The sequence below is a fragment of the Salmo salar genome, chromosome 01, assembly GCF_965601325.2.
Source record: "Salmo salar chromosome 01, fSalSal1, whole genome shotgun sequence".
Classification (NCBI taxonomy): Eukaryota; Metazoa; Chordata; class Actinopteri; order Salmoniformes; family Salmonidae; genus Salmo; species Salmo salar.
Window position 1 is genome coordinate 168114012 of NC_138291.1, and position 232838 is coordinate 168346849.

The 232838-nt window shown below is 46.9% G+C and overlaps 13 protein-coding genes, 1 long non-coding RNA gene and 4 other non-coding genes across 43 annotated transcripts; 12 read left to right on the forward strand and 6 right to left on the reverse strand.

The window, feature by feature from the left end:
* Positions 1 to 32577: 32577 nt before the first annotated feature.
* On the reverse strand, positions 32578 to 38944 carry ptges (prostaglandin E synthase). The gene is made up of 3 exons (XM_014141285.3): positions 38606 to 38944; positions 38379 to 38461; positions 32578 to 34611 (listed from the first exon to the last, which is right to left on the reverse strand). Exons 1-3 carry the CDS (start codon positions 38711 to 38713, stop codon positions 34362 to 34364), a joined length of 441 nt encoding a protein of 146 aa, XP_013996760.1. The 5' UTR covers positions 38714 to 38944; the 3' UTR covers positions 32578 to 34361.
* A 7672-nt stretch (positions 38945 to 46616) lies between these two features.
* Positions 46617 to 116476, reverse strand: usp20 (ubiquitin specific peptidase 20). 9 transcript variants are annotated; one of them, XM_082956130.1, is made up of 26 exons: positions 116387 to 116476; positions 115669 to 115777; positions 115158 to 115211; positions 114991 to 115053; positions 114485 to 114655; positions 114007 to 114115; positions 111703 to 111772; positions 110484 to 110597; positions 110050 to 110149; positions 108550 to 109060; positions 107501 to 107653; positions 107221 to 107333; positions 106841 to 107013; positions 104730 to 104824; positions 103954 to 103987; positions 103805 to 103850; positions 103448 to 103628; positions 103182 to 103308; positions 102901 to 103070; positions 102230 to 102311; positions 97871 to 97979; positions 97669 to 97771; positions 97249 to 97317; positions 96905 to 97083; positions 88663 to 92840; positions 46617 to 47560 (listed from the first exon to the last, which is right to left on the reverse strand). In XM_082956130.1, the coding sequence occupies exons 2-24, from the start codon at positions 115747 to 115749 to the stop codon at positions 96920 to 96922; spliced, it is 2892 nt and encodes a 963-aa protein (XP_082812256.1). In that variant the 5' UTR covers positions 115750 to 115777; positions 116387 to 116476; the 3' UTR covers positions 46617 to 47560; positions 88663 to 92840; positions 96905 to 96919. The 9 variants fall into 9 exon arrangements, with proteins under 9 accessions (XP_082812256.1, XP_082812255.1, XP_082812252.1 ...); XM_082956129.1 differs by having other exon boundaries at positions 116311 to 116459; XM_082956126.1 differs by having other exon boundaries at positions 88663 to 88755; positions 89824 to 92840; positions 115669 to 116459.
* Positions 116477 to 118447: 1971 nt separating this feature from the next.
* Positions 118448 to 122806, forward strand: c01h9orf78 (chromosome 01 C9orf78 homolog). Its single transcript, NM_001146500.2, is given in 9 exon segments — positions 118448 to 118617; positions 118771 to 118830; positions 119286 to 119337; positions 119460 to 119530; positions 119627 to 119707; positions 121133 to 121330; positions 121570 to 121706; positions 121955 to 122065; positions 122280 to 122806. Coding segments are annotated over 9 exon segments (888 nt in total). The 5' UTR covers positions 118448 to 118537; the 3' UTR covers positions 122378 to 122806.
* Positions 122742 to 132457, reverse strand: med22 (mediator complex subunit 22). Of its 2 annotated transcripts, XM_014141591.3 has the most exons (5): positions 132360 to 132457; positions 130330 to 130477; positions 129900 to 129980; positions 129390 to 129598; positions 122742 to 123769 (listed from the first exon to the last, which is right to left on the reverse strand). In XM_014141591.3, the coding sequence occupies exons 2-5, from the start codon at positions 130450 to 130452 to the stop codon at positions 123568 to 123570; spliced, it is 615 nt and encodes a 204-aa protein (XP_013997066.1). In that variant the 5' UTR covers positions 130453 to 130477; positions 132360 to 132457; the 3' UTR covers positions 122742 to 123567. The 2 variants fall into 2 exon arrangements, with proteins under 2 accessions (XP_013997066.1, XP_013997075.1); XM_014141600.3 differs by lacking the exon at positions 122742 to 123769 and having other exon boundaries at positions 129094 to 129598.
* A 53-nt stretch (positions 132458 to 132510) lies between these two features.
* Positions 132511 to 135796, forward strand: rpl7a (ribosomal protein L7a). Its single transcript, NM_001140756.1, has 8 exons — positions 132511 to 132521; positions 133309 to 133429; positions 133633 to 133782; positions 134016 to 134156; positions 134364 to 134443; positions 134701 to 134831; positions 135065 to 135134; positions 135492 to 135796. The coding sequence occupies exons 1-8, from the start codon at positions 132519 to 132521 to the stop codon at positions 135594 to 135596; spliced, it is 801 nt and encodes a 266-aa protein (NP_001134228.1). The 5' UTR covers positions 132511 to 132518; the 3' UTR covers positions 135597 to 135796.
* On the forward strand, positions 133481 to 133549 carry LOC123726806 (small nucleolar RNA SNORD24). Its single transcript, XR_006758957.1, has one exon. It is a non-coding gene; the product is annotated as a small nucleolar RNA SNORD24 (small nucleolar RNA).
* Positions 134216 to 134287, forward strand: LOC123726795 (small nucleolar RNA SNORD36). Its single transcript, XR_006758942.1, has one exon. It is a non-coding gene; the product is annotated as a small nucleolar RNA SNORD36 (small nucleolar RNA).
* LOC123726793 (small nucleolar RNA SNORD36) lies at positions 134531 to 134607 on the forward strand. The gene has a single exon (XR_006758938.1). It is a non-coding gene; the product is annotated as a small nucleolar RNA SNORD36 (small nucleolar RNA).
* Positions 134921 to 134990, forward strand: LOC123726796 (small nucleolar RNA SNORD36). Its single transcript, XR_006758943.1, has one exon. It is a non-coding gene; the product is annotated as a small nucleolar RNA SNORD36 (small nucleolar RNA).
* Positions 135797 to 136609: 813 nt separating the features above from the next.
* On the reverse strand, positions 136610 to 138885 carry surf1 (SURF1 cytochrome c oxidase assembly factor). Its single transcript, NM_001141597.1, is given in 9 exon segments — positions 136610 to 136898; positions 137046 to 137127; positions 137347 to 137509; positions 137603 to 137675; positions 137784 to 137975; positions 138102 to 138184; positions 138274 to 138401; positions 138528 to 138594; positions 138757 to 138885. Coding segments are annotated over 9 exon segments (915 nt in total). The 5' UTR covers positions 138820 to 138885; the 3' UTR covers positions 136610 to 136834.
* Positions 138886 to 138929: 44 nt separating this feature from the next.
* On the forward strand, positions 138930 to 141211 carry surf6 (surfeit 6). The gene is made up of 4 exons (XM_014141522.3): positions 138930 to 139297; positions 139486 to 139716; positions 139889 to 139971; positions 140122 to 141211. The coding sequence occupies exons 1-4, from the start codon at positions 139207 to 139209 to the stop codon at positions 140821 to 140823; spliced, it is 1107 nt and encodes a 368-aa protein (XP_013996997.1). The 5' UTR covers positions 138930 to 139206; the 3' UTR covers positions 140824 to 141211.
* A 284-nt stretch (positions 141212 to 141495) lies between these two features.
* On the forward strand, positions 141496 to 151452 carry kyat1 (kynurenine aminotransferase 1). Of its 8 annotated transcripts, none has more exons than XM_014141502.3 (13): positions 141496 to 141653; positions 141860 to 141953; positions 142620 to 142678; positions 142761 to 142908; positions 146541 to 146690; positions 146797 to 146883; positions 148028 to 148153; positions 148345 to 148465; positions 148603 to 148679; positions 148807 to 148896; positions 149169 to 149355; positions 149591 to 149667; positions 149777 to 151452. In XM_014141502.3, exons 2-13 carry the CDS (start codon positions 141882 to 141884, stop codon positions 149921 to 149923), a joined length of 1341 nt encoding a protein of 446 aa, XP_013996977.3. In that variant the 5' UTR covers positions 141496 to 141653; positions 141860 to 141881; the 3' UTR covers positions 149924 to 151452. The 8 variants fall into 8 exon arrangements, with proteins under 8 accessions (XP_013996977.3, XP_045548975.2, XP_013996980.3 ...); XM_045693019.2 differs by having other exon boundaries at positions 142761 to 142794; XM_014141496.3 differs by having other exon boundaries at positions 141499 to 141653; positions 141864 to 141953.
* A 3077-nt stretch (positions 151453 to 154529) lies between these two features.
* Positions 154530 to 158943, forward strand: spout1 (SPOUT domain containing methyltransferase 1). The gene is made up of 12 exons (NM_001165286.2): positions 154530 to 154584; positions 154758 to 154797; positions 155304 to 155426; positions 155543 to 155702; positions 155809 to 155898; positions 155995 to 156044; positions 156178 to 156308; positions 156458 to 156530; positions 156669 to 156767; positions 156871 to 156973; positions 157425 to 157572; positions 158444 to 158943. The coding sequence occupies exons 1-12, from the start codon at positions 154537 to 154539 to the stop codon at positions 158519 to 158521; spliced, it is 1143 nt and encodes a 380-aa protein (NP_001158758.1). The 5' UTR covers positions 154530 to 154536; the 3' UTR covers positions 158522 to 158943.
* st6galnac6 (ST6 (alpha-N-acetyl-neuraminyl-2,3-beta-galactosyl-1,3)-N-acetylgalactosaminide alpha-2,6-sialyltransferase 6) lies at positions 158888 to 166353 on the reverse strand. 4 transcript variants are annotated; one of them, NM_001140238.1, is given in 7 exon segments: positions 158888 to 160486; positions 160850 to 160957; positions 161176 to 161594; positions 162637 to 162843; positions 163268 to 163347; positions 166271 to 166277; positions 166279 to 166304. In NM_001140238.1, coding segments are annotated over 7 exon segments (1023 nt in total). In that variant the 5' UTR covers positions 166294 to 166304; the 3' UTR covers positions 158888 to 160299.
* Positions 166354 to 166450: 97 nt separating this feature from the next.
* st6galnac4 (ST6 (alpha-N-acetyl-neuraminyl-2,3-beta-galactosyl-1,3)-N-acetylgalactosaminide alpha-2,6-sialyltransferase 4) lies at positions 166451 to 169668 on the reverse strand. 2 transcript variants are annotated; one of them, XM_014141398.3, is made up of 6 exons: positions 169639 to 169653; positions 169241 to 169326; positions 168992 to 169067; positions 168330 to 168739; positions 168051 to 168158; positions 166451 to 167805 (listed from the first exon to the last, which is right to left on the reverse strand). In XM_014141398.3, the coding sequence occupies exons 4-6, from the start codon at positions 168728 to 168730 to the stop codon at positions 167598 to 167600; spliced, it is 717 nt and encodes a 238-aa protein (XP_013996873.1). In that variant the 5' UTR covers positions 168731 to 168739; positions 168992 to 169067; positions 169241 to 169326; positions 169639 to 169653; the 3' UTR covers positions 166451 to 167597.
* Positions 169669 to 171132: 1464 nt separating this feature from the next.
* On the forward strand, positions 171133 to 187425 carry miga2 (mitoguardin 2). 2 transcript variants are annotated; one of them, XM_014141483.3, is made up of 15 exons: positions 171133 to 171455; positions 171967 to 172302; positions 172549 to 172759; positions 173042 to 173160; positions 175870 to 175990; positions 177535 to 177701; positions 178007 to 178124; positions 178294 to 178394; positions 178548 to 178657; positions 178943 to 179015; positions 180724 to 180810; positions 181040 to 181138; positions 181480 to 181614; positions 181813 to 181983; positions 182442 to 187425. In XM_014141483.3, exons 2-15 carry the CDS (start codon positions 172207 to 172209, stop codon positions 182652 to 182654), a joined length of 1821 nt encoding a protein of 606 aa, XP_013996958.1. In that variant the 5' UTR covers positions 171133 to 171455; positions 171967 to 172206; the 3' UTR covers positions 182655 to 187425. The 2 variants fall into 2 exon arrangements, with proteins under 2 accessions (XP_013996958.1, XP_013996965.1); XM_014141490.3 differs by having other exon boundaries at positions 177535 to 177671.
* Positions 187426 to 189017: 1592 nt separating this feature from the next.
* Positions 189018 to 206519, forward strand: dolpp1 (dolichyldiphosphatase 1). 2 transcript variants are annotated; one of them, XM_014141462.3, is made up of 8 exons: positions 189018 to 189130; positions 196854 to 196954; positions 198738 to 198822; positions 202644 to 202743; positions 202856 to 202954; positions 203162 to 203290; positions 203492 to 203581; positions 203701 to 206519. In XM_014141462.3, exons 1-8 carry the CDS (start codon positions 189055 to 189057, stop codon positions 203735 to 203737), a joined length of 717 nt encoding a protein of 238 aa, XP_013996937.1. In that variant the 5' UTR covers positions 189018 to 189054; the 3' UTR covers positions 203738 to 206519. The 2 variants fall into 2 exon arrangements, with proteins under 2 accessions (XP_013996937.1, XP_082812290.1); XM_082956164.1 differs by lacking the exon at positions 203701 to 206519 and having other exon boundaries at positions 203436 to 203574.
* A 93-nt stretch (positions 206520 to 206612) lies between these two features.
* Positions 206613 to 221034, forward strand: LOC106569816 (uncharacterized). 4 transcript variants are annotated; one of them, XR_014378868.1, is made up of 2 exons: positions 206613 to 213757; positions 220650 to 221034. It is a non-coding gene; the product is annotated as an uncharacterized LOC106569816 (long non-coding RNA). The 4 variants fall into 4 exon arrangements; XR_014378871.1 differs by lacking the exon at positions 206613 to 213757 and adding an exon at positions 219279 to 219686; XR_001320561.3 differs by lacking the exon at positions 206613 to 213757 and adding an exon at positions 219279 to 219622.
* The last annotated feature ends 11804 nt before the right edge of the window (positions 221035 to 232838 follow it).

The window sequence follows — 232838 nt, forward strand, 5'->3', positions numbered from 1 at the left end:
CGCATGGAGTGATGATGGACGGTAAGAAGGTAGATGTTGTCAGGTCATGGCCATTCCCAACAACCATAAAGGGGTTACAACATTTTTTGGGGTTTGCCAACTTCTACTTCAGTTTCATCAAGAACTGTAGCTCTTATCGCCTCTCCTCTCACCTCTTTCCTTGGGGTGGAGTCCTGCACCCGACGAAGCCTTCTGCCTACTGAAGGGATGTTTCACCTCTGCCCCATTGCTCAAACACCCAGATCCTACGCTGCCCTTCGTGGTGGATGTGGACGCTTCAGAAGTAGGTGTGGGGGCTGTCCTGTCCCAATGACAAGGTAATCCACAAATTGTATCCATGGCCACACAACTGGCCGCACACAGCTGTCATCGCTGGACTTCCAGATATCACCCGCACTATTCAATCCATCTCTGGAAAGTACTACTGGCGCAGGACATCACTCGCTATGTCAACTCCTGTTCCGTATGTGCCCAAACCAAATCTCCCCGGCACGCTCCAGCAGGGAAACTCCTTCCCTTTCCTGTGCCTCAGCGTCCCTGGTCTCATCTGTCCATTGATTTTGTCACTGATCTCCCCTCCTCTGATGGTTTCACCACCATTTTGGTGGTTGTGGACATATTCTCTAAACCCTTCCATTTTTTTATCCCTCTCTCTGGTCTCCCTACCGCTCTCCAGGTCGCGGAGGCACTGTTCCAGCAGGTCTTCCGGTGCTATGGCCTTCCGGAGGGCATCTTCTCCAACCATGGCCCCCAATTCACGTCACGGGTATGGAAAACCTTCAGGGAGAAGCTGAGGGTCACGGTCAGCCTCATGTCCGGGTACCGGGCTCAGTCTAACGGGCAGCTGGAGAGGATAAACCAGGAGCTGGGGAGGTTCCTGAGGAGTCACTGCCAGGACCGACAGGGGGAGTGGACCAATTCCTTTCCTGGGCTGAGTACGCCTAGAATTCATTGCTTCACTCCTCCACCATGCTGACTCCCTTCCAGTGTGTTCTGGGTTATCAGCCAGCCCTGGCTCCATGGACCTTGAGCCAGACCAAAGCTCCTGCGGTGGACGAGTCGTTCAGGCACACAGAAGAGGTTTGGAATGATGCCCACATGAGACACCAGCACGCAGTCCACCACCAGAAGGAGCAGGAGGATCGCCACTGCAGTGAGGCTCCTGTTTTCCATCATGGGGATCGCATGTGGCTCTCCACCAGGAACCTCCCACTCTGCCTGTCCAGTAAGAAGCTGAGCCCCCGGTTTGTGGGGCCGTTTAAGGTCTTCCGGAGGGTTAATGATATGACATATACTGTGCCTTCAGAAACTATTCAGACCCCTTGACTTTTTCACATTTTGCTACATTACAGCCTTACTCTAAAATGTATAAAATTGTTTTTTCCCTCATCAATCTACACACAATACCCATAATGACAAAGCAAAATAAGGTTTAAAAAAAATGATTGCTAGTAGTAAAAAACATGTTTTTAAATATTACATTTACATAAGTATTCAGACCCTTTACTCAGTACTTTGTTGAAGTACCTTTGGTAGTGATTACAGCATTGAGTCTTCTTGGGTATGACACTACAAGCTTGGCACACCTGTATTTGTGGAGTGTCTCCCATTCTTCTCTGCAGATCCTCTCAAGCTCTGTCAGGTTGGATGGGGAATGTTGCTGCACAGCTATTTTCAGGTCTCTCCAGAGATGTTCAATCGGGTTCAAGTCTGGGCTCTGGCTGGGCCACTCAAGAACATTCAGAGACTTGTCCCGAAGCCACTCCTGCATTGTCTTAGCTGTGTGTTTACGGTCGTTGTCCTGTTGGAAGGTGAACCATCGCCCCAGTCTGAGGACCTGAGCGTTCTGGAGCAGGTTTTCAACAAGGATCTCTCTCTACTTTGCTTCATTCATCTTTACCTCGATCCTGACTAGTCTCGTCGGCTTGAGGGGGAATATACACGGCTGTGACTATAACCGAAGATAATTCTCTTGGGAGGTAACACGGTCGGCATTGGATTGTGAGGTATTCAAGGTGGGGTGAACAAAAGGACTTGAGTTCCTGTATGTTATCACAATCACACCATGAGTAGTTAATCATGAAACATACACCCCTGCCCTTCTTCCCGGAGAGATATTTATTCCTGTCTGCGCGATGAACTGAGAACCCAACTGGCTGTACGGACTCAGACAGAATATCCAGAGAGCCATGTTTCCGTGAAACAGAGTATGTTACAATCCCTGATGTCTCTCTGGAAGGAAATCCTTGCCCTGAGCTCGTCAACTTTATTGTCCAGAGACTGAACATTAGCGAGTAATATACTTGGAAGCGGTAGGTGGTGTGCTCGCCTCCTGAGTAAGACTAGAAGTCAACTCTCCGAGTACCTCTTCTCCGCCGGCGATGTTTTGGATCAGCTTCAGTAATCAGTTCATTTGCCCTGGCGGGTACAAACAAAGGATACAATTGGGAAAGACGTATTCCTGGTCGAAATGCTGGTAATGGTGGTGAGTTACTGTCATTCTGATATCCAAAAGTTCTTCCTGGCTGTATGTAATAACACAAAAAAATCTGGCCTAATAATGTAAGAAATAACACAGAAAAAAAATAAAACTAAAAACTGCAAAATTACCTAGGGGCTAGAAGCACCCTAGGCAATGGTGATCTTTATGCCATCAATGGGGACTGTTGCCTCATACACCCAGGAGATCTTTAGGACTGGGGACAATTGCCTCACACACACAGGAGATCTTTATGCCATCAATGGGGACTGTTGCCTCACACACCCAGGAGCTCTTTATGTCATCAATGGGGACTGTTGCCTCACACAACCAGGAGATCTTTATACAATCAATGGGGACTGTTGCCTAACACAACAAGGAGATCTTAATGCCATCAATGGGGACTATTGTCTCACACACCCAGGAGATCTTTATGCCATCAATGGGGACTGTTGCCTCACACACCCAGGAGATCTTTATGCCATCAATGGGGACTGTTGCCTCACACCCAGGAGATCGTTATGCCATCAATGGGGACTGTTGCCTCACACCCAGGAGATCTTTATGCCATCAATGACATAGGGGACTGTTGCCTCACACAACCAGGAGATATTTATGCCATATTTGGCAGGCTTGCTGGGCATGTACTGTGTGAACCTGCTTCTGCCCCGGAATGGCACAAGCTGCTCATCCACTGTGACGCAGTCGCTGGGGATGTACCTTCCTCTACAGTTTGCTAGGAAAAAGGTCCCACACATACCGGAATTATTTGAAGGCAAACACTATTATAACACTATTGTGGATAATCCTATCTTCACACAGGCCTCTCTCTCCTTACTCACAAATTGCTGTTTTGTGTCACACCCTGTTCTGTTTCACCTGTCTTTGTGCTTGTCTCCACCCCCCTCCAGGTGTCGCTCATCTTCCCTATTATCCCCTGTGTACTTATACCTGTGTTCTCTGTTTGTCTGTTGCCAGTTCGTTTGTTTCCCTGCTCCTGCCTTTTTCTTGCTCCTGTTTTCTATTCCTTCCCGGTTTTGACCGTTCTGCCTGAGGTTTTTGTACCTTACCCCACCATTCTGGATTATTGACCCCTGCCTGCCCTGACCCTGAGACTGCCTGCCGTTCTGGTCCCTTTACACCCTCTCTGGATTATTGACCCCTGTCTGCCCTGACCCTGAGACTGCCTGCCGTTCTGGTCCCTTTACACCCTCTCTGGATTATTGACCCCTGCCTGCCCTGACCCTGAGACTGCCTGCCGTTCTGGTCCCTTTACACCCTCTCTGGATTATTTACCCCTGCCTGCCCTGACCCTGAGACTGCCTGCCGTTCTGGTCCCTTTACACCCTCTCTGGATTATTGACCCCTGCCTGCCTTGACCTGTCGTTTGCCTCCTCCTGTTGTTAGGAATATACTTTTGTTTCTTCAACTCTGTCTGCATCTGAGTCATATCTACAAATCTTTTTGTCATGGCTGGGCGCTAAAGCACTGCCAAAAGTCTGAGCGCCTGAAATTGACATGCACAAGCAATTATTGCTTGCAAATATTAAGCTACATGTTTGCGAATGCGATTACAACTACATATGTGCTTTATTTATGTTCAAAACTCATCCATTATGCGCTTGCAAATTGTGTTTACAACAAATCTATTCTATATGCTCAAATCTTTACATCAGTGATTGACCTTCATACAATTCCACCTAATTTCTATGGAGTTGTGTGTGTGTGTGTGTGTGTGTGTGTGTGTGTGTGTGTGTGTGTGTGTGTGTGTGTGTGTGTGTGTGTGTGTGTGTGTGTGTGTGTGTGTGTGTGTGTACATTGTTAGAAATGACCGCCTTGTTGACCTGATACCCTGCGAGGTCATGCAGGTAGTCTTACCAACAGCACACATGCATAAACATTCTTGTGTAAGGGGAAGCTGGTTTGATGTTGATGATGATGTGTTTTCCTGTGTACCAAATACACCAGATATTGTTGTTGTGGGGGAGGTGCTGATTGGACAGCTAAAGTGGAGGGGGAAAGTATTTGATCCCCTGCTGATTTTGTACGTTTGCCCACTTACAAAGAAAGGATCAGTCTATAATTTTAATGGTAGGTTTATTTGAACAGTGAGAGACAGAATAACAACAACAACAAAAAAGAAAAACGCATGTCAAAAATGTTACAAAATGATTTGCATTTTAATGAGGGAAATAAGTATTTGACCCCTCTGCAAAACATGACTTAGTACTTGGTGGCAAAACCCTTGTTGGCAATCACAGAGGTCAGACATTTCTTGTAGTTGGCCACCAGGTTTGCACACATCTCAGGAGGGATTTTGTCCCACTCCTCTTTGCAGATCTTCTCCAAGTCATTAAAGTTTCGAGGCTGACGATTGGCAACTCGAACCTTCAGCTCCCTCCACAGATTTTCTATGGGATTAAGGTCTGGAGACTGGCTAGGCCACTCCAGGACCTTAATGTGCTTCTTCTTGAGCCACTCCTTTGTTCCCTTGGCCGTGTGTTTTGGGTCATTGTCATGCTGGAATACCCATCCACGACCCATTTTCAATGCCCTGGCTGAGGGAAGGATGTTCTCACCCAAGATTAGACGGTACATGGCCCCGTCCATCATCCCTTTGATGCGGTGAAGTTGTCCTGTCCCCTTAGCAGAAAAACACCCCCAAAGCATAATGTTTCCACCTCCATGTTTGACGGTGGAGATGATGTTCTTGGGGTCATAGGCAGCATTCCTCCTCCTACAAACACGGCGAGTTGAGTTGATGTCAGAGAGCTCCATTTTGGTCTCATCTGACCACAACACTATCACCAGTTGTCCTCTGAATCATTCAGATGTTCATTGACAAACTTCAGACGGGCATGTATATGTATTCTTGAGCAGGAGGACCTTGCGGGCACTGCAGGATTTCAGTTCTTCACGGCGTAGTGTGCTACCAATTGTTTTCTTGGTGACTATGGTCCCAGCTGCCTTGAGATCATTGACAAGATCCTCCCGTGTAGTTCTGGGCTGATTCCTCACCGTTCTCATGATCATTGCAACCCCACAAGGTGAGATCTTGCATGGAGCCCCAGGCCGAGGGAGATTGACAGTTCTTTTGTGTTTCTTCCATTTGCGAATAATCGCACCAAATGTTGTCACCTTCTCACCAAACTGCTTGGCGATGGTCTTGTAGCCCATTCCAGCCTTGTGTAGGTCTACAATCTTGTCCCTGACATCCTTGGAGAGCTCTTTGGTCTTGGCCATGGTGGAGAGTTTGGAATCTGATTGATTGATTGCTTCTGTGGACAGGTGTCTTTTTTACAGGTAACAAGCTGCGGTTAGGAGCACTCCCTTTAAGAGTGTGCTCCTAATCTCAGCTCGTTACCTGTATAAAAGACACCTGGGAGCCAGAAATCTTTCTGATTGAGAGGGGGTCAAATACTTATTTCCCTCATTAAAATGCAAATCAATTTATAACATTTCTGACATGCGTTTTTCTGGATTTTTTTGTTGTTGTTCTGTCTCTCACTGTTCAAATAAACCTACCATTAAAATTATAGGCTGATCCTTTCTTTATCAGTGGGCAAACGTACAAAATCGTCAGGGGATCAAATACTTTTTTCCCCCACTGTACATGGAGCAGGCCTTTTCTGACAAGCTGCTTCAGTACCAGCCCCTCGTGGTGCTGGGACAGCCTGGGTGGAGGTACAAGCTGGTGGTGCTGATATTTGGCAGTCTTGGCCACGTACACAGGCTTGCAGTGCGTGGCCTCCAGATTGCGGGCTGACAAAACTACAGCAAACCAATTGGCAAGGTACTGCTCTGTTTCAGCTGTCGTGGGCAGAGATTGTGTGTGTGTGTGTGTGTGTGTGTGTGTGTGTGTGTGTGTGTGTGTGTGTGTGTGTGTGTGTGTGTGTGTGTGTGTGTGTGTGTGTGTGTGTGTGTGTGTGTGTGTGTGTGTGTGTGTGTGTGTGTGTGTGTATGTGTGTGAGAGAGAGAGGTATCTTTCCCAAAAATTGCACTGTCACTCTAACAGTGTAACCAAGGACATAGATTGTTTAACCAGTCAGCATTATGGTAAGAATGTGCCAGGAAATTATGCCTGTACTGTTAGCTTTGGCTGAGACAGACTGATGCTAGGCTAGCTGTTGTGTTTAGTTCTGTTACAGAACCCTTATTCTGTACTATTTTCAGAGGCATATACCCGTATATAGTACAGTAAATATACACATTTACATAATCTGCCGCTAAACTAGGCTGTTGTTGATCGACCTGATGTTCAGCTATTGGAACATGAAGTGACTGGAGCAGATTTGTTGAACAGACAACGTCATCAGGTTTGGTGATGACTGTTCTCTGGGATTATATTGTAAATGCTTTTGTTTTTATGAGATGGAAGGATAGGAGCAGAAGTAGGGAAGACGGAGTAAACTTTTAAGGATAACAGAGTTCTAAACTATTTTTATATTTTTTATGTATTATTTATGACATGCACAGGCCCCATGCTGGGATTTAACAGGGATCCCCACCATGGAGGGAAGTATATGGTTCTGGAGGGGAGAGTGTTAACTACTAGACCAGACTCCAGGCCCTGTAAACACATTTTGTATGATTAATCTGTCTAGAAAAGGGTTGGATAAATATGGGTGTGTTGTTGTGTGTGTGATAGCTCTGTTCAATCTCTCCAAGAGACACATCACATTGCTAGTACTGGGCTCTAGAGTGGTAGACTGTTCACCAGGAGACACATCACATTGCTAGTACTGGGCTCTAGAGTGGTAGACTGTTCACCAGGAGACACATCACATTGCTAGTACTGGGCTCTAGAGTGGTAGACTGTTCACCAGGAGACACATCACATTGCTAGTACTGGGCTCTAGAGTGGTAGACTGTTCACCAGGAGACACATCACATTGCTAGTACTGGGCTCTAGAGTGGTAGACTGTTCACCAGGAGACACATCACATTGCTAGTACTGGGCTCTAGAGTGGTAGACTGTTCACCAGGACCAGGTAAGACACCAAAGAATTACACCACGTGTCAAACTCATTCCACGCAGGTCGGAGTGTCTGTGGTTTTTCACTCCTACTTCATTGATGAATTAATGTCACACATTTTTAAGGATCTCCCCTCATCTGGTTGTCTAGGTCTTAATTGAAAGGAGAAAATATAAATTCAGCAGACACTTGTTTCAGTATGATATATTGGATAAAGTAATAAAGACAGACACCAATGTCTAGTTCAATAGCCTTGTTCATGCATTGTACAAATCCCTACACGCGGAGTCCGGGGAACAGTCCGGCTAGTCGATTACCTATCAACTAGACTCCGTAACATCATCCTTTTCAATAGAAAGTGCAAACATAACAGCATAACATTAAATTCTTAACAATCAAGTCATAACAATTAAGAACGCATGACATTTTCTTTTTACTTCAGTTGTCATCTTCCTTTCTTTTTAAATTTTCTTTTTCTTTTTTCTTTATTTTATTTTATTTTATTTATTTTTATTTTTTAAATGTTTATTTTTATAAACAGGAGGACAAGTTAACACAGTCTCTTGCTTACAGAGTAAGCCTGTCCGGTGGCTTGCACAGCCGACCCACCCGTGAGTAAGTATTGGCTCTGACAGGGGTAGGATTAGGGCCACGAGCTGGAGAGCTTGGTGGGGTAGAAGCCTCACCTTCAGTTGGCTCATGTCTCAATTCTGCACCTCTTACCCTTAGGCCTGGACTGTGATCCATCTCATCTAGGTGAGTGTATGGCATGTTTTGGTTTGTACGCTCTGCTATGCGCAGATCCACCCGATTGCGACGATAGAGGGAGCCACCAACAGGCGGTGATCTGTGACGTTTAAGTAGTCTGCCTGATTGATCTGTTGAACATCTTGTTGTTCCTGCTGTAGCGAACAGATGGCCTGCCGCTGATAGGCAGTGCCTCTGCCTGTACATTGTGCCGTTGCCCTGCTCAGTGTGTCGCTGATGTACATCTCTGGTCCTGGCTTGTAAATGACCTTCAGGCTGTAGTTTTGCAGAGTCAGGAGCATGCTTTGAAGCCTCTTGGGCGCGTTGAGGAGAGGTTTACTGAATATGGCAATGAGTGGTTTGTGGTCAGTTTCAGCGGTGACCAGCTCTCGACCATACAAGTAGTGATGGAATCGCTGGCAAGAGAAGACGATGCTGAGGCACTCTTTCTCAATTTGTGCATAGTTCTGTTCGGTGGGGGTGAGCGCTCTCGAGGCAAACGCAACGGGTTGGCCTTCCTGCATAAGGCAGCATCCAAGTCCCCTTTGACTGGAGTCACTCTGGATTGTGACAGGCTTCGTGACGTCGTAGTAGCGCAACACTGGCATGGATGAAGCCAGAGATTTCATCTCCTGCACCGCTGCCTCGTGCTTGGGTAGCCAGTGCCATGGTGTGTCTTTGTCCAGCAACCGGCGCAGAGGCTCACAGACTGCTGATAGGTGTGGCATGAACTTTGCAAGATAGTTTGCAAAACCGATGAGACGCTGTACTCCTTTTGCATCAGATGGGTTTGGCATGTCGAGGATCGCTCGGACCTTGTCTGGGTCCGGCTTCAGGCCTTTTGCCGAAAGAATGTGGCCATGGAAGTGGACGTCTTTCACCTTGAACTGTAGCTTCTTCAGGCCAAGACGAAGCTTAACTGTTCGACAGCGCTCCATCAGTGCCAGGAGCTTCACATCGTGGTCGCGTTCTGCTTCATCGTCTGTGTCACCACAGCCTACGATCAGGACATCATCAGCGATGGGTTCAATGCCCTTGAGCCCAGCCAGTAACTCGTGCTGCTTGCGTTGGTATACCTCAGGTGCCACTGAGACACCAAACGGGAGCTTGAGCCAGCGTTTCCGACCCCAGGGGGTCCAGAAGGTAGTCATGAAGCTGCTTTCTTCGTCCAGCTTGCATTGAAGGAATGCATCTCGGGCATCCACCAAGGTGAAAATCCTGGCCTTGGGAAGCTTGTAGAGGACATCCTCTAGTGTCGGCATGATGTAGTGGGATCGTTTCAATGCTTGGTTCAGATGCTTTGGGTCGATGCAGACCCTCAGCTTCTCTGTTTTTTTCACTATGACCATATTGCTGATCCAGTCAGTTGGTTCGGTCACTGATGTCATGTGGCCATCGGCCTCATACTTGTCCAGCTGGGCCTTCACAGCCACTTTCATTGCAATGGGCACATTGCGAGGAGCACACTGGACTGGAGTGATGCTCTCATCCACTTCAAAGTGTACCTCACCAGGCACTGATTCAACGGGCATGTTGAATACATCGTCATATCTGCTGAGTAGTTGTTCTTTGGACAGGGGTCCATGCTGGACATGATCCACAATGTGCAGGTCATTTGGTACAGTGAACTACATCAGTCCCAGGCGTTCGCATGTAGAGCCTGAGAGGAGAGGATGTTGACTGGTTTTCACAATCTCAAACTCCAGCTTGTGTTTGCGTCCCCGAATAACACATTCGGTCTCAAAGGTGCCCATAGAGCTCATTAGCTCTCCTGAGTACAGCTTTAGTCTAGTATCGCTGGGCAATAGATGCGTGTCAGGTGCCAGATTGATTTTGTCTTTGTAGCTCATTACATTGCATGTAGCACCGGAATCCAGTTGACATTGTTGTTGCTTGTTATGTAATCGTAGTGTCACAAACCATTTCTTCCCTCTTGAGTGTACAGCCCCAATGGATTCATGCATGTAAATGTCACTTTCACTGTTCAGCTCTGAACATTGAGTGACATCATCAACACAGTGAATCTTGCCCTCACTCACCCTTCTTTTGCTTTTGAGACACACTTTTGCAAAGTGATTATTAGTTCCACAAGCTCTGCATGGTTTTCCATAGGCAGGGCAGTGCTCTTTGCCACGTGTGTGCGTATTCCCACAGTATTTACATGCTACTGGGCTCTCTGTGTTCACCGTTCGTGGTGAATTACTCTGCCTTGATTGGTTTTGCCTGAATGTCTGCCTAGCAACAGCGTGAACAGTGTCAACGTCGGAGCGTGGGGTTTCGATTTCCATTGCTCTCATTCTCATGTCAGTGACTTCAGCAGTGCGGCACATTTCGATGGCAGTTACTAATGTTAAGCCTCTCTCTCTCAGTAGACGCCGGCGTGTATCCTCATTTGCAATTCCCAGTACTATTTTGTCACGAATCAATTCATCTTTCAATCCCCCGTATTCACAAGTGGCGGATTTTTCTCTCAAACGGGTTACAAAGTTGTGTACTGACTCACCCTCTTCCTGTTTGCAGCTTCCGAAAACGAACCGCTCGTAAATTACGTTTCTGGCGGGTTTGAAGTAATTCTCCAATGCATCCAATATAGCCTTTGCATCACACTGTTGTCGCGCTGTGAGGGTGAGATTGTGCCGGTAGATATGCCTGCATTCGCTGCCCATTAAACTCCTCAGAGTTGCCGCTTGTACCTCGTTGGGTTTCTCATGTAGACCGGTCGCCAGCGCATAGTCCTCGAATTCATCCCTGAAATTGTCCCAATTAGTATTCCAGTCCCCTGTGAGAACCATGGGATTAGGTGGCGGAATGTTCGCTGCCATAGCGATGGAATAGGAGACTTCTTTGCCTTCAGTCATCGAGGTAGGTAGTGATGCTAGCTAACCAGCTAACAACTAGTTGATCAGTGTTGTGAGTAGGAATCGGCGTGTGTTCGCATATGGAACGTAACCGCGCCTATACTGTACTTAGCTACAAAAATAACAAACGTATGGTTTTCGAGCCACTTCTGATACCATGTTTCAGTATGATATATTGGATAAAGTAATAAAGACAGACACCAATGTCTAGTTCAATAGCCTTGTTCATGCATTGTACAAATCCCTACACGCGGAGTCCGGGGAACAGTCCGGCTAGTCGATTACCTATCAACTACACTCCGTAACAACACTAGGCCCTCCATGGAATGAGTTTGACTCCACTGCCCTACACCCTCCCTAATTTTCACTCCCTTAGATTTGAGACACTTGTTGGAGGAACGAAAAATGGAGGTCCCAATGGTTTCCACTAACAATTGTCTTTATCATGAAAGTTCATGAAAACAAAAATGTAATTCATTTAAGGTCAGCGTAAGGCATAAGGTTAGCAGTGTGGTTAAGGTTAGGGTTAAGTATAGAGTTAGGTTTAAAATCGATATTTAAGAAGATATATTGTAGACATAGGTGGGGTTTATGACTTTGTGGTTGTGGTAACTTGTGACGACCAGGGTCGAGTGGCAAGGTGAAAGGGTAATTAGGGATTCAGACATAAGGCTTGTTTGAGTTGTAAGGCTGAAACAACCGACTGCAGATGGAAGTCAGTCGGGGGAGGTGCATCTGCGACAGCCGAAAGTTGGACACTGAGGGTTTTTTGCAACAGCAAGGCTCAGTGCAACAGGGCAGTGTTGTCATTGTTTATAAATGATTAAGATTTTCCCTTTGTAATGTTGAAATAAACATTTATCCAACCCCCATATCACACATTCACAAACTGTAAATATATGTATTGTACTATCAATTTGGGAGTTAATTCAAAATGTATAAATTCGAAATGTATTTATTAAAAATTAAATTTAAATTATTAAATTAAATTATTTAAATTAATTAAAAACTGCAAGACTGAAGAGGAGAAAAAACAAGCAACAAACAAAGAAGATAGGCTTTTGAAAAATAACTATTTTTCATAAAATTGTAGTTATCTTAGCTAGCTGAATTGTTTACCAGTTGCTAAGCAGTTGCTAGGGACTCTTTTGGAAGAAGCTAGCTAGCTAACGAAGAACAACAAAGAATATCTAGTTAACAGAAGAAAAGAAAAGAGAAAATCAGGACAGAAGAAAAAGGATATCAAAGTGAAACAGTTCTCTAAAGACACAAGAGACAATAATACAAGAAACAACACTTCTGTAGCTTGTCAACTATGTGTCTGTCTATCCCTGTTCTCTCCCCTCTGCACAGGCCATACAAACGCTTCACACCGCGTGGCCGCTGCCACTCTAACCTGGTGGTCCCAGCGCGCACGACCCACGTGGAGTTCCAGGTCTCCGGCAGCCTCTGGAACTGCCGGTCTGCAGCCAAACAAGGCTGAGTTCATTGGAGAGTTCATCAATTAGCTTGACGCCTTGATAAGTTCCTTTCCTGAAGATGGCTCACCTCTCACAGTTCTGGGTGACTTTAACCTCCCCATGTCTACCTTTGACTCATTCCTCTCTGCCTCCTTCTTTCCACTCCTCTCCTCTTTTGACCTCACCCTCTCACCTTCCCCCCCTACTCACAAGGCAGGCAATACGCTTGACCTCATCTTTACTAGATGCTGTTCTTCCACTAATCTCATTGCAACTCCCCTCCAAATCTCCGACCACTACCTTGTATCCTTTTCCCTCTTGCTCTCATCCAACACTTCTCACTCTGCCCCTACTCGGATGGTATTGCGCCGTCCCAACCTTCGCTCTCTCTCTCCCGCTACTCTCTCCTCTTCCATCCTATCATCTCTTCCCTCTGCTCAAACCTTCTCCAACCTATCTCCTGATTCTGCCTCCTCAACCCTCCTCTCCTCCCTTTCTGCATCCTTTGATTTTCTCTGTCCCCTATCCTCCAGGCCGGCTCGGTCCTCCCCTCCTGCTCCGTGGCTCGACGACTCACTACGAGCTCACAGAACAGGGCTCCGGGCAGCCGAGCGGAAATGGAGGAAAACTCGCCTCCCTGCGGACCTGGCATCTTTTCACTCCCTCCTCTCTACATTCTCCTCTTCTGTCTCTGCTGCTAAAGCCACTTTCTACCACTCTAAATTCCAAGCATCTGCCTCTAACCCTAGGAAGCTCTTTGCTACCTTCTCCTCCCTCCTGAATCCCCCCCCCCCCCCTCCTCCCTCTCTGCGGATGACTTTGTCAACCATTTTGAAAAGAAGGTTGACGATATCCGATCCTCGTTTGCTAAGTCAAACGACACCGCTGGTCCTGCTCACACTGCCCTACCCTGTGCTTTGACCTCTTTCTCCCCTCTCTCTCCAGATGAAATCTCGCGTCTTGTGACGGCCGGCCGCCCAACAACCTGCCCACTTGACCCTATCCCCTCCTCTCTTCTCCAGACCATTTCCGGAGACCTTCTCCCCTACCTCACCTCGCTCATCAACTCATCCTTGACCGCTGGCTACGTCCCTTCCGTCTTCAAGAGAGCGAGAGTTGCACCCCTTCTGAAAAAACCTACACTCGATCCCTCCGATGTCAACAACTACAGACCAGTATCACTTCTTTCTTTTCTCTCCAAAACTCTTGAACGTGCCGTCCTTGGCCAGCTCTCCTGCTATCTCTCTCAGAATGACCTTCTTGATCCTAATCAGTCAGGTTTCAAGACTGGGCATTCAACTGAGACTGCTCTTCTCTGTGTCACGGAGGCTCTCTGCACTGCTAAAGCTAACGCTCTCTCATTTTACATTTTAGTCATTTAGCAGACGCTCTTATCCAGAGCGACTTACAGTAGTGAATGCATACATTTCATACATTTTTTTTTCCTGTGCTGGCCCCCCGTGGGAATCGAACCCACAACCCTGGTGTTGCAAACACCATGCTCTACCAACTGAGCTACAGGGAAGGCTCTCCTCTGCTCTCATCCTTCTAGACCTATCTGCTGCCTTTGATACTGTGAACCATCAGATCCTCCTCTCCACCCTCTCCGAGTTGGGCATCTCCGGCGCGGCCCACGCTTGGATTGCGTCCTACCTGACAGGTCGCTCCTACCAGGTGGCGTGGCGAGAATCTGTCTCCGCACCATGCGCTCTCACCACTGGTGTCCCCCAGGGCTCTGTTCTAGGCCCTCTCCTATTCTCGCTATACACCAAGTCACTTGGCTCTGTCATATCCTCACATGGTCTCTCCTATCATTGCTATGCAGACAACACACAATTAATCTTCTCCTTTCCCCCTTCTGATAACCAGGCGGCGAATCGCATCTCTGCATGTCTGTCAGACATATCAGTGTGGATGACGGATCACCACCTCAAGCTGAACCTCGGCAAGACGGAGCTGCTCTTCCTCCCGGGGAAGGACTGCCCGTTCCATGATCTAGCCATCACGGTTGACAACTCCCTTGTGTCCTCCTCCCAGAGTGCTAAGAACCTTGGCGTGATCCTGGACAACACCCTGTCGTTCTCCACTAACATCAAGGCGGTGACCCGATCCTGTAGGTTCATGCTCTACAACATTCGCAGAGTACGACCCTGCCTCACACAGGAAGCGGCGCAGGTCCTAATCCAGGCACTTGTCATCTCCCGTCTGGATTACTGCAACTCGCTGTTGGCTGGGCTCCCTGCCTGTGCCATTAAACCCCTACAACTCATCCAGAACGCCGCAGCCCGTCTGGTGTTCAACCTTCCCAAGTTCTCTCACGTCACCCCGCTCCTCCGCTCTCTCCACTGGCTTCCAGTTGAAGCTCGCATCCGCTACAAGACCATGGTGATTGCCTACGGAGCTGTGAAGGGAACGGCACCTCCATACCTTCAGGCTCTGATCAGGCCCTACACCCAAACAAGGGCACTGCGTTCATCCACCTCTGGCCTGCTGGCCCCCCTACCTCTGAGGAAGCCCAGTCAAAACTGTTCGCTGCTCTGGCACCCCAATGGTGGAACAAGCTCCCTCACGACGCCAGGACAGCGGAGTCAATCACCACCTTCCGGAGACACCTGAAACCCCACCTCTTTAAGGAATAGGATAAAGTAATCCTTCTACCCCCCCTTAAAAGATTTAGATGCACTATTGTAAAGTGGTTGTTCCACTGGATATCATAAGGTGAATGCACCAATTTGTAAGTCGCTCTGGATAAGAGCGTCTGCTAAATGACTTAAATGTAATGTAATGTAAATGTAAATTAAGTACAATCAAATATTTGTTTGTTGTTGACTGCAAGGTTAAATCAGTTCAGTCAAATGTGAATATGAAACTTTTAAAATAGTTTAGGGGATGGCTTTGTCTGTGAAGGATTACCCCCGGAGCCAGATGCTGGCTTGGCAAGTAGCCCTTTGGTGGGCAGCTGGCATGGAAACCCCCCGTCTGAGAAAAGAGGTTGCCTTCAGCTTGTGGCAGTGGGGAGGTGGTGGGTCGACGGTAACACTGTTGCTTCAAGACAGCGAGAGAGAAAAAAAGTGTAAGCGATCATTTAAATACATCACAAGATGTACGCCCATTGGTGAGAGGAGAGCAAGGTGATTATTGTACAGGTATGCCCATAGGTTATTTAGCAAGCTTGTTGAGGTTGCATTATTCTGCTGTGCTCATTGACTAAAGGGTAAAGGTGATTGACATTTCGCACGTGGCTAATTGATAGTAAAGGAGGAGGAGTGACATAATGCTGTGCTGTTGACGAGAACATTTGTAAACATCACAGATATAAATTCCTGCTGTGCCCATGATAAAGGATGTGATGTGAATTATGTTGTAGCCTACTACTGAATCAAAGTAGAATGTGAGGATAATCATTCAGACCAGCCTTAATGAACTTACTTTAACTACATTAGTATACTACGTCTGTAATAGTTGATGAATATCTGGGATAGTTCACACACAATATCCCAATTTCCAAGTTTTTTTTCTACATAACTTTTCAACTACCATTTATTTGAAAACTTTGGGCTGGATTCAGTCAGTATCGCAGAAGATCCACGTTAAAAGGTAATGGTAATTTCCGATTGAGCCGACATATGAAGCGTTTACCATGAATGCAGTTGAGACCGTCAATTGCGCTATAAGGTGGATCTTCATCACTACAGATTGAATAGAGCCCTTTATCTTGATAACATACATCTCTCTGTAATATGTTCACCATGGGGAGAGAAGGCCTGCTATCCATCTTCTTCCTGCTGCTTCCACTGGCCTTGGTCTGGGAAGACCCCCCAACCCTCAACTCAATCAGTGATCTCAGTAATATTGAGTTTGGCCACCTCTTCCCACATCACGGCCTACCTCTGCTCTACTTCATCGCCCACAAACTAGTTGTAGATAACAACGATGCCCTCATCATACCAGACAGGGGAGACTGGGGCTTCCATTTCTACAATAACTTTGAAAGGGTGTTTCCACCGCTGCAAAATCAAAACCTACAGGGTTACTACGCAGTAGGGAATCTCAATACACCGACACAATACGGACTCGCCCCTTACGTCCGCCAAAGCTATCGCTACACCCCAGGGAATGTGGAGAGGAACAGGGACAGAGTAGCTGTCAGAACCAGCCTCAACAGCCCACTGTTAGAGCCACACTATATAACACAGCACTATCCTCGTGCCGGTCCCCAGAGCAATCAATATGACCCAGCTAACACCTGGCGCATAAGCCTGAGCATCAGTCTCCTGCAGATGGATAGCACATACAGTGAGCAGAATAATTAATTGGACAGTGACCATTTCCTTGTTATTTTGGTTCTGTACTCTAGCACTTTGAGTTTGAAAGGATACATTGACAATGAGGGTGAAGTACAGACTGTCAGCTTTAATTTGAGGGTATTTTTATACATATCGGATGAACTGTTTAGAAATGACAGTACCTTTTGTACATGGTACCCCCATTTTAAGGTACTACAAGTATTTGTTTAACTGACTTCACAGATGTGTGTTGTTAGGCAGGTGTATTCATTTGTGTCGTTAGTGAATGCAGGAGAGCTGTTGATGAGTAGTAGTGATTCTAGACTTCGCTATTGCCTTTGGAGGTTGTTGTTGGGGTGTGACAACATGAGGAAGACAGCAGTGTCGATGTAAATGAAGCTGGCCTCCATAAGACTCAGAAATGAAAATCAATCAATCAGGAACAATGCAAGAACCCTGGGCATGCCCAAGTCAACAGTTTGGTTCATCATTAACAAGAAAAAAACAACCGGTGAATTATGTCAAAAGACCCGGTAGACTGAGGAAGACCACTGTAGTGGATGACTGGAGAATTCTCTCTTTGGTGAAGAAAACCCCCCTGACAACAGCCCAACAGATCAAAAACACTCTCCTGGATGCAGGTGTATATGTGTCAAAGTCTACCATACGTAGAAGACTACACCAGCAGGACTACAGAGAGATGCAAGCCACTGATAAGCCTGAAGAACAGAAAGGCGAGATTACAGTTTGCTAAAAAGCACTCAAAAAAAGTATTGTCCACAAAAAAGTATTGTGGACAGATGAGGCAAAAATTAACATGTACCAGAGTGATGGAAAGAGGAAAGTGTGGAGAAAAAAGACATGCCCATGATCCAAAGCATACAACCTCATCCGTGAAACATGGTGGGGGGGGGTGTTATGGCTTGGGCCTGTATGGCTGCCAGTGGAACAGGCTCACTTGTCTTCATCGACTGCAGACAGTAGTAGAACAATGAATTCTGAAGTCTACAGAAATATTTTATCTGCTCAAATAAAACCAAATGCCTCCAAACTCATTGGACAGCACTTCATCATGTAACAAGACAAAGACCCTAAACATACTGCTAGAGCAACGAAGGGGTTTTTGATGGCCAAAAAGTGGAAAATCCTTGACTGGCCGAGTCAATCACCGGATCTGAATCCAATTGAACATGCATTTTACATGCTGAAAAGGAGACTGAAGGCAATAAGTCCCCGAAACAAGCAGGAACTGAAGATGGCTGCAGTACAGGCCTGGCAGAGCATCACCAGGGAAGATACCCAGCATCTGGTGATGTTGATGCATCGCAGACTTCAAGTAGTCATTACATGCAAAGGATATGCAACCAAATATTAACAATGATTACTTTATTCTACATTATGCTAAACTGTCCAATGTTTTTTGATGCCCGAAAATGGTGGGGACTATGTACAAAAGCTTCTATAATTTCTAAACGGTTCATCCGATATGTATGAAAATACCCTCAAATTAAAGCTGACAGTCTGCACTTCACCCTCATTGTCATTGTATCCTTTCAAACTCAAAGTGCTAGAGTACAGAACCAAAATAACAAAAAATGGTCACTGTCCAATGAATTATGGTGCTCACTGTACGTCATCATGAGCGGCCCTAAGTTTGACGACACAGACAGGAAGCATTCTGTTGTCGTGATGTGACTATCATTAATCTGATGACCTATTTATTTTATCAACTAACTATGTTTAATTGATACTCGATTAAATGACTCATGTAACAATTAACTCATTAGGAATTTGGGACACCACGGGAAAAGTTCTTTAACAAGTTACTATCTCCCAACTTAAACTCTAAAGATATTTAAATATCTCTTACATCAATAACAGTCAATTGTCAATTATTACCTCATTATTCTCATTCTGAACGTCGCATACCTCGTAAATCTGCACAAACCCGGGTCTCACTGATCATTCCATAACACACAAATTGATTCAAATTTGTATTTATTTATTTTATTTCACCTTTATTTAAGCAGGTAAGCTAGTTGAGAACAAGTTCTCATTTACAACTGCGACCTGGCCAAGATAAAGCAAAGCAGTGTGACACAAACAACAACACAGAGTTACACATGGAATAAACAAACGTACAGTCAATAACACAATAGAAAAAAAAGAAGTCTATATACAGTGTGTGCAAATGGCGTGAGGAGGTAAGGCAATAAATAGGCCATAGTAGTGAAGTAATTACAGTTTAGCAAATTAACACTGGAGTGATAGATGAGCAGATGATGATGTGCAAGTAGAAATACTGGTGTGCAAAAGAGCAGAAAAGTAAATAAAAAACAATATCAAATCAAATCAAATTTATTTATATAGCCCTTCGTACATCAGCTGATATCTCAAAGTGCTGTACAGAAACCCAGCCTAAAACCCCAAACAGCAAGCAAAGCATGTGAAAGAAGCACGGTGGCTAGGAAAAACTCCCTAGGAAAAACTCCCTAGAAAGGCCAAAAACCTAGGAAGAAACCTAGAGAGGAACCAGGCTATGAGGGGTGGCCAGTCCTCTTCTGGCAGTGCAGGGTGGATATTATAACAGAACATGGTCAAGATGTTAAAATGTTCATAAATGACCAGCATGGTCAAATAATAATAATCATAGTAGTTGTCGAGGGTGCAACAAGCACGTCCGGTGAACAGGTCAGGGTTCCATATGGGGATGGGGATGAGGTAGGTAGATTGGGTGGGCTATTTACAGATGGGCTATGTACAGCTGCAGCGGTCGTTTAGCTGCTCAGATAACTGATGTTTAAAGTTAGGGAAGGAAATATAAGTCTCCAGCTTCAGCGATTTTTGCAATTCGTTCCAGTCATTGGCACCAGAGAACTGGAAGGAAAGGCAGCCAAAGGAGGTGTTGGCTTGGGGATGACCAGTGAGATATACCTGCTGGAGCGCGTGCTATAGGTGGGTGTTGTTATCGTGACCAGTGAGCTGAGATAAGGTGGAACTTTACCTAGCATAGACTTATAGATGACCTGGAGCCAGTGGGTCTGGCAATGAATATGTAGCCAGGGCCAGCCAACTAGAGCATACAGAATTAAGCTAAATGATAACATAAGATACATACACACACACAGTATAGGTTATTGATTAGAAACTTAATATGATGACAACAGGTCCCTAGCGGACTAACACAATATGACACTTGTTACACAAGATGGAGAGTTAAAGCGAGAGGGAGAGAAAGCGAGAAGGAAAGGGACACTTGGATTCATTTGGAAGCTATGCTTACAGTAGCCCTAATACCTTGCCCGAACTGCCGCTCTTTTGGGTAAGACGTAATGTATGTATTTACGTGTTGAAGGTCTTCATTGGGTATCTCTGCTGGGTATCTTTGTTGGGCCCAGGCCTTCGTGGGCAGGGTTCCGCTTGGTGAGAAGGGTGGCCTGTTCTCCAGATGGCCTTCTCCTTCGTTTTCGGGTGTAAGTCTCTGATTGTCCACAAGAGGTCACAATGTCCCAAGATGGCAGCATGTCATGTCGTTTGTCTGTGACTAGTAGATTTTAACCTACTAATAACCTATTAATTTATGGTTGAGTAAATCCACAATTTCCTTGTTGTGTAGTGCAAACTATTTTGTTTGGCTGGTGTAAAGATTGCGGGTCTCCCTCAATATTTTTTATTCTCACTATTTGCACTTCTTTACTTGAAGTTTACCAAAGTAACCCTATATCTGGCTGGCCTGAGTTCTTTCTTCAGCTTTCCCTCCACGGAGTGTCTCATCCAAGCTGCTCATCTTCACTCTTCGCCTGGCTGTCAGAGGCACCTCAACAATCCCCAAACCGTTTTCTCAATCGACCCCCACACCCAATCTACTCACACGCGCACACACTCACATACAGACTCATACATATGCACTGTCCCTCTCTCCCCTTACCTTTCCTTGGCCTCTATGTCTTATACCTCTCAGAGAAAATGACAATTTTTGTTGTATTGCTTTGTGCACTGACTTTACTGAACTCTGGAGAAAACAAACATTGTCGCTGGGTGAGTACATCTGACAATGTGCTCTCCCGTCCATTAGACATTTTGTCTGCGGGAACTCGCTCTTTTTTACTCCGTCCACTTGTCCAAGTGCCGATGCATTTGTGGCATGGTGTGAACAGTACGAACTTGTGTCACTACCAAAGTCTAATGGTTTTAAAAGACTGTTTTGTATTGTCTGGAAACTCACTTGTAGAATTCGCTTGCAGTAGGTCTCTTAAAAAAGAGAAACCGGGAAAGGTTATTAAACAGAGGTGCCTAGTTCTTCTTCTTTTGTTGATATCAGGTAACGTGCAGCCTAACCCTGGCCCTGATATGCAATGTCTCCAAACCCCCTCTGATGTTAAATCTAGATCTGGTTTAGGTCTTTTTCATTTAAATGTACGCAGCCTGTTGTCAAAAATGGATGGAGTTAGGATTTGGGCTAAATCAACTGATGCCGATGTAATTGTGTTTTCTGAAACCTGGCTCAGCAAGTCTGTTCTTGATAAGGATATTTGTATAAATGGTTACAATGTGTATCGCACTGACTGAGTTACAGAGATAGCCCCCTTTTTTTTAATTTTCACCTAAATGGCATACCCAAATCTAACTGCCTGTAGCACAGGCCCTGAAGCAAGGATATGCATATTCTTGGTACCACTTGAAAGGAAACACTTTGAAAAAAAAAAAATCTACCACCATCTTTGAAATGCAAGAGAAAGGTCCCAGTTCCAGCCATCATGCTGGTTGTAGTTCCGATGGTGTCCACAAGATGGCAGCAGTGTATGTGCAAAGTTTCAGACGGATAACTTGAAGTATGAGCGATCAGGACCTCAGACTGGGGTTCACATCCCAACCAGACAACACAGGAGTGGCTTCGGGACAAGTTGCTTAGTGGCCCAGCCAGAGCCCATACTTTAACCTGATCAAACATCTCTGGAGAGACCGGAAAATAGTTGTGCAGCAACGCTCCCCATCCAACCTGAAAGAGCTTGAGAGGAAAGCTTCTAGCGTCATAACCAAGAAGACTTGAGGCTGTAATCGCTGCCAAAGGTGCTTCAACAAAGGTTCTGAATACTTATGTAAATGTGATATTTTCATTTTTTTCAAAAATTCTTATAAAAACAGTTTTTGCTTCCTCATTATGGGGTATTGTGTGTAGATTGATGAGGAAAAAAACAATTTAATACATTTTAGAATAAGGCTGTAACGTAACAAACTCTGGAAAAAAATCAAGGGGTCTGAATACTTTCCGAATGCACTGTAAGTAAACAACGTGCAAGTTAATAAATAAGTAATCAGATGCATGACGGTGGCCCAATGTTTAGAGAGAATATTTAGGATATATAACAAAGGATATACAGTGTGTGTATATATATATATATATATACATACATACATACATACATACATACACATACCAATTATCTACCAAAGGACCGTCAATGGATTACATTTCAGTGAGATTTAAAATGGTAATTTACATTACATTTTAGTCATTTAGCAGACGCTCTTATCCAGAGCGACTTACAGTAGTGAATGCATACATTTCATTAAAAAAAATGTCCGTACTGGTCCCCCGTGGGAATCGACGTTGTAAACACCATGCTCTACCAACTGAGCCACACGGGACCATTTGGGGGCCAGATCTGGTTAAATATACAAGACTGTCCTTGCAAGCACTGTTCTAATGTACACACATACTTTGACTGCCTTTTCATAACAAATCAACAATTTGTTGTTTACTGTAAGCCATTTTTATTTACATAATTTACTTTCAAGAACATTTTAAAGCATCTTTCATTAAAATGCAACAGCAACATAAGGAATGGAATGTTCAAGTTAAAATGTGACATCGGTTTTAAAAGTCTGCATTATCAAAATGAGCAAATATTTGTGCTGGCGTTCCTACTGTGAAGAAGGACCAGACGACTTACAACCCAAAAAAGTTTGAACGAAGTGCGGACTAACATCTTGATAAAATAAATAAAGTCACACTCTACAGTCTATGAAGAACGACATACAAAATGTGCCCTGAAAAATAAAAAAAAACTCTTCCATTCACTTAAGAACAATAAACATGAATATTATTTGGTAGGATCTTCAGTGGTAGAGCACTGTCTAAGCAAAAGTCGGGATAGATCTTCAGTAAATAAAAAATATATATATATTTGTAATTTTTTATTGAATGTTTAAAACATACAATATACTTGCAGTGAAGCCGCTCAACAACTACATCACATTAGTAATCTAGCAGACTCCCATCCAGAGTGACACACAGAAGCAGCCAGGGTCAATGCCCTGCTCAAGGGCACGTCGACAGATCTCCCACAAGGTCAAAAACAGGGACCCGAACCAGCAATCCATGAGCCACCGGCCCAAGCACCCAACCACCAACCCTCCAAGATCCCAAGAGCTGCCCCTCAACCAATCCGAGACCCCCCCCAAGAATTGTAAAAAAAATATACAAATTCCATTACCCCCCCCCCCCAAGGCACCAACAACCAAAACAAATGTACAAAACGGGAAGACAAAGGAAAACAAAAAACAACAATGCAAAAAAAACAAAGACATCAAGGACAACTAAAATCATAATAGCAAGGCCAACTGAATATGTTTGAGTGCATGCATGCCACTATTTACCTGTGTGTGTGTCTGTATATGTGCACGTGTGCATTTGAATAAGAGTGTGTGTGTATGCATGTGTACAAACACCTGCACGTCATCAGCCTCAGGCAAACCTGCATTAGCCGTAAAAACACTGCCCCTCAGTGTCATTCAAACTTACTTTTTGCTATGTTTTATTTTCAAATCAAATCAAATTTATTTATATCGCCCTTCTTACATCAGCTGATATCTCAAAGTGCTGTACAGAAACCCAGCCTAAAACCCCAAACAGCAAGCAATGCATGTGTAGAAGCATGGTGGCTAGGAAAAACTCCCTAGAAAGGCCATTTTGACTTTATTTGTTATACTTTTATCTTTGACCGTCATTCTATCCCCCGCCCAGCAACTCCACTTGTCTCCAATTCCACATCCCAACCCTCAGCTTCCCTCAGCCCCTCCCACCTATCTCTGCTGGTCACCCTCTTCGGATTTCTCTGCACCATATATCTTTCAACTATGCTGTAATGGTTTTTATTTTTACCCCCCCATTTTTACCACCTGCCTGATCCAGTCTGACAAGATCGACATCGCTTTACTGAGCTCCTTCAACTTCTCCTTGATCGTTTTACTGTGCTCCATCTTTTCTTCCATCAGGCCGGCTAGCTTACACGGCTGCCTTCTCCTCTCTCAGATATACTGATCAAATTCCTTATTGACCAGTATCTGGTCCCTACGCCTGCATCCCGATGTAAATTGCCATTTCGTCCATGGTGAGTATAGTGTTCTTTACGGCAGACCATTTTGTCCTGGAGGGCCTTCAGTGGGGTTTGGAGCTCCTCCCTCATCTGGGCAGCAGTCTTCTCCACGGAGCAGCAACTGTGGTCCGCGAGTTGCAACACACACACCACACTCGTCCTCCAGGCAGAGGAACCCGAGCCTCTGGGAGTGAAGGCTACACACACCACATTCGTCCTCCAGGCAGAGGAACCCGAGCCTCTGGGAGTGAAGGCTACACACACCACATTCGTCCTCCAGGCAGAGGAACCCGAGCCTCTGGGAGTGAAGGCTACACACACCACATTCGTCCTCCAGGCAGAGGAACCCGAGCCTCTGGGAGTGAAGGCTACACACACCACATTCGTCCTCCAGGCAGAGGAACCCGAGCCTCTGGGAGTGAAGGCTACACACACCACATTCGTCCTCCAGGCAGAGGAACCCGAGCCTCTGGGAGTGAAGGCTACACACACCACATTCGTCCTCCAGGCAGAGGAACCCGAGCCTCTGGGAGTGAAGGCTACACACACCATGTGGGCACTTGGAATCCAGGTTGTTTACCCTGTGAGGGTCCCTTCTTGGTAGCCTTTTCTCTGGTCTTCTCTGTGGGGTCCTGGGTGTCCCTACTGTTCCACTCCTTCAGCAGAGTCTCATAGATGCTCCTCAGAGCCAGGTTGGTAGGAGGATGGTCTCTGGAGGACCTGCGTCTGCAAATTGCACAGTCCTTGGTCCCTCTCTGCTCCCTCCAGGTCTCCCCCAGGCAGGGCCTGCAGAAGCTATGGGTGCAGGAGATGGGCACCGGCTCCTTGAAGGTCTCACAGCTGATGGGGTATGTTAGGTCCTCTCCCAGAAAGAGAAGGGCTGCCATACTGGACAACTGGAGTCAAAGGAAAGGGAGACATTTACATTTTCTTAGAAACAAATCTCTTTCACAGAAAGGAAAATGCAGGCCAAAGAGTGTAAAAATTAGTTGCCAGCACACTGCCTAAATACTTTATTGAATCTGTATTGCTGAAGCGTTACTGATTGCGTGCTAGAAATGTAAAGTTCATTTTCAGATTGAGCCGACATATGCCGTGTTTACCGTAATATATGCAGCGTTTACCGTGGATGCAGTCTTCGCTAACATGGAAATTATAAAATGTAGCTATCTAGGCATTTTGCAAGTGTGATTGTGATTTTACGTTTGTATTTAGTTTTGAAACTGATAGAAAACTGGATTTACAAAGTCAAGAAACATCTATCCCAAACTCGATCATTGACACAGGCTACGCAGCTCACCACGTGAATCTTGAAAGGTGGTCCACTGAAATAAGATAGAAGGTATTTGAGGTAGCTACTGACAAGGAAACAGTGTTATTACATAGCACGTTAGTCTGGGAATTGTGCAAATGCCAAAGTCAAAGGGGATGACACTAAAGTGTATAACTAAAGAACAAACCTGCTTAGTATAGCACTCGCCTTGTCTTTGATGCAGCCGTCTCAATACAAGCCTAGAACTGCACAATCTTCAGTTTGCTTCAGCTGCACCTCTTCAGACCGACAACAAGTGCAGTTCAGGGCATGGACCAGTGGGTGGAGGCATACAACATGGATTTTAATTGACAACAGCTTGGAGTGATTAAAAAAATGACAAAAAATAAATCAACCACAATTTCGTTAACAATACCATAAAATTAAGATTTTCTTTTGTAAAGAATAACACTCTATAAGTTTAATAAATTAATTTCTCTAGGTTAGGCTATTTACGCTCACATTTATGAGAGTGTGGGAGATGGTCTATGTGTGTGTGTGTGTGTGTGTGTGTGTGTGTGTGTGTGTGTGTGTGTGTGTGTGTGTGTGTGTGTGTGTGTGTGTGTGTGTGTGTGTGTGTGTGTGTCTGCGAGACTGCGTCTTGGGTTGGGCTGTTAGTGGGATGGTGGTCTTGTGGTCTGTGGTTGCATGAGATCTCACTACATACCAGCTCCCTGAGCTCATCACTGTGAGAAGACAACAGGCATAAAGAGAGGAGGTTATACCTTCTCTCTCTCTCTTTCTCTTTCTCCACGCGCCCTAAGGAAGCAAACACGCCCGACCAGGCCACCCTACAGCCCACGCAGACACTCATGGAGAGGGACAAGACAGGACTTGCCCCCTGCTACCTACCACGAGTCATTAACAAATCTATTTACATTGAACCCAAATCCTGATTTATGTTGAAAACCATTCCATTCAATGGACAGGATTACCTGTTAATCCATACACCTCCATCATCATCATCTGTAGGGTTTATGTTGTGGTGATGATTTAGACATTCTGTTATGCAAAAATGCATGACTGGCATGATGATTTTATGGGCATTCCCCTTTGAATACACAAAAGTTACATTATATCATCATAAAACCTTTGACACAGATGATAAATTCATCCATACAAAACATGTATATTTCTTTAGAGTACCTTACAGTGGAGGTGTTGGCAATTATCTAGTACAGTGAGAGTATATAAGTGTGTTGACATGAATGAGACAGAAAGAGGGCAAAGTGCAAGAATGCATGTAAACATGAGTGTCCATAAATTACAGCCCAGGCACATATCCACGTGTGAATGTGAGGGTGTGTTCGAATGAGTGTGAGAGAATGAGTCTACAGCCCATTCATGTGTGTTGGTTAGCAGCAAGCATGCATTAAAGCTCTCTCTGTGCCCCTCTCAAGCCCCGAGGCCCCTTCCTGTGGACAGTGTCCAGCCCCAGAGCCTTACATAACTACAGAGGAATGCTGCAACTTAGCCCTGCCTGGAACTCTGGTCCATCAGACACTGAGAGAGGAGCCAGCAAATAATAATAGAAATAATAATCTATTACATTTGTAAGGCGCTTTCCAATTTAAAAGAATAATCTCAAAGTGCATACAGTAAAATATAAACTAGAACAAATTGTTTTATTATTTATATATACACTCAGTGGCCAGTTTATTAGATAAACCCATTTAGTACCTGGTCGGACCCCCCTTTGCCTCTAGAACTGTTTGTGGCCCGCCTGTTAGCTTGCACGATTCTTGTCATTCTCCTTTGACCTCTCTCATCAACAAGCTGTTTTCGCCCACAGGACTGCCGCTGACTGGATTTTTGTATTTGTCACATATAATATAGAAGTAGAACATTATAAATATATACATACATAACTATCACGTTTCAGGTAAGACCCAAATGCAGACTGTGTTGAAGTAACAATCTTTATTACAGCAACAGGGGCAGACAAACGACAAGCCAAGACAGGCAGGGGTTGATAATCCAGAGTAGTGGGGCAAAGGTACAGGACGGCAGGCAGGCCCACGGTCAGGTCAGGCAGAGGTTGGTAATCCAGAGTAGTGGGGCAAAGGTACAGGACGGCAGGCAGGCCCACGGTCAGGTCAGGCAGAGGTTGGTAATCCAGAGTAGTGGGGAAAAGGTACAGGACGTCAGGCAGGCTCAGGGTCAGGTCAGGCAGAGGTTGGTAATCCAGAGTAGTGGGGAAAAGGTACAGGACGGCAGGCAGGCCCACGGTCAGGTCAGGCAGAGGTTGGTAATCCAGAGTAGTGGGGAAAAGGTACAGGACGTCAGGCAGGCCCACGGTCAGGTCAGGCAGAGGTTGGTAATCCAGAGTAGTGGGGAAAAGGTACAGGACGTCAGGCAGGCTCAGGGTCAGGGCAGGCAGAGGTTGGTAATCCAGAGTAGTGGGGAAAAGGTACAGGACGTCAGGCAGGCCCACGGTCAGGGCAGGCAGAGGTTGGTAATCCAGAGTAGTGGGGAAAAGGTACAGGACGTCAGGCAGGCTCAGGGTCAGGTCAGGCAGAGGTTGGTAATCCAGAGTAGTGGGGAAAAGGTACAGGACGTCAGGCAGGCTCAGGGTCAGGGCAGGCAGAGGTTGGTAATCCAGAGTAGTGGGGAAAAGGTACAGGACGGCAGGCAGGCCCACGGTCAGGTCAGGCAGAGGTTGGTAATCCAGAGTAGTGGGGAAAAGGTACAGGACGTCAGGCAGGCTCAGGGTCAGGTCAGGCAGAGGTTGGTAATCCAGAGTAGTGGGGAAAAGGTACAGGACGTCAGGCAGGCCCACGGTCAGGTCAGGCAGAGGTTGGTAATCCAGAGTAGTGGGGAAAAGGTACAGGACGTCAGGCAGGCCCACGGTCAGGGCAGGCAGAGGTTGGTAATCCAGAGTAGTGGGGAAAAGGTACAGGACGTCAGGCAGGCTCAGGGTCAGGGCAGGCAGAGGTTGGTAATCCAGAGTAGTGGGGAAAAGGTACAGGACGTCAGGCAGGCTCAGGGTCAGGGCAGGCAGAGGTTGGTAATCCAGAGTAGTGGGGAAAAGGTACAGGACGTCAGGCAGGCTCAGGGTCAGGTCAGGCAGAGGTTGGTAATCCAGAGTAGTGGGGAAAAGGTACAGGACGTCAGGCAGGCTCAGGGTCAGGGTGGACAGAAAATGTAAAAAACAGGAAAAACAGGAACAATCAATAGACAGGAACAGAGGCAAAAACGCTGGTAGGCTTGACAAAACAAAACGAACTGGAATCAGACAAACAGAGAATACAGGTATAAATACCTGGGAAATGGGGAAAGTGACACCTGGAGGGGGGTGAAGACAAGCACAAGGACAGGTGAAACATCAGTGTGTGACAGTACAAAGGGCAGGAGAGAAAGGGCAGTAAGACATGGTTTTAACTCTAGACACAGAAAAGGTAGGAAAAATACAGAGGGTGCGGGGCAACAGAGAATGAACAGCAGAGGGGCTAATGATCTTGGAGCGGGGGGAGTTGGTCTTGGCTTCCGGGGGTGTAGCCGTGCACTATTGCAGGGTGCCAGCACCCCAGGCTTGACCTTCTTGGATACCGGTCGGTGCTGCAGATGCAAAGTGGCCCGGGCCTTACGGAGAGGTCTGGTGCAATTTCCAAGCCCCCAGGAAGACATCCCGGGGCAGGCAGAGCTGACTTCAGGCAATGAGTGGATGGGCTCGGCAGGATGGGCTCCAGCCCATGATGGCACCGGTAGCCCAGTCAATGGAGGGATTGTGTCGCTGGAGCCAAGAGAATGCCAATACCACGGGAACCTGTGGAGATTCAACTAGCAGGAATTGGATCGTCTGGCTGTGGTTCCCTGACACTCGTAGGTTGATGGGGGTGGAATGGTGGGTGACCCAGGCCTAGAGAGCGCCCAAAACATGCATGAGAGCATCAGCTGTTCCGGACGACTGCATGATCACCCTCTCCGTAGCCGATGTGAGTAAGACCAACATGTTTCAAGCAGACCACCATAGTCCCTGTGCCCAAGAACACTAAGGTAACCTGCCTAAATGACTACCGACCTGTAGCACTCACGTCAGTAGCCATGAAGTGTTTTGAAAGGCTGGTCATGGCTCATATCAACACCATTATCCCGGAAACCCTAGACCCACTCCAATTTGCATACCGCCCCAACAGATCCATGGATGATGCAATCTCTATTGTTCTCAATACTGCCCTTTCCCACCTGGACAAAAGGAACACCAATGTGAGAACGCTATTCATTGACTACAGCTCAGCGTTCAACACCATAGTGCCCTCAAAGCTCATCACTAAGCTAAGGACCCTGGGACTAAACAACTCCCTCTGCAACTGGATCCTGGACTTCCTGACGGGCCAACCCCAGGTGGTAAGGGTAGGTAACAACACATCCGCCACGCTGATCCTCAACAGGGGGCCCCTCAGGGGTGCGTGCTCAGTCCCCTCCTGTACTCCCGGTGCACTCATGACTGCATGGCCAGGCAAGACTCCAACACCATCATCAAGTTTGCTGATGACACAACTGTGGTAGGCCTGATCACCGACAACGATGAGACAGCCTATAGGGAGGAGGTCAGAGACCTGGCCGTGTGGTGCCAGGACTACAATCTCTCCCTCAACGTGATCAAGACAAAGGAGATGATTGTGGACTACAGGAAAAGGTGGACCGAGCACGCCCCCATTCTCATCGACGGGGCTGTAGTGGAACAGGTTGAGAGCTTCAAGTTCCTTGGTGTCCACATCACCAACAAGCTATCATGGTCCAAACACACTAAGACAGTTGTGAAGAGGGCACGACAAAACCCTATTCCCCCTAAGGAGACAGAAATGATTCGGCATGGGTGCTCAGATCCTCAAAAGGTTCTACAGCTGCACCATCGAGAGCATCCTGACTGGTTGCATCACTACCTGGTATGGCAACTGTGTACGGCCCAGTACATCACCGGGGCCAAGCTTCCTGCCATCGAGGACCTCTATACCAATTGTCTAAGACTCCAGCCACCCTAGTCGTAGATTATTCTCTCTGATACCGCACGGCAAGCGGTAACGGAGCGCCAAGTCTACTGTAGGTCCAAAAGGCTTCTTAACCTGTCTGGGAACGTGGGACACTCCTAGGACATTATGTTATACAATAATGCATTTTTTGTTCGATAAAGTTCATATTTATATATCAAAACAGCATTTTACATCGGCGCGTGACATTCAGAAAATATTTTCCCTCAAATGCTTCCGGTGAATCAGCGCTACAATTTACAAAATTACTATTCGAAAACATTGTTAAAATGTAATATTGTCATTCAAAGAATTATAGATGCCTTCCCTGTAGCTCAGTTGGTAGAGCATGGTGTTTGCAACACCAGGGTTGTGGGTTCGATTCCCACGGGGGGCCAGCACAGAAAAAAAAAAAAAAAAAAAAGTATGAAATTGTAAGAAATGTATGCGTTCACTACTGTAAGTCGCTCTGGATAAGAGCGTCTGCTAAATGACTAAAATGTAAATGTAAAAATAGATTAACATCTCGTGAATGCAACCGCATTGCCAGATTTAAAAATAACTTTACTGGGAAATCACACTTTGCAATAAACAACGTGGTATGCTCAGAAAAATAGGCTAGGCGATACATGTTAGCGCCATCTTGGAACCATCTAAAATCAAATATACTATTGTAAATATTCCCTTACCTTTGATTATCTTCATCAGAAGGCACTTCCAGGAATCCCAGGTCCACAACAAATGAAGTTTTGTTCAAAAAAGTTAGTAATTTAAGACCCAATAGTTCCATCTTGTTAGCGCGTTCCGAAGGCTACTCATAATGTACTGAAGCGCGCGGGACTTGTCGTCACGAATGTGCAAAAAAATATATTTACGTTCGTTCAAACATGTCAAACGTTGTATAACATACATTTTTAGGGCCTTTTTCAACCAGAGCTTCAATAATATTCAAGGCGGACGATTGCATTGTCTTACTAACCGTTTCGGGAACAAAAGGGTTCCCTTGGGCACCCGCGTCATAGTACTAATGGCCCTCCCCCTGTGACCAACTTCCCAAGCCTCTCTTTGGGTCAGTTTCTACCATAGAAGACTCAAACCACTTTGTAAAGACTGTTGACATCTAGTGGAAGCCTTAGGAAGTGCTAAATGATTACAAATATGCACCAATTTGGATAAGAGCGTCTGCTAAATGACTTAAATGTAAATGTTAAATGTAATAAGTCCCTGTGTGTTTCAATGGCAAAGGCTTTGAAGTGATTCCACACATCAGATTTCCACTTCCTGTTAGGATTTGTCTCAGGGTTTTGACTGCCATATGATTTCTGTTATACTCACAGACACCATTCAAACAGTTTTAGAAACTTTAGAGTGTTTTCTATCCAAATCTACTAATTATATGCATATTCTTGTTACTGGGCAGGAGTAGTAACCAGATTAAATCGGGTACGTTTTTTATCCGGCCGTGCAAATACTGCCCCCTATCCCTAACAGGTTAACAGCTTCTACCCCCAAGCCATAAGACTCCTGAACAGCTAATCAAAGGGCTACCCAGACCCCTCTTTTACACTGCTGCTACTCTCTGTTTATTATCTATGTATAGTCACTTTAACTCTACCTACATGTACATATTACTTCAATTACCTCGACTAACTGGTGCCTCCGCACATTGACTCTGTACCGGTACCCCCTGTATATAGCCTCGCTATTGTTATTTTACTGCTGCTGTTTAATTATTTGTTACTTTTCATTTCAATTTTTTTTACTTATCTATTTTTTACTTAACACTTATTTTTCTTAACACTTCTTAAAGCATTGTTGGTTAAGGGCTTGTAAAGTAAGCATTTCACTGTAAGGCCCACACCTGTTGTTTTCGGCACATGTGACAAAATTTGATTTTATTTGAAATTTATGAATTAAAAATCTGAGAACGGTAAGCAATCATTTCTGATGAAAAAAACACAAATGTAAAAAATGTGTGGATATAGTGTTTTGGAACTAAACTCTTCATATCTAAGCATCAAACTCGACTTTAGCTTGATTCCTTAGACAAACATTGAATGTAATTTCCCCAATGAACACCCAATAAAAGAACAAGGCAAGACAAAGTGAATTCATTAAAGAACTCGCTTTACTGTCTCATGGCACTCCATACACATCCATTTGTACATTCAACAAGATTCCCATTCTTTTCAATGCACTTAGAATAACAGAGTAAAAAATAAAGTAATACAGTAACTTGGAACTGTAACTAGGAAAAATGCAGTAACTTGGAACTGTGAAGCAGTAACTTGGAACTGTGAAGCAGTAACTTGGAACTGTGAAGCAGTCAACACGAAACATGACATAATACAGAACATTAATAGACAAGAACAGCTCATCAGTCAGTTGTGTCAGTGCGGTACATGTGGAGTGACCTTCTCTATAAGCATGCTGAAAGTCTTGTTAATTTGTTTACAGAGAAATAGCACTGTATTAGGTCAAACAAAGACTTTGGAACTGTGTTGCAGTAACTTGGAATTGTGTTGCAGTAACTTGGAAATGTGCAATAACTGTCCAGTAATGACGCCCAGTTGACACACATAGGTTTCACAATGCCAACTTCTGCTCTAGCAAGCCTCTAGTGGCTGCAGTGTAGAAGACAACACAGTAGAGGACCATTCATCAACAAACCACCCATTGGTTATACATGGACAATACTGAAGAAACCCATAGCCTGTCTTGCCAATTTTGATCTAGAACCAGGCTAAAGAAACAGAGGTGGACGATAAAATAGATGTTATGATTATGGATCATTCAGCAGTCATAGCTCCTATCTAGGTTCAGGACGAGACCAGGAAAAACTATGGGCTGTAGTCAAATTCTGTGATCAGGAAAAACTCTTGGCCTCATCGGTAGCCAGGGAGACAGCTGTGGTAGACCTGATGTCTCTGTAGTCATCATCCCCCATCATGTGATGCCATGGTGGCCAATGCTAGATAAACGAACACAGTGAACCCCCACACTGGAAACTTTCCTTAGAATGGCACATGCCTGCTCTTCAGTTCAACCTCTAAGACTGGATCAAGCTGGTTTCAGCTAAAAGGTCATTATATCCAAGACATGTCCTACTAAAATAGCTCCCAGTGGAATAAAATAGGTGCAGTGAAATGTCTTGTTTTACAGGGTCAGCCATTGTAGTACAGCACCCCTGGAGCCAATCAGGGTTAAGTATAATTAAGCAATAAGGCACAAGGGGGTGTGGTATTGGGCCAATATACCATGGCTAAGGGCTGTTCTTATGCACGACGCAATGTGGAGTACCTGGATACAGCCCTTAGCCGTGGTATACTGGCAATATACCACAAACACCTGAGGTGCCTTATTTCTATTAGAAACTGGTTACCAACGTAATTAGAGCAGTAAAAATAACACAGCTGTCAGCCAATCAGCATTCAGAGCTCAAACCACCCAGTTTATAACAGGAAATAGAGAATGAAAAAGACATAAACAAGCAACAACTTGTGTATACAAAAACAACATGACAACACAATTAACTGGTTAAAAGGTTCAATGTTTACTAATTAAAACCTTTAACTTCAGAGAGTAGAGTCCACTAGACTATCAAGAGGTGAGGCAATTGACTTCAACATTGCATAGCAAACATACAGTACTGCAGGAGGATGTGCTTGCTAGAGCACAACACTGACTTCATTTCAGAGTACACACTTTATAGAATAGATTATTGCTGTTTTACAGCCGAGAGCCACAAACTGCTATGGTAGCATTGATGGCGATATAGTCTTGAGGATTTCCCTTGTATGAAAAGCATTACTTGCAGTATCCTCTACCGCTGATCTCACAGGCTGGGATCGGTCACAGATTGAAGCGGTCACAGATAGATCCAGAACACCACAACTACCACGAGGAGGCCACCGCCGCGAGGACCTGCACGGCCATGGAGACGCAGGGCACTTGGGCGACGACATAGGCCAGGGAGCGTGTGGGCGCCCGCAGGACACACAGGTAGGCCACTGTATGGAGCACGCGGAACAGGAAGAAGACCAGGAAGTGAGCGCGGGCCACGGCAAGCGACGGGCCAATCAGGGAGTACACAGCCCCCAGGAACAGGAAAGGGAAGATATTCTCCATGTCGTTACGGTGAGCCCTGAAACACACGAGAGAGAATATTACATTTCATGTTTTAGATGTATATTTATTTTACATTAATTGATTAGAAATAGTCATATTTATTATCAAGGATGTATGGATTTTACATGAATAACTAAGCTGTTCGCACTGACTCAACAAGTTGACAAGAATAACTTGAATACACACAACAGCTCTCCACGCTCACACATCTGTTTTGAATCAGAAGGTCATTCCTGGAGCTTACGGTATGGTCGTCTGACTCAGCCGTCTGGCACTGACCCAAGCAGTGCAAAAACCCACTTCCGCTGTGATTACTCCACACACATGCAACTTTCTCCATTAGCCAACATAAGGGAGGGGTTTAGCCTACTGAGTAACAGAAGGAAATGCCTCCATGATCAAGGGGAGTACAAACACACAGGTTTGTTGAGCGTGGAAACCCTCCATTACAAGTCTGTGCGTAGATGCTTATTCAGGTTTATTTCTTTAAGTGAATCACTTCCTCTCTTCTGACTATCACTTAAGAGAAAATTCCTCTCAGGGATTCCAGTCTCTGTCTCTAAATAGACCTATAGAATGTCGCAATGTATGCATGGGCTTTTCAGCAGCTGTCTGAGTCAGTCGTAAAACCCAAACCATGGATTATCAATCATCCTTAAAAAGGCCAAAACAGTTGTAGTGACTCAATAGTATGACTTTTCTTCAGACACCATTTAGACATTCCAATGAAATCAGATGTGCTGAGAAAAAGGAAGAGGATGGCTGTATGTAATCTCTGAGAATTGCAGCATGTTATTAATCTTGCTTTGTTAAGGCTAGCTTTTCCAAACAGAAATTTGCATCCTGTAGCACAAACTCCAAAAAGTTCTGGGACACTAAAGTCCATGGAGAATAAGAGCACCTCCTCCCAGCTGCCCACTGCACTGAGGATAGGAAACACTGTCACCACCGATAAATCCACTATAAAAGCATTTTTCTACGGCTGGCCATGCTTTCCACCTGGCTACCCCTACCCCGGTCAACTGCCCGGCACCCCCCATAGCAACTCGCCCAAGCCTCCCCCATTTCTCCTTCACCCAAATCCAGATAGCTGATGTTCTGAAAGAGCTGCAAAATCTGGACCCCAACAAATCAGCCGGGCTAGACAATCTGGACCCTCTCTTTCTAAAATTATCTGCCGAAATTGTTGCAACCCCTATTACTAGCCTGTTCAACCTCTCTTTCGTATCGTCTGAGATCCCCAAAGATTGGAAAGCTGCCGCGATCATCCCCCTCTTCAAAGGGGGAGGCACTCTAGACCCAAACTGCTACAGACCTATATCTATCCTACCCTGCCTTTCTAAGGTCTTCGAAAGCCAAGTTAACAAACAGATTACCAACCATTTAGAATCCCACCAAAACTTCTCCGCTATGCAATCTGGTTTCAGAGCTGGTCATGGGTGCACCTCAGCCACGCTCAAGGTCCTAAACGATAACCGCTATCGATAAGAGACAATACTGTGCTGCCGTATTCATCGACCTGGCCAAGGCTTTCGACTCTGTCAATCACCACATTCTCAAATGACTGCCTCGCCTGGTTCACCAACTACTTCTCTGATACAGTTCAGTGTGTCAAATCGGAGGGCCTGTTGTCCTGACCTCTGGCAGTCTCTATGGGGGTGCCACAGGGTTCAATTCTCGGGCCGGCTCTCTTCTCTGTATACATCAATGATGTCGCACTTGCTCCTGGTGATTCTCTGAACCACCTCTTCGCATCAAGTACCACTCCAACCAATCAACATCAAGACATGGAAAACTCCCATGGTGTAATCTAAATAGAATAGACCCTTGAGTGTTTGATTATTTTGGCAGAGTTGTTAGGAGTTTCAGATTGATAGGAGTACAGACTGAGACCAGAGAGGAAAAGGCGAAGCAAGAGGGTTTACTCCGCCCAAATCTGTCCACGTTAGATCAATATTTATACTAAGCTATATGGAATTGTTTTAAGAAGGTCATACCAAGGATCATTTAGCTATTTAATTTTGAATTTTAAGACCCCATAAAACAAAAATATTAAAACATTATTTGATGAAATAAAAATAACAATTGGGCCTTACTGTTACTAGCCCATACAAACGCATGGAACAACAGATACTCCCCAAAAAATATCAAAAGGAAGTTTGTTCTGAAGTGTCTGTCCTATATCTGAGAGATAAAATAAATCTTTCCTGATCTTTATTTTATGTATTTAACTCCATATTCTTGCCATTAAACAGTCTCCATATATAATGCCATTAATTTGGGTGACCTTCAGACGAGTCTTGTGAGGGCTGTGGACGTCCTAGATCAAAACAACCAACATGAGACTCTCTGTTTGTGAGAGTCTCGCCTTTGCGCAGAGTCACATTAGTGTGTATGTAGCCCAAACGGTTTGGACGCTACGGACAGAAGTTGGCAGATCGGCTGTACCGACTTCAGACGAGTCTCCTGAGACTTGTGGAGGTCGTTGAGCAAAACGGAGAACATCATTGAGAGTCTCATCTTTCCATAGAGGGGTCATAATAGTTTGTAAGCAAAACCGTTCGGACACTACAGATGATTTTGTGAGAAGACCGATTTTCAGAATGTCTCATGGTCTGACAAGCAGCGCTCTACCTCTGTCACCTTTAACCACAGATGTGGAAATTACATCTCTAGCTTAAACTGACAGATTGTTATGGGGATTTATTGATTATGCTAATTATATTTCCGCGGGGGCATGGAGATCGACAGGGGGATTTAATGCTGTTCTTGGAGAATCTTAATTGGACCTAATTGATGCCAGTCACAGAGCATTCCATTGTATTGTGAATCAGTGCATGAATGCCTGCTCAGCTCATCACATTTTACATCATCAATGAGTCGGAAAGTTCTCAGTGTTCACTAGAAAAATAGTTTTTTTCTGCTGTCGTGGATCATTTCCTGTCTAGTTAAAACAACACAGACACTGAACCATATCCCCGGCCCCAGGATGGATAACAAACGTCAGTGAAATAAAAATGAAAGTGCCACAAATGATCTCTAAAGAGTTCAACCAGCTCCAGGTAAAATTCTCCATTTACATGTTTGGTTGTCACATGGAATGTGGGGTTGGTTGTCACTATCAACATTGCCACTGCCAGTATACAATAAATCCCACGCTCTTTGTGCTTGTGCTAATAAGAGCTCCCTTCGATGCCTCTCTCACACACAAACAGCACACACACACATATTTAGTCAAAATGTCATGTTATTCTCAAGGCATTAAAATGCTGAATTTTGTTAGGAATATAGTTTGATTAAAGAAAAGCTATTGCTAAGACTGTTTTCTATATTGCTTAATTTCCTGTTACAAGAGAAATACCTTACTTGCAAACATTGTGACAACCAACCCCATACTGTGTGTGACAACCAACCCCATACTGTGTGTGACAACCAACCCCATACTGTGTGTGACAACCAACCCCATACTGTGTGTGACAACCAACCCCATACTGTGTGTGACAACCAACCCCATACTGTGTGTGACATCCAACCCAGGATGGGGCTGGTTGTCACAAGTGGACAGAGTGTGTTTGATTGCTTATAACTCCATGTTGGAATAAGACATGAGGATAAAATGAGTCCCCACAAGTATTGAAAGTTACTGGTGCTGAGAAATACACAAAAAAAGTGTGACAACCAACCCGGTCTCCACTACTGTTGAACATTATATTGCTACCACCGATGTCAATAGGCTAGGGCTAGGCTACAATCAAATCTGAGAACAGTAATCGCTCTTCTCACCTTCGGCACCGTTCTACGTCCGGATCTTCTCTGTAGTACTGGACGCCGCCGTGTCTCTGCGCATCCTCTGGGTTAGCGAAAGCCTTCCCAGGAGAGAGAGATCATTCACAAAAACCCTGAACAACGTTTATACAGCGCCGTACTTTACTTTTGTAACTAAGATGTATTCAAACCATAGATCAAATACCGAACTAGCCTAATAAACTGTTAACTGCGAAGTAGCTTACCTTTTTACGAAGCCTGACTTGTCCAGTGATGATTGCTATGATGTACATTTTGATGACCAGGAGAACACTATAGAAAACAAAACAGGAAAAAGCCTCGTTCTCCAACATGATTGTTTGGTATGAGGTGAAGTACTGCTGTGGTATCGTCTTCTGCGGTTGGAGAGTTGCTCGTGCTCACACGGAGTCTAACTGGAAAGTATGGAGCCCCAGGACTCAACACTTTCACTGACGAACATTTTGGAGGGGCTGGTCTGGTGCCTCTCTCTCTCTCGTTCTCTGTCTCTCCCTCTAGCCACGTTTATACACCCTGTGGGTTTTGTGATCTGATCAATGTGGTCCAATCACTATATGATCAAGGTTTGTAACACCTACACATTCTATTCAAATGTGTATCGTACCTGCCCACCGTCTCCACACTGCAATATGTTTGACTGATATTATAAAACAATGATATGAATTCATTTATTTTAATACAATTACTGATGCCATAAGTCAATGCTACTACCTGTCAGTGATTATTTAGGCCTGCATTATAATTTTTTTTAATGGTTTGACCATCCAGATCTGTTTACACATGATTGATATCCAGATATTAATGGGTCCCTAACTACCTCCGGAGGTGGTCAAGCGGATCATGCGTCTTTTAATTGTCGACAGCTGTCTAAAAATGTGGGCATCAAGATCAGGACAAAGGACGCATGTCAGTACCAGCTATACATATTTTTACTCAAGTACTTTACACCACTGCTCTTAACCATGCGTTACATCAGGAACAAAACACACACGCTTTGGTTTGCGAAGTCAGCAGGATGTTTGAACAGGGCTTTTCGCATGGAATTTTCAGAATGCTTGCGTTCGGGATGTTTTAAATGCTGCAGGTTGTGTGGAGCGTGTCCAAAAGGAGGTGTGCGCGCCGAGCTTCAAAGAGAGTCTGAGGAATGAGAGCTGCGCTCCTCTCTCCTGTAGAAAAACTTCTCCATCGATTTATTTTAGCTCTATTATTACAGTCAATTAAGTCGTTACTCAGATATCAGAGTTTAAAACATGACTACATCACTGCTGCTGATTTTCATTATTTCCTTCCAGTGGCTACCCGTCATTCAGTGTTTTGAGCCCTACCTTTGTAGTTGCCTTTTTTTGCATGTTATTTTGACATTAATATGTGTCACATATCAGTTTGCAAACAATAGAAATATCATTGAGTTATTAAAGCCTCATACAAACTTAGTCTCTTTTTGCTTTCTTTAGTAAAGCAGCTCCAAAATGCTGGTGTTTCTGCCTGGCTCAGTGCTTTCTGTGGTGGTGGGGCAGTCAGCGGAAAAGAGGGACGTAGGGGTTGGTAATGTTCTCTCGTTACACCTTGATTGGCTCAGTCTTCTGTCACTAATGGGGACACTACGTCACCGCCAAATCTAAGGGTAGAGCTCGAAAATTCAAGCAAAGTAATACTAAGTGTATGTTGTGTAGCAAGCTGTTAGTATCCCATGTGCCTCACCCTAATAATTTGGTCCCTTTCCCCCTCATAACTTAGCCTACTGTTCTGATTCGGTGGTGCACATGTAGCCTTTAGCCTGTTTTAGAGAAATGCAATCATCAAATATTTTAAGAGCTTTCATTGTCTGCTTATGTGCCCCTTTTATTTATCCTATGGTTCTGACTTGGTGTACAGGGAGAATACTGTAAGAACGGCCTATGTTCTGAATTCTGTCGCTGTACATTTCAAAAGTGCTGAACAAATAGTTATATTAACTATATCTGTCCTAGCTCGCTCGTTAATGTCTTACTCTAAATGATCTGCTCGTCGTCCCCTTATGCCATAGTTTGTACATCTCAATTGTCACTAGAAACCACATTTGTTTAAGCAAGTCAGCCATATCAGCTATGTTTTTTTGAAAGGCAGTAAATGATGCTGAATGAACTGTTTCGCTGCCAGACAAGGCTCCGCTGATAGCCAGGTGTAGCAGTGGTAAGGTGTTGGGACTCTGCTGTTGGGAAAGCTTTATGTAGGCCCTGATAGTTTGTGGGCCCCGTTTGTCACCGTTATAGTGCAATTAATCTATTGTTAAGTGTTGTGTTGTGGCTTTGCTGGCATGCATCTAAAAATATATATTTTTAGTTTGCCCCAAGATTTACATGCTAAAATTGCCACTGTTTCCTTCTAATGAGGGACGGATTTATAATTGAATAGTACTGGATAGCTAGGCCTACTGTCGCCGGGATAGGCACCTGGGATAAGGACTAAGGGATGTTTTTTCGGCAGCCCTTTAAAAAGGAAGCAGCGAAACGTGGGGGCTGCCTGATCTATAATGAATTCAATAAATGTGAAAGACTAATCAAGAACAAACTAGTCTTTGATAGGCTAAATGAGTTAAATGAGCCCAGTAAAATCAGGATGATGAGGACCAGAGAAGGTGACAGAGAGTTTAAAAGGGCAATCTGCAATTGTTACATCCAGTTTTGGACTTATTGATATACATATTGATTCTTTGAAGAATATACCTTATAAATGCCTCATGAGCTTAGTTCAACTGTCCTACCCCATCAGAGCCCAAAATATAAGCTTGTTTTACTCCCATGTTTGTAAACAATGAAAATGTTAACAAAGACTGTATAGCTTCAAAACATAGTTAAATAATTTTGATATCATGGATGGTCAGTCTTTGCATCCATAGCTCTGTCTATGTGTCTGAAAGTGGTTACATTTTTCCAGGCCCATCCCTCAACTGTTTACCAAAACGCAGGTGGGTTGACCACTTTGTTATTGTTTCAATTAAGGACTCTAGCTATGTTTTGAGGCTATATACAGTGTTTGTTTACACTGACATTGTTTACAAACACTGGAGTAAAATAATCTAGGGTAGGACAGTTGAAGTAAGCTCATGATGGGGTGCTGGTATGGTACAGCAGTACTGGGCTGGTGTGGCTGTGCCTTCCCAGTCCACCACTGGGCTTATCTCTGCTGGACATAACCTTTGTTAGTAGCAAATGAGGGCGGAAAAACAGCAGGAGCGGGACTTGAACCAGCAACTTCATGGTGCTATGGAGCGCTGTGCCAGAAAATCTGTTCAGGATGAGCTAAAGTGGCCCCCGAAAACCCTGGGTTGACAATGAGAGAGAGGTCTCTATATCCTTCTCAGAGACCCTGACAGAAATATACAAAATACACATCATAACACTAACACAGCCGTGTGTACAATCATCACAATGCAGACATCCAAATTATGTCAGTGTTAATAGACTGGTGTTTACCAGAAATGTCAAACTTGTCAACACCATAGCTCTCTAATTGACGTTTGGCAGAATAACTTGTTGCATTTAATGGTGACTGTTTCTCCTGCCATAAAGGGCCCTAAGGTCCTTCACTATTAAAATAGAAAGACTCAAAACACCATCATTGTGTAGTGAAACCATGAGAAGTAGTGTACCTAAGCTGAAATCTGGTGTTTGAATCTAAACCCAATGGAAGTGTTCTGATACACTGAATGGATTTCAAAACAGAATGGAAGTACTCTGAAACACCCAAAGTGGTTCTTCATTCTGAATCATTCTGTTTTTAAGAGAGGTTTATGAAAACACATTTCAATGTTTCAGTGCATGTAAAAGACAGCATCAAAATACAAAAACAATGTATAATGGCCTGTCTCTCTAATTCAATAAAATGCTTTATAGCATAAATATTGATTGATGCTGATTTTCAGTAGATATTTTTATTAACATTTGAAAGAAAACACTGGATGGTTTTTTTCCCCTAGGGTAGACTTTGGCACTTATTACAGGCTACAGTTGCCAGGCCCATTGTGACATCATAAATAATGTACAACTGTTAAATCCAAATGTTTGGGGCTATGTAAGATAGCAGATGTAACAAGAGGTAACGTGTAAAGTGGGCCTTCATCACTGGTATTCATGTGAGAAGGACAGAGGGTGGATGTGAACAAGGGTCTCCTGCTTGTCAAAAGACTGCCTTAGTGCACTCTGCCAGTCTTCAGGACTAAATGGTTATGCTGAGCACATGGGGCCCGATTCAAAGTTGAGATAAGTAGACTTAACATGGACTCAAAACATGGACTTAAGTTCATCTTAGATCAACTTCCCACTTGGTACACACTGTTTTAATCAATGTTGTTTTCACGTCATTTCAATGAAATGACATTAAACCAGTGTTTAATAGACATCTGTGCCCAGTGGGTTATCTTAAGTCTGAATAGGCCCTCTAGATAATACTTCATTTTTTCTGTGCTTTGCTTATTAAAAACAGGAGGAGACAGAGAAGGAGTGAAAGTTGGAAAGGTGGAAGTGGGAAATAAACCATGAACTGCTGGGGCAGTAAGATGGGAGTCGTTTCTTTGGAATTTGACCCACTCAACCACACAGCCAGGAACCATGTGAGGAACTTGGGCCCCAATATCAGAAGCAAAATCTGTACTTTGAACAATGTGCTGCCGTACTGTTCAGAATTCACCTGGTCTGCAGCCTGGAGGTGGAGAGAAGGCATTCGTGGTAGGTACGCCTTCTAGCAAACTCTATGGTCAAGTATAAAAACAGGCAAGTTTGCAGGCACCTCCCCTGTATTCGGGTCCTTCACAAATTCGGACAGGTGAGAGCACACCAAACGCACAGACAAAACTATCCAAAATAATCAAAGAAACTATGGATCCGTGCTATCTGGTATCCTTGGGATGGCCCTACCCCATTGAAGTTTAAATTGAAAATAGTTAAGGTTAGGGTATAGGGTAGGGACGTAGAAAAGGATCTCGGATAGCACTGACCATGAAATTATGTGTCAAGGAAAACGTGAGTAGAAAATGTTATGCTGGAGGGTAAAAGCGTTGGGCCAGTAACTGAACGGTTGCTGGATCGAATCCCCGAACTGACAAGGTACAAATCTGTCGTTGTGCCCCTGAGCGAGGCAATTAACCCACTGTTCACCGGGCGTCGACGACGTGGATGTTGATTATGGCAGCCCCGCACCTCTCTGATTCAGAGGGGTTGGGTTAAATGCGGATGACACATTTCAGTTGAATGCATTCAGTTGTACAACTGACTAGGTATTCCCCCTTTCCCTTTGACACTGAAGGAAACAGAAAAGGAATTCACTCAATAAGAACAATGCTAATAGAATAAATCAAACAGCCATTTTGATTAATTGATTAGTTTTCAAATAAAATAACATTTTATGCGTCGAATACAAGTGCAGACTACTTTGAAATGCTTACTTACATTCCCAACAATGCAGAGTCAAAGTAAAAAAACGTCAAATGTTTTTTAATAAAGGAAATGGTAACAAATATAAAATAACAATAACGAGGCTACGGTGCCTTCAGAACACTTGACTTGTTTTTTTCTTCCAAATTGGGTTGTTATATCCTGAATTTAAAATTGTTACAATTTAGATATGTCACTGGCCTACAAATTATAACCCATAATGTCAAAATGGAATGTTTGTTTTTAAAATTTAGCAAATTAAATTAATAAAAAATTAAACCAGAAATGTCTTTAGTCTAAGTATTCACCCCATTGTTATGGCAAGCCTAAATAAGTTCAGGAGTAAAAATGTGCTTAACAAGTCACATAAGTTGTTAAGGATTCACTCTGTGTCCAATAAGAGTTTAACATGATTTTTGAATGAATACATAATCTCTGTACCCCATACATGCAATTATCTGTAAACTCCCTCAGTCCAGCAGTTAATTTCAAACACAGGTGGTGCTGAATTTTTTGCAGCGCTACAGACTGGTTGCCACCCTACAGATGGCTATATCAGTCCGCTAATACAGGACTTGTAAAGGCTCAGTGCACTACTTTTGTGGTATTTTTTAAAGATTTCTATTATGGTATTTTTCAGGGGGTGATGCAGCACCCTCAGTACCCCTACTTCCCACAGCTATGACTGTATATACAAGGAGTACCAGTACCGAGTCTATGTGCAGGGGTACGAGGCGGTAGTGATTTAGACAGGTTACCTTGGCGTCCTTGGGCATAGGGACTATGGTGGTCTGCTTGGAACATGTTGGTATTACAGACTCGGTCAGGGAGAGGTTGAAAATGTCAGTGAAGACACTTTCCAGCTGGTCAGCGCATGCTCTGAATGTGCGTCCTGGTAATCCGTCTGGCCCTGCGGCCTTGTTAATATTGACCTGTTTAAAGGTCTTACATCGGCTATGGAGAGTGTGATCACACAATTGTCCGGAACAGCTGATGCTGTCATGCATGGTTCAGTGTTGCTTGCCTTTAAGCGAGCATAGAAGGCATTTAGCTCGTCTGGTAGGTTTGCGTCACTGGGCAGCTCTAGGCTGGGTTTTCCTTAATATTATAGCATTTGATGATAATTTAATTATGCACTCATGTACTATCATTATTGCTTGCTATATGTCTGTCTCCCTGCAACAAAAACATGCATACATACTACGTTACCCACCGGCTGGCCAATCCTAACCAAATCCAATCAAGACAAGAATCAGACTAATGCCACCTGAACTGTCAATATCATCTAACTCAACAATACTGTGATTCAATCCATCTGAGCAACCTTTCATGGCATCATCTGAATATAAAGACACAGTTTAAATGTATTAGCATAATGGATGACTGGTAGATCATATTGAGCCCTGGGCTGAAGTTTGTAGAAGTTCTACTGCTAACATTAGCAGTCATTGCCTGCATTTATTTTTCATGAATGTGAAATATAAATGCAATATTTGTTGATTTTTGAAGAATATTAATGATAATTAACTTAGTTCTTTGAACTCAGTATACACGTGAAAAACTTGTTCATGTTTTGTCATTAAGCTTCTAAATCCTGTCTTTTAAAAGTAATCTTGGACGAAATGATTCATTTGTGCTTTCACACAACTATATTTTCTTGTCCTTTGTTTGAGAATACTGTACATTTGACCTTTTGGAATGACCAATGAGGAGTTTATAAACATCATACAAGAACATGGAATATACAATAACGGGGGGGCTTTCATTTACAGTATTTGGAAACTCCAAAAGTAGGGAACTAATTCTGCACAAGACAGGATTCAAAACACCATCAGTGTTAAGTAGCTTTAGAGAGAGGAAACAACACACATTCTGCACTACATTGGACTCAAAACACCATAAGTGTTTTCAATCTTTTCCAGGTTAGTGCTCCCAGTCTCTGGCAAGGTGCTGCACAACTCCTGACTCTGTGGTGTTGCAACACACCATGTCGTGTTTCAGAACACCTCGGGATGAATTTTTTTAGTACATCTTAACTCTGTCTCAATACCCTCACAACCATGTTTCAATACTCTAGCAACATTAAGGTTTCCTCTGCTTTAGGCAGCTCAGTTGCCACTAGTTTTGTTACAAAGCACTTAATTTTAAGTATTATATGAACTGTTCTAAGATCAGTATTCACAATTTTAATATTTTCCACAACCTGACTGAAAACACTGATTTGGTGTCAGTTCCTGTGGTTCTTGCTGGCCAAGTCAAACCACTGGTATGGTTAAGTGACTTACAGTTCAGTTAGGGAGTGCATGCATTTTTTGTAAGTGTTTTTGATCCCTGCAGGAATTGAACCCATAACCTTGGCCTTGCTATCACCAAGCTCTTACCAACTGAGCCACACAGGACCATACAGACAGTGGTCAAGAAACAACTACTGGATTATGTTCATGGTGTTACTGTTGGCTTCATCATTCTTTTATGAGAACAAAATGTTCCTATCCATGAAAGGAGAGTTGGTTTTCTTTTTTCTCTGGCTCTGAATCTCTAGCCTTGTTATTAGTAGTTTAACCAGGCTACAGGACAGAGTTATGTGCGTAGCTGCACAGCGTCTGTACACATCTTTGCCAAAATAGGGGCTGGTGTTGTATAATATACAACAGCTTTTCCCCTCACCCACATTAAGAGACCAACGTCAAGGCATTCCTAAGCAGTGTGTTCAGACTGACACACTGGAAGAGCCTTAAAAGAAAATCTTAGACAAGACTGTATAAACAAGCTATGGTAGTAAGTAAGCTGTAATAAGACACTGACAGCATTTCAATGTTAGATTTATTGTAGACTGATTAGGGCCCAGAGTGTTTCACTTGAACTGACCTGGAAAAACTCCAGGTGCTAGTTATAGGCAGGGTTGGGAAGGTAACTTTGTAAATGTAATCCACCAGTTACCTGTCCAAATGTTCTGCTGGTAACGTAACTGCATTACAGTTCTTTAATCAGATTAGATGTAACTGATTACATGTTTCTCAACAACCCTGGTTATAGGCTATATTTTCCTGGTCAGGTCCATAGTCAGAAAAAACTCCTGGCTGTATTGACACGGTGAGTGTGAGTCTTGACAATAAGGCCACATCATTGTGGGATGTTTTGAGAGTTCTGAGAGGCTTTCTAATTCCCCCTATAGAAAAAATAATAATAATACAGATGAGAAATCATTAATACTGTAGAATGAATACAATGTTGATTAATAATGGACATTTGAAATCACTCACATACAGTACGGAGAAAAATGTATGAAATGTATGCATTCACTACTGTAAGTCGCTCTGGATAAGAGCGTCTGCTAAATGACTAAAATGTAAATGTACACAGAGGATTAGCCAACGTATTTATGTATTGTCCATTTTCTTTGCAGATTACACGTCTTTTGCTTTTAACCCAACCCCCCACATACATGCCTGAGGGGTTGGAAGCCAGGGTCAGTCACGGTGCAGTAACTATGGAGCAGATTTGGGGGTTAAGTGCCAACCGTCCGGTTTCTGGCCCGCCTCTCTAGGCTACCTGCTGCCCAAGTGTCAGTCATCCGTCTCTTGCCAGTCCATGGTGAAGGAGCTGCCGGTGGTGCTGTTGTCATCGCTGTTGTGACTGTTGTCAGCGCCTTGGGTAGGGCAGTCTGTTCCATGGCCCTGCGGCTGGTTCTCCTTACCGACACGCTCCACATGTCAATCAACTGGGAACACATGGCACAGCCCATGGTGGCTTTATGGAGAGAGACAAACACACACGGTGGACTTGACACACAGTGGAGGTTAGATGCTGATATATACACACACACGTTATGTCAAGTGATGTCACTCATTCACAGACACACACAGGTAACCATTAGATACGTGATGTCACTCTCACTTAATCAGACAGACATGACAGAGTCACTGACACGCACACTTCTTGCACACTGGCATAGTCTGACTCAGGCCTCGAGAGAGCGAGCGTGGACTCAGGCCTCCAGTGAGAGGGGAGCGAGCGTGGACTCAGGCCTCCAGTGAGAGGGCGAGCGAGCGTGGACTCAGGCCTCCAGTGAGAGGGCGAGCGAGCGTGGACTCAGGCCTCCAGTGAGAGGGCGAGCGAGCGTGGACTCAGGCCTCCAGTGAGAGGGCGAGCGAGCGTGGACTCAGGCCTCCAGTGAGAGGGCGAGCGAGCGTGGACTCAGGCCTCCAGTGAGAGGGCGAGCGAGCGTGGACTCAGGCCTCCAGTGAGAGAGCGGCGAGCGAGCGTGGACTCAGGCCTCCAGTGAGTGAGCGAGAGAGCGAGCGAGCGTGGACTCAGGCCTCCGGAGTGAGCGAGGGCGAGCGAGCGTGGACTCAGGCCTCCAGTGAGTGAGCGAGAGAGCGAGCGAGCGTGGACTCAGGCCTCCAGTGAGTGAGCGAGAGAGCGAGCGAGCGTGGACTCAGGCCTCCAGTGAGTGAGCGAGAGAGCGAGCGAGCGTGGACTCAGGCCTCCAGTGAGTGAGCGAGAGAGCGAGCGAGCGTGGACTCAGGCCTCCAGTGAGTGAGCGAGAGAGCGAGCGAGCGTGGACTCAGGCCTCCAGTGAGTGAGCGAGAGAGCGAGCGAGCGTGGACTCAGGCCTCCAGTGAGTGAGCGAGAGAGCGAGCGAGCGTGGACTCAGGCCTCCAGTGAGTGAGCGAGAGAGCGAGCGAGCGTGGACTCAGGCCTCCAGTGAGTGAGCGAGAGAGCGAGCGAGCGTGGACTCAGGCCTCCAGTGAGTGAGCGAGAGAGCGAGCGAGCGTGGACTCAGGCCTCCAGTGAGTGAGCGAGAGAGCGAGCGAGCGTGGACTCAGGCCTCCAGTGAGTGAGCGAGAGAGCGAGCGAGCGTGGACTCAGGCCTCCAGTGAGTGAGCGAGAGAGCGAGCGAGCGTGGACTCAGGCCTCCAGTGAGTGAGCGAGAGAGCGAGCGAGCGTGGACTCAGGCCTCCAGTGAGTGAGCGAGAGAGCGAGCGAGCGTGGACTCAGGCCTCCAGTGAGTGAGCGAGAGAGCGAGCGAGCGTGGACTCAGGCCTCCAGTGAGTGAGCGAGAGAGCGAGCGAGCGTGGACTCAGGCCTCCAGTGAGTGAGCGAGAGAGCGAGCGAGCGTGGACTCAGGCCTCCAGTGAGTGAGCGAGAGAGCGAGCGAGCGTGGACTCAGGCCTCCAGTGAGTGAGCGAGAGAGCGAGCGAGCGTGGACTCAGGCCTCCAGTGAGTGAGCGAGAGAGCGAGCGAGCGTGGACTCAGGCCTCCAGTGAGTGAGCGAGAGAGCGAGCGAGCGTGGACTCAGGCCTCCAGTGAGTGAGCGAGAGAGCGAGCGAGCGTGGACTCAGGCCTCCAGTGAGTGAGCGAGAGAGCGAGCGAGCGTGGACTCAGGCCTCCAGTGAGTGAGCGAGAGAGCGAGCGAGCGTGGACTCAGGCCTCCAGTGAGTGAGCGAGAGAGCGAGCGAGCGTGGACTCAGGCCTCCAGTGAGTGAGCGAGAGAGCGAGCGAGCGTGGACTCAGGCCTCCAGTGAGTGAGCGAGAGAGCGAGCGAGCGTGGACTCAGGCCTCCAGTGAGTGAGCGAGAGAGCGAGCGAGCGTGGACTCAGGCCTCCAGTGAGTGAGCGAGAGAGCGAGCGAGCGTGGACTCAGGCCTCCAGTGAGTGAGCGAGAGAGCGAGCGAGCGTGGACTCAGGCCTCCAGTGAGTGAGCGAGAGAGCGAGCGAGCGTGGACTCAGGCCTCCAGTGAGTGAGTGAGCGAGAGAGCGAGCGAGCGTGGACTCAGGCCTCCAGTGAGTGAGTGAGCGAGAGAGCGAGCGAGCGTGGACTCAGGCCTCCAGTGAGAGAGCGAGCGAGCGTGGACTCAGGCCTCCAGTGAGAGAGCGAGCGAGCGTGGACTCAGGCCTCCAGTGAGTGAGCGAGAGAGCGAGCGAGCGAGCGAGCGTGGACTCAGGCCTCCAGTGAGTGAGCGAGAGAGCGAGCGAGCGTGGACTCAGGCCTCCAGTGAGTGAGCGAGAGAGCGAGCGAGCGAGCGTGGACTCAGGCCTCCAGTGAGTGAGCGAGAGAGCGAGCGAGCGAGCGAGCGAGCGTGGACTCAGGCCTCCAGTGAGTGAGCGAGAGAGCGAGCGAGCGAGCGAGCGAGCGTGGACTCAGGCCTCCAGTGAGTGAGCGAGAGAGCGAGCGAGCGAGCGAGCGTGGACTCAGGCCTCCAGTGAGTGAGCGAGCGAGCGAGCGTGGACTCAGGCCTCCAGTGAGTGAGCGAGCGAGCGAGCGTGGACTCAGGCCTCCAGTGAGTGAGCGAGCGAGCGAGCGTGGACTCAGGCCTCCAGTGAGTGAGCGAGAGAGCGAGCGAGCGAGCGAGCGTGGACTCAGGCCTCCAGTGAGTGAGCGAGAGAGCGAGCGAGCGAGCGTGGACTCAGGCCTCCAGTGAGTGAGCGAGAGAGCGAGCGAGCGAGCGAGCGTGGACTCAGGCCTCCAGTGAGTGAGCGAGAGAGCGAGCGAGCGAGCGAGCGTGGACTCAGGCCTCCAGTGAGTGAGCGAGAGAGCGAGCGAGCGAGCGAGCGTGGACTCAGGCCTCCAGTGAGTGAGCGAGAGAGCGAGCGAGCGAGCGTGGACTCAGGCCTCCAGTGAGTGAGCGAGCGAGCGAGCGTGGACTCAGGCCTCCAGTGAGTGAGCGAGCGAGCGAGCGTGGACTCAGGCCTCCAGTGAGTGAGCGAGCGAGCGTGGACTCAGGCCTCCAGTGAGTGAGCGAGAGAGCGAGCGAGCGTGGACTCAGGCCTCCAGTGAGTGAGCGAGAGAGCGAGCGAGCGTGGACTCAGGCCTCCAGTGAGTGAGCGAGAGAGCGAGCGAGCGAGCGTGGACTCAGACCTCCAGTGAGTGAGCGAGAGAGCGAGCGAGCGAGCGTGGACTCAGGCCTCCAGTGAGTGAGCGAGAGAGCGAGCGTGGACTCAGGCCTCCAGTGAGTGAGCGAGAGAGCGAGCGAGCGAGCGTGGACTCAGGCCTCCAGTGAGCGAGCGAGCGTGGACTCAGGCCTCCAGTGAGTGAGCGAGAGAGCGAGCGAGCGAGCGTGGACTCAGGCCTCCAGTGAGTGAGCGAGCGAGCGAGCGAGCGTGGACTCAGGCCTCCAGTGAGTGAGCGAGAGAGCGAGCGTGGACTCAGGCCTCCAGTGAGTGAGCGAGCGAGCGAGCGTGGACTCAGGCCTCCAGTGAGTGAGCGAGCGAGCGAGCGAGCGAGCGTGGACTCAGGCCTCCAGTGAGTGAGCGAGCGAGCGAGCGAGCGAGCGTGGACTCAGGCCTCCAGTGAGTGAGCGAGCGAGCGAGCGAGCGAGCGTGGACTCAGGCCTCCAGTGAGTGAGCGAGCGAGCGAGCGAGCGAGCGTGGACTCAGGCCTCCAGTGAGTGAGCGAGCGAGCGAGCGAGCGAGCGTGGACTCAGGCCTCCAGTGAGTGAGCGAGCGAGCGAGCGAGCGAGCGTGGACTCAGGCCTCCAGTGAGTGAGCGAGAGAGCGAGCGAGCGTGGACTCAGGCCTCCAGTGAGTGAGCGAGAGAGCGAGCGAGCGTGGACTCAGGCCTCCAGTGAGTGAGCGAGAGAGCGAGCGAGCGTGGACTCAGGCCTCCAGTGAGTGAGCGAGAGAGCGAGCGAGCGTGGACTCAGGCCTCCAGTGAGTGAGCGAGCGTGGACTCAGGCCTCCAGTGAGTGAGCGAGTGAGAGAGCGAGCGAGCGTGGACTCAGGCCTCCAGTGAGTGAGGGAGTGAGAGAGCGAGCGAGCGTGGACTCAGGCCTCCAGTGAGTGAGCGAGTGAGAGAGCGAGCGAGCGTGGACTCAGGCCTCCAGTGAGTGAGCGAGTGAGAGAGCGAGCGAGCGTGGACTCAGGCCTCCAGTGAGTGAGAGAGCGAGCGAGCGTGGACTCAGGCCTCCAGTGAGTGAGAGAGCGAGCGAGCGTGGACTCAGGCCTCCAGTGAGTGAGCGAGCGAGCGAGCGTGGACTCAGGCCTCCAGTGAGAGAGCGAGCGAGCGAGCGTGGACTCAGGCCTCCAGTGAGTGAGCGAGCGAGCGTGGACTCAGGCCTCCAGTGAGTGAGCGAGCGAGCGAGCGTGGACTCAGGCCTCCAGTGAGCGAGCGAGCGAGCGAGCGTGGACTCAGGCCTCCAGTGAGCGAGCGAGCGAGCGAGCGTGGACTCAGGCCTCCAGTGAGCGAGCGAGCGAGCGAGCGTGGACTCAGGCCTCCAGTGAGCGAGCGAGCGAGCGAGCGTGGACTCAGGCCTCCAGTGAGCGAGCGAGCGAGCGAGCGTGGACTCAGGCCTCCAGTGAGCGAGCGAGCGAGCGAGCGTGGACTCAGGCCTCCAGTGAGCGAGCGAGCGAGCGAGCGTGGACTCAGGCCTCCAGTGAGCGAGCGAGCGAGCGAGCGTGGACTCAGGCCTCCAGTGAGCGAGCGAGCGAGCGAGCGAGCGTGGACTCAGGCCTCCAGTGAGCGAGCGAGCGAGCGAGCGAGCGTGGACTCAGGCCTCCAGTGAGCGAGCGAGCGAGCGTGGACTCAGGCCTCCAGTGAGCGAGCGAGCGAGCGAGCGTGGACTCAGGCCTCCAGTGAGCGAGCGAGCGAGCGAGCGTGGACTCAGGCCTCCAGTGAGCGAGCGAGCGAGCGAGCGTGGACTCAGGCCTCCAGTGAGCGAGTGAGCGAGCGAGCGAGCGTGGACTCAGGCCTCCAGTGAGCGAGCGAGCGAGCGAGCGAGCGTGGACTCAGGCCTCCAGTGAGCGAGCGAGCGAGCGAGCGAGCGTGGACTCAGGCCTCCAGTGAGCGAGCGAGCGAGCGTGGACTCAGGCCTCCAGTGAGCGAGCGAGCGAGCGAGCGAGCGAGCGTGGACTCAGGCCTCCAGTGAGCGAGCGAGCGAGCGAGCGAGCGTGGACTCAGGCCTCCAGTGAGCGAGCGAGCGAGCGAGCGAGCGTGGACTCAGGCCTCCAGTGAGCGAGCGAGCGAGCGAGCGAGCGTGGACTCAGGCCTCCAGTGAGCGAGCGAGCGAGCGAGCGAGCGTGGACTCAGGCCTCGAGCGAGCGAGCGAGCGAGCGTGGACTCAGGCCTCCAGTGAGCGAGCGAGCGAGCGAGCGAGCGTGGACTCAGGCCTCCAGTGAGCGAGCGAGCGAGCGAGCGAGCGTGGACTCAGGCCTCCAGTGAGCGAGCGAGCGAGCGAGCGAGCGTGGACTCAGGCCTCCAGTGAGCGAGCGAGCGAGCGAGCGAGCGTGGACTCAGGCCTCCAGTGAGCGAGCGAGCGAGCGAGCGAGCGAGCGTGGACTCAGGCCTCCAGTGAGCGAGGCGAGCGAGCGTGGACTCAGGCCTCCAGTGAGCGAGCGAGCGAGCGTGGACTCAGGCCTCCAGTGAGCGAGCGAGCGAGCGAGCGTGGACTCAGGCCTCCAGTGAGCGAGCGAGCGAGCGAGCGTGGACTCAGGCCTCCAGTGAGCGAGCGAGCGAGCGAGCGTGGACTCAGGCCTCCAGTGAGCTGAGTGAGCGAGCGAGCGAGCGAGCGTGGACTCAGGCCTCCAGTGAGCGAGCGAGCGAGCGAGCGAGCGAGCGTGGACTCAGGCCTCCAGTGAGCGAGCGAGCGAGCGAGCGAGCGAGCGAGCGTGGACTCAGGCCTCCAGTGAGCGAGCGAGCGAGCGAGCGAGCGAGCGAGCGTGGACTCAGGCCTCCAGTGAGCGAGCGAGCGAGCGAGCGAGCGAGCGTGGACTCAGGCCTCCAGTGAGCGAGCGAGCGAGCGAGCGAGCGAGCGTGGACTCAGGCCTCCAGTGAGCGAGCGAGCGAGCGAGCGAGCGAGCGTGGACTCAGGCCTCCAGTGAGCGAGCGAGCGAGCGAGCGAGCGAGCGTGGACTCAGGCCTCCAGTGAGCGAGCGAGCGAGCGAGCGTGGACTCAGGCCTCCAGTGAGCGAGCGAGCGAGCGAGCGTGGACTCAGGCCTCCAGTGAGCGAGCGAGCGAGCGAGCGTGGACTCAGGCCTCCAGTGAGCGAGCGAGCGAGGCGAGCGAGCGAGCGTGGACTCAGGCCTCCAGTGAGCGAGCGAGCGAGCGAGCGTGGACTCAGGCCTCCAGTGAGCGAGCGAGCGAGCGTGGACTCAGGCCTCCAGTGAGCGAGCGAGCGAGCGAGCGAGCGAGCGTGGACTCAGGCCTCCAGTGAGCGAGCGAGCGAGCGTGGACTCAGGCCTCCAGTGAGCGAGCGAGCGAGCGTGGACTCAGGCCTCCAGTGAGCGAGCGAGCGAGCGTGGACTCAGGCCTCCAGTGAGCGAGCGAGCGAGCGAGCGTGGACTCAGGCCTCCAGTGAGCGAGCGAGCGAGCGTGGACTCAGGCCTCCAGTGAGCGAGCGAGCGAGCGTGGACTCAGGCCTCCAGTGAGCGAGCGAGCGAGCGTGGACTCAGGCCTCCAGTGAGCGAGCGAGCGAGCGTGGACTCAGGCCTCCAGTGAGCGAGCGAGCGAGCGTGGACTCAGGCCTCCAGTGAGCGAGCGAGCGAGCGTGGACTCAGGCCTCCAGTGAGCGAGCGAGCGAGCGTGGACTCAGGCCTCCAGTGAGCGAGCGAGCGAGCGTGGACTCAGGCCTCCAGTGAGCGAGCGAGCGAGCGTGGACTCAGGCCTCCAGTGAGCGAGCGAGCGAGCGTGGACTCAGGCCTCCAGTGAGCGAGCGAGCGAGCGTGGACTCAGGCCTCCAGTGAGCGAGCGAGCGAGCGTGGACTCAGGCCTCCAGTGAGCGAGCGAGCGTGGACTCAGGCCTCCAGTGAGCGAGCGAGCGTGGACTCAGGCCTCCAGTGAGCGAGCGAGCGTGGACTCAGGCCTCCAGTGAGCGAGCGAGCGTGGACTCAGGCCTCCAGTGAGCGAGCGAGCGTGGACTCAGGCCTCCAGTGAGCGAGCGAGCGTGGACTCAGGCCTCCAGTGAGCGAGCGAGCGTGGACTCAGGCCTCCAGTGAGCGAGCGAGCGTGGACTCAGGCCTCCAGTGAGCGAGCGAGCGTGGACTCAGGCCTCCAGTGAGCGAGCGAGCGTGGACTCAGGCCTCCAGTGAGCGAGCGAGCGTGGACTCAGGCCTCCAGTGAGCGAGCGAGCGTGGACTCAGGCCTCCAGTGAGCGAGCGAGCGTGGACTCAGGCCTCCAGTGAGCGAGCGAGCGTGGACTCAGGCCTCCAGTGAGCGAGCGAGCGTGGACTCAGGCCTCCAGTGAGCGAGCGAGCGTGGACTCAGGCCTCCAGTGAGCGAGCGAGCGTGGACTCAGGCCTCCAGTGAGCGAGCGAGCGTGGACTCAGGCCTCCAGTGAGTGAGAGAGCGAGCGAGCGTGGACTCAGGCCTCCAGTGAGTGAGAGAGCGAGCGAGCGTGGACTCAGGCCTCCAGTGAGTGAGAGAGCGAGCGAGCGTGGACTCAGGCCTCCAGTGAGTGAGAGAGCGAGCGAGCGTGGACTCAGGCCTCCAGTGAGTGAGTGAGCGAGAGAGCGAGCGAGCGTGGACTCAGGCCTCCAGTGAGTGAGTGAGTGAGTGAGAGAGCGAGCGAGCGTGGACTCAGGCCTCCAGTGAGTGAGTGAGTGAGTGAGAGAGCGAGCGAGCGTGGACTCAGGCCTCCAGTGAGTGAGTGAGTGAGAGAGCGAGCGAGCGTGGACTCAGGCCTCCAGTGAGTGAGTGAGTGAGAGAGCGAGCGAGCGTGGACTCAGGCCTCCAGTGAGTGAGTGAGTGAGAGAGCGAGCGAGCGTGGACTCAGGCCTCCAGTGAGTGAGTGAGTGAGAGAGCGAGCGAGCGTGGACTCAGGCCTCCAGTGAGTGAGTGAGTGAGAGAGCGAGCGAGCGTGGACTCAGGCCTCCAGTGAGTGAGCGAGTGAGCGAGCGAGCGAGCGAGCGTGGACTCAGGCCTCCAGTGAGTGAGCGAGCGAGAGCGAGCGAGCGTGGACTCAGGCCTCCAGTGAGTGAGCGAGCGAGCGAGCGAGCGAGCGTGGACTCAGGCCTCCAGTGAGTGGGCGAGCGAGTGAGCGAGCGAGCGAGCGAGCGAGCGTGGACTCAGGCCTCCAGTGAGTGAGCGAGCGAGCGAGCGAGCGAGCGTGGACTCAGGCCTCCAGTGAGTGAGCGAGAGAGCGAGCGAGCGTGGACTCAGGCCTCCAGTGAGTGAGCGAGAGAGCGAGCGAGCGTGGACTCAGGCCTCCAGTGAGTGAGTGAGTGAGAGAGCGAGCGAGCGTGGACTCAGGCCTCCAGTGAGTGAGTGAGTGAGAGCGAGCGAGCGTGGACTCAGGCCTCCAGTGAGTGAGTGAGTGAGAGAGCGAGCGAGCGTGGACTCAGGCCTCCAGTGAGTGAGTGAGTGAGAGAGCGAGCGAGCGTGGACTCAGGCCTCCAGTGAGTGAGTGAGTGAGAGAGCGAGCGAGCGTGGACTCAGGCCTCCAGTGAGTGAGTGAGTGAGAGAGCGAGCGAGCGTGGACTCAGGCCTCCAGTGAGTGAGTGAGTGAGAGAGCGAGCGAGCGTGGACTCAGGCCTCCAGTGAGTGAGAGAGCGAGCGAGCGTGGACTCAGGCCTCCAGTGAGTGAGAGAGCGAGCGAGCGTGGACTCAGGCCTCCAGTGAGTGAGAGAGCGAGCGAGCGTGGACTCAGGCCTCCAGTGAGTGAGCGAGCGAGCGAGCGTGGACTCAGGCCTCCAGTGAGTGAGCGAGCGAGCGAGCGTGGACTCAGGCCTCCAGTGAGTGAGGAGCGAGCGAGCGTGGACTCAGGCCTCCAGTGAGTGAGCGAGCGAGCGAGCGTGGACTCAGGCCTCCAGTGAGAGAGCGAGCGAGCGAGCGTGGACTCAGGCCTCCAGTGAGTGAGAGTGAGTGAGTGAGAGAGCGAGCGAGCGTGGACTCAGGCCTCCAGTGAGCGAGCGAGCGAGCGAGCGAGCGAGCGTGGACTCAGGCCTCCAGTGAGGGAGTGAGTCAGTGAGAGAGCGAGCGAGCGAGCGTGGACTCAGGCCTCCAGTGAGTGAGTGAGTGAGAGAGCGAGCGAGCGAGCGTGGACTCAGGCCTCCAGTGAGTGAGTGAGTGAGTGAGAGAGCGAGCGAGCGTGGACTCAGGCCTCCAGTGAGCGAGAGCGAGCGAGCGAGCGTGGGACTCAGGCCTCCAGTGAGCGAGCGAGCGAGCGAGCGTGGACTCAGGCCTCCAGTGAGCGAGCGAGCGAGCGAGCGTGGACTCAGGCCTCCAGTGAGCGAGCGAGCGAGCGAGCGTGGACTCAGGCCTCAGTGAGCGAGCGAGCGAGCGAGCGTGGACTCAGGCCTCCAGTGAGCGAGCGAGCGAGCGAGCGTGGACTCAGGCCTCCAGTGAGCGAGCGAGCGAGCGAGCGTGGACTCAGGCCTCCAGTGAGCGAGCGAGCGAGCGAGCGTGGACTCAGGCCTCCAGTGAGTGAGTGAGTGAGTGAGAGAGCGAGCGAGCGTGGACTCAGGCCTCCAGTGAGTGAGTGAGCGAGCGAGCGAGCGTGGACTCAGGCCTCCAGTGAGTGAGTGAGAGAGCGAGCGAGCGTGGACTCAGGCCTCCAGTGAGTGAGCGAGCGAGCGAGCGTGGACTCAGGCCTCCAGTCAGTGAGTGAGCGAGAGAGCGAGCGTGGACTCAGGCCTCCAGTCAGAGTGAGTGAGCGAGCGAGCGAGAGAGCGAGCGTGGACTCAGGCCTCCAGTGAGTGAGTGAGCGAGCGAGCGAGCGTGGACTCAGGCCTCCAGTGAGTGAGTGAGTGAGAGAGCGAGCGAGCGTGGACTCAGGCCTCCAGTGAGTGAGTGAGAGAGCGAGCGAGCGTGGACTCAGGCCTCCAGTGAGTGAGTGAGAGAGCGAGCGAGCGTGGACTCAGGCCTCCAGTGAGTGAGTGAGAGAGCGAGCGAGCGTGGACTCAGGCCTCCAGTGAGTGAGTGAGCGAGTGAGAGGGCGAGCGTGGACTCAGGCCTCCAGTGAGGTGGAGCGAGCGTGGACTCAGGCCTCCAGTGAGCGAGCGAGCGAGCGTGGACTCAGGCCTCCAGTGAGTGAGTGAGCGAGCGTGGACTCAGGCCTCCAGTGAGGAGGAGCGAGCGTGGACTCAGGCCTCCAGTGAGCGAGCGAAGCGAGCGTGGACTCAGGCCTCCAGTGAGTGAGAGTGAGAGAGCGAGCGTGGACTCAGGCCTCCAGTGAGTGAGTGAGGAGAGAGCGAGCGTGGACTCAGGCCTCCAGTGAGTGAGTGAGTGAGAGAGCGAGCGTGGACTCAGGCCTCCAGTGAGTGAGTGAGTGAGTGAGAGAGCGAGCGTGGACTCAGGCCTCCAGTGAGTGAGTGAGTGAGTGAGAGAGCGAGCGTGGACTCAGGCCTCCAGTGAGTGAGTGAGAGAGCGAGCGTGGACTCAGGCCTCCAGTGAGTGAGGAGTGAGAGAGCGAGCGTGGACTCAGGCCTCCAGTGAGTGAGTGAGTGAGTGAGAGAGCGAGCGTGGACTCAGGCCTCCAGTGAGTGAGTGAGTGAGAGAGCGAGCGTGGACTCAGGCCTCCAGTGAGTGAGTGAGTGAGAGAGCGAGCGTGGACTCAGGCCTCCAGTGAGTGAGTGAGTGAGTGAGAGAGCGAGCGTGGACTCAGGCCTCCAGTGAGTGAGTGAGTGAGTGAGAGAGCGAGCGTGGACTCAGGCCTCCAGTGAGTGAGTGAGTGAGTGAGAGAGCGAGCGTGGACTCAGGCCTCCAGTGAGTGAGTGAGTGAGTGAGAGAGCGAGCGTGGGACTCAGGCCTCCAGTGAGTGAGTGAGTGAGTGAGAGAGCGAGCGTGGACTCAGGCCTCCAGTGAGTGAGTGAGTGAGTGAGAGAGCGAGCGTGGACTCAGGCCTCCAGTGAGTGAGTGAGTGAGTGAGAGAGCGAGCGTGGACTCAGGCCTCCAGTGAGTGAGTGAGTGAGAGAGCGAGCGTGGACTCAGGCCTCCAGTGAGTGAGTGAGTGAGAGAGCGAGCGTGGACTCAGGCCTCCAGTGAGTGAGTGAGTGAGTGAGAGAGCGAGCGTGGACTCAGGCCTCCAGTGAGTGAGTGAGTGAGAGAGCGAGCGTGGACTCAGGCCTCCAGTAGTGAGTGAGTGAGTGAGAGAGCGAGCGTGGACTCAGGCCTCCGAGTGAGTGAGTGAGTGAGAGAGCGAGCGTGGACTCAGGCCTCCAGTGAGTGAGTGAGTGAGTGAGAGAGCGAGCGTGGACTCAGGCCTCCAGTGAGTGAGTGAGTGAGAGAGCGAGCGTGGACTCAGGCCTCCAGTGAGTGAGTGAGTGAGAGAGCGAGCGTGGACTCAGGCCTCCAGTGAGTGAGTGAGTGAGTGAGAGAGCGAGCGTGGACTCAGGCCTCCAGTGAGTGAGTGAGTGAGAGAGCGAGCGTGGACTCAGGCCTCCAGTGAGTGAGTGAGTGAGAGAGCGAGCGTGGACTCAGGCCTCCAGTGAGTGAGTGAGTGAGAGAGCGAGCGTGGACTCAGGCCTCCAGTGAGTGAGTGAGTGAGAGAGCGAGCGTGGACTCAGGCCTCCAGTGAGTGAGTGAGTGAGAGAGCGAGCGTGGACTCAGGCCTCCAGTGAGTGAGTGAGTGAGAGAGAGCGAGCGTGGACTCAGGCCTCCAGTCAGTGAGTGAGTGAGTGAGAGAGCGAGCGTGGACTCAGGCCTCCAGTCAGTGAGTGAGTGAGTGAGAGCGAGCGTGGACTCAGGCCTCCAGTGAGTGAGTGAGTGAGTGAGAGAGCGAGCGTGGACTCAGGCCTCCAGTGAGTGAGTGAGTGAGAGAGCGAGCGTGGACTCAGGCCTCCAGTCAGTGAGTGAGTGAGGAGAGAGCGAGCGTGGACTCAGGCCTCCAGTCAGTGAGTGAGTGAGAGAGCGAGCGTGGACTCAGGCCTCCAGTCGAGTGAGTGAGTGAGAGAGCGAGCGTGGACTCAGGCCTCCAGTGAGTGAGTGAGTGAGAGAGCGAGCGTGGACTCAGGCCTCCAGTGAGTGAGTGAGTGAGAGAGCGAGCGTGGACTCAGGCCTCCAGTCGAGTGAGTGAGTGAGAGAGCGAGCGTGGACTCAGGCCTCCAGTGAGTGAGTGAGTGAGAGAGCGAGCGTGGACTCAGGCCTCCAGTGAGTGAGTGAGGAGAGAGCGAGCGTGGACTCAGGCCTCCAGTCAGTGAGTGAGTGAGAGAGCGAGCGTGGACTCAGGCCTCCAGTCAGTGAGTGAGTAGAGCGAGCGTGGACTCAGGCCTCCAGTCAGTGAGTGAGTGAGAGAGCGAGCGTGGACTCAGGCCTCCAGTCAGTGAGTGAGTGAGAGAGCGAGCGTGGACTCAGGCCTCCAGTCAGTGAGTGAGGGAGAGAGCGAGCGTGGACTCAGGCCTCCAGTCAGTGAGTGAGTGAGTGAGAGAGCGAGCGTGGACTCAGGCCTCCAGTCAGTGAGTGAGTGAGTGAGAGAGCGAGCGTGGACTCAGGCCTCCAGTCAGTGAGTGAGTGAGTGAGGAGAGAGCGAGCGTGGACTCAGGCCTCCAGTCAGTGAGTGAGTGAGTGAGAGAGCGAGCGTGGACTCAGGCCTCCAGTCAGTGAGTGAGGAGTGAGAGAGCGAGCGTGGACTCAGGCCTCCAGTCAGTGAGTGAGAGAGCGAGCGTGGACTCAGGCCTCCAGTCAGTGAGTGAGTGAGGAGAGCGAGCGTGGACTCAGGCCTCCAGTCAGTGAGTGAGTGAGGAGAGAGCGAGCGTGGACTCAGGCCTCCAGTCAGTGAGTGAGTGAGAGAGCGAGCGTGGACTCAGGCCTCCAGTCAGTGAGTGAGTGAGAGAGCGAGCGTGGACTCAGGCCTCCAGTCAGTGAGTGAGGAGAGAGCGAGCGTGGACTCAGGCCTCCAGTCAGTGAGTCGAGAGAGCGAGCGTGGACTCAGGCCTCCAGTCAGTGAGTGAGTGAGCGAGAGAGCGAGCGTGGACTCAGGCCTCCAGTCAGTGAGTGAGGAGAGAGCGAGCGTGGACTCAGGCCTCCAGTCAGTGAGTGAGAGAGCGAGCGTGGACTCAGGCCTCCAGTCAGTGAGTGAGTGAGCGAGAGAGCGAGCGTGGACTCAGGCCTCCAGTCAGTGAGTGAGGGAGAGAGCGAGCGTGGACTCAGGCCTCCAGTCAGTGAGTGAGCGAGGAGAGAGCGAGCGTGGACTCAGGCCTCCAGTCAGTGAGTGAGTGAGCGAGAGAGCGAGCGTGGACTCAGGCCTCCAGTCAGTGAGTGAGTGGAGAGAGCGAGCGTGGACTCAGGCCTCCAGTCAGTGAGTGAGTGAGAGAGCGAGCGTGGACTCAGGCCTCCAGTCAGTGAGTGAGTGAGGGAGAGAGCGAGCGTGGACTCAGGCCTCCAGTCAGTGAGTGAGTGAGAGAGCGAGCGTGGACTCAGGCCTCCAGTCAGTGAGTGAGTGAGAGAGCGAGCGTGGACTCAGGCCTCCAGTCAGTGAGTGAGTGAGAGAGCGAGCGTGGACTCAGGCCTCCAGTCAGTGAGTGAGTGAGAGAGCGAGCGTGGACTCAGGCCTCCAGTCAGTGAGTGAGTGAGAGAGCGAGCGTGGACTCAGGCCTCCAGTCAGTGAGTGAGTGAGGAGAGAGCGAGCGTGGACTCAGGCCTCCAGTCAGTGAGTGAGTGAGTGAGAGAGCGAGCGTGGACTCAGGCCTCCAGTCAGTGAGTGAGTGAGTGAGAGAGCGAGCGTGGACTCAGGCCTCCAGTCAGTGAGTGAGTGAGTGAGAGAGCGAGCGTGGACTCAGGCCTCCAGTCAGTGAGTGAGTAGAGCGAGCGTGGACTCAGGCCTCCAGTCAGTGAGTGAGTGAGTGAGAGAGCGAGCGTGGACTCAGGCCTCCAGTCAGTGAGTGAGTGAGAGAGCGAGCGTGGACTCAGGCCTCCAGTCAGTGAGTGAGTGAGAGAGCGAGCGTGGACTCAGGCCTCCAGTCAGTGAGTGAGTGAGAGAGCGAGCGTGGACTCAGGCCTCCAGTCAGTGAGTGAGTGAGAGAGCGAGCGTGGACTCAGGCCTCCAGTCAGTGAGTGAGAGAGCGAGCGTGGACTCAGGCCTCCAGTCAGTGAGTGAGAGAGCGAGCGTGGACTCAGGCCTCCAGTCAGTGAGTGAGTGAGTGAGAGAGCGAGCGTGGACTCAGGCCTCCAGTCAGTGAGTGAGTGAGTGAGAGAGCGAGCGTGGACTCAGGCCTCCAGTGAGTGAGAGAGTGAGCGAGCGTGGACTCAGGCCTCCAGTCAGTGAGTGAGTGAGTGAGAGAGCGAGCGTGGACTCAGGCCTCCAGTCAGTGAGTGAGTGAGTGAGAGAGCGAGCGTGGACTCAGGCCTCCAGTCAGTGAGTGAGTGAGAGAGCGAGCGTGGACTCAGGCCTCCAGTCAGTGAGTGAGTGAGAGAGCGAGCGTGGACTCAGGCCTCCAGTGAGTGAGTGAGAGAGCGAGCGTGGACTCAGGCCTCCAGTGAGTGAGTGAGAGAGCGAGCGTGGACTCAGGCCTCCAGTCAGTGAGTGAGTGAGAGAGCGAGCGTGGACTCAGGCCTCCAGTCAGTGAGTGAGAGAGCGAGCGTGGACTCAGGCCTCCAGTCAGTGAGTGAGGAGAGGCGAGCGTGGACTCAGGCCTCCAGTCGGAGTGAGTGAGGAGAGAGCGAGCGTGGACTCAGGCCTCCAGTCAGTGAGTGAGTGAGTGAGAGAGCGAGCGTGGACTCAGGCCTCCAGTCAGTGAGTGAGTGAGTGAGAGAGCGAGCGTGGACTCAGGCCTCCAGTCAGTGAGTGAGTGAGTGAGAGAGCGAGCGTGGACTCAGGCCTCCAGTCAGTGAGTGAGTGAGAGAGCGAGCGTGGACTCAGGCCTCCAGTCAGTGAGTGAGTGAGAGAGCGAGCGTGGACTCAGGCCTCCAGTCAGTGAGTGAGAGAGCGAGCGTGGACTCAGGCCTCCAGTCGAGTGAGTGAGAGAGCGAGCGTGGACTCAGGCCTCCAGTGAGTGAGTGAGAGAGCGAGCGTGGACTCAGGCCTCCAGTGAGTGAGTGAGAGAGCGAGCGTGGACTCAGGCCTCCAGTCAGTGAGTGAGAGAGCGAGCGTGGACTCAGGCCTCCAGTCAGTGAGTGAGAGAGCGAGCGTGGACTCAGGCCTCCAGTCAGTGAGTGAGAGAGGCGAGCGTGGACTCAGGCCTCCAGTCAGTGAGTGAGAGAGCGAGCGTGGACTCAGGCCTCCAGTCAGTGAGTGAGTGAGTGAGAGAGCGAGCGTGGACTCAGGCCTCCAGTCAGTGAGTGAGTGAGAGAGCGAGCGTGGACTCAGGCCTCCAGTCAGTGAGTGAGTGAGTGAGAGAGCGAGCGTGGACTCAGGCCTCCAGTCAGTGAGTGAGTGAGAGAGCGAGCGTGGACTCAGGCCTCCAGTCAGTGAGTGAGTGAGTGAGAGAGCGAGCGTGGACTCAGGCCTCCAGTCAGTGAGTGAGTGAGTGAGAGAGCGAGCGTGGACTCAGGCCTCCAGTCAGTGAGTGAGTGAGTGAGAGAGCGAGCGTGGACTCAGGCCTCCAGTCAGTGAGTGAGTGAGTGAGAGAGCGAGCGTGGACTCAGGCCTCCAGTCAGTGAGTGAGTGAGTGAGAGAGCGAGCGTGGACTCAGGCCTCCAGTCAGTGAGTGAGTGAGTGAGAGAGCGAGCGTGGACTCAGGCCTCCAGTCAGTGAGTGAGTGAGCGAGCGAGAGAGCGAGCGTGGACTCAGGCCTCCAGTCAGTGAGTGAGTGAGCGAGCGAGAGCGAGCGTGGACTCAGGCCTCCAGTCAGTGAGTGAGTGAGCGAGCGAGAGAGCGAGCGTGGACTCAGGCCTCCAGTCAGTGAGTGAGTGAGCGAGCGAGAGAGCGAGCGTGGACTCAGGCCTCCAGTCAGTGAGTGAGTGAGCGAGCGAGAGAGCGAGCGTGGACTCAGGCCTCCAGTCAGTGAGTGAGTGAGCGAGCGAGAGAGCGAGCGTGGACTCAGGCCTCCAGTCAGTGAGTGAGTGAGCGAGCGAGAGAGCGAGCGTGGACTCAGGCCTCCAGTCAGTGAGTGAGTGAGCGAGCGAGAGAGCGAGCGTGGACTCAGGCCTCCAGTCAGTGAGTGAGTGAGCGAGCGAGAGAGCGAGCGTGGACTCAGGCCTCCAGTCAGTGAGTGAGTGAGCGAGCGAGAGAGCGAGCGTGGACTCAGGCCTCCAGTCAGTGAGTGAGTGAGCGAGCGAGAGAGCGAGCGTGGACTCAGGCCTCCAGTCAGTGAGTGAGTGAGCGAGCGAGAGAGCGAGCGTGGACTCAGGCCTCCAGTCAGTGAGTGAGTGAGCGAGCGAGAGAGCGAGCGTGGACTCAGGCCTCCAGTCAGTGAGTGAGTGAGCGAGCGAGAGAGCGAGCGTGGACTCAGGCCTCCAGTCAGTGAGTGAGTGAGCGAGCGAGAGAGCGAGCGTGGACTCAGGCCTCCAGTCAGTGAGTGAGTGAGCGAGCGAGAGAGCGAGCGTGGACTCAGGCCTCCAGTCAGTGAGTGAGTGAGCGAGCGAGAGAGCGAGCGTGGACTCAGGCCTCCAGTCAGTGAGTGAGTGAGCGAGCGAGAGAGCGAGCGTGGACTCAGGCCTCCAGTCAGTGAGTGAGTGAGCGAGCGAGAGAGCGAGCGTGGACTCAGGCCTCCAGTCAGTGAGTGAGTGAGCGAGCGAGAGAGCGAGCGTGGACTCAGGCCTCCAGTCAGTGAGTGAGTGAGCGAGCGAGAGAGCGAGCGTGGACTCAGGCCTCCAGTCAGTGAGTGAGTGAGCGAGCGAGAGAGCGAGCGTGGACTCAGGCCTCCAGTCAGTGAGTGAGTGAGCGAGCGAGAGAGCGAGCGTGGACTCAGGCCTCCAGTCAGTGAGTGAGTGAGCGAGCGAGAGAGCGAGCGTGGACTCAGGCCTCCAGTCAGTGAGTGAGTGAGCGAGCGAGAGAGCGAGCGTGGACTCAGGCCTCCAGTCAGTGAGTGAGTGAGCGAGCGAGAGAGCGAGCGTGGACTCAGGCCTCCAGTCAGTGAGTGAGTGAGCGAGCGAGAGAGCGAGCGTGGACTCAGGCCTCCAGTCAGTGAGTGAGTGAGCGAGCGAGAGAGCGAGCGTGGACTCAGGCCTCCAGTCAGTGAGTGAGTGAGCGAGCGAGAGAGCGAGCGTGGACTCAGGCCTCCAGTCAGTGAGTGAGTGAGCGAGCGAGAGAGCGAGCGTGGACTCAGGCCTCCAGTCAGTGAGTGAGTGAGCGAGCGAGAGAGCGAGCGTGGACTCAGGCCTCCAGTCAGTGAGTGAGTGAGCGAGCGAGAGAGCGAGCGTGGACTCAGGCCTCCAGTCAGTGAGTGAGTGAGCGAGCGAGAGAGCGAGCGTGGACTCAGGCCTCCAGTCAGTGAGTGAGTGAGCGAGCGAGAGAGCGAGCGTGGACTCAGGCCTCCAGTCAGTGAGTGAGTGAGCGAGCGAGAGAGCGAGCGTGGACTCAGGCCTCCAGTCAGTGAGTGAGTGAGCGAGCGAGAGAGCGAGCGTGGACTCAGGCCTCCAGTCAGTGAGTGAGTGAGCGAGCGAGAGAGCGAGCGTGGACTCAGGCCTCCAGTCAGTGAGTGAGTGAGCGAGCGAGAGAGCGAGCGTGGACTCAGGCCTCCAGTCAGTGAGTGAGTGAGCGAGCGAGAGAGCGAGCGTGGACTCAGGCCTCCAGTCAGTGAGTGAGTGAGCGAGCGAGAGAGCGAGCGTGGACTCAGGCCTCCAGTCAGTGAGTGAGTGAGCGAGCGAGAGAGCGAGCGTGGACTCAGGCCTCCAGTCAGTGAGTGAGCGAGCGAGAGAGCGAGCGTGGACTCAGGCCTCCAGTCAGTGAGTGAGTGAGCGAGCGAGAGAGCGAGCGTGGACTCAGGCCTCCAGTCAGTGAGTGAGCGAGCGAGAGAGCGAGCGTGGACTCAGGCCTCCAGTCAGTGAGTGAGCGAGCGAGAGAGCGAGCGTGGACTCAGGCCTCCAGTCAGTGAGTGAGCGAGCGAGAGAGCGAGCGTGGACTCAGGCCTCCAGTCAGTGAGTGAGCGAGCGAGAGAGCGAGCGTGGACTCAGGCCTCCAGTCAGTGAGTGAGCGAGCGAGAGAGCGAGCGTGGACTCAGGCCTCCAGTCAGTGAGTGAGCGAGCGAGAGAGCGAGCGTGGACTCAGGCCTCCAGTCAGTGAGTGAGCGAGCGAGAGAGCGAGCGTGGACTCAGGCCTCCAGTCAGTGAGTGAGTGAGCGAGAGAGCGAGCGTGGACTCAGGCCTCCAGTCAGTGAGTGAGTGAGCGAGAGAGCGAGCGTGGACTCAGGCCTCCAGTCAGTGAGTGAGTGAGTGAGAGAGCGAGCGTGGACTCAGGCCTCCAGTCAGTGAGTGAGTGAGTGAGAGAGCGAGCGTGGACTCAGGCCTCCAGTCAGTGAGTGAGTGAGTGAGAGAGCGAGCGTGGACTCAGGCCTCCAGTCAGTGAGTGAGTGAGTGAGAGAGCGAGCGTGGACTCAGGCCTCCAGTCAGTGAGTGAGTGAGTGAGAGAGCGAGCGTGGACTCAGGCCTCCAGTCAGTGAGTGAGTGAGTGAGAGAGCGAGCGTGGACTCAGGCCTCCAGTCAGTGAGTGAGTGAGTGAGAGAGCGAGCGTGGACTCAGGCCTCCAGTCAGTGAGTGAGTGAGTGAGAGAGCGAGCGTGGACTCAGGCCTCCAGTCAGTGAGTGAGTGAGAGAGCGAGCGTGGACTCAGGCCTCCAGTCAGTGAGTGAGTGAGTGAGAGAGCGAGCGTGGACTCAGGCCTCCAGTCAGTGAGTGAGTGAGTGAGAGAGCGAGCGTGGACTCAGGCCTCCAGTCAGTGAGTGAGTGAGTGAGAGAGCGAGCGTGGACTCAGGCCTCCAGTCAGTGAGTGAGTGAGTGAGTGAGAGAGCGAGCGTGGACTCAGGCCTCCAGTCAGTGAGTGAGTGAGTGAGAGAGCGAGCGTGGACTCAGGCCTCCAGTCAGTGAGTGAGTGAGTGAGTGAGAGAGCGAGCGTGGACTCAGGCCTCCAGTCAGTGAGTGAGTGAGTGAGAGAGCGAGCGTGGACTCAGGCCTCCAGTCAGTGAGTGAGTGAGTGAGAGAGCGAGCGTGGACTCAGGCCTCCAGTCAGTGAGTGAGTGAGTGAGAGAGCGAGCGTGGACTCAGGCCTCCAGTCAGTGAGTGAGTGAGAGAGCGAGCGTGGACTCAGGCCTCCAGTCAGTGAGTGAGTGAGAGAGCGAGCGTGGACTCAGGCCTCCAGTGAGTGAGTGAGTGAGAGAGCGAGCGTGGACTCAGGCCTCCAGTGAGTGAGTGAGTGAGAGAGCGAGCGTGGACTCAGGCCTCCAGTGAGTGAGTGAGTGAGAGAGCGAGCGTGGACTCAGGCCTCCAGTCAGTGAGTGAGTGAGAGAGCGAGCGTGGACTCAGGCCTCCAGTCAGTGAGTGAGTGAGTGAGAGAGCGAGCGTGGACTCAGGCCTCCAGTGAGTGAGTGAGAGAGCGAGCGTGGACTCAGGCCTCCAGTGAGTGAGTGAGGAGAGCGAGCGTGGACTCAGGCCTCCAGTGAGTGAGTGAGAGAGCGAGCGTGGACTCAGGCCTCCAGTGGAGTGAGTGAGAGAGCGAGCGTGGACTCAGGCCTCCAGTGAGTGAGTGAGAGAGCGAGCGTGGACTCAGGCCTCCAGTGAGTGAGTGAGTGAGGAGCGAGCGTGGACTCAGGCCTCCAGTCAGTGAGTGAGAGAGCGAGCGTGGACTCAGGCCTCCAGTCAGTGAGTGAGTGAGAGAGCGAGCGTGGACTCAGGCCTCCAGTCAGTGAGTGAGAGAGCGAGCGTGGACTCAGGCCTCCAGTCAGTGAGTGAGAGGAGCGAGCGTGGACTCAGGCCTCCAGTCAGTGAGTGAGTGAGTGAGAGAGCGAGCGTGGACTCAGGCCTCCAGTCGAGTGAGTGAGGAGGAGCGAGCGTGGACTCAGGCCTCCAGTCAGTGAGTGAGTGAGTGAGAGAGCGAGCGTGGACTCAGGCCTCCAGTGAGTGAGTGAGTGAGAGAGCGAGCGTGGACTCAGGCCTCCAGTCAGTGAGTGAGTGAGAGAGCGAGCGTGGACTCAGGCCTCCAGTCAGTGAGTGAGTGAGAGAGCGAGCGTGGACTCAGGCCTCCAGTCAGTGAGTGAGAGAGCGAGCGTGGACTCAGGCCTCCAGTCAGTGAGTGAGTGAGTGAGAGAGCGAGCGTGGACTCAGGCCTCCAGTCAGTGAGTGAGTGAGAGAGCGAGCGTGGACTCAGGCCTCCAGTGAGTGAGAGAGAGAGCGAGCGTGGACTCAGGCCTCCAGTCAGTGAGTGAGTGAGTGAGAGAGCGAGCGTGGACTCAGGCCTCCAGTCAGTGAGTGAGTGAGTGAGAGAGCGAGCGTGGACTCAGGCCTCCAGTCAGTGAGTGAGTGAGTGAGAGAGCGAGCGTGGACTCAGGCCTCCAGTCAGTGAGTGAGTGAGTGAGAGAGCGAGCGTGGACTCAGGCCTCCAGTCAGTGAGTGAGTGAGAGAGCGAGCGTGGACTCAGGCCTCCAGTCAGTGAGTGAGTGAGTGAGTGAGAGAGCGAGCGTGGACTCAGGCCTCCAGTCAGTGAGTGAGTGAGAGAGCGAGCGTGGACTCAGGCCTCCAGTCAGTGAGTGAGTGAGTGAGTACGTGGACTCAGGCCTCCAGTCAGTGAGTGAGTGAGTGAGAGAGCGAGCGTGGACTCAGGCCTCCAGTCAGTGAGTGAGTGAGTGAGTGAGAGAGCGAGCGTGGACTCAGGCCTCCAGTCAGTGAGTGAGTGAGAGAGCGAGCGTGGACTCAGGCCTCCAGTCAGTGAGTGAGTGAGTGAGAGAGCGAGCGTGGACTCAGGCCTCCAGTCAGTGAGTGAGTGAGAGAGCGAGCGTGGACTCAGGCCTCCAGTCAGTGAGTGAGTGAGAGAGCGAGCGTGGACTCAGGCCTCCAGTCAGTGAGTGAGTGAGAGAGCGAGCGTGGACTCAGGCCTCCAGTCAGTGAGTGAGAGAGCGAGCGTGGACTCAGGCCTCCAGTCAGTGAGTGAGTGAGTGAGAGAGCGAGCGTGGACTCAGGCCTCCAGTCAGTGAGTGAGTGAGTGAGAGAGCGAGCGTGGACTCAGGCCTCCAGTCAGTGAGTGAGTGAGTGAGAGAGCGAGCGTGGACTCAGGCCTCCAGTGAGTGAGAGAGTGAGCGAGCGTGGACTCAGGCCTCCAGTCAGTGAGTGAGTGAGTGAGAGAGCGAGCGTGGACTCAGGCCTCCAGTCAGTGAGTGAGTGAGTGAGTGAGAGAGCGAGCGTGGACTCAGGCCTCCAGTCAGTGAGTGAGTGAGTGAGCGAGAGAGCGAGCGTGGACTCAGGCCTCCAGTCAGTGAGTGAGTGAGAGAGCGAGCGTGGACTCAGGCCTCCAGTCAGTGAGTGAGTGAGTGAGCGAGAGAGCGAGCGTGGACTCAGGCCTCCAGTCAGTGAGTGAGTGAGCGAGCGAGAGAGCGAGCGTGGACTCAGGCCTCCAGTCAGTGAGTGAGTGAGTGAGCGAGAGAGCGAGCGTGGACTCAGGCCTCCAGTCAGTGAGTGAGTGAGCGAGCGAGAGAGCGAGCGTGGACTCAGGCCTCCAGTCAGTGAGTGAGTCGAGCGAGAGAGCGAGCGTGGACTCAGGCCTCCAGTCAGTGAGTGAGTGAGCGAGCGAGAGAGCGAGCGTGGACTCAGGCCTCCAGTCAGTGAGTGAGTGAGCGAGCGAGAGAGCGAGCGTGGACTCAGGCCTCCAGTCAGTGAGTGAGGAGCGAGCGAGAGAGCGAGCGTGGACTCAGGCCTCCAGTCAGTGAGTGAGCGAGCGAGAGAGCGAGCGTGGACTCAGGCCTCCAGTCAGTGAGTGAGCGAGCGAGAGAGCGAGCGTGGACTCAGGCCTCCAGTCAGTGAGTGAGCGAGCGAGAGAGCGAGCGTGGACTCAGGCCTCCAGTCAGTGAGTGAGTGAGCGAGCGAGCGAGCGTGGACTCAGGCCTCCAGTCAGTGAGTGAGTGAGCGAGCGAGAGAGCGAGCGTGGACTCAGGCCTCCAGTCAGTGAGTGAGTGAGCGAGCGAGAGAGCGAGCGTGGACTCAGGCCTCCAGTCAGTGAGTGAGTGAGCGAGCGAGAGAGCGAGCGTGGACTCAGGCCTCCAGTCAGTGAGTGAGTGAGCGAGCGAGAGAGCGAGCGTGGACTCAGGCCTCCAGTCAGTGAGTGAGTGAGAGAGCGAGCGTGGACTCAGGCCTCCAGTCAGTGAGTGAGTGCGAGAGCGAGCGTGGACTCAGGCCTCCAGTCAGTGAGTGAGTGAGCGAGCGAGAGAGCGAGCGTGGACTCAGGCCTCCAGTCAGTGAGTGAGTGAGCGAGCGAGAGAGCGAGCGTGGACTCAGGCCTCCAGTCAGTGAGTGAGCGAGCGAGAGAGCGAGCGTGGACTCAGGCCTCCAGTCAGTGAGTGAGCGAGCGAGCGAGGAGCGAGCGTGGACTCAGGCCTCCAGTCAGTGAGTGAGTGAGCGAGCGAGAGAGCGAGCGTGGACTCAGGCCTCCAGTCAGTGAGTGAGTGAGCGAGCGAGAGAGCGAGCGTGGACTCAGGCCTCCAGTCAGTGAGTGAGCGAGCGAGAGAGCGAGCGTGGACTCAGGCCTCCAGTCAGTGAGTGAGTGAGCGAGCGAGAGAGCGAGCGTGGACTCAGGCCTCCAGTCAGTGAGTGAGGAGCGAGCGAGAGAGCGAGCGTGGACTCAGGCCTCCAGTCAGTGAGTGAGCGAGCGAGAGAGCGAGCGTGGACTCAGGCCTCCAGTCAGTGAGTGAGCGAGCGAGAGAGCGAGCGTGGACTCAGGCCTCCAGTCAGTGAGTGAGCGAGCGAGAGAGCGAGCGTGGACTCAGGCCTCCAGTCAGTGAGTGAGCGAGCGAGAGAGCGAGCGTGGACTCAGGCCTCCAGTCAGTGAGTGAGCGAGCGAGAGAGCGAGCGTGGACTCAGGCCTCCAGTCAGTGAGTGAGCGAGCGAGAGAGCGAGCGTGGACTCAGGCCTCCAGTCAGTGAGTGAGCGAGCGAGAGAGCGAGCGTGGACTCAGGCCTCCAGTCAGTGAGTGAGCGAGCGAGAGAGCGAGCGTGGACTCAGGCCTCCAGTCAGTGAGTGAGCGAGCGAGAGAGCGAGCGTGGACTCAGGCCTCCAGTCAGTGAGTGAGCGAGCGAGAGAGCGAGCGTGGACTCAGGCCTCCAGTCAGTGAGTGAGCGAGCGAGAGAGCGAGCGTGGACTCAGGCCTCCAGTCAGTGAGTGAGCGAGCGAGAGAGCGAGCGTGGACTCAGGCCTCCAGTCAGTGAGTGAGCGAGCGAGAGAGCGAGCGTGGACTCAGGCCTCCAGTCAGTGAGTGAGCGAGCGAGAGAGCGAGCGTGGACTCAGGCCTCCAGTCAGTGAGTGAGCGAGAGAGCGAGCGTGGACTCAGGCCTCCAGTCAGTGAGTGAGCGAGCGAGAGAGCGAGCGTGGACTCAGGCCTCCAGTCAGTGAGTGAGCGAGCGAGAGAGCGAGCGTGGACTCAGGCCTCCAGTCAGTGAGTGAGCGAGCGAGAGAGCGAGCGTGGACTCAGGCCTCCAGTCAGTGAGTGAGCGAGCGAGAGAGCGAGCGTGGACTCAGGCCTCCAGTCAGTGAGTGAGCGAGCGAGAGAGCGAGCGTGGACTCAGGCCTCCAGTCAGTGAGTGAGTGAGCGAGAGAGCGAGCGTGGACTCAGGCCTCCAGTCAGTGAGTGAGCGAGCGAGAGAGCGAGCGTGGACTCAGGCCTCCAGTCAGTGAGTGAGTGAGCGAGAGAGCGAGCGTGGACTCAGGCCTCCAGTCAGTGAGTGAGTGAGCGAGAGAGCGAGCGTGGACTCAGGCCTCCAGTCAGTGAGTGAGCGAGGAGAGAGCGAGCGTGGACTCAGGCCTCCAGTCAGTGAGTGAGTGAGCGAGAGAGCGAGCGTGGACTCAGGCCTCCAGTCAGTGAGTGAGTCGAGAGAGCGAGCGTGGACTCAGGCCTCCAGTCAGTGAGTGAGTGAGGAGAGCGAGCGTGGACTCAGGCCTCCAGTCAGTGAGTGAGTGAGCGAGAGAGCGAGCGTGGACTCAGGCCTCCAGTCAGTGAGTGAGTGAGCGAGAGAGCGAGCGTGGACTCAGGCCTCCAGTCAGTGAGTGAGTGAGCGAGAGAGCGAGCGTGGACTCAGGCCTCCAGTCAGTGAGTGAGTGAGCGAGAGAGCGAGCGTGGACTCAGGCCTCCAGTCAGTGAGTGAGTGAGCGAGAGAGCGAGCGTGGACTCAGGCCTCCAGTCAGTGAGTGAGTGAGCGAGAGAGCGAGCGTGGACTCAGGCCTCCAGTCAGTGAGTGAGTGAGAGGAGCGAGCGTGGACTCAGGCCTCCAGTCAGTGAGTCGAGCGAGAGAGCGAGCGTGGACTCAGGCCTCCAGTCAGTGAGTGAGTGCGAGCGAGAGAGCGAGCGTGGACTCAGGCCTCCAGTCAGTGAGTGAGTGAGCGAGCGAGAGAGCGAGCGTGGACTCAGGCCTCCAGTCAGTGAGTGAGTGAGCGAGAGAGCGAGCGTGGACTCAGGCCTCCAGTCAGTGAGTGAGTGAGCGGCGAGAGAGCGAGCGTGGACTCAGGCCTCCAGTCAGTGAGTGAGTGCGAGCGAGAGAGCGAGCGTGGACTCAGGCCTCCAGTCAGTGAGTGAGTGAGCGAGCGAGAGAGCGAGCGTGGACTCAGGCCTCCAGTCAGTGAGTGAGTGAGCGAGAGAGCGAGCGTGGACTCAGGCCTCCAGTCAGTGAGTGAGTGAGGAGAGAGCGAGCGTGGACTCAGGCCTCCAGTCAGTGAGTGAGTGAGGAGAGAGCGAGCGTGGACTCAGGCCTCCAGTCAGTGAGTGAGTGAGCGAGAGAGCGAGCGTGGACTCAGGCCTCCAGTCAGTGAGTGAGTCGAGCGAGAGAGCGAGCGTGGACTCAGGCCTCCAGTCAGTGAGTGAGTGAGTGAGAGAGCGAGCGTGGACTCAGGCCTCCAGTCAGTGAGTGAGTGAGCGAGCGAGAGAGCGAGCGTGGACTCAGGCCTCCAGTCAGTGAGTGAGTGAGCGAGCGAGAGCGAGCGTGGACTCAGGCCTCCAGTCAGTGAGTGAGTGAGCGAGAGAGCGAGCGTGGACTCAGGCCTCCAGTCAGTGAGTGAGTGAGCGAGAGAGCGAGCGTGGACTCAGGCCTCCAGTCAGTGAGTGAGTGAGCGAGAGAGCGAGCGTGGACTCAGGCCTCCAGTCAGTGAGTGAGTGAGCGAGAGAGCGAGCGTGGACTCAGGCCTCCAGTCAGTGAGTGAGCGAGAGAGCGAGCGTGGACTCAGGCCTCCAGTCAGTGAGTGAGTGAGCGAGCGAGCGAGCGTGGACTCAGGCCTCCAGTCAGTGAGTGAGTGAGCGAGCGAGCGAGCGTGGACTCAGGCCTCCAGTCAGTGAGTGAGTGAGCGAGCGAGCGAGCGTGGACTCAGGCCTCCAGTCGAGTGAGTGAGTGAGCGAGCGAGCGAGCGTGGACTCAGGCCTCCAGTCAGTGAGTGAGTGAGAGAGCGAGCGTGGACTCAGGCCTCCAGTCAGTGAGTGAGCGAGTGAGAGAGCGAGCGTGGACTCAGGCCTCCAGTCAGTGAGTGAGCGAGCGAGCGAGCGTGGACTCAGGCCTCCAGTCGAGTGAGTGAGCGAGCGAGCGAGCGTGGACTCAGGCCTCCAGTGAGTGAGCGAGCGAGCGAGCGTGGACTCAGGCCTCCAGTCAGTGAGTGAGTGAGCGAGCGAGCGAGCGTGGACTCAGGCCTCCAGTCAGTGAGTGAGTGAGCGAGCGAGCGAGCGTGGACTCAGGCCTCCAGTCAGTGAGTGAGTGAGCGAGCGAGCGAGCGTGGACTCAGGCCTCCAGTCAGTGAGTGAGCGAGCGAGCGAGCGTGGACTCAGGCCTCCAGTCAGTGAGTGAGTGAGTGAGCAGAGCGAGCGTGGACTCAGGCCTCCAGTCAGTGAGTGAGCGAGGAGCGAGCGAGCGTGGACTCAGGCCTCCAGTCAGTGAGTGAGTGAGCGAGCGAGCGAGCGTGGACTCAGGCCTCCAGTCAGTGAGTGAGAGAGCGAGCGAGCGAGCGTGGACTCAGGCCTCCAGTCAGTGAGTGAGGGAGGAGCGAGCGAGCGAGCGTGGACTCAGGCCTCCAGTCAGTGAGTGAGGGAGTGAGCAGAGCGAGCGTGGACTCAGGCCTCCAGTCAGTGAGTGGAGCGAGCGAGCGAGCGTGGACTCAGGCCTCCAGTCAGTGAGTGAGGGAGGGAGCGAGCGAGCGAGCGTGGACTCAGGCCTCCAGTCAGTGAGTGAGGGAGGAGCGAGCGAGCGAGCGTGGACTCAGGCCTCCAGTCAGTGAGTGGAGTGAGCGAGCGAGCGAGCGTGGACTCAGGCCTCCAGTCAGTGAGTGAGGGAGTCGAGCGAGCGAGCGTGGACTCAGGCCTCCAGTCAGTGAGTGAGGGAGTCGAGCGAGCGAGCGTGGACTCAGGCCTCCAGTCAGTGAGTGAGGGAGTGAGCGAGCGAGCGAGCGTGGACTCAGGCCTCCAGTCAGTGAGTGAGGGAGTGAGCGAGCGAGCGAGCGTGGACTCAGGCCTCCAGTGAGCGAGCGAGCGTGGACTCAGGCCTCCGAGTGAGTGAGCGAGCGAGCGAGCGTGGACTCAGGCCTCCAGTCAGTGAGTCGAGGGAGCGAGCGAGCGAGCGAGCGTGGACTCAGGCCTCCAGTCGAGGAGTGACGAGGAGCGAGCGAGCGTGGACTCAGGCCTCCAGTCAGTGAGCGAGCGAGCGTGGACTCAGGCCTCCAGTGAGTGAGCGAGCGAGCGAGCGTGGACTCAGGCCTCCAGTCAGTGAGAGAGCGAGCGAGCGAGCGTGGACTCAGGCCTCCAGTCAGTGAGTGAGAGGAGCGAGCGAGCGAGCGTGGACTCAGGCCTCCAGTCAGTGAGTGAGGAGTGAGCGAGCGAGCGAGCGTGGACTCAGGCCTCCAGTCGAGTGAGGGAGGAGCGAGCGAGCGAGCGTGGACTCAGGCCTCCAGTGAGTGAGCGAGCGTGGACTCAGGCCTCCAGTAGCGAGCGAGCGTGGACTCAGGCCTCCAGTCAGTGAGCGAGCGAGCGTGGACTCAGGCCTCCAGTCAGTGCGAGCGAGCGAGCGTGGACTCAGGCCTCCAGTGAGTGAGCGAGCGAGCGAGCGTGGACTCAGGCCTCCAGTGAGTGAGCGAGCGAGCGAGCGTGGACTCAGGCCTCCAGTGAGTGAGCGAGCGAGCGAGCGTGGACTCAGGCCTCCAGTGAGTGAGGAGCGAGCGAGCGAGCGTGGACTCAGGCCTCCAGTGAGTGAGCGAGCGAGCGAGCGTGGACTCAGGCCTCCAGTCGAGTGACGAGCGAGCGAGCGAGCGTGGACTCAGGCCTCCAGTCAGTGAGTGAGCGAGCGAGCGAGCGAGCGTGGACTCAGGCCTCCAGTCAGTGAGTGAGGGAGTGAGCGAGCGAGCGAGCGTGGACTCAGGCCTCCAGTCAGTGAGAGAGCGAGCGAGCGAGCGTGGACTCAGGCCTCCAGTCAGTGAGGAGGAGCGAGCGAGCGTGGACTCAGGCCTCCAGTCAGTGAGGAGGAGCGAGCGAGCGTGGACTCAGGCCTCCAGTGAGTGAGAGAGCGAGCGAGCGTGGACTCAGGCCTCCAGTCAGTGAGTGAGCGAGCGAGCGAGCGAGCGTGGACTCAGGCCTCCAGTGAGTGAGCGAGCGAGCGAGCGAGCGTGGACTCAGGCCTCCAGTGAGTGAGAGAGCGAGCGAGCGAGCGTGGACTCAGGCCTCCAGTGAGTGAGAGAGCGAGCGAGCGAGCGTGGACTCAGGCCTCCAGTGAGTGAGGAGCGAGCGAGCGAGCGAGCGTGGACTCAGGCCTCCAGTGAGTGAGTGAGCGAGCGAGCGAGCGTGGACTCAGGCCTCCAGTCGAGTGAGAGAGCGAGCGAGCGAGCGTGGACTCAGGCCTCCAGTCAGTGAGTGAGGAGCGAGCGAGCGAGCGAGCGTGGACTCAGGCCTCCAGTGAGTGAGTGAGCGAGCGAGAGAGCGAGCGTGGACTCAGGCCTCGCAGTGAGTGAGTGAGCGAGCGAGCGAGCGTGGACTCAGGCCTCCAGTGAGTGAGTGAGCGAGAGAGCGAGCGAGCGTGGACTCAGGCCTCCAGTGAGTGAGTGAGCGAGCGAGCGAGCGAGCGTGGACTCAGGCCTCCAGTGAGTGAGTGAGTGAGAGAGCGAGCGAGCGTGGACTCAGGCCTCCAGTGAGTGAGTGAGTGAGAGAGCGAGCGAGCGTGGACTCAGGCCTCCAGTGAGTGAGTGAGTGAGAGAGCGAGCGAGCGTGGACTCAGGCCTCCAGTGAGTGAGTGAGCGAGAGAGCGAGCGAGCGTGGACTCAGGCCTCCAGTGAGTGAGTGAGCGAGAGAGCGAGCGAGCGTGGACTCAGGCCTCCAGTGAGTGAGCGAGCGAGCGAGCGTGGACTCAGGCCTCCAGTGAGTGAGCGAGCGAGTGCGAGAGCGAGCGAGCGTGGACTCAGGCCTCCAGTGAGTGAGCGAGTGCGAGCGAGCGAGCGAGCGAGCGTGGACTCAGGCCTCCAGTGAGTGAGAGAGCGAGCGAGCGAGCGTGGACTCAGGCCTCCAGTGAGTGCGAGAGCGAGCGAGCGAGCGTGGACTCAGGCCTCCAGTGAGTGAGCGAGCGAGCGAGCGAGCGTGGACGCAGGCCTCCAGTGAGTGCGAGAGCGAGCGAGCGAGCGTGGACTCAGGCCTCCAGTGAGTGAGCGAGGAGAGAGCGAGCGAGCGTGGACTCAGGCCTCCAGTGAGTGAGCGAGAGAGCGAGCGAGCGTGGACTCAGGCCTCCAGTGAGTGAGCGAGAGAGCGAGCGAGCGTGGACTCAGGCCTCCAGTGAGTGAGCGAGAGAGCGAGCGAGCGTGGACTCAGGCCTCCAGTGAGTGAGCGAGAGAGCGAGCGAGCGTGGACTCAGGCCTCCAGTGAGTGAGTGAGAGAGCGAGCAGCGAGCGTGGACTCAGGCCTCCAGTGAGTGAGAGAGAGAGCGAGCGAGCGTGGACTCAGGCCTCCAGTGAGTGAGCGAGTGAGAGAGCGAGCGAGCGTGGACTCAGGCCTCCAGTGAGTGAGGAGTGAGAGAGCGAGCGAGCGTGGACTCAGGCCTCCAGTGAGTGAGCGAGTGAGAGAGCGAGCGAGCGTGGACTCAGGCCTCCAGTGAGTGAGCGAGTGAGAGAGCGAGCGAGCGTGGACTCAGGCCTCCAGTGAGTGAGGGAGGAGCGAGCGAGCGTGGACTCAGGCCTCCAGTGAGTGAGGAGAGCGAGCGAGCGTGGACTCAGGCCTCCAGTGAGTGAGAGAGCGAGCGAGCGTGGACTCAGGCCTCCAGTGAGTGAGTGAGCGAGCGAGCGAGCGTGGACTCAGGCCTCCAGTGAGTGAGCGAGAGCGAGCGAGCGTGGACTCAGGCCTCCAGTGAGTGAGGGAGCGAGCGAGCGTGGACTCAGGCCTCCAGTGAGTGAGCGAGAGAGCGAGCGAGCGTGGACTCAGGCCTCCAGTGAGTGAGCGAGCGAGCGAGCGTGGACTCAGGCCTCCAGTGAGCGAGCGAGCGTGGACTCAGGCCTCCAGTGAGTGAGAGAGAGAGCGAGCGAGCGTGGACTCAGGCCTCCAGTGAGCGAGCGAGCGTGGACTCAGGCCTCCAGTGAGTGAGAGAGCGAGCGAGCGTGGACTCAGGCCTCCAGTGAGCGAGCGAGCGTGGACTCAGGCCTCCAGTGAGCGAGCGAGCGTGGACTCAGGCCTCCAGTGAGCGAGCGAGCGTGGACTCAGGCCTCCAGTGAGCGAGCGAGCGTGGACTCAGGCCTCCAGTGAGCGAGCGAGCGTGGACTCAGGCCTCCAGTGAGCGAGCGAGCGTGGACTCAGGCCTCCAGTGAGCGAGCGAGCGTGGACTCAGGCCTCCAGTGAGCGAGCGAGCGTGGACTCAGGCCTCCAGTGAGCGAGCGAGCGTGGACTCAGGCCTCGAGCGAGCGAGCGAGCGTGGACTCAGGCCTCCAGTGAGTGAGCGAGCGAGCGAGCGTGGACTCAGGCCTCCAGTGAGTGAGCGAGCGAGCGAGCGAGCGTGGACTCAGGCCTCCAGTGAGTGAGAGCGAGAGCGAGCGAGCGTGGACTCAGGCCTCCAGTGAGTGAGGAGCGAGCGAGCGAGCGTGGACTCAGGCCTCCAGTGAGTGAGGGAGCGAGCGAGCGTGGACTCAGGCCTCCAGTGAGTGAGCGAGCGAGCGAGCGTGGACTCAGGCCTCCAGTGAGTGAGGAGAGAGCGAGCGAGCGTGGACTCAGGCCTCCAGTGAGTGAGAGAGCGAGCGAGCGAGCGTGGACTCAGGCCTCCAGTGAGTGAGAGAGAGAGCGAGCGAGCGTGGACTCAGGCCTCCAGTGAGTGAGAGAGCGAGCGAGCGTGGACTCAGGCCTCCAGTGAGTGAGAGAGCGAGCGAGCGTGGACTCAGGCCTCCAGTGAGTGAGAGAGCGAGCGAGCGTGGACTCAGGCCTCCAGTGAGTGAGAGAGAGAGCGAGCGAGCGTGGACTCAGGCCTCCAGTGAGTGAGAGAGGAGCGAGCGAGCGTGGACTCAGGCCTCCAGTGAGTGAGTGAGAGAGCGAGCGAGCGTGGACTCAGGCCTCCAGTGAGTGAGAGAGCGAGCGAGCGTGGACTCAGGCCTCCAGTGAGTGAGAGAGCGAGCGAGCGTGGACTCAGGCCTCCAGTGAGTGAGGAGCGAGCGAGCGAGCGTGGACTCAGGCCTCCAGTGAGTGAGGAGGAGCGAGCGAGCGTGGACTCAGGCCTCCAGTGAGTGAGAGAGGAGCGAGCGAGCGTGGACTCAGGCCTCCAGTGAGTGAGTGAGCGAGAGAGCGAGCGAGCGTGGACTCAGGCCTCCAGTGAGTGAGTGAGCGAGAGAGCGAGCGAGCGTGGACTCAGGCCTCCAGTGAGTGAGTGAGCGAGAGAGCGAGCGAGCGTGGACTCAGGCCTCCAGTGAGTGAGTGAGCGAGAGAGCGAGCGAGCGTGGACTCAGGCCTCCAGTGAGTGAGTGAGGAGAGAGCGAGCGAGCGTGGACTCAGGCCTCCAGTGAGTGAGTGAGTGAGAGAGCGAGCGAGCGTGGACTCAGGCCTCCAGTGAGTGAGTGAGTGAGAGAGCGAGCGAGCGTGGACTCAGGCCTCCAGTGAGTGAGTGAGTGAGAGAGCGAGCGAGCGTGGACTCAGGCCTCCAGTGAGTGAGAGAGGAGCGAGCGAGCGTGGACTCAGGCCTCCAGTGAGTGAGAGAGAGAGCGAGCGAGCGTGGACTCAGGCCTCCAGTGAGTGAGTGAGGAGCGAGCGAGCGAGCGTGGACTCAGGCCTCCAGTGAGTGAGTGAGAGAGCGAGCGAGCGTGGACTCAGGCCTCCAGTGAGTGAGTGAGTGAGAGAGCGAGCGAGCGTGGACTCAGGCCTCCAGTGAGTGAGTGAGTGAGAGAGCGAGCGAGCGTGGACTCAGGCCTCCAGTGAGTGAGTGAGTGAGAGAGCGAGCGAGCGTGGACTCAGGCCTCCAGTGAGTGAGTGAGGGAGCGAGCGAGCGTGGACTCAGGCCTCCAGTGAGTGAGTGAGTGAGAGAGCGAGCGAGCGTGGACTCAGGCCTCCAGTGAGTGAGTGAGTGAGTGAGTGAGGAGCGAGCGAGCGTGGACTCAGGCCTCCAGTGAGTGAGTGAGTGAGAGAGCGAGCGAGCGTGGACTCAGGCCTCCAGTGAGTGAGTGAGTGAGAGAGCGAGCGAGCGTGGACTCAGGCCTCCAGTGAGTGAGTGAGTGAGAGAGCGAGCGAGCGTGGACTCAGGCCTCCAGTGAGTGAGTGAGTGAGCGAGAGAGCGAGCGAGCGTGGACTCAGGCCTCCAGTGAGTGAGTGAGTGAGAGAGCGAGCGAGCGTGGACTCAGGCCTCCAGTGAGTGAGTGAGTGAGTGAGAGAGCGAGCGAGCGTGGACTCAGGCCTCCAGTGAGTGAGTGAGTGAGTGAGAGAGCGAGCGAGCGTGGACTCAGGCCTCCAGTGAGTGAGTGAGTGAGTGAGAGAGCGAGCGAGCGTGGACTCAGGCCTCCAGTGAGTGAGTGAGTGAGGAGAGAGCGAGCGAGCGTGGACTCAGGCCTCCAGTGAGTGAGTGAGTGAGTGCGAGAGCGAGCGAGCGTGGACTCAGGCCTCCAGTGAGTGAGTGAGTGAGAGAGCGAGCGAGCGTGGACTCAGGCCTCCAGTGAGTGAGTGAGTGAGAGAGCGAGCGAGCGTGGACTCAGGCCTCCAGTGAGTGAGTGAGAGAGCGAGCGAGCGTGGACTCAGGCCTCCAGTGAGTGAGTGAGTGAGAGAGCGAGCGAGCGTGGACTCAGGCCTCCAGTGAGTGAGTGAGAGAGAGCGAGCGAGCGTGGACTCAGGCCTCCAGTGAGTGAGTGAGTGAGAGAGCGAGCGAGCGTGGACTCAGGCCTCCAGTGAGTGAGTGAGTGAGCGAGCGAGCGAGCGTGGACTCAGGCCTCCAGTGAGTGAGTGAGAGCGAGCGAGCGTGGACTCAGGCCTCCAGTGAGTGAGAGAGCGAGCGAGCGTGGACTCAGGCCTCCAGTGAGTGAGTGAGTGAGAGAGCGAGCGTGGACTCAGGCCTCCAGTGAGTGAGTGAGTAGAGCGCGAGCGAGCGTGGACTCAGGCCTCCAGTGAGTGAGTGAGTGAGAGAGCGAGCGAGCGTGGACTCAGGCCTCCAGTGAGTGAGTGAGTGAGAGAGCGAGCGAGCGTGGACTCAGGCCTCCAGTGAGTGAGTGAGAGAGCGAGCGAGCGTGGACTCAGGCCTCCAGTGAGTGAGTGAGAGAGCGAGCGAGCGTGGACTCAGGCCTCCAGTGAGTGAGAGAGCGAGCGAGCGTGGACTCAGGCCTCCAGTGAGTGAGAGAGTGAGCGAGCGAGCGTGGACTCAGGCCTCCAGTGAGTGAGTGAGGAGCGAGCGAGCGTGGACTCAGGCCTCCAGTGAGTGAGGAGAGAGCGAGCGAGCGTGGACTCAGGCCTCCAGTGAGTGAGAGAGAGAGCGAGCGAGCGTGGACTCAGGCCTCCAGTGAGTGAGTGAGAGAGCGAGCGAGCGAGCGTGGACTCAGGCCTCCAGTGAGTGAGAGAGCGAGCGAGCGAGCGTGGACTCAGGCCTCCAGTGAGTGAGGAGCGAGCGAGCGAGCGTGGACTCAGGCCTCCAGTGAGTGAGTAGAGAGAGCGAGCGAGCGTGGACTCAGGCCTCCAGTGAGTGAGAGAGAGAGCGAGCGAGCGTGGACTCAGGCCTCCAGTGAGTGAGGAGAGAGCGAGCGAGCGTGGACTCAGGCCTCCAGTGAGTGAGGAGAGAGCGAGCGAGCGTGGACTCAGGCCTCCAGTGAGTGAGTGAGAGAGCGAGCGAGCGTGGACTCAGGCCTCCAGTGAGTGAGTGAGAGAGAGCGAGCGAGCGTGGACTCAGGCCTCCAGTGAGTGAGTGAGTAGAGCGAGCGAGCGTGGACTCAGGCCTCCAGTGAGTGAGTGAGTGAGAGAGCGAGCGAGCGTGGACTCAGGCCTCCAGTGAGTGAGTGAGTGAGAGAGCGAGCGAGCGTGGACTCAGGCCTCCAGTGAGTGAGGAGAGCGAGCGAGCGTGGACTCAGGCCTCCAGTGAGTGAGAGAGCGAGCGAGCGTGGACTCAGGCCTCCAGTGAGTGAGTGAGTGAGAGAGCGAGCGAGCGTGGACTCAGGCCTCCAGTGAGTGAGTGAGTGAGAGAGCGAGCGAGCGTGGACTCAGGCCTCCAGTGAGTGAGTGAGTGAGAGAGCGAGCGAGCGTGGACTCAGGCCTCCAGTGAGTGAGTGAGTGAGCGAGCGAGCGAGCGTGGACTCAGGCCTCCAGTGAGTGAGTGAGTGAGAGAGCGAGCGAGCGTGGACTCAGGCCTCCAGTGAGTGAGTGAGTGAGAGAGCGAGCGAGCGTGGACTCAGGCCTCCAGTGAGTGAGTGAGTGAGAGAGCGAGCGAGCGTGGACTCAGGCCTCCAGTGAGTGAGTGAGTGAGAGAGCGAGCGAGCGTGGACTCAGGCCTCCAGTGAGTGAGTGAGTGAGCGAGCGAGCGAGCGTGGACTCAGGCCTCCAGTGAGTGAGGAGCGAGCGAGCGAGCGTGGACTCAGGCCTCCAGTGAGTGAGAGAGCGAGCGAGCGTGGACTCAGGCCTCCAGTGAGTGAGAGAGCGAGCGAGCGTGGACTCAGGCCTCCAGTGAGTGAGAGAGAGAGCGAGCGAGCGTGGACTCAGGCCTCCAGTGAGTGAGGAGCGAGCGAGCGAGCGTGGACTCAGGCCTCCAGTGAGTGAGAGAGCGAGCGAGCGAGCGTGGACTCAGGCCTCCAGTGAGTGAGAGAGCGAGCGAGCGAGCGTGGACTCAGGCCTCCAGTGAGTGAGAGAGCGAGCGAGCGAGCGTGGACTCAGGCCTCCAGTGAGTGAGAGAGAGCGAGCGAGCGTGGACTCAGGCCTCCAGTGAGTGAGAGAGCGAGCGAGCGAGCGTGGACTCAGGCCTCCAGTGAGTGAGAGAGCGAGCGAGCGAGCGTGGACTCAGGCCTCCAGTGAGTGAGGAGAGAGCGAGCGAGCGTGGACTCAGGCCTCCAGTGAGTGAGTGAGAGAGCGAGCGAGCGTGGACTCAGGCCTCCAGTGAGTGAGAGAGCGAGCGAGCGTGGACTCAGGCCTCCAGTGAGTGAGGAGGAGCGAGCGAGCGTGGACTCAGGCCTCCAGTGAGTGAGAGAGTGAGCGAGCGAGCGTGGACTCAGGCCTCCAGTGAGTGAGAGAGCGAGCGAGCGTGGACTCAGGCCTCCAGTGAGTGAGTGAGAGAGCGAGCGAGCGTGGACTCAGGCCTCCAGTGAGTGAGAGAGCGAGCGAGCGAGCGTGGACTCAGGCCTCCAGTGAGTGAGTGAGAGAGCGAGCGAGCGTGGACTCAGGCCTCCAGTGAGTGAGTGAGAGAGCGAGCGAGCGTGGACTCAGGCCTCCAGTGAGTGAGAGAGCGAGCGAGCGAGCGTGGACTCAGGCCTCCAGTGAGTGAGTGAGAGAGAGCGAGCGAGCGTGGACTCAGGCCTCCAGTGAGTGAGAGAGAGAGCGAGCGAGCGTGGACTCAGGCCTCCAGTGAGTGAGAGAGAGAGCGAGCGAGCGTGGACTCAGGCCTCCAGTGAGTGAGTGAGTGAGAGAGCGAGCGAGCGTGGACTCAGGCCTCCAGTGAGTGAGAGAGAGAGCGAGCGAGCGTGGACTCAGGCCTCCAGTGAGTGAGAGAGGAGCGAGCGAGCGTGGACTCAGGCCTCCAGTGAGTGAGTGAGAGAGCGAGCGAGCGTGGACTCAGGCCTCCAGTGAGTGAGGTGAGAGAGCGAGCGAGCGTGGACTCAGGCCTCCAGTGAGTGAGTGAGAGAGCGAGCGAGCGTGGACTCAGGCCTCCAGTGAGTGAGTGAGTGAGCGAGCGTGGACTCAGGCCTCCAGTGAGTGAGTGAGGCGAGCGAGCGTGGACTCAGGCCTCCAGTGAGTGAGAGAGCGAGCGAGCGTGGACTCAGGCCTCCAGTGAGTGAGTGAGTGAGCGAGCGAGCGTGGACTCAGGCCTCCAGTGAGTGAGATGAGAGAGCGAGCGAGCGTGGACTCAGGCCTCCAGTGAGTGAGTGAGAGAGCGAGCGAGCGTGGACTCAGGCCTCCAGTGAGTGAGTGAGTGAGAGAGCGAGCGAGCGTGGACTCAGGCCTCCAGTGAGTGAGTGAGTGAGAGAGCGAGCGAGCGTGGACTCAGGCCTCCAGTGAGTGAGTGAGTGAGAGAGCGAGCGAGCGTGGACTCAGGCCTCCAGTGAGTGAGTGAGTGAGAGAGCGAGCGTGGACTCAGGCCTCCAGTGAGTGAGTGAGAGAGAGAGCGAGCGTGGACTCAGGCCTCCAGTGAGTGAGTGAGAGAGAGAGCGAGCGTGGACTCAGGCCTCCAGTGAGTGAGTGAGGAGAGAGCGAGCGAGCGTGGACTCAGGCCTCCAGTGAGTGAGTGAGTGAGAGAGCGAGCGAGCGTGGACTCAGGCCTCCAGTGAGTGAGTGAGTGAGAGAGCGAGCGAGCGTGGACTCAGGCCTCCAGTGAGTGAGTGAGTGAGGCGAGCGAGCGTGGACTCAGGCCTCCAGTGAGTGAGTGAGTGAGAGAGCGAGCGAGCGTGGACTCAGGCCTCCAGTGAGTGAGAGAGCGAGCGAGCGAGCGTGGACTCAGGCCTCCAGTGAGTGAGAGAGCGAGCGAGCGAGCGTGGACTCAGGCCTCCAGTGAGTGAGAGAGCGAGCGAGCGAGCGTGGACTCAGGCCTCCAGTGAGTGAGAGAGCGAGCGAGCGAGCGTGGACTCAGGCCTCCAGTGAGTGAGAGAGCGAGCGAGCGAGCGTGGACTCAGGCCTCCAGTGAGTGAGAGAGCGAGCGAGCGTGGACTCAGGCCTCCAGTGAGTGAGGAGCGAGCGAGCGAGCGTGGACTCAGGCCTCCAGTGAGTGAGGAGGAGCGAGCGAGCGTGGACTCAGGCCTCCAGTGAGTGAGAGAGCGAGCGAGCGTGGACTCAGGCCTCCAGTGAGTGAGGAGCGAGCGAGCGAGCGTGGACTCAGGCCTCCAGTGAGTGAGAGAGCGAGCGAGCGTGGACTCAGGCCTCCAGTGAGTGAGAGAGCGAGCGAGCGTGGACTCAGGCCTCCAGTGAGTGAGAGAGCGAGCGAGCGTGGACTCAGGCCTCCAGTGAGTGAGAGAGCGAGCGAGCGAGCGTGGACTCAGGCCTCCAGTGAGTGAGAGAGCGAGCGAGCGTGGACTCAGGCCTCCAGTGAGTGAGAGAGCGAGCGAGCGAGCGTGGACTCAGGCCTCCAGTGAGTGAGAGAGCGAGCGTGGACTCAGGCCTCCAGTGAGTGAGAGAGCGAGCGAGCGTGGACTCAGGCCTCCAGTGAGTGAGAGAGCGAGCGAGCGTGGACTCAGGCCTCCAGTGAGTGAGAGAGCGAGCGAGCGTGGACTCAGGCCTCCAGTGAGTGAGAGAGGAGCGAGCGAGCGTGGACTCAGGCCTCCAGTGAGTGAGAGAGCGAGCGAGCGAGCGTGGACTCAGGCCTCCAGTGAGTGAGAGAGCGAGCGAGCGAGCGTGGACTCAGGCCTCCAGTGAGTGAGAGAGCGAGCGAGCGAGCGTGGACTCAGGCCTCCAGTGAGTGAGAGAGCGAGCGAGCGAGCGTGGACTCAGGCCTCCAGTGAGTGAGAGAGCGAGCGAGCGAGCGTGGACTCAGGCCTCCAGTGAGTGAGAGAGCGAGCGAGCGAGCGTGGACTCAGGCCTCCAGTGAGTGAGAGAGCGAGCGAGCGAGCGTGGACTCAGGCCTCCAGTGAGTGAGAGAGAGAGCGAGCGAGCGTGGACTCAGGCCTCCAGTGAGTGAGAGAGAGAGCGAGCGAGCGTGGACTCAGGCCTCCAGTGAGTGAGAGAGAGAGCGAGCGAGCGTGGACTCAGGCCTCCAGTGAGTGAGAGAGAGAGCGAGCGAGCGTGGACTCAGGCCTCCAGTGAGTGAGAGAGAGAGCGAGCGAGCGTGGACTCAGGCCTCCAGTGAGTGAGAGAGAGAGCGAGCGAGCGTGGACTCAGGCCTCCAGTGAGTGAGAGAGCGAGCGAGCGAGCGTGGACTCAGGCCTCCAGTGAGTGAGAGAGAGAGCGAGCGAGCGTGGACTCAGGCCTCCAGTGAGTGAGAGAGAGAGCGAGCGAGCGTGGACTCAGGCCTCCAGTGAGTGAGAGAGCGAGCGAGCGAGCGTGGACTCAGGCCTCCAGTGAGTGAGAGAGCGAGCGAGCGAGCGTGGACTCAGGCCTCCAGTGAGTGAGAGAGCGAGCGAGCGAGCGTGGACTCAGGCCTCCAGTGAGTGAGAGAGCGAGCGAGCGAGCGTGGACTCAGGCCTCCAGTGAGTGAGAGAGAGAGCGAGCGAGCGTGGACTCAGGCCTCCAGTGAGTGAGAGAGAGAGCGAGCGAGCGTGGACTCAGGCCTCCAGTGAGTGAGAGAGAGAGCGAGCGAGCGTGGACTCAGGCCTCCAGTGAGTGAGAGAGAGAGCGAGCGAGCGTGGACTCAGGCCTCCAGTGAGTGAGAGAGCGAGCGAGCGAGCGTGGACTCAGGCCTCCAGTGAGTGAGAGAGCGAGCGAGCGAGCGTGGACTCAGGCCTCCAGTGAGTGAGAGAGAGAGCGAGCGAGCGTGGACTCAGGCCTCCAGTGAGTGAGAGAGAGAGCGAGCGAGCGTGGACTCAGGCCTCCAGTGAGTGAGAGAGAGAGCGAGCGAGCGTGGACTCAGGCCTCCAGTGAGTGAGAGAGCGAGCGAGCGAGCGTGGACTCAGGCCTCCAGTGAGTGAGAGAGAGAGCGAGCGAGCGTGGACTCAGGCCTCCAGTGAGTGAGAGAGCGAGCGAGCGAGCGTGGACTCAGGCCTCCAGTGAGTGAGAGAGAGAGCGAGCGAGCGTGGACTCAGGCCTCCAGTGAGTGAGAGAGCGAGCGAGCGAGCGTGGACTCAGGCCTCCAGTGAGTGAGAGAGAGAGCGAGCGAGCGTGGACTCAGGCCTCCAGTGAGTGAGAGAGAGAGCGAGCGAGCGTGGACTCAGGCCTCCAGTGAGTGAGAGAGAGAGCGAGCGAGCGTGGACTCAGGCCTCCAGTGAGTGAGAGAGAGAGCGAGCGAGCGTGGACTCAGGCCTCCAGTGAGTGAGAGAGAGAGCGAGCGAGCGTGGACTCAGGCCTCCAGTGAGTGAGAGAGAGAGCGAGCGAGCGTGGACTCAGGCCTCCAGTGAGTGAGAGAGAGAGCGAGCGAGCGTGGACTCAGGCCTCCAGTGAGTGAGAGAGCGAGCGAGCGAGCGTGGACTCAGGCCTCCAGTGAGTGAGAGAGAGAGCGAGCGAGCGTGGACTCAGGCCTCCAGTGAGTGAGTAGAGAGAGCGAGCGAGCGTGGACTCAGGCCTCCAGTGAGTGAGAGAGAGAGCGAGCGAGCGTGGACTCAGGCCTCCAGTGAGTGAGAGAGAGAGCGAGCGAGCGTGGACTCAGGCCTCCAGTGAGTGAGAGAGAGAGCGAGCGAGCGTGGACTCAGGCCTCCAGTGAGTGAGAGAGAGAGCGAGCGAGCGTGGACTCAGGCCTCCAGTGAGTGAGAGAGAGAGCGAGCGAGCGTGGACTCAGGCCTCCAGTGAGTGAGAGAGCGAGCGAGCGAGCGTGGACTCAGGCCTCCAGTGAGTGAGAGAGCGAGCGAGCGAGCGTGGACTCAGGCCTCCAGTGAGTGAGAGAGCGAGCGAGCGAGCGTGGACTCAGGCCTCCAGTGAGTGAGAGAGCGAGCGAGCGAGCGTGGACTCAGGCCTCCAGTGAGTGAGAGAGCGAGCGAGCGAGCGTGGACTCAGGCCTCCAGTGAGTGAGAGAGCGAGCGAGCGAGCGTGGACTCAGGCCTCCAGTGAGTGAGAGAGCGAGCGAGCGAGCGTGGACTCAGGCCTCCAGTGAGTGAGAGAGCGAGCGAGCGAGCGTGGACTCAGGCCTCCAGTGAGTGAGAGAGCGAGCGAGCGAGCGTGGACTCAGGCCTCCAGTGAGTGAGAGAGCGAGCGAGCGAGCGTGGACTCAGGCCTCCAGTCAGTGAGTGAGCGAGCGAGCGAGCGTGGACTCAGGCCTCCAGTCAGTGAGTGAGCGAGAGAGCGAGCGTGGACTCAGGCCTCCAGTCAGTGAGTGAGCGAGAGAGCGAGCGTGGACTCAGGCCTCCAGTCAGTGAGTGAGCGAGAGAGCGAGCGTGGACTCAGGCCTCCAGTCAGTGAGTGAGCGAGAGAGCGAGCGTGGACTCAGGCCTCCAGTCAGTGAGTGAGCGAGAGAGCGAGCGTGGACTCAGGCCTCCAGTCAGTGAGTGAGCGAGAGAGCGAGCGTGGACTCAGGCCTCCAGTCAGTGAGTGAGCGAGAGAGCGAGCGTGGACTCAGGCCTCCAGTCAGTGAGTGAGCGAGAGAGCGAGCGTGGACTCAGGCCTCCAGTCAGTGAGTGAGCGAGAGAGCGAGCGTGGACTCAGGCCTCCAGTCAGTGAGTGAGTGAGAGAGCGAGCGTGGACTCAGGCCTCCAGTCAGTGAGTGAGTGAGAGAGCGAGCGTGGACTCAGGCCTCCAGTCAGTGAGTGAGAGAGCGAGCGTGGACTCAGGCCTCCAGTCAGTGAGTGAGAGAGCGAGCGTGGACTCAGGCCTCCAGTCAGTGAGTGAGAGTGGACTCAGGCCTCCAGTGAGTGAGAGAGCGAGCGTGTCTTCCCTCGGAATGTGTTTATGCCAGCACTCCTCCTATCTGAACCCTTTGACGAGAGAGAAAGACGTGTAGCTACAACAAGAGAACAGAGGGCATCAAAGAAGAGAAAGTTGGTTATATGTCGACTGCAGCGGACAGCTGCCTTACATCCAACTCTGCCCCTAGGGCAGCTCTGAGGTCACCGCCAGTTGAGTCAAAGGGTTATGGATGAGCTCCCAGAACTTTCTCTTCTCTCTATTTTAGTACAGATCAGATGAGGACAGGCAGCCACACATTGTCAATATTTCCATCAGCTCCACGATGGACAGTGATGAGAAGCCTAGCTCAGCCCCTAGACAGAGGACAATATATAGGGTAGCTTATGCTTCAGTGATCCTTAATTATGCACTAGAGATATCAGATATTAGTCTGTTCTAGAAAGTCCTTCTCTAGTGCCAGTAAGGAGGGGAAGTGTTGGACACTGCTGCTACTCGTTGTTTATTATCTATGCAGTCACTTCACCCCTACCTACATGTACAAATTACTTCAACTAACCTGTACCCCTGCACACTGACTCAGTGCCGGTACCCCCTGTATATAGCCTTGTTATTGTTATTTTGTGTTACTTTTTACTTTAGCTTACTCGGTAAATATTTTCTTAACTCTTCTCGTACTGCACTGTTGATTAAGGGCGTGTAAGTAAGCATTTCACGGTAAGGTCTACACTTGTTGTATTCGGCGCATGTGACAAATAAAGTTTGATTTGATATTTGTCCCTCTCTCCTTCAAATCAGTACATGGATTATCGGCAGTATGGTTTACTATGGCTCTGACAAGTGTTTTAATTACAAATGTGGTGCTGGTCAGTCTGGTCATGGAAGAGTTGCTGTCGATGTGGGATCCTCAGGTCAGTGAAAGCTGAAGCTCGGGATGTATTTGAGCCTGAGAAGAAAGAAAGAGAACGAGGGGTTAATGAGTCATCTCAGTCTCTCTCCCAATCTTTCCTTAAGTTACTCACTGATGCTACAAGGCTACCTAATACAGACTGTGCTGCGGTAGACACACAGGAGACGCAAACCAATAGTCTTTTTTTTATTCTCTGTTATCCGTCTAATAAATCTTCCCTATTTCCTCATTTATACAGTCTCAGACAGACATACCCACCCCTGAGGTCAAACTGATCCATGCCAGACATAATCAGAGAAGCCTACCCTTATTTTCACCATACATTATGAACATTACCCTGAAGCCATGAGTTGCAGGACATCCTATACATTTTCTTACATAAGAATTTGAAAATACATGATTTATATTTCCATGTCATCTACTAGAACTAATAATTTGACCAGATAAGAGCATTGTGCTGTACTGGCAGTAGACATGAACTTGTCTAGATGACATCATGAGCAGCTTTTGTGCATCGTGTAAAGACCAAAGATATCCAAATTAGCCAATGATGTCAGTCGCTGGGGCGAGGACGGGACAGCCCCACCCTGTCCCAGCACAACATCCCTGTCATTAGCTCCATGTTATTATTCAGTTATAGCACTGGCAAAGGCTTAAAGTTATGCACGTAATATAGCTATTTACCCATCATCAATCAGTTATTTAACGAGGCTTGGTTTCTCCGGAAAGATGAAGTCAATATCTGGAAAGCTGAGACTGCCTTTTACTGAGTGTAAGAAAATGAAGTAACATCTATTATAAACACACTGTACGAAATCTGCCTGTCTACAGTCAGATACACAGCACACCCAGATTGTGGTGGAAAAACACTGTCTGTACAGGAACATAGTCTTTAATTCTCAAATCAGACAGCTGCTGCTGAACAGTCACACATGCAGTAGTCAGAGGCACACATGACAATGTTTTGAAACAGTGGAGCGATCCAGCAGCAGCAGTCTTGTTTGGGTGGGTCAAAGAGAGGGGGGGATTGATAACACAGCTCCTTTAAAAACAGAGAGAGAAGGAGGGGGAGACAGAGAGGTACACATTACTTGTCTCACTCACCTTGTATGTTGTTTAACTGCTCCTGTCTGCAAAGGATGATCAGTGTGCTCCATCCTCTGTTCCTTTCTCTCTCCCCTTAGTCCTCACTCTGTCTGGGTTCGCTTGATACAGTCAGAGCAGAGCCAGGCGTAGGGGACAAAGACTATGACATCACAGTCTCTCACAGTGAGACGACACTGTTCTCTCTCCACTCACACACACAATACATGGGGTCACCAAAGCAAGAAGAGGGTGTGTCCAATTACATTAATTTACCCAGCATGCAGTAGGGGCTCAGTGGCCCCTAAACATCCCTAAAAGCTTAATCAATGGGAAGCGTCTGGTCTTCTAGATTACCTATTGATCTGGCCAACATTCAAAATGATATTTTAATACTGAGATTAAAAATCACAACTCTTCCCTTATAAGTGTTTGGAAAGATGGCACAGTCTGTGAGCAGAATCGTTATAACCAGATACTAAACCACTAATCAGTGTATCCTATGGGGTGTGGCAGTGGGATAGGTAAGTAGTCATCAATACATCAAAGTGAGACATATTGATCATATTGTTGTGTCATGGTTCAGAATGAGAATATTTGTTAAAAGGATGTCAGCAAGCAATAAACCAAACTTCTGGTTCTAATTCAACACTGTGTGCTGTGCCTTTGAGTGAAAACCAGTGTTCAAATATGATTACACACCAAGCACAAGATAGAGCAGGCTTTTAATCATATAACCATTTATAATTACATCTGTTTTCCAGACAATCCCAGACAATCATCTGAGTGTGGATCAACCACAGAAGTCAAATAGCATCAAAAGATCATCATCACTATGACTCTCTCTCTCGTCATTGAAAAACAGCAGTTGCTTAACTCCTATTATTGTTTTGGGGAAAAGATATGAGGCGAGTTATTATCTATGCAATCAATCCCACCACAGCAACCTATGTTCAACCATTTACCAGTGAAAATGAAACTCTTACACGCAAGTGTGTGTACACAACCCAACGTAGACACACAAACCAGGAATTCAGAGGTGAATTAAGAAAATAATCACAGACCGCTGGAATGTACCACAGGGACCCTCACTGTATAGTCAACTGTCATAACTAAGTTACAACACTTCAGCAACCCATTGGCAGCCTATAATAATAATAAGAAACTCTAAGGTGTCTGAGCACAGAGAAAGGTTTTCATTGCACTTCTCCACAAAAACAAACCCCCTTCGGAGGTTTCACTTCTTTACAGAATTGCCAAAAACAAAGGAATACGGAATACCAAAACATATATATTTAAAAAAATGGGGGAAACATTTACTTCTCTTCGGACACCAACATACCAATTACCATCACAGAATCACTCAAACTTTCACATTTAGGTTCCAACACTGTCATTCAGCATCCATTACATAGCATTGCTACAGTAGACAGACACGCTTGAACGTATGTCAGTTAACCATTAAATGGCTAGTTGGCATACTGAAGGAATCAGAACTCAGGTGAAGCTCATAATGACATGCCCGCTTGGATTACATCATCTCCCTCTTATACATTGTTAGAAAAAAAGGTGCTATCTAGAACCCAAAAGGGTTCCTCAGCTGTCCCCATAGGATAACCCTTTTTGGTACCAGGAAGAACCCTTTTGGGTTCCATCTGGTTTCTACATGGAACCCAAAAGAGTTCTACCTGGAACCAAAAAGGGTTCTCCTATGGGGACAGCCTCAGAACCCTTTTGGAACCGTTTTTACTAAGAGGGTACACAACAACATCCTCCTGCCAACCAATACCAAAGGAAAGGAAAACAAGTTTGAACATCTGTGTTAGCGTGCAGTACTAACATGCACACTGCAGGTTAATGAACCTTTATGGTAAGAGGGATAAGGGTGAATATGATATTTCCCCAAGCAGAGAGACAAGTGCAGGCAGGTGCCGGCTAGTGACCTGGGGGAGTGTTGAATTCTGGGATATGGAGCTGGGGAGAAGTACGAGACGTGATAGAGATTTGACAAATATAGCCCTTCTCACTATTCCACACTGGTCACCTCTATCTCTATCCCTGCAGGGGGACTGGGGGTTGGACCCCCCTCTCTTTCCTCCCTACTAGCCTGATATCCTGACCTGGGGCTACTCTCCTGAGGGCCCCCTCCTCCCCTGTAGATCTTCTGCAGTTTCCCAATAGCCTGGTCCCAGAACAGTTTGTGCCATCTTGCCAACTAAACCATAGAGCGTTAGTAAGACGGCACAAACAGATCTGAGACAAGGCTCATCTCCTACACCTCAAAACCTTGTGAAATCACTCACTAAGGAACGGAGAGAGAGAATCCCCTCATCTGCTTGTTCATACTGTCTGTAAACATACACTATTAGGGGGTCTTGTTGGGATGAGCTTTAATCTGCAAGACTTAAATAAATAAATTATAACGTCAATTGACTATGCGATGAGACGGCACGAGTCACGCCAATCAGAAAACACTGTAGTCCTCCTCGGAAAGAAGCAGAACATACAACTCTGAACATCCTTTTAATGCTTTACATTTTGTTTTTTTTACATCAGTCCTTCTGTTGTCTCGTGAAAAGTAAAGAAAAATGAGTGGCCGACGTGTCGTCACTGAATGTCTTGTGTGGAGAAGAATGTACATGTTGACCCGAGTCGTCAAGCAGCAATTAACACTGACGATGTCACACTCCTCGGCATCATGGTCCCAAACACCATTACCTCCCTCCACTTCTCGTCTGAACACCTTTAACGATGACACACCTACTACACTAGTGCAGCAGCTCTTTTGATTTAGACTTAACCTGCCAACCAACCATAGCTGCTAACAGCTTCAGAGACATGGTGTCACGCAATGTTATTTTTCACTTAAAAATCTTATTAAGATTTCTTCAATAAATAAGACCTTTTCACTACGATAGGATGATAATTGACAACTATGTCTTTCTGCACAGGTAATAGAATGAGGCGCGTTGCTATGTTTTACAAAGTGCTCCTGACAAGGCTTCTCTTCACCCAGGTGTAGGAGTCAGACAGACGACCTAGGAGGGAAGGGAAAAAAATTGCTGATAAAAAAGGAAAATACACCAAGGGCATATGGAAATGGACTTGCAGGAATTCTGTGTATTCTGGTATGTAAAGTATTTTTTGTAGAATTTAGGGATGTGACAAATTAAAAAATGTCAACGTTTAAAATGCCCTTTTTGGGGTGGGGAGTTTCCTTTAAAACTATAAGAAAATGTCATAAAATTCCATGAGAAATCCTATTGCGTGGTATGACTGTTAGGGGGCAATGAAGTTCTACCGCAGTCATACAGTAGTGTTAGGGTTGAACTGGCTATTTGTTTGCATAACCTATATAATATACCAGGGAAGCTATGCTACAATATTAAGTGTATAAACTACGGATAAGTCAACTGCTGAAGACAAGAACTACAACCGGCGACAGGAAGTGCGTCACGAGGCTGGGACCAGCCTGCACGCCGACGATAGGAGGAGCGAGTTTAAACCACGCTCCTCCTCCCTCTGACAGGCCAGCATTGAGCGGGAACTATCTCTGTCAGAGTATATAAGAGAGAACAATAGGATGTGACGTTCTCTTCTCTGTCTGCCCTGCGTGGTGTCACAGCGAGACCGTATGACTTATTTACCATACACGTGTTTGCAATAATTAAAGAACAAAGAAAACTTTAGTTACATTTTGCCAAATAATTTGTTCTAATACCAGATTTGAATTGACGCGACTTTACAGTAGGCTTAAGGCTTCCGCGTGCTTCTGTTTGGCTGGCGCCTAGCTGAGCTCGGCTAGGCTAACCGAACGAGTGTGCTCGCATGCTTGTAAATCGGAAAGAAACGCGTCAATAGTTTGTCCATCTTGAGACGTCGTAGCCAGTATACAATTCCTCAAAATAGAATGAATAACTCAGAACGCTTTTCCTGAGGATATCTTAGTCTCGCAATTTTACATCTAACTAAGATGTTTGGTACAGTATTTCTCAATGCAAAAATGTGCATGAAAACAAGTCATCTGTCATTGAATGACAACAAAGACTTTTCTGAAGAATCCCTACTGTTGACAAATCACAGATGAATAGACTTCGGCTTGCTTCAAGAAAAACATTTGTGTGCCCGAACTGAAAAAAAACCTTTACCCAATTCCAAAACTAACAAAAACGACAGATTAAATTGTCCCGAACACAACCGAGAATTCACATTCACTCAGTGTTCCTTCCATTTGTTTATGTGCATTAGCAACTCACAACAAAAAATAAACATAGCCAAGAAATCCCAGTTCTTCTCCCTACATTCTCTTTTCCCTTCGGTACGTGTCTCTCAATTTCGATCCGACCGCTCCCTCTACACACACTCTTGCTGACTCTACCGCATGACTGCAGCGGGTTTACTAACACGTTAGTTATAGTAGCTATGTTGACTACGACGTTAGCTAATATGGTGACAAAGATGTAGGCTGTGTGTAGCGGTATGATAATGTTTGGCTTGGAAAGTTGATGCGTTGTGGACTGATGTCCACAAGCGAAGGGAAAAGGTGAGAGGAGGGGAGAGAGCATATATGCTGTAATAGAAATAAGGCCACGCTCATTGAAATAGGCACCGACCGCCACTGGGTTACCTACCCCCCCTAAACATAGGCAGGTTCCAGACTGAAATATGAAACAAAAACAGGTAGGGGTGAAGTCAAACACAGGGCAAAAGAAAGCTGCATTTGGCGCGTTATCTACTGGTTAAAAAGGGACACATTTTTGCTTTCTAATGTAATTAACTGTATGTCTCAACTCCAAGTGATATGAGAAAGACACACTTGCAGTTCTTCATTTAGCAAATTACCTCGCAACTCAACTAGGCCATTGACAATGGCTGCATATCAACTGCAATCATTTCTGTTTTCCCCCCAACGGTTAACGACGAGGACGTGAGGAGCACTTTATATCCGTGGCAAATTATTTGAAAGATGCATATCCCCTCCTATTAACGTTACAGCATTGTTGTGTTCTGTAGGCATATCTGTAAAAAACAAAGTTCATTTTGATGATGATTAGGACCTGTTAGTGGTAGGGGCGAACATTTTCCGTCAGGGATTTTGTCATAGCGTTACCGATTGAATTTCCTTTAAATGTTTTAACGTTCACACCTATAGTAGAATTGCCTAGCTTTTGATGTTTTATTGTGCAAGACAAATTCCCCTTCAGGGCAATGATATCTATCGCTCTCTCTACCTAGTTACAGTATCTGGGATCTCAAACACAGTTGACCTGATTCACAAACTGTTTATATATTACATGAAGTACATTACCTACATAGAGATACACACAGAGACCCACAAAGAATGTACAGGTAACTTACAAAAAGGAAACACCGACATAAAGCTTAATAATTTGGTGTTTTGTTGGTGGTGAAAACCGCCGTCTCAGGCGCCACTCCAGAATCTCCCATAAGTTTTCAATTGGGTTGAGATCTGGTGCTCATCAAACCATTTAGTGACCACTTGTGCCCTGTGGATGGGGGCATTGTCATCCTATGAGGGTATAGCCATGCTAGTCAAAATAATGGCCTGCCCAGCATTTATATTCAAGACCCTAAGTGTTATGGGATGTTAATTGCTTAATTAACTCAGGAATCACTTGTGAGGAAGCACCTGCTTTCAATATACTTTGTATGCCTCATTTACTCAAGTGTTTCCTTCATTTTGTCAGTTACCTGTATGACGTCATGAAAATGACCTGAGCTACGTGAGAGAACAGAGTGAGTGGACTGTAGCGGTACCAGATAGTTACAGGAGAATGACCTGAGCTACGTGAGAGAACAGAGTGAGTGGACTGTAGCGGTACCAGACAGTTACAGGAGAATGACCTGAGCTACGTGAGAGAACAGAGTGAGTGGACTGTAGCGGTACCAGACAGTTACAGGAGAATGACCTGAGCTACGTGAGAGAACAGAGTGAGTGGACTGTAGCGGTACCAGACAGTTACAGGAGAATGACCTGAGCTACGTGAGAGAACAGAGTGAGTGGACTGTAGCGGTACCAGACAGTTACAGGAGAATGACCTGAGCTACGTGAGAGAACAGAGTGAGTGGACTGTAGCGGTACCAGACAGTTACAGGAGAATGACCTGAGCTACGTGAGAGAACAGAGTGAGTGGACTGTAGCGGTACCAGACAGTTACAGGAGCATGACCTGAGCTACGTGAGAGAACAGAGTGAGTGGACTGTAGCGGTACCAGACAGTTACAGGAGAATGACCTGAGCTACATGAGAGAAGAGTGAGTGGACTGTAGCGGTACCAGACAGTTACAGGAGAATGACTTGAGCTAGGTGAGAGAACAGAGTGAGTGGACTGTAGCGGTACCAGACAGTTACAGGAGAATGACCTGAGCTACGTGAGAGAACAGAGTGAGTGGACTGTAGCGGTACCAGACAGTTACAGGAGAATGACCTGAGCTACGTGAGAGAACAGAGTGAGTGGACTGTAGCGGTACCAGACAGTTACAGGAGAATGACCTGAGCTACGTGAGCGAACAGAGTGAGTGGACTGTAGCGGTACCAGACAGTTACAGGAGCATGACCTGAGCTACGTGAGAGAACAGAGTGAGTGGACTGTAGTGGTACCAGACAGTTACAGGAGAATGACCTGAGCTACGTGAGAGAACAGAGTGAGTGGACTGTAGTGGTACCAGACAGTTACAGGAGAATGACCTGAGCTACGTGAGAGAACAGAGTGAGTGGACTGTAGTGGTACCAGACAGTTACAGGAGAATGACCTGAGCTACGTGAGAGAACAGAGTGAGTGGACTGTAGCGGTACCAGACAGTTACAGGAGCCAAAAGGTCTAGTACTGAAGTGTTTAGTAGAGACAAGAATGTTTATGCTTCATCATCCTTAGACCTGAGGTGGGTGGGTGGTTGTGTGTGTGTTTGCCAGTGGGAACCTATGCTGATGTTTGGGTTCTTGTATATGGATGTGGGAAACCGTCAGTGAGCAGAGATGGGTGCGTGTGTATGTTTGCTTGCGTGTGTGTTTATAAAACAACACGCCTGTGTGTGTGTTTGGGTGTGTGTAAACACAACGTGTTTGAGTGTGTGTGTCTCACCATTGTGTGTGTTTCTCAAAGTGCCCTGGTCTCTGCCTCTATCTTCCTCTCTCTGTGCAGGCTGTCTGTGTCGAGGGCCAGGGCCGACACTGTCTGTCTCACTGCAGTCTCAGGCCCTCCACCGTAGATACTGAGAAGATACTGCCACGTCTCCTCTGAGATCTGACCATAGTCAGCCCCTAGGAACACACACATGTGCGCATTAACATGTACAAATGAACACAAACACGTGCGCGCATTAACACGTACAAATGAACACACACACAGGCACAGACCAATATACACAGGATCAAGCACCCAGACAGACCAACCAATCGACACATGTAACAGCATATACTGCTTACTTTGCTTTAGTTGTATGTGTCCCCCTTTCATCACACCAATCTTACTGTTGTCAATAGGACCAGGGGGTTCTGAGAAGACAATGACAAGCACCCCCAAGAACTTTAGTGTCGTTACTAAAGAACATTTCACACTGTATTTATTCCCTCTACATATCCGGGGCCAGTATTCATAAACCGAGTTGGAGTGCTGATCTAGGATCAGTTTAGTCTATTAGATCATAATTGATAAGATTATAGGCACAGGTGGGGTCCTGATAATAGATCAGCACTCCTACTCTAAAACACTGTGTGTATATGGGCCCTGGTCTGCACAGAGGATACAATGTGATAATTATAGTGTATTAAGTAATCCTGATCTTTAACTTCCATTGGTACTGGAATGCCTCTGATTATAAATCAACCATTCTCATAGAATCGTACCATTGTCTTTGCCCTTGACGAAGTTCTCCCACTCCCTGAACCACTGCATGCTGATACACAGGATGACTGTAGGAGCCTCCTCCGCCTGGAACTCTTTATTCAACTGGAGACAGACCGGAAGAACAGGTGAGGCCTTTGATACAGGACACACACACACTTATAGGCAAGCGCGCACACACACACAGTGACCCATCCCTCTTACCCTGATAAAGGTGTCTATTTCCACCTTTCTGCGTTTGACCAGAGCCTCTATCTCCACCTGGCAGATAGCACACACGTACAGGTGGTTCACTGCTGGGCCTCCTCCAAAACTAGGAGACAGAAAGACAGTTAGAGAGTCTGATGGACAGAGAGACAAGACAGTTCGATGGACAGAGAAATAGATTGACAGACAGAAGCTGTGTTCGAATACCCATACTAACATACTGTTTACTACATCATGAGTATATACTACATACGATTAGTTCATTTTAGTATACTGTAAACAAACAGTATCCTTTCAGTTGAGCGTACTAGCTCTTCGCCTGTCTATCGGAAGTTGATGCTATTGCTATGCAACCTCTCGCTAGCTAGTTAGCATAACACATGACGAGCTAGACATTTTACGACTTCGGGTGTGTTCTTAAATTCAAATCTGGAGAGCCAGTGCGCGCTCGTAAATTCAGAGCGTTATCAGATTGTCTGTTTGTAAATTCAGAGGAGTAGGGTTGATTTGAGCGTTCTGCCATTACAACGGCAGTCAAGCACCCAAGCTAACATTGGCTAGCTACTTCCTGACACAAATGAGACCGCTCTGACCATTTTACTCGCCCAAGCTGAGCAGGTTAGGCAGTTTTCATGTTTTCCAGAGCGCTAGTGACTGTAACTGTGCTGCTGGCAACAATTTACGACGTTTATTTTTACGACGTTTTATTTTTACTACACCGGCCATATTCAACGGGTGTTGAGCTCTAGTAAAATCATTATTCTGCGCTCTCGTACACTCTGACGAGAGTGCTATGAAATCGGAATAGATGGCCAGAGCGAATTTACGAAAGCACCCGTATATCCATTGAGAACGCACACCTACTATACCATTTAGCTAAGCATGACGGGAATAATCAAGTCAATAATCGTTGGGTAGTTAGTTAGATAGCCTATAGTTAATACACTGCTCAAAAAAATAAAGGGAACACTTAAACAACACATCCTAGATCTGAATGAAAGAAATAAGCTTATTAATTACTTTTTTCTTAACATAGTTGAATGTGCTGACAACAAAATCACACAAAAATAATCAATGGAAATCCAATTTATCAACCCATGGAGGTCTGGATTTGGAGTCACACTCAAAATTATAGTGGAAAACCACACTACAGGCTGATCCAACTTTGATGTAATGTCCTTAAAACAAGTCAAAATGAGGCTCAGTAGTGTGTGTGGCCTCCACGTGCCTGTATGACCTCCCTACAACGCCTGGGCATGCTCCTGATGAGGTGGCGGATGGTCTCCTGAGGGATCTCCTCCCAGACCTGGACTAAAGCATCCTGGACAGTCTGTGGTGCAACGTGGCGTTGGTGGATGGAGCGAGACATGATGTCCCAGATGTGCTCAATTGGATTCAGGTCTGGGGAACGGGCGGGCCAGTCCATAGCATCAATGCCTTCCTCTTGCAGGAACTGTCTTGCATTAGGAGGAACCCAGGGCCAACCGCACTAGCATATAGTCTTACAAGGGGTCTGAGGATCTCATCTCGGTACCTAATGGCAGTCAGGCTACCTCTGGCGAGCACATGGAGGGCTGTGCGGCCCCCCAAAGAAATGCCACCCCACACCATGACTGACCCGCCGCCAAACCGGTCATGCTGGAGGATGTTGCAGGCAGCAGAACGTTCTCCACGGCGTCTCCAGACTCTGTCACGTCTGTCACGTGCTCAGTGTGAACCTGCTTTCATCTGTGAAGAGCACAGGGCGCCAGTGGCGAATTTGCCAATCTTGGTGTTCTCTGGCAAATGCCAAACGTCCTGCACGGTGTTGGGCTATAAGCACAACCCCCACCTGTGGACGTCGGGCCCTCATACCACCCTCATGGAGTCTGTTTCTGACCGTTTGAGCAGACACATGCACATTTGTGGCCTGCTGGAGGTCCTTTTGCAGGGCTCTGGCAGTGCTCCTCCTGCTCCTCCTTGCACAAAGGCGGAGGTAGCGGTCCTGCTGCTGGATTGTTGCCCTCCTACGGCCTCCTCCACGTCTCCTGATGTACTGGCCTGTCTCCTGGTAGCGCCTCCATGCTCTGGACACTACGCTGACAGACACAGCAAACCTTGCCACAGCTCGCATTGATATGCCACCCTGGATGAGCTGCACTACCCGAGCCACTTGTGTGGGTTGTAGACTCCGTCTCATGCTACCACTAGAGTGAAAGCACCGCCAGCATTCAAAAGTGACCAAAACATCAGCCAGGAAGCATAGGAACTGAGAAGTGGTCTGTGGTTACCACCTGCAGAACCACTCCTTTATTGGGGGTGTCTTGCTAATTGCCTATAATTTCCACCTGTTGTCTATTCCATTTGCACAACAGCATGTGAAATGTATTGTCAATCAGTGTTGCTTCCAAAGTGGACAGTTTGATTTCACAGAAGTGTGATTGACTTGGAGTTACATTGTGTTGTTTAAGTGTTCCCTTTATTTTTTGGAGCAGTATATATTGGCAAGTTTGATGTATAAGTAGCCAACGAACGTTAGGTAGCTAGCTAACAACATACCGGTACATACTGCTGTAATGATATGCTATGTGGTTCGTAAGGACAGCGTAGCTAACAAATTGTCAGCCAACATGACTTACTTGAAAAGTCATTACTTTTTTACATTGCACAACATTTTAACATTTGTCATAATTAGTTAAAGCAATGAATTTGTATCCGCTCTCGTACTTCAGCAGCATATTTTCCGCCATTTTCTTCAAATCTGAAAACGATCTGAAGCCACGCCCATTTTCTGAAGAATTGCATTATGGGCCTTAAGTACAGAAATGGTGTCCTCTGCGTGTATACTTCATATTTTGGCGAATTTAGTATGACATCCGGGAACTTTTGGAATACTAACTATATCCATACTATGACCAATAAGCACACTATTTACTCAATTCATGTCACAAATAGTATGGTTAGTGCGGTTGGTATGGGTATTCGAACACAGACAGAGACACAGGTGGACAGTCAGACAGATGGACAGTCAGTTAGACAGATGGACAGTCAGTTAGACAGATGGACAGTCAGACAGAGAGACGGTCGGACAGTCAGACAGTCGGACAGAGAGACAGAGAGACAGTCAGAGAGACAGACGGACAGTCAGACAGAAGGACAGTCAGACAGACGGACAGTCAGACAGACGGACAGTCAGACAGACAGTCAGTTAGACAGGTGGACAGTCAGTTAGACAGATGGACAGAGAGACAGGTGGACAGAGAGACAGGTGGACAGTCGGACAGGTGGACAGTCGGACAGGTGGACAGTCAGACAGAGAGACAGGTGGACAGTCAGACAGAGAGACAGGTGGACAGTCAGACAGAGAGACAGGTGGACAGTCAGACAGAGACAGGTGGACAGTCAGACAGAGACAGGTGGACAGTCAGACAGAGAGACAGGTGGACAGTCAGACAGAGAGACAGGTGGACAGTCAGACAGAGAGACAGGTGGACAGTCAGACAGAGAGACAGGTGGACAGTCAGACAGAGAGACAGGTGGACAGTCAGACAGAGAGACAGGTGGACAGTCAGACAGGCGGACAGTCAGACAGAGAGACAGGCGGACAGTCAGACAGAGAGACAGGCGGACAGTTAGACAGAGAGACAGACGGACAGTTAGACAGAGAGACAGACGGACAGTCAGACAGAGAGACAGACGGACAGTCAGACAGAGAGACAGACGGACAGAGAGACAGACGGACAGAGACACAGACGGACAGAGACACAGACGGACAGTCAGACAGATGGACAGTCAGTTAGACAGATGGACAGTCAGTTAGACAGATGGACAGTCAGTTAGACAGAGAGACGGTCGGACAGTCGGACAGAGGGACAGTCGGACAGAGAGACAGTCGGACAGAGAGACAGTCGGACAGAGAGACAGTCGGACAGAGAGACAGAGAGACAGATGGACAATCAGACAGAGAGACAGATGGACAATCAGACAGAGAGACAGATGGACAATCAGACAGAGAGACAGATGGACAATCAGACAGAGAGACAGATGGACAATCAGACAGAGAGACAATCAGACAGAGAGACAGATGGACAGTCAGACAGAGAGACAGATAGACAGAGAGACAGATGGACAGTCAGACAGATGGACAGTCAGTTAGACAGATGGACAGTCAGTTAGACAGTCAGTTAGACAGATGGACAGTCAGTTAGACAGATGGACAGTCAGTTAGACAGATGGACAGTCAGTTAGACAGACGGACAGTCAGACAGACGGAAAGTCAGTTAGACAGACCGTCTGATGGACAGAGACAGATGGACAGTCAATTAGACAGACAAGTGGGTAGGAAGACTGACAGTCGGACAGACAGTCTCATCTTACCTGTTGTACAGGTACTCCCATACATTCTGCGGCAGGATCACCACCAGGTCGTCTATATAGTGGTACTTGTTGGGTGGGATCCCTGGACAAAACATGTGAAGAAGATTATTTCAATGAGGTTGTGCTGGGGGCTGAGAGTGGCTGTGCTGGGGGCTGAGAGTGGCTGTGCTGGGGGCTGAGAGTGGCTGTGCTGGGGGCTGAGAGTGGCTGTGCTGGGGGCTGAGAGTGGCTGTGCTGGGGGCCGAGAGTGGCTGTGCTGGGGGCCGAGAGTGGCTGTGCTGGGGGCCGAGAGTGGCTGTGCTGGGGGCCGAGAGTGGCTGTGCTGGGGGCCGAGAGTGGCTGTGCTGGGGGCCGAGAGTGGCTGTGCTGGGGGCCGAGAGTGGCTGTGCTGGGGGCCGAGAGTGGCTGTGCTGGGGGCCGAGAGTGGCTGTGCTGGGGGCCGAGAGTGGTTGTGCTGGGGGCCGAGAGTGGTTGTGCTGGGGGCTGAGAGTGGTTGTGCTGGGTGGAGTTTGTACTTTTGGGACTACTCTATTGGTTCCAATGTGCCAGGAAGCTCAATCAAGCACATCTTAGAAAACAAGTACTACTTGAAGTGAGCCCGGGTCTTCTATAGATTGAGTCTGGTTGATGTTCAGGATGGGTTCTGGTGGTAGGTCCAGTACAGTACTGACCTCCGTGCTGGCAGAGAAAGGTGTGGTTGCTGATGGGCCCTGGCTCAGTGAAGGTGTTGAACTTGTTGAGCCACTCTCTGGAGATGTAGAACTGCAGCAGGCTGGGCTCCTTCATGTTGGCTAGAGCCACAACCTTCTGCCTCTCCCTCACTGACTCCTCACTGCTCTTCCTGTGGGGACACACACACACACGCTGGCACACATATACACACACATACATAACTAGTTCAGCAAAACAGAAATACATTGATATTATCATTGTAATGTGGTATGAGTCTTGCCTGTAGAAGAGCACATAGGCCTCAGCATTCTGCACCACCGTCTCATGGACCTCTGTTACATACTGGTCATCAAACTCATACCACTGACCGTTGATCACGTTCTGACAGTACGCTATGTAGTGACCACCTGGGGGGTGAAAGAGAGAGAGAGAGAGAGAGCGAGAGAGAGTATGTAGATAAAGAGGATGTAGATAAAGGTATGCTGTGAAATCAACAGTATGCGGCTATCTATTTCTGAAGTCAGTCAACTGTCACTCGTTACTCACTGCCTGCGGTGCCATGGTGACAGATGACAGACAGCAGGTCGTAAGTGGTGATCTGGGAGAGGCTGTCCTTTGCCAGGAAAGGTCGGAGGTCGAGTCCCTCCAATGGGAAGGCCACGTGACTGTTGATCTTGAAGGAGTACATCACCTCATGACGAAAACGCTTCAGGTGAATGCACAGAATCTGTACACACAAAATGTTTCATGTAGATTTCCTGAAACAAATGCATTATCTTCACGATGAAAACCAACAACATAACAACTTCGGTATCTTTAGTCGCTTTGATAAAGCTTGTTTTATCTTCTATGCAGAATGCCAAAGTATGAGATAACAGAAGGGGACAAAGATAAGAGTGTTACCTCAGGTAGCTGAAGTACTTTGCAATACTTAACACCATTTCTCAATCTGCAAGATAAGTGAAAGAGTATTAAAATGTGATCTGTATTACCAACTAGGCAGATTAATCTTCTAATGCTAACTGTAACTTCAAATTCTCCAAAATACTTACTTTATACACTTTTCACAGCTGTACATGTTGTCCCCTGCAAAACAATTAATTAAGAAATGACAAATTATTTCACGCCGGGATTCGGTTTCATTTTTTTTTTATTATTCATTTAAGCAGGAAAATCCTATTGAAACCAATGTCTTTTTGGCAAGGGAGCCCTGCATCACAAGAGTGCACTGTGATAAACAGTATCTAACGGTTTTAACGCAGTGGCAGCTGTATTCATTACATTTACATTTTAGTCATTTAGCAGACGCTCTTATCCAGAGCGACTTACGGTAGTGAATGCATACATTATATACTTTTTTCCCCTCTTTTTTTTTCGTACTGGTCCCCCGTGGGAATCGAACCCACAACCCTGGCATTGCAAACACCATGCTCTACCAACTGAGCCACACGGGACCACAATTCATATAGATAATGTCACCGTAATCCAGGGCCGACAGGAACGTTTGATTTAATGATCTGTTTTCTACTATTAAGCGAGAGGCACCATCTAGTTCTAATGAAGAAATCCAGTTTTATTCTCAGCTTCTTAGTTAACTAATCTATATGCGTTTTAAAAGACAACTTATCACCCATCCAAATGCATTGGTATTTATAAGAGGGATAACGCTCAATTTGCAGACATGTCAATCTGTGGAGTCAATGTTGTGGGCTTCCTAATTCAGTACCAGTTTAAAGTTAACAAGAGCTTTATGTATGACATTAAAAGCAGCCAGTAGATCAGGGATGTTGAGGCATTTTATTGGACAACTGTATATTTTTGAGTTTACCTTTGAGCTCATCAGCAGCAAAGAAGGCAGCGAGACAGTCCTCCAGCGTTACCATGGGGCCCCAAAACCAGCTGGGGATACAGGACACCACAAACCTGCAGAGGGGGGAGTGGGGGGTATACAGGAATAAATAGCAAGTAGTACGTAGCTGTTACATGTGGTTTAATACTTGTTACAAGGTCGTTACATAATAAGTAAGGTTATTCCCTTGGAATGAATCATGGCAATGGTAAGTCTTACATTGCACAACTGGCTGTTGCAGATAGAAATGTAATAAATAGAGCTGACACCATTCCTTGTTCTAGATGACAGTGAATCATATCTGTTCTACACAATACATTTCTATCTGAAGGTTCTGTAATGTTGCACCCTCTTGAACGGGCCCCAATGCTAGCCCCATCCATTGACCCCTACCCCATCCCCAGCTCTCTACCCCCATCCCCAGCTCTCTACCGCCATCCCCAGCCCTCTACCCCCATCCCCAGCTCTCTACCCCCATCCCCAGCTCTCTACCCCCAGCCCTCTACCCCCATCCCCAGCTCTCTACCCCCATCCCCAGCCCTCTACCCCCATCCCCAGCCCCCTACCCCATCCCCAGCTCTCTACCGCCATCCCCAGCTCTCTACCGCCATCCCCAGCCCTCTACCGCCATCCCCAGCCCTCTACCGCCATCCCCAGCCCTCTACCGCCATCCCCAGCTCTTTACCCCCAGCCCTCTACCCCCATCCCCAGCTCTCTACCCCAGCCCTCTACCCCCATCCCCAGCTCTCTACCCCAGCCCTCTACCCCATCCCCAGCTCTCTACCCCAGCTCTCTACCCCCATCCCCAGCTCTCTACCCCAGCCCTCTACCCCATCCCCAGCTCTCTACCCCCAGCCCTCTACCCCCATCCCCAGCTCTCTACCCCAGCCCTCTACCCCATCCCCAGCTCTCTACCCCAGCCCTCTACCCCCATCCCCAGCTTTCTACCCCAGCCCTCTATCCCCATCCCCAGCTCTCTACCCCAGCCCTCTACCCCCATCCCCAGCTCTCTACCCTAGCCCTCTATCCCCATCCCCAGCTCTCTACCCCCAGCCCTCTACCCCCATCCCCAGCTCTCTACCCCAGCCCTCTATCCCCATCCCCAGCTCTCTACCCCCAGCCCTCTACCCCCATCCCCAGCTCTCTACCCCAGCCCTCTCTCCCCAGCCCCCCCAGCCCTATACCCCCAGCCCTCTACCCCCATCCCCAGCTCTCTACCCCAGCCCTCTCTCCCCAGCCCCCCAGCCCTATACCCCCAGCCCTCTACCCCCATCCCCAGCTCTCTACCTCAGCCCTCTCTCCCCATTCCCAACCCTCTACCCCAGCCCTATACCCCCAGCCCTATACCCCCATCCCCAGCTCTCTACTCCCATCCCCAGTTCTCTACCCCCATCCCCAGCCCTCTACCCCCATCCCCAGCTCTCTCTCCCAGCCCTATACCCCCAGCCCTCTACCCCCATCCCCAGCTCTCTACCCCAGCCCTCTCCCCATCCCCAACCTTCTACCCCCGTCCCCAGCCCTCAACCCCCAGCCCTCTACCCCCAGCCCTCTACCCCCAGCCCCAGCCCTCTACTCCCAGCCCCAGCCCTCTACCCCCCAGCCCCAGCCCTCTACTCCCAGCCCCAGCCCTCTACTCCCAGCCCCAGCCCTCTACTCCCAGCCCCAGCCCTCTACTCCCAGCCCCAGCCCTCTACTCCCAGCCCCAGCCCTCTACTCCCAGCTCCAGCCCTCAACTCCCAGCCCCAGCCCTCTACCCCCAGCCCCAGCCCTCTACTCCCAGCCCCAGCCCTCTACCCCCAGCCCCAGCCCTCTACTCCCAGCCCCAGCCCTCTACTCCCAGCCCCAGCCCTCTACTCCCAGCCCCAGCCCTCTACTCCCAGCCCCAGCCCTCTACCCCCAGCCCCAGCCCTCTACTCCCAGCCCCAGCCCTCTACTCCCAGCCCCAGCCCTCTACTCCCAGCCCCAGCCCTCTACCCCCAGCCCCAGCCCTCTACCCCCAGCCCCAGCCCTCTACTCCCAGCCCCAGCCCTCTACTCCCAGCCCCAGCCCTCTACTCCCAGCCCCAGCTCCTACAGCTGCCTTCCCCTGACCTGCGTATGGAGTCCATGATGTAGGTGATCCAGCCCTGGGAGCCGTAGACGTCCAGAGAGACCCCGGTCTTGGCTGGGAGGTTCTGGTGGATGGAGGAGTGTAGCTTGGCAAGGTCCTCCTTACCTGGGATGGGCAGAGACAGGTCCTGGAAGGTCTCCACAGTGGTCGAAACCTAAAGGGGGGAAGGGAGAGGAGAAGAGAAGAGAGAGAGGGGGCGATGAGAGGAAATGGACCAAAACTTCTGTTAAAAGGTCTACAAATTAAAAGAGGTCAACATTCAATATTCATGTGACTGAGGTTTCAACAGAGGTAGTAAAGTAGAGTTCCTATGGGAGTGTCGCCCCCTGGTGGTGGTCCACACACACACAGCACAGCTCACCCTGTCACAGGTCAGACACTGGACCAGGCTGAGGATGGAGCCGTCAAATATGTCTGAGATGACACTGCGGTAGAGAGACTGTTTCTTCTTCTTGGCACCCAGGATCAGCTGGGCTAAGAGGTAGATTATGGGAAATGGAGTGAAATAGTTTGTGTGTGTGAGAGGGGGTAAGGTGTGTCTCTGTGTTTGTGTGGGAGAGTGTGTGCACACGTGACAGTGTGTGTGTGTGTGTGTGTCAGTGGTGTGCGTGTCTGTGTATGGACGAGGACACCCCCCATACCTTTCTTGAAGGAGTATGTGGGCCCTGCAGAGCGGAGGGTGCTAGAGCGAGGGGGGCTGGAGGAGAGTTTTGGTTGCAGCTCCTGGACCGTATGGACAGGGCTGCAAGGGCGAGACTGGGGGCGCTGCTGCATTGATGCCTCGTTGTCTGGCTCTGGGTAGAGGAGGGTAGGAGAGGAAAGAGGAAGAGGGGGCTCTAAAAATCTCTAATCTAATCAAAATCAAGCTTAATTTATATAGTAAATCTCAGACATGGATGCAACAAAATGCGATTCACAGAAAAAAAACTAAGAAAATAAAAACAGAAATATTTACTACACAACAAACAAGAAGATGACAAAGTAAAGAATAACAAAATTAACGACTAAAAAGCACCCTAAGGAAAAGCAAAGCTAAAAAGGTGTGTTTTAAGATCTCTTTTAAATATGTCCACAGTTTCAGCCCCCCTCAGGTTCTCTGGTAGGCTATTCCAGAGGCTGGGGGCATCGTAACTAAAGGCTGTCTCTCCATGCCTCTTGGTCCTAGGCTTTGGGATAGTTAAAAGGCCAGTGACCTACTGGGCACATAACTTAAAAGCATGTCTGGCATGTTTTGGGGTGCACAATTGTGGATTGATTTAAAAACCAATAAAATAATCTTAAAATTAATTCTAAAACTCAGGCAGCCTGTGCAGAGAACTTAAAACCGGTGCATAATGTGTGCTCTCCGTCTGGTCCTGGTCAGTACCTGTGCTGCAGTATTCTGTATGTTTTGCAGTTGACCAATGGCTTTCTTGGGTAGACCAGAGAGGAGAGCATTACAGTAGTCAAGCCTGCTTGTAATAAAAGCATGGATGAGTCTCTCTGTATCAGCCTGAGAGAGAAACGGACGCACCTTGGCAATGTTTCTTAGGTGGGAAAAAAAACTATTTTGGTCACATTCCTAAGGTTTGATTCGAAATTGGGTTCAGAATCTAAAATGACACTTGTTTAATCTTTATTGCCTGTGAATTAAAATATGCGTCCAGATTCTCTTTCTGTGCTTTGGCTCCAACAATAACAAAGCCCATACCTGGAGTGTTGCTGCTCTGCATCTGCCCCTGTGTTTGACTCTGACTGGGGCTCTGTGGTCTAGGGGGGGTCCCCTCCTCCTCTGCCCCCCTCTCTAGAGCCCCCTTCTCAGCCGCCGCCGTATCCACATCTGCGTCCTCGTCCATCTCCTGGGAGCCTCCGTGGAGGGGCGAGCCCAACACCCTCTTCTCCTTCAGCCTCTCTTTCTCCGAGATGGGCCCTCCTGTCCCTGATCGCCCCCCTGTGCCTGTCCCCCCTCCTCCCACCCTCGGCAACACCCCGCACTCGTCCTGGATGAGCAGCCCCGCCTCCCCCAGCCCTCCTCCTTCTCCCCGGTCGCTGCTGGCGCCTGAGTCGCAGGAGAGGAACTCGTCCTCGGCGGGGGAGCGGTCGCTTCCTTCCCTCTGCTCGTCCCCCTCACCCCCCTCCCCTCCCCTGCCGTACTCTGCCAGTGGCTCCTTGAGCTCCTCGTGGAGCTGGTCCATCAGACAGCGCAGAAACTCCTGGGTGTCCTATGTAGTAGTATACAGGGCGAGAGGGAGAGTGTGTGGAACTGTCTTATACACTCAGATCACACCACACCACACACACACACACACACACACACACAAAGAGGTAGAAGAGGGGAGAATGCTGCTCTATCAAGTAGAAAGAGAGAGGGGATATTGGTGTGGGAGGACTACGAAGCAGAGAAAGTGTGTGTGTGTGTGTGTGTGTGTGTGTGTGTGTGTGTGTGTGTGTGTGTGTGTGTGTACAGTTCTTTGGAAGTTTGTTCCCTGCAGCGCTTAGGCACAGAAAGCCATTGAGTGTGTGTGTGATGGTGAAAGAAGGTGAAGCATTAAGAGAAACAGAGAGAAAGCATGCTGATCACACAGGCTCAACACAACACTATTTTCACAGCAGTTGTCATTGTATTTTTCAACAGCAATCAAAACCAAAAGTCACATACACACAATCCCATTCCAATCAACCAAACACCCATTAAGCCAAGCAGTAACATCAAAATGTCCTCTAGTTACTGTGTGTTAGTTACAGCATGTTAGCGTCCCAAATGGCACCCTATTCCCTATATAGGGCACTACTTTTGACCAGATCCATTGCGCTATGGTGAAAAGTAGTGCACTACACAGAGAATAGGGTGCCATTTGGGAAGATCTCAATTGCATACTCCTCACGTCCTCTCTCCTCGTCTCCTGACTTTCTCCTTCAATGGGTTTTGAGAAGGAGACGAGGAGAAAGGACGCGAGGAGTGTGCAATTGAGATCTTCCCCATTTCACTGTCTTGGCACCCTACTTCCAGGTATCACTGACAGGGTTAGCCAATCAGCAACACAACAATCAACCTATGAAACTTCACTGTCCCTGGAGGTCCATTTGATTTGTGGCAACAGTGGTTATTTTGGGGGTATGGGACACAGGGAGAGGTGGGTTAGGTCAGGGGTTAAAGAGAGGGGTCAGAGGGGAGTAGGGATAGGGGTCAGGTCATCATTTTGTTTCCTACCTGCTGGGAGCTTGCCCCTACCTGCTGGGCGTAGCCACGGAACATGGGGTTGACCAGCTTGATTCCCTGGGACAAACTGGTGGGGACCACGTAACTGGGCCTGGAGGAAAAAGAGAGTGGTAGAGGAGAGAGATACAGATAGAGAAAGAAAGTGAGAGCGAGGGGATGAAGAAGAGAAAGCAGAATGTGTAGCAGACCATGACTAAGCAAGTAGACTCATTAAACATACGTTAAGTCCTACGTTTTCTGGGATAGTCCTCCTTGTGAAAGTGTCCTGGGGTAAGATGTATTTTCTTCTATTACATAGGTCAGACAGTATCATTTAAAAACAGAATTTTGCAGCATTCTTGTGAATATCTAGTCCAAAAATGTGCATGTTGAATGGTACATACAGTCTAACATTCAACATATTAGCATGTCCATTGGTACACTACCGTTTCTTGTGCCAGAGCTCAGATATTAGTTTCTGGTAGCTCTTGCACAGTGCAGGTTTCTTGTCTGTCCGCACCAGTCCACTGCAGTCCAGGAAGAACTGAGTGAGAGGAGGACTGGAGAGGGATTAGAGGGGTTAGGGGAGGGACGGAGAAGAAAGAAACAAAAGAACTGGTTAGTTGGAGATCCAATCTATGAAAACTAACACACTGGCTTCTGCTGAGAAGAGCAGTCCCTACAGGATTCCACTGAAATTTTTCTGCAGGCTAAAATGATTGATTTTTCCTCAGCAATGATGACATTTTGCATTGCAATATGCAATGATTTTGTCCAATTTGTTTGCAATAAATGTGCAGTGATTGGTTGAAATTGCGAGCCCTCTTTTTGTACTGCAGTGATGGGTCAGTCTTACGTGATAACATTGCGATGATTTTACTGTTTTATGCAGGCGATTGGTCAAATATGCAAGCCCTAACACTTTCCTAATTTTGAGTTGCGCACCCCCCCCCTCAGAAAAGCCTCGATTTGTCGGGCATGGACTCTAAGGTGTGGAAAGTGTTCCACAGGGATGCTGGCCCTTGTTGATTCCAATGCTTCCCAGTTTTGTCAAGTTGGCTGGATGACCTTCAGGTGGTGGACCATTCTTTATACACACGGGAAACTGTTCAGCGTGAAAACCCCAGCAGCGTTGCAGTTCTTGACACAAACCGGTGCGTGACAATTGAGACATGGATTATGTATGCGTGCCATGCAGGGGGTGAATGGGAAAGACAAAAATATTAAAGTGTCTTTGAAAAGGGTATAGTAGTAGGTGCCAGGCACACTGGTTTGAGTGTGTTCCCTGTGGAATGCTTTGGACACCTTGTAGAGTCCATGTACCGACGAATTGAGGCTGTTCTGAGGGCAGAAGGGGGTGTAACTTAATATTAGGAAGGTGTTTCTAATGTTTTGTACACTCAAGAGTATGTTAGAGAAAGACCCCACTGAACGATTCAGTATGTTAGAGAAAGACCCCACTGAACGATTCAGAACTTGTCATCATCAAAGCACGTTTTCACCCACTCTGTGCAGAGTGGGTGGACACCCTATAATATGCAGGGAATTGTTGATTTTGCAACAAATTCTGCTATTGCAGAATCGTGGAAGAACTGGAAGACGAATACACATATGCTCACACACTTTCAGCTTTAAATGACGAAACGAGACAGGAAGTGACCTCACCAGTTGGACAGGGCTTGAAGAGCTGCGTTCATGTAGCAGGAGTTACCGATATTCTTCATCCCTGTCAGACCTTTGAGAAAGATGTAGGTAAAAAAAGAAGAAGCTAATAACGTCATACAGGTATTTTTATAATATTATATGGTAGGGCAATGACACAAGCCACTCCACTGTTTACACCTAACATTTGGAGAACAGGCCTACATACAGTATGGGGATCTTTATTTGACCAGTTTCTCACAGGAGTAAAATATTCCTGGATGATTCGATTACTCTAAGTGATGATTTATTATGGGAAATTAGCTTTGCTAGGCTACAGTAGGCTATAGTTTAGGTGTGTGATCTCGTTAGAAAGAACTGCAGGCTTTCAGTGAATTTATGTAAACCACAAGGCTCATTTTATTTTCTTGCAGCACATGAAAAATTATCTACAACAACTGACTGATCAAATTAAGATACTACATATTTTAGTGAAAATGCATGACGGACCCTGTCAGTTAATATTGACCGTCAGTCTATTACCATTCTCTGGTACTTACTCTTAGGCCCCAAAGCAATTATATTTCTCCTAACCCAGAGCTTGTCTCATCAGGCTCTCAGATAATGTGGGAGGTCCCTGACAAAATCAGCTTGGCATAATTCACTAAGGAATAGAGCTGCTAATCGTGTCATCTAGAGAAAAGGATGAACAAAACGATTGTACAGAGCTCTATATCTGATCGTATGTTACATTTGTAACATTATGTTACATTTAAAATGCAGACCATATCTGATGACTATGGTTGTCACCCATAAAGAGAAACCTTTCAGTTGAATGCATTCAGCTGTGCAACTGACTAGGTATCCCCCTGTACAGGCTAAGGGTATCAGTTGAACTGTGTATATGTTGGACAATATACAGTGCATTCGGAAAGTATTCAGACTCCTTCACTTTTCCCACATTTTGTTACAGACTTATTCTAAAATTGATTAAAATGTTTTATTTTTCCTCAATCAATCATGACAAAGCAAAAACAGTTTTAGAAATGTTTACACATTTATTACAAATAAAAACTTAAATATTACATTTACATAAGTATTCAGACCCTTTGCTCAGTACTTTCTTGAAGCACCTTTGGCAGCGATTACAGCCTTGAGTCTTCTTGGGTATGATGCTACCAGCTTGGCACACCTGTATTTGGGGAATTTCTCCCATTCTTCTCTGCAGATCCTCTTAAGCGCTGTGAAGTTGGATGGGGAGCGTTGCTGCACAGCTATTTTCAGGTCTCTCCAGAGATGTTTGATTGGGTTCAAGTCCAGGCCACTCAAGGACATTCAGAGACTTGTCCCGAAGCCACTCCTGCGTTGTCTTGGCTGTGTGCTTAGGGTTTTTGTCCTGTTGGAAAGTGAACCTTCGCCCCAGTCTAAGGTCCTGAGCACTCTGGAACAGGTTTTCATCAAGGATCTCTCTGCACGTTGCTTCGTTCATCTTTCCCTCGATTCTGACTAGTCTCCCAGTCCCTGAAAAACATCCCCACAGCATGATGCTGCTGCTACCACCATACTTCACCATAGGGATGGTATTGGCCAGGTGATGAGCGGTGCCTGGTTTCCTCCAGACGCTTGGCATTCTGGCCAAATACTTCAATCTTGGTTTCATCAGACCAGAGAATCTTGTTTCTCATGGTCAGTGTCCTTTAGGCAAATTCCAGGCAGGCTGTCATGTGCCTTTTACTGAGGAGTGGCTTCAGTCTGGCCACTCTACCATAAAGGCCTTATTGGTGGAGTGCTACAGAGATGGTTGTCCTTCTGAAAGGTTCTCCCATCTCAACAGAGGAAATCTGTCAGAGTGACCATCGGGTTCTTGGTCACCTCCCTGACCGCTCAGTTTGTCTGGGCGGCTAGCTTTAGGAAGAGTCTTGGTGGTTCCAAACTTCTTCCATTTAAGAATGATGGGAGGCCACTGTGTTCTTTTGGACCTTCCATGCTGCAGAGGTTTTTTGGTACCCTTCCCCAGATCTGTGCCTCGACACAATCCTGTCTCAGGGCTCTACGGACAATTCCTTCGACCTCATGGCTTGCACTGTCAACTGTGGGACCTTATATAGACAAGTGTGTGCCTTTCCAAATCATGTCCAATCAATTGAATTTACCACAGGTGGTTGTAAAAACAATCAAGTTGTAGAAACATCTCAAGCATGATCAATGGAAACAGGATGCACCTGAGCTGGAAAAAGTGAAGGGGTCTGAATACTTTCCAAATGCACTGTATTCTTGACTGTTATTGAATGGTTGCCATGATAACAAGAGGGGGGGGTCAGAGGTTACCTCTGGGTTTGAGGTCATCCTCCTCCGACTCTGACCCCTCTTCTTCTGCCACCGCGATGGGCACCGCCTTCAACGGGCGGTGGTGACTCACTGGTTGATGAACTGCATCCTGGGAAAATTATTTGTCGTCATTAAAAAAACGAATAAGAACATAAGTCTGTGTGCCTGTGGGAAGCCAATTAAAATATATAAACACAGAATCGGCTGCATTTCAGCTCACAAGTGTCAATGTGAACTGATCAAAATTAAACATAGTTGAGTAAAACTTTATAATAAATAAATTATTTATACACAGTACATAATGTAGTCCTTCTGAATAGTTTATGAACGCTTTCTAAATTAAAATATATTATGATGTTAGCCATAGTTGATATAGGGCCAATCCCAAATGGCTCCCTATTCCCTATATAGATCACTAATTTAGACCAGTGCCCAAATGGCACGTAAACATAGTATAGTTGAATATAGCTGAGCTGACCTTTGTGCGATGGCGTACCTGGTTGTCCATAGCTTTACAGTGGTGGGGAGTGTGTGTGGCAGACATAGCAGATACCACTGCAGGCCTCTGCTCTAGAAACACCTCCCTCTCACACACATAGCACCAGATCCTGAATGTTGTCAGGTTTACTGTCAGGTTGTGTTTCTTAGTCTAGAGGGGGGGAGATACACAGAGACACACACCCACACACAAAATAAGCTTTGAAAAACATTTTTGTTGCATGAAATGCTAGGGTGGCAGGTAGCCTAGCAGTTAGGGAGGCGAGCCAGCAACCGAAGGGCTGCAAGTTCAAATCCCGGGTCCGATGGGAAAAATCTGGCAGGAAGTGAGCTGGCAACCACATGGTTGGTGGTATTAAATCCTAAATGCTGTTGCATATGTGTCTCTCTGAGGAGGTGGAAGTCAAATTTCGGTTGAGCCAATAAAGTGATCTTGAAATGGCATCTCTCGCAACCCAAAGAAGAAAAGCTCTGAGCAGAATTCACCTGAGCGTGTAGGGTGCTGTGATCTGAAAAGGATTCTCCACAGCCAACATATGGACACTCGCTCTGAACAAAATAAAACAACTATTACATTAGTCTACTGGTAAAAAAATATATATCATGGTCCACAGAATATCTGAAACAGTAAAGAAAAGCAGACTGTTGTTTACCTGAAGACAGGCCCAGAGGTTGGGACCTCCTGCTACACATAATTGGCAGGTTCCCTTCAGAACAAAACACAAAACAATTATACAGCACCATCTCCTATGTGATTTTGTCAGACCACCAGAATGTATTGTACATTTTGTTTGACATTTTGTGGGACTTAGGGCCTTTTAGACCAGAAAAATATGTTAAGGCAAATCTAGATGACTCAAGAGTAAAAGACATGACTTTGGTCACATTGCACCCATTCCATACATATTATAGATGCTTGACACTGCGAGAGCTTGTGGATATAAGGCTATATCTGCAAAAAAGATGATTCTGAGATAATTGTCTTTAAAGTTCCGAAACCTCATTGGTTTTAATGGTGTCAGCATTTTTCATATTGTATTCTTTTGAACTTTAACAATATGAATTTGGGTATTTACAGTACAATTTCGACCAAAATGAAAATAGAACCTCATATTCCCAAGCTCGACTGGGCAAATCTCTTTAGAAATCATCATTTTCTCTCACCTTGGATTTCTGCAGAAGGTCCTCCTTGGTGACCTCCCCTATGGATTCCAGGTGGGGACAAATGTCCCCCAGGTCACTCATGTTTATTCAACTTCTTATAAAGATCTAGCTAATAATACAAACAAATATGAATCTATGACATTTTGTTTGGGCAGATAAAACAATACATTGAAGCAAGCTGACATCAGTCAGTGGCTACAACAAGTAGACACACTTCAATCAAGGGGTGTGTCTGACTGCAAGAGTAGACTATAACAAAACGTATGTCGAATTAGTCGTACTGTAGCAGGGAATGTAGCCGACAATAATGCTCGTTGGTTTAGCTAGCAAGCTAACGTTACTCTACTCACTCAACGCTTTGAAATTACTGCATTTACTAGTAACTAACTGCCTGACAACCCATCGACATTCTAGAAATGGATAATCAATTAATTCAAGATCTAACTATCGCACATCAGCCAACACAGGTACACTTTTTTTATTTTATTAAATCAATTCCTGCACTATGGTTTAGCTAGAGAGACACCGAAATCTGACAACTCTGCTGCAAACTGAAGGCCCTGTTTTTCCACGCCTAACTAGCATCAGAAATCGATGATGACATCGACGACAAATACATGAATCTCAACGAATGCTATTTACCAACACCAGGCGATGTCACAACAATATTCAGATAAGTTCATTTAAGGGGAAACGTGCGTTAAAAATAGGTAAACACCTAGCTAGCGATGGTATCCTGGCTAGCTACTGTGTCTGTTGTACGGAATAGAGATACCCCATCCCACTTGCTCCCCCGCCCAACTCACACACTGGTTTAACGTCAGTGTTGTTATGCTCCACGTCAGCAAGAACTAGCAGCTTGTTGCTTTATTTCGACTCCTTATGACACAGTTTACTGGAATACATTTGTCAATAATATCTGTTGGAAAAAGGTATCGTTATTACCACACAAATACCTGCTTGTTAACAAGGTCAAATAGGTCTGTTTCAGAATGATCCATAAGTATTACCCTGCGAATCATTACCTGAAGAAATTCAAAGACATTAACTGTCCTTTTTGTGTTGAGCGTCCAGAAACAGCTTTGCATTTCTTTTGGCACTGTCTACACGTAAAGATATTATGGCAAGACATTTGTAGTTTTATATTCTTGAAGACCTGTTTACATTTTAGTCTTATCCAGAGCAATTTACAGTAGCGAGTGCAAACATTTTACGTACTGGTCCCCCGTGTGAATCAAACCCACAACCCTGGCTTTGCAAGCGCCATACCCTACCAACTCAGCTAAGGATACACCGTAGAATGATACAAATGTGATGCCAATTTCCGTAACTATATAAACGGATAAAGATATATATTTTTCTTAACCTCAAATGTAATTGTGCTAATGGCAAAATGTAATATTCATAAATGTAAATTCACTAATAGAAAAACACTCTTCCTTGTTTTCTATTAAGAGTTTGAGCAATTCGGCCTACACCGGCCAGACTTGGAAGATGCTCTGCCAACTGTGCGCCGCACTATGGGACTCCCAATCACGGCCGGTTGTGATAGAGCCTGGAGCCGAACCAGGGTGTCTGTAGTGAAGTTTCAAGCACTGAGATGCAGTGCCTTAGACTGCTGCGCCACTCGGGAGACAAACGTTTTAAAATTGTACAAACATATACGGAAGTGGAATTATACATTCAAAATGCATATTAAGCAAAGTGCATAACCAAGCACACAGGTTTAACCCTCCTGCTGTGTTCCGAACGATCTGGACCGATGTACAAGTTTTCTCTCTGAAAAATGTAGTTCATTTAATCTGATTGTCATAAGGTTCCATGACTTTGTTCACACAGGGCATCTGAACACACAAAATACATTTTGATTTTCATTACATTTTGGGTGTATTATTTAACTTTTGTACACCTGTGGTGTTCCCGGTCAAAAATGACCTGTTATTAGAAATGAATGGGTGAGACTACAATTAGTGTATAAAATTGAGTTCGGGCACATGCCCATTCATCAGCTGGACACACTTTCTCTCCAAGACCCCCACATGCATGTGTGTTTGTGCACACACCACACACCTCCCCTTCTTGGCTTCCATGGCAATCCCAATAGAATCTTTCCCCCACGGGAACCACACCTGTTGGCATTCTCACAAACAATCGCAACATTGTTTCAATAATATATAGAACTTTTCTCGCAGCTCTTGTACAGTATATAAAGCTTTTTTGAGGCCTTGCTCACAATTCATTCTGTGGCAGCACAATGACCAAACGATATACTGTATGTGAGGCTCTTGATCATATCTTTGATCATGACACTGGTGAGGAGGAGAGAGTCCTTGTTAAACTTTGACTCAAAGTAGTCTGTGATAAATAGCACAATATGTTTCATCTGAGTATTTGTTACAGTCAAAATAATCCATACATTATACTTTTTTTTACTCAAAAACGAGTTGTATGAGCTCAGGTCAATGAGGCCTACAGGCCATAAATAGCAAATAGAAGTTCAAAACGTGTAATGTTCACAATAACTTAAGTTGATAAAAAGATCTAACGCAACATTAGGCGATAATATATGTATTATAAAATATTTATAATCAGCTATAATGGGGCGGTCATTTTGGACCGGGAACACACAATTAATTAACATTTAACGAACACAACAGGAGGGAAATAAAAAATATATATTCATGTTTTTTTTGCAATCGTCACAATACACGTAAAGTATAACGTCACGTCCGGTTTTCGGGGAAGTGGAACATAGGTCCGTCGGCGAAATGTGTCCCCTGTGTTATTATTGTTGCCAAAAGAGCAGCTGCGTACACTGTAAAGTCGTGTACACAAAGTTTGCTACCATCCTTTCGAAAACTCTACAATAATGCCGTCGGGAAAAAACTTTAGAAGGAGAAGAGAAAGCTCTTCGGATGAAGAGGAAGACGAGATAACAGCTGAAGTTAGGTAACGTTTTCAATATACCTTACATTAGTTAGCAAGCCAGCCACGACGTGTATGATGGCTAGCTTCTAACTGGCTAATGACTATTCGATTGCCAGATAGCAGTTCTTCCTGTTCTTGATATTGACATTAGTCAAATATTTTGTTTCTACTCAGATCGAAACTGGACGAAGCTAAAGAACTTCAGAGTTTACGGAAAAGACAGACTGGAGTTAGGTAGGTAAAGTTTACAGTTAAACAGCATGTTTCTGTTGTGTACCTTAGCTAATTGCACTTAGCTAGACGTGTATATCACAGCTAGCTATGCAATAATATTTTATTATCAACATTTATTTTTTTAAAGACTGAATTGGGTTTTCAGCCAAATTACAGGCTCATAACTTGGTTTGCTGCTATAAAGCCGAGGGATGCGGCTGGATAAATTGAATCATTATCTCAGTCCATGAGACATAATAGCTTTAATCATAGTTTGTTTACAGACTCAAATGAGCAAATTTATTGTGTTAAGATGGAGTAAGACAGTTACTTGCGCCTACTGAGGCATGTAAAATTTAGCATATATTCTAAAAAAGTAAACAGGCATATTATAAAATGACTTTAATAGTTGAGAAATTGTACCTTAACGAAACTGAAAAGTTATGATTAACGTTCTGTTATGTTGTACTATTCAGCGTGGCCGCATTGTTGGAGGGGGAAAAACTTCGCTTGGACGAAGGGGGTGATGTAAGTTTTTTTCCCCCCCTTGTTTACATAGTGTTATTGTTCAGTAGTTGATACAATGAATGTGTTTCTGCTTCAAACATCTTATACTAACTACATTCTTCTCAACTTTCATTGCTCAACAGAATGACCCTTTTAAATTGAAGACCGGGGGTGTTGTTGACATGAAAAAAGTAAAAGACCGGGCCAGAGACATGTAAGCTTTTATTGCTACCAGTTTGAGGCTTTTAAAGTGTGTAAGACCGTTTTTTTGTCAGTATTTATGATGTGTATGTCTCTTCTCCACCTTCAGGACCGATGACGACACAGGGGACCTTAATCTGGGCACCTCTTTCTCTGCCGAGACCAACAGACGAGATGAGGATGCCGACATGTATGTTATCAACAAACCTCTGCAAACCAAACATTTAATTCGAATTTATTAGGATCCCCATTAGCTGACGCCATACAAAAAATACATTAAACCAAAAAAAACTCAGCAAAAAAAGAAACGTCCTCTCACTGTCAACTGCGTTTATTTTCAGCAAACTTGTGTAAATATTTGTATGAACATAAGATTCAACAACTGAGACACAAACTGAACAAGTACCACAGACATGTGACTAACATAAATGGAATAATGTGTCTCTGAACAAATGGGGGGGGGGGTCAAAATCCAAAGTAACAGTCGGTATCTGGTGTGGCCACCAGCTGCATTAAGTACTGCAGTGTATCTCCTTGCTTGCAGGAAGGGTACCACATGAGGGAGGAGGATGTCTTCCCTGTAACGCACAGCGTTGAGATTGCCTGCAATGACAACAAGCTCAGTCCGATGATGCTGTGACACACCGCCCCAGACCATGACAGACCCTCCAAATCTATCCCGCTCCAGAGTACAGGCCTCGGTGTAAATCTCATTCCTTCAATGATAAATTTGAATCCGACCATCACCCCTGGTGAGACAAAGCCGCAACTCGTCAGTGAAGAGCACTTTTTGCCAGTCCTGTCTGGTCCAGCGACGGTGGGTTTATGCCCATAGGCGACGTTGTTGCCGGTGATGTCTGGTGAGGACCTGCCTTACAACAGGCCTACAAGCCCAGCCTCTCTCAGCCTACTGCGGTCAGTCTGAGCACTGATGGAGGGATTGTGCATTCCTGGTGTAACTCGGGCGGTTGTTGTTGCCCGAGTTACTTGCAATTTATTGCCCTGGCCACATCTGCAGTTCTCATGCCTCCTTGCAGCATGACTAAGGCATATTCACGCAGATGAGCGTTTTTCTTTTGGTGTTTTTCAGAGTCAGTAGAAAGGCATCTTTAGTGTCCTAAGTTTTCATAACTGTGACCTTAATTGCCTACCGTCTGTAAGCTGTTAGTGTCTTAACGACCGTTCCACAGGTGTATGTTCATTAATTGTTTATGGTTCATTGAACACGCATGGGGAAACAGTGTTTAACATTTTAGTCATTTAGCAGACGCTCTTATCCAGAGTGACTTACGGTAGTGAATGCATACATTATATACTTTTTTCCCCTCTTTTTTTTCGTACTGGTCCCCCGTGGGAATCGAACCCACAACCCTGGCGTTGCAAACACCATGCTCTACCAACTGAGCCACACAGGCTTTACAATGAAGATCTGTGGATTTTTACTAATTTATATTTGGAAGATAGGGTTCTGAAAAAGGGACATTTCATTTTTTTTGCTGAGTTTACATTATCTTAGAGAGCACAACTATTGTCTGAGATCTCACTGATGCCTCAGTTCACAATTTTGAAGTTCTATATTTTGCTGTATATTTTTAAATGTTCTCCCCCCGGCTAGGATGAAGTACATTGAGACAGAGCTGAAGAAGAAGAAGGGCTTGGTGGAAGCGGAGGAGCAGAAGGTAAAAGTGAAGAACGCTGAGGACCTCCTGTACGAGCTGCCAGAGAACATCCGAGTCAACTCGGCCAAGAAGACTGAAGAGATGTTGTCCAATCAGATGTTGAGTGGGATCCCCGAGGTTGACCTTGGCATTGAGTGAGTGGCCAGGGTATCAATGTTTCTGCAGCTGAAAAAACTCCTAGGGGAAACACTCTTAGTGTACTTAGTTTTTTTGCTCTTGTTAAATCTGTATTCATCTCTGTAGCAACTATAGCAATGTCTTGTAATCTTACCCCAACAAGTTCAGTGACTGAAAACCTTGCACAACAGGTGTGTTTGTTTAGCATATCTTGAAGCTTAGATGAAGAGCATTATTTCAGGTTTTTGTTTTTCAGTGCTAAGATAAAGAACATCATCTTCACGGAGGAGGCCAAGGCCAAGCTGCTGCAGGATCAGAGGAACAAGAAGAAGGACAACGGCACCTCCTTCGTCCCCACCAACATCGCTGTCAACTATGTCCAGCACAACCGCTGTGAGTTATGTTCATGTCATCTATGACTGATACCTGCTTCACACTACGGGGCAGACCCAACCCGCACTTTGCTGGCTTTATTTTTATTTATTTTTTATCTCCCATCGTTTCTGGAAAGAACAGTGGTGGATGCGTAACCAGACCAGTACAGCTAGGCTTGACTCAGTAGCATGACATCAAATCACGTCCACCTGTTTTACACATGCTGATCTGTCAGCCTTTAACTGTGTGAATGTCTTTTGTTCCAGTCTACCGTGAAGACGTGAACGCCCCACAGAGACACCACAACAGACACAAACCAAAGGAGCCAGAGGCCAGGCCTCTCCGTGTGGGTGACACAGAGAAACCAGGACCAGAGGGTAAGAGAAGAATCCACACAACTGCATCAACCACTACATCGCATTTAGACCACAGTACATATACAAACATATTGCTAGAGAGAAGCCACAGCTAATACTGATAGCATAACACAGTATCTCTGAGATGAAAACATTTGTATATATTTTGCTGAAATATTAGAGAATACACCTATTAGAGACGTTAACTGTCAATCTGCTCTCATGTCTCTTCCAGCTGTGGAACCAGCCAACCATCGCAAGAGGCCTAACAACGAGAAGGCCACGGATGACTACCACTACGAGAAGTTCAAAAAGATGAACCGTAGATACTGAGGATAGATTTGCCCTTTGACTGGAATTTGGATAATCTCCATTGAACATGCTTTTTAGTCTAGGGGTAGGCTTAGTTTTTTCTTTAGAAAAAAAAAAATCTATGCCCATTTGTATAAATAGCCCCTTCTGCTTTTTGTTTCCAGCTTTGTTGTTTTGTCTGGGACTCGATTGGTGTAGTGTATTCTATCAATAGCATGTGAAATGTCATACATCTGAATTATTTGATGTCATTCCATCCCTGGTTTCTACAATAAATGTTCCATGTTCTCTGACATTTTCTGTCAGAACAAAACTAGTAGTAATAGCTGACTTTTTGGATTGTTCCAGAAATCTTTTTTTGTTGTTGTTAAGATTAGAGACAGGCTTGAGTCTATAATGGTGTTTTATTCACTTGTCTAATTCTTCATGCAATTAAAAGCTTACTAACTGAAATTGCAATATTACAAAAACAATGCTACAAAAGAAATCTAAGAACATAACATCCATATACTTGCATGACATGCAGTCTTATGGTCATACATTTAGAACATTTTCAACCAAAAGAAAGAACTTGGCATCAGTAATGCGCCATGTTTCTGCCACTGGGGTAACTCAAATGTCTTTCAAACTAAATCTCAAGTGTATGTAATGGGGATATTAGACAGACAGGGCAAAAACAAATCTTGGTTACATTTTCGGGAGACACAGTTTTAAAGTTGTTTGGGCCAGCTAATAGTCTTTACACTAGTTGCATTAGGCATTATTTCTAATCTTGTCAAAACAAAAAAACATACTCTATCCATTTGGTCGGATACCTTGCTACAGGGCTTACAGCATTTATAAACTAATCGGAGAAGCAACCTGAGATGGATTACCATTATTGATTGAATAAAGTATGAGTGATATTGGTGCAGTTGGAGTGTAACGTTAGCTTATCAACAATGTTCATCATACTATCAATGCTTCATACTGTTCCCTAGTAATCTTAAAGTATACAGAGGAATACCATTGAGAAACATTAAAGGTCTTCGGTTCAGTTTTGCTTGCCCCCCATTTCCACCAGACACACTGACAGTGGAAGACTTGTCATACTGTACATGGATAGACTATGATACATTAACACTAATCTACGTACCACTGTAATAATCTGAGTGACACAGTGTTGGAGGGAGAGGTCCATTCTACATCCATATGTGGTCTGCTCCAGTGCTTTAGGGCTTGTCTGCCGCGGCGGTGGTCCCGTGTCCGTTGAGGTGGTGTTTGGGGGTGGTCTCCTGGGAGGCAGGTCCGTCTGTGTCCTCCTCGACCCCCTGGGCTGACCCGGAGGTGGCGCCCCCGTCCGGGGACGCCCAACTGTCCCAACGCCAGTAGGCCTCACACAGGGGCAGGTCGGTACTGTCCCACTGACCGTAGCTTTACCAGAACAAAAACCATAGAGGGGCATAGAATCAGCAAAGCACAGAGAAGAGAGGTGTGTGTCTGACATCTGGTAGAGTACAGACACACACCTGCATTAAAGAGACAGACACAGGAATGATGCACACGAAATGCAGGAAACAGCAGTATGAAGTACAAGCTTAAGCTCTAAAAGGATTCCAGAGGAATGTTAGCTAGGTCTAGTGTCTGGTGCTGTGATCATTTCCCTAAATAAATGTGTCTGTAGTCTTTCATTCCTCTCCGTCTTCGCTATTAACAGCTGCAATGCAGTCTTAAAGACGGTAAACTGGACACATTCATTGCTTGTTTTGTTTCCATTTCCAAATGCATCACAATCAATGAAACATGACCTGGAGCAAAGGGTCAATGAGTAGGTGAAAAATCTGTCGATGTGCCCTTGAGCAAGGCATGTAACCCTAATTGCGTCTGCTAAATGCCTCAAATGTAAACGTAGAGCTGGGTCATCTGTAACTGACTGTTAGATACACTAGTTGTTGTTATTAGAGTTGTTGCGATACAAGTAATATGATACTCCGAGGTATCGTGGGAAGGAATCAAAATGAAACATGAGGCGTACTGAATTTCCTGAGGAAAACAGTCCTAATGTCAGAAACCAGCAGCCTGATGTCACCCAGAATCCCATGTTTCTTTTCCAAGCTATAGCACACCATATGTTACATACAGTAGGTTTTTAAAGGACCAAGGAGTTTAGTCTGCTTTGTGTTTTCCTTTTTGCCAAGGAAAATCAAGTATCGTAGTACTTGTGACAACCCTAGTTTGTATCACCTAGCTGTGTAATCTTACTCTCAGAAGTGCATTAGGTCCTGATGCAGGGCAAAGAACAGGAAATGCACAGGCAGAGAAAAGAGGGAATACAACACCTTGCAGCCGAAAAGCAGCATCTAGAGACAGCTAGATTTCTCACAGTTAAATAAATTAGACAGAGATTTACATTGTTTTGTCTCTAGTTTATTTTTCAGTGTTTATAAAGATAAAAGACTGGGTCTATGCCAATGATTATATATATATATATATATATATATATATATATATATATATATATACACACACACACACACACACACACACACACACACACACACACACACACACACACAATATGACCAATAGAGGGCGTTGTGTTGAAGCCACCGTGCCTCCATCTTGATACTGCCCCCACCAGTGTTAAAAATGGAATAGAAATGCATTTATTAATGTCTACATTCGTTTTTGCCTCATTTATTCTATTACAGATACCTTAATGCATACTTTTACATTATATTATGTGAGCTATTTTTTCCTTACAAAGTATAATTTTGGGAGATTACTAATGTTACTGTCGCCACTACAACAACAAAAACACGTAAATACATGTAATTTTGTCCTTGAAACATTTAATTTAAATACTTTAGAATTCCATGAATTCCTATGGAGGACTGCTCCTATTGGGGAGTGCCAACATGGCCGACCAGTGGCTTCAAAGCCTCTCAATGGTCAATAGATTGCATCAGCAATCCAGGGTTTCTATACATCATTGGTCTATGCAGGTGACTGACACAGACTAAATACATATTGCCATAGTTGATATGTGTGCAACAGTGCAATTTTTGTGAACACAGTTTGCACGGTTACTGGCTTGGTCAATTGTCTGGGAACGGAATCATACAGATACAACACTGGATTCTGTTCAATGCGAAGTTTCTGGAACCCTCATAGAGATTAGATTTGTCTAGCACTTTCCAGTCTAAAACCATTCTATAGAAAATAAACAACACAAATGCCTGGTGTGTTGGTTAATGGACCTATACAGCCACCATTTATAATTAGGGTTATAAAGACATAATACTTTTGCTTGTAGAAATGATCTTCCAGTGATTTTGTGATTGTAGCATAGTTTTTGTTTTTCATTAGATTCCAAGTATTTTGCAATGAAAGCATTTTTAACATGTTTTTTCTTACATTTCCCTTCCTGAGCAGGTTGCTCTGAGTTAACACAAATCTTTAAATTCCATGACTGAATAGTTTACTAAAGGATCTTATCCACATTTCAGCACACAACTACATCCACTCACCAGTCCACAAATACTGACTGTAAAGCTTTACAATGTGTTACCTAGATACCTATAAACGGTATACAGTTGAAGTCGGAAGTTTACATACAGCTTAGCCAAATACATTTCAACTCAGTTTTTCACAATTCCTGACATTTAATCCTAGTAAAAATTCCCTGTCTTAGGTCAGTTAGGATCACCACTTTATTTTAAGAATGTGAAATGTCAGAATAATAGTAGAGAGAATGATTTATTTCAGCTTTTTTTTTCTTTCATTATATTCCCAGTGGGTCAGAAGTTTACATACACTCAATTAGTATTTGGTTGCATTGCCTTTAAATTGCTTAACTTGGGTGAACGTTTCAGGTAGCCTTCCACAAGCTTCCCACAATAAGTTGGGTTAATTGTGGGCCATTCCTCCTGACTGAGCTGGTGGTCTTCCCTGTGGCTCAGTTGGTAGAGCATGGTCTTTGCAACACCAGCATGGTGTATGCAACGCCAGGGTTGTGGGTTCGATTCCCACGGGGGGCCAGTACAACAACAAAAAATGCATGAAATGTATGCATTCACTACTGTAAGTTGCTCTGGATAAGAGCGTCTGCTAAATTACTAAAATGTAAATGTAACTGAGTCAGGTTTGTAGGCCTCCTTGCTTTTTCAGTTCTACCCACAAATTTTCTATAGGATTGTTGTCAGGGCTTTGTGATGGCCACTCCAATACCTTGACTTTGTTGTCCTTAAGCCATTTTTCCACAACTTCGGAAGTATGCTTGGGGTCATTGTCCATTTGGAAGACCCATTTGCAACCAAGCTTTAACCCATTTGCAACCAAGCTTCAATATAGCCACATCATTTTCCTACCTCTGTGAAGTGCACCAGTCCTTCCTGCAGCAAAGCACCCCCACAACATGATGCTGCCACCCTCGTGCTTCACGGTTGGGATGGTGTTCTTCGGCTTGCAAGCATCCCCCTTTATCCTCCAAACATAACGATGGTCATTATGGCCAAACAGTTCTATTTTTGTTTCATCAGACCAGAGGACATTTCTCCAAAAAGTACGATCTTTGTCCCCATGTGCAGTTGCAAACCGTAGTCTGGCTTTTTTATGGCGGTTTTGGAGCAGTGGCTTCTTCTTTGCTGAGCGGCCTTTCAGGTTATGTCGATATAGGACTCGTTTTACTGTGGATATAGATACTTTTGTACCTGTTTCCTCTAGCATCTTCACAAGGTCCTTTGCTGTTGTTCTGGGATTGATTTGCACATTTCGCACCAAAGTACGTTCATCTCTAGGAGACAGAACGCGTCTTGAGCGGTGTGACGGCTGCGTGGTCCCATGGTGTTTATGGTACCTTCAGGCGTTTGGAAATTGCTCCCAAGGATGAACCAGACTTGTGGAGGTCTACAATTGTTTTTCTGAGGTCTTGGCTGATTTCTTTTGATTTTCCCATGATGTCAAGCAAAGAGTCACTGAGTTTGAAGGTAGGCCTTGAAATACATCCACAGGTACACCTCCAATTGACTCAAACGATGTCAATTGGCCTATCAGAAGCTTCTAAAGCCATGACCATTTTCTGGAATTTTCCAAGCTGTTTCAAGGCACAGTCATAGTGTATGTACACTTCTGACCCACTGGAATTGTGATACAGTGAATTATAAGTGAAATAATCTGTCTGTAAACAATTGTTGGAAAAATTACTTGTGTCATGCACAACGTAGATGTCCTAACCCACTTGTCAAAACTATAGTTTGTTAACAAGAAATGTGTGGAGTGGTTGAAAAACGAGTTTTAATGACTCCAACCTAAGTGTATGTAAACTTCCGACTTCAACTGTATGTTCTCTCAGTCATCAGCCTATTACAAACAACTGAGGAAGACTATAGCAACTAGATACACTACATGACCAACAGCATGTGGACACCTGCTCGTTGAACATCTCATTCCAAAATCATGGGCATTAATATGGAGTTGGTCCCCCTTTGCTGCTATAACAGCTTCCACTCTGCTGGGAGGCTTTCCACTAGATGTTGGAACATTGCTGCGGGGACTTGCTTCCATTCAGCCACAAGAGCATTACTGAACTCGGGCACTGATGTTGGGTGATTAGGCTTGGCTCGCAGTCAGCATTTCAATTAATCCCAAAGGGGTTTGATTGGGTTGAGGTCAGGGCTTTGTGCAGGCCAGTCAAGTTCTTCCACACCAATCTCAACAAACCATTTCTGTAAGGACCTCGCTTTGTGCACGGGTGCTTTGAGATGCTGAAACAGGAAAGGGCCTTCCCCAAACTGTTGCCACAAAATTGGAATCATAGAATTGTCTAGAATGTCATTATATGCTGTAGCATTAACCTGTTAGGGCTAACCTGTTATTTATAACAGGTTAACCTGTTATTTCCCTCCACTGGAACTAAGGGGCCTACCCCGAACCATGAAAAACAGCCCCAGACCATTATTCCTCCTCAACCAAACTTTACAGTTGGCACTATGCATTTGGGCATGTAGCGTTCTCCTGTCATCCACCAAACCCAGATTAATTCGTCGGACTGCCAAATGGTGAAGCATGATTCATCACTCCAGAGAACGCATTCCCAATGCTCCAGACTCCAATGGCGGCAAACTTTACAGCACTCCTGCCGACGCTTGGCATTGCGCATGGTGATCTAAGGCTTGTGTGCGGTTGCTCGGCCATGGAAACCTATTTCATGAAGCTCCCGACAAAGATTTATTGTGCTGATGTTGCTTCCAGAGGCAGTTTGGAACTCGGTAGTGAGTGTTGCAAACGAGGACAGACGCGCTACGCACTTCATCATTCTGCAGTCCCGTTCTGTGAGCTTGTGTGGCTACCACTTCGCGGCTGAGCCGTTGTTGATCCTAGACGTTTCCACTTCACAATAACAGCACGTACAGTTGACTGGTGCAGCTCTAGCAGGGCAGAAATTTAACAAACTAACATGTTGGAAAGTTGGAATCCTATGGCGGTGCCACGTTGGAAGTCACTGAGCTCGAGTAAAGCCATTCTACTGTCAATGTTTGTCTATGGAGATTGCATGGCGGTGTGCTCGATGTTATAAACCTGTCAGCAACAGGTGAGTCTGAAATAGCAGAATCCACAAATTTGAAGGGGTGTCCACATACTTTTGTATATATAGTGTACACTAGAACCACACTTATGATTGGGTATAACATTTACCATGTTGAGACCTACAATCTACCAACATGAGGATATCAAAAAAAACTTCCAGAGGCATTACAAACAAGGCACTTCATTTAATTTTCAACCAAATGAGATTAGATTTCTCATGGTGAATGTACTGCAAAATAACTTTGCCCATAGATCAACCATCTATTTTGCTTATAAAACCAGCATTTGGATATTCTATTGAAGTTGACGCAATATACAGAGACACTAAAGGACTAATGGCGATGACTGAGGTGGTGGGGTAAGATCAACCCTTCATAAGGCACGATGGTGAGGGGGAATAGGGGCTATAAGTCATGATAGAGTGGACCAACCGAACCTTGACTGTGCAGTATGAGCCTACTTGTACCTGGAGGAGTAATATTCTTCCTCTAGCTCGTACAGGTCGATGGCGATCTCGTCACGGAGCGAGGTGAGCTTCTTGTCACATTCCTCCTGCAGCGAGCGCAGCTGCTGGTTCTGCAGGCTGATGGCCTCGTTTACTGATGGGAAGTCGTTGAGGATCAGGAACTGTTTCAGGTCCGACACGAGCTTCATCAGGGACTCGCCCGCACGCACCTTCAGACACAACAACAAACCACTGGGATTATCATTGGTGCTTTGCCTTGTAACATGTACTCAATTCAGGGTCATGTTCATTATGCACCAAATGGGGAAGAAACAGACTGAAACAGGGTGGGACTGCCTGAAACTGTTCAATAAGAAACAGTTTTCTGTTCCAAAATGTTTTCCATTGCAGGCCCAAATGAACATGACCCAGGTTGAATTCCAACTCAACCATTTACTTCCCTAAGCAAGAGGTTTAAAGTTGAAGGAAAGCTCTACTAGTCTCGAGGGAGTCTGGCTGGCATGTACTTACAATGTTGGCTGCTCTGACGTGCATCTCATAGTGGTCCTGCTCAGCCTGTGTAGCCCGAGAGACTTGCGTCTCGTCCTCTACCTGGAGCAAAACAACACAACACATTTTGGTTGAACAGTAGAGATAGAATTACTTTATGGGTTAAACCGTCATTCTTTCAGTAAAAAAAAACCATTAGGAAAAAACTCCTTTGTCTGTTTCTCTCTCTCTCTCACACAGAGAAACACACACTGTCAAACACTCGACACACACACACACACACACACACACACACACACACACACACACACACACACACACACACACACACACACACACACACACACACACACACACACACACACACACACACACACACACACACACACACACACACACACACACACACACACACACACACACACACAAAATACCGTAATGTTACAGCTACCTTTGCGGTTTTTATGATTTCCGTGAGGTTATCTAGAATGGACCTGATATCATCCTTCAGTCTTTTGTTGTAGTTCTGAAGAAGACTCTCCTTGCTTTGAGGGAGCGCTCTTTGATTGGCCATCGTATTCAGGATTGTAAACCAACCCCTAAAAGCAAATAAAAGGAGATACACAACATTCAAAATACGCCCACGTTATACTGTAGTTAGCCAGCAAAATAAAACGGCATTGCATTGCTAGAGCGCATCATCAAATGCAATGTCTTGACTTCTTCATCTTCTTTGGGATTGGGTTGGCGGATCACATTCCAACTTTTAGGTGCATACACTGCTACCTATTGTACCGGAGTGTGAGGATAGTCACAACCTGCCTACATTAAATTACGGCAATACAAAATTGGGGGGAATTAAAATGAACCTGCCAACTATTAGCCCCCACAAAAAAAACACTACCTAATTCCACTATTTAACCCTATCTAACCCTTCTCCAGACCAATGGTCTGGGAGGACAGAACACTACCACTCAATATCCCCTGCAACTCTTCTGCAGTAAAACCTTGCAATCAAATCAAATTGTATTGGTCACATACACATATTTAGCAGAAGTTATTGCGGGTGTAGCAAAATGCCTGTGTTCCTAGATCCAACAGTCCCAAGTACTTCTCTGCAGCTGTTTTTTTGTGGCTTAAGTTCCATTTCTGCAGTACAGTTGACAACCATGGCTATGACTACTAAAAAACCCACCTTACTGAAGCACATATTATTCCCATACCTCTCTATTGGTCTCTGCCTACTCACAGGAATCCTCTCAGAATCCCTCACCCTGTACCCATCTTCCTCTACCACTCTCTTCATTGCTTCAGCATACAACACTTTCTGTACTACTCTAAACCTGGCAACCTCAACATGCCTTTCTCTCACAGGACACCTCCAATCTCCAGCGCCATAGGCCAATGTCTTTTTCCGCTTGACAGTGGAGTGGCATTCATGGATGCCAAGAGAAGCCAGGCTTCCCCAAAAAAATACAAAGAAAAAAATATACAATTATTTGTCTTTTGTCTCTGTGTTTCATAATTTCCCTTCAATTCGCAAGAGGCTGAATGTACTGTATCTCACCAGAGAAAACAAAACAGTGCCCCTGTCTGGCCAGTAGCATTCAATGCAAGGGAAGCCAGCGAGCATTTGGCCTCCCTTAATTAAAAAAAGACAAAATAATAGCCAATCAGCATTGACCTAAACTGAGTATAGTCCTGGTGCACCCAAAATAAAGGGTCAAGGGAAGCCCATTTGGATTCCACGTCACTGCTATCAATTCGCGTCTACCAGTAGTGTTTTTGTCTTCCAGTGGCTAGCTAGCTAAAATGGTCCCTTTCCTATATTAGGCATGGACGGAGATAGGGATTTGATTCTGATCCAACCATTAATTCATACATTGTTGTGCCCCTAGCCTGTGAGGATAGAAGGCGAATGTTAACGTTTCACATGAACGTAAGTCAGGCAAGCGAGCTAGCATTTTAGCCAGGTAACCTAAGACAACCAAAAATAAATGCCTGTACTGTATGACAGCGTGATAGACAGTTAAGTCAACATGAAAGAGCGGAGGATGACATAAGCTTTCTCTACAAGTAGTGTGAGTCAACATTTTTTTCTACTTGCACGAATGCGTTTGTAACATGCAATATGCTTTGTGGACTTCACCGGACAGAGGTTGCGCTCCGGTTTTGTGATAAAGGTGTAGTTGAATTTACTCTGCCACTGTGTGTTCTTATTGTCTCGGCCTTTAGGCCTGTATATCACGGGTGCAAGGCATATTAACTAACAGGATTTTTAGAGCAAACAACGCAATTATCACAACGCTTAGGTGGTAATAAGGTTTTTTTCTGGCTCCGCCAGTGATTTTACCCACGCACCCACTGCTACTTGCAGAAATGAAGAGAAATCGATTAACTCAACCACAAATCGTTAATACTGAGGTCTTATATTTGTGCATGGTATATACAGTTCTATATCAATTATAAAACATCACGTACCTCCTAATACATTGTTGAAAAGTATTATTTATGAAAATAGAAAGGTGCACATCCCGTTCAAAATCACCACTGCCGTCGATTGTTTCTGACGTCACATGAAGGTCTCGCGGTACTTAAATTACCCACAATCCATGGATCTTCCTTTCTGTCTGATCCAACATGGTGAGTGTACTGGTATTTTATTTCGGGGGAAAATCTAGATGTTTTCATCCCTCATCATCTTCTTTCTAAAGCTGTGATATCTGCTAAAAGTTCTAGTAATATGGTATACATAACACAAGCACCAATTTTAGCTTTGTATGGTGTGGTATTATTTAGCTGTTTTATCGGGTAACTCATGAATTGGCAGTGATATTGCCGGTGAAGTTATCCACACGGGACCTCCTAGTAAAGCATTTTAATGTATTTAGAGTCCGACTGTGCGGCTGAAATGTAGTGTATGCACGTATAAATCCCTTCACACTTGTGGCGGGTAGTGTACATGGTAAAAGACTAGATGGACAACCAAGTAGGCCTAACCTCGCTTCAGCCTGTTTTACTAACTACGGTGCCCTCTGCCTGCGCAGTCAATTCGCACAGACAAGGGGATACTGGCCTTGTCTGTAGATGTGTAACGTTACATAAAATTGTCAAATGCCTTTTTAGATAGTTAACGAGTGATGTAGTTAGTTGGCTAACTTGGCTGGCTAGGTAGCCATAACTAACCTTACCTCGCAGTAAAATGTGTGTTGGTTAACCAACTTACATGTCACGATGTGTAGCTTCTATTTAACTTTTCGTTATAACCACGGAAGTCTTTATTTCTGGCTTTTGCTGATACTTTGAATTTCTTCAACTGAATCATCTATGTGGATTAAAAACAAACCTCAACCCTGAACTAAAGCCACATTATTGTTTAAATGTCTTTGAACAAACTCATGTATGTTGACCAGTCTACTTTTTCCAACAGCCTAAAGGCAAGAAGTCTAAGGGGAAGAAGGTGGCACCAGCCCCTTCTGTGGCCAAAAAGCATGAGGCCAAGAAAGTGGTCAACCCCCTGTTTGAGAAGAGGCCAAAGAACTATGGCATTGGTGAGTAAAGTGAACCTTCTGGGATTTGATTTCTAGTAACTGTCTTGCCTGTGCAGATGATGTAAATAATATTTGCTATCTTAACAACAATGCAGACAACCCACCAAGATCGCTGATGCACTTGTTCCATGACTATAGTGGCTTTTGACTTTTCTGATTACGCGGTACTGATTGGATGCACTAATGCCCATGTTTGTTCATAGGTCAGGACATCCAGCCAAAGCGTGATTTGACACGCTTTGTGAAATGGCCCCGCTACATCCGCCTGCAGAGGCAGCGCTCCATCCTGTACAAGCGTCTGAAGGTCCCCCCAGCGATCAACCAGTTCACCCAGGCACTAGACCGCCAGACTGGTAATTCTCAGTGCATGCGTTTATCAGTTCTGCTGTGTTTATTCGTGTATTGTTTGTGTGGGTAATTTTTTTTCTGGGTCTTGAATATGAATTATTTTGTGGGGTATTTTGCAGATGTGAATTATATTTGCTATCTGAACAGCAATCTAACTTTAGACATTTTGAGTTGCAGGTCATGTTTTGTGCTATGTCCCAGAGTCAGTTAATGTACTGGTTTTCTATTTCCCTCACAGCCACACAGCTGTTCAAGCTGGCCCACAAGTACAGGCCGGAGACCAAGCAGGAGAAGAAGCAGAGGCTGCTGGCTCGTGCTGAACAGAAGGCCGCTGGAAAGGGAGACACCCCAACAAAGAGGCCACCTGTTCTCCGTGCAGGTGAGGCAGGCATTGAGGTCTTTTTTTGAAGAAAATAAATTATACATACTTTGGCGTTGATGCAATGATGTTTGAATTTCTTAACCTGAAACAATCATGTAGTTTTATTGAGCTTTTTAACCCTGAGCATAGGCCATGAATTGTTTGACTATTTCAACAACTCAAGGTTGAATGTGGGTTAGATATCAATGTTGAATTCTCCCATAGGTGTGAACACCGTCACCACTCTGGTGGAAAGCAAGAAGGCCCAGCTGGTGGTCATTGCCCACGATGTGGACCCTATTGAGGTAAGACAACTCAACTTTGTGGGCTTGTTTCTTGCTGTATGGGTTAGCTTTCGCAGGCTGTTAATACTCGTGGGCATATGTGGTCATTTGCAATGATGCTTGAATTTCTTCACCTGAATCCTCTATGTGGATCAAAACATACGAGCTTTTTAATTCTGAGCTAAGACCGCTGCCCTGTATTGTAGTTGAGAAGAGAAGGCACAGCCAGAAATGTGTTGTCCATAGATATTGATACACTTTTCTTGTCTCCTCTGTAGCTGGTGGTCTTCCTGCCTGCTCTGTGTCGCAAGATGGGTGTCCCTTACTGCATTGTCAAGGGCAAGGCCAGGCTGGGAAGACTGGTGCACAGAAAGACCTGTACCTCAGTTGCCTTCACACAGACAAACCCGTGAGTAACAAGTGGCAAAGCCAAACACATGCACTGAGGTCTACCTCTAGTAAGTTGAGCTTGTGCTCTTTTTAAATCTGAAATCCTTTTGGCGATGATGTATGAATTTCTTCAACTGAACAACCGTGTGGCTTTATGAGCTTTTTAACCCTGAGCCAAAGGTTTACGTGCAGTTCACCTGGATGTCAATTGTACTTTGGCAATGCACTGATGACATGTTCCTACTTTTTCAGTGAAGACAAAGGTTCCCTTGCCAAGCTGGTGGAAGCCATCAAGACTAACTACAATGACCGATATGAGGAGGTGAGTGGCCAGTCTGATCAGCTACTGTTTTGTCAATATTGACTAGTAGTCAAGCCAAAGTTTCTGGGTCCTGAAGATGGCTGGATTATCTTGTGGGTTCATTTTTGGCTTTTGCAGATGGGAATGAATATTTGCTGTCTTAACAGGAACGCTGACACCCGCCAAGAAATCTGATGCAATTTGCTTAAAATACCCTTTACCCCTACACTTACCATGTATTTAACTTGAGGGGGATCTAGCTTAAAGCACATGAGTCACCACATTGCCTCTGTCTTTCACTTTGTCTCCCTGAACTGACTTAATTAAACCTAGCCCACCCCACTGAATTAACTCATGACAATATGCTTCCTCTTCTAGATCCGTCGTCACTGGGGAGGTGGTATCATGGGTCCAAAGTCCACAGCCCGTATTGCCAAGCTGGAGAAGGCTAAGGCCAAGGAACTGGCCACCAAGCTCGGATAAACTGTTTGATATCAAAATAAATAACTGTCAAGAAATATGCTCTTGTCTTTTGTCCAATGAGAGAACCCTTAAATGTTATGCATGTTAACCTTAAATGGATATTGTGCTGATCATATCAGTTTCAAATATCAATGCCAGTCAAAGGTAGTGGCACATTTTGTATGTGTATTGAATCTATAAAATAAAAGATTTCATACACCATTGGTGCCAATCGTGTTTAACATATTGGTATGATTTCTGACACTGGGAGAATTACAGGACAAAAAGTGAAACTGACTACTGGTGCTCCTCGGTGTATTACACTTGCTGACCTAAGGCCACTGTTGGAGGTGCAACAGGTGGCATTACCCAGCAGAAACATTGTAGTGTGCTTTACCTGAAATGGCACAGCTCAGGCCTGAACTTATTTAAACTGCCCAATCATGACAACTGGCTACATTTGGCTATTTTATTACAATACTTCAAAAGCACAACAATCCTACTTACAAAAGAAATGCAATTTCATTGATTTGAGTAAGAGAATCAGTCAACAAATTCATTAGGCCCATTATGGATTTCACATGACTAGGAATGCAGATAGTCTTACACAAATTTTGTGAAAAATGGGCCTCAAGGTATTTTTGTGCATTCAAATTGCCATCTAATGTACTTCATTGTCATGCCCATACCATGGCCATTGTGGGGTACTGTTCACATCTAAACCGCTCGCCTACAAGTGGGCTCCAGTTGAGTCAGGTTGGACATAATCCCAAATTCTCAATGGTAGAGAAATTAACATGTATCTGGCAACAGCTCTGGTGGACATTCCTGCAGTCACCATGCCAATTACACACAACTTGAGGCCTCCAAGGCAGTGACTACATTTTAGAATGGCCTTTTTGTCCCCAGCACAAGGTGCACCTGTGTAATGATCATGCTGTTTAATCAGCTTCTTGATATGCCACACCTGTCATGTGGATGGATTATTTTGGCAAAGGAGAAATGCTCATTAACAGGGATGTAAACAAAGTTTTGCACATTTGAGAGAAATTGTTTATTTTGAAAATTTCTGGGATCTTTTATTTCAGCTCATGAAACCAACAACTTTACATGTTGCATTTATGTTTGTGTACATTTGTCAAATAAAACCAAGACATCTAAGTACCTATAGCAACTTCTATACTGCCATGATCTGGCAATGTGGAATATTCATGATGTAAACGTATTCATTTACACTACTCAAGCCATTGCGGGGTGTTTTACACAATCCTTTTGATGAACTTGGCATACCACATGTAAGAGGTTGCTGCACAGAGGCCATACCTACAGAGAGGAAGAGAAGCACTCATTGGATATGCATACAGCTCAAGTGATCCTAGTTCTACTTTTAGTTATGCAATCCAAGCCATAGAGGCTCACTGTGAAGAAAAAAATAAATGACAGTAATTGATATGAAAAATTACAACTTACCACGTCATAATGTACTGCATATGTTCATTCCTGAGGGTGACTCGGGTCTGTCCTCCTATAGGTCCACCCGGAATTGTGCTGGCTGAGAATATTAACAAACAAACCTTAGATTTACATTCATTCTCAATGAAACACACACTACCAACTCACTTCGGATAAAAAACAGATTTACCGTTATTCCAAACCTCAGCTACAGGGAATGTTAAATCACCATTCAGTCTTTCACATACCTTATTTTCTGATATACCATGCAATTAAATCAAAGTGTATTGTCTAAATAGGGTAATACTGAGAGCTGTACCCAGGTCAGCATCGATGAAGATCTGCTCGGCCCCTGTGACTCTAGCCATTGTCTCCAGGTCGCGGTAGTGCCAGCGGTTGTGCTCCACGTCGTTTTGTGGCACAAAGGGTTTGCGGATCTCTGTCAGCCTCACCACACCTACCAGGTCAACCTCGTCATCCACCTACAGAGCAGCATGACAAAATCATCACCCATGACAACTTTGAGTCTTGAATTAGACAATGAATATGGGGGGGGGGGGGGGGGGGGGGGTTACCTGTCCCTTCATCCTGGTTTCTGGTTTGATCTTCTTCCTAGGAACATATCCTCTGTTTACAAGGATCGTGATCCTGTGAAATATATACAAGAATGTCAACAGTGTAAGGAGACAATAATGTCTTAACATTTTGGAGCTCTCACATACTGGTAGCAGCAATTGCGATGCGTGTCTCTCTTACCCTAGGTCACTGCAGTAGAACGGGGTGACGACATTGGCTCCAGTATCTCCACTGGATGACAGCTGGCCTGCCTCCCTTGCCTCTTTCTCTGGGTCGACAGGCGAGCGTGGTAAGATGTACATCTCCTGGGAGTGGTCATAGTGCCCACGCACCTTTACTCTCCTGTACTCCAGATTGTTCAACTCCAGAGGACTAGGAAGCAAAGACATACATAACAAGAACATCACAAACACTTCCAGTCTGAACTTAAAAAAATCAAGACAACATAATGATGTGTAATTATCTGTCTGATAACTTCTGTGTGCATGTGTTCCTCACTCAATGGGAAGAGGGATGGGTTCCACGGAGGTAAGACTTCTCAGTTCTGCAATCAACTTCATTTTCCATTCCCGACGTTTCACCTGAGTAGGACAGTGGCTTAGGTCAGTATAATTTGTCATATCCATTTTAGAAGTACTGCCATTTGAACTACTGTTTAATGGAGCCATACCTGCCATGTCCCAAGACCAAATGTGGTGACAGGAATCAGAAGCAAGAGCCATTTGAGGAAGGAGTCCTCTCCCTTCGCTGCCCTGGCAGCTGTGGAGCTTGACAGTCGACCAAAGTTGATACACTTGCCTGGAGTGATTGGAAAGGTGTCAGAGCTATAACCGTTACGAATTAACGTTAACGTTATGAAATGGTAAGCGTCTGTCATTGAATCACATGGCTAGTTTGTTGCTATGAATATGTCTGAAACATTACCTTCTGATTGTTTGAAGAGAGGCTGTCGTGGCAATAAGAGAGTCCTCTTGAAATAAATTGCATGTGACTGAAAAGAGAAATGCATAAATGCATTCAACTTCATCATTACATCAGCAGTCTAACTGTAGGTCACTGGAATTTATGCAACAGCAAGCTAGCTAACGCTAGTTAACGTTAGTTCTTAAGATATTAATAGTTGTTGCCATGTACTGTAGCTAGATCAACTTACGTTCTTTTTTATCATCTTCAAGGTCTTAGCAGAGCACGCGAACATAAATGTTAAACTGCCCATAGTTACTGAAAATATGGTAAACACACAGGGATAGTCAATTTGACAAGGCAACTGGCTACATAACTTACATGTCCTGTGTGCAGGAGGGATTGTGTTGGATGTAACTACATCCGGTCCAACCTGACTTCAATGTGACGCCCATTTCAGTCTGTACACGTGCATTTGTAGCTAGCTAGTACTTTTTATGTTGTCATTTTAACAGCAAATGTTGCAATTTTATTTTGATCATCATAAGTAAAGTTATTTATTCACCATTGGTTAAAGTATCAGAAAGATGACCTGCAACATCTCGCTCGTACTTTCTGTTTGAAGAGGGAGTTTACATTAGCTAGGGGCTATTTATTGTTAGCAGATTCGTGGTTTTCGAATTTTTTGTTTGTTCGAGAAATGGCAAGTCTTGCTTCAAAGGACTCATACCTTCAGAAATTGGCGAGTAAAGTATGTGCTCAACAGCAAGAACCAAGGAATAGGCCATTTGGTAAATTTTTTCAGGTTCTATCTATTAGCTAGGTGCACGTTTTAATTTGTATGATAATTGTTTTTGAATACATTTTAGATGGTTGCTGATGTTAATCAACTGACTTAGCAATAAACACCCCTCCAATGTATAGGCATTTTCATCAGTACTTGTACAACCTAACATGCTGTCTCTCTTCATGAATGAAGTCCCTTTTCAAGGTGGACGTGTGCCTGGCCCTCCAAAGAAGAGGAACAAAACCAATCACAAACAGATAAGTGTAAACAGCAACGTAGGGAAACACCAGAAGTTACCTTTGAAGCCTAACAAGAAGCTTGTCATCACCCCAGCACAGAGAGCACCTGGTGTAGCAGAACAGAAGGTCTCAAAAGCTACAGTTCCAAATGGGGTGGTGGTTGAGACTAAACAGAAGCCCAAAGGTAAAGTTATATATTGATGTCCAGTCCTCAAATGATGCTCAACTTCCTAACATCTTCTGGTGATACTTGCCTTTCCTCTTTGTTTTTTGACTAGTTGCAATATATAAATGGTGTAATAGCCATGTCAGAGACATTATTGTACTCTTCACTGACTTTTGTTCTCACCCTGAAGGTGGAAAGCCAGGTACTAATTTCTCCACGGTAGATATTCTACGGCAGAGACTTCATGAGAAGATTGAGGAGTCTCGTGGGCAGGTATGTGTTCGGTTATCTAAGGGGTTGTTCAGTGGCTACATGCGGTAAAATGTCTCATTACCGATCCACAGTTGACTGTCATGACTTGGCAATGCACATGTCTGTTGATATAGCCTACAACTAACCTTACATCCCCTTTTCTTCCTGTAGGGAACCCCTAAGGACCCATCCTCTGAGGAGGTGCAGAAGAAGCGAGAGAAGAGAAAGCAGGAGAGGGAGCGCAAGAAGAGGAAGCGTAAAGAGTTCCTCATTAAGAAGCTCGCTGAGAAAGCTGGCTTAGAGTATGAGCCTGAAATCAAAAGGGAAGAGGCCCCTCCTCCTCCCACCGCACCAGCTGCGGGCAAGCGGGATGAGACCGCCATCGTCTTCAACAAGGTGGAGCTGGGCGATGGTGGGTTCTTGGACAAAGAGCAGAAGAAGAAGGAGAAGAAGAACCGGATAAAAGGCGGTCTGACACCGCTGGTGGGCAAGAACTACAAGCAGTTGCTGGGGCGCGTGGAGGTTCGCAAGGCTAAGCTGGAGGAGCTGCGGGAGAAGGATGAGGGAAAGGCCAAGGTGCAGGAGGAGAAGATGAAGTGGACCAATGTGCTGTACAAGGCAGAGGGTCTGAAAATCAAGGATGATGAGGACCTGCTGAGGGCCTCACTCAAGAGGAAAGAGAAGATGCGCTCGCAGCGGAAGAAGAAGTGGACGGAGCGCAGCGAGACGGTGGTGGAGAAGATGCAAAGGCGACAGGACAAGAGACGCAGGAACATCCAGAAGAACAACAAGGGCAAAGTGGAGAAGAAAAAGGACCGGGCCAGGAAGAGGGGCCGCGTACTGCCTGAAGACCTGAAGAAGGCTCAGGTGTAGAGGGATGGGGAGGAGGGTCAAGCTGAGGGTTGTGGAAAATGGACTGATTAATTGATGAACATGTCTTTTTGATTGAGCTCTACTGCTTTTTTGTGGCATGGTGCTTTGTCCAGTGTCCACATAATATTCATAATGCTTTGGACTTATGTTAAAAGCCACTGGACAGGGCAAAGACCCAATACAGGGTTCCTCAAGGTTTGAATACCGGGGCGCTCTGTTAAATCAATGCTTGCTTTATTACTTTTTATTCTGGTTGACACATGCCATGGATGTACTGTATTGAAAGTGTAAACTTCAGTTTAAAATACCCAACTTCATGTGATTTCTCTATATTGAATGTCAATGTTTTGCTAAACGTAATTGAACTTAAGAAATATGCCCATATTAACTACCCTGTATTCATTTGTTTGAAAGTGCCACACAAATAGCATTGGAAACACGTTATTGCCATATGTGGTGCACACTGACTCTTATAGATTGATTCATAGGCCTATTTAAATAAGCAAATGAAACACTAAGGTAGCAACTGATGGTGAATTATTTATTCAATTATTTCATAAGCGCGTGCAGTATTCATCGACCAGTGTAGAACCGATTAAATAAACCAACCTGAAACGGCAGGCGCAAGCGACAATTTATATATTAAGACCCGCCTATACCGGAAGTTACAATCAAAACGGGTGGGGGGGGGGGTCAAGGTTCGGGGGCAGTAACGTGACGTCTTCCCCGAACTGAAGGAGTTATTTATTTTTAATCCCAGTTGAAGGAGTGCAGTCGGCACACTAGCACAACGTCTAGCTTGAATTTGCAAACGTTGACTCAGTTACAAGGTCAGGTCATATTTTTGTTTTACTAGAATTTAGATAACCTTTATAAGATAAATTGATAACGCATAGCCTCCAGCTGAAAATGTCAAACTGAACTTGTCAAAAGTGATTTTGTGTAAACCAGTTTTATTATGGCTAATCATTAATTGAATGCGTAGCCTGAGTTGTGTGGGTGGTTCATTACACTAATGGTTGATAACTGATTCAAGGTAGTCTGCACTCCTCACTGACATGCTAAGAAGAGTAGCGGCAAATGTGGCTGTGAATAGTTGGAAAGGAAACATTTTTGAACTTGATCATAAGGTATGGGAATCTACCAATATGAACAAGTAACCATTTTTACATGTTCTCTTTGTGCTTTCAAGACAACAGGGAACTCTGAAAAAACGTCAAATCATGGCGTCAGTGATCTTCAGATTGGCGCTCTAAAACAGTGGTTCCCAACCAGGGTTACTTGGTTCCTATCCACAGGGGTTATTTGAGATGAGAACATAGGCCACCTGGTAAAATGCACATGACGGTGTACTCCGGGCAGAGCAAAATTCAGTTGGTGGTACAGTAAATGAAAAGGGTTGGGAACCACTCTGGAAAGAGGCCTGAGTTCCCAACATGGAATTCAGAGCTGGATGACTGACCATTCAAATGATTTTCCCCAGTCAGCATTTTTTCCCCCTCCAAAGTTCCCAGTTGTCTTGAAAGCAGCAAGCAATATAGCTTCAAAATGTTGGCATGTCAGACTGTCAATCATTGCAGCCATAGATATGTCAATGAATTTGAGGGGTTTCCCCAGCCCCATGCCTCAGGTGACTGAACAAAGTGTCCAGGGTCAGGCTATTGAAATGGCAGCTTGTGGCGATTTTAAATAATATTTTATAATAAGGAGTTGTATGCTCTAAAGAGCGACGTGAAATCATCTTTATATTTCAATTGACTGTTTAACAATGTAAATGAACATTTATTTCATTTCAGTTAATCATGGCACGCCAGCTACATGCTCGCAGAATCGAGGGAATTGACAAAAATATATGGTAATTTTACAGAAATAGCTCATATGTGCGTACGACATTTTATATCATACATTGTTGTTTATCCATTGTTCTGTATTGACAGGGTTGATTTTACGCAGCTGGCTGCTGACTACAAGGTGGTGAATCTAGGCCAGGGCTTTCCTGACTTCTCCCCACCAAGCTACATCCAAGAGGCCTTCTGCAAAGCAGTCAACGGAGGATGTTCAATGCATCAGTACACACACGCTTTCGTGAGAAAAACACAATAGTGTCTGTGTGTGCCACACACTTGATTACCTCAGCACATTTATTGTGGTTGTTTTGGTATAATACCTTTTTTCAAGACACTTTAATTTATTTTTTATTTCACCTTTATTTAACCAGGTAGGCTAGTTGAGAACAAGTTCTCATTTACAACTGCGACCTGGTCAAGTTAAAGCAAAGAAAAGCAGTGCGACAGAAACAACAGAGTTACACATGGAATAAACAAGTGTACAGTCAATAACACAATAGAAAAATCTATATACAGTGTGTGCAAATGGCATGAGGAGGTAAGGCAATAAATGGGCCATAGTAGCAAAGTAATTACAATTTAGCAGATTAACACTGGCGTGATAGATGAGCAGATGATGGTGTGTAAGTAGTGATAATGATGTGGAAGAGAGCAGCAAAGTAAATAAAAACAATATGGGGTTACAGGTGGACTATGTACAGCTGCAGCGATCGGTTAGCTGCTCAGATAGCTGATGTTTAAAGTTAGTGAGGGAAATGTAAGTCTCCAGCTTCAGTGATTTTTGCAATTCGGAAAGGCGGCCAAAGGAGGTGTTGGCTTTGGGATGACCAGTGAGATATACCTGCTGGAACGCGTGCTACGGGTGGGTGTTATCGTGACCATTGAGCCGAGATAAGGCGGAGCTTTACCTAGCATAGACTTATAGATGACCTGGAGCCAGTGAGTCTGGCGACAAATATGTAGGGAGGGCCAGCCGACTAGAGCATTCAGGTTGCAGTGGTGGGTGGTACAAGGGGCTTTGGTAACAAAACAGATGGCACTGTGATAGACTACATCCAATTTGCTGAGTAGAGTATTGGAAGCTATTTTGTAGATGACATCGCCAAAGTCGAGGATCGGTAGGATAGTACGTTTTATTAGGGTAAGTTTGGCGGCGTGAGTGAAGGAGGCTTTCTTGCGAAATAGGAAGCTGATTCTACATTTGATTTTGGATTGGAGATGTTTCATATGAGTCTGGAAGGAGAGTTTAGTCTAGCCAGACACCTAGGTATGTGTAGTTGTCCACGTGTTCTAGGTCAGAACCGTCCAGAGTAGTGATGCTAGTCGGGCGGGCGGGCAGCGATCGGTTGAAAAGCATGCATTTGGTTTTACTAGCGTTTAAGAGCAGTTGGAGGCCACGGAAGGAGTGTTGTATGGCATTGAAGCTCGTTTGGGGGTTAGTTAACACAGTGTCCAAAGAAGGGCCAGATGTATACAGAATGGTGTCGTCTGCGTAGAGGTGGATCAGGGAATCGCCCGCAGCAAGAGCGACATCATTGATATATACAGAGAAAAGAGTCGGCCCGAGAATTGAACCCTGTGGCACCCCCATAGAGACTGCCAGAGGTCCGGACAACAGGCCCTCAGATTTGACACACTGAACTCTATCAGAGAAGTAGTTGGTGAACCAGGCGAGGCAGTCATTTGAGAAACCAAGGCTGTTGAGTCTGCCGATAAGAATACGGTGATTGACAGAGTCGAAAGCCTTGGCCAGGTCGATGACGACGGCTGCACAGTACTGTTTTTTTATCGATGGCGGTTATGATATTGTTTAGGACCTTGAGCGTGTCTGAGGTGCACCCGTGACCAGCTCGGAAACCGGACTGCACAGCGGAGAAGGTACAGTGGGATTCGAAATGGTCAGTGATCTGTTTATTAACTTTGCTTTCGAAGACTTTAGAAAGGCAGGGCAGGATGGATATAGGTCTGTAACAGTTTGGGTCGAGTGTCACCCCCTTAGAAGAGGGGGATGACCGCGGCAACTTTCCTATCTTTAGGGATCTCGGACGATACGAAAGAATGGTTGAACAGACTGCTAATAGGGGTTGCAACAATGGCGGCGGATAATTTTAGGAAGAAGTTCCAGATTGTCTAGCCCGGCTCATTTGTACGGGTCCAGGTTTTGCAGCTCTTTCAGAACATCTGCTATCGGGATTTGGGTGAAGGGGAGGCTCGGAAAAGTAGCTGCGGGGGATGCGGAGCTGTTGGCCGGGGTTGGGGTAGCCAGGAGGAAAGCATGGCCAGCCGTAGATATGCTTATTGAAATTTTCAGTTATCATGGATTTATCGGTGGTGACCGTGTTACCTAGCCTCAGTGCAGTTGGCAGCTGGGAGGAGGTGCTCTTGTTCTCCATGGACTTTACAGTGTCCCAAAACTTTTTGCAGTTAGAGCTACAGGATGCAAATTTCTGTTAGAAAAAACTAGCATTTGCTTTCCTGACTGACTGTGTGTATTGGTTCCTGACTTCCCTTCCTGACAGTTGCATATCGCAGGGACTATTCGATGCTATTGCAGTCCGCCACAGGAAGTTTTTGTGCTGGTGAAGGGCAGTCAGGTCTGGAGTGAACCAAGGGCTATATCCTTGTTTTGAAAGAAAAGCACAAATATTCTCATTTAAAATAACATAGAATTGATCAGAAATACAGTGTTGACAATGTTGTAAATGACTATTGTAGCTTGAAATGGCTTTTTTTTTTTATGGAATATGTACATAGGCGTACAGAGGCCAATTATCAGCATCCATCACTTTTCTGTTCCAACAGCACGTTGTGTTAGCAAATCATTTACATTTTAGTCATTTAGCAGACGCTCTTATCCAGAGTGACTTACAGTAGTGAATGCATACATTTCATACATTTATTTTCCCCGTACTGGTCCTCCGTGGGAATTGAACCCACAACCCTGGCGTTGCAAACACCATGCTCTACCAACTGAGCCACACGGGACCTAATCCAAGTTGATCATTTTAAATGGCTAATTGATCATTAGAAAACCCTTTTGCAATTATATTAGCACAGCTGAAAACTTGTCCTGATTAAAGAAGCAATAAAACTGGCCTTCTTTAGACTAGTTGAGTATCTGGAGCATCAGCATTTGTGGGTTCGATTACAGGCTCAAAATGGCCAGAAACAAAGAACTTTCTTCTGAAACTCGTCAGTCAATTCTTGTTCTGATAAATTAAGGCTATTCCATGCGAGAAATTGCCACGATCTCGTACAATGCTGTGTACTACTCCCTTCACAGAACAGCAGAACTGTCTCTAACTAGAATAGAAAGAGCGGGAGGCCCCGGTGCACAACTGAGCAAGAGGATAAGTACATTAGTATGTAGTTTGAGAAACTGACGCTGGAATAGCCTTCATTTCTCATAACAAGAATAGACTGACGAGTGTCAGAAGAAAGTTATTTGTTTCTGTCCATTTTGAGCCTGTAATCAAACCCACAAATGCTGATGCTCCAGAATTAGCTAACACAACGTGCTGTTGGAACAGAAGAGTGATGGTTACTGATCATGGGCCTCTGTACGCCTATGTAGATATTCCATAAAACAATCTGTCATTTCCAGCTACAATAGTCATTTACAACATTGTCTACACTATTTCTGATCAATTTTGTGTTATTTTAATGGACAAAAACAAGGAAATTTCTAAGTGACCACAAACGTGTGTGTGTGTGTGTGTGTGTGTGTGTGTGTGTGTGTGTGTGTGTGTGTGTGTGTCACACACATTGTTGATCTTTGGGGCAGTAACTCCCAGCACCACAAATGAGAAGCTTGGTAATGTGTGTGTTAATTCTTCTAAAGTGTGTGTGGTTTATTTTGTTCTTCCCTAGGGCCATCCCCCTCTTGTGTCAATCCTGGCTAAGTTCTTTGGTCGAGTCGTGGGACATGAGATTGACGCTTTTGAGGACATCCTGGTCACTGTCGGAGCCTACCAGGCTCTCTTCTGCACCTTTCAAGCCCTGGTCGATGAAGACGATGAGGTAACAGTAACTATGTCAACAACAACACCTAGACAAAGGGTGCAACTCAATACTGAGATGCACAGTTTTTACTGTGCATCTCATATCAGTCACTTCTGTCTTCTAGGTCATCATTATTGAGCCTTTTTTCGACTGCTATCAGCCAATGGTGAAGATGGCAGGAGGAAAAGGTGTCTATGTGCCACTGAGGCCAGTGAGTAGTGTGTTTTTAGATTGTTTTTACATGCCTTTCATGGCCCATTTTCCTATGGTGTGACTGTAAGTGCTAGCCTAAAGCTCATTGAGAATGTTTACATGCACAGTAATAATTCAATATTAAACTGATTATGGCAGTAGGCAGATTATATAATAGTCCTGTAAACACCTGACTCTGCTTATGTTAATCGGCGTACTGTCAAAATTGAAGTAAGCATATGCCCATTAAAACACCTGGTTTTCTGAGCAATCTTTCAAATTATTAAGACATGTAAACACCATAATCGGCATTCCAGCAGTGTATTTGATCTGCGCATGTGGTAGCACCAGCCGAGCGAGCCTTTCACATACAAACTTTATACACTGGAACAAAGGGGCCTAGCCTGAACCATGAAAAACAGCCCCAGACCATTATTCCTCCACCACCAAACTTTAAAGTAAGGCCATTCTACTGTCAGTGTTTGTCTATGGAGATTGCATGGCTGTGTGCTCGATAAAAAAAAAAAAAAAAAAAATACATTTTTTTTTATGTATACGCCTGTCAGCAACGGGTGTGGCTGAAATAGCCGAACCCACTAATTTGAAGGGGTGTCCATACTTTTGTATGTCCAAACTCATAATCAACTATGCTTCTCAAATAACATGGTCGCTGTGGTAGAACGTTTATTTTGATTGCCGATATTCTGCATTTATCAAAGTTCTATCAGGTAACCTGATTTCAGATGGGGTCCATGTAAACATAATTATTAGGGAAATCGTTCTCCTTGCAAAGCATGTAAATGTTTTAATCAGACTTTTATATTAATCTGAACAATACACAATAATTGTATCAAATAAAATATGTCACATGCGCCAAATACAAACGGTGTAGACATTACTGTGAAATGCTTACTTACAAGCCCTTAACCAACAATGCAGTTCAAGAAAGACTTAATTTAGTAAGTATTTTAACTAAAGTAAAACATGTAATTTTAAAGGAATATAATAAAATAATAACTAGGCTATATACAGGGGGTACCGGTACCTAGTCGATGTGCGGGGATACAGATTAGTCAAGGTAATTTTATTATTGTGTGCATGTAACTGTAGTCACTGATTTGGAGAAAAGTCCAGAAAACATAAAGCTGAGGTTGTTGTTCTAGAGAGTGGAGGGGGGCAAGGCCCTGACTAGTGCAGACTGGGTCCTATCTTCTGAGGAGTTGGCCAGTAAATTCAACCCACGCACCAAAGCCATCGTCATCAACACTCCCAACAATCCATTAGGCAAGGTGAGACCCCCACTGTATGGTGAGACTTGTTTCAATGTTATCCTTGCACTATATATCCATTTCATATTACGGGTGACATTCTTGTAGTGCAAACGATCTGTGCAAAAACACAGTAAACCACGTGCAATTGAATTAGAAACACCTTATTCACTGACTTTTCTCACCTACCACATCTCATCTTTGTCACATAGGTGTATAAGAGGGAGGAGCTCCAAGTGATTGCAGACCTGTGTATAAAGCACGATGTGGTGTGTATCAGTGACGAGGTGTACGAGTGGCTGACTTATGACGGTGCCAAGCACGTGAAGATAGGTGAGAGACAGTGGATTCAATAGAGACAAGCAGCACAGTTTCTATAGCATGATGTAATAGCCATGGTCAACGGTTATATCAGTATGGTAATAATGCCCTGATGCAGCTAAATCTTATTTTGACTGTTTTCATTCAAGCCAGTCTTCCTGGGATGTGGGAGCGGACTGTCACGATAGGAAGCGGAGGAAAGAGCTTCAGTGCTACAGGGTGGAAGGTAGGTAACCCACTGAAATACTATGATCAAGTTGAGGCACAGTGCCATATGCAATCTATATGGTGTGTATTGAATTGACTAAGACATCTGATCAATATTGTGTGTATTGCAATGATGCTTGTTTGAGGTTGGCTGGGCTATTGGAGCAGGGCCCATTGTAAAGCACCTGAAGACCGTCCATCAGAACTCTGTGTACCACTGTGCCACTGCCGCTCAGGTTTGACTGATTTCTAAACCACTACTGTTGGTGTATAAAGACATATGACCTCACCCTTACGCTAACTTCTTGACTTATTTACTTTAACTTACTTGCCTATTGCATGAGGAAGGTGAGCATACTGTATGTCTTGCCCACAACTTTTAAATTGACTGAGGTTGTCTTTAAATTCACTCTGCATCTTATCTGAAATTGAATCATTAACTTTCAAAGGTAAGACATCCTCCAGCTCATGCTTTGGGTGGGTCGTTCACACTCTTGCACCCTCTCAGGAGGCGGTGGCCCAAGGTTTCCGGAGAGAGTACGAGCTCTTTGGGACGCCAGAGAGTTACTTCCTGCAGCTGCCTGAGATGCTGAATCACAAGAGGAAGAAGCTGGCCACCTGTCTGGAGAGTGTTGGCCTGCAGCCCATTCTGCCCGAGGGAGGCTACTTCATGATAGCAGACATCTCCTCCCTCCGTGAGTATTAATGTACCAGTACAGTGTGTTTGCTTTTATCTGGTTGTGTTACAATGTCATTTATCTGTTTGAGAGTGTTGCAATGTGTGTTTTTCATGGATCCGCTTGTGTGAGTGTAACAATGTTTCAGCTTCATCAAATTTGACTTGGTTAATATGGGCATATGAAGTAATGGTTCAATGTCGCTTAATATTTCATAACTGTTTTTGTCTGGATGTTGTGTTTTTTTCCAAAGAGGTTGACTTGAATGATCCAAGCACTCAGGGTGAACCTCATGACTACAGATTTGTCAAGTGGCTCATTAAAGAGAAGGTAATAAGAGGGGAGAGATTTAGGTTGAACTAAATATTGAAGAAACGTTGACATGGTATGGATGATGCATAATGTAATCCTGACCTTCTATATGTTCTTCATAATGCAGGGTTTGGCCACTATCCCTGTCTCTGCTTTCTACAGCCCTGAGCACCGCAAGGACTTCCAAAACTACATTCGCTTCTGTTTCGTCAAGGAGGACTCGACATTGAACGCTGCCGAGGATATCCTCAGAAAGTGGAGTGACAGAAAATGAAGAAAGCACACAGACAACCCTTCCTGTTTTGCCTTTATCCACCCTAGCTCAACTTAGGTCTGCTCAGTTGAACCAAGCCATATTCAACACCTCTGGACTTGTTTACACTATGTAGTACTGTAGGAATAGGCCTCCATAGGAGCAAGTTATAAGGGATGTTTTCCTTTGCCAACGTACACTGAGTGGACTGAGCATCTTCCTAATATTGAGTCGCACACCTTTTTTGCCCTCAGAACAGCCTCAATTTGTTGTGGCATGGACTCTTAGCCAAAGCATTCCACAGGGATGCTGGCCCATGTTGACTCCAATGCTTCCCACATTTGTCAATTAGGCTGGATGGCCGTCAGGTGGTGGACCATTCTTGATACATACGGGAAACGGTTGAGCATGAAAAACCTAGGAGCGTCACAGTTCTTGACACAAACCGGTTCGCCTGGCACCTACTTCCATATCCCATTCAGAGGCACTTAAATATTTTGTCTTGCCCATTAACCCTCTGAATGGCACACATACACCATCCATGTCTCAGGTTAAAGAAGGATTTTTAAGCCTTGTCTCCTCCACTTCATCTACACTGATTTTGAAGTGGATGGCCATAGCTTTCACCTGGATTCATCTGGTCAGTCTGTCATGGAAAGATCACATGCTCCTTAATGTTTTGGACACTGTGTATATCTACAATGTTGTGAAGGCATATGTCAGCGTAGTCAGTCACACTCCCAGTTCTAGTTGGCTGTTGTACTTGTATTTTTTTTTAATCTGTCCTGATACGGTAGTAATCAACCACTTACAGTAATCAAATCCATCCTGCATGGATGTGATCACCATCCAGAGTGCACTATAATGTTCACATTACTGTTGATTTTGAATATTTTTGTTTAACTGCTCTGAATGACATTAATGCACATTTAAAAATGAGACCAAGGGAAGCTGCGCCTTGAATTTGCTGTCTTTGGTAGACATCACTGTATTTGATGCTGTAAGGTTCTAATTCTCAGAGTAAAAAACTACGTACACTTATGAAACCTTAACCAAGTTTATTCTGCCCCAAAAAACATTTTCACACACACTGATATTTAACCGTTCCTCATAAGCTGAGTCTCCTCCTACCCATCTGTACAAACATCGTTCTTTACTGTTAGGCAGGACACTAGTGATATGGGCCATGACCTCAACCCCCCCCCCCCCCCCTCACTAATTCATGACTCTCTCCCCTTATCAATGCCTGCCACATGTAATCGCTTCCCTGCACTCAACACATTTCAAGCTTAGTTGCACACACTATATACTTTCCTCCTATAACCATTAACTTCTGGTGTAGACCCTCTAAACATCAGTACTCTCTCAGTAATATGAATAAGTATATTTCATATTCTGAGAACCCAACAATGTCCTTAAATCTTTTAGTGATTTTTGTATTATCAACTGGTGGTCTACTCCTCAAAGAGAAATTGTCCCAAAGTGTGCTTATTTGCATAATGCTGTATGCTGATTTTTCTTGTAAAAATAAAGAACTTTGAAGCGGCTAACTTTGAATGAGTCCTGCTTTATATGAAATCATCTACTTTTACCAGGTTTGTGTAAATGACATGTTTAGAGAAATCATGTTAGATAAAGGCTGGTAGATTAGATATTGTCCTAACCAACTTGCCCTCTAAATACACCTCTGCTGTTTTTAACCAAGATCTCAGCGATCATTGCCTGCATCTGTAATGGGTCAGCGGTCAAACGACCTCCACTCATCACTGTCAAACGCTCTCTGAAACAGTTCAGCGAGCAGGCCTTTCTAATCGACCTGGCCCGGGTATCCTGGAAGGATATTGAAAGAGATATCTATATAGAGGTAAATGAATCAATAAACCATGATGAATTATTAGTCATACAGCATGGTTAATGAATAATCAATGTAATGATCAATGTAGTGATCGATTGTTCTGATTGGTTCCAGAAAGTCCAGGAACCACTGGAGGGAAAGAAATGTGTGTATGCAATTAGTATATAGAGCATTGGACAGATGGTAAAGGGAGTAAGGCTTCAAAGGGTTCCTAACCTTTAGGGAAAGGAACAGGCTGAGCTAGGTAGTGATAAAGTGTGGGAATGGGGGACGCAGGTCACCAACAGTTTGTGTGTAAATGCATGTGCGTAAGTAAGCAAGAACTATATAATGACTGTTTTGTTATCCTGACCTCAGAACGTTCTCTGAATAAAACTACAGAAACCTTTTGCAGAAAGCTGAGTCCTTGCCTAATTATTTAACCCATTGTCTTACAAACCTTCGGCATTAGTCAAGGTGAATTGATTATTGATTATTATCATCAAGATATAAAATTCCTTTAACAGGTTATTTTTTTTAAATGCCTTTCTCACCATCTTAAATAAGCAAGCCCCATTCAAGAAATGTAGAACCAGGAACAGATATAGCCCTTGGTTCTCTCCAGACCTGACTGCCCTTAACCAACACAAAAACATCCTGTGGCGTTCTGCATTAGCATCGAACAGCCCCCGTGATATGCAACTTTTCAGGGAAGTTAGAAACCAATATACACAGGCAGTTACAAAAGCCAAGGCTAGCTTTTTCAAGCAGAAATTTGCTTCCTGTAACACAAACTCAAAAAAGTTCTGGGACACTAAAGTCCTTGGAGAATAAGAGCACCTCCTCCCAGCTGCCCACTGCACTGAGGATAGGAAACTCTGTCACCACCGATAAATCCACTATAATTGAGAATTTCAATAAGCATTTTTCTACGGCTGGCCATGCTTTCCACCTGGCTACCCCTACCCCGGTCAACAGCACTGCACCCCCCACAGCAACTCGCCCAAGCCTTCCCCATTTCTCCTTCTCCCAAATCCAGTCAGCTGATGTTCTGAAAGAGCTGCAAAATCTGGACCCCTACAAATCAGCCGGGTTAGACAATCTGGACCCTTTCTTTCTAAAATTATCTGCCGAAATTGTTGCAAACCCTATCACTAGCCTGTTCAACCTCTCTTTTGTGTCGTCTGAGATTCCCAAAGATTGGAAAGCAGCTGCGGTCATCCCCCTCTTCAAAGGGGGGGACACTCTTGACCCAAACTGCTACAGACCTATATCTATCCTACCCTGCCTCTCTAAAGTCTTCGAAAGCCAAGTCAACAAACAGATTGCCAACCATTTCGAATCCCACCGCACCTTCTCCACTATGCAATCTGGTTTCAGAGCTGGTCATGGGTGCACCTCAGCCACGCTCAAGGTCCTAAACGATATCTTAACAGCCATCGATAAGAAACAATACTGTGCAGCCGTATTCATTGACCTGGCCAAGGCTTTCGACTCTGTCAATCACCACATCCTCATCGGCAGACTCAACAGCCTTGGTTTCTCAAATGATTGCCTCGCCTGGTTCACCAACGACTTCTCTGATAGAGTTCAGTGTGTCAAATCGGAGGGCCTGTTGTCCGGGCCTCTGGCAGTCTCTATGGGGGTGCCACAGGGTTCAATTCTTGGGCCGACTCTTTTCTCTGTATACATCAATGATGTCGCTCTTGCTGCTGGTGAGTCTCTGATCCACCTCTACGCAGACAACACCATTCTGTATACTTCTGGCCCTTCTTTGGACACTGTGTTAACTACCCTCCAGACGAGCTTCAATGCCATACAACTCTCCTTCCGTGGCCTCCAACTGCTCTTAAATACAAGTAAAACTAAATGCATGCTCTTCAACCGATTGCTGCCTGCACCTGCCCGCCCGTCCAGCATCACTACTCTGGACGGTTCTGACTTAGAATATGTGGACAACTACAAATACCTAGGTGTCTGGTTAGACTGTAAACTCCTTCCAGACTCACATCAAACATCTCCAATCCAAAGTTAAATCTAGAATTGGCTTCCTATTTCGCAACAAAGCATCTTTCACTCATGCTGCCAAACATACCCTCGTAAAACTGACCATCCTACCGATCCTCGACTTCGGCGATGTCATTTACAAAATAGCCTCCAATATCCTACTCAATAAATTGGATGCAGTCTCTCCTTCCAGTTCTCTGCTGCCAATGACTGGAACAAACTACAAAAATCTCTAAAACTGGAAACACTTATCTCCCTCACTAGCTTTACGCACCAGCTGTCAGAGCAGCTCACAGATTACTGCACCTGTACATAGCCCATCTATAATTTAGCCCAAACAACTACCTCTTCCTCTACTGTATTTATTTATTTATTTTGCTCCTTTGCACCCCATTATTTCTATTTCTACTCTACACTTTCTTCCACTGCAAATCTACCATTCCAGTGTTTTACTTGCTATATTATTTACTTCGCCACCATGCCTTTTTTTGCCTTTACCTCCCTTATCTCACCTCATTTTCTCACTTTGTATATAGACTTATTTTTCTTCTATATTATTGACTGTATGTTTGTTTTACTCCATGTGTAACTCTGTGTTGTTGTATGTGTCAAACTGCTTTGCTTTATCTTGGCCAGGTCGCAATTGTAAATGAGAACTTGTTCTCAACTTGCCTACCTGGTTAAATAAAGGTGAAATAAAATAAAAAATAAAAGATTACTTTTATTTTGAAAATGTATTATGCGAACCGGAAGTGTGTCAGTTTCTGTTTTCACGTGTTGGTTGAAGGGAAAGATGACGGACTGCGTTGCATCGAAAAAGCCTAAGTTATCCTCTTCTCAGGTATTTTAAATTGGGACGTCATACGTTGTCTTCTGATGTGTAAAAGAGGCAATTCGTGTCAGACACATCTTGACATTTTAGGGATTTTTACGATAAACAACCATAATTTTACATCGGTTCGCCAGCTAGCATAATGCTAACTAACATGGTGTGTATATGTTATTGTTTTACAGGGCGAGGAGAGAGTAGATTGGAAGAAATGGAAAGCGGAACGTAAGTAACCTTCATCCTACTTTTTCTTTTCTTGTGGAAAACTTGCCAAACTAATCGCTATGGTTGATGATTATCGGGGCATGTGCACTTTTACAGACAACGTGTTATCTGACCACAGTTGGGATTGAGTTCAATATTGTACTAAATCAGAAATCACAACCGTGTTTATAAGCAGACTCTCATGACATGAAATGGGAATTATTGCCATGTGCCTATGTAGATACTAAGTTTACACTACTTAGTATTTTAGCCTAACGGTAACCGAAAGGTCGCTGGTTCGAATCCCCGAGCTGGCAAGGTGGAAAAATCTGCCGTTGGGGCGCCGATGACGTGAATGTCGATTAAGGCAGCTCCCGCACCTCTCAGATTCAGAGGTTGGGTTAAATGCGGAATACACATTTCGGTTGAATGTTTTCAGTTGTGCAACTGACAAGGTAACCACCATGACTTCCTTAAATACTACTTGTTGATTTGTGAATCCAGCTCATGTTTTTTCTGAATAATAGGAAAAGAGATCAAGAAGCAAGTCAAAGAATCCAAGCTGATTCAACAACTTGACAAGCAGAAGCAAGAGGTGGAGGAGAAGACTGAGGCAGCACTGCAGCAGAGTCAGAGGGAAAGCCGATCAGGTAATATTGACTAGGTTTTCACCCCACTGGTTATTCCACTATGATCCCTCTATCTTAAAAAAATGCATTAGAATAAAAATAATGTATGATTTTGACTCCAGTATCTGTAACCCTAGGACGGTTGTACACAGTGAGCGTGGCCTTGCCTGGTTCTGTCCTGGACAATGCCCAGTCTACAGAACTCCGCACGTACCTGGCTGGACAGATAGCCAGAGCCTGCGTCGTGTTCTGTGTCGACGAGATCATCGTATTTGACGAACAAGATGAGGATGTCAAGTAAGACCTCTGTTTCTGTGCATCTTATTTTAGGCTCATGTCTTTAGTAGTTTGATGCTGTTTTAGATATTAGGTCTTGACAGATCCACAATGTTTTATTTCACAGGACTGTTGAGGGAGAATTCAATGGTGTCGGCAAGAAGGGTCAAGCCTGCATTCAACTGGCTAGAATCCTCCAGTTCTTGGAATGCCCACAGTAAGTACTGCATTGACTTATAACAGACTAAGTCAAACGCAGTTGCTGTCTTTGACTAAGGTTTGAATCCTCTTCCTTTTTGTATTATTTTCCAAGGTACCTGCGCAAATCATTCTTCCCAATGCATAAAGATTTACAGTATGCCGGTGAGTGAGTCGCTGTATAACTCCACCTCCATTCCAGATTTTCCCAACCATTTAATGATCACATGTCATGGTGTAAACATTCTAATGAATGTTCTAGTACAGCCCTAACCATGTGTTGGTCCTTTCCCCTCAGGCTTGCTCAACCCTCTGGACAGCCCTCACCACATGAGGAAGGATGATGAGTGTGAGTACCGGGAGGGAGTGGTCCTCGATCGGCCTAGCAAACCAGGAAAAGGCTCCTTGGTCAACTGTGGGATGTGGAAGGTGAGTAGATGTCTCGATATGATGATAAAGTACGGTAATATGCCATAAGAAGAACCATAGGTCAACGGACCGAGAAAGCTGTGTGCTGATATTGAAACCCAACAGGAGCAGGATGTAGTAGAGGACTGATGTCTTTCTGCTACTTTTAGGAGGTGCAGATAGATAAGCAGCTACAGTCTGGTCTCAGAGTCACTGTCCACATGAACAAGATCCAGAATAAAGGTAGGTCCATATCTGTACATCCAACTCGGCTGATCTTTGATTCCATGAATAGGAGCTTCTGAGAAGTACATTTCAGTTATTCACATGCAAATATGATGCTGCACTCATAGTTGCTCAGTATTTTGTGTGTTTACACAGATGGTAGACTACACAAAGGGGTGGTGGTGGCGCCTCACAAGCCGCGAACAGAGGGAGGTCTGTACTGGGGCTACAGTGTTCGCCTGGCCTCAAGTCTAAGTAGGTGTATGATTTACATATCTTCCACAACTGGAGCCATTCTTTTCAATTTCGTGAGGTTGAGAGTTTCATTCACTTTACCAAGTGTTGATTTGGATTGCAGGTAATGTGTTCACTGAGTGTCCACATAAAGAGGGCTATGATCTGACCATTGGAACATCTGAGAAAGGCGTAGATGTTGACACAACTTCTCTTTCTCCATTCAAGTAAGTTCAGAGTATGAGGGCAAGAACTACAAAATGCAAGAAGGTCTGGTGGATGACCTGTTTACATATATTACATAACTTTGTTGTATATGACTGAATCTCTCGTGGACAGATCTACGTCAACAACTGGTACCGTAGAATCTGTGGGGAATGCGTGGGATAATGAGCAGAAGTTCTGGTGTTTGGGTTCTTCATCACTGGTTATTTGGACATATCACAATGTCGCAGGTGTTAGTATCTTTAGAATTTCAGAAGAGGAGGGGACATAGACTTGTACGTAACTTGCAAAGACAGAGGGTGGAGCTCCTTGTTATAGCATCTCTTAATCCCTTCTCTTAACATGTAAGGACCCAGAACTTAATCGAGCAACTGACCAATAATGCAAGACTTTAATTCTGGGTTAGCCGAGATTATATATGGCCTAAAACTTTGTTCTGTGTTCACTCTCCAGGCACATGTTGGTTGTGTTTGGTGGTCTGCAGGGCTTGGAGGCCAGTGTGGACGCTGATCAGAACCTGGAGGTGACGGACCCCGGTGTCCTGTTTGACCTGTACCTCAACACCTGCCCCAACCAGGGCAGCAGGACCATCCGCACAGAGGTGAGTGTGGAGCAGAGGTGAGTGTGGAGCAGAGGTGAGTGTGGAGCAGAGGTGAGTGTGGAGCAGAGGTGAGTGTGGAGCAGAGGTGAGTGTGGAGCAGAGGTGAGTGTGGAGCAGAGGTGAGTGTGGAGCAGAGGGGAGTGTGGAGCAGAGGGGAGTGTGGAGCAGAGGGGAGTGTGGAGCAGAGGGGAGTGTGGAGCAGAGGTGAGTGTGGAGCAGAGGTGAGTGTGGAGCAGAGGGGAGTGTGGAGCAGAGGGGAGTGTGGAGCAGAGGGGAGTGTGGAGCAGAGGGGAGTGTGGAGCAGAGGGGAGTGTGGAGCAGAGGGGAGTGTGGAGCAGAGGGGAGTGTGGAGCAGAGGGGAGTGTGGAGCAGAGGGGAGTGTGGAGCAGAGGGGAGTGTGGAGCAGAGGGGAGTGTGGAGCAGAGGGGAGTGTGGAGCAGAGGGGAGTGTGGAGCAGAGGGGAGTGTGGAGCAGAGGGGAGTGTGGAGCAGAGGGGAGTGTGGAGCAGACTGTCGTTCACATGTCTGCTGTAGGTCACAGTTATTCCCTGACCAGGAAAGACACTGACAATGGAACATGGTTTCCCTACATCAGGGATGTCAAACCCATTCCACAGAGGGTTTTTGTTTTTTCATTTAATTTAAGCCTTAGACAATCAGGTGAGCCGAGTTCCTTACTAATTAGTGACCTTAATTCATCAATCAAGTACAAGGGTGCAGCGAAAACCCCTAGACACTCGGCCCTCCGTTTAATGAGTTTGACAGGTGCCCTACTTGGTAAAGGAAAAACTTGGGGCCCTTAATCTGTCATATTGGCTGGGAGTTCAATCTGACCAGTCTATATTCTGTTGCTGTGATCATGTTTTCCACAGGAGGCCATCCTGATCTCCATGTCCAGCCTGAGGCAGAAAATCACAGCCGCATTTCCAGACAAGTCGAACGTTTCATAACAGGAAGTGGCTACTGACAAACCATCACTGAGAGGAAGTCTAAAGGATCTAAAAAATAATTCACTTTTTTGGGGAACTGGGTGAAGCTAACTGACCCAGGAGTCGATGGTTTAATATTTAAATACTTCTGGGATCGAATGAATGGACATTGCTGGGATTATTCTGTGCTGTTTTTTTATTTATTCAAGGGTAAGAGATCACAGCATAAGTGAAGAAGAACCCAGTGTCTTAGCCATGAGACCTCATTCTTGGTGTTTCCTTATCTACATCCTCTCTCTTTGGTAGCTTTTTGCTAGTTAATGCTAATGCTAGCTTTGCTTTGTTTCTACTATCCCCTCTGTATAGGATTCCAGGTGAATTAAGTCATTTATATGCATCAGTTTATGTAATTTGTTCTCAAGACGCATTACAGAACATACATGAAGAATAAGTTGCTGAACACAATGCTAACAATAAATAATGCAATACATTCTGTTCAGTAATGCTAATGAATACCGCAATACATTATTTTTAATTATTCAAACTCAAACAGCTGCCTCAGGAAGTCAGAGGTAAAGGGTCAAACATGACGACGAGGCAACGTTTGTCCGTGTCGTGGTTAGACAGGATAAAACTACTAGCTATCTAATAGAGCACATTTGTGTGAATGCCTTACAGAAGCTCACACACCCCTACATTCAACAGGCATGGTGTGAATCCATTGGCTTGGCACGAGCCAACCTACAGCGCTATAAATGTAAGCTTGTGTTCTGATGTTGGTATATTAACACTGAGCCATAAAAGGTTTGATTGGATACGGTAATGCTACAAATATGTCACTTAACTTTAGCCATACTGTCTGTAAGCATATAAAGGTCTCAAATGAATTCCTTTAAAGCGTTGAAACAAGTGTTCTCCCCTCCACTGTTTCGCTAAGGGATGGAGAAATGTAACCACTCATTCATAGAGCTATGGATGCAAGGACTGAACACAATATAAAAATGATAGTTTGTGCTTTGAGGGTATACAGTGTTTGTTTACGTTTAGGTTGTTTACCAACATTGGAGTAAAACCAGTTTATATTTTCAGTTCTGATGGGGTAAGAAAGTTGAACTAAGCTCATGAGCCATTTAAGTTATATTCTTCAAGTTTAAAAATGGATGTAACTACTGCAGATTGTATTATTCAAGAAGTTTTAAAGCAATCTTCCCTCAATTGTTATGCGAGTGCTTTTGAGGACATTTAACAAAAGCATTATAAACATGTAAAAATATCTTTAAATATCAATTAATTTGTTTATTTACAATAAATATTTTGGCAGTTGCCCTCTTCAAACTTCCTTGCCAAACACAGGAAATACCTTATTTACAAAATCCCATAAAATGTTGATTTTGCACTGTCAAAAAAATAAACAAAAATAATTCAGAATGTATTAATAATTACAAACCAAGCTCGGGTTCATCACAGAGCTACAGAAATGGCTGTCATTTGGAGAAGGGGACACAGAAACGTGTAGTTCTATAAGAATAATAAAGTATATTCAACTTAATATTGTCCGATTGACATAATAGGGCCGACCTGAACCATACACGTGCTGGCTTTATTTTCTTTTCACGTTGTCCTTTACATCACAGTTCCAGCAACTACTGTATGGTGGATGGCCAACCAGGCCGATACAGCTAGGCTCAGCTCGGTCCGGTAGTGTGAAAAGGGTATTCGTGCACTGTCCAGGACCCTGGTCCAGATGTGTGCATCACCTCTCATACCTTGGGCTAACTTTGTTGAAGGAACCAGTCATCTCACCATGTGGGGTGAGTGAAGGTGATGTTATACTGCTTGGCCCAGCGTGCAAACACCTGTTTCTCTGTGATGAAGCGATGGTGGGGGCCCTTCCGACCCCTCTCATTTTGCAGGTAGGTCACACACTCATCTGTGCCTCTGGGTTTATAGTAGTGGTAGGGCATCTTCTTGGGCTGGGGCTTTTTTCTGGAAGAAGAGGCATTACAAATGATTACATTGACAACCAGAAAACGTTGGGTAGCAATAACTCTACGGCTCCTTCATAGACAAATTCTCCCCCTGCTGTTTTAAAGTGCAACATTCCGACCCAAAGGTCTTCGCCCGGCTTCTTTCAAAGACAACCATAATATACAATGTTCTGTTTATAGGAAAGCAATCCTGTCAGTTGGACACAATGGTTCCATAATAATCAGTATAGATGATTAACTAATTGCTCACTACTAATTTATGATTACACAATGTAATAGCCAGGTAGATTTAAGTGCTTGATAGATCACTATCATTGACTCATCCTCTTATGTGTAACATTATTCATTAGTTCATACTCACCCACAGTGACTGGGCGGAACCATCCCGTACACTTTAATATTGTCACACTTCTCTATCGCAATCACCATTGTGAACCAGCCGGTGCTCAACCAGGACTGAGACTTTGCTCTGTGAAAGGAAACCGTAGAATAAAACGTTAACAAAAATAGCATTTAGCGGTTGATAGAAATGTCTATCATTAGATGCCAGGAAAATCCCCACATTGTGCTCATCATTATCGATTGATAGTGCCAAAATAGATTGGTAATTATATATTGAATTTGTACAGATTTTTGCATTATCCCCATTGTTCTTTCACCATAACAGCTTTCCTTCATTCTACCCACCTGTCTCGCCCGGTCTCCTTCTGAAACAGTGTATCAAACTTGTGCATCTTGCTAGGCGTGATGGTAAAGCTGGATAGGTTACTGTAGGTCATGCTGACTCTCTGGATCAGACGGTACAGTGTTCCTTTAGCCTCTCTACCAATCTTGGTGGGTGGTCCCCAGAATATGACTGCAGAATTTGCCTGGTGGTCTGTTAGATTGAGAAACTCAGCTGGCCGTCGAACCACCCTGAACACGCTCGAGTGAGCCACCACCCTGAGGGTGGTCCGGCTCCCCACGTCACGTTCGAACCCCGACAGGGGGGCGTCATTCATGCGGATCACACACTGGGCGCGGTCGATGTCCGGTCCGGCCCCGCTGTCCAGCACGTGGCTGGAGCTGGTCACCAGGGCACAGTGGTGGCAGTGCAGGGTCAGACTCTGGAGAGGGAATGCAGAAACAACAACTGAGAAAATATATACAGTATATAACATACAGTGAGCTCAAAGTATTGGGACAGTGACATGTTTTTTTGTTTTGGCTTTGTACTCAAGCATTGAAATACATCCACAGGTACACCTCCAATTGACTCAAATGATTTCAATTAGCCTATCAGAAGCTTCTAAAGCCATGACATCATTTTCTGGAATTTTCCAAGCTGTTTAACGGCACAGTCAACTTAGTGTATGTAAACTTCTGACCCACTGGAATTGTGTTACAGTGAATTATAAGTGAAATAATCTGTCTGTAAACATTTGTTGGAAAAAAATGGACAAAGTAGATGTCCTAACCGACTTGCCAAAACTATAGTTTGTTAACAAGAAATGTGTGGAGTGGTTGAAAAACGAGTTTTAATGACTCCAATCTAAGTGTATGTAAACTTCCGACTTCAACTGTAGGTGCACCACAGGAGTCCCCTCGAAGCCTGCCACTGACCCAGCTTGCGACAGAGCTGCAGGAGTTGTGACCCGCTTTTGTTGGTTGTTTTGTCATAGTTGTGTCTATGGGGGCATATTGGGGAGGGGATGCTGTCACCTCAAGGTAGGTGTTCGTCTCCCTGTGTTCTCTTTCTCTCTGAAACTTCAGTGGAAGTTAAATAGTAGTCCAAAACTAAAGCTCACCACAGTCATACAGAAAACAGCTATATGAACACAGCTGTATGAACTGTGCAACAGTTTTTTTACTCAATTTGGACTTGAGTTGTTCCTAAAATGCATTTGTGTCTGTTTTTGGGCTATGCATTATTGTTTCTATGGATCATGTGGTGGAGACTATAATCCACCCACTACATTTAGCCAGTGCTAAGCATTTTTGGCACCACTTCAACTTAACCTCGCAAGTGTGAGAAGAACAGGGTTCAAATTAACCCATGACTTTAATGTTCTGCTTTTATACAAGATGTAGCCTTCTTGACCACGTCTCCTGCATTAAATAGAGGTTCCATAGATTTTCTCTGTAATTCAAACCCTGCGTGTAAATTACCTTGTTTCCATAGACAGCCACATAGCCCTCCTTCCCTGCCCATTTCTTGAGGTCAGTGACCTTGATGGGGTGATGAGGCGAGGACACCCGGAAGGGACTGTAGAAGGGACTGATGTCGTTGCCGCTGTTGGAGCTAAAGAGGATGAGGAGGGTCATCAGGAGGAAGATGGCTCCGAAGATCACCATCTTCTGGCTCTGAGGCCCTTGCTGCCAAAGATAGGGGGAACCAGTGATATAATATACATCAATGTTCGTGGTGTGTTGTCTGTCAATGTTAGTCTCTTGTGACAGACTGTTACATACATGTATTGAGTAGCTGACCAGCATGAACACTGTATTTGGTTCTGGTTGCCGAGATCAATGTTAGTGCTTTGTTGTCTATCTGGCTTATATAATGAAAAACAACCTCTAAAAGGCAGTTCAAATAACAGTTGCCATTCTGAGAGGAACTCGCTTGTTTCAAGTTCAGGTTTATTTACCATCTTTCCACATAATGTGACCAAATGCTTTTACAAAACATACAGATAGGCCTATTATGCACAATGCATCAGTAATGATATTTGATGGCTAATTTGACCAAAAAAAGTAAACATTTTAAGTGAGAGTATATCAATGCTCAGAATGATTTTACCTTTTCAACAAGCCTCAGCCCCATGCTTCCAAGTGAGGCTGAGCTACATTGCATGTTCTGTGCTTTTCTGGTCACCACCCCTGTCAAGAGGCAGATGTTCCATAGTGAATACACGCTCAAATCTTTCAGGCTGCTATCTTGTATACTTATAGTCAATAGGTAGTTTAACAAAACGTCACAATAAGTTGTTTTTCGTTCGATTTGCCTGCTCCGCTAAAACCATTGACAACTGCTTGCCGTTGTTAAATAAATGTTAACTATTTGGTTGTAATATCATCCCCTCTTGAAGAGCATTGTCAGACCTACACGTTTCCAATTATTCCATGCAAAACAAATGCGCACATTTAGCTCTACCAGAGTTATACAGCAAGTTACTGCATACTTTTCATGATTAGTAAACATCAATTGATTATGTAATTTCAGATACGTGAGGGTAGCTTCACGATCTCTCTCAATATTGACCACCATTATTTTGATATTTGATTGATATAAAATAAAAGTGAACTATACCTGACAAGTATGCATGGTTTAGGTTTATTTTAAATATTTTTTGGGCTCTGCCTGTCAAGCAGCAGAAGGAAGCATTTGCCATGGGACGGTTAGCTGATGTTTACTTTGCAAGCTACCGCAGGTAGAAACGTTGTAGTTGGCTAAACATGTAGCTAGTGTGGTAGGTAGACCTAATGTACTTTTTCCCCCAACCATTGTAGGCCTACCAAGCGAAGATCGCTAACATATTCCCTTTTTCAACGGTTTTTAAGAGTGTTAGATTGTGATTGCTGCTGACAGACATGATATACCGATATAGGCTATATTTATTGATGGACCATGCCACATTGGTTAGCTAAAAACAGATCAGGTCAATATGGCTGGCTAGCTAGCTAGTTAACAAGCGAACTTTTGGGGTGAAACTAGATGAGTATATCCAAATATTGTTTGATTTGCTTGCCATCTATATGATGACTGACAACTTTACCAGGAGGATGATGAGTTACCGATATCAAGTTATTTCTCAAAACCTAATCTCTGACCGAGGAAAATACAGATTCAGGTTGGATATTCGCCTGTAGTCTTCCTTACATCCACCAACAGCAGTTAGGGACCGTCAATATAGTGACAAATAATAGTTTTCAAATTTCAATAGCTCTTTAACCATTACTCCTAAAACGTTCAAAACTGGTTCTAGCTAACCTGATGGCATAGATACACATTGCACACACTTTATTTTTTGTAGATTTACATCTCGCACTATTTTAAATTATTTATTTACATGTTTTAATTTCAATAGCTCCTTGGTCATGTGACTGACTTCAAACAATGTCCAGAATGTACACTCAGTTGGCCTACACATTGCACACCCTTTAGTTTGTCCATTTTCATCTCACACAGTTTTACATGAATTTTCAATGTTTTTCAGTGTTTCTAATTTCGATAGCTCCTTTGTCATGTGCCCTACTGACCTCAAACAAGGTTCAGAATGTCCACTGACTACCCTTGTATATTGCACACCCTTTAGTTTGTCCATTTTCATCTCACATGATTTTACATTAATTTTCCAAACCTTAGAATTTCAATAGCTCCTTGGTCATGTGACCTACTGACCTCAAACAAGGTTCAGAATGTATACTCAGTGGGCCTACACATTCCACAACCTTTAGTTTGTCCATTTTCATCTCACTCAATTTTACATTAATTTTCAATGTTTCTAATTTCAATAGATCCTTACATTAATTTTCTGAACTTTATAATTTCAATAGCTCCTTGGTAATGTGACCTACTGACCTCAAACTACTTTCAGAATGTCCATGTACTGGCGGAGACGGGCGCCGCGAGGCATCCAGTCCGGTAATGCGACCGATCCCGGAGAAGCTGGCGGGTGCCCCGGGGAGAGTTCTCTTATCTTTGTGAAGGGCAGGGCACCCTGAAATGGTTTCACCCCAAGAGAGGGCCCCAAGCCCTGGAAAGCATCGCGGTTTCGGCGGCGTCTGGTGAGCTCTCCCGGGCCCTTGAAAAACCGGGGGAGAGGGTGTAAATCTCACGCCGGGCCGTACCCATATCCGCAGCAGGTCTCCAAGGTGAACAGCCTCTGGCATGTTATAACAATGTAGGTAAGGGAAGTTGGCAAAAAAGATCCGTAACTTCAGGATAAGGATTGGCTCTAAAATGAATGTAAAAACGTGTGAGATAAAAAATGGACAAACTAAAGGGTGTGCAATGTGTAAGCCCACTGAGTGTACATTCTGAACCTTGTTTGAAGTCAGTAGGTCACATGACCAAGGAGCTATTGACGTTTAAATGTAAAAAAAAAAAAGGTTTTACTTTGTTTACGCTCCCTAACTAATTCAACTAGGAATACAAAATTCTGGTCACATTTCCACATGTTTATTAGCTTTGCAAAGCGAATTAATGGCCAAAACTTGAAAATAAGACCTGTGCAATGTTGTGCGCAATTTTTCCAACATCATGACAATAGCTTTCAAGTGGTTTGAAAGCGCGAATATCCGTTGAATATCCAACCTGAAACTTTTTTTTACCTCGGTTAATCACTGATGAAGCAAGCTAAATGATGTTGTTCGCTTAGCTAGGATGCCAAACTTTTATTTAAAGTGGAACTATGGTTGCAAACATTCTAATAGTTTGCCTATTTTCATTCAACTGATGTCATACATCTTGGCCCTATCCGTTTGACAGTAGTTCATGAAAATCAACACCTCCGGTTTAAATAAAAAGGAATATCTATTGCACATATTTAATTTGAGCGCACTGACACAACTGTAATTATAAGCCTATCAAAACCTAAATATAACAATTCTATAGAATAAGCTATTGGGGGACATGACAATATTCTGGCGCAGACCTAAACCCGTTGTCTCACTGCTAACGTAGGCTATCGGACATGAGTCGTGTTGACACCATAAATAAGGCATAATAGCGGGAAATGGCTGTAATTCAACAATTTCTGTAGAATAATGACTAAATGAAATGAATACGAGGTTTGCTTACCAATTCGTTTTTTTTTTATCCATATGAGATCTGTGCATCGTTGACGTTTGAGCTGTCGGCGCGTCCCCCATCCTCCTAAACCATCGTAGGAGGGGACTCGCTTGCGTCATCCAAATTTCAGCGCCGCAGTGAAAATTATTATTAGGAACTTAATAAATAATTTAGAGAAGACACAAAGGCTAGTATTTGAAAACGTACATAGTTTATTTCAGTTTTGGGAAAACCAGACAACTTCAGAATAAACAAGATAAACACCACAATACTGTAAACATTTATAATACATTTCTTTGGAATCAGACAACATAATTTAGTAATTTAAAAAGGCAGGTAAAGAGCATTTCATATTTCCAAAAGAGAGGACTATAGGGATTTTCCATTGAACATGATTGTAGCATTGTCAAGCTTTGTAAATATCATTAAGACCATCAGAATATAGTCATATCAGACCTTATTTAAAAGTAACATTAAACCATTTACATTGTCAAACAACAACATGTTTTGTTTAAAGTCAACATGTGTAAAATGTCAGACAAAAATAGGAAGTTAAAGAAAAAGGCACACTTTTTGGGGATGAGTCTCTACTCATAACAGGTCAAATTGTTCCATTGGCCTCTGCAAAAACCAATCAAATCAGCAAGAGTTTCTCTTTGCTATCAGTCACTTTCTCTGATAGTAAATGACCAGCACATTATTACGTTTCAGTGACACTAAATTCATGATTCTTGTTACATTTGGACCATGAAATAATAAATATATGTAAAAGTTTGAAATGTTAAGACTAAACTCTGATAGGAAAGCCCAACAATGTTTAATTACATTGAAATGCATGGGCGTACAGCAGTGAACAGGAAAAAACATAATATGTTGCTGAACATTCAGTCAGTGCATCATAAAAGCTACATTAAATGACAAAACATTGGATCTTAAGAGTGCAGAAATGAAAAGGCATAATTATGACAAACAAACAACGAAGGCATCAAGTTTGTTCAAACACTAAAAATCTTATTTGATTTGGCATCACTAGACCTACCAATAGCAGTTTTAATTTAATAGTGGTTAGAATACTGTACTTTAACCATAGGCTAAAGGTCTAAGATTAGAAATATGAGCACTTTGACCAATGTAAAAAAGTTGGCAGTTTGATGCTTGACTATTGAATACAATGTTTTGAATACCATTTAGGCTGTCAGAAATATTATAATTAATACTGCAGCCCCATGAAGGAGTAAGATCATTTGACTCTCATACTGCACAGAATTCCCCTCGACGGGGTCATACGGGGGTCAGAGGTCAACAAAGATAAAAAAAAAGTCACCAGGCACAACACTCAGGGGTCATGTTTCCTCTCCTGCAGGTTCCAGGAAGGGTGTTTGAACTCCACCCTGTGGTGCAAGGCCCACCGGGCATAGATGGCCTTCTCGGTGATGAAGCGATGGCCGCCACGACTTGCGTGCTCGTGCATCCGGTACATGCGGCACTCGTCCATCCGGCTTCCCTCGTAGTAGTGGTAGGGAGCAACACTGTGATCGGCACGGCTTCAGAGAAGCATGAAATAGGTGTGGTTAATTGTCATATACAGCCAATCAATCCCAATAGCTTTCAGTACAATGTGGTGTAACACAAAACAGTGTAATATAAGGCAAGTTGACAGCTAGTTCAGGGTTCCTGTTTATTTTATTCAAATGTAATTAATCTCAAAACAGAATAAATGTGCTATTACACCAGAATACATGTGCTATTAGACAGGTAGTTGCTTCCACATCTTTTTCAAATAACTCACCTGCAGAAGTTATCGTCGATCATCCCATAGACGTGAATACTGTCACACATGTCCATGGCCAGGATCATGGTGAAGAAACCAGTGCTGAGAAAAGCACCTGAATTCATTCTGAAACAGAGAAAAATTATAATAATAAGAATAGCAGCATAGCAATCTTGGTCGTGTTCATTTCGGCACCAAACAGAAGAAAACGGACTGAAAAAGTAATAGTCTACCTGGACTTGACCCTTGTACCCTAATTAACATGACCCCTGAGTGCTTGGCGAGGCCATTATTTACCTGTTTTTCCCTGTCTCGTTCTGAAAAACACTGTCACAGTACTGGATCTTCTCCCGAGTCACCATGTACATTTTGACCTGCGGGTACTTCGTGGCCATCTTCATCAAGGCATTAAAAACACGCCCTTTCCCATCCTGCCTCATGTTCCGCTCAGGACCCCAGAACACGTAGGTGGTGTCCGCAGAGTGCCTGAAGTAATAGCTCTCGTTTTTAATCAGCAGGGGAACACTGGTGTGCGATACGACCCTCAGACTGGTTCTGCTCCCTACGTCCCTCTCATAGCCCAGCGTGGGGGCGTTGTTCATGCGGATCACACACCCCATTTGGTCAATCTCCTCTCTGAGACCTGCCCCCTGCATCTGGCCCGAGCTGGAGACCAAGGCACACTGGCGGCAGTGCATCTTCAGAAACTGGAGGGAGAGAATAGGGCATAAAATCACATGAGGTGAAAATGTATTAATGTGTTTACATCAACATATAGTTTGTGTTTCTTTCTGGCTGAAGGTGTTGGCAAGTGGAACAAGGCATGGGTTGTGTTCATTAGGCACCAAAAAAAAAGAAAATGAAACAGGGAGGGACTACCTGGGCTTGACCAATAGAAATGCCCATTTTAATTCTCTGTTGAAAAACATAAAGCAGACCTCTCAAAATCAACAGCTCACCTGATCCCTCCTGCCAGGGGTGATCCTGAGGTATCCTTGGAGACCAATGTCGATTATGCTGTTGGACCCATCTGATCTGGTCATATGGACGTACCATAACAACACTGACAGTGTTACAATAACTAGACAAATCCAGTGGAACCTCTGTGGACATCAGATGAACAGTCTAAAAAACTGTAGTCAGTATGCATAGGAAGTAAATGTTACTGTAATAATGATGAGGAGTAGGAAACAAGATGTCATGTTTACCTGAGACTTCATATCCATTAGAGACCTCTGGCCCCGCCCCTAATGGATTTCATCACAATTGGTGGGAGATAAGTTGGGTATCTCACCTGTTGAATAAAAACGTCTACTGTTAATTTGACAACTGATGTTTAATCAATAGCACATTTAAAACCAGTGTAGGGGGTTAACTTCAGTGCGCATCGGTCGAAATGACTGACATGATAACTAATCGAACCGCGTTAGCTAGCTCGTTAACGTTAACTATCATGACCAATATTTTGCCATAACATGGTGGCAGCTAATTCAGTGCCAAAAATGACATCAATTAACAGAAACGTTGACCAAACGAAAAACCGACTGTCTGTAATTATTATAATACGTTAACATGGAATAAGAAGATACATGTTAAGCTAACTAACCTAGTATTTTCCTTATTGTGAGTGATGGTGTTACTCATATTATGTTCCGTCAGTGAACAGAACCTGGATAGCTTAGTTCCTGATGGTGTACGTCATATTGGACACATTTTATTACTGGAAAGATATTTCAGTGAATGAAAGATGTAACGAATACAATGCAATAATATAATGATTTAAAAGCATATATCCCCCTCTAAAAGTTAATATTATGGAAAACCTAATTATTTCTATCCTTTATTAGAGTTGACTTGCAGAATTATATATAAAAAGGCAAAAAAACGCATTTTTATAAGCACAGACGTGGTACAATCATTGACTTGAACGAGTTATAATTAAGAGGCATTACAGTGTTAGGGGCATACTCTTCAAGACATCCCTTTCATCATACTCCCGAGTGACGCAGCGGTATAAAGCACTGCATCTCAGTGCAAGAGGCGACACTACAGTCCCTGGTTCGAATCCAGGCTGTATTACATCCGGCCGTGATTGGGAGGCCCATAGAGCGGCGCCCAGCTGCGTCCAGGGTAGGTCATCATTGTAAATATGAATTTGTTCTTAACTGACTTTCCTAATTAAATAAATGAGCAGCAGCCACATTATCTTTCTTGGTTGCAGCATAAGCATCACTAACATTTTTAGCATTTTAACCAACGCTAACCTTAACCTAATTATCCTAACCTACTACGTTAATTCTCCTAACCTGCGGAGTAAGTTTTCCTAACCTGCTCCGAAATGTCAATAGCACTCGCCAGCATGCAACTTCCTAAAAAAACGGAAATTAGTTACTTCAGCCATTCCTATGGGGAAAATGAATGCGAAAAGAATAGGGGTTGGGGATAAACGCCGAAAATAAGGTTAACGCAGGCTTAGGATATCTCATACGTTTTGTTTTTGAGATAATATCAGTCAGTTAGCATGATCTTTATGAATTATGAAGCCTTTCATGTGCTTTAAACAAAACTACATAAATGCTTCAAAATTCACAAAAAGCAACGTTAGCTGATGAATATGTCATTACTATTGCTCTCTATTCTGGTTAATTCTGACATAAATTGCCGTTATCCCATCTAGTCAAAACCCACCACCAATACGAACACCAGCACTGGGAACAGTTTATTTATGTCCGTCCATACACTACACTTAAGACAGGAGTAGATACTTATCTCACAAGACCTAAAACAAAAATTGCTTTTTATGCAAAGATCCAATTCTGACAACACAATTGTGTGCACAAAAATAAATAAAAAATCCGTTACCTATGTTAAACGTGATTACTTTAATGCTATTGATCCATTTTTGGATGAAACGTTTTGACTTTGCACCTAACTTTTGCCATGGAACAAGCAAGAGTCAGGCCCCAATCTTTGATACGATTGGATATCCAATGTACACCCTCCTCCTTTCTCAATTGTGATTGACCACAATAGGAACGCGCCCGCATATACTCAACAGACATTGGTCTTCCATGGTATCAATTACAAATGTGTCCGCCCTGAAGCAAATATCACAGTAGTGTGTGAAAAGCGGCGCTGATTGTCCTTCTACAGTTCTTTGGATGCGCAATGTACATTAGTAGCTTTTGGATGTAGTTATTCTATGAATTATTGTGTTAGGTATCTTTTTTTATCCATAAAAGGGTTAGCAATCTCTTGAATAGACGGTTAGACAGCTTTTAATAGTCCATCGGAGACCATTGACTGAGTGATCTGACAGCCAGGCCGGATTGAAGCCAGCAGTAGCTGTCAGTGCACGAATCAAAGTTCCTAGCTGGCTAACTAGCATGTCCGGCTAGTGGGGTTGGTCAGCAATCAGGACAGGTTTGTAATATTCCATTCGCAGCCCAAACCGAAGAGACCTTATTGATGTTACAAAGGTTATTGTCAAATATGATAACCCTTGAAAGTTGTGAACCTGCAGGGACGGCTTTTCAGCTAGCATGATGCTAATGCTACTTTGGCGCTAGGCTGTGAGGGTCTCTCTTTGAGTTAATATTTGGTCAAAGTAAAAAATAACGTTAATCATGTTTAACTTCTAGAGTAAGTCTACTCCTATTTAGTTGGTCGTGCTTCTTTGATGCTATGTTGGCTAGTAACTAAAGTTAGCTAGCTAAGAGTGTAACTGCAACTGTCGTGGTGGCCTGTACAATGCCTGTGTGTCTACTTCACTCTGTTCTCGATGCTGTTGGGGTGTTACATTATATAGCCTGAGACGATGTTATGTCACAGTTAATTTCAGTTCATTACATATTTGTGAAGTAGTCAGATTTAGCTATCACTGATCGATATCACTTCATTGTAGCAATGATGACAACAATTCACATTCCCCTAGGTTTGCACGGAGAGACGGGTCACCAAAACCAGTGTGGACAGGACTCCGGTACACTGGTTGCGGCTACAGTCTGAAGTTGGACCAGAGGGACCCACCCAGACTCAGAAGTGGCTGACCTCAGCCCAATTACAACCAGGACCAGGCACTGTGCTGGCTGGCTGGTCTCAGAACAGAGAAGGAAGCCCCTTAGGTGGTTGATGTAAAGGGGGTTGTTGGAGGCTCTGTGGGCATTCTACTGAAATGTCAATCAGAAGAGCAGAAGGGATGTCCATCGCCCAGGCCTTGGCCATGACTGTGGCCGAGATCCCTGTGTTTCTCTACTCCACCTTTGGGCAGGTAAACAACGTTCCCCAAGAAGAGACTTTCTAGTACACTATTGAATATGTTTGTAAGAATCTGCTCCTAAAACACTGCAAAGAATGTTGCCCCCCAAAAAAGCATAAGTTTGTTCTTTATTAGCAAGTAACTTATTTGCAATCCCCCCATATTTGACACACAGAAGATACGTTTGATACATTAGCATGTCTGCGTCAAGTTGTTTTAGCTTGTTGTGACCCCTCACCCCATCTCTTTTCCCGTCAGTCCATATTCTCTCAGCTGAAGCTTTCTCCCAGTCTGAAGAAGGTGCTGTTCGCCACAGCTCTGGGGAGCGTAGCCCTGGCCCTCACCGCCCACCACATGAAGAGACGCGGGAGGAAACGGAAACAGGCAACAGCTGCGAAAGATGAGCAGAAGCAGGTGGGAATACCAGAGGCGTTGATCCGGTCAGGGAGACCGTCATCTCTGAGGAGAGGTGAGTTTCACTTCAATGTGATTACTGGTGGTTTCAATCAGGCTGTGGAATTTGCTCATAATTTTGTTGATGTGTTTGTTGGTTGGCTGATTGACCTCAAGGAAGTTAAATGGATTAAGTCAAGTAAGTTGTCTCATTGACACGCTGGTGTTTCCGTAAGGCTGTGTGGATACTGTATGTGAAAGCTGTTTCAGCATGATCACGGTTAGAATACCAGTTATTAATGTGATCAAAATGCCTTTTTGATAGAAGTGTTAGCTAACAGCCTCGTTTCCGTCCCAGGTGGTCCATTTCCCGGGCGACAGATGATGAGCCCCAGCACACGGAGCAACGAAACCATGAGCGGCATCTCTTCACTGGCTCCCAGCAAACACTCAAGCTCCTCCCACAGCATAGCTTCTGTACGTTTGACTCTCCTTACTTTCTATCACTCAAATAAAACACATTTTTCATATGCGCCGACTATAACTGGTGTAGACTTTAGTGAAATGCTTTCTTACAAGCCCTTCCCAACGATGCACAGTTTAAAAATACAAATTAAAAAATAGCAACAATAGTAACACAAGGAATAAAATAAAATGCACGAGTGGATCTATATACAGTAAGTACCAGATCAATGTGGTGCCTTACACAGTACATTCGGGAAAGCATTCAGACCCCTTTTCCACATTTTGTTATGTTACAGCCTTATTCTAAAATAGTTTTTTTCCCCTCAATCTACACACAACACCCCATAATGACAAAGCAAAAACAGGTTGAAAAAACTGAACACATTTTACATAAGTATTCAGACCCTTTACTCAGGATTTTGTTGAAGCACCTTTGGCAGTGATGACAGCATCGAGAGGTCTTGGGTATGACGCTACAAGCTTTGCACACCTGTATTTGGGAGGGTTCTTCCACTCTTCTCTGCAGATCCTCTCAAGCTCTGTCAGGTTTGATGGGGAATGTCGCTCCACAGCTATTTTCAGGTCTCTCCTGATGTTAGATCGGGTTCAAGTCCGGGCTCTGGCTGGGCATTCAGAGACTGATCCCAAAGCCACTCCTGCGTTGTCTTGCCAGTGTGCTTAGGGTCGTTGTCCTGTTGGAAGGTGAACCTTTGCCTCCAGTCTGAGGTCCTGAGCGTTCCGAAGCAAGTTTTCATCATGGATCTTTGCTCCATTAATCTTTGCCTCGATCCTGACTAGTCTCCCAGTCCCTGCTGGTGGAAAAACACCCCCACAGCATGATGCTGCCACCACCATGCTTCACCATAGAGATGTGGCCAGGTTACCTCCAGATGTGATGCTTCGCATTCAGGCCAAATAGTTTAATTTTGGTTTCATCAGACCAGACTAACTTGTTAACATGGTCTGGGAGTCTTAGGCGCCTTTTTTGTCATGTGCCTTTTACTGAGGAGTGGCTTCCGTTTGGCCACTCTACCATGAAGGCCTGATTGGTGGAGTGCTGCATAGATGTTGTCCTTCTGGAAGGTTCTCCATCTCCACAGAGGAACTCTGGTGCTCTGTCAGATTGACCCTCGGGTTCTTGGTCACCTCCCTGACCAAGGCCCTTCTCCCCCGATTGCTCAGTTTGGCCTGGCGGCCAGCTCTAGGAAGAGTCTTGGTGGTTCCAAACTTCTTCCATTTAAGAATGATGGAGGCCACTGTGTTCTTGGGGACCTTCAATGCTGCAGACATTTTTTGGTACCCTTCCCCAGATCTGTGCCTTGACACAATCCTGTCTCGGTGCTCTACGGACAATTCCTTCGACCTCATGGCTTGGTTTTTGCTCTGACATGCACTGCCAACTGTGGGACCTTATATTGACAGGTGTGTGCCTTTCCAAATCATGTCCAATCAATTGAATCTACCACAGGTGGACTCCAATCAAGTTGTAGAAACATCTCAAGGATGATCAATGGAAACAGGATGCACCTGCTTTCAATTTCAAGTTTCATAGCAAAAGGTCCGAATATTTTTATATATATTTTTTTTAAATTTCTAAACCTGTTTTCGCTTTGTCGTTATGGGGTATTGTGTGTAGATTGCTGATATTTTTTATTTAATTAATTTTAGAATAAGGATGTAACATAACAAAATGTGGAAAAAGTCAAGGCGTCTGAATACTTTCCAAAGGAGTACCAGATCAGTGTGCAGAGGTATGAGGTATTTTAGGTAGATGTGTACATGAAGACATGGTAATGTGACTAGGCATCTGGATAGAACATAATTTGAGTAAAATAAAGAACAGACTCAGCAAATTTTGTGTGTGTGTGTGTGTGTGTATAAGTATGTGTGAGAGTGTCAATGAAGTGTGTGTGTGGGGTCAGTGTAGATAGTCCATTAAAAATGGTTACCCGGGCTATTTAGCAATCTTATGTCTAAGAAGATTTATGCATTGAGGGTAGAAGCTGTTTCGGAGCCTGTTGGTCCGAGAGTCGATGATCTGGTGCCAGATGATAGAGTGAACAGTCTATGGCTTGGGTGGCTGTTGTCTTTGGCAATTTTTCGGGCCTTTCTCCGCCTGATATAGAGGTCCTGGATGGCGGGGAGCTCAGCCCCAGTGATGTGGATGGGGGTGTACTCTCCCCTTTCTCCTATAGTCCACGATCAGCTTCTTGTTGTTACTGAGGTTGAGGGAGAGGTCGTTGTCCTGGCACCACACTGCTAAGTCTCTGACCACCTCCCTGTAAGCTGTCTTCCCCAGTGGTCAGGCCTACCACCGTTGTGTCGTCTGCAAACTTAATGATGGTGTTGGAGTCGTTCGTGGCCACACAGTCATGGGTGAACAGGGAGTACAGGAGGGGACTATGCACACACCCCTAAGGGGCCCCTGTGTTGAAGGTTCACGTGGCGGATGTATTGTTGCCTACACTCACACCCTGGGGCCGGCCTCTCAGGAAGTTGCAGAGGAAGGTGTTCAGTCCCAGGGTCCCTAGCTTGGTGAGGAACTTGGAAGGAACTACAGTGTTGAACGCTGAGCTATTGTCTTTGAAGAGCATTTTAACATAGTTTATTCTGATTTCACTCTTCTTCAGTGGATCCTTTACCTCACTTAACTCTTTTTAGACCCTTGTGGTCCATGGCCCCTCAAGATTTCAATTTGTTGTTGTCTTTTTGTTGTCACAGATGCGAGTCCCGACTTCTCCGAACCAGTCGGCCAATCCGTCGACTCCCTGGGAGGTAGAGCCTGTGGAGGAGGAGTCGGGAGCCATGGGGGACGCAAACGCAGAGAACCTGTACATCATTGGTAATAATACCCCTTCATGGATTCCCTCAAAGATTCAGCGACGGGGACTGTCCATAGCAAACTGAGACAGTGTTTGGTGCGCTTTTACATTTTTAGTCATTTAGCAGAAGCTCTTATCGAGAACGACTTACAGGAGAAAATAGGGTTAAGTACTTTGCTCAAGGGCAGGTTTTTCACCTTTTCGGCTAATGGATTCGAACCAGAAACTTTTCAGTTAATGGCCCAACACTAAACGCTAATGTAGGCTACCCGCCCACCAATGGGGAAAAGTATTTCCCAAAGTGGAATTTATTATTTGACATTCAAAATAACTGTTTGGCTCAATGAAAGGGGCTATTTGGACCCTTGGTAGAGGAAGAATAGAAGTGGGACATTGATATAGAGGGTTACATCTGACTGTGCTGTATTTCCTGCACTGTTAGTTTTTCCATGAACACCTGGACAAAGACATCTCTGTAATTCAGCTAGACTAAGTTATCTTTCCTCGACAACCAAACACCTGGGTGACCTCCCAGCACATAGATGTCATTATCAAACCAACCTGGCAGGATGGCATCACTCATCCTGTCATTATCAAACCACCCTGGCAGGATGGCATCACTCATCCTGTCATTATCAAACCAACCTGGCAGGATGGCATCACTCATCCTGTCATTATCAAACCACCCTGGCAGGATGGCATCACTCATCCTGTCATTATCAAACCAACCTGGCAGGATGGCATCACTCATCCTGTCATTATCAAACCAACCTGGCAGGATGGCATCACTCATCCTGTCATTATCAAACCAACCTGGCAGGATGGCATCACTCATCCTGTCATTATCAAACCAACCTGGCAGGATGGCATCACTCATCCTGTCATTATCAAACCACCCTGGCAGGATGGCATCACTCATCCTGTCATTATCAAACCACCCTGGCAGGATGGCATCACTCATCCTGTCATTATCAAACCAACCTGGCAGGATGGCATCACTCATCCTGTCATTATCAAACCAACCTGGCAGGATGGCATCACTCATCCTGTCATTATCAAACCACCCTGGCAGGATGGCATCACTCATCCTGTCATTATCAAACCAACCTGGCAGGATGGCATCACTCATCCTGTCATTATCAAACCAACCTGGCAGGATGGCATCACTCATCCTGTCATTATCAAACCAACCTGGCAGGATGGCATCACTCATCCTGTCATTTTACGATGCATCATAATACTAAGGACTGACATGAAGCTGTGGTTGTGTTCCATTCTCCCTACTGTATTTTCCCCTTATGTACAAAAGCTCTCTCCCGCTCATGCATGTAAAGAAACACTGGATTGATTTAAGCATCGGTTTTACAAGTGCACTGCACACTCTGGTGGAGAGGGTAAGGAATAGAAACAGACCCTAAGGTCCACCTCCCAGGAATGCCATTCTTCCTGATTAATTCCTGCTTTTCTGGCATTTATCATTCATATATTATTGAAACTGACCTATCCCTTAGCCAAAATCCCAGGTTTTCTATGTTGTCCTTATCACATCTCTCCCCTCCCCCAGGCATGGAGCTGTTTGAGGAGGCCCTTCAGAAGTGGGAGCAGGCCCTGAACATCCGGCACCGCACCCACTCCAATGCCTCCAAATCCAGTACCAGCCTAGCCCTGGAGGGGGCAGTGGCCTGCCCCAACCTGCCCACGGTATGCCACAGAACTATCGCACTCTCAACGGTACGGTACACTTTTATTTATCCTTTATTTAACCAGGTGAGTCCCATTGAGATATGCATCTCATTCTCAACTGAGCCCTGGTCAAGAGCTAGCAGCACTCTCACAAATCCACCTAACATTACATTAAAAATCGGAGGGCGGGCTCATTGTAATTGCTAGAGTGGATTTGAATGAGCCCATCGGATTTCTTCCTCCACCAGCCTCTATTTCCTTAAAGATTCAGAGAAACTCCAGCCCTGGAGGGCCACTGTGATTTTGAATTAATCAACTAATGTAGTGATTTTTGTTTGTTTTCATGGATTCAGTCTGAGTCGCGTAACAAGGTCTTTGCCGAGAAGCTGGAGACCCTCCTGCACAGGGCCTACCACCTACAGGAGGACTTTGGCGCTACCATTCCCCCAGATAGCCTGCTAGCAGACTTTGGTAATTAACATGCTACGATAGCGCAAATCTGTTGATTTTTGTTGTTGTTATTAGCATGCAGCTAGTGCAAATATGTTGACAGTAGCTTTAGCATTTATCCATAATGGGTAATTTGGCTTATATAGTCCTTGTGTTGTGGCTCAGAATGTTTGCTTTGTCGTCCTGTCAGAGAGTGAGGGAACACTCATCCTGCCAAACTTGGAGAGTAGAATGCGTGAAGACGACGCCACTACTATCACTTCTGACGATTCCTTCTTCTCAGCGGCAGAAGTTAGTTTCTCTTTCTTTCTCTCTCTCTCATTGACTCACCCTATCACGCATGTATTCTCTCTCCCTCACACACAGTCTCTCTCATATGACTATCATGTATCCTATGTTATGAACTTGTGTTGAGGATTGTGCCTCTCCCTCTTTACTCTGCAGCTGTTTGACAACCTATCTCTGGAGGTGTGTCAACCTCTGAGGCCTGCTGCTCTTTACGACGAGGCTGTGTCACTGGTCCAGGACGGCAGCGTGCCCTGTCGAGAGCTCCGGTAAGAACTAGCTAAGTACTGGACCTGGGTTAAAATAGTAGTAGTATTTTTTTTATTTTTGAGCGCTTGATTGAGTGCCAGATGGGAGAGGTTTGGGGTTTGTACTTTTTGGACTATTCCATAGATTCCATTGCGCCAGCGAAGATCAATCAATCGTAGCTCTAAGTATTTGGAAGAAAACAAATACTACTATTTGTTTAGTGTTACGACAATATTTCCGTTAAAATGAACTGATAACTATTCACATTTCTGATTTCCATCTTTTCCCCCCTTTCCGTCCCTCAGAACTGAGCTGCTAGAATGCTACGGCGACCAAGACTTCCTAGCCAAGCTCCACTGTGTGAGACAAGCCTTCCAGGTCTGAAATCCTTACTGAAGATGACTTATTGGTACAGTTGAAGTCGGAAGTTTACATACACCTTAGCCAAATGCATTTCAACTCAGTTTTTCACAATTCTTGACATTTAATCCGAGTAACAATTCCCTGTTTTAGGTCAGTTAGGATCACCACTTTATTTTAAGAATGTGAAATGTCAGAATAATAGTAGAGAGAAATAAATAAATCATTCATCACATTTCCAGTGGGTCAGAAGTTTACATACACTCAATTAGTATTTGGTAGCATTGCCTTTATATTGTTTAACTTGGGTAAATCGTTTCGGGTAGACTTCCACAAGCTTCCCACAATAAGTTGGGTGAATTTTGGCCCATTCCTCCTGACAGAGCTGGTGTAACTGAGTCAGGTTTGGAGGCCTCCTTGCTCGCACATGCTTTTTCAGTTCTGCCCACACATTTTCTATGGGATTGAGGTCAGGGCTTGGTGATGGCCACTCCAATACCTTGACTTTGTTGTCCTTAAGCCATTTTGCCACAACTTTGGAAGTATGCTTGGGGTCATTGTCCATTTGGAAGACCCATTTGCGACCAAGCTTTAACTTCCTGACTGATGTCTTGATGTTGCTTCAATATATCCACATGACTTTCCCTACTCATGATGCCATCTATGTTGTGACGTTCACCAGTCCCTCCTACAGCAAAGCACCCCCATGATGCTGCAACCCCCGTGCTTCACGGTTGGGATGGTGGTGTTTGGCTTGCAAGCCTCCCCCTTTTTCCTCCAAACATAATGGTCATTATGGCCAAACAGTTTATTTATTTTTTCATCAGAGCAGAAGACATTTCTTTAAAAAGTATGGTCTTTGTCCCCATGTGCAGTTGGCTTTTTTATGGCGGTTTTGGAGAAGTGGCTTCTTCCTTGCTGAGCGGCCTTTCAGTTTATGTCGATATAGGACTCGTTTCACTGTGGATATAGATACTTTTGTACCTGTTTCTTCCGGCTTCTTCACAAGGTCCTTTGCTGTTGTTCTGGGATTGATTTGCACTTTTCGCACCAAAGTACGTTCATCTCTAGGAGACAGAACGCGTCTCCTTCCTGAGCGGTATAACAGCTGCGTGGTCCCATGGTGTTTATACTTGCGTACTATTGTTTGTACAGATGAACGTGGTACCTTCAGGCGTTTGGAAATTGCTCCCAAGGATGAACCAGACTTGTGGAGGTCTACAATTATTTTTCTGAGGTCTTGGCTGATTTCTTTAGATTTTCCCATGATGTCAAGCAAAGAGTCACTGAGTTTGAAGGTAGGCCTTGAAATGCATCCACAGGTGCACCTCCAATTGATGTCAATTAGCCTATCAGAAGCTTCTAAAGCCATGACATCATTTTCTGGAATTTTCCAAGCTGTTTAAAGGCACACTCAACTTAGTGTATGTAAACTTCTGACCCACTGGAATTGTGATACAGTGAAATAATGTCTGTAAACAATTGTTGGAAAAATTACTTGTGTCATGCACAAAGTTGATGTCCTAACCAACTTTCCAAAACTATAGTTTGTTAATAAGAAATTTGTGGAGTGGTTGAAAAACGAGTTTTAATGACCCCAACCTAAGTGTATGTAAACTTCCGACTTCAACTGTATATGGATAATGTCTCTATGGATTTGATGTGACTAAGATGGCTCATCTTTGCTGAAGTCCACAGTGGTCAGTGGTTGTTGTTGTTTTGACAGGTTTTGTTGCTGGACGAAACTCACCGGACGTTCTTCATGGAGACCGGCAAGCAGATGATCACAGGACTCATGACCAAGGCAAACAAGGTGGCAACACTAACCCAGACAATACAATGTAAATTTATTGTCCATTGACACGGAAATGTAGTTTTTTTTTGTTGCTGTAAGTTCTTTCATTCCCACCGTACACTGGACAGACCGTACACTGGACAGACGGCTCCTCACCAACACTCTTCTCTATGAACATGTTACTTTGTAATGAACTACTCTGATTGGCTTTTTTATTGAGTTGGTTGTGTTCCTGTTTCACCTGTAGAGCCCCAAAGCCTTCCTGGAAACCTATGAGGACATGCTTCTCTACACCCAGAGAGAGGAGACCTGGCCAATCAGCAGGATGGAACTGGAGGGGCGAGGGGTGAGGCACTGTTCCTGTTTTTCTTTTCTTTTCAAACATGAATGAAAGTGTTTGTAGAGATTCTGGTGACTCTTAAGGTATTGAAGGAAGAATCAGTGTCTATAAATCACTCTGGATAGACTGACTATAGTGCCTGACAACTCATGAACTCTCACATTTTACATGTGGCTTGAAGCTGGGCCATATTCATTGCAAACCAAACAGACTGATACAGGTAGACTACCATTTATTTCTTCTACCAGTAAGAATAACACTTGTTTTTCTATGGTGTGCCCTAATGAATATATGACCTAGTTGTGTTTTAAAGCCCTTGACCTCGCATGATCTATGACCTTTACCAGGTGGTGGTTATGAATTTCTTTGACATCGTGCTGGACTTCATCCTGATGGATGCCTTTGATGACCTGGAGAGCCCGCCCTCGTCCGTTGTGGCCGTGCTCAGGAACCGTTGGCTCTCTGACAGCTTCAAGGAGACGGTGAGACAGACGGACACCCACAATCCTCTAGTCAACATGATCTAGTGACACTAGCTGTTACAACTGCAATACCAACACAACAAGCATTACACAGCATAAATATAACTACACAGGCAGACATGGAAAACAGGGTCTATTGCATTCACTGCAACTATACCGTTGGTTAAAATGTAATAAACCATACTTTGTGTTTCTCAGGCCCTGGCTACTGCGTGCTGGTCCGTTCTGAAGGCCAAGCGGCGTCTGTTGATGGTTCCAGATGGCTTCATCTCCCACTTCTACGCCATATCAGAACAGGTCAGCCCCGTCCTGGCCTTTGGCTTCCTGGGGCCGCGACAGCACCTCAGTGAGGTGTGTACCATCTTCAAGGTGAGAGATTTAATCAACTTTTTGTCTCCAATTTACTACTAGCAGTATTTAGAGGTCACATGTCACCACTTTTTTTATTTTCTACTAATTTACTTTTTTTCACGTGTCTGTCTGCGTCCTTCCTTCCTTCCTTCCTTCCTTCCTTCCTTCCTTCCTTCCTTCCTTCCTTCCTTCCTTCCGTCTGTCCTTTTTACCTTACATCACCAGTTTAATCACGCTGATCTCTACGATGCCTTAATCTCTCAAGTATCATAATCCCTGTAGACTGTCTACCCAGTGACCTACCCAATCTACCTAAATTCAACAGAGATTTTCAGGAGGGAAATGAATGTGGAAAACGAAGTTAGATTTTTCTTAGAGTATAAATCTGCAAAATGACATCTCTTATGAGGACATTCCTCACCAATGTACTGAACTCTGTATTGGCTTGTTTCTCCTTTTCTCTTCTCCTTCCCCAGCAACAAATAGTGCAGTACCTGAAAGACATGTTTGACCATGACAAGGTGCGCTTCACCTCGGCCCAGTCGTTAGCCGAGGACATCGTGAGCCTGTCCCACCGCCGCAGTGACATCCTGCTGGGCTACCTGGGCATTGACAGCCTGCTGGAGCCCAATGGAGCTCTACCCCAAGGAGACACAGAACCGGGCCCCAGCCCCTCCAACCACCACTGAGACATGGGTAGTGTTCATTAGGGATGTTATGAAATGGGGAGGTACTATATGAATTTGTCCAATAAGAACATTGCATTTTCAGTTAGTGGTTTGCTACTGTGTGGCATAATGAATATGGCCCTGTATCTGACTTAGCTGGGCTGGAATGGACTGGGTTGGCCAAAGCCGGACTTAACAGGAAAGATTTAGGAGGGTTGTTATTCACATGCTTGAACTGCAGCATCACCCAGTCAGTCTGTGGTACTACACCCTAAACATAACAGCCACCAATCGAACAGAACCCGGCTTGTATTGGACCTTAGTGAAAGAGGGATGTTTTTGTTCTAGCTCTCCCCTTACATGTTATCATCTGAGTTGAATCTGGAGTTGTATATCAGTCAATACTAGTAATCCCTTTTTCCCAATGTGTGATGAACCAACAACCAACCGGCAAGAACATGTTTGTTGTGTCTATGTAATGGATGTACTGTAAGTGTGTGTTCTGAGGCAGTGGATCCGAACCGATCCCCTCTTTATTATCCCGACACCCTTGGCCAATTTGAAGGCGTGCCCTGAGACGTGATGTCATAGTCTGCTGCAGGACTTGTTGCTTCCGTCTCCTCTATCCATTGATTGATCATCCATTTCATTTATCGTTTTTATTCCAATAGTGTTAGGTGCCATATTGATTAAAAAAAGCACCTATTTATTCTAGAGAATGTGTAATACAAATGTCTAATACTGTACGTAAGGTCAGGCAGGGCATTGGACAGTCATTAACTTGCATGTACAGAAAAAGTGCACTGATATTCCTATCTTGTCCTCATACTTAAAATGGTCAGTATCGAGGTACTGTGGGGGTAAAAAAAGATGCCAAGCAGGGGGATACCACCCCAGAAATCCTAATAATATACTGTAGCATATACCTCGGTGACAAACTGACGTGTGACAATGCTGGCTGAATTTAGGTTACGCTTGGAGAACAGGAAATGCACTACCGTTCAAAAGTTTGGGGTCACTTAGTAATGTCCTTGTTTTTGAAAGACAAGCACTTTTTTTGGTTTCCATTAAAATAACATCAAATTGATCAGAAATACAGTGTAGACATTGTTAATGTTGTAAATAACTATTGTAGCTGGAAACGGCTGGTTTTTAATGGAATATCTACATAGGCGTACAGAGGCCCATTATCAGCAACCATCACTCCTGTGTTCCAATGGCAAAAACCCTTTTTCAATTATGTTAGCACAGCTGAAAACTGTTCTGATTAAAGAAGCAATTAAACTGGCCTTCTTTAGACTAGTTGAATATCTGGAGCATCAGCATTTGTGGGTTCGATTACAGGCTCAACAGTGAGGCGACTCGTGATGCTGGCCTTCTAGGCAGAGTTCCTCTGTCCAGTGTCTGTTCTTTTGCCCATCTTAATCTTTTATTTTTATTGGCCAGTCTGAGATATGGCTTTTTCTTTGCCACTCTGCCTAGAAGGCCAACATCCCGGCGTTGCCTCTTCACAGTTGACATTGAGACTGGTGTTTTGCGGGTACTATTTAATGAAGCTGCCAGTTGAGGACTTGTGCGGCGTCTGTTTCTCAAACTTGACACACTAATGTACTTGTCCTCTTGCTCAGTTGTGCACCGGGGCCTCCCACTCCTCTTTCTATTCTGGTTAGTGTCAGTTTGCGTTGTTCTGTGAAGTAGTAGTACACAGCGTTCTCTGAGATCTTCAGTTTCTTGGCAACTTCTCGCATGAAATAGCCTTTGTTTCTCAGAACAAGAATAGGCTGACGAGTTTCAGAAGAAAGTTCTTTGTTTCTGGCCATTTTGAGCCTGTAATTGAACCCACAAATACTGATGCTCCAGATACTCAACTAGTCTAGAGGGCCAGTTTTATTGCTTCTTTAATCAGGACAAGTTTTCAGCTGTGCTAACATAATTGCTAAAGGGTTTTCTAATGATCAATTAGCCTTTTAAAATTATAAACTTGGATTGCCTTTGAAACACAGGAGTGATGGTTGCTGATAAAGAGGCCTCCCTGTGGCTCAGTTGGTAGAGCATGGTGTTTGCAATGGTGTTTGCAACGCCAGAGTTGTTGGTCCGGGGGGGCCCCCGCGGGGGGCCCGTACAGAAAAAAAAAAAAAACAATTATGAAATGAATTGAAATGTATGCATTCACTACTGTAAATCGCTCTGGATAAGAGCATCTGCTAAATTACTAAAATGTAAATAATGGGCCTCTGTACGCCTATGTAGATATTCCATTAAATCATGTTTCCAGCTACAATAGTCATTTACAACATTAACAATGTCAACGTTGATAAGAAATACAGTGTAATGTTAATGGACAAAAAAATGTGCTTTTCTTTCAAAAATAAGGACATTTCTAAGTGACCCCAAACTTTTGAATGGTGGTGTGGGATATCATGAACTGCTTTGTCAGTTCTGATGATTGTTGTAGAGTTGGGTGTGTCTGCATGAGAGTGTGTGAGTGTATGATAGAGTGAAATTCTTGTTGTCTGTAAGAACCAGTGATACCGTATGTACCACACCTAACGATATGTACCTAACGGAGCAGAATAAGATGTGGTCTATCCAGACTTTTTTTAAAGTACATTTCTGCTGTTTTTGAGAAAAGCATTGTTTCTGAATAGCGTGCTTCACACTACTAATATTCCCACATGCCCTCTGCTCTCAACAAAAGACAGGAGCGATACTACCTTACATGTTTGAATTCACAGCTACCTTGTACTGAGCTCTGTCACACATTTTGTTGAAATGGGGATTGTCAAATTCAATAATCTATGTACATTCAAATGTTGTGGTATAGTATGCGGTTATTGTGATCTTGATATAAGAGTTCAGTATATTGTAGCTGTGTGTTCAGAATCGGCTTTGGGGCTATCTTGTTATAGCCCATCTTGTTAGCCTGGAATCCAAACTGTGAAATCCATATACAAAAGTATGTGGACATACCTTCAAATTAGTGGATTTGGCTATTTTAACCACACTTGTTGCTAACCGGTGTATAAAATTGAGCACACAGCCATGCAATCTCCATAGACAAAAATTGGCAGTAGAATGGCCAAGAGTTCCGGTAGAGCTCCGTGACTTTCAATGTGGCACTGTCCTAGGTTGCCAACTTTTCAACAAGTCAGTTCGTCAGATTTCTGCCCTGCTCGAGCTGCCCTGGTCTACTGCAAGTGCTGTTATTGTGGAGTGGAAATGTCTAGGAGCAACAACTGCTCAGCCGAAAAGTAGTAGGCCACACAAGCTCACAGAATGGGTCCGGCGAGTGCTAAAGTGTGTAAAAAAATAAAAAAAATAATAGTCTGTCCTCGGTTGGAATGAGATGTTCGAGCATGTAGTGTATATTGGTGAAGTGAAACGGAGCATATCTCTTTGGATTCCAGGCTTCCAATTGGCTCATTCATCCTCCCTCTTCTTCCCCAGATCGTTGCTGTAAATGAGGATGTGGTCTCAGTCAACTTACCTGGTAAAAGAAGGGTTAAATAAAAATCCTTTCTGTTATATCAAACTTGAAGCCTAACTTAAAAATACCTATTACTGTTTATGGAGCTTTTCTACTAACCAGTAGAGTTTAAACTTTCTTTTTTTTGGCACATGAAAGATCCTTCCTTTGCACTTTATTGGAAAAAATACATTTAACACGCTCTTAACCCTTTTATTTTTATAATCAATAGTTTGATAGCGCGGTTGAGGCGCGGGTCATTAGTAGGCCTAGTTTTAAAATGTTATTGCAATGAAAAGTACTTATGTTATTGGATATATTTATCATGCATAAATGATAACAAGGTTGAGGCTTTTTCCCTAGAAATGGTATTATTGAATACCCATTGTAAGATTGGCAGACATTGTGCCAGACAATGTATTAGATTGAATTCTTGGTTTTTGTACATGTGATTTGTTGGTTTAATTTGTGCAAATTATCTCTCAGACCTACATTTGAATCAGATATTTCTATTGCGTTACTCGAATCAATTGAATGACAAATGAAAACTGTCCTGCCTATTTTGGGATCTCCTAGGCTCCAATTACTACGAAATGTATATGAATCGATCAATACGTATCACATCCCAATGCGAGATTAATGTAATAGTTATGTGTTACTGGTCAGATACCCAAATGGTGGCCTTTGGGTTGTGAGATGAGTTTATTTTTCCTTCTAGGTTGAACCAACAATAGATCTATATGTAGTATCAGAGAATCGCACTATCCTCAGCAGCCTTTGCATGTGGACTCTTGTTATACCTGTACTGCTGTTTGAGTCTTGTTAATGTGTCCCATCAGTCAGCATAGTGTTGGATTGCATTAGATGCCCTGTGACTTCCTTTTAAATATCTATTAATTACCAGTAATTGTGGTATCAAAATTAGGAAAATGTCAACGCAGATTTAGAGAGCGATTAACTGCTTAATACTGTTTACTCTGTACTGTATGGATTATACTTAAGAGTTCCTACAGCTGAATTGAAGTTTATGTAAGCTGATGAGACAGGCCAGTTAACTCTTTGCTTATTCAATCTCTTAAATCTGCATTATGAGACATTAGTAGGTTTATGATTTCAAAATGGCCAAAGAGGAGAAAACTGAGTAAGACGTTTAAGTATGAAATGACTTGTTGTACACTACAAGTGTCCTATTCATGCCTTTTGTGTCTTTTTATTGTTGTGAAATTACAATGCCAGCACAAACTGAACGTTTTAGAATCTGCATATTTTTTTTGTTTTTTCTTATTAAAATATCTATCAATTAGGCTTTTCCCTATCAAATGAAAATTGTGACTGTCTTTGGTTTTTGGCATTGCATCACCTAAGCGATCCCTCAAGACATTAGTCAAGCTTTCAAGTCAATGGTCAAGTGTGAATGGCAATTCTACTTCCACATTTCTTTGCGATAGCCTTTTGTACTGTACATTAAAGTATGGGGTGAGACAGTAAGTATATTTAAGGATATCAAATCAAAGTTTATTTGTCACGTGCGCCGAATACAACAGGTGTAGACCTCAGTGAAATGCTTACTTAGACTCTATCCATCAGTGCAAAAAAGGTACTAGATGAACAATAGGTAAGTAAAGAAATAAAAACAGTAAAAACGATAAAAATAACAGTAGCGAGGCTATATAGAGGCACTGGTTAGTCGGGCTGATTGAGGTAGTCACTGTACCGATATCGGTAAAGTGACTATCATAAACAGAGTAGCAGCAGCGTAAAAGAGGTATTGGGGGGGGGGGGGGGGCACAATGCAAATAGTCCGGGTAGCCATTTGATTACCTGTTCAGGAGTCTTATGGCTTGGGGGTAAAAACTGTTGAGAAGCCTTTTTGTTCTAGACTTGGCACTCCAGTACCACTTGCCATGCGGTAGTAGAGATAACAGTCTATGGCAGGGGTCTTTGACAATTTTTAGGGCCTTCCTCTGACACGGCCTGGTGTAGAGGTCCTAGATGGCAGGCAGTTTAGCCCTAGTGATGTACTGGGCCGTACACACTACCCACTGTAGTGCCTTGCGGTCGGAGGCCGAGCAATTGCCGTACCAGGCAGTGATGCAACCAGTCAGGATACTCTCGATGTTGCAGCTGTAGAACCTTTTGAGGATCTGAGGACCCATGCCAAATCTTTTTAGTTTCCTGAGGGGGAATAGGCTTCGTCATGCCCTCTTCACAACTGTCTTGGTGTGTTTGGACCATTCTAGCTTGTTGGTGATGTGGACAGTAGCTAAATATACTGAACAAAAATATAAATGCAACGTGTAAAGTACTGGTCCCATGTTTCATGAGCTGAAATAAAATCACAGACATTTTACATATGCACAAAAGGTGTCTTTCTCTCAAATGTTGTGCACAAATTTGTTTACATGCTTGTTGGCAAGTATTTCTCCTTTGCCAAAATAATCCATCCACCTGACAAACAGCATGATCATAACACAGGTGCACATTGGGTTGGGGACAATAAAAGGCCACTCTAAAATGTGCAGATGTCAAGTTTTGAGGGAGCCTGCAATCGGCATGCTGATTGCAAGAATGGCCAACATAGCTGTTGCCAGATAATTTAATGTTCATTTCTCTACCATAAACTGCCTCCAATGTCGTTTTAGATAATTTGGCAGTATGTCCAACCGGCCTCAACCGCAGACCAAGTCTAAAGCACGCCAGCCCAGGACCTCCACATCTGGCTTCTTCACCTGCTGGATCATCTGAGACCAGCCACCTGGACAGCTGATGAAACAGGAGTATTTATGTCTGTAATAAAACTATTTTCTGGGGAAAAACTCATTCTGATTAGCCATACATTTTTCTCATGGGGATCTACTCTTGTGAATGGATGATTTTCATGGAAGGGACCGTGTTTCCTATTGGTTGGACGGATTTACGTATTACATTCTGATTCGTCACCGGTGTCCGGGAAAAATGGCGTCGGAAGAACAGTGTTCGGTACCACTTCGTTGGCGGTCGATATCGCTAACCCACATAGAGTTCCCTGCTGGTAAGTGTATTTAAGCGTTATTATTCGCTTACATTCGTCTGATAGATGCTTGACGCTTTGGTAATCTACAAGAGATCTTGGGATGATTTGCAACTGACTGGGCACGACCAACGGGAACTGCCAAATAGTGAGACCTGGAAAAAGCGTATACACTGCTCCGAACATGAACTGCTAAATTGTGACAGTTCCGCATGCGCAGTTGACCACAATGCCAAGCTAACTAGCTCGAGCTTTCATTGCTACATTGAAGTGTTGCTTTTAAAAAATGGTCATATACAACCAATATATCTTTGTTTGCTACTTGACTACTGGCCCAATATAGCCAACTCGTTTTGATTGTGAGACCGTGAGGTAGCTAGCTAGTTACCTGAAATACACTGAGTGTATGTAGTTGGCCAGCTGACGTTATGCCTTCGAAGCCTCAAACATTGACAAAACATTTGTGGATCGTGTTACCTTTATCACGCAAATTGATCATGTGTAATACATTGTACGAACATCTTCACGTTAACTAGTTAGCTGGTTTAGATAACTTGCCAACTACCCAGTACACCAACCATTACCCATTTTAATGGAACGTGGGTATCTCATCATACAATTTAGCTAACTAACTTTATGGTGTTTGTATATTAACTCATCAGTTATCACATTGATACTAACTTCTGCTTGATGCTATCTACAGATTGTAACACCTGAGACTGAGTTTACCATGTATTTTTGGTATCCATTACTGGGGAGTTACAGGTTTGGTACTGTTTAGTGTAGCACAGAATTTTCCACCAACCGTAAAAATGTGCTACGCAGAAATCGCTTCACCATTTCCTGGTTGCAAAAATGTTAGTTTGCCCAATTTCCGTTTGACAAAACAAGCAAATACATTGAATCATTGTTCCATCTAAACCGCTGAGAAATATTTGCCATTTCCGAAAATATTTTATTTTCAACTCTTTGAAGTTGGTGTATAAAACAGGAAGCATAGAAATGGCTCACATAGAACATATCTACTGCATCTTAGACTTGCTTTCAACGAGAATGACAGATAAAACATTTCTATGTGAATTTGGTCAGGTTGCCCAAAAACCTACATATTGCAGCTTTAAAGGCATCCCACATGATTCCCAGTCGAAACAGTTTGTGCATATAATGATGTTTTGGTCTTCGGCAAGGGTTTTTTCAGTTGTTAATGCACACAAACATTTCTCGATGCAAGCCGAAGTCGGTAGCTGAAGTCTACACCCCTTCGTTGGTGATTGGTCAACAGTACAGATTTTTCAATTAAGTGTATGTTGTCATTCAACGAGAGACCAATTGTTTTCATGTACAGTTATTTTACTTGAGAAATACTGCACCAAACATCTTAGTTAAATGTAGATTTGCGCGACTAAGATCTCCTTGGCTAAAATGTAAAAATTACTGATAACTCAAGTCTTTCTTAGATTAATTCAGACTTTTGAGAAAGTGTATACCTGCTTTGGCGTTTGAAAATGGACAAACAGTACTATTGCCACTTTTCTTCTCGTTTTTCAAGCAAATGTCTTGAAGTATGCGAGCTAAGGCTGACCCCATTTAGTCGACTCGCCGATTGTTTGGTCGAAAGGCTATTGGTTAGTTGAGTAGTCGCATTTCATTTTTTTCCATGACGCACAAAACACCTACCTGTCTGATTCGCGCGTGTCTCAGTAGACTAATCCATTGCGAATTGCACAGTCAATCACTCGAAGACACGTGATACTGATTGTATATGGTTATATTATGTAAAGATAATGGTGCAACACTAATAAATCAAATATTATTTTATAACAAATGCGTTTTCTCCCGCGTTGGATATGGTCGCTGTCCACTGTACTGAAACAATCTATGGTGCACAGTAGAATTGGCGACTTTCACTATTTTTCTATGTGCATAATAGCAAAATTAACCTGCATATTGAGAGCAGCAGAGACAATGAAACAGCCATTGCCTTAAACCCTATTCGGAAGGGATTCGTTTTACTGGGGGTGGTCGGGTGATGAATGTCATTATGTGCACAAGCACAAAACACATCTGTAATTTGAGTCCCATCCGAATCTGCCATGTCAGTAATTTGTGCAGAGTAACAATTCCAGACAGAATAACCTACTGTTTTTTGGCGAACTCCAAGGGCCTCTGATAACTCTAGTCCCGTGCGAATCGACATCCATGTGTTTTGAGAGAAATGTCTGAGTTTGACAGGTGTTAATCAGGGTTTGAGCAAGAAAACAATAACTGATTCGATACATTTAATGAAGTGCTGCGCATAGCCAATATGAAGGGCCTACATGTATCAACTTTCAGTGAATTATTTTGTTAAAATGTTTTGTTCGTATGAATTGAATATTGAGAAATGCATAAGTAAAACATATTGTGCCTGTTTAATATAAGCATTGCTGTTAATAGATTGCCAAGCAGCGTACAACTGGCCTAAACGTTTAGAAATGATACATTCACTTTCGCATATAGCCTTAAAACACATCTCAAGTGCACTGTTTAGCTCACATCTGAAGGCTGGGGGGGCATTTAGGATGTCTACTACGGATCGCTAAAAAATCCTAATGATTATGATCATACTTGCTCAATTCAAATATTATGGCGACACTATACCAAAGATGGTTTAGAAACGTGGGAACCAAGCTCCAGTTATCAGTGTAGCCCTGTTATCGCCCGGACTTATTCACGCCTATGGAAAAAAAACTCCAGGCATCGGTCATAATGGTCAATTTATTTGAAATAATAATAATTACAGGGGGCAGTTTGGAAATAACTAATCCAGTCCGAATAATCCTCTGGAATAAGACATTCTGGGGTAATAATTACATAACCAACGTTCTCTAGTAATACTAGTCCCGTGCAAATAGGGCTTACCCTAATTGTCTAAGAAAATTGAGAAAGCAAACCCCAACTTAATTAGGTCTATAATCAATAGCCTAACTGTTAAATGTACGTGGCTTCATAATTCATCCATATACACTACCTTCAAAAGTTTGGGGCCACTTAGAAATGTCCTTGTTTTTGAAAGAAAAGCTAATTGTTTTTGTCCATTTTAAAATAACATCGAATTGATCAGAAATACAGTGTAGACATTGTTAATGTTGTAAATAACTATTGTAGCTGGAAACGGCTTTATTTTGTATTTTTTTCCTGTGTTCCAATAGCACGTTGTGTTAACTAATCCAAGTTGATCATTTTAAAAGGCTAATTGATCATTATAAAACCCTTTTGCAATTATGTTAGCACAGCTGAAAACTTGTCCTTTAAAGAACAATAAAACTGTCTTTCTTTAGACTAGTTGAGTATCTGGAGCATCAGCATTTGTGGGTTCGATTACAGGCTCAAAATGGCCAGAAACAATTAACTTTCTTCTGAAACTCATCAGTCTATTCTTGTTCTGAGAAATGAAGGCTATTCCATGCGAGAAATTGCCAAGAAACTGAAGATCTCGTACAACGCTGTGTACTACTCCCTTCACAGAACAGCGCAAACTGGCTCTAACCAGAATAGAAAGAGACAAATACATTGTCTTGTTTGAGAAACAGACGCCTCACAAGGCCTCAACTGGCAGCTTCATTAAATAGTACCCGCTACGCTTGCTCCTATGTGCCAAGTTTGTAGCATCATATCCAAGAAGAGTCAAGGCTGTAATTGCTGCTAATGGTGCTTCAACAAAGTACTGAGTAAAGGGTCTGAATACTTCTGTAAATGTGATATTTAAGTGTTATTTTTATAAATTAGCAAAAATGTCTGGGGTATTGTGTGTAGATTAAGGCTGTAACGTAACAAAATTCAGAAAAAGTAAAAAAATCTGAATACTTTCCTGAAGGCACTGCCCTGATGTAAGGATGTATGTAAGGGAAGACCCCCATGAAATGGAAAAAAATGAATGGGAACATATTGGCACCGTACGAATCATACACACGATGTACAATACCACCCAATTTGGTCCACATTCATCCAAATCATATTGCAAATGCCATATGGCAAGTGCCAAGTGTCACACCCCAAAAATTCTATAGATGGCGAGTGCGCTCCACCGTAACTTTTTCATATTGCAAATGTAACACAAGTCAAGTCCCAAGTGTCAAATTCTGAAGAAGTGAATTTTTTTTCGAAAACTTATCACCCCCTTAAAAAAGTGCTTTCTGGGCCGTTTTTTGAAATTCTTTTTTTTTTGTCAATTACACATGTATAAGAACTGTATGAACATACTTTTGACATATTTTATTGACGTATTTTTTTGGTTTGTATTTGCTTTTACATAAGGCACATGTTTTGTCCATTTGCAATATGATTTCATAGGAAGTCAAAAGTCGAAGTCAGAAGTGACTTTTTTTTCTTTTTTTTGCCAAATGCCATTAGAAATGTCCAAATGAAATGTCCAATTATTTTTTTGTGAACGTATTGAATGTGCCAAATCACAGCAAATATCCAATAGATGGCGAGCGCGCTCCACTGTGAATTTTCTTATTGCATGTGTAACACAAGTCAAGACCCAAGAGTCAAATTTTGAAAAAATGATTTTTTGTTGTTGAAAACTTATCACCCCTTAAAAAAGTGCTTTCTGGACCATTTTTTGAAATTCTTTCATTTTTTTTTGTGCAATTACACATGTATAAGAACTGTATGAACATACTTTTGACATATTTTATTTACATATTTTTTTTTCTTTTTTTGCTTGTACATAAGGCATATGTTTTGTCCTTTTGCAATATGATTTCATAGGAAGTCAAAAGTGACATAATTTTTTCATTTTTTTGCCAAATGCCATAAGAAATGTCCAAATGAAATGTCCAATTCTTTTTTTGTCAATTATACATGTATGAAAGTATTGAATGTGCCAAATCAGGATGTTCGTTCATTTGCCATGTACGATCATAGGAAGTCGGTTTCCAAACCCAAAAGTTAGTGAACCATGTCCAAATGGCATTTATACTGCCCAAATTATATATAGTCCTATGTTAAGCCATGAATCAACCTAGATGGTCTATTTGTCATGTATGATGAGGGAGAAGTGGGACTCTTGTTTTTTAACGATTTTTTTGAAAAACATCCAAAATGACCATTACTATCACGAATTTGACATGCTCAAAAATACTGCAGAAATGCAAAATTGACTGGCCCGATGAACTCGGGATGGCCGGGCAGTGACTGTGGTTCCTCTCCATCGCTCGTTGTGGTGTTTTCATCATGTCCATTTGGTGATGTTTTTTCACTATTGAAGCATATTGCAAATGTACAATATAGTTGCAATATTTTTCAATGGGCATTTACCATCACAAATTTGACATGCTCAAAAATACTGCAGAAATGCAAAATTGACTGGGCCGATGAACTCGAGATGGCCGGGCAGTGCTAGTTGTTCCTCTCCATCGCTTGATGGTGACATGAGAGAAGTGGGACTCCATCAGTCAATTAGATATCATTCTGGCACCAAACTGATACCATCTGACACCAAACCCACTTTTTCCAACTCGTTTAGAAGCCAACTATCACATATATCAGAGCAGGCCCATAATTCACAGCGCCTTCAGATTAAACCATAATAAAAATGTAAAACATGTAGTTACGTTCTAGCTGCGGGTCCAGCTCTGACTTTATGTGTAGGCCTAGCTGAGGCGACCCCGAATCCCAAGTTTCGGCTCGATAGGTCATTTGGAGCCCGAGCAGTGACCTTAACCTCTCTGGGCTAGGTGGGACGAAATCGTCCCACCTACGCAACAGCCAGTGTAATCCCGTGGCGCGATATTCAAATACCTTAGAAATGCTATTACTTCAATTTCTCAAACATATGACTATTTTACACCATTTTAAAGACAAGTCTCTCGTTAATCTAACCACACTGTCCGATTTCAAAAAGGCTTTACAACGAAAGCAAAACATTAGATTATGTCAGCAGAGTACCCAGCCAGAAATAATCAGACATCCATTTTTCAAGCTAGCATATAATGTCACATAAACCCAAACCACAGCTAAATGCAGCACTAACCTTTGATGATCTTCATCAGATGACAATCCTAGGACATTATGTTATACAATACATGCATGTTTTGTTCAATCAAGTTCATATTTATATCAAAAACCAGCTTTTTACATTAGCATGTGACTAGCATGTGACTAGCATTCCCACCGAACACTTCCGGTGAATTTACTAAATTACTCACGATAAACGTTCACAAAAAACATAATTATTTTAAGAATTATAGATACAGAACTTCTCTATGCACTCGATATGTCCGATTTTAAAATAGCTTTTCGTTGAAAGCACATTTTGCAATATTCTGAGTAGATAGCCCGGCATCACAGGGCTAGCTATTTAGACACCCACCAAGTTTAGCACTCACCAAAGTCAGATTTACTATAAGAAAAATTGTATTACCTTTGCTGTTCTTCGTCAGAATGCACTCCCAGGACTTCTACTTCAATAACAAATGTTGGTTTGGTTCAAAATAATCCATAGTTATGTTCAAATATCCTCTGTTTTGTTCGTGCGTTCAAGACACTATCCGAAAGGGTAAAGAAGGGTGACGCGCCCGACGCGTTTCGTGACAAAAAATGCTAAATATTCCATTACCGTACTTCGAAGCATGTCAACCGCTGTTTAAAATAAATTTTTATGCCATTTTTCTCGGAAAAAAGCGATAATATTCCGACCGGGAGTGGCGGTTTTCGTTCAAAGAGAGAGAAAATAAAAACATCTCGTGCACGAGCCCCAGTCTGATGGTCCTCTGATCGGCCACTTACCAAACGCGCTAATGTTTTTCAGCCTGGGGCTGCCTCGATATCATTCAGCTTTTTCCCGGGTTCTGAGAGCCTATGGGAGCCGTAGGAAGTGTCACGTTACAGCAAAGATCCTCAGTCTTAAATAAAAAGAGCCAAGATGAACAAGAACTTGTCAGACAGGCCACTTCCTGTAAGGAATCTTCTCATGTGTTTCAGCCTGGGGCCTATGTGGGTTATGAATGCCTTATGAACCTGTCTTCGATGACAATCCATCAGGCTACTGTGAGGTCTACCTGTGTCGATTCTAAGCTTCCTGGAGCAACAGGAAGTTGTTAAAAACACCCTAAAGGTGTTTTGATATAACCAACCTACAGATTGTGAAAATCCCTCAATTCAACCCTGTATAAATCAGTCAATTCTTAACGTAAAGACTTAAAACTCAGGATTCTGTAAAAGCCTACCCCAATGACAACATGTGTCGATTCTAAGCTTCCTGTGCCAACCGGAGAGGTTAACTCAAAAAGCGTTGAGGCCTCGACTCCATCTTGTTCGGGGCCAACTGCCCATTATGCCAAACCTATGCTCGCCAAGTTTCGTCTTCGAAGTCTTTTCCGTTTAGGAGAAAAGGCCACGTTGTGAATCGTGATGTTTTGTACATTTGCAATATGATCCATTCGCCCTCTGCTGGTATTTTCCGGGACAGGTGAAAAATGGCCAAAATGTGAAAATTTTATTAAACGGAAACCGAACGTCCGAGAGACTTCGTTCGACGACTTCCCGGAAGATCCGGTGCACGGCCCGGCGCTGTCCGCAAATTTTACAAACGTTCGCGGACGTCTAGTAAGGGACCGTACATTTGCAATATGGACTTTCTCATCAACCATACAGCAAATGCCGAAATGTGCGCTTCATGTATGTAAGTTCCCCTGAATGTTCACATTTTCCTGCAAGGGGATTGTGTTTAAGAATTTCTTGTTGGTTGTTCTCAAAGGTGATCTGACTGGACAAGTGTTGGCCTACACCAGCCTGCTGCCCATAGCGATCCTCATAGGCTTTGTCACCCTCATAGTGTTCAAGCGTGAACTGCACACGGTAAGTAATGTAACCCAGATCCTTGCCCCATACGGGGTTACCCAACTCCCTGCTGGATCACTAAATGAGGACAGGACACGTGTCACAATGACACATGACACATGCTAAGCCATACAGTGGCTTGCGGAAGTATTCATCCCCCTTGGCATTTTTCCTATTTTGTTGCCTTACAACTTTGGAATTAAAATAGTTTTTTGGGGGTTTTGGCATCATTTGATTTACACAACATGCCTACCGCTTTGAAGATGCAAAATATGTTTTATTGTGAAACAAACAAGAAAGACAACAAAAAAACCTGAACTTGAGCGTGCATAACTAATCAACCCCCTCAAAGTCAATTCTTTGTAGAGCCACCTTTTGCAGCAATTACAGCTGCAAGTCTCTTGGGGTATGTTTCTCTAAGCTTGGCACATCTAGCCACTGGGATTTTTGTCCATTCTTCAAGGTAATACTGCTCCAGCCCCTTCAAATTGGATGGGTTCCGCTGGTGTACAGCAATCTTGTAAGTCAAACCACAGATTCTCAATTGGATTGAGGTCTGGGCTTTGACTAGGCCATTCCAAGACATTTAAATGTTTCCCCTTAAACCACTCGAGTGTTGCTTAAGCAGTATGCTTAGGGTCATTGTCCTGCTGGAAGGTGAACCTCCGTCCCAGTCTCAAATCTCTGGAAGACTGAAACAGGTTTCCTTCAATAATTTCCCTGTATTTAGCGCCATCCATCATTTGTTCAATTCTGACCAGTTTCCCAGTCCCTGCCGATGGAAAAACATCCCCACAGCATGATGCTGCCACCATGGTGTTCTCGGGGTGATGAGAGGTGTTGGGTTTGCGCCAGACATAGCATTTTCCTTGATGGCCAAAAAGCTAAATTTTAGTCATCTGACCAGAGTACATTCTTCCATATGTTTGGGGAGTCCCCCACATGCCTTTTGGCGAACACCAAATGTGTTTGCTTATTTTTTTTCTGGACATTAATCAGAGAGGCAACTGTGGCCCTTTGCAGATCCTTCTGGGTTACCTTTGGTCTCTTTGTTGCCTCTCTGATTAATGCCCTCCTTGCCTGGTCTGTGAGTTTTGGTGAGCGGCCCTATCTTGGCAGGTTTGTTGTGGTGCCATATTCTTTCCATTTTTTAATAATGGATTTTGTGGTGCTCTGTGGGATGTTCAAAGTTTCTGATATTTTATATAACCCAACCCTGATTTGTACTTTCTCCACAACTTTGTCCCTGACCTGTTTGGAGAGTTCCTTGGTCTTCATAGTGCGGCTTGCTAGGTGGTGTCCCTTGCTTAGTGGTGTTGCAGACTCTGGGGCTTTTCAGAACAGTTGTGTGTGTGTGTGTATATATATATACTGAGATCATGTGACAGATCATGTGACACTTAGATTGAACACAGGTGAACTTTATCTAATTTTGTGACTTTGAAAGGTAATTGGTTGCACCAGATCTTTTTCTCATTTCACTTCACCAATTTGGGCTATTTTGTGTATGTCAATTACATGAAATCTAAGTAAAAATACATTTAAATTACAGGTTGTAATGCAACAAAATAGGAAAAACGGCAAGGGGCCAGAAGACTTTTGCAAGGCGCTGTACATAAAGAAATGCTTGTGCAACGTCATAAAAATTAGATTATTATTGGTGTATTGCCCATTATTAGTAAAGATTAGGCTAATGTTGCAAGTTACATTTATGTAAAAAATGTCTAAAAGCTGTATTCATACACATGGTGGACTAAGGCACATGATCACACACAATCCTTTTCCCATTCCTCATCCCTAGATCTCCTCCTTCGGTGGGCTCGTACTGAACGAAGGTGTGAATTGGCTGCTGAAGCATATTCTACGGGAGCCCCGCCCATGTGAAGGTGGGGAAAGCGACAATTCACTTACTGTAGTGACCCAGCACATTCGGAAAGTATTCAGACCCCTTGACTTTTTCCACATTTGTTACTTTACAGCCTTATTCAAACATTTTAGAATAAGGCTGTAACGTTACAAAATGTGGGAAAAGTCGAGGGGTCTGAACTTTCCGAATGCACTGTACACATACAAATAATGCCAATACAGTGTCTGTCTGTACATCAAATATACAGTAGGTGTATGGTGTTAATTCGCAGAGTAAAACACTCAACGGACACTATGAAAGCTTAAACAAGTTTATTCTTCCTAGAGGGTCAGTACAGCTGCATTAGACAAAAACATTTTCACACACGCACTGATATTTAACCGTTCCTCATAAGCTGAGTCTCCTCCTACCCATCTGTACAAACATCGTTCTTTACTGTTAGGCAGGACACTAGTGATATGGGCCATGACCTCAAACCCCCCCCCTCACTAATTCATGACTCTCTCCCCTTATCAATGCCTGCCACATGTAATCACTCCCCTACACTCAACACATTCCAAGGTTAGTTGCACACACTATATACCTTCCTCCTATAACCATTAACCTCTATGGGCCGTCCCACCTACTCAACAGCCAGTGTAATCCCGTGGCGCGATATTCAAATACCTCAAAAATGCAAAAACTTCAATTTCTCAAACATATGACTATTTTACACCATTTTAAAGACAAGACTCTCGTTAATCTAACCACACTGTCCGATTTCAAAAAGGCTTTACAACGAAAGCAAAACATTAGATTATGTCAGCAGAGTACCCAGCCAGAAATAATCAGAAACCCATTTTTCAAGCTAGCATATAATGTCACATAAACCCAAACCACAGCTAAATGCAGCACTAACCTTTGATGATCTTCATCAGATGACAACCCTAGGACATTATGTTATACAATACATGCATGTTTTGTTCAATCAAGTTCATATTTATATCAAAAACCAGCTTTTTACATTAGCATGTGACTAGCATTCCGACCGAACACTGCCGGTGAATTTACTAAATTACTCACGATAAACGTTCACAAAAAACATAACAATTATTTAAAGAATTATAGATACAGAACTCCTCTATGCACTCGATATGTCCGATTTTAAAATAGCTTTTCGGTGAAAGCACATTTTGCAATATTCTAAGTAGATAGCCCGGCATCACAGGGCTAGCTATTTAGACACCCAGCAAGTTTAGCACTCACCAAAGTCAGATTTACTATAAGAAAAATGTTATTACCTTTGCTGTTCTTCGTCAGAATGCACTCCCAGGACTTCTACTTAAATAACAAATGTTGGTTTGGTCCCAAATAATCCATTGTTATATCCAAATAGCGGCGTTTTGTTCGTGCGTTCAAGACACTATCCGAAAGGGTAAATAAGGGTGACGAGCATGGCGCATTTCGTGACAAAAAATGTCAAAATATTCCATTACCGTACTTCGAAGCATGTCAACCGCTGTTTAAAATCCATTTTTATGCCATTTTTCTCGTAAAAAAGCGATAATATTCCGACCGGGAAAGCCTGTATACGTACAAAGAGAGAGAAAATAAAAACATCTCGTGCCCTCGTGCACGAGCCTGAGTCTCGGAGTACTCTGACTAGCCACTATCCAAACGCAATAATGTGTTTCAGCCTGGGGCTGCCTCGATATCATTCAGCTTTTTCCCGGGCTCTGAGAGCCTATGGGAGCCGTAGGAAGTGTCACGTTACAGCAAAGATCCTCAGTCTTCAATAAAAAGAGCCAAGATGAACAACAACTTGTCAGACAGGCCACTTCCTGTTCAGAATCTTCTCAGGTTTTTGCCTGCCATATGAGTTCTGTTATACTCACAGACACCATTCAAACAGTTTTAGAAACTTTAGGGTGTTTTCTATCCAAAGCCAATAATTATATGCATATTCTAGTTACTGGGCAGGAGTAGTAACCAGATTAAATCGGGTACGTTTTTTATCCGGCCGTGTCAATACTGCCCCCTAGCCCTAACAGGTTAACTTCTGGTGTAGACCCTCTAAACCTCAGCACTCTCTCAGTAATATGAATACCGTAATTTCTGGACTATAAGCAGCTACTTTTTTCCCAGGCTTTGAACGTCGCGGCTTAAACAATGACGCGGCTAATATATGGATTTTTCCCGCTTTCAATTTTTTTTCTCCAAAAAACACATTCTGAGACGTGCTCAGTTTTTTGGCGGCATGAAGCTTTCATTAGACCAATGAAATTGCCGAACGGGTTAAGGTCAAACAACTTTTTTGTTTACTGTTTAGATTAAATCGAGCGCTCTCAAACTTCCCATCATTCTGATTACGGTAGTCATTTTGTCACCCTGATTCCTGGGGGTACAACAAAGTATTTGCAGCCACTCGACATCAGTGTAAATCGTGCATTTAAGGTGGCGCTCCGTGTTCAGCGGGAGGCTTGGATGACAAGTGGGGAGAAATCCTTCACTAAAACGGGCCGCATGCGAAGAGCAACTTATGGTCAAGTCTGCCAGTGGGTCCTGACAGCGTGGAGCATTGTCAAAAAATCCACTATCATCAACGGGTTTCGAAAGGCTGGACTGCTGCGTGTTGAAGAGGGCTCAGCGGGGGATTTGCCTCCGGATGAAAGTGACGAGAGCGACAATGAAAACGATCCAATATCGGATGAAGCAATTCTGAGGCTATTCAACTCTGACACCGAAGGAGATGACTTCAGTGGTTTCAGTGCACAGGAGGAGGAAGATAGTGACCAATGACTTTCTTGGTAGGTTACTGTTTACTGCTAATTTTTTATTTTTTGTTACAAGCCGTGTTTCGTTAAAGCCTATTTATTTTTGTTACAAGCCGTGTTTCGTTAAAGCCTGTGTAAAGTTCATTTGTTTCAATGTACCCGTAGGCACCTGCGGCTTATAGACATGTGCGGCTTATTTATGTTCAAAAAAAAAAAAAAAATTAAATTCAGTGGGTGCGGCTTATATTCAGGTGCGCTTAATAGTCCGGAAATTACGGTAAGTACATTTCATATTCTCAGAACCCAACAATGGTAACATAAGTTCATACTGTAGGCAAGACAGAATGCAGAAATGGTACACAGCATTACTTAGTTCATGCTTCCAGGATGCAGCCAGACACAGATTTTGTATTAGTCCAAAACAAATGAGCCAATGGCTTTTGTATGGGTCACAGTGGAGAGAACGGGGAGCATTCTCAGTTGTTTTGTATGGGTCACAGTGGAGAGAACGGGGAGCATTCTCAGTTGTTTTGTATGGGTCACAGTGGAGAGAACGGGGAGCATTCTCAGTTGTTTTGTATGGGTCACAGTGGAGAGAACGGGGAGCATTCTCAGTTGTTTTGTATGTGTCACAGTGGAGAGAACGGGGAGCATTCTCAGTTGTTTTGTATGGGTCACAGTGGAGAGAACGGGGAGCATTCTCAGTTGTTTTGTATGGGTCACAGTGGAGAGAACGGGGAGCATTCTCAGTTGTCAGTTGATTTAACATAGTAGGTTTTATTCGTTTCTTTCAGTCATAGACTGAATTGTTCACCTATTTATAATCATCACATCAATCATATAATTATCAAATCCTAAACTAGCAAAACACTTAATATGATAGTGTTAAAATATACAATATATACACAAAACAACAATACTATGGGTGGCAGCTTGTTGAAGGCATTTCTAACGTAAGCATCTCTGACATCAACCGTCACAAGTTTGACTAATTTCAGCTTTTGATGGACAAAAATGTCCATGAATATTTGTGATTAATGTCATAGTGTGCGGTTAAACCCTGTTCTTCTGTATCTTTTTTTCCCAGGAGCTCACACAACCCTGACAACAGAGTATGGGATGCCCTCCAGTCATTCCCAGTTCATCTGGTTTTTTGTTGTTTACTTCTTTCTTTTCCTTTATTTAAGGTCAGTTACCATTCTCTCCCAGACTACATTTATTTAAACAAAATAATAATTATGCATTGTAACCATACATGACATTTGATGTCGGCTGACGCACTTTGCCTCCTGTGTCTAGAATGCATCAAACGAACAACGCTCGGTGTGTGGAGCTGCTGTGGAGACACATACTGTCCATCACCTTGTTGGGCGTGGCCTTATCAGTGTCATACAGCAGGTGAGGGAGGGGAGGGGGAGACCCAGTGTAAAAAAATAAAAACAAGTCTAATTTATCTAGATTTGAATGTATTTTTAGACCATGACACATTTGTCAATTTGGTCCCAACTCTTAACCATTTAGCTGTTAATAACTGTACTGTAATTATCTAAATACAGGAATTGCAGAATTTTTATTTAAAAAATGCTCAATGTACCTTTTTCGCAGGGTATACCTGTTGTACCACACTTGGAGTCAGGTCTTCTATGGGGGAGTGGCCGGTAGCACCATAGGAGTAGTCTGGTTCTTCTTCACACAGGAGGTGCTTACACCGCTATTCCCCAAGATAGCAGCATGGTAAAGAACAGGGACACCTCTCAGGGGGGCACACGGGCTTAGCAAGAAGTGAACCATCAGAGCCTGGCACGGATTTGGGCAGCGTGTACTGTAGCTACTGATGTGTTCATCTTGATTATCTGTTGTGTACTTTTCCCTTTCTCAGTGTGTCTCCATTTTTTATTTTGTCCCACCTCTCTCGCCATCCCTGACCGCTGACAGGCCGATATCAGAGTTCTTTCTGGTGCGGGACACGAGCCTGATCCCCAACATCCTTTGGTTTGAGTACACGGTGACCAGGTCAGAGGCGAGGTAAGGGACATATTTTAATAACCACATTAGGTGGGAATCGGTGTGACTCCAAATAGAGTTGATGTTTTTAACCATGTTTACATGTGTAGTAATGGTTTGTATGTCTGCTTATCCTCCAGAAACAGACAACGGAAGCTTGGAACAAAGCTTCAGTGATCTCAGCAGTTCCTTGGAGAAACTGAGTAAAGGAACATATACACACACACACACACACACACACACACACACACACTCACTCATTAAAAAAACACACTGGAGAATCAATCATCTTCTGGACTGACCTGGTTGCAATGGTAAAAAGGCCATCCATTTACAGGTGGACCAAAAGAGTGTCTGGACTCGGCCCGGATTCCACAGCCTTAGCAAGTCCGTCCACATGCCTCTCCTTCTTGTATAGCTTGCTGAAATGCTCCCCCAATGCATGCAAGACCGTGCAAGAGGTATACTATTTAATGATACATTAATATAAACTCAGCAAAAAAAGAAACACTCTCACTGTCAAGTGTGTTTATTTTCAGCAAACTTAACATGTGTAAATATTTGTATGAACATAAGATTCAACAACTGAGACATAAACTGAACAAGTTCCACAAACATGTGACTAACAGAAATGGAATAATGTGTCCCTGAACAAAGGAGGGTCAAAATCAAAAGTAACAGTCAGTATCTGGTGTGGCCACCAGCTGCATTAAGTACTGCAGTGCATCTCATGGACTGCACCAGATTTGGCAGTTCTTGCTGTGAGATGTTACCCCACTCTTCCACCAAGGCACCTGCAAGTTCCTGGACATTTCTGTGGGGGGAGCGGTCCTAGCCCTCGCCCTTCGATCCGATCCAACAGGTCCCAGACATGCTCAATGGGATTGAGATCCGGGCTCTTCACTGGCCATGGCAGAACACTGACATTCATGTCTTGCAGGAAATCACGCACAGAACGAGCAGTATGGCTGGTGCCATTGTCATGCTGGAGGGTCATGTCAGGATGAACCCTCAGGAAGAGTACCATGAGGGAGGAGGATGTCTTCCCTGTAACGCACAGCGTTGAGATTGCCTGCAGTCTGATGATGCTGTGACACACCGCCCCAGACCATGACGGACCCTCCACCTCCAAATCAATCCCGCTCCAGAGTAAAGGCCTCGGTGTAACGCTCATTCCTGCGACGATAAACGTGAATCTGACCATCACCCCTGGGAGACAAAACCGCAACTCGTCAGTGAAGAGCTCTTTTTGCCAGTCCTGTCATGTCCAGTGACGGTGGGTTTGTGCCCATAGGCAACTTTGTTGCCGGTGATGTCTGGTGAGGACCTGCCTTACAACAGGCCTACAAGCCCTCAGTCCAGCATCTCTCAGCCTATTGCGGACAGTCTGAGCACTGATGGAGGGATTGTGCGTTCCTGGTGTAACTCGGGCAGTTGTTGCAATCCTGTACCTGTCCCGCAGGTGTGATGTTCGGATGTACCAATCCTGTGCAGGTGTTGTTACACGTGGTCTGCCACTGCGAGGACGATCAGCTGTTTGTCCTGTCTCCATGTAGCGCTGTCTTAGGCGTCTCACAGTACGGACATTGCAATTTATTGCCCTGGCCACATCTGCAGTCCTCATGCCTCCTTGCAGCATGCCTAAGGCACGTTCACGCAGATGAGCAGGGACCCCGGGCATCTTTCTTTTGGTGTTTTTCCAGAGTCAGTAGAAAGGCCTCTTTAGTGTCCTAAGTTTTCATAACTGTGACCTTAATTGCCTACCGTCTGTAAGCTGTTAGTGTCTTAACAACCGTTCCATAGGTGCATGTTCGTTAGTTGTTTGTGGTTCTTTGAACAAGCATGAGAAACAGTGTTTAAACCCTTTACAATGAAGATCTGTGAAGTTATTTGGATTTTTACAAATTATCTTTGAAAGACAAGGTCCTGAAAAAGGGACGTTTCTTTTTTTGCTGAGTTTATATTTTAACTGTAAAACACATGCGCAGATGGTAACCATGTACTGTAAGAAAAAGATTTTCAGAAAAGCCAAGAAAGAGGGCTCTCTCAAGTAACAAATATTGGCTGATGTTAAAACAGCATGAAATTAGTTATTTTTTATATTGCAGAATTTTAGGGGGAAGCAAGCAAACAGTTTTTTTGGCTCTTGTATTACGAAAAAGAGAATAAAAAAAGAACTTGGGTAAAACGTAATATACATTTGAACTCTGAAAATGTAAGAAAAAGGTGGGGGAGAAAGACCCCTCTGATACCTCTTTCCTGTCTCTGTATGACTGCCAACCCTATGTATTCATTTCCAAAATTGACTTACAGGCATTTAAGCGCTCACATACTGTACAAGCTAGGGCTAGTTTACCTGCTGTACAGCAACGAGTTCTGGATTTCTGTTTGTTGGAGATGATAGAAAAGCAGAGAAATAAGCGCCACAACACAAGGGGAAGTGTTGTTTTTCTGCGCCTCTTACTCACACAGTGAGCAAATGAGTGTTTTCTCAACCCCTTTCTCCCTGCATGTCTGACACCCCAGGAGAAGAAACCTAGGATTTGTTTTTCTTTTCTTTTTTTCCATTTTTGTTGCAGTTCGAGAGAACATGTAAAATGTAAAAATGAAAATGTAACATGAAATGGTGGATTGCCACTTGTCTTTCCAAACATTCTTTTCACCTACCTTTCCAAAACATTCCATATCTTTTGGTGGAAAAACAAACGAGATGACTGCTGAGGGAAAAATGTATTTTTTTGTTTGTTTTTAAAAGGAAACCTCAGGTCAATCGTAGCATTTGATTACGCTGTGTTCCTCTCGTAAATGCAACAACTGATGTTTGAAGCGGTCTGGTGAGGGTCAGAAACTGATTTGGAAATGTCATTAACTCCATAAAGGGAAGTAGTTCTCTTTAGATTATCATTTTTTTCCATCTAGTGTAACCCATATCAGGCTAAATAAAGATATTACATGTTTATGTACAATTGTAGGCTTCTTTTCTCTCCAATTCTTCAGTGAATAGTCAACAAAAAGTGGTCCATGGTTTGGAAATAGACAGAGGTCCAGATAAGCATCATTATGTATTTTATAGATGTCATATTTTGGGACTATTGAACAAAAATGTTGGACATATTTTTAAGGTCATGAAGTGTCAGTCATGATATTTGGATGAAACCAGCTCAAATTACTGTATGATAAGTATGAAAAATTACTGTTGCTTTTACATTGACAAAGTTTGATCATAGTTTCTTGTTCCCTCCCCCATGTCAAAAACTTGGATTCAGGAGGCAGGATTATTAAGGGGACAAGGTGATGTCATCCTAACTCTCTGTTCCATACACCAATGGTAACATGATATTCTTACCTAATTTAAATAAGTACTGCCTTGAAACCAACATCCGAGAAGGTGTGTTTGCAGAGGGCCGTGGTTTATAGACTGCTTGGTTGTTTAGCAACAAAACCAATGCATGCACAACTATGGGTCTAAACAGACAGGATTGGCTTACATTATTGACAACATGTAAGCTATATTTAATCTCAAATGTTTATTTAAAACATACATTTGCATATTGACCACTTGTGTCCAATACGTCGTTACACTTGTTGGTTAGCTAGCTAGAAATGTTTGCCCTATTGACATGAAATCAATCAAAACACCTCAAAACAAGACATGGTATCAAGAACAACCTGAAACGAGCCACTTACGATACCCCACACGGCACTTTCTTCCCTTACAAAAAAAGTTTGCAGTTTTGAAACTGCAATAAGAGTGCAGTAACTGCAGTTGCCTGGTATTTTGGATGCAGAATAACTGCAGTGTACTGCAGTTGAACTTTAGGTAGTTACACTGCAAAAGTACTGCAGTAAAAAAAAAAAAGTGTTAATTCGGACGTAGTATTTTTTTGTGTACTGCAGGTATACTCTGACTTCAATCTTTTTTCTTAAGGGTTATTCTTCCAAGCAATTTGGCAATCCAGAATCATAACAACCTGTTGACTTCTGCCCCATGGAAGCACGCACATCGTTTTCGTGACGACGTCCGCTAACCCATCTATAGAGGGCTTCAGTGTTGCCATGTTTGCGTTTTTTCTTGCAAATTGGGCTACTTTGAAAACGATGTCATGGGTGAAAATGTATTGGTCGCGGGAGGCAGGTTTTTGGGCTACTTTCGAAAATGTACCACTGCCGCCATGGCATTTTTCTTTTAAAAATATATATATATATTTCACTGTGACCTGCTGCTGACTATCAGGCAATGACCAGGCTGTTACTGAGTGAGCAAGAGAGAGCTCATTGGCTCCTGAGTTTTTCAGCAAAAAATGGAATTATAGTTGGATAAATGTAGATAAACTTTTTTTTTTAATCGCAATGACTTATACAGGAAACTATCCTCTACAGTAAAACCTTCAAATACAAATTCCATACTTAAAACCTTGATTTTTGGACAAAATTACCTGAATGGATTCTTACTATCACGAAAAAAAACTTAGAACAAACCAGAACCTGGAAATACCATCCAACAGAAAAACAGAGTGTTTAATGTTCAGTCTGAACTTACTTCTGAAGCCAAAAAGTAAAAGCCAAATTTCCAGGTAATTTTGTTTTATATTAAGCTTAGCAAGTAAGGCTACCAAGCTGCTAGGACAGAACAGACCTGGCTGCAACTTCAATTAGCACTGAAGTGTGAAATGAGATGTGTGAACTCTTGAGCCTAACAATGTGAAACTCTGCTGCCAATCTCCCACACCCAAATGCAGATGCTTTTAAAGCCCCCTGTGTCATGGTGTATCCCTGTGCAGATGTCATCACAGTACAGTACCCCTTGGATATTAAAAATAACACTGCATGGAATAAGTACAAAAAGAAGCTCAAGGACAATCGTGAGAAACTATTTGTGGACTGCTACAAAGAGGGGAACATAAGCAACTTAATTTCCCACACAGACCATCCCCTGGCATGGCACAGTGCTATAAGAGCACACTACCCCTATGTCAAGAGTGGGTACTGGCCCAGGGTGGAAACTCAGAATACTAGACATTGAGGAAATGTAAACAACCTCTGTCAACGTGAACAAGTCTGGGACAGTAATGGTGCAGGGCATCCTCTAGCAGTGCCAGCAGGACTTTTACAGGATCAGAGGGAGAGCACAGCAGGAAAAGCTCTCTCTCTGTGACGACTCCCCCATCCTGAGTCAGTCTGATCATACCTCTTCAAAGCTGAGAGCTGGCTGCAATCCAGACTGAGGTGAGAGAACTTGAGGAGAGAGAGGAACACATGGCACAGATAACAGCAGTGAAGGTGGAGGAAGAGGAACACATGGGACAGATAACAGCACTGAAGGAGGAGGAAGAGGAACACATGGGACAGATAACAGCAGTGAAGGTGGAGGAAGAGGAACACATGGGACAGATAACAGCAGTGAAGGTGGAGGAAGAGGAACACATGGGACAGATAACAGCAGTGAAGGTGGAGGAAGAGGAACACATGGGACAGATAACAGCAGTGAAGGTGGAGGAAGAGGAACACATGGGACAGATAACAGCAGTGAAGGTGGAGGAAGAGGAACACATGGGACAGATAACAGCAGTGAAGGTGGAGGAAGAGGAACACATGGGACAGATAACAGCAGTGAAGGTGGAGGAAGAGGAACACATGGGACAGATAACAGCAGTGAAGGAGGAGGAAGAGGAACACATGGGACAGATAACAGCAGTGAAGGTGGAGGAAGAGGAACACATGGGACAGATAACAGCAGTGAAGGTGGAGGAAGAGGAACACATGGGACAGATAACAGCAGTGAAGGTGGAGGAAGAGGAACACATGGGACAGATAACAGCAGTGAAGGTGGAGGAAGAGGAACACATGGGACAGATAACAGCAGTGAAGGAGGGGGTGAGAAGCTGAGGTGTGACAGAGAGCAGGACACTCCCCCAGAGAAGCCAGCAGAGCAGCCAGCCTCAGACCCGGACCAGAACGTCAACACCACAATGGGACAGACAACAGAGGACCCACCAACCCAACAGACCCCACCCCCTCCTAACTGCCCCCCTGTCAGCTCCCCTGATAGCACCTCCTGACAACCCCCACACATCCACTGAGGACACACAAAAGCCAGAAATTGTGCTCCTCATTGATTCAAATAGCAAATACATTCAAGAGAATAAACTTTTTCCCAAACACAAAGTGGCTAAACCCTGGTGCCTAAACACTAGGCATGCCTTGGAGATGTCAGAGGACAGACTAGGGTCCCCCAGCCACATTTATAATTCACAAAGGCACAAACGACCTGAGGGCCCAGCAGGAAAGGGTGGCCACAGCACTCAAGGGAGTGATTTAAAAAAGCTTCTTCCACTTTCCCCAACACACAAGTGGTTATCTCCACCATGCTACCACGAAAAGACATTCACCTTGCCAATACACAGTGGGTGAACGCAAGCATTTCTCCCTGGACTGTGCCTCAAAACCTAAAGTCTACCTGGCCCACCATTCCATCCTGGACTTGAACCCAGGACCCTGAAGGACATCACCCTCAACCGCAACACCCGGAACCTCACACAGGAGCAACAGACACCCCGCCCAGACCAGCGAGACCCCCTCCCGAAGGACCTGCACTGAGAGAACCCACACCAAGAGGACCTACACCCAGACCACAGCTTCACCAGCCACACCCCAACCAGCTGAGACCACCCCAAACAAACCCTGGCCACACCCTACATAGGCCCCCCAGATCAGACCTATGCCCCTTCTGCCACCCCATGCCCCCCACCCTGCAGCAATGACCTCAACATGACAGCCACACATATGCCCAGGCCATGAGCAGAGCAACAGGCCCAACCCCCACTAATGCACCCCCCCCACCCCCATCCTACGACCTAAGAGGTATGTATCAGATACTTAACATGCTCTGCTCACATCTACTGTAATGGTCCGGGCCTAAACCACACGAAAACAACACTAGGCACAATGGAACACAAAGCTTTTACTATCTCATCCTGGAATATACAAGGTCTGAGGTCATCTGCCTTTGGCCTAAAGAACAGGAACCCATACTTCATCAAAGAAATTGGAAATACAGACATTGTCATCCTACAAGAAACATGGTATAGAGGAGACGGACCCATTGGTTGCCCTCTAGGTTACAGAACGCTGGTAGTCCCATCCACCAAACTACCAGGTGTAAAACAGGGAAGAGACTCAGGGGCAGTGGTGGAAAAAGTACCCAATTTGTTATACTTGAGTAAAAGTAAAGATACCATAATAGAAAATGACTCAAGTAAAAGTGAAAGTCACCTAGTAAAATACTTGAGTAAAAGTCAAAGTATTTGGTTTTAAATATACAGTTGAAGTCAGAAGTTTACATACACTTCGGTTGGAGTCATTAAAATTGTTTTTCAACCACTCCACAAATGTCTTGTTAACAAACTATAGTTTTGGCAAGTCGGTTAGGACATCTACTTTGTGCATGACACAAGTAATTTTTCCAACAATTGTTTACAGACAGATTATTTCACATAATTCACTATCACAATTCCATTGGGTCAGAAGTTTACATACACTAAGTTGACTGTGCCTTTAAACAGCTTGGAAAATTCCAGAAAATGATGTCATGGGTTTAGAAGCTTCTGATAGGCTAACTGACATCATTTGAGTCAATTGGAGGTGTACCTGTGGATATATTTCAAGGCCTACCTTCAAACTCAGTTCCTCTTTGCTTGACATCATCGGAAAATCAAAATAAATCAGCCAAGACCTCCAAATTGTAGACCTCCACAAGTCTGGTTCATCCTTGGGAGCAATTTCCAAACGCCTGAAGGTACCACGTTCATCTGTACAAACAGTGTACGCAAGTATAAACACCATGGGACCACGCAGCCGTCATACCACTCAGGAAGGAGACACGTTCTGTCTCCTAGAGATGAACGTGCATTGGTGCGAAAAGTGCAAATCAATCCCAGAACAACAGCAAAGGACCTTGTGAAGATGCTGGAGGAAACAGGTACAAAAGTATCTATATCCACAGTAAAACGAGTCCTTTATCGACATAACATACATTTTACATTTTAGTCATTTAGCAGACGCTCTTATCCAGAGCGACTTACAAATTGGTGCATTCACCTTATAATATCCAGTGGAACAACCACTTTACAATAGTGCATCTAAATCTTTTAAGGGGGGGGTTAGAAGGATTACTTTATCCTATCCCAGGTATTCCTTGAAGAGGTGGGGTTTCAGGTGTCTCCGGAAGGTGGTGATTGAGTCCGCTGTCCTGGCGTCGTGAGGGAGCTTGTTCCACCATTGGGGTGCCAGAGCAGCGAACAGTTTTGACTGGGCTGAGCGGGAACTGTGCTTCCTCAGAGGTAGGGAGGCGAGCAGGCCAGAGGTGGATGAACGGAGTGCCCTTGTTTGGGTGTAGGGCCTGATCAGAGCCTGAAGGTACGGAGGTGCCGTTCCCCTCACAGCTCCGTAGGCAAGCACCATGGTCTTGTAGCGGATGCGAGCTTCGACTGGAAGCCAGTGGAGAGAGCGGAGGAGCGGGGTGACGTGAGAGAACGTGAGATAACCTGAAAGGCCGCTCAGCAAGGAAGAAGCCACTGCTCCAAAACCACCATAAAAAATGCCTGACTACGGTTTGCAACTGCACATCTGTGTTGTTGTATGTGTCGAACTGCTTCGCTTTATCTTGACCAGGTCGCAGTTGTAAATGAGAACTTGTTCTCAACTAGCCTACCTGGTTAAATAAAGGTAAAAAAAAAAAAAAATGGGCACAAAGATTGTACTTTTTGGAGAAATGTCTTCTGGTCTGATGAAACAAAAATAGAACTGTTTGGCCATAATGACCATTGTTATGTTTGGAGGAAAAAGGGGGAGGCTTGCAAGCCGAAGAACACCATCCCAACCGTGAAGCACGGGGGTGGCAGCATCAGGTTGTGGGGGTGCTTTGCTGCAGGAGGGACTGGGGCACTTCACAAAATAGATGGCATCATGAGGAAGGACAATTATGTGGATATATTGAAGCAACATCTCAAGACATCAGTCAGGAAGTTAAAGCTTGGTCGCAAATGGGTCTTCCAAATAGACAATGACCCCAAGCATACTTCCAAAGTTGTGGCAAAATGGCTTAAGGACAACAAAGTCAAGGTATTGGAGTGGCCATCACCAAGCCCTGACCTCAATCCCATAGAAAATTTGTGGGCAGAACTGAAAAAGCGTGTGCGAGCTCAGAGGCCTACAAACCTGACTCAGTTACACCAGCTCTGTCAGGAGGAATGGGCAAAAATTCACCCAACTTATTGTGGGAAACTTGTGTAAGTCTACCTGAAACGATTGACCCAAGTTAAACAATATAAAGGCAATGCTACCAAATACTAATTGAGTGTATGTGAACTTCTGACCCACTGGGAATGTGATGAAATAAATCATTCTTTCTACTATTATTCTGACATTTCACATTCTTAAAATAAAGTGGTGATCCTAAGTGACCTAAAACAGGGAATTTTTTACTAGGATTAAATGTCAGGAATTGTGAAAAACTGAGTTTAAATGTATTTGGATAAGGTTTATGTTAACTTCGGACTTCAACTGTACTTTAAGTATCAAAAGTATATGTAATAGTTATATACACTTGGGGCTCCCGAGTGGCGCAGCGATCTCACGCACTGCATCTCAGTGCTAGAGGTGTCACTACTGTCACGGCTCCTCCTCTGCAGTGCAGGGGCAGTTCCTCCTGCAGGCAGAGGAGGGTCGTTAGTGATTGGAGCTGGTGTGATTGGAGCCACCTGGGCTCAGGGTATTTAACAAACTGCTCCACTAACCTCTCTCTCGCTTGGCTTGCTCTCTCTCTCCCTGCTCCTCCAGGTATGATCCTGTTTTGTTTGTCCTTTGTTGGTTGATTTAGTTTCCACTCAGTCATGTTTACACACACATATTCATGAATCCATGCACCCTACATACACCCTACATTATGACATTTCCACACCTCATTCCTTTTTATTTGTTTAGAATTAATAGTTTTGTTGTATAATAAAACACTTTTTGAATTGGCCTATACCGGTTGTTGATGTCCTCTCATTTTTGCCACAGGCTATGTGCCGGCCTGTGACACTACAGACCCTGGTTCGATCCTAGGCTGTATCACAACCGGGCGTGATCGGGAGTACCATCGGGCGGTGCACAATTGCCCCAGCGTCGTCCGTGTTAGGAGAGGGTTTGACCGGGGTAGGCCATCCTTGTAAAATAAGAATTTGTTCTTAACTGACTTGCCTAGTTAAATTACAAAGTAAAAGTATTTATAATTTCACATTCCTTATGTTAAGCAAACCAGACGACACAACAACAAAAAAATCCGATATCCAGGGGTAAAATCCAACTCTCAGACATAATTTACAAACAATGCACTTGTATTTAGTGAGTCCTCCAGATCAGACCCTGTAGAGATGACCAGGGATGTTCTCTTGATAAGTGTGTGAATTTGACAATTTTTCTATCCTGCTAAGCTTTCGAAATGTAACAAGTACTTTTGGATGTCAGGGGAAATGGAGTAAAAAGTACATTATTTTCTTTAGAGTAAAAATAAAAGTAGTCAAATATGAAAAGTAGTTTTTTGGGGTAACTACTTTACTGAAGTATTTTAGACACCACTGCTCAGGGGGGTATGCTCATGTGGTATGCTAATTTGGTATAGAACAGACCTAACCTGGTATTACATTTTTCAAAACAGTAACATTTTACATCTGGCTAGAAATGAATAAGGAAATGATCTCAACTGAGAATTTCCTCATTTGTGCTACCTATATCCCACCAATATAGTCCCCATACTTTAACGATAACTGCTTCTCCATCCTAGAGGGGGCGATCAACCATTTCCAGGCCCAGGGACATGTACTAGTCTGTGGCGACCTAAATGCCAGAACTGGAAAAGAACCTGACACACTCAGCACACAGAGGGACAAACACCAACCTGGAGGTGACAGTATTCCCTACCAAATATGCCCCCCTAGACATAACTATGACAAAACAACCAATGGGTCACAACTCCTGCAGCTCTGTCACACGCTGGGTCTGTACATAGTCAATGGAAAGCTTAAAGGAGACTCCTATGGTAGTTACACCTACAGCTCATCACTTGGCAGCCGTACTGTAGATTACTTTATCACAGACCTCAACCCAGAGTCTCTCAGAGCATTCTGTCAGCCCACTAACACCCCTATCAGATCACAGCAAAATCACAGTCTGCCTGAGCAGAGCTATGCTCAATCATGAGGCATCAAAGCCAAAGGAACTGCACAATATATAGAAATGCTATAGACAGGAGTGTAGAAATCTACCAAAAAACTATTAGGCAACAACAAATTCAATCCCTTTCAGACAACTTCCTGGACAAAACATTTCACTGTAATAGTGAAGATGTAAACTTGGCAGTAGAAAGCCTTAATGGTATATTTGACCTATCAAATCTAAAAATTTCAAGCAGATAACCTAAGACAATTAACAACAATGGTTTGATGAAGAATGCAAAAACCTAAGAAAGAAATTGAGAAACCTATCCAACCAAAAACATAGAGACCCAGAAAATCTGAGCCTATGCCTTCACTATGGTGAATCACTAAAACAATACAGAAATACACTACGGAAAAAGAAGGAACAGCATGTCAGAAATCAGCTCAATGTAATTGAAGAATCCATTGAATCTAACCACTTCTGGGAAAATTGGAACACCAAACAAACAACAACACAGAGTTATCTATCCAAAATGGAGATGTGGATAAACCACTTTTCCAATCATTTTGGCTCTATAACAAAGCACAAACAGCAAAAACATACATGATCAATTACAAAACTTAGAATCAGCTATTGAAGACTATCAGAACTGACAGGATCCTCCAATTACATTGAATGAACTACAGGACAAAATACAAACCCTCCAAACCAAAAAGGCCTGTGCTGTTGATGGTATCCTATATGAAATGATAAAATATACAGACCACAAATTCCAATTGGCTATACTTAAACTCTTTAACATCATCCTCAGCTCTGGCATCTTCCCCAATATTTGGAACCAAGGACTGATCACCCCAATCCACAAAAGTGGAGACAGATTTGACCCCAATAACTTCCGTGGAATGTGCGTCAACAGCAACCTTGGGAAAATTCTACATTTCTACATTTCCAATTCTACATTTCCTCAGTGAAAACAAAGTACTGAGCAAATGTCAAATTGGCTTTTTTCAAAATTACCATACGACAGACCATGTATTCACCCTGCACACCCTAATGACAAACAAACAAACCAAAACAAATGCAAAGTCATCTCATGCTTTGTTGACTTCAAAAAAGCTTTTGACTCAATGTGGCATGAGGGTTTGCTATACAAATTGATGGAAAGTGGTGTTGGGGAAAAAGCATACAACATTCTAGAATCCATGTACACAAACAAGTGTGTGGTTAAAACAGGCAGAAACCACACATTTATTTCTACAGGGCCGTGAGGTGAGACAGGGATGCAGCTTAAGCCCCTCCCTCTTCAACATATATATCAATGAAATAGCGTTGGCTAATTAGGTAGGCTATTTAGATTGGTCATTATGGAGACACCCTGTTTCCATAAAACATATTAAAGCACTAGAACTGATAAAACGGGGACAAAACATTGGAAAACGACTTTAGGCGTTTCTCTCAGAGGTGGTTTAAAGTAAACTTCATTCTAATGTAGACTTTTCTTAACAGTATCTAGTGAAGGGTTTTACTCATGCACAGTTCTAGGGTCTGGAGCACTGCGTGAGTGGAAATTTGAAATGGAAGTTACTCCCTCGTGTGCTTGTGTTATGGTCAAAAGTCCACAATGAAAATTACATTGAAAGTGGAGAATGATAGGTTACATTTGCATATATTGGCCCATCAAGTAGGCTATTAATTTATATGCCATTGCAGGCTACTGTAACCTACCATTTGATACAATACATATATATTGAAATGATGATATCACTGGAGTCATTGCAAATCAATTTGTGCCACTTATGTAGCCTACCTGGAGATGGCAAACTGATTAAATAAATAGCCTATAACGCAGTTTGTTGTTGTAGCCTTGTTATTTTGCTATTATTAATGGCCGTGTTTAGTTAATTAAATTGGAAGCTGTCAATTGTGATCTTGGTCACAGCTCTATCGCAAATGTATCATTCTCCACATGTAATGTCAATTTCATTGTGGACTTTTCCCTGAAATTAGATGTTGGCCTTTCAGGGGCTATATGCTACCTGCATCTAGCTCAGCAAACCATGGCAAAATGTAATTGCAATTATAAACACAGATTTTAGTCAGTAGCCTATGCCTATTGAAATAAGTCAATCTCACAAATAGGCCATTTATAACGGTTTGTAGTCTTAACATCTGGCACATAATAATGGCACAATTGCCAAAATATAGTCAAACATTAGTTTGTTTAAGTTCATCCAAGTGCTTCTTGCAGAGATTTCAAGATCCTGTCTAACTTTCATCACTCAAACTCTCCTGTCGGATTTATCGATAGTTATGCACATGCGCAAACAGGATTGATTTATAATTATTAACTGGGTGGTTTGAGCCCTGAATGCTGATTGGTTGAAAGCCATGGTATATCAGAGGTGTACCACGGGAATGACAACTTACTTTTTACTATTCTAATTATGTTGGTAAACAGTTTATAATAGCAATAAGGATCCTCACGGGGTTCTGGTATATGGCCAATATACCACGGCTAAGGGCTGTTCTTTGTGGTATATGGCCTGTGGTATATGTCCTATGTCCTAAGAACAGCCCTTAGCCATTGTACACTGCTCTAAAAAATAAAGGGAACACTTAAACAACACAATGTAACTCCAAGTCAATCACACTTCTATGAAATCAAACTGTCCACTTAGGAAGCAACACTGATTGACAATAAATTTCACATGCTGTTGTGCAAATGGAATAGACAACAGGTGTAAATTATAGGCAATTAGCAAGACACCCCCAATAAAGGAGTGGTTCTGCAGGTGGTGACCACAAACCACTTCTCAGTTCCTATGCTTCCTGGCTGATGTTTTGGTCACTTGAATGCTGGCTGTGCTTTCACTCTAGTGGTAGCATGAGACGGAGTCTACAACCCAGACAAGTGGCTCAGGTAGTGCAGCTCATCCAGGATGGCACATCAATGCGAGCTGTGGCAAGAAGGTTTGCTGTGTCTGTCAGCGTAGTGTCCAGAGCATGGAGGCGCTACCAGGAGACAGGCCAGTACATCAGGAGACGTGGAGGAGGCCGTAGGAGGGCAACAACCCAGCAGCAGGACCGCTACCTCCGCCTTTGTGCAAGGAGGAGCAGGAGGAGCACTGCCAGAGCCCTGCAAAATGACCTCCAGCAGGCCACAAATGTGCATGTGTCTGCTCAAACGGTCAGAAACAGACTCCATGAGGGTGGTATGAGTGCCCGACGTCCACAGGTGGGGGTTGTGCTTACAGCCCAACACCGTGCAGGACGTTTGGCATTTGCCAGAGAACACCAAGATTGGCAAATTCGCCACTGGCGCCCTGTGCTCTTCACAGATGAAAGCAGGTTCACACTGAGCACATGTGACAGACGTGACAGAGTTTGGAGACGCCGTGGAGAACGTTCTACTGCCTGCAACATCCTCCAGCATGACCGGTTTGGCGGCGGGTCAGTCATGGTGTGGGGTGGCATTTCTTTGGGGGGCCGCACAGCCCTCCATGTGCTCGCCAGAGGTAGCCTGACTGCCATTAGGTACCGAGATGAGATCCTCAGACCCCTTGTGAGACCATATGCTGGTGCGGTTGGCCCTGGGTTCCTCCTAATACAAGACAATGCTAGACCTCATGTGGCTGGAGTGTGTCAGCAGTTCCTGCAAGAGGAAGGCATTGATGCTATGGACTGGCCCGCCCGTTCCCCAGACCTGAATCCAATTGAGCACATCTGGGACATCATGTCTCGCTCCATCCACCAACGTTGCACCACAGACTGTCCAGGAGTTGGCGGATGCTTTAGTCCAGGTCTGGGAGGAGATCCCTCAGGAGACCATCCGCCACCTCATCAGGAGCATGCCCAGGCGTTGTAGGGAAGTAATACAGGCACGTGGAGGCCACACACACTACTGAGCCTCATTTTGACTTGTTTTAAGGACATTACATCAAAGTTGGATCAGCCTGTAGTGTGGTTTTCCACTTTAATTTTGAGTGTGACTCCAAATCCAGACCTCCATGAGTTGATAAATTGGATTTCCATTGATTATTTTTGTGTGATTTTGTTGTCAGCACATTTAACTATGTAAAGAAAAAAGTAGTTAAGAAGATTATTTCATTCATTCAGATCTAGGATGTGTTATTTTAGTGTTCCCTTTATTTTTTTGAGCAGTGTATATTGGCCATATACCACACCTCGGGCCTTGTTGCCTAATCATAGCAGTCAAAACAAGTTAGACTGACATCCATTGATGGAAAATTATCTTTAGTGTTTAATAAGGGCAGTTTGTCTTTTCTCTTGCAACATATCCTTAAAATCGCAAGAATTATTATTTAGATGGAAAAACCTAATTTTGCTTCTTAGCCTACGTTGTTAAAAATGATGTCGATATTCCTTCTTATTTCGCTCGAAAACGTTATGGGAAAAGGGTTTATTGGATAAATGTTGCAACTCCACTCCTGCTGCGAAAAGGCCTTGAGTGGGTTTTCAAAAGTCATCGGGCTAGAAATTTTCGTTGGACCTGGCAACCCTGGAGAGCTTTCAGTTGACGTAGAACGCCTCCTGGCGGCCATGTTGGAAGACCACTGCATTAATTATTCTGAAAACAGCCGAGGGGCTACCCCAAACTGAATGATAAAAGTGACTAGAACTAGTGGATTCATCACCACGGTCATTTTCTGTGGAGTATATGGCTCCTCAAACAAGGCCGGAAAAGATGTTTACAGATTCCCCGCAATCATGAAACACCATTGGCAATACCAATGAGATAAGACTCAAGAACTCAGAAAAGCGAAGAAACCTTTTTGCCCGTCAAGACCTCAACCCAGACTGCTTTCAATACAGGGTTTGCTACGATCATTTCATCATTGGAAGGTCAAGTCTTATCGATTTTGAGTTTAGTTTCACTGGTATGCTAACCAGGCGTTAACAACACTAAGTGAGTTAGCTCGATAGCTTGTAGTCTAGCTTTTAGCATGTATCGCGTGGGTTTCAAGTTTTGGGAATCCATTTTTTTTTCTCACCATAAATGCCCCTTATAACAAAGCATTACATGCCTCTATCATCGCATTTGCGGGCAAATGTGAACCTACTATTCTTAATGTGATGAGTAGATTTGATAGTGATAATTTAGGCTGTTAATAAACGCGTAGCGGCATAGGTTTATATCCTATATCAGAGACGTTTCTTTCCTTTGCACGGGAAAAATGTGGCCTTTGATAACATTAAATGCAATTCTACTACACTTTATATCACTGGAGATATTAACATAATCTTTTTTAATACGATGGTAGTCTAGGCCTACTCTACTGACAGCAGATCAATTAGAACGACCTTGTCTTGAAAACAACCATGTAATCTAGGCCGAAAAGGGGTCTTTGCTTAAAGGGATCCAGCTTTTCTCAAATTTACATAAAAAGTTTTATTTTGTTTTTTAGCTAACCTTAACTTTTTTCACAGCCTTAACCTAATTCTTCTAACCTGCTGCTTAAATTCTCAGTATCGGCTATGAAATGTAAAATATTACGTTCATTTTACAAAAGCTGGTTCCCTTCTTGCCATGACCATGAAAAGGGTAGACACAAATTGTACAATATGACGTCCATATATTCTGAAGGAAATTATTGTTCAAAAAATGATAATCCAATGATAATTTTATAACTTTATTCATAAAATGAGGGAAAATGTATGGACATTACCGCATAGGACAAAGGCCTCAAAAAGGCTGGAGCAACCAATGGTAATAGTTGTTCCAGCCCAACAATATATTTAATCTTTATGACACTAAAACACCTGAATGAATTAAACACAACCAAACACTTAAGAGCCGCGATGGTATAGGTGACCTGAAGATTTGATATTCTAACGTCAGGTGTGCTTCTCATTTGTTGATGTACTGTAGGTTCACCAGCTGACCTATATCAAGACACCCATGTTGACTGGATTCCCCCTGTGAAGGTGGGTAATGCTGCAGCAGCATCAGTTTCTACTACTTCTTCATCTTTTTCCAGACATGAAAGAAGACATCCCTCAGTTATATGACATGGTTGTCATATGCTGTGCTTTGGACAATTATTCTGTTGTCAATTGAGTAGAGCACCTTGTCATGACAAAAGTGCCCCCTTACACTGTATGAATATAATGTAATTTGGAACGTTTAAAAGACTTGTTGATATTGTAAACATACTGTACTTCAAGCTATATTGTTGTCTAAGTGAAAAGACAAGTATTCTGTCATCTTTGCTTTGCCTAGCCCCATTGAATAAAAAGTATTTCTTATGGCCCAACTATTGCAATGTTCCTTGCTTTTCAGAAACGTGGCTCTCAGACAATATGCCCCCCACGGCTATCTAACTCGATGGATTCTTCATTCACCGGGCAGACAGGATAGTGGAGTCGGGGTGAGGCTGCCTTTCTGGTTGCGGTGATTATAATTCGGCGTCACTAAATCAAAAAGATATATAAATCACATGCGCCGAATACAACAGGTATAGATAGACCTTACAGTGAAATGCTTACTTACAAGCCCTTAACCAACAATGCAGTTAAGAAAAATAAGTGTTAAAGTATTTACTGAAATAAACTGAAGAAAGTAATGAAGGGAAAAAAAGGTGCAAAAATAAAATAACAGTAGCGAGGCTAAATACAGGGGGTACAGGTTATTCGAGGGATTGAGGTCATATGTACATGTAGGTAGAGGTACAGTGACTATGTATGGATAATAAACAGAGTAGTAGAAAAAGTTTGGCATGAGCTCTCAAATCCTGAAAAGGTTCTACAACTGTACCTTCGAGAGCATATCGACTGGCTGCATCACTGCTTGGTATAGCAATAGCATCGCCCTCGATCGTATGGCGCTACAGAGGGTTGTGCGCACAGCCCAGTACATCACTGAGGCCAAGCTCCCTGCCATCCTGGACCTCCATATCAGGTCAAAGATCCCAACCATCCAAGCCATAGATTTTCTCTGCTTGAACAGCTTTTATCCCCAAGCAATACGACTGAAAAATAGCTAACAAACTTGCACGGACCAAGTTTACCTTGCATCTTTATTGACCTTCTATTTCAGTATTTTGCACTGTCTATGCACACTCACAGGGCCCTACACACTGTCACTCCAAAGCAAACACTCACTCCATTTTCTCACTCACACATAATATGCACATACATTTATACCAACTCTACACCCACAAGCTGCTGCTACTCTGTTTATCTTATATCCAGTTGCCTAGTCACCTTACCCCACACATATCTACCTCCCATCACCCCAGTATCCCTGCACATGTAAATATGGTATTGGAACTGACTTTTTAAATATTTTCTGTATATAGTATGTTTGTTTACTTTATTGTGTATTTCATATTTCTTGTGTGCTTTTTTTCTAGTAATACATTTGATTATTGCATTGTTGGGTTTTGAGTTCGCATTAAAGGCATTTTACTGTGCATGTGACATTAACTTGAAACGTGTCATTCTTTTACAATTTAAACACATTTAGCGTAGACAATGTAGTTATTGTGGTAGTCTTAAACCACCTCGATTGCAAGGGTTGGATATGAACTAAACAATCTTGTGTCAGCACAAGGCATGTAGAAAATCTAGTATAATGATCAGCCTCATACATTGCCTACTGGTATAGTTTTTAAATTGATAACATATAGCTGAACAATACAAACATTGTGTGGGTTAAGCTATTATCTAATTCAGATGCACAATGTCGAGGGTACAGTTATTCTAGCCCCGGACAAACAGACCTGATTCAACTTGTCAACGAATCATCAGGCCCTCAATGAGTTGAATCAGGTGTGCTGTTGAGGGTACTCAAGGACTGGAGTTGGGAACCACTGCTGTAGGCCTATGGCTGCATTGGCATTGCATGCCATTATCAGCTGCATAATGGGTCAACTTTTTTAAATTATTTAACCTTTATTTAACTAGGCAAGTCAGTTAAGAACAAATTCTTATTTACAATGACGGCCTTGGGTTAACTGCCTTGTTCAGGGGCAGAACGACAGAGTTTTACCTTGTCAGCTCGGGGATTCGATCAAGCAACCTTTCGGTTACTGGCCCAGCGCTCTAACCGCTACCTGCCGCCCCCCACATGGCTGATCTCCTGAAAAAATTGTGACAATCAAATAAATCTAATTGGAGAGCTTATGACTGACAAAATGGTAATGATCATTTGAGAAACAAACACAAACATTCCCTTCCCTTTTTTATTGCAGGATTGTGATCTGTAATTAATCAACATCAACACTAGTTAATATTGAATAATGGTTAAGTTAACAATTAAAACATGTTTAAACACTTCACTTCAAAGAATCAACACTGTTTCATATCATTTCAAAGTGTACAAGTAAGCTAACTCAAATGTAAAGTTTTAGTAACAAGTAGGCTATTTACCACAAAAGCATAATTTCAGGTAAACAAAAATAATTCAATACCGGAGGTGGCCATCCTCGCTCCACTGATCCCTTATCTACTGGGTGAGAAGACTTCCGGTCCAGCCCAACAATAGCACACTTGAGTCTAAACTATTTAGGTTTGATACCTTGAATTAGGTGTGTTATTTCTGGGCTGAAACATAAGTGTGTACTCCCAGTATGGTTGGCCTGCTCCAGTTGTAAAAGGTTTATACATTGCGTGACTTTTAAACTGTATTTTTGTTTACAAACTTTGCCAACATAGGTAGACATATAATCTATGGTATACAAGGATGTACCCTTATTCTCTTGGGACATTGATTGAAACTGCCTGCAGATGAAGAGGTCCCATGGCTCTCTGAGGACAGAAGAATCACAAAGAAACAGGCTGCATTTCACAAAAATTAGACAGCCCTAATTATGTTGCTACATCTCTGTCCTCAGTTTTTCTTCTCGCTAGGGACTAGAACTGGAGAATATTTGCATAATGTCCTCCCACAAAGGTACCTGCTCTATCCAGAGTAGCCTGCTCTCCCTTCTCTGACATCTAGAACTGCTAGCGAATCCTTTCACCGTCTTCCATGATCGTTAGCAGGCTACCTACCTAGCTACAAATGCATTTAGTTACAACAATAAAAACATCAAGATAGCTAACTAGGTAATATGAAGTTAGCAAGCTGGTGATATTTAATTAACTTAGCTAGCTATACAATATGTAAGCACAGGAGGTTGGTGGCACCTTAATTGGGGAGAACGGGCTCGTGGTAATGGCTGGAGCGGAATCCGTGGAATGGTATCAAATACAAACGCATGGTTTCCAGATGTTTGATATTCTATTTGCTTCATTCCAGCCATCATTATGAGCCGTCCTCCCCTCAGCAACTTCCACTGATGTAAAGGCAGTGAACGTTACCTTAGCAGCTCATTTGAGTTAGTCTGCACATTACATTTCTGTAGCAAGCTAGCTAATAATACATGTTTTATCATATATGTTCTTACTTACATTTACATTTACATTTAAGTCATTTAGCAGACGCTCTTATCCAGAGCGACTTACAAAATGGTGCATTCACCTTATGATATCCAGTGGAATAACCACTTTACAATAGTGCATCTAAATCTTTTAAGGGGGGGTTAGAAGGATTACTTTATCCTATCCTAGGTATTCCTTAAAGAGGTGGGGTTTCAGGTGTCTCCGGAAGGTGGTGATTGACTCCGCTGTCCTGGCGTCGTGAGGGAGCTTGTTCCACCATTGGGGTGCCAGAGCAGCGAACAGTTTTGACTGGGCTGAGCGGGAACTGTGCTTCCTCAGAGGTAGCGGGGCCAGCAGGCCAGTGGTGGATGAACGCAGTGCCCTTGTTTGGGTGTAGGGCCTGATCAGAGCCTGAAGGTATGGAGGTGCCGTTCCCTTCACAGCTCCGTAGGCAATCACCATGGTCTTGTAGCGGATGCGAGCTTCAACTGGAAGCCAGTGGAGAGAGCGGAGGAGCGGGGTGACGTGAGAGAACTTGGGAAGGTTGAACACCAGACGGGCTGCGGCGTTCTGGATGAGTTGTAGGGGTTTAATGGCACAGGCAGGGAGCCCAGCCAACAGCGAGTTGCAGTAATCCAGACGGGAGATGACAAGTGCCTGGATTAGGACCTGCGCCGCTTCCTGTGTGAGGCAGGGTCGTACTCTGCGAATGTTGTAGAGCATGAACCTACAGGATCGGGTCACCGCCTTGATGTTAGTGGAGAACGACAGGGTGTTGTCCAGGATCACGCCAAGGTTCTTAGCACTCTGGGAGGAGGACACAAGGGAGTTGTCAACCGTGATGGCGAGATCATGGAAGGGGCAGTCCTTCCCCGGGAGGAAGAGCAGCTCCGCCTTGCCGAGGTTCAGCTTGAGCTGGTGATCCGTCATCCACACTGATATGTCTGACAGACATGCAGAGATGCGATTCGCCGCCTGGTTATCAGAAGGGGGAAAGGAGAAGATTAATTGTGTGTCGTCTGCATAGCAATGATAGGAGAGACCATGTGAGGATATGACAGAGCCAAGTGACTTGGTGTATAGCGAGAATAGGAGAGGGCCTAGAACAGAGCCCTGGGGGACACCAGTGGTGAGAGCGCATGGTGCGGAGACAGATTCTCGCCACGCCACCTGGTAGGAGCGACCTGTCAGGTAGGATGCAATCCAAGCGTGGGCCGCGCCGGAGATGCCCAACTCGGAGAGGGTGGAGAGGAGGATCTGATGGTTCACAGTATCAAAGGCAGCAGATAGGTCTAGAAGGATGAGAGCAGAGGAGAGAGAGTTAGCTTTAGCAGTGCGGAGAGCCTCCGTGACACAGAGAAGAGCAGTCTCAGTTGAATGCCCAGTCTTGAAACCTGACTGATTAGGATCAAGAAGGTCATTCTGAGAGAGATAGCAGGAGAGCTGGCCAAGGACGGCACGTTCAAGAGTTTTGGAGAGAAAAGAAAGAAGGGATACTGGTCTGTAGTTGTTGACATCGGAGGGATCGAGTGTAGGTTTTTTCAGAAGGGGTGCAACTCTCGCTCTCTTGAAGACGGAAGGGACGTAGCCAGCGGTCAAGGATGAGTTGATGAGCGAGGTGAGGAAGGGGAGAAGGTCTCCGGAAATGGTCTGGAGAAGAGAGGAGGGGATAGGGTCAAGTGGGCAGGTTGTTGGGCGGCCGGCCGTCACAAGACGCAAGATTTCATCTGGAGAGAGAGGGGAGAAAGAGGTCAAAGCACAGGGTAGGGCAGTGTGAGCAGGACCAGCGGTGTCGTTTGACTTAGCAAACGAGGATCGGATATCGTCAACCTTCTTTTCAAAATGGTTGACGAAGTCATCCGCAGAGAGGGAGGAGGGGGAGGAGGATTCAGGAGGGAGGAGAAGGTAGCAAAGAGCTTCCTAGGGTTAGAGGCAGATGCTTGGAATTTAGAGTGGTAGAAAGTGGCTTTAGCAGCAGAGACAGAAGAGGAGAATGTAGAGAGGAGTGAGTGAAAGGATGCCAGGTCCGCAGGGAGGCGAGTTTTCCTCCATTTCCGCTCGGCTGCCCGGAGCCTTGTTCTGTGAGCTCGTAGTGAGTCGTCGAGCCACGGAGCAGGAGGGGAGGACCGAGCCGGCCTGGAGGATAGGGGACAGAGAAAATCAAAGGATGCAGAAAGGGAGGAGAGGAGGGTTGAGGAGGCAGAATCAGGAGATAGGTTGGAGAAGGTTTGAGCAGAGGGAAGAGATGATAGGATGGAAGAGGAGAGAGTAGCGGGAGAGAGAGAGCGAAGGTTGGGACGGCGCAATACCATCCGAGTAGGGGCAGAGTGAGAAGTGTTGGATGAGAGCAAGAGGGAAAAGGATACAAGGTAGTGGTCGGAGATTTGGAGGGGAGTTGCAATGAGATTAGTGGAAGAACAGCATCTAGTAAAGATGAGGTCAAGCGTATTGCCTGCCTTGTGAGTAGGGGGGGAAGGTGAGAGGGTGAGGTCAAAAGAGGAGAGGAGTGGAAAGAAGGTACTTGAATAGGTTCTCCCACTGCCTCACTTTTCTGGGGCCATAGGAAAAAAATACAAATAATGGGCAATCTTCCTGAAGTTTCCGGTGGCAGCCAGCCATGTGGACGATTGACGGTCAAACACTTAAACCTCATAGAAGAAGAAGTGTGTCTTTTAACGGCGGTTGGCATCCAATTTGTTGTATTACCACCACCTACTAGACTGGAGTACAACTCCCTTATACTTTACTTGAAAAATAAAAATGTATAAATAAATACCCTACCATCTAACAGTATACTCACTAATGTCAAAATTATATACAATTAAATTAACACCCCCCTACTCCACTAATTAAATGTATGTATTCCTACCTCATGCCATCACCCTAAAAGGATGGAACATCACCACTTAACACATCCTGTAACTCTTCTGTTGTCAAGTCTCGCACACCCAAATACCTCACCACAACCTAAATTTTCCAATCCATCCCTGCAGTACAATTAATAACCATTGATATAAATGCTAAAAATCCAATCGTACTGAAACTTATTTCACTTTTTGTCCTATCCCTCTGTACTGGTATAGCTCTACTACTCTCACCACTCCTCCCCCTTAACCCAACTTCCTATACTTTCTTCACTGCCTCAGCATGACAACTTCTGCTCTACTCTAACCCTAGAAACCTCAATCTGCCTCTCTTGCATGGGACATTTCTGATCCCCAGCTCCATGGGCACCCCTACAATTAACACATTCCACTACTTTCCCAAATACTAAACATTCCTTTGTCTCATGCCCTTCTGCACATTTCTCACACCTTGAACCCTCCCTCCTGCACACTTCTGCCACATGCCCATAAGCTTGACACCTGTAACATCTTAATGTATTCGGCACATACGCTCGTACAGGATAACACATATTCTAACTTCACTTTGTCAGGCACAGACTCAATTTCAAAACTCAAAAGAACAGACAATGACTCTTCTGTTTCCCCACTCTCGCCACCCTGTCTGCGTCGCATCAAACGACGAGCATCACATACACCGGGAATCTTTGCCCTCAGCTGGTCAACGTTTATATCTACTGCTTCCCCAGTTCTCACTCCTTTCATTGGTGCCCTTTTCTTGAGAACGAAACATTCACTTTGCTTGCCCCCATTCGTTTTACTTCGAGCGCATTCTTCCTCTGCCCAAAATAAACACAAACAATTATCACTAGACCCCCTCTAGTTACCCTCACCGATTCCACATGACCCAACTCTTTTTTCACCCACCGTGAAACCACAAATGGATCAGACAAAAGGCAAGAGTCCACTTTTTCCATAAACTTCACTCCTACTGTCAGACTCTTCTTCATCCTGATCCTCCGTACATACCTCGGTCTCCGATAACTTTACCGCACCTACCACCTCCGATACTTCGCCCTTATTCACTTCCATTTCTCCTCCTGTCTTCAGCTCCCGCTGCTTACACTTTCTACCATTCTTCTTTGACAAATCATCTACATTTTTCCCACAATTTTTATCCGACTCAAGCTCACCCTCTTCTCCCTCTCTCTTTCCCTCCATTCCTTCTCCGTTTTCCAAGTACACGTCTCATTATCATAATACTGCCGCTCCATCCCTGACACCAATCTTTTACTTGCTTTCTCTAGAGACTCTATTTTCCCCTTCCGGAGTTCTGCTCATGTCCACAATAACGTGCATTAAACAACGCAGCTGGGCTTTCCGACCTTCCAATACAATTCACACCAGTCCGCTCTGTCGACAATCGTTCGGAAAAACTCTCTCTTAAAAGACACACCTTTTAATTTAATTTTTATATTTTTAGTCTTTTTTTAATTTATTTTTTATTAACAACAAATAAATACAGGAAGTACATGTGGGAACACACGTATATATAAATAATATACAAAGGACAATTGGGCTAGGGGGTAAAATATCACATTACACAAGGACCTTAAATGACATACATACACTTATAATTCTCAACAGCTTTTTTGTTAGTAGAGTATTTAATTGTCTTAAAATATAGTTAAATTTCTTTTTGTAAGGTAAGAAAATGTGGTGTTTTGTTTGTAAATGTACATTTGTGAATATGAAATTTGGCCAAAAGAATAATGAAATTAATTACATAAAATTGTTTCAGCTTATTTTTATTGAAGGTAAAGAATCCATGCAGTACATCTCTCCACAATAGTGTAAAATCTTCATAAATGTGTTCAATTATAAATCTACTAATGTCTTGCCACAGTTTCCTTACATGAATACAATGCCAAAAAAGATGCAATCCCGTTTCTGGGTGGTCATTACAAAAGGTACAATCTGAGTTTATGTTTTCCTTTGGTAAACTTTGCTTTGAGTAGAAATTCCAGTTTTGATTTGACAGAAATTCAAATTTGATAGACTATATGCCCTCTATCAAATCAAAACTGGATTTTTTTTAACTATGCTAGACATTTATAAAATAAATCATACCTAGTTTGATGTTTCTGTGACAAACGGTGAATTAGTTATTGATTTATACCGCTTTAAATGGCATTTTATAGATTTTATGTATTTATATCAAATCAAAACAAAAATTTGTATTCAAAACAAAGGTTGTAAAATTATGCAAGACATTTATAGAATAATTATTCTATTATTCTATAATTATTCTATAAAATAAACCATAACTAATTTTATGTTTCTGTTACAATCAATTAATTAGTTTTGATTTTTACATTTTTAAATGGCTTTTGGCGACTGTCTGTTGACTGTCTGTTGACTGTCCGTTGACTGTCCGTTGACTGTCCGTTGACTGTCCGTTGACTGTCCGTTGACTGTCCGAATATGTGAATATAAAACCAACTTTACCTTGGTGGTTAAAGTGCTGTAACTGTGGGGACACCGATGGTGTGGCATATGGGGGTTGTGCAATGGTGAAAAGACAGGTGGAACTTGTCTTTTTGTGGACTTCAGGAAACAGCAGAGGGTGCACCCCCTATCTATATCGGCGGGATCACAGTGGAGAAGGTGGAAAGCTTCAAGTTCCTTGGCATACACATCACTGACAAACTGAAAGGGACAACCCACAGACAGTGATGTGAAGAAGGCACAACAGAACCTCTTCAACCTCAGGAGGCTAAAGAAATTTGGCTTGTCACCTAAAACCCTAACAAACTTTTAAAGATGCACAATTGAAAGCATCCTTTCGGGCTGTATCACCACCTGGTACGGCAACTGCAGCACCCTATGTCACAAGAAGGCCAAAAAGATCATCAACAACATCAACCACCTGAGCCACTGCCTGTTCACCCCGCTATCATCCAGAAGGCGAGGTCAGTACAGGTGCATCAAAGATGGGACCCGAGAGAGTGAAAAACAGCTTCAATCTCAAGGCCATCCGACTGTTAAACAGCCATCACTAGCACATTAGAGGCTGCTGCCAATATGCATAGACTAGAAATCACTGGGCACTTTAAGGAATGGAACACCAGTCACGTTAATAATGTTTACATATCTGCCATTACTCATCTCCAATGTACAGCCATGGCCAAAGATTTTGAGAATGACACAAATATTAATTTTCACAAAATCTGCTGCCTCAGTTTGTATGATGGCAATTTGCATATACTCCAGAATGTTATGAAGAGTGATTAGATGAATTGCAATTAATTGCAAAGTCCCTCTTTGCCATGCAAATGAACTGAATCCCCCAAAAACATTTCCACTGCATTTTAGCCCTGCCACAAAAGGACCAGCTGACATAATGTCAGTGATTCTCTCGTTAACACAGGTGTGAGTGTTGACGAGGACAAGGCTGGAGATCACTCTGTCATGCTGATTGAGTTCGAATAACAGACTGGAAGCTTCAAAAGGAGGGTGGTGCTTGGAATCATTGTTCTTCCTCTGTCTACCGTGTTACCTGTAAGGAAACACGTGTCGTCATCATTGCTTTGCACAAAAAGGGCTTCACAGCCAAGGATATTGCTGACAGTAAGATTGCACCTAAATCAACCATTTATCGGATCATCAAGAACTTCAAGGAGTGCGGTTCAATTGTTGTGAAGAAGGCTTCAGGGCACCCAAGAAAGTCCAGCAGGCACCAGGACCGTCTCCTAAAGTTGATTCAGCTTCGGGATCGGAGCACCACCAGAACAGAGCTTGGTCAGGAATGGCAGCAGGCAGGTGTGAGTGCATCTGCATGCACAGTGAGGCGAAGACTTTTGGAGGATGGCCTGGTGCCAAGAAGGGCAGCAAAGAAGCCACTTCTCTCCAGGAAAAACATCAGGGACAGACTGATATTCTGCAAAAGGTACAGGATTTGGACTGCTGAGGACTGGGGTGAAGTCATTTTCTCTGATGAATCCCCTTTCCGATTGTTTGGGGCATCCGGAAAAAAGCTTGTCCGGAAAAGACAAGGTGAGCACTACCATCAGTCCTGTGTCATGCCAACAGTAAAGCATCCTGAGACCATTCATGTATGAGGTTGCTTCCCAGCCAAGGGAGTGGGCTCACTCACAATTTTGCCTAACACAGCCATGAATAAAGAATGGTACCAACACATTCTCCGAGAGCAACTTCACCCAACCATCCAGGAACAGTTTGGTGTCGAACAATGCCTTTTCCAGCATTATGGAGCACCTTGCCATAAGGCAAAAGTGGTAACTAAGTGGCTCGGGGAACAAAACATCGATATTTTGGGTCCATGGCCAGGAAACTCCCCAGACCTTAATCCCATTGAGAACTTGTGGTCAATCCTCCAGAGGCAGGTGGACAAACAAAAACCCACACATTCTGACAAACGCCAAGCATTGATTATGCAAGAATGGGCTGCCATCAGTCAGGATGTGGCCCAGAAGTTAATTGACAGCATGCCAGGGCAGATTGCAGAGGTCTTGAAAAATAAGTATTATTGACTCTTTGCATCAACTTCATGTAATTGTCAATAAAAGCCTTTCACACTTATGAAATGCTTGTAATTATACTTCAGTATTCCATAGTAACATCTGACAAAAATATCTAAAGACACTGAGGCTGCAGACTTTGAAAATTAATATTTGTGTCATTCTCAAAACTTTTGGCCACGACTGTATATACTGTATTCTATACTATTCTACGGTATCTTAGTCCGGTCCACTCTGACATTGCTCATCCATATGTATAAAGTCTTAATTCATTCCTACTTAGATTTGTGTGTATTGGGTAAATGTTGTGTAATTTGATAGATATTACTGCACTGTCGGAGCTAGAAGCACAAGCATTTCGCTACACCCGCAATAACATCTATTAATCACTTGTATGTGACCAATAAAATTTGATTTGATTTGGGGATGGGGAGCATCACTGCACAGCTATTTTCAGGTCTCTCCAGAGATGTTCGATCAGGTTCAAGTCCAGGCTCTGGCTGGGCCACTCAAGGACTTTCAGAGACTTGTCCCGATGCCACTCCTGCGTTGTCTTGGCTGTGTAATTGGGGTCGTTGTCCTGTTGGAAGGTGAACCTTTCATCAAGAAGCTCTCCGTACTTTGCTCTGTTCATCTTTCCCTCGATCCTGACTAGTGTCCCAGTACCTGCCGCTGAAAAACATCCCCACAGCATGATTCTGCCACCACCATGCTTCACTGTAGGGATGGTTGCAGATTTCCTCTAGATGTTACGATTGGCATTCAGGCCAAAGTGTTCAATCTTGGTTTCATCAGACCAGAAAATCTTGATTCCCATGGTCTGAGAATCCTTTAGATGCCTTTTGGCAAACTCCAAGCGGGCTGTCATGTGCCTTTTATTGAATAGTGGCTTCCGTCTGGCCACTCTACCATAAAGGCCTGATTGGTGGAGTGCTGCAGAGATGGTTGTCCTTCTGGAAGGTTCTCCCATCTCCACAGAGGAACTCTGGAGCTCTGTCAGAGTGGTCATCGGGTTCTTGGTCACCTCCCTGACCGACCAAGGCCCTTCTCCCCCGATTGCTCAGCTCTAGGAAGTGTCTTGGTGGTTCCAAACTTCTTCCAGGTAAGAATGATGGAGGCCACTGTGTTCTTGGGGACCTTCAATGCTGCAGACATTTTTTGGCACCCTTCCCCAGATCTGTGCCTTGACACAATCCTGTCTCGGAGCTCTACGGACAATTCCTTTTACCTCATGGCTTGGTTTTTGCTCTGACATGCACTGCCAACTGTGGGACCTTGATATAGACAGGTGTGTGCCTTTCCAAATCATGT

Bases quoted from the DNA above. Each gene is read 5' to 3' on its own strand.
- med22 (XM_014141591.3), bottom strand. From the start codon at position 130,452: ATGGCCAATCAAAGAGCGCTCCCTCAAAGCAAGGAGAGTCTTCTTCAG. The intron at 129,599-129,899 runs GTAAGTACATGC...TTGTGTCTGAAG, and splicing joins ACGTCAGAGCAGCCAACATT to GTGCGTGCGGGCGAGTCCCT. The intron at 123,770-129,389 runs GTACAAGTAGGC...GTTCTGGTAAAG, and splicing joins GAAGAATATTACTCCTCCAG to CTACGGTCAGTGGGACAGTA.
- kyat1 (XM_014141502.3), top strand. From the start codon at position 141,882: ATGCTAAGAAGAGTAGCGGCAAATGTGGCTGTGAATAGTTGGAAAGGA. The intron at 148,466-148,602 runs GTGAGAGACAGT...TTTTCATTCAAG, and splicing joins TGCCAAGCACGTGAAGATAG to CCAGTCTTCCTGGGATGTGG. The intron at 149,356-149,590 runs GTGAGTATTAAT...TTTTTTCCAAAG, and splicing joins AGCAGACATCTCCTCCCTCC to AGGTTGACTTGAATGATCCA.
- miga2 (XM_014141483.3), top strand. From the start codon at position 172,207: ATGTCAATCAGAAGAGCAGAAGGGATGTCCATCGCCCAGGCCTTGGCC. The intron at 175,991-177,534 runs GTAATAATACCC...CCCCTCCCCCAG, and splicing joins AGAGAACCTGTACATCATTG to GCATGGAGCTGTTTGAGGAG. The intron at 178,658-178,942 runs GTAAGAACTAGC...TCCGTCCCTCAG, and splicing joins GTGCCCTGTCGAGAGCTCCG to AACTGAGCTGCTAGAATGCT.
- st6galnac6 (XM_045708275.2), bottom strand. From the start codon at position 163,321: ATGCAATGTAGCTCAGCCTCACTTGGAAGCATGGGGCTGAGGCTTGTT. The intron at 161,595-162,636 runs GTAATTTACACG...TTCCCTCTCCAG, and splicing joins TGGCTGTCTATGGAAACAAG to AGTCTGACCCTGCACTGCCA. The intron at 160,487-160,849 runs GTGAGTATGAAC...CTCTTCTTCCAG, and splicing joins GTTCCGCCCAGTCACTGTGG to AAAAAAGCCCCAGCCCAAGA.
- surf6 (XM_014141522.3), top strand. From the start codon at position 139,207: ATGGCAAGTCTTGCTTCAAAGGACTCATACCTTCAGAAATTGGCGAGT. The intron at 139,298-139,485 runs GTAAATTTTTTC...TCATGAATGAAG, and splicing joins ACCAAGGAATAGGCCATTTG to TCCCTTTTCAAGGTGGACGT. The intron at 139,717-139,888 runs GTAAAGTTATAT...CTCACCCTGAAG, and splicing joins GACTAAACAGAAGCCCAAAG to GTGGAAAGCCAGGTACTAAT.
- dolpp1 (XM_014141462.3), top strand. From the start codon at position 189,055: ATGGCGTCGGAAGAACAGTGTTCGGTACCACTTCGTTGGCGGTCGATA. The intron at 196,955-198,737 runs GTAAGTAATGTA...CCTCATCCCTAG, and splicing joins TCAAGCGTGAACTGCACACG to ATCTCCTCCTTCGGTGGGCT. The intron at 202,744-202,855 runs GTCAGTTACCAT...TCCTGTGTCTAG, and splicing joins TTTCTTTTCCTTTATTTAAG to AATGCATCAAACGAACAACG.
- rpl7a (NM_001140756.1), top strand. The intron at 133,430-133,632 runs GTGAGTAAAGTG...GTTTGTTCATAG, and splicing joins GCCAAAGAACTATGGCATTG to GTCAGGACATCCAGCCAAAG. The intron at 134,157-134,363 runs GTGAGGCAGGCA...ATTCTCCCATAG, and splicing joins GCCACCTGTTCTCCGTGCAG to GTGTGAACACCGTCACCACT.
- ptges (XM_014141285.3), bottom strand. From the start codon at position 38,713: ATGTTGGAGAACGAGGCTTTTTCCTGTTTTGTTTTCTATAGTGTTCTC. The intron at 38,462-38,605 runs GTAAGCTACTTC...TCTCCTGGGAAG, and splicing joins AAGTCAGGCTTCGTAAAAAG to GCTTTCGCTAACCCAGAGGA. The intron at 34,612-38,378 runs GTGAGAAGAGCG...CGTGTGTTTCAG, and splicing joins GACGTAGAACGGTGCCGAAG to GGCTCACCGTAACGACATGG.
- usp20 (XM_082956130.1), bottom strand. From the start codon at position 115,749: ATGAGTGACCTGGGGGACATTTGTCCCCACCTGGAATCCATAGGGGAG. The intron at 114,656-114,990 runs GTGAATTCTGCT...CCCCCCCTCTAG, and splicing joins ACAGCACCCTACACGCTCAG to ACTAAGAAACACAACCTGAC. The intron at 114,116-114,484 runs GTCAGCTCAGCT...TAATTTTCCCAG, and splicing joins AGGTACGCCATCGCACAAAG to GATGCAGTTCATCAACCAGT.
- spout1 (NM_001165286.2), top strand. From the start codon at position 154,537: ATGACGGACTGCGTTGCATCGAAAAAGCCTAAGTTATCCTCTTCTCAG. The intron at 154,798-155,303 runs GTAAGTAACCTT...TCTGAATAATAG, and splicing joins GAAGAAATGGAAAGCGGAAC to GAAAAGAGATCAAGAAGCAA. The intron at 156,309-156,457 runs GTGAGTAGATGT...TGCTACTTTTAG, and splicing joins TCAACTGTGGGATGTGGAAG to GAGGTGCAGATAGATAAGCA.
- st6galnac4 (XM_014141398.3), bottom strand. From the start codon at position 168,730: ATGCACTGCCGCCAGTGTGCCTTGGTCTCCAGCTCGGGCCAGATGCAG. The intron at 168,159-168,329 runs GTAAATAATGGC...TCTCTGTTTCAG, and splicing joins AACGAGACAGGGAAAAACAG to AATGAATTCAGGTGCTTTTC. The intron at 167,806-168,050 runs GTGAGTTATTTG...GCTTCTCTGAAG, and splicing joins ATCGACGATAACTTCTGCAG to CCGTGCCGATCACAGTGTTG.